General features: G+C 46.5%; 4 protein-coding genes across 43 annotated transcripts in view; 1 reads left to right on the top strand and 3 right to left on the bottom strand.

The window, feature by feature from the left end:
- The window catches only part of ttn.1 (titin, tandem duplicate 1), a 210,403-nt gene extending 190,887 nt beyond the window's left edge, over window positions 1-19,516 (top strand). For 33 of the 34 annotated variants that reach the window (XM_075480395.1, XM_075480404.1, XM_075480416.1 and 30 more), the window contains 25 exons: window positions 1-1,537; window positions 1,672-1,974; window positions 2,086-2,391; window positions 2,585-2,875; window positions 3,098-3,397; window positions 3,557-3,862; window positions 4,004-4,306; window positions 4,422-4,703; window positions 4,839-5,432; window positions 5,607-5,894; window positions 6,074-6,373; window positions 6,456-6,758; window positions 7,010-7,312; window positions 7,403-7,987; window positions 8,083-8,385; window positions 8,610-8,909; window positions 9,058-9,633; window positions 9,737-10,042; window positions 10,178-10,783; window positions 10,877-16,053; window positions 16,152-16,308; window positions 16,391-16,641; window positions 16,718-16,871; window positions 17,105-17,440; window positions 18,165-19,516. The exon at window positions 1-1,537 is cut by the window's left edge and continues 530 nt beyond it. In XM_075480395.1, coding sequence (XP_075336510.1) covers window positions 1-1,537; window positions 1,672-1,974; window positions 2,086-2,391; window positions 2,585-2,875; window positions 3,098-3,397; window positions 3,557-3,862; window positions 4,004-4,306; window positions 4,422-4,703; window positions 4,839-5,432; window positions 5,607-5,894; window positions 6,074-6,373; window positions 6,456-6,758; window positions 7,010-7,312; window positions 7,403-7,987; window positions 8,083-8,385; window positions 8,610-8,909; window positions 9,058-9,633; window positions 9,737-10,042; window positions 10,178-10,783; window positions 10,877-16,053; window positions 16,152-16,308; window positions 16,391-16,641; window positions 16,718-16,871; window positions 17,105-17,440; window positions 18,165-18,457 — 14,460 coding nt within the window. In that variant the 3' untranslated portion in view covers window positions 18,458-19,516. The remainder of the gene's footprint in view (window positions 1,538-1,671; window positions 1,975-2,085; window positions 2,392-2,584; window positions 2,876-3,097; window positions 3,398-3,556; window positions 3,863-4,003; window positions 4,307-4,421; window positions 4,704-4,838; window positions 5,433-5,606; window positions 5,895-6,073; window positions 6,374-6,455; window positions 6,759-7,009; window positions 7,313-7,402; window positions 7,988-8,082; window positions 8,386-8,609; window positions 8,910-9,057; window positions 9,634-9,736; window positions 10,043-10,177; window positions 10,784-10,876; window positions 16,054-16,151; window positions 16,309-16,390; window positions 16,642-16,717; window positions 16,872-17,104; window positions 17,441-18,164) is intronic. The other variant, XM_075480400.1, reaches the window with a different exon arrangement.
- A 13,589-nt stretch (window positions 19,517-33,105) lies between these two features.
- LOC142397008 (protein NLRC3-like) lies at window positions 33,106-59,531 on the bottom strand. 4 transcript variants are annotated; one of them, XR_012772595.1, is made up of 12 exons: window positions 59,447-59,531; window positions 57,227-57,499; window positions 55,134-55,289; window positions 53,249-53,327; window positions 52,879-53,086; window positions 46,051-47,854; window positions 45,791-45,955; window positions 41,736-41,909; window positions 40,394-40,555; window positions 37,320-37,366; window positions 35,131-36,289; window positions 33,106-35,065 (listed from the first exon to the last, which is right to left on the bottom strand). XR_012772595.1 is itself a non-coding variant. In XM_075480433.1 (12 exons), the coding sequence occupies exons 2-12, from the start codon at window positions 57,460-57,462 to the stop codon at window positions 35,733-35,735; spliced, it is 3,540 nt and encodes a 1,179-aa protein (XP_075336548.1). In that variant the 5' UTR covers window positions 57,463-57,499; window positions 59,447-59,531; the 3' UTR covers window positions 33,106-35,732. The 4 variants fall into 4 exon arrangements, 3 of the variants coding, with proteins under 3 accessions (XP_075336548.1, XP_075336547.1, XP_075336550.1); XM_075480433.1 differs by having other exon boundaries at window positions 33,106-36,289; window positions 57,227-57,350; window positions 57,399-57,499; XM_075480432.1 differs by having other exon boundaries at window positions 33,106-36,289.
- A 57,932-nt stretch (window positions 59,532-117,463) lies between these two features.
- Window positions 117,464-156,178, bottom strand: gtdc1 (glycosyltransferase-like domain containing 1). Of its 3 annotated transcripts, XM_075478843.1 has the most exons (11): window positions 156,111-156,178; window positions 139,346-139,536; window positions 138,764-138,931; window positions 137,227-137,400; window positions 131,648-131,740; window positions 131,454-131,579; window positions 130,771-130,880; window positions 125,380-125,524; window positions 124,388-124,458; window positions 117,929-118,020; window positions 117,464-117,822 (listed from the first exon to the last, which is right to left on the bottom strand). In XM_075478843.1, the coding sequence occupies exons 1-11, from the start codon at window positions 156,123-156,125 to the stop codon at window positions 117,748-117,750; spliced, it is 1,260 nt and encodes a 419-aa protein (XP_075334958.1). In that variant the 5' UTR covers window positions 156,126-156,178; the 3' UTR covers window positions 117,464-117,747. The 3 variants fall into 3 exon arrangements, with proteins under 3 accessions (XP_075334958.1, XP_075334960.1, XP_075334959.1); XM_075478845.1 differs by lacking the exon at window positions 137,227-137,400; XM_075478844.1 differs by lacking the exons at window positions 117,464-117,822; window positions 117,929-118,020 and adding an exon at window positions 123,440-123,635.
- Window positions 156,179-165,291: 9,113 nt separating this feature from the next.
- On the bottom strand, window positions 165,292-237,948 carry zeb2a (zinc finger E-box binding homeobox 2a). 2 transcript variants are annotated; one of them, XM_075480393.1, is made up of 9 exons: window positions 237,540-237,948; window positions 188,175-188,423; window positions 187,661-187,729; window positions 181,678-181,872; window positions 181,195-181,409; window positions 176,187-176,295; window positions 172,877-174,738; window positions 170,693-170,873; window positions 165,292-167,566 (listed from the first exon to the last, which is right to left on the bottom strand). In XM_075480393.1, the coding sequence occupies exons 1-9, from the start codon at window positions 237,610-237,612 to the stop codon at window positions 166,938-166,940; spliced, it is 3,582 nt and encodes a 1,193-aa protein (XP_075336508.1). In that variant the 5' UTR covers window positions 237,613-237,948; the 3' UTR covers window positions 165,292-166,937. The 2 variants fall into 2 exon arrangements, with proteins under 2 accessions (XP_075336508.1, XP_075336509.1); XM_075480394.1 differs by having other exon boundaries at window positions 165,293-167,566; window positions 170,771-170,873.
- Window positions 237,949-288,358: the final 50,410 nt, after the last annotated feature.

The raw sequence follows: 288,358 nt of genomic DNA on the forward strand, positions 1-288,358 counted from the left end.
CGCGTTGCAGCTGTCAATCATGTGGGTAGAGGCGAAGAAAAAGAGATTCCAGAACCTGCTCAGGCTGTGGACAGGTTAACGCCACCACAGGTGGATATCGATGCCACCTTCAAGCAGACACATATCGTCAAAGCTGGAGGACCAGTGTGCTTGGGTGTCCATTTCAGAGGAAAGCCCATTCCTGCTGCCACCTGGGTGAAGGAGGAGGGAGAGCTGGGCGGGATGTCAGAGATCATAACCACTGATGGTTACAGCTCTCTTAGCATTGAAAGCTGCTCCAGAAGTGACACAGGCAAATACACTGTTAACCTGCAGAATGCCAGTGGCAGCAAGGCCATTACATTTGTGGTAAAGGTGATGGACACTCCTGGGTCACCCCAGGCTGTAGCTTTCAAGGAGGTCTCCAGAGGCTCAGTAACACTTATCTGGGAGCCTCCTCTCAATGATGGAGGCGCTCGTATTCACCATTATGTTGTTGAGAGGCGTGAGGCTACCCGCCGCACTTGGCAGCAATCTGGTGGCAAGTGTACACAGCACATCCTAAAGATCCAAGACCTGCTGGAGGGAGTGCCATACTTCTTCAGAGTCTCAGCGGAGAACCAGCATGGTGTGGGTGAGCCGTTTGAGCTGACTGAGCCTATCACTGCCACGGCAGAGCCAGCATCTCCCAAAAGACTGGACATTCTCGACACCACAGACAGCTCTGTTTTACTGGGCTGGACGAAGCCTGAGCACGATGGCGGCAGTCGCATCCAGTGTTACGTCATTGAGGCCAGGCCAAAGGGTACGGATAAATGGATCGTGGTCGGCAACACCAAGAATCTCACCTATTCTATGGAAAAGCTCAACAAGGGTGATGAGTACGACATTCGTGTGAAGGCTAAGAATGAAGCTGGTTACAGCAAGCCCAAGGCGACTTTGGCTGCTGTGCTGGTCAAAGAGCCTCACATCGAACCTGCTGCTGACCTCAGCGAGATAACCAACCAACTCATCACATGCAGGTCTGGAAGCACCTTCACTATTGATGTTCCCATCAGTGGTAGACCTACTCCTAAAGTCACCTGGAAGCTGGAGGAGATGAGGCTAAAGAACACGGACAGAGTCAACATCAAAGTAACTAAGGACAGAGTGAGTATCTCAGTCAAAGAGGCCATGAGAGGAGATGGTGGTAAATACTACCTCACTCTGGAGAATGTGGCAGGAACCAGGACATTTGCCATTGAAGTTAATGTCACAGGCAGACCCAGTGCTCCAACTGGACCCATTGAAATTTCATCCATCACGTCTGAGTCTTGCGTCATTAACTGGGAACCACCAGAGGACGATGGTGGCACTGACATCACTAACTACATCGTGGAGAAGCGTGAATCTGGTTCCACGGCCTGGCAGCTGATTAACTCCAGCGTGAAGCGCACCTCTCTCCATGTCAGTCACCTGACCAAATACATGCAGTACACATTCAGAGTTTCTGCTGAGAACAGATTCGGTGTGAGCAAGTTTACTGAGTCTGAGACCATCGTTGCAGAGCATCCCTTCAGTAAGTGCAACTCCTTTAACCTCTGCTGTCACGTGTTTCTGTTTCACTTGCATTCAAATAATGTGAATAATTAATAGAAGATAATATGTTTCAAACTGATGTTATTGTAACAACAATCTTATTTTTAATCACAGCACCCCCAGGCCCTCCAACAAGACCCTCAGTCTTTAATGTCACAGCAAACACAATTACCATGAAATGGGAAGAGCCCTACCATGATGGTGGAAGCAAGGTGACAGGCTACTGGATTGAGAAGAAGGAGAGGAACAACATCTTGTGGGTGAGGGAGAATAAAATCCCATGCTTCGAGTGCTACTACAAGGTGGAAGGTCTGGTTGAAGGCCTGGAGTACCAGTTCAGGGTTTATGCCATGAACAGTGCTGGAATGGGCAAAGCCAGCGAGGCCTCCAAGGGAGCAGTTGCTCAAAACCCAGTTGGTGAGTTTTGATACAGTTTAGAATTTAAAAGTTTAGAAGAATCCATAGAATTCTTCTATGGAACATTCAGTTGAACAAATGTCTGACAAACACTTTTGTTCTTGTGATTAGATCCACCAAGTAAGCCCGAAGTCACAAATGTTACAAGAACTACCGTCTCCCTGAAATGGTCAGCCCCACTGAATGACGGTGGCAGTCCAATTGTGGGCTACATCATCGAGCGTAAGCCATATACTCTGACTGGTGAGGGCCGATGGCTCAAGTGTAACTACACCAATGTGACCGACAATTTCTACACCGTCACTGCGCTGGGAGAGGGAGAGCCCTACGAGTTCAGAGTTATTGCCAAGAATTCCAGCCAGGTGTTCAGCTTACCCTCCAATTCCACCGGCTCTGTCCAGTGCAAGACTGACTTTGGTAAGACTCACGTCCACGGTACCATACTCACCCTGTGTGTCACATTTTGTGACAGGACAGCAGATGAAACGGTTGTGCTTTTGTTATATACTGTATCAGTTTTGGCAACAAATGGAAGCTTTCACGTGGCCTGGGAATATGAATATTTGACCATTTTAGCAAAGTTTGATGAGTATGTCATTTGTATCCACAGAGCCTCCAAAGGCCCAGCTGGACAGCAAACTCCTGTCTGAAACCGTAATGGTCAGAGCTGGTTCAGACCTGGTTCTGGATGCTGCAGTAGGAGGAAGACCTGACCCCAAGGCCTCCTGGTCCAAGGGCAACAGGGAACTGGAACTCTGTGAAAAATATCACCTGCAGTACACCTCCACCAAAGCTATGGCCATCATCAAATTCTGTGACAGAGATGACACTGGAAAATATATCCTGACAGTCAGGAATGTTAGTGGAACCAAGACTGCTGAGGTCAATGTCAAAGTGCTTGGTAAGTGACTTTTTTAAAACATTTGATTTATCGCCATTCCAGATGACATCTGAGGTGTTGATTTATGCAAAGTGACTTAGCATGAGCTAAGTCTCATAAGCTAATGCCTACCGATGTGCAACACACTTATTGTAAGTCGCTTTGGATAAAAGCGTCTGCAAAATGACCGTAATGTAATGTAATGTAATGTAATGTAATGTAATGAGCTCACTTCTTTTCCAGACACACCTGGAGTGTGTGAAGGCAGCATCGAGATCAGCAAAATAACAGAGGAGTCGTGCACTCTGAGCTGGAAGCCTCCTCTTGAGGACGGCGGCGACGAGATCACTCACTACCTCGTAGAGAGGCGTGACACCAACAGACTGAACTGGGTCATCATGGATGCAGAGTGCAAGGAGCTGACCTGCAACATCACCAGGCTGTTCAAGAACACCGAGTACTTGTTCAGAGTCCGGGGAGTCAACAAATACGGCACTGGAGTTTACCTCCAATCAGAGCCAATGGTGGCCAGAAACACATTCAGTAAGTATAAGAAAAAGTTATATTATTGTGAAAAAACACAAACTGTTTTCCAAACAAGAAAGATGTGAGACATGGTAACACAACTTTTTAAGAAAAAGACGTGACACATGATACTTCTAAACTCCTTACACTCAATACTCTTCTTCATCTTTACTTCAGCTGTGCCCACTCCTCCTGGAGCTCCAGAAATCCTGGTATCAGGGAAGGACTTTGCCACTATTGAGTGGCTGAAACCAGAGAGTGATGGTGGCAGCCCATTGATCCATTACCTGGTGGAAAGACATGAGAAAAAGAGCGCCCGCTGGGTAAAGGTGAACAGGGATGGGGCTCATCTGGACACCACTCTGAAGGTGTCTGGTTTGACCGAAGGCAACGTCTACCAGTTCAGAGTGACGGCCATCAACAAGGCTGGAGAGAGCGAGCCCAGCGAGCTCTCTCTGTATGTCGTTTGCAGAGTGCCAACATGTAAGTCGGGTTGTCTGATACCTCTAAAGATCTGAAAAGATTGGATCTGTTCAGATCAGGTCTGTGTTCTCTGGAGATTGATGGTATCTGTTATCTGTGAATCCTTTATAACATCATTGATCTTTTGTCATATTCTCTCAGGCACCCCAGCTCCTCCTTCCATCCCTCGTATCACCGACACTCACGCCGACAGCATCAGTCTCGCCTGGTCTCGACCCGTGGAGGATGGAGGAGCCGACGTGATCGGCTACATCCTGGAGATGCAGGAAGCCGGAGCAGAAGAATGGAAGAAAGCCCATGAAAAGACCCTGCGTACTGCAGAGTACGTAGTGGCTGGACTTTCTGCAGGCAAGAAGTACTGCTTCAGAGTAGCCGGCATCAACGTCAACGGTACCGGAGACTTCAGTGAACCATGTGCTGAGACAGAGCCAGTGGAGAGAATTGGTAAGCACATTAAAGGACGGTAAAAACTTTTTTAAATGTCTGACTCTGACAGTAACTGTTGTTACGCCTCAACAACAAACATTGCAGAACACGTTTATTCCTTCTGTTCTAACAGAAACTCCTGATTTCGAGCTCCACGATGACCTGAAGAAGACGATCTGCCTGCGTGCCGGCGGCTCCCTCCGTCTCTTTGTCAACGTCACCGGTCGCCCTGCTCCTGCCATCACTTGGAGCAAGCCTGGTGTCGACCTCCAAAACAGAGGCTTCATAGAGGTCACCAGCACATCCACCACCCTCATCATCGATAAGGTCCACCGCTACGATGCTGGCAAGTACACGCTGGTGGCTGAGAACTCTGCTGGGAAACAGGAAGTCAACATTCTGGTCAAGGTGTACGGTGAGTCAATGAGAATGGAATTGATGAGAATATGTAGAAAGATTTTCCAAATCAAGCCAGTTCTACAGTTGCATTTACTGTGATTAATGAGAAAGTTTCTTTCTGCTTTTGACAAGAATGTATTCTTCTTCTTAGATACTCCTGGACCAACTGGGCCAATCAAGATCAAAGAGCTTTTGAAAGACTCTGCCATCATCTCCTGGGAAGCCCCGACTGTGGATGGCGGGGCTCCCGTCAACAACTTCATCATCGAGAGGCGTGAGGCCTCCATGAGAGCCTACAAGACGGTTACATCCAAGTGCAATAAAACATCCTACAAGATCGATGGCCTGATGGAGGGCATGATGTATTACTTCCGTGTCCTCCCTGAAAACATTTACGGTATTGGTGAGCCCTGCGAGACTCCGGACGTCATCCTGGTGTGTGAAGTCCCGCTGCCGCCGCACAAGCTGGAGGTGATCGATGTCACCAAGACCACGGTCACTCTGGGCTGGGAAAAGCCCGAGCACGATGGCGGCAGTCGACTGACCGGCTACGTCATCGAAGCTTGCAAGTTCGGCACCGATAAGTGGATGAAGGTGGCTACGCTGAAACTCACCGACTTTGAGCACACCATCGAGAAGCTGAATGAGAAAGAGCAGTACTTGTTTAGAATTAAAGCCATCAACAGCAGAGGAGCCAGCGAGCCCAAAGAGCTTGTTTCTGCCGTCACTGTACAGGAACAGAGAGGTAACACATAATGTCACTACCTGTAGAAACATACGGATTATATGCATTCAGATGGCTTGCCTTAAGTTCAAGCAAAATTTAAATAAATCTTCTAACAGCATCACAGCTCAGTTCACAGTCTTTGCCAAATGTTGATGTAAAGTGTAGTTGAATGTCCGTTGTTTCTTCTTCCAGTGTTGCCTGTGGTGGACTTCTCCAGTATTCCTCAGAAGGTTGTCAATGTCCTGGCGGGTAAGACCCTGGAACTGGACCTGCCTCTCATCGGAAGACCTCCTCCCGTCTGCTCCTGGTACTTCAGCGACAACAAGTTGAAAGTCACAGAACGTGTCAAGATCAAGACTACCGGCAAGTTCTCCAAGCTGACTGTGTCTGACACGACCATCGACGACACTGGTGACTACACCCTGGAGGTGAAGAATGTTGTTGGTGTCATCACTGAGGTCATCAAAGTCATCATTCTCTGTAAGAAACCATCCCTCTTTTAAAAAAACTATTTTCATATCTAGATTGACTGTATTTCAAATTGTCGATACCATGAGGATTATTCAGTCTCATTAACATTCGCCTCTTTGTGAATGAAGCTGACCGTTAGATCCTTCAGAACAAACTGACCATCATTCCTGTCACTCCACTTTTACCAGCTAAGCCTGACGAACCAACGGGACCCTTCAGGTTTGATGAGATCGATGCCACCACTGTCACCTGCAGCTGGGATCCTCCACCCAGAGACGGCGGAGCTCCCATCAGTGGCTATGCGGTGGAGCAGCGTGATGCTCACAGACCTGGTTGGGTACCTGTCTGTGACTCAGTTAGCCGACCGACATTCAAGTTTGAGAACCTCATTGAAGGAGACGAGTATGTCTTCCGTGCAGCTGCCACAAACCAATTTGGCACTGGAGAGTTCCTGCAGTCTGAGATTGTCACATGCAAGAGCTTAAAGAGTAAGACCTTTGGTTTCAGTTCAGATCATAAATCCCATATTATCATCCAGCAGAGTGATAACATAGTTTGCTCCCCCCACAGATGTGCCTGGACCTCCTGGCCGTCCAATCATCTTTGATGTATCACGTGATGGCATGACAGTGGCCTGGGAACCACCAGAGGAAGATGGTGGTCTTGAGGTTTCTGGATACATCATTGAGCGCAAAGAAGTCAGGTCTGACCGATGGGTGCGTGCCAATAAGAACCCTGTGACCATGACCAGGTACAGGTCAACCGAGCTGATTGAGGGTCTGGAGTATGAACACAGAATCACTGCCATCAACACCAGAGGACAAAGCAAACCAAGTCTGCCATCCAAACCAGCTGTGGCAACAGATCCCATTGGTAAAAGAAAACTTTTATCGACAGATTATGCAATCTGTTTAAGTAGCAGCCTTAATTGAACGAAGGAAATGAACGAATTGGATTATTTTATGAATAATTATGATTACAATTAATTGAATTCCAATTGGCTTGAATTGGACTTTATTATTTAAGTGCCTTGAGATGACATTTGTTGTATTTGGCGCTATATAAATAAAAATGAATTGAATTGAATTGAATTAATTGCTGACATGTCATTTTTTCCTGTGCAGATCCACCTGGCTGTCCTCAGAACCCGAGGATCACAGATACGACCAAGTCCTCTGTGTCGCTTGCTTGGAGTCCACCTGACGATGAAGGCGATGCCAGGGTGGATGGTTATCTGATTGAGATGCAGAAGGTAGGCACCATGGCCTGGATCAAGTGTAACACCACGCCATCGCTGATCTGTGAGTACACACTGACCAAGATGCCACAAGGAGAGGAGTTCAAATTCCGTGTGATGGCCTGCAATGCTGGTGGCTCTGGAGAGCCTGCTGAAGTACCTGGAACAGTCACTGTAACAGAGATGCTGGGTAAGTACCCACAATTACACCTGTACAAAAATCAATGATAAATCAGTGATTTAATCTGAATCTTACTGTTGAAACATCATTGTTTTCCAGAATCTCCTGACTATGAGCTGGAGCTGAAATACAAAGATGTGTATGTGGTACGCTATGGAGGAGTGGTTAGACTCTCCATACCCATCAAAGGTAAACCTCGACCAACCTGCAAATGGTCCAAGGATGGCAGTGCGGTCTCCACCAACGCTATGATTGCCTCCACTGAGGATTCCAGTGAGCTTGTGATTAAGGGAGCAGAGAGGAGTGACTCTGGTGTGTATGACCTCCTGCTGGAGAATGCGGTTGGAAAGAAGAAAGCCCAAATAAAGGTGAAGGTCATCGGCCGCCCAAGTGCTCCAGAGGGACCAGTGGTCTTTGAGGAGATCCAAGCCAACTCTGTCAAGGTGTCTTGGAAGGCACCCACGGATGATGGAGGCTCAGAGATCCTTGGTTACATCGTAGAAAGGCGCGAGGCAGCCAGAAACGCCTGGTACACCGTGGACTCTAGAGTGACTGAAACTCAGCTCGTTGTTAAAGGACTGAGGGAGGGAACAGAGTACCACTTCAAGGTCACAGCTGAAAACTCGTTTGGTGTTAGTGCTTCTCTGAAGTCTGAGCAGCCACTGGTACCCAAGACTCCTCTCTGTAAGTATTAACTTGAGTTTTAACACAAACATTGTCTCTGAAAGCATGAAATCATTCAGATATGCCTGACAAATGTGATCTGTTTCTCAAACCAGGTCCCCCCGAGCCTTCCAGCACCCCACCAGAGATCATGGACGTCACCAAGAGCTCAGTGGCACTGGCCTGGTCCAGACCAAAGGATGATGGCGGTTCTGCCATCACAGGCTATTTTGTTGAGTACAAAGTGGTGTCTGCTGAGACGTGGTCCCGCCACAACCACAAGATAACTTCCACCATGTTTACTCTGCCTGGACTCACCCCTGATACCGAGTACCAGTTCCGCATTGTTGCTGTTAATGACATCGGCGAGAGCGCGGCTGGTCCTGCATCTGACCCTGTCACATGCAAAGATCCATTTGGTGAGTGTTATCTCCTCCCAGAACTTAAGTTTTGATAACATCACCGTAATAACTATAATAGATAGAATTTCAATGGATAAGATACCACCAACCAAACCAAATCTCATCTTCAATGTCATCGATCAAGACAGCTTCCAGTAGTAGAGCCTTTAGCTCAGAGTAACTGAAGATAGTAAATAGAAAAACCACACTGACTTGACTTTCTTTGTGTTTCTGTCCCTCAGACAAGCCCAGCCAGCCAGGTGAGATCGACACAGTGAACGTGAGTAACAACTCTATCGCCATCCGTTGGCAACCGCCAGAGTGTGATGGTGGAAAGGAGGTCCTGGGCTACTGGGTGGAGTACAGAAAGTCTATCGAGAGCACATGGAAGAAGTGCAACAAGCAGAGGTTGAAGGAAAAGGAATTCACCATGAGAGGACTGGCTGAGGCCGCAGAATACGAGTTCAGGGTGTTTGCTGAGAACGAGACGGGAATGAGCCGCCCTCGTAGAACGGCCACATGCATCAAGACCAAACTGAGTGGTGAGTACACTCAAAATCCCAGTGAGAAAAGTATTGGACAAACATTTACTCAACTTGGTTCCCCAGATTGGCTTTATTGTGAAACTTTACGAAATATAAAAGGTTTTTATGCGTTTCACTAATGCACCTTCCTGTTTTTCATCTCCAGTTGAAAGTCAACCAAGCCTGAGGAAGGAAATGGATGAAGTAACAGCCAAGCTTGGCCAGCCTGCTGTCATGAAGTGCCAGATTATCGGCAGACCCGTTCCAGAAATAAAGTGGTATCATGCCGGCCAGGAGATTGTTGAGTCTCGTAAGTACGAGATGAGCTCTGATGGCCGCAACCACTCTCTGTCTATCATGACAGACCAGCAGGAAGATGAGGGTGAATACACCTGCAAGGCCATTAATGATGCAGGAGAAGCCGAGACAACAGGGGTTCTGGTGCTGGAGGCTCCCTCATCCTTCCACCCTGATTACCCACTGAAGGAAACCTACCATGCTGGACTGGGAACGACTCTGCGCATTCACGCCGTTTACATCGGTCGTCCTGAGCCAAAGATCATGTGGCTGCATGGGGCCAAGACGTTGGAGAATACAGAGGAGATTAGCATTGAGACCACTGAGCACTACACACACCTGGTCATCAAGAATGTCCAGCGTAGAGTACATGGAGGAAAATACAGGATCAGACTGCACAACCACTTTGGCAGGGCAGACGCTGCATTCAATGTTGAAATCTATGGTATGTCGTGTAAATGTCTTGCTTTGAATGCATCAGCACATTCATTTGTAAAGGTAATATTATTAGATATGTAGATGATAACAAATGATATCTTTGTTCCCAGACAAACCTGATATACCACAGGGTCCCATTGTCCTGGATGCCCTCCTTAAGAACTCTGTCATCATTAGCTGGAAGCCTCCCAAAGACGATGGAGGCTGTATGATCACCAACTATATTGTTGAGAAGCGTGAGGACAAGGAGGGCACCGAGTGGGAACTGGTGTCTTCATCCATTAACAGCACTTCTTGCCGTGTGCCCAACCTCATTGACAGCGCTGGATACTTCTTCCGTGTGTACGCCCAGAATCGCTATGGTAACAGCGAACCACTGGAACTCACCTCCCCTATTCTGATCAAGAGTCAACTTGGTAAGCGATGTTGAATTATGTTTCAGATTAAATCCTTTAAAAATGAACATCCTACAACCTTAGCATAGAGGAGTTACCCAGGTACACTGCGAAAGTGCTGACTATGGCTTTATTTTTACATTTCCGTGCCTGCAGAGAAACCATCACCACCTGTTTCACCGGTTGTTTCTGGAATCACAAAGAACTCCTGTGTGGTTTCCTGGAAACCTCCACTCAGCGATGGAGGATCCAAGATCAAGAGCTATTGCCTTGAGGAGAAACACCAGCGGGATAAGAAGGAATGGACCGAATGGACTCCGGTAACCACAGATGAGATCAAACAGACGGTGTTCTCCGCTAAGCGCCTGACTGAGGCTGTCCAGTACATCTTCCGTGTGAAGTGTGAGAACCTTGGAGGACAAAGTGACTACAGCGAGGAGACTACTCCCATCGTTCCTGCAACAGCCGTTGACGTGCGCGCTCCTGCCTTTAAGGAGGAGCTGAGAAACATGAGTGTCAAGTACAAAAGCAATGCTACACTGGTCTGCAAGATCACAGGACAACCCAAGCCTGTGATTAAATGGTTCAGAAGAGGAAAGGAGATCCAATCTGATGGAAAGAAGATCAAGATTCAGGAGTTTAAGGGTGGATACCACCAGCTGGTCATCACTGAGGCTGATGAGGAAGACTCTACTGTTTATCAGATCAGAGCTACCAACCAGGGTGGCTCCATCTGCGCTACAATCTCTCTGGATGTTGAAGGTAAGCTTACAAATACTTAATTTCTCCAGTAAATAAATGTTTAAGTTTAAATAAAACATAACCACTCATTCAAAATATTTCTCTCATTTCTAGTCCCTGCCAAGATCAACCTTCCAAAGAACCTGAAGGATAAGGAAGCCATACCCGCCCTTCGTGGGGAGGTGGTCAATATCAAGATTCCTTTCAGTGGAAAACCAGATCCCGTCATCACATGGCAGAAGGGACAAGATCTCATTGACAGCAATGGACACTACCAAGTCATTGTCACTAGATCCTTCACTTCGTTGGTGTTCACAAGTGGAGTGGATAAGAAAGATGCTGGTTTCTACATCGTCTGTGCCAAGAACAGGTTTGGTATTGACCAGCAAACAGTTGAGCTGGATGTAGCCGATGTACCTGATCCACCACGTGGGGTCAAAGCCAGCGATGTCTCCAGAGACTCTGTCAGTCTGAACTGGGTGGCTCCAGCAAATGATGGTGGCAGCAAGGTTATAAGCTACATCATTGAGAAGTGCCCCACGACAGCTGAGCGGTGGGAGCGTGTGGCCCAGTCGCGGGACACCCGCTACACCGTTATTAACCTGTTTGGAGGAACAAGCTATCAGTTCAGAGTCATTGCTGAGAACAAGTTTGGACAAAGTGCCCCGTCTGAGACCAGTGGACCGATCATGACCAAAGAGGACAAATCTCGAGTTCTACTCTATGACAGGGAGGTTGACGATACTGGACGTGTCCCCAAGGGCAAAGCCCAACACTCCGATTCCAAGAATCTGCACAACAAATATGCCATTGCAGAGGAACTGGGCAGAGGTCAGTTTGGCATTGTCCACCGCTGTGTGGACATCAGCTCTGAGAAGACTTACATGGCTAAATTTGTCAAAGTGAGAGGTGCTGATCAGGCGATAATCAAGAAGGAAATTGTAACACTGAATCTGGCCAAACACACAAACTTCCTACTCCTTCACGCATCGTTCGACAGCCCTGAAGAGTTAGTGATGATCTATGACTTCATCTCAGGCGCTGACATCTTTGAGCGTCTCAGTACAGCTGAGTTTGAGCTGAACGAGCGTGAGATCGTTAACTACATCAGGCAAGTGTGCTCGGCTCTGGAGTTTCTGCATTCCCAAAGCTACGGACACTTTGATATCAGACCTGAGAACATTGTGTACACAACCAGAACCAGCTCTAATGTGAAGATTATTGAGTTGGGACAGTCCAGACACCTGACTCCAGGAGACCAGATCAAGATTCAGTATACCACTGCAGAGTACGCGGCCCCTGAGATCCACCAGTGTGACATGGTTAGCACTGTCACAGACATGTGGTCACTTGGTGTCCTAGCCTATGTACTTCTCAGTGGACTCAATCCATTCACAGCTGAAACCAACCAGCAGATGATCGATAACATCTCCAACGCAACCTACAGCTATGATGACGATTCTTTCAAGCAGGTCAGCGTAGAAGCCTTAGACTTCACAGACCGCTTGATGACAAAGGAACGAAAGCACCGTATGACTTCAGCTGAGGCTCTGGTGCATCCTTGGCTCACAAAATCTGCTGAAGAGATCAGTGCCAGAGCGATCCCAACCGGAAGGCACAAGAGGTACTACCAGACAATGGTAAGGAAGGAGTGGACTACTGTGGTCTCTGCTGCCCGTGTGGCCAGTGGTGGCTCCATCAGGTCCCAGCGGGGGGTCTTTGTCGCCAAGGTGAAGATCGCTCCATTCGAACACGGTCCTCTGGCTGGCCAGATCAGCCATACAGTGGTGCACGAGGGAGACAATGTGAAGTTCGTCTGCCACATTGACAACTATGATAGCACCACCGAAGTCACATGGTATTACGGTGTCAGGCAGCTTGAGGCTGGAGCCAAATATGAAATCGAATATGAAGATGGTCTGGCTGTGATTACTATAAACAAGGTCACAAGAGCAGATGATGGCACCTACAGATGCAAGGTTGTGAATGAGTACGGTGAAGATAGTGCCTACGCAGAGCTGTTTATCAGTGGGGTCAGATCTTACCGCGACTTCTTCACCACTCGTGTGGTCAAGAGGACGAAGCGCAGAGTCGACACTGCCAGAATGCTTCAGAAGCCGCCGGAGTTCACTCTCCCTCTGGTCAACAGCACAGCTTATATCGGTGAGGATGTGCGCTTTGGTGTCACCATCACTGTTCACCCTGAGCCTCGTGTCATCTGGCACAAATCTGGACAAAAGTTCCTCCCTGGACAAGATGACAAGAAGTACACTTTCATCAGTGACAAGGGTCTGTACCAGCTCATTATCCACAACCTGGAGAAGGAGGATGATGCCGAGTACAGTGTTGTGGCCCGTAACAGGTACGGTGATGACAGCTGCAAGGCTCGCCTCACTGTCGTTCCTCGACCCAAACCGGCAGACCTCACCCTGAGGCCCATGTTCAAACGGCTGCTTGCAAATGTTGAGTGCAGGGAGGGTCAGAACGTCCGCTTTGAGATTAGAGTTTCCGGTCATCCAACACTGAAGTGGGAGAAGGACGGCACACCTTTAGCTTTTGGGCCATCCATTGAGGTTGTTCACGAGGGTCTGGATTACTTCATTCTTCACGTGAGAGACACTCTGCCTGTGGACTCTGGAATATACAGAGTTACAGCTACTAACTCAGCTGGATCTGCCAGCTGCCAGGCAACCCTTAAAGTAGAGCGCTCCACTCATGTAAAGAAGGAATATGAGCCCAGTGATAAAGAGAAGAAAAAACTATCTGGACAGGAGGAATTGGACAAAAAGGTTAGGCTGTATCAGATTTTGTCAGACACTGTTGTTACACCTCTACCACCTGCAGCAGTGCAGGCTGTCAGGGAGGCCGCCACCATGTTCAAACCTGCTGTGACCACCAAGAAGGGCGAGAAGACGGAAGCTGAGCTACAGAAAGAAAAAGAGGAGAGGAAGAAGCGGGCGGATGAGAAGAGGCTGCGCATGCCTTACGTCGTCCCGACTCCTCGCGTCATTAACCCGGCGGTTCTTGAAGAGGATGTGGAAATAAAACACTTCCAGCCAATGTCTGACATGAAATGGTACAAGAAGCTTCGGGATCAGTATGAGTTTCCGGAGCCGATGGATAAAATCAGCCAGAAGAGGATGAAGCGTATCCGCCTCTCCAGGTGGGAACAGTTCTATGAGGTGCCTATCAGGATCAAGGAACAGTATAAGCCTAAGTGGCGCTTCGCGGCCACGACTCAGGATGACCTGGAGACCGTGCGGCCTGCCAGGCATCGCACTCCTTCCCCTGAGCTCGAGGCTTACCGCAGGATCAGGAGGAGGTCTCTGGGTGACCTCTCAGATGAGGAGCTGCTGCTACCCGTGGATGAGTACCTGTCCATGAAGAGGACAGAGGAGGAGAGGCTTCACCTGGAGGAGGAGCTGGAGCTCGGTTACTCTGCTTCTCCACCCAGCCTCAGCCCAGTTCGCTTCGAGCTGTCTGCTTTACGTCCTTCGTCCCCGAGAAGGGCCTACAGCGACGATGAAGAGGGAGAAGAGATCCAGAGATACGACTCCTATAGGATTCCATCCAAATTTGAGGCCGGCCCGACCTTTGTTGATCTCCGCCAGCGTCACGATAAGGCCACGTACAGACCTCCGAGACAGAAGCAGAGGGTGTACGAAGAGAGAGAAGATCAGGAGCTGCTGCGCCCGCACACAACCACTCAGAGGATCTCCTCTTACAAGAGTCAACTCAAACGCATGGAGTTTGAGGACAAGACGCGAACCTCGAAAAAGGAAACTTCTGTTACCGTTTCAACACTATCTGAGGCCACTGAATCTGAGCATCTGACAGCTTTTACCTCAGAATATATCCCTAAACCCATCAAGAAGCTCCCTCCACCTGAACCCCTGAGAAGGAAGTCTCCAGAGAAGGCTTTGAAAACAGATGTTACTCTTCCTAAAGTGGACTTTATGTCCAGGTATGAGGAGAGGAAGCAGGCTCTCAGATCAGAGAGGAGATCCGTGGAGAAGAAGGTTGAGGTGGTGACACAGGCTCCCTTCAGCCTCGACCACGCCCCGCGTATTACCATCAGGATGCGGTCTCACCGCGTACCCTACGGCTGCAACACAAAGTTCATCCTGAACATCCAAGCCAAACCTGAGCCGGAGGTTCAGTGGTTCCACAACGGAAAAGAGATTCACCAGAGCAGCAAATACCGCATCAGCAACATCAGTGGAGTTCTGACTCTGCAGATCATCAGATGTGTGACTGAAGACTCTGGTACCTACCGCGTGGTCTGCAAGAACGCTAAAGGAGAGACTTCTGACTACGCCACACTGGATGTAGCAGGAGAGGAATACGCTGCTTTCTCATCGCTGCGCGCAGAAGAGGAAGAGGAGCCTCCGTCTGCTTATCTGCCGGAGATGACCCGAACAGAGGTCTACCACGTTTCATCTTCTAAAACCACTGTGAGGGAAGCTGTCACTGAAACTGTGATGGAGACCACCACCGTGGTCGAGTCGGCTGTCGCTGAGCGAGTGGAAAAGCCAAGTGCTCCTGCCGCTATTCTGACCAAACCACGATCTTTGACTGTGGAAGAGGGAGAAAATGCCAGGTTTGAGTGTGATGTGGATGGTGAACCAGCTCCCTCCATCACCTGGCTGCACGAAGGAGCAGGTATTGCTCCGACTGCCCGTCACCACATCGTCTCCACTCAGTACAACTCCAGCTTTGAAATTTCTGCCGTTGAGATGTCAGACGAAGGCAGCTACACGCTGGAAGTGGAAAACGCTGGAGGAAAACAAGAAGCCCATTTCACCCTCACGATCCGCAAGTCTGAGTCAAAGGAGAAAGTCGCTGCCAGAGTAACTTCTCCAGAGGCAAAATCTCCTCTTCCCAAGACCCCTGAGCCAGTAAAGTCACCCCAGAGAGTCAAGTCTCCAGTCTCACCAACCCCAAAGTCCCCAACGCCAAAGTCTCCTGCACCAAAGTCCCCAACGCCAAAGTCCCCAACGCCAAAGTCTCCTGCACCAAAGTCCCCAACGCCAAAGTCCCCAACGCCAAAGTCCCCAACGCCAGCATCTCCATCACCAAAGTCCCCTACTCCCAAATCCCCAACTCCATCTGAAAGGGTGATGTCTCCAATCAAGTCACCAAAGAGAGTGATGTCACCAACTCTTGAAAAGAAGCCGTCCTTCTCGGCCGGGCTGAGTGACGTCACTGCAGCCTCCGACTCTATCGTCAAGCTGTCGGTGAAGGCGGCAGGAGAGCCCAAACCTACCATCTCCTGGACGAAGGATGGAAAGGTATGTTTAGATACTCAAACCACTCGAGAATTCATTCTGCCTTTTCAAATAAAAAACAGAAATGAGTTGTAACACAGTCATATTTTGTTGATCGACAGGTTCTGTCTCAGGGTGGAAAGTATGAAATATTTGAGGATTACGGCTCAGCTCATCTAGAGATCTATGAATCTGAGGTCTCTGATGGTGGAGTGTACAAGTGTACTGCTTCCAACAACGCTGGAACAGTGTCAACAACCTGCAGAGTCGCCATACAAGGTAAGACCGCAGCTGGTTGTGCAAGCAACAGTACAAACTTTGTGTTTCCTGCCATAAACACTGACATTTATTTCTGCTCCAGACTTAAAGAGCCTTCAAACCAAAGCTGTAATCTCAGAAGAAGTCCTGAAAAAGGAAATGCTCCATGAGGAAGTCTTCTCCTCTGTAAAGGAGGTGAAATCCTCCCAGAAGTCGGTCACAGATGGCCAGTCTCCATACTTCCTGGTTCAGCCCAGGTCCCAGAACGTTAATGAGGGACAGAATGTTAAATTCACCTGTGAGATCGCAGGAGAGCCTTCCCCTGAAGTGGAGTGGCTGAAAGACAACATAACTGTAAGTCTTTTTCTTTCCATTTCAAGTTATCAGTCTGTAAATCAAAGCAAGCCAATTTAAAACTGTCCTTCTGCAGATTTGTGTCACATCCAACATTCGACTGAGTCGCTCTAAGAACGTGTACACTCTGGAGATATGTGAAGCCACTGTTGTAGACTGTGGGAAATACACAATAACAGCCAGGAATCAGTTTGGACAGTGCTCAGCGACATCATCCCTGAACGTGCTCAGTAAGTCACCTCGCACTGCTCCTTCATATGCAGAAAAGCACTTTATTGGCTTGTATACTAAACTTTGTGATGCCAAACGAGACTTGGATTCCTTCAGCACAACATTAAGTTGTTTTGAAGTGGAATCCAAGGCACTAGGACAACCCCAGCTTACACTCCCTGTCTGCATACATTGTGTTGTACTCGTGCGCACTATATTCTGAGCCAAGTGCCTGTCATTTGCATTCTCGCAGCTCTGGTTGAGGAACCAACCAAAATGATTATTGTGGATCACAGAGCTGCTACTGGTGCTGCTGTGAGCATGCAGAAAGGTTTTTCGGCCTCATCGGTTCAAATGGAAGCCACCTCCATGCAGGCCGGCAGCTACGGCAGCAGCTCCAGCTCTGCTGTTGGCGAATTTTCATTTGAGAGCATGTCTGCAACTAGCATGTCTGCCATGATGGCTGGGTCAATGGTTTCCATGAGCTCCAGCAGCCAAATGATGGAAATGTCTGCCCACTCGCATGTTGAGGCCTCCTCCTCCTCCTCCTCCTCCTCACTGAGCGCCTTCACCACTGGAGTTAAAAGAGGTGAGGTTGTGGAAGATGGTTGAATGTGCATGTAAACTCAGAGAAATAGGAAGGGCTCCTTGATTTCCTGAGTTTAAAGCTGGAATGTGAAGGTAAAAGTGTTGTATGTTTTTTTGAGACAAGTATCAGATCCATCAGACCAATCAGACCAATCATACCAACCAGACCAATCAGATCAGTTAGATCAATCAGATCAGTCAGACCAATCAGACCAATCAGATCAGTCAGATCAATCAGATCAGTCAGACCAATCAGATCAATCAGACCAATCAGATCAATCAGACCAATAAGATCAATCAGATTGATCTGATTGATCAATCAGATCAATCAGATCAGTCAGACCAATCAGACCAATCAGATCAATCAGACCAATAAGATCAATCAGATCAGTCAGATCAATCAGACCAATCAGATCAATCAGACCAATCAGATCAATCAGACCAATAAGATCAATCAGATCAGTCAGATCAATCAGACCAATCAGATCAATCAGACCAATAAGATCAGACAGACCAATCAGACCAATCAGACCAATCAGATCGATCAGATCGATCAGATCAGACACACGGTTTTGAAGTGTTTCTGAGCTGCTCGTGTCAGATCTGATCAACGATCCGTACATTAAACTAAAGTTTAATTTTCCTGAGAATTGTCCCAGACGTCTCAGCTGTTGAAACCATGATTGAAGGAAGAGAGTCATGACCTTGTTGCTCTGGATCAACAGGCGCTCCACCAAAGATCGAAGCCCTTCCCCAGCATGTCAGCGCTGAGCCGGGGAAGTCCCTGTCCGTGGCAGGCCTGTTCTCAGGAGACCCCGCCCCCTCCGTCCAGTGGGTTCGGTCGGGCCGGACCCTGCCCAACGGGGACGAGCGGTACCGCGTGGAGAACGGCGCCGACCTCTCCACCCTCATGATCTCTGCTGTGAAGGAGGACGACGCCGGAGCGTACACCCTCCGACTGTCCAACGAGCTCGGCTCCGACTCTGCAACCGTCAACGTTCACATTCGGTCTATGTAAAAACAAGCAAAATGTTAATTTATGTCCCCTGTTTCCCTCATCCGACACTTTTTATTTAGTGAATTAGCAACAAGAATCTTACTTGATAAAGATCTGGATTTCTGTTCTTGTAAATATGAACTATTTTTGTACCAAACTTGACATTAATTTATGCCAAACTAGACTAAAGTCTAAAGTTGTTATAAAATGTGCCATATTGGACAATTATGACTTAGGATGTTTGAACCTCTTTTCTGTGACATGTACATAATGTATATAGCCGAATTTACCGGTTATGGGAAATGTATGCATTGTTATTTATGACAATAATATTAACTGAAACTAAGTGAAACTAAGTGTAGTTTAACAGGAGAAAGTTTCACCAGGAACGAATACCCTGTTAAACAGAGAAACTAAACTCTGTGCCTCAACGAGAAGTTGAAGTCTTAAGATTGCCTCAACAGGTAGAGAGGCTCCCTGTTGATGTTCTGAACCAGAGACAGAAAGACGAAGTTTATTGTTTTGGACACACGTCTGTGCGTGTGGTATTACAATTTCCAAAGAGTTGTACCGTGAGCGTAAGACCCTGACTGCTGTTTGCATCACCCTCATGTAAGCAGCACGAACTGGTCTTGTGCTCAGACCGACCGTGTCACAGCATCACGATTCGATGACCCGCTCAGGGCGCCAGCGGCCTGCGCTCTGAGCGTTTAGATCATTTAATAAAGGGTGCCGCTTCTGCCACGGGACTGCCGGGTTGGCTTTCCAAAGAAACAACTCCTGGCCATATCGGAACGGAAAGTCAGAGTCGGCACTGCTGTGCAGAAGCAGCGCCCTCTCCTGGAGGATAGTTGAGTTTTCGTGTATTTGAGTGTGAGTGTCCGTAGAGTTTTAGTCTTTTCACCTGGTCAGGAGTCGGGGTTTTCTTCATCCACTTCACCGAGTTAATCTCCCGTGAGATGAAAGGCAGTTTTGTTTTATCCTGCACTTTGGTTGTATTGATCTGCTGATGTAGAACTATATTTAATCCTCCTCGAGTTTTATGCATTTCTGATTTAATAAAGCATGATTTCAGCACTACACATTTTCTCTCTCAGTGTTTTGTGTCTTGTGTTTTCAGTTTTTCTTGTGATCTTCTGTGGTGGCATCTATCCAACAGATGATAGTACACCCCTGAAGAGCATGCAGTCATGAAAAGGAGCATAAAGAACTAGAAACTTTCTGAAGAAATGTTGATGGGTGCCAATCTACTGCCTGCCCTATCAACAAACCCTTTAGTTCAGTTAAAGTTGAGTCTCCTGTCACTTATAAACTTTGAATGAGGTCTCTGTGATGTCGTATGGCTGAGTTATGAGTTATTTGCCTCTGCGAGGCCCAAAATTCCCATACAACAGGTCTGATGAAGACATTTATGTCATTTTTATCAAGGTCCTGTTTAAAAAACAGCTTTTATGGCATTTTCAAAATGGTCCTCTTAATGTGCTTTTCAATGCATTTTCCCATTGCATTGTGGGTATTTTCAAACTTCCTGTCACTATCAGTTTAAAGGAGAAACGCAGATCAGATTTATAACATGAAGCTGTTATAACAGGGCAGCCATCTTGGCTCTGCCCTCATAAGGCTCAGCAGCGTCTCCACTTCCTGAGAAGGCTGAAGAGAGCCCACCTCCCTCCCACCATTCTCACCACCTTCTACAGAGGGACCATAGAGAGCCTCCTGGGTAGCTGCATCACCGCCTGGTTCGGTAACTGCACCCAACTGGACCGCAAAAACCTTCAGCGTGTGGTGAGGACTGCTGAAAAGATCATAAGATCATTTGAGCCACTCTCCTCTCCGTCTCAGACATCTACACCACACGCTGCATCCGCAAGGCAACCAGGATTCTTAAAGACCCCTCCCACCCCTCACATAGACTTTTCTCACCCCTCCCATCTGGCAGAAGGTACCGCAGCAGACGGTCTGTCACCACCAGACTACAAAACAGCTTCTTCCTCCAGGCCATACGACTCCTCAACGCTCAGACTGATCTGATCACCTCTGTTGTCCCAGCTGTTCTTTATTGTTGCTGTTTGTTGCACTGAAAACTTCTCGAGAAACGTTATTTCATTGCACTGTATACTGTGTATATGGCTGGAATGACAATAAAGCCTCTTGAATCTTGAAATCTTGAATAAGCAGCCTTAGAACAAAGCAGGCTAGCAAGGCGTTGCCCCGGTAACAGGAGCAGGTGCGGCTCGTCTGTGTCTCTGACATGTACGCTCACTATGGCTTCTTAAAATTGCACAATAATTTTGATTGCACTCGACTGTCTCGAACAAACGGTCGCTGTTCGAAAAGTAAAAGTCGTATCCGAATACTTCTTGAACCGTCAGCACCCCAAGAGACGGCAGAAGCCAGCGGTGTGATTTTCATTCGGCTACTATGTGTGGCTCGTTTTTTATGGCAGTTTTACAATAATTTTTCACCTGAATTTGATGACTAGGCCTTTATAATGGAAATGGAGAGGCGACCTCTGAGCTCAGAGGCAATTTGTAAGAAATATGTGTGGCAGAGCTCAATGAGTGTGACTTTGGGTGAAAGAGGACAAAAATGCCTACGTTTTGAAGTAAAATTTGTCCAGATCGGGCAGATATTTTGGACATGAGAGACATTTGTTCGAGGAATTGGTGCAGTATTGAATTTAGAGTGAGAAACTGAGTGGGAGAGACAACTCGGCCGAGATGTAGTTACATTACATTACGGTCATTTTGCAGACGCTTTTAACCAAAGCGACTTACAATAAGTGCGTTCAACATCGGTAGGCAAAAGAACTTCAGGTCACAAGAAATCATCAGTGCATTTCCTTCCAATACCAAACAGCTAAGAGCAAAACCAGTGCTAGAGTAAGTGCGATAAGTCAGGTACCTCAGCCTCTCACCAACTGCACACCAGTCACAGCGGGGTGGGGATGCAAACCCTGGTTCGGTTAGGGGAAGAAATAAAAGAGGTAAGAAAAGCAGGAATGGGATGCAAACCTGGTTCGGGTAGGGGGTAATGAAAATATAGAGGGTGCCAGTGGTGGAGGAAACAATAAGTGTGTAAGAAACTAGGACGCAGCAGGGTAGTGTTTCCTGAAGAGGTGGGTTTTCAGCCTGCGGCGAAAGATGGGCAGCGACTCAGCTGTCCTCATATCAGTCGGGAGATCGTTCCACCATCGGGGGGCCAGAACAGAGAAAAGCCGTGACCGTGTGGATCGTGCGGAGGGACCCCTGAGTGACGGGGCAGCCAGGCGCCTGGTGGCCGCAGAGCGAAGTGGTCAGGCGGGGGTGTAGGGCTTGACCATAGCCTGGAGGTATGAAGGAGCTGTTCCTTCCACTGCCCTGTAGGCCAGCACCAGAGTCTGAAACTGGATGCTGCAGCTACAGGGAGCCAGTGTAGAGAGTGGAGAAGGGGAGTGGTGTGGGAGAACTTGGGGAGGTTGAACACCAGACGAGCAGCAGCTTTCTGAACCAGCTCCAGAGGTCTGATGGCAGAAGCCGGGGCGCCAGCAAGGAGGGAGTTGCAGTAGTCCAGGCGGGAGATGACAAGAGCCTGGATGAGCACCTGTGCTGCCTTGGCGGTGAGGAAGGGGCGAATCCTCCGGATGTTGTAGAGGAGGAATCGGCAGGAACGGGTCACTGATGCGATGTTTGCCAAGAACGACAGTTCATCGTCCAGGGTCACACCCAGATTCCTCGCGGTTCGGGTTGATGTCACCACGGAGGCATCCATGGTGATGGCCAGGTCTCTGAACGGGCAGCCCTTCCCCAGGAGAAACACCAGCTCAGTCTTGTCCAGGTTGAGCTTAAGGTGGTGCATCGACATCCACCCCGAGATGTCTGCCAGGCACGCAGCAATGCGTGCTTCCACTTGGGTGTCAGAAGGGGGAAAAGACAGAATCAGCTGGGTGTCGTCTGCATAGCAGTGGTAGGAAAAGTTATGGGAGTGGATGACAGAACCAAGAGATGATGTGTAGAGGGAGAAAAGAAGAGGACCCAGGACCGAACCTTGGGGAACCCCGGTGGTGAGCCTACGTGGCTTCGACACAGACCCTCTCAGTGTGACCTGGTAGAAGCGATCTGTCAGGTAGGATGAGAACATGGAGAGTTCAGAGCCAGAGACACCCATTCCCTCCAGGGTAGAGAGAAGGATGTCGTGGTTCACTGTGTCAGATGCTGCAGAAAGGTCCAGGAGAATCAGGACAGAGGAGAGAGAGTTAGCTCGAGCAGTTTGGAGCGACTCAGTTACTGCTAGGAGGGCCGTCTCAGTTGAGTGGCCCACCTTGAACCCGGACTGGTAGGGATCCAAGAGGTTGTTCTGGTGGAGGTAAGAGGACAGTTGTTTAAAGACAGCACGTTCAAGGGTTTTGGACAGAAAGGGTAGAAGGGATACCGGTCTGTAGTTCTTGATCTCTGAAGGGTCAAGAGCTGGTTTCTTTAGAAGAGGAGTGACTCTGGCAGTCCTGAAAGCAGAAGGAAAAGAGCCTGATGTCAAAGATGTGTTAATGAGGTGGGTCAGGTAAGGAAGAAGATCAGGTGCAGCAGAATGAAGGAGAGGGGAAGGGACTGGGTCAAGGGAACATGTGGTGGGGCGGCTGGATGTTACAAGGTGAAGGACCTCATTTGCAGAGAGGGGAGAGAAGTGGGACAGAGAGGGAGGTGAGGGAGAAGGTGGTAGGGAGGGAGGAGTGGGAGGGCGACAGGTGTGGGTGGTGTGGACAGGTGGGAGGTGAGGGAAGGAAGATCGGATATCGTTAACCTTCTTGTCAAAGAAGTCTGCGAAATCGTCAGGGAGGAGGGAGGAGGGGAGAGGGGATGGGGGTTGGAGGAGGGATGAGAAAGTTTGGAAGAGTTTTTTGGGGTTGGAAGCAGAAGTTTGAATTTTGTTACAGAAGAAGGCAGTTTTTGCAGCAGAGAGAGAGGAGGAAAAAGTGGAAAGCAAGGACTGGAAGGCAAGAAGGTCTTCAGGAAGTTTACTTTTCCTCCATTTGCGCTCGGCCGCCCTCACGCTCCGCCTCTCAGTACGCACTGAGTCCGACAGCCAAGGGGCAGGTGGAGCTGAGCGTGCAGGCCTGGAGGGGAGGGGACAGAGTTTGTCCAGAGAGGAGGACAGGGTGGAGAGAAGAAGATCAGTAGAAGTGTCAGGGGAAAGAAGAGAAAAAGATTCAGGGGCAGGCAGAGCAGAGAGAACAGAAGAGGAGAAGTCAGTGGGGGAGAGAGAGCGGAGATTGGGACGAGAAGATACCAAGTGGGTGGGGGAAGGTCGGGAGGGAGGAGAGGAGAGGGAGAGGGTGTAGGACATGAAGTAGTGGTCAGAGAGATGAAGAGGAGTGACAGAGAGGTTGGCGCTAGAACAGTGCCTGGTGAAGATAAGGTCCAGTGTGTTGCCAGCCTTGTGGGTAGGAGGAGATGGGGAGAGAGCAAGGTCGAAGGAGGAGAGAAGAGAAACAAGAGGGTGAAGCTTCTCTGTCTGGATGTTGAAATCACCGAGAAGGATGAGGCCGGAGCCATCATCAGGGAAGTGAGAGACAAGTGTGTCCAGCTCCTCCAGGAAGTCCCCAATAGGGCCTGGTGGGCGATAAACTACAGCGATGGTGAGCTTGACTGGGTGAGAGACAGTGACAGCATGAAATTCAAAGGAGGAGGGAGAGAATTGCAAGAGGGAACAAAGAGAGTATTTCCAGTCCTTGGAAATCAGCAGGCCAGTACCACCGCCCCGCCTCGCAGCTCTGGGAGTGTGAGAGAAAGAGTACGCATCAGACAGAGCTGCGGGCGTGGCAGTGTTTTCTGGGGTGATCCAGGTCTCTGTAAGAGCAAGAAAGTTAAGGAAGAGCATGGATGCATAACCTGAGATAAACTCAGCCTTCTGCACAGCAGACTGGCAGTTCCACAGCCCCCCTGCCACCACTTGCTCAACATGAGTAGAGAGAGAAGGGTGGATGAGGTTAGTGGGGTCCCGGCCTCTGGGTCTGACCCTGTATCTGCGTGGGCGCCAAGACCGAGAGGAGAGAACGGGAATGAAGCACATGGTTACTTGAAAAATGGTACTTTACACTTACAGGGACCGTCCAGACGAAGATCGTCCTAAGGAAGTCGGACTTGAAAAAGTCAAGTGCCTTTGTACGACAGCCTTCGTTTAGGGTAGTTTAGGGTAGTTGTTGGCAGTTGGCGCAGGCCTATTTTTGAATTTTCAATGCATTTTCCCATCCACAATTAGTGGTAGTAGCACACCATTCCCGATCGATGTGCACGCAGCGGTGTGCTTTTTATGCCGGTCGGACCATCGCTAGACTAGTAGCGCGCCGAACTTTAGGGCGGAAACGGAAGAATTATAGTCCAGCTCAGGAGTAATATGTGTGTCTAATGCAGGGGTGGGCAATTCATTTCTTCAGGGGGCCGCATGAAAAATCTGAAATGGGCCGAACCAGCAATGACTCAAATTTAATATTGACTTATGTTTTCTCATTATATTTCTTTTTATAATAAAATATTTAAATCAGATTATTTGGGTAATAAATAAGAATATTTAAATATTTATAAACATGAACAAATTGTGGTTTAGGATGAAGTGAGAATTAATACTAATTCTATCAAATTAATAGTTAATAATGAACAAACAAAGTCATCACATTTTAATTTTATTTTTAACTTGTTAATATCTTCACAACTGAAATGTTTTGTATTATGTAGAACAACTGATCAACTGTATACATGAAAAATAAATGGTTTTTAGTATTGGAAAGGCATGAAGGACCTGTAGTGCTGCAACTTGAATAAAAGGACTAAATAACACAAAAGTACCCCCAATCAGATTAAAATTAATGGGAAAAAGTACCACAAAGTACTTTAAACGACAAACCTTAAAAAGAGGTACACACACAAAAGTAACAGCACTTTAGGTAACAATACAACAACTACAAAATGAAACTGGAATGACTTGAAAACCTGTAAGAACTGACAGGATCAAAGTATTATGACTATTGCAAAATCCTCTACTACAAACAAAGTACTCCACAACTGAAGTACTAAAAGGAATATAAAGTGTCTAGTATCATGTTCAATAGTTTACTTCTTCAATGAGAAAAGTCCAGTCTGTCTCGGTGCATTGAAATCCGGCTGAATGTCTGATGTGGCTATGTGCAGGACAGCTGCGAGGTGATCATCAGTTATGGAAGATCTGTATCTGGATTTGTTGAACTTCATCACAGAAAATGTCTGCTCGCATACATGTGTAGATCCGAAGAGCACAAGGATCTTTTGAGCATGTCTCCTTAAGTGTGGAAAGTTCTCCTGTTTGAGTGAAGAGTAAAACTCGGGCAGTGGGACTGACCCAAAGCGCTCTGCCAGAAGTGACTGCATGTCAATGAGTTCCATCTGAACATCACTGGATGCATCATCAACACTGCAAGAGAAGGGACACGACACCATGTGCATTTCACTCTCAACAGTTTTAAGTCTTGAAATCGCCCTGAAAACTCAACATGCAGTGCTTCTAACATGGATGAGAACCTTTGGAGCTGATCTGCTGATGGGGTGACTTGCTTCAGTGTTGGCATGTGAGTGAGAATATTATCTCTGATTTGGCTCGACAGAAGCTGCAACTTCCTACTGAAGGCCTCGACTGCACTGTACATTTCATACAGAAAAAGGCCCTTGCTTTGCAGTTTAACATTTAGCTCATCCATCTGAGCAGTCACATCAACAGTAAAAGCAAGATCTGCCAGCCAGTCTGCCTCTGAAAGCTGAGGGATGGCATGTCCCTTCCTCACACAGAACTCCTGAATCTCCTCGCTCAGGTCCCAGAAGCTCTTCAGCACTTTCCCCAGACTCAGCCACCTGACGGCTGTGTGGTAGCTTAGGTCACGGTGGTCAGCCTCAGTTTCTTCTAAAAGTGAAACGAACTGTCTATGATTCAGTGCCCTTGATCTGATAAAGTTAACAGTTTTAGTTACATCAACAACGTGATTCACTTGTAACACTGACTTTAATAACACTTCCTGATGTATAATACAATGAAAAGAAGTTCATTTCTGCCACTTTGTCCTGGATTCGCTTTAACAGACCAACTTTTTTTCCTGTGAGATTTGGACACCCATCTGTTTCACGCCCACCAGTTTGTCCCATTTCAGCCCCAAGCTTTGGAGACGTGCATTTACCTCAGCTAAGACATCACTCCCCGTTGTTGTCCCTTTCATTGACCGCATGTCTGCCAGCTCCTCCGTGATTCTGAAGTCTGCATTGATCCCACGCATGAAGATGAGCAGCTGGGCAGCGCCCCGTATACCACAGCTCTCATCCAAAGCCAGGGAAAAGTACTCAAAGTCATTCACGCTGTCTTTCAGTTGTAGCAGCAGGTTTTTCGCGACGTCCTCAATCCTCCTCGTTACGGTGCGGCGGGAGAGGGAGACGTTCTCAAAAGCGTCTTTTTTCTCGGGACATATTAGCGCAGACGAGTCCACCAAACACTCCTTAATGAACTCTCCATCAGAGAAGGGTTTGCTCTTTCTAGCAATCTTGTGGGAAATAACAAAACTTGTCTTGACTGCAGCACCTCTGGATGGCAAACGTTTTGTAAAAAGTGTTTGTTGAGATTGCAGCTTGGCGAGCAACACAGACGCCTCAGCTGCGCGCTCTTTTTCTGAAAAGTTCTTGTATTTCTCCCCGTGTTTAGTCACGTAGTGACGGTGGATATTATACTCCTTTAACACAGCCACTGACACACCACAAACTAAACACACAGCTTTACCTTTTACCTCTGTAAACAAATATTTCGCTGTCCATGGCTTGTTGAAAACGCGGCATTCTGAATCAACTTTTCTTTTTTTACCGTGAGACGACATTTTGTGTGGATCAGGGATTCGGATGCTAGCATCACCTGTCACTTATGCGTGCATTCATAAACAATGCGTCAGGCCCTTTCAAAATAAAAGACAGCTGCATCGCATGCACACCAAAATCCGTTTTTATTTTTGACTGGAGGGGGCAGGGGGGCGCGGGCCGGACAGGGACGGGCAAAGGGCCGTATCCGGCCCGCGGGCCGTAAAATGCTGGCACCATAATTAAAGACCCAAAGATTTTCAGCACAGAGCAGGAGCTCCAGCAGCTGACTTCAGATGTATTTAACAGGAATGACTTTAGGTTTGATGTGAAACACTGAATATCTCACAGTCACTCACATTCACTCACTGGTACTCCCAGAAACTTTGCAATAAAACCTGCTGTTATATCAGCAATAGAAATAGAAATAGAAAATAAAAATAGAAAAATACTTTATTCATCCCCCAATGGGGGAAATTCAAATTAGTCAAGTAGCTCAACATTTTTTTAAATATTTTTAAAAAATATCAATTTTAAATATCAATGATTCTATTCACAACAACAACAATAATAATAATACCAATTGAATACTATATAATAATAATAACAATGATAATAATATTAACTAGAAAATTTCTGAAGAAATTTAGAAGGGGCCTGCCAAAGTGTGCGTATCGCTCAACCAATCACGGCTGCTCAGGAATGGTTCGCAAGGCCTAAAGAAGAAGCATTCAAGCCTAAACAGCATCAAAGACGTTTAAATTTAAAAATTTAAAGCGGCAAACTGTCCCTTTAAAGCGGCGAACTGTCCCTTTAAAGCGGCGAACTGTCCCTTTAAAGCGGCGAACTGTCCCTTTAAAGCGGTGAACTGTCCCTTTAAAGAGGCGAACTGTCCCTTTAAAGCGGCGAACTGTCCCTTTAAAGCGGCAAACTGTCCCTTTAAAGCGGCGAACTGTCCCTTTAAAGCGGCGAACTGTCCCTTTAAAGCAGTGAACTGTCCCTTTAAAGCGGTGAACTGTCCCTTTAAAGAGGCGAACTGTCCCTTTAAAGCGGCGAACTGTCCCTTTAAAGCGGCAAACTGTCCCTTTAAAGCGGCGAAATGTCCCTTTAAAGCGGCAAACTGTCCCTTTAATGAGGCGAACTGTCCCTTTAAAGCGGCAAACTGTCCCTTTAAAGCAATGAACTATCCCTTTAAAGCGGCAAACTGTCCCTTTAAAGAGGCGAACTGTCCCTTTAAAGCGGCAAACTGTCCCTTTAAAGCAATGAACTATCCCTTTAAAGAGGCGAACTGTCCCTTTAAAGCGGCAAACTGTCCCTTTAAAGCAATGAACTATCCCTTTAAAGAGGGGAACTGTCCCTTTAAATCGGCAAAGGACTGGCTGGGCCACTAATAGTCTTGTTTCTATGGTAACATTTAACTGACAGTTAAGCTGCCCCAGCTGCTGCTACACTAATTATATGAGACTCAGGCTTTTCAGAGCCAAAAAACCTCTACGAACAGATGCTTCCCATTAGGAAACCGTAAGAGCTATGGAAAAAATTCTCGCAGAATGAGCGAGGGACGCCTTTGGACTTCAATATTCCCGTGTTTCAGATCTGTAGCACATTCACAGTGAAAGCACGGAGGAGAGAAAGAAGGGCTGCAGGAGCTGCTGAGATTCTGAGAATTGGATGAATTAAAATGGGGATTTGAGGTCTTTGAGCCCCGACATCACTTTGCTCTGAGGGGCTCTGAGAGCAAACGGTCAGCCCTAGATGAAATATGAAAACATTTTATGAATCCCAACATGCGTGCCTATATTATGACAGTAGATAATGGCATTGGAGCGATATTTGTAGGCGTGAGGGCGATTCGAAAATGAATCTGAGGTCAGAACTCTTGCTCTTCCCACACTTATGAAATGGCAGTTGTGCTCTAAAAATTCAAATTTTTCAGATTTTGGCCAAAACTTTGGGTCGCTTGGAGGCATGCTGTGGGAAATCCGTAGCAGGTATCGACATGGCGTCTTCACTTCTGAACACAGCACGGACGTATCTACAAACTGACATTTGAATGGCATTTCTAGGTTAATGCATGATGACACAGTAACTGCTCAAAATTTAGGGTTTTTTATGATTTTTCCAGGTCATCCCCCTGTTTATTCCTAGGGGGGCTTTGGGGGGCTGTTTTTTGCTTATTACGTCGCCATGGTAACTCCAATCTTCAATAAAAGTAATAGCCCGCGAAAACTCATCGAGCCGGTCGTTTTGATATATATATTGTTGGGATGTATTAATGTGGACGGAAGAATAAATATATATATAAATAAATAGAGAGACGCGTTTTCAATGTTAAATCCCATAGACTTTTGCCAACGGAATAGTAATAGGTGCCTTGCCATGCACTTGCATGGAGGCACAATGCTATGCAGTGCTCTCCTATGCAATGCTATGGCAGGCCCCAATAAATTGTATAATTTCAAATTAGGCAGATTTATCATGTTTCTTTGTTGTGACGGCTATGGAAATATGTCCAAAATAGTTATATATTGAATATAGGCTCAAACATTAGCTGTAGAGGTCACAACTAAATTGGTGGAAACTTCGTCTCCTTCATACTTAAAGTCCTCTTTGTTTTATCGTGGGTATATTATGGCTGTTAACCTTGATTTGTTTTATATCTTTATTTTATTTATTTTAATTTATTTTATTTGAACTTATTTTATTCTATTTTATTGCACTGTGTTTTAGTATTTATTGATTTTAACTGCTTGGAACGGTAGCATTATCTGAGTCACTTTTACCTTTAATGCAGCTTTTAATCACTTTGGTTGTTTTTTAAATGTGCTCTATTAATAAAGTTTGAGTTGAGTAAATATCTGTATAAGCTCTCCCACAACTTCTGCAGACCAGACTGGTTCAGGTTGATGTGGGTTTTACAAAAATAATCATTTTCAGCAAAGCGTGATTTTTACCACAGTTAGCTACACAACGATCTGGCACCATGTGGGAGGAAGCTCGGTCCTTAAGTAGGAATCAAGCTGATGAGGATCAGGTGTGCAGGTGTGCTCAGCCGGCTGGGACAGTCTGGGTGGGATTGGGTCTAAAACATGATGGTTCAGAAGAGACTATTGCTGTTAGATCAGAGAGATGAACTGGACAGAAGCCGTCTGAATACAAATCAGGTTCTAAAGATACTTCTAAAGCTGCTGTACCTGATGATACATCACTGATAATAGTGGGAAGGACTCCATCAATCTTCTCTCTGATAGAAACAATTTTATTAATAAAGAAGCTCATGAATATTGAAATCACCCTCTGCAATGACTTTAAGCACTAAGTGGGATAAAAACTGAGAATTCAGACAGAAACTCAGGATGACTCAGAACTTTCTGCTTCTAAACTCAAACTGAAGTCGTTATCTTTGGACCTGAAACTGTCTGGCTCTATAGTTACTCTGGATCAGGGGCGTCAAACCGGTCCATGAAGGGGCCGTGGGGGTGCAGGTTTTTGTTCTAACCCTGCAGCAGCACAGCTGACTTGTTTCATTCAATCAACTGAACTGTCTGCACTGAAGGTCTTACCAGTTCAGTTGATTGAGCACCCCCCACAGGACTCCCCGAGGGACACGGTCGAACGCCTTCTCCAAGTCCACAAAACACATGTAGACCGGTTGGGCGAACTCCCATGCACCCTCCAGGATCCTGCTGAGGGTGTAGAGCTGGTCTGCTGTTCCACGGCCAGGACGAGAACCACACTGCACCTCCTGAATCCCCCTGTAGGTGGAACACACCCTCCGGTCCCCCTTTTTAAAGAGGGGGACCACCACCCCGATCTGCCAGTCCAGAGGCACTGCCCCGATGTCCACGCGATGCTGCTGAGGCGTGTCAACCAAGACAGCCCCACAACATCCAGAGCCTCGAGGAACTCAGGACGGACCTCATCCACCCCGGGGCCTTTTTTGACCACCTCGGCAACCTCAGCCCCAGAAATGGGAGGCCCCACATCCAAGCTCCCCAACGGTGCACCGGCGCACCGGCGCACCGCACCGCTCCCCCCCCCGAGCCGCCGGATGGTGGACCAGAATCTCCATCTCCCCAAACTACTCCCAAGCCCGAGTTTTTGCCTCAGCAACCGCCGAGGCTGCGTTCCGCTTGGCCTGTCGGTACCCATCAGCTGCTTCCAGAGTCCCACTGGCCAAAAAGGCCCGATAGGACTCCTTCTTCAGCTTGACGGCCTCCCTCACCACTGGTATCCACCAGCGGATTCGGGGATTGCCGCCACGACAGGCACCGACCACCTTACGGCCACAGCTCCGGTCGGCCGCCTCAACAATGGAGGCACGGAACATGGCCCATTCGGGCTCAATGTCCCCCACCTCCCCCGGGACATGGTTGAAGCTCTGCCGGAGGTGGGAGTTGAAACTCCTCCTTACAGGGGATTCCGCCAGCCGTTCCCAACAGACCCTCACAATACGTTTGGGCCTGCCAGGTCTGACCGGCTTCCTCCCCCACCAGCGGAGCCAACTCACCACCAGGTGGTGATCAGTTGACAGCTCCACCCCTCTCTTCACCCGAGTGTCCAGGACATACGGCCGCAAGTCCGACGATACGACCACAAAGTCGATCATCGAGCTGCGGCCTAGGGTGTCCTGGTGCCAAGTGCACATATGGACACCCTTATGCCTGAACATGGTGTTCGTTATGGACAATCCGTGACGAGCACAGAAGTCCAACAACAAAACACCACTCTGATTCAGATCGGGGGGGCCGTTCCTCCCAATCACGCCCCTCCAGGTCTCACTGTCATTGCCCACGTGAGCATTGAAGTCCCCCAGCAGGACAACAGTCAGGACCCGTCCCCCCACCCGAAGGCGGAGGGAGGCTACCCTCTCGTAGGCCGGGGTAAACCCCAATGTACAGGCGGACAGCCGAGGGGCAATAAGTATGCCCACACCTGCTCTGCGCCTCTCACCGCGGGCAACTCCAGAGTGGAGGAGAGTCCAACCCCTCTCGAGGAGGCTGGTTCCGGAGCCCAAGCCATGCGTCGAGGTGAGTCCGACCATATCCAGCCGGAACCGCTCAGCCTCGCGCACCAGCTCAGGCTCCTTCCCCAGCAGAGAGGTGACGTTCCACGTCCTAAGAGCCAGCTTCAGTAGCCGAGGATCAGACCGCCAAGGTCTCCGCCTTCGGCTGCCACCCAGCTCACACTGCACCCGACCCCCTTGGCCCCTCCCACGGGTGGTGAGCCCGTCAGAAGGGGGACCCACGTCATTTCTTCGGGCTGTGCCCGACCGAGCCCCATGGGCACAGACCCGGCCACCAGCCGCTCGCTCCCAGGCTCCACCCCTGGGCCTGGCCCCACCCCCGGGCCGGGCCCCACCCCCGGGCCGGGCCCCACCCCCGGGCCGGGCCCCACCCCTAGGCCGGGCTCCACCCCCGGGCCGGGCCCCACCCCCGGGCCTGGCTCCACCCCCGGGCCTGGCCCCACCCCCGGGCCTGGCCCCACCCCCGGGCCTGGCTCCACCCCCGGGCCGGGCCCAGCCCCGGGCCGGGCTCCACCTCTGGGCCGGGCTCCACCCCTGGGCCGGGCCCAGCCCTGGGCTGGGCTCCACCCCTGGGCCGGGCTCCACCCCTGGGCCTGGCCCCACCCCTGGGCCGGGCTCCACCCCCGAGCCGGGCTCCACCCCCGAGCCGGGCTCCACCCCTGGGCCGGGCTCCAGGGGGAGGCCCCGGTGACCCGCATCCGGGCAAAGGAACGTGTCGTCCAACAATTTTATTCTTCATAGGGGGTTTATGAGCTTCTTTGTCTGGTCCCTCATCTAGGATCTGTTTGCCTTGGGTGACCCGACCAGGGGCTTAAAGCCCCGGGCAACATAGCTCCCAGACTCATTGGGACACGCAACCCCCCCCACCACGGTAAGGTGACAGCTCATGACTGAGAAAAGTCAGAAACTCAAAAGTCTCAAAATTCTGTCATTCTGGGACAGATATGAAGTGGTGACTCTTCACCACCAACAGCTATCACAGTAAACAAAAAACAAAATGTCCACAAACAATTTCTCCTTTAAAGTAGTACAACAGAGTTTATTAAATAAACGCAAAGATTAAACCAATGATACTCTCATCAAACAGTCTTCTCCACTAAGCTACCGCACCATGTACAAAATAAACAACCAATGAAAGACAGAACATCGGTTTATATGCGTTAGTATGCGTACATGAGAGAAGAAAATGGCCGCCTTAACCAAGTGATGATGAATAAACGAGAAAAAAGGGACTGTGGCTACTGGCAGACTGTTCCACTCCTAAAGGCTTTGAGGGGATCTTTGTTCTCATGGAGAGAAGCACGGAGGAGCTGTGTTAAGCTTAAAGTACAGTTGAACGTGTGTATTAAATTCAATCACTCAGTGCAATAATAAGTCAAACAATTCCTTTGAAAATTAAAAAACGTCTTTAAGATAAACACAAAAAATACGAGATAAAAGACCTGAGATAATATTTCCAAAACAAATCCACCATAAAGTCCAGAATAATTCTTAAATTTAAATCCAAATGCTTGTATATCATCTTCCAATGTTTCAATAAAAGAGAAAAATAAATCAGACTGGGGAGAATATTTAGAAAAGATATGTATAATAGTTAAACAAACGTTTATCATTGTGGTGAAAAATTAGGTAAAAACTAAAAATATCTGAGATCAAACATCAATAATCTAATCTATAACTGAACATGTGAAAATGACCAAATAAAGAATGAGCCAAACAAACAGAGTCAGATGATATTAATGTTTAAACCATGAACCTTCATTCCAAATGTTGTCAACTGTTATATATATTATTGTTGTAAAGGATAATTTCAGTCCTCAACAACAACATTTAGAAACTGGTTCCAGTCCAGGTGTCCTTTCAGCATCTAACAGGAAGGGAAAGTGTGAAACATCAGGATGAACCCCGGCTGCTCACCAGACTTCTGCTCATTACAGCAGAATCAGTGAAGATCTGTCAGCAGGTTGGAATTCATCTGGGCTGATGCAGCTCAGTGATTCCTCTCTGATGTCACAGTTTGTCACATGTGCAGCAAACTAACTGCAGCGGACATCAACTGAATGGGCTCAGCTGATGTCAGCTGCAGAGAAACACATCCATCCATCCATTTTCTATACCCGCTGAATCCGTCGGTCAGGTCGCAGGGGGGCTGGAGCCTATCCCAGCGGTCATTGGGCGAGAGGCGGGGTCCACCTGTAGGGGTCGCAGGGGGGCTGGAGCCTATCCCAGCGGTCATTGGGCGAGAGGCGGGGTCCACCTGTAGGGGTCGCAGGGGGGCTGGAGCCTATCCCAGCGGTCATTGGGCGAGAGGCGGGGTCCACCTGGAGGGGTCGCAGGGGGGCTGGAGCCTATCCCAGCGGTCATTGGGCGAGCGGCGGGGTACACCTGGAGGGGTCGCAGGGGGGCTGGAGCCTATCCCAGCGGTCATTGGGCGAGCGGCGGGGTACACCTGGAGGGGTCGCAGGGGGGCTGGAGCCTATCCCAGCGGTCATTGGGCGAGAGGCGGGGTACACCTGGAGGGGTCGCAGGGGGGCTGGAGCCTATCCCAGCGGTCATTGGGCGAGCGGCGGGGTACACCTGGAGGGGTCGCAGGGGGGCTGGAGCCTATCCCAGCGGTCATTGGGCGAGCGGCGGGGTACACCTGGAGGGGTCGCAGGGGGGCTGGAGCCTATCCCAGCGGTCATTGGGCGAGAGGCGGGGTACACCTGGAGGGGTCGCAGGGGGGCTGGAGCCTATCCCAGCGGTCATTGGGCGAGCGGCGGGGTACACCTGGAGGGGTCGCGGGGGGGGCTGGAGCCTATCCCAGCGGTCATTGGGCGAGAGGCGGGGTACACCCTGGACAGGCCGCCAGTCCATCACAGGGCCACACAGAGACAAACCAGACAAACAACAACACTCACTCCTAAGGACAATTTTAGAGACACCAGTGAACCCAACATGCATGTTTTTGGACAGTGGGAGTTGAACCTGGAACCTCTCGCTGTGAGGCGACGGTGCTAACAACCGTACAGTACCCAGAGAAACACAACATGCTGATACTCAGTGTGAAGCTTTGACTGGAAACACACAGAAAAACAACATCCTGGAAGAATGGCAGCTTCCATCTTTAAAGGACTGGACCCGCTGTGACTGGTGTGCAGTTGGTGAGAGGCTGGTTGGTTATCGCACTTACTCTAGCACTAGTTTTGCTCTTAGCTGTTTGGTAGTGGAAGGAAATGCACTTATGATTTCTTGTGACCTGAAGTTCTTTTGCCTACCGATGTTGAACGCACTTATTGTAAGTCGCTTTGGTTAAAAGCGTCTGCAAAATGACCGTAATGTAATGTAATGTAATGGAAGAGCAAGAAGTTTCCAAGGAATCATTCAGAAGAGTTTCAGACAGAAACTGACTGAATCCATGAATCTGAAAAGGTTTCTGAGTGAAAGAGACACTGAACTATCCGTTCAGCAGGGATTCAGGAGGACACAGAAACACTGAGGAACCAGATGTCCCAAACCAGAACCCACATCCAGGATGCAGAGGTTCTTCAGTGAATGTGTTGTTGAAGGTGTGGAGGTGGATCAGAGTGTCAGAGGAGACTCTGTAGAAGGACAGAGTGCCAGCAGGACGGTCCACATACACTGCTACTCTGTTAGAGACGGAGGAGGAGGGGATGGATGTTCCTCTGTTATTGTGACAGGCAGAGTAACCTCCATCAGTGCAGCTCAGCCTCCAGGACTGATCGTTGTATCCAAACACGCAGTCATCACCGCCTCCTCCCCTGCTGATTCCTCTGTAACTCACTGATATATCAACTCTTCCACTCCACTCGACCTCCCAGTAACAGCGACCTCTCAGTTCTTCTTCACACAGCAGCTGTGGACTGCAAAGAAACCTGTCTGGATGATCAGGATATGACTGATCGTCACCCCGCCATGTCACCATCCTGTTGTTGTCAGACAGTTTGAGTTTACTGCTCACTGTGTTTGTGTCGATTGTGAGTTGACAGGAATCTGATGGAGAGAACAAACACAATGCAGCTGCAGTCATTGATCCATCATCTGTAGGGATGGGAATTGATAAGATTTTTACGATTCCAATTCCATTTTCGATTCTGCTTAACGATTCGGTTCTTTGTCGGTTCCCTTATCGATTCTCATTTGGAGAAAAAGGACAACAAACCGGTCGATCAGCATCAACTTTGTTTAGTTTAGAAGTAACACGAGTCCTCACAAACCCAACAACGCTGAGGTCCACATTGGTCTATCCTGGCCTGGGTAATTTAACTCTTCCTGCTCTGGTGAAAGGAGAAGCTGGAGGTAGAGGTGAACTGGGGGTAGTACCACCAGCCTCTGGCTCTGAGCCAGTCAGGCTCTGTCTCTCATGATTTCATCTAAATGTAATGCCTGAGAAGGCCTTCATTTAACCTTAACCGTTACTAACAGCAGCTTTTACAATCAGGCAAATGGTGCTAACATGATAGGCAGTGTTAGTTAGTTAGTTAGCTGAAGTGTTAGCCGAGGACATGCTAACGGTGCTAACGTTGCTGGGTTCAGATTCACCAACGTTAGTCCGGAGCGGATGGAAAACGCGACATTCATTCATAGTTATTGCATGTTGGTAGTATTTCCTCCCTTTGGTGAAATATTCACTTTGCAAGTTGCCCTGTTGTCGTCTTTTTTAGGGATGTGGAACCAAACTTTCCAGCGTTTGTACCACTTGGGCGCCATGTTTACTGTTGACTGCTGGCTGCGCTGGACGCCATTCGCGCCCACTGGAATCGATAAGGGAATCGTTTGCAAAATCGTGAAACGATTCCAAGGAATTGAAACACTGGGAACCGGTTCTCGATTCCCATCCCTAATCATCTGTTCACTTTGATCAATGAGTGATGTTTTTTGTTTTTATGTTGTCTGTCTGGATGGGTGTACTGGAACTGCTTGTAATTTCCCCCTCGGGGATTAATAAAGTATCTTGAATTGAATTGAATGTGACAGTATGAAGATGGCTGGATGTCATGAATCAGATGAAGAACACACTCACACTTCCTCAGCCCTGGTGTCAGCCATCGTTCTCCAGCAGGCTCCACCCTGAAAGGAGATGGGGGGTCAGAGTAACATCAAACATGGACATTACATGGCCCTCACACACACATTATTCTACACTGAGAAAGGAACAGTCCAACATCTGGACACATCCTCTGGAATGGAGCATCTGGAAACTAGAATGAAAGCTGTCTGATCAGCACTGACACGAACAAACTGCTTCTTTCAGCCATCTTCTCCTGATCTGAGCCAGAACTGAAACCTTCTATCCTCTGCACAGCACATGATGCACTCAGGTTCTCCATGTTGTTCTCGGACTGTTGTTCTGACTCAGCTGGGAAATGTTAGGGACTTCTTTTCCATCCACATGAAGCTGAATGACCGTCAGAGACACTGTTGGAGGCCTCGTTAGGTCTTTCAGTTTTCAGCTGTGACAGCTCGTTTCCACCCTGACCACGAACAGCTGCTTCTTCATCACACTGAGGGTTTGTTCTGTCACATTATTATTGTTGCTCCCCAGGAGATAGCCTCTACAAATCTAAGGCCTGATATAGTCTTGTGGTCTAGGAGTACAATGAGAGTATTTCATAGAGCTGACTGTTCCTTGGGAGGAATTAGTAGCAGAAGCATATGAAAGGAAAAAGCTTAGATATGTGGAGTTGGGGGCAGAAGCCGAGCAGCGAGGATGGAAGGTTAGAATCTGTCCAGTGGAAGTAGGATGTAGAGGATTTGTTGCAAAGTCTGTTGTCTCATTGTTGAGGGAGCTGGGTGTAAGTGGACAGAGTGTGAGGAAAATAGTGAAGGAAGTGTCAGATGAGGCAGTAAAGTCCAGTCAGTGGATTTGGATTAGAAGAAGCAATAGCAGCTGGGGGCCCAGCAGGGGCAGCACTTAGGGTAAACAGACTCTTGGAAGAAGCAAAGAAGAAGTTCAAGATATTTAAGTGGAGGGTGTGGCCCATGTGATCCTTTCGAAACCAGGCGGCCATTTTAGGTGAGTTGGCCTGTATGGCTTTGTTTCTGCTGGCATTTTTAGTGATTGTAGGACTGTTTAGGTGAGTTTGTCTGTTGAATCTGCTAGTGTGTCTTGTCCTGCGTCCACCTCTGGCACCCTCAATTCTTTCATTACCCCCTACCCGAACCAGGGTTTGAATCCCATTCCTACTTATCTTTACCTCTTCTATTTCTACCCCCTACCTGAACCAGGGTTTGAATCCCATTCCTGCTTTTCTTACCTCTTCTATTTCTACCCCCTACCTGAACCAGGGTTTGAATCCCATTCCTGCTTTTCTTACCTCTTCTATTTCTACCCCCTACCTGAACCAGGGTTTGAATCCCATTCCTGCTTTTCTTACCTCTTCTATTTCTACCCCCTACCTGAACCAGGGTTTGCATCCCCACCCCGCTGTGACTGGTGTGCAGTTGGTGAGAGGCTGAGGTAGATTATGGTTGTTGTGGTGTGAGGAGCAATGATGGCTGGCATTAGGGGGGTGACTCTGGGACGCCAATGATCACTCTCTAGCCTCCTGGAGGTTTCGTGGGCCCAACTAGACGAAACACAGATGAAAGGAGGTTCCCACCTGATGACCCCAATGATATGTTGGTCAGCACTGCTCACTGGTCTATTTTATAGGGAATTATTCACTGAGTCTGGTCCATTTTTTATTTTATTTTCCTTTAGCACAAGTTTCTTGTGTTTACCTTGAATTGCAGGTCAGCAACACAGCTCACCACTCTCCTTCCAAATCTTATCCAGTACGGTTATTTATTTCCACTCTGAAGTGCGGTCACATCGTCGAGCTTCTGTTTACTCCAACATCTATACTGTTAATAAAGTTGATTGGTAATCTGATGTATGATCAGCTTTTCAGCATCTCTCAGCTCTGCTGCCTGAAAAAGATGAGCAGCAGCAGCAGCTTCATCTGCTCAGAGATCTTTATTCAAAGCCAGAGTGTCACAAAGCTGATATTCCCAACAACACAGTGGAGCACACAGATGTTTTCCCACATTCAAACACAGCTGCTGTGTCACCTGCACGGCTGATTGTCACAGAGCTTTCACTCATCTGCGTGTTAGCACTTGTTTGAAGACTCAGATCCATCCATCCATTATCTATATCTGTTCCATCCAATTCAGGTTGAAGGGGAGGAGCCTATCCCATCTGCCATCAGGAAGAGGCAGGGTACACCTGGATGGGTCTCCGCAGGGCCGGTTTTTGCTATGAGCAATGTGGGCGACCGCCCAGGGCGCACTCAAAAATAATAAATAAAATCTCTAGTTTTCTAGAGTACCGCTCATTTCCATGTCAAGTTAGTCCAGTGGGCGCTGGGGCACATCAACTTGCTGCTGAGAGTCTTACAGGTTGTGTGTGTCAGAGGAGGGGGGGGTAGACTGATCCCAGGCCACAACACAAACTGCTTCCAGTCCAAATAAACTGTATTTCATTCCTAGAATTAACATAGACCCATATACCTTCATGTAATTAACTGGGTTATGTAAAAAATGAAAAATAACAAATCTGTGCAGCCATCGACGTGAATGTGTTTACGTCACGTGACTCCGGTTGATTGACGGGTGAACGGACGGCGTTAATGGGAAAAGCAAAGGTAATAATGTGGAGTCATCATGGATCATCATCAGGGTGAAAGACCAAAGAAGCCATCAGGTGCCCAGTTTAGAAAGAGAAGGAGAGGAGAAACGGGCAGAAGATAAAGGGATGCAGATTTCTATCAGTGACGTAGGCTAAACGCTATCTGTTAGCCACGACTGTGTTTGATTTTTAGTTTTGCTGAACTAGAATTAGAATTGAGGCATCATGTCATGCAACTAATTTCACCCAAAGGCAACCTGGTCTGGTTTGTGTTTGCAACACAACAAGAAGTCCTGACTGTGGATTAGTTTTATTGTTATGAGCTATATGCTAAATTAAATAACTTAAATAACTTCTAGTATACATCTCCTGTGTTTCTGCTGTGAGCAAAGGAAAAAGGCTCCTACATGTGTGAGTGTTCATGTGACACTCAGCATGGAGAACATGTCTCCTGTGTCTCTATCAGACAGCAGGCCTCTCCATACCTGAGTTTGTGTGGATCCTTCAGTGCAGCCCTCAGCAGCTTCTCTCCTGAGGCTCCTGGATGGTTGTAGCTCAGGTCCAGCTCTCTCAGATGGGAGGGGTTGGAGGTCACAGCTTCAGCCAGAGAAGCACAGCCTTCCTCTGTGATCAGACAGCCTGACAGGCTGCAGACACACAGAGCAACACGCATGACAGAAACCATCGTCAAATGTATTCCTGTAGATCATTTAAAAACAACAAAGTTGGCCGAAGTACTTTACAAGTTCATTTAAAAACAAAAATCCCTTGATCGAGGAAATAAATAACTTAACATTGAGAGGCTGCAGTGGGAAAGAGACCTCCAATTTAAATGGGAAATAAATTTGGATGTCATCAGCATAACATCCACCCATCAGTGTTCTACACCCGCTTAATCCAATTTAGGGTCACAGGGGGGCTATGGAGAGCGGGTATAGAAAATGGATGGATTATCTCCTGATTATGTGATCAAATGATCGTTTTAAAAGTGCTACGATGTCCTTTTTTAATCTAACCCTGTTTTTAGAGCAGTCACAGTTGTTGTTACTGGCTGTTTGACATTTGTTTTGAGCAAGTTGAACTGGTAACAGAACCCTTATTTTCACATTTTCAATCTGCTGTATTTTCTTCTGAAAAACAAAAGTTTTTAAAATGTATTATTGCATATGTCTAAGGACTTTTCTCTTTTTTTTAAATTTCTTGTTCATGTCTGTTGTTGCGTTTCCTGCTGTGTTGCTGCTGTGGCAAGTGAATTTCCCCGTTATGGGATAAATAAAGTATAATCTAATCTAATCTAAAAAGTTGCTTGAATAAAGAGCCCAGTCTTTGGGATACTTCCCATCTGAAGTCTAATGAATTTACTTTGACTGAGATGGAAAAACAAGAAAAAATATGTTTCTCTATTTAATTGGAATAATTGAAGTTGGTTGAATGTAAAACTCTTCAAATACGTTTATATCAATAATATAGCTCCTTTAATTTACATTATTTCAAGCTGAACCAACAAAAATAATTTTAATTTAACTGATGTGATTATTCTGTTTTAAATGTATTTGATTAAAATGAACATGACCTCCATGAAATAACTTTGTATGAATGTTCAAGCTACATTATTCTTTTGAGTTTATCTACAAAGATTTATGAACAATGGAAACAAAACAGAACCTGGAAGAACCATGATTTTACAGGTTCTTCCAGGTTCTGGATGATGTTAAGTTCCTGTGGTTTAAATAAGATTCACATGACTGGTGTGACAATCACAAAGACCTTCCATATGTGTTCCACCATTAATTAGACCTGATTCTAAACAGTCTGATGGATCCTGACCTGAGTGTTTCCAGTCTGCAGGTTGGCCTCTTCAGTCCAGCAGACAGCTGCTTCACTCCTGAATCCTGCAGGTCGTTGTTACTCAGGTCCAGTTCTGCTAAACTGGAGGAATCGGAGCTGAGAGCTGAGGACAGAGCTGCACATCCTTCATCTGAGATGTTACAGACGCTCAGCCTGAAGAGACGATCACAGAGAAAAAGACAAAAAAAACAGCTGTGATAAAAATACATCACCTTTAACATCGAATGCAAAGTTAAAACCCAAACAAACTCGACTTGCAGGCCTTAATATTCTGCTCCCTTTATGTTTCCCCCTTTTTGTGATGAGTTTTCTTTCTCTTTACCTCAGCAACATGTGAGCTGGGCCTAAACTCAGTAGAAACCGGATTTATAGTGACTCGGCACTTAGCACGCAGCTAAAGCTAAGCATAAGCAAGATACCTCCACAAGATTAAAATTAAGATCTGATTTATTGGTCATGCATACACATGAAATTTGTCCTCCACTTTTAACCCATCCAGGTCGGCACCTGTTGACACACAGAGTCACACACTGAGACAGATGCCAACCTGGAGCGGTGGGCAGCCATTCACAGCACCCGGGGAGCATGGGGGTACGGTGCCTTGCTCAAGGGCACCTCGGATGTGACAAGGAGGTGGACTGACCCCCCTCCAGCTGTCAGTTCCACCAACGTTTTTTGAGTGGCGAGAGTGGGAATCGAACCTGCCAACCGTCGGTCACTGGCATGCTCATCAGACAGGCTGAGGAAGTCCTTTGTCCCCAGGGCCATTCAGCTGGGCCACACACAAGGAGAGGAGAAGCAAGATGGACTTCACTGCGTGAACCATCCAACACACCCTCCTCTACTGGCTATATTAGCCATTTGCACAAACATTTGCACAGACTCTGTCATCATGCACTCTCCCATTTGCACTGCCCACACTATATCATGCACACACTTTGTTTTTGCACTATCCGCACATTCAGCACAAGATCACTTCCCCCTGGGGCGCTCACACCGACACAAACATTGTCTCACCTCCCTACCATTTGCATCCGCTACCATCCCACTCTTCTTGTACATTTTTGTTCATTCCTTGTTTTGTGTATGTGAACTGTGATTTTAGTATGCTGTGTTGAGTGTGGTTGTGTGTTGTATTTTGTATTCTGATTTGTAATCAGTGATTTGTGTATTCTGTGTCTGTCTGTTGCACTGACTGTATAAGCTACTGGATCCTTAAATTTCCCTCGGGATTAATAAAGTATCCATCTATCTATCTATTTCATCCCTACTGACCACCAGAGGGCGGAGCTGAAAGCACTGAACGACTAATACCAGCAATGTCACAAGGAATCCAGAGCAAAGACCTCACTGAAAAGGTTCAGAGGACCCTTGCAGCTGAACCTGGTCCAGAGGATGAGGGGAGGCCACATTAACCCTGTAAAATCTGGTGAACGTGCTCGGGGAAGCCCACGATGCAGCAGCACATATTGCTTCCATCAGAACCCCTCAAGGCTGCCCAGGAAGCGGAGACGCTGGCACTGGTAGAGTGCGCCTTCAGACCAATGTGTGAGGAGCAGCGTCCCGCAGCGTAGGCGTGGCAGATGGCATCCACGATCCAATGGGAGAGGCGCTGCTTGGAAAGAGGACAACCTAACCCAGGGCCTCCATAACACAAGAACAGTTGGTCTGAGCGTCGTATAGCAGCCGTGGCTGCAGTGTATGCCTCCAGTGTCCTCACTGGGCACAACAACTGAAACCCATCGGCAGTTCCCTCTGACACAGGTTGGAATCGTGCCAATCTCAATGGCCGGTTGCAATGAGAACGAGATAACACCTTAGGCAGGAATGCAATGTTTGGCCACAAAGTAACACCAGAGCCATCAGTACCCCATCTGAGACAGGAAGGGCTGACAGAAAGAGCGTGTAGCTCGCTGACCCTCTTAGCTGAGACAATAGCCAACAAAAAGCCAGTCTTACATGAGAGCCACCTGAGGTCCGCCTGCGCCAAAAGCTCGAATGGAGAGTGGCACAGAGCTTCAAGAACCAAGGGCAGATCCCAAACTGGTGCCCGTGGGACCATCGGCGGGTGCAACCTACGAGCGCCACGCAAAAAAAAGATAAACTAGATTATGGCTCCCTACGGTACAGCCCTCAAAGCCAGCATGATTAGATGATATCGCCGCTACATACACCTTAAGTGATGAAGGAGAGCGGCCCTTATCAAGAAGAGACTGGAGAAACTCTAGGATAGTGGACACTGCACAGGTGAGTGGATCATCATTGTGGGCAGTACACCACTGGGAAAACAGCCGCCACCTGTCTTCATATTGCTGGCGAGTAGAGGGTGCCCTGGCACTCAAAAGGGTGCGTTGGACGGGATCCGACTTTCCTGTCAGCAGCTGCTCAAGCCATCCGGCGGACACACCCACAGTCGGAGGCGTTGAGGACTGGGGTGCTATAGCAGTCCCAACTGAGACAGCAAATCCTTCCTGGTCGGAAGACACCACGGGATGCCGTGACACAGACTCTGTAGGAGTGGGAACCATGGCCGTAACATCTTGTGGCCCTCCTCGGCAACCCTCCGAAGAGTAGGCCAAATCAGAGACAGGGGTGGAAAAGCATAAAGGAGGACCCTTGGCCAAGGATGAGCCAATGCGTCCTGGCTTAGTGCACCTGATGCCCCCGTAAGGGAATACCATTGAGGACTTTGAGTCGACTCCTCTTTGGCGAAAAGGTCTACCTCTGCCCGACCAAAGAGGTCCCAGATCCTGAGCACTACGTCGCCGTGAAGGGACCACTCATCCTTGGTAAGTACACTGCCTGCAGGGTGGACAGGCGAGGAGAGGCCCATTCCAGGAGATCTCTGGACACTTCCAGAAGCTGCGCTGACCTGGTGCCACCTTGATGGTCGATGTGGTAGATCGCAGAGGTGTTATCTGACCGAATCAGAACATGTTTCCCCTCCAGATGGGCATAAAGTGTCTGAGAGCCGAATGCACCGCACGCAGCTCCAGTACATTTGTGTGTTTGGAGCGATTCCTTCGGCCCCAGCGGCCCTGAGCCGCTCTGTGTTGCCACAATGCGCCCCATCCACTAGAGCTGGAATCTGTCATGACCACCTCTCTGCGACACACATCTATCCCCATGGGGACACCCCTGGACAAATAACTCTCGTCTCTCCATGGCCTCAGGACAGGAAGACACGACCATGTCACCATGAGTTTGCGATGCCTGTGCCGCCTGGCATCCCGGCGGAAGCTGTTGAGCCACCTCTGCAAAGGGCGCAGTGACAGCAGACCTAAGTGCACAACCCGAGTGACTGACGTCTGTTTGCCCAGCAGCCGCAGGAAGGCGACGTAAGGAAACCGCCGGCCCAGCCTGAATCGACTGACCAACCGGAGTGTATCGTTCTCCCTTTGAGCAGATGGGTAAGCCCTCATGGAAGGTGAATCCAGAAACACCCCAAGAAAAGTGGTTGTCTGAGATGGGGTCAGGCAGCTCTTCTCCAAGTTGACCTGGAGGCCCAACTGGGACACATGACCAAGCAGACGACTTGTATCGCGAGAAGCATGCGCTCGGGATGGGGCGCAGGGAAGCCAATCGTCGAGGTATGGAAGAACCTTCATTCTGCAGGCCTGCATAGAAGAGAAGGCTGCTTTCACCACCGAGTGAACACCCTCAGGGAGATAGAGAGAGGCCAAACGGGAGCACCCGGAACTGCCAATGGCGACCCCGATAGGCAAACTGGAGAAAACGGCGATGCTCTGCCGCAATAGGTACATGAAAGTACGCAGCCGAGCCATGCCAGCCGAGTGGGACGGAATTAATTAGGAGAAACGTAAAAAAGGTGCTCCAAGGGCTATAGGGAGTGTTGACAAGCCACACAAAGTACGAACAAACACAAGTCAACATCAGAGATAAGTTAAAAAGGTAAAAGAAAACAACTCTGAGCTCCAGCTGGTAGACCGCAAGAGCAATTACCCGGAATCAGTATCATGACCTCGATAACACGAAACTTGGAAAAACATGTCAGAACAGCAGAGAAACCTGACCTGAGAGCTTCCAGTTCACAGTGAGGACTCTGCAGTCCATCAGACAGCTGCTTCACTCCCGAGTCGTGGATACTCAGGTCCAGTTTTGTCAGAGTGGAGGACTGGGAGCTGAGAGCTGAGGACACAGCTGCACATCCTTCATCTGAGAGGGTACAGCTGCTCAGTCTGAGGAGGAAATAATGAGAGAAGTAGGAATCTGAGACTTTATCTCCAATCAAACAGCAGTATATTCATACACATCCCTCTTTATCTGTACTCACACAGCTTTGTTGGAGGCTTTGACCACTGGCAGCAGCCTCAGAAGAGCCTCCTCTGAAGCAGAGTATTTCTTCAGGTCAAACTCATCCAGATCTTTTCCTGATGACAGTAAGATGAAGACCAGAGCTGACCACTGAGCAGGAGACAGATTTTTTGTGGAGACACTTTCTGATCTCAGGTACTGTTGGATCTCCTCCACCAGAGAACGATCATTCAGTTCATTCAGACAGTGGAACAGATTGATGCTTCTCTCTGCAGACGGGTTCTCACCGATCATCTTCTTGATGTGCTGGACTGTTTCCTGATTGGTCTGTGAGCTACTTCCTGTCTGTGTCAGCAGGCCTCGTAGGAGCCTCTGATTGGTCTGCAGGGAAAGACCCAGGAGGAAGCGGAGGAACAGGTCAAGGTGTCCGTTTGGACTCAGTGAGGCCTTGTTCACGGCGCTCTGGTAGAGCAGAGTCTCTGCAGACTCATCTTCTCTTGTTTCAGAGGTCTGGGAGATTGTTTGTTGTTCCTCCATCAGGTTGAGTCCAGAGTTGATGAAGGTCAGATGCACATGAAGAGCAGCCAGAAACTCCTGAACACTCAGATGGATGAAGCAGAACACCTTCTCCTGGTACAGCCCTCTCTCCTCTATAAAGATCTGTGTGAACACTCCTGAGTACACTGAGGCTGCTGAGATATCGATGCCACACTCTGTCAGGTCTGATTCATAGAAGATCAGGTTTCCTTTCTGCAGCTGCTCAAAAGCCAGTTTTCCCAGAGACTCAATCATCTTCCTGCTCTCTGGACTCCAGTGTGGATCTGTCGCAGCTCCTCCTTCATACTTGAGCTTCTTCACTTTGGCCTGAACCACCAGGAAGTGGATGTACATCTCAGTCAGGGTGCTGGGCAGCTCTGCTCCCTCTCTGGTGTCCAACACATCCTCCAGAACTGTAGCAGTGATCCAGCAGAAGACCGGGATGTGGCACATGATGTGGAGGCTTCGGGATGTCTGGATGTGGGAGATGATCCTGCTGGCCTGCTTCTTTACTCTGAACCTCTTCCTGAAGTACTCCTCCTTCTGTGGGTCAGTGAACCCTCTGACCTCTGTCACCATGCCAACACAGCCAGCAGGGATCTGATTGGCTGCTGCAGGTCGTGTGGTTATCCAGAGGCGAGCAGAGGGAAGCAGCTCCCCCCTGATGAGGTTTGTCAGCAGCACATCCACTGAGGTGGGCTCTGTAGCATCAGCCAGGGGCTCCTTGCTGTGGAAGTCCAGAGGAAGTCGACACTCATCCAGACCGTCAAAGATGAACACAACCTGGAACTCTTCAAAGCTGCAGATTCCTGCTGCTTTGGTCTCAGTAAAGAAGTGATGAACAAGTTCCACCAAGCTGAACTTTCTCTCTCTCAGCACATTCAGCTCTCTGAAAGTGAATGGAAACAGGAAGTGGATGTCCTGGTTGGCTTTGCCTTCAGCCCAGTCCAGAGTGAACTTCTGAGTTAAGACTGTTTTCCCAATGCCAGCCACTCCCTTTGTCAGCACTGTTCTGATTGGTTCATCTCTTCCAGGTGGGCCTTTAAAGATGTCTTCCTGTCTGATGGATGTTTCTGCTCTGCCTGCTTTACTGGATGCTGCTTCAATCTGTCTGACCTCATGTTCATCATTGACCTCTCCGCTCCCTCCCTCTGTGATGTAGAGCTCTGTGTAGATCTGATTCAGAAGGGTTGGCTTTCCTGCTTTAGGAATCCCCTCAAACACACACTGGAACTTCTTCTTCAGAGCTGATTTAACTTTACGTCCACAAACTGGAGGAAGAAGTTCTGAATGAAGACAAGAAATAACATCAGTAAACAGACATTTCTACCCTGTCCAGAATGAGAATCTGAACATCTGCTGTTCTGTGTGCTGAGAAGTCAGTAAATGTGTCATTTATCCAGCAGGTTAATGTCAGAGTGGGGTGGGTGTGAGGAAGGATGCAGACTTTTCAAAAAGAAAACTTGATTTATTTTCACAAAAAAATTTGTGCCCCCCCCCTGAAGGTCTGGATCCCATACATCCCAAAAATCTGCGGGTGGGAGGGAGGGGCTCGAAGCCGGAGCCGATCCGGCATGCGGCCAGAGCCCCGGCCAGAGCCCCGGCCAGAGCCCCGGCCAGTGCCCCGGCCAGAGCCCCGGCCAGTGCCCCGGCCAGAGCCCCGGCCAGTGCCCCGGCCTCGAGCGGCAGCAGGAGACGGTGGTCTGGCGGGCGGCCAGACTTCCTGCGACGTGGCGGAGGCGGCCGGAGACCGTCCGGCAGGCAGCCGGACATCCGACAACGGGGGAGCCCCCCCTTAAGGGATGGATCCCATACATCCCAAAAATCTATGGGTGGGAGGGGCTCGCAACTGTGGGTCCATGGGCCGAGGCCCCATGAGCTCTGTGGCAAAGTCGGGCCCTGTGGCCTCTGAGGCTGGGGCCAGCTCAGGCGCTACGGCCTCTGTGGCTGCGGGTCCTGGGGCTGCTGGGTCCTGGGGCTGCTGGGTCCTGGGGCTGTGGGTCCTGGGGCTGCTGGGTCCTGGGGCTGTGGGTCCTGGGGCTGCGGGTCCTGGGGCTGTGGGTCCTGGGGCTGCGGGTCCTGGGGCTGTGGGTCCTGGGGCTGCTGGGTCCTGGGGCTGTGGGTCCTGGGGCTGTGGGTCCTGGGGCTGCTGGGTCCTGGGGCTGTGGGTCCTGGGGCTGCTGGGTCCTGGGGCTGCGGGTCCTGGGGCTGTGGGTCCTGGGGCTGCTGGGTCCTGGGGCTGTGGGTCCTGGGGCTGCGGGTCCTGGGGCTGTGGGTCCTGGGGCTGCTGGGTCCTGGGGCTGCTGGGTCCTGGGGCTGCTGGGTCCTGGGGCTGCAGGGTCCTGGGGCTGCAGGGTCCTGGGGCTGCTGGGTCCTGGGGCTGTTGGGTCCTGGGGCTGCTGGGTCCTGGGGCTGCTGGGTCCTGGGGCTGCGGGTCCTGGGGCTGCTGGGTCCTGGGGCTGCAGGGTCCTGGGGCTGCTGGGTCCTGGGGCTGCAGGGTCCTGGGGCTGCTGGGTCCTGGGGCTGTTGGGTCCTGGGGCTGCTGGGTCCTGGGGCTGCTGGGTCCTGGGGCTGTTGGGTCCTGGGGCTGCTGGGTCCTGGGGCTGCTGGGTCCTGGGGCTGCTGGGTCCTGGGGCTGCAGGGTCCTGGGGCTGCGGGTCCTGGGGCTGCTGGGTCCTGGGGCTGCAGGGTCCTGGGGCTGTTGGGTCCTGGGGCTGCTGGGTCCTGGGTCTGCGGGTCCTGAGGCTGCGGATCCTGGGGCTCTGGGTCCTGGGGCTGCTGGGTCCTGTGGCTGCTGGGTCCTGTGGCTGCTGGGTCCTGGGGCTGCGGGTCCTGTGGCTGCTGGGTCCTGGGGCTGCGGGTCCTGGGGCGCTGGGTCCTGGGGCTGCTGGGTCCTGGGGCTGCGGGTCCTGGGGCTGCGGGTCCTGGGGCTGCGGGTCCTGGGGCTGCAGGGTCCTGGGGCTGCGGGTCCTGGGGCTGCGGGTCCTCGGGCTGCGGGTCCTGGGGCTGCTGGGTCCTGGGGCTGCGGGTCCTGGGGCTGCGGGTCCTGGGGCTCTGGGTCCTGGGGCTGCTGGGTCCTGGGGCTGCTGGGTCCTGGGGCTGCTGGGTCCTGGGGCTGCTGGGTCCTGGGGCTGCGGGTCCTGGGGCTGCTGGGTCCTGGGGCTGCTGGTCCTGGGGCTGCTGGGTCCTGGGGCTCTGGGTCCTGGAGCTGCTTGGTCCTGGGGCTGCGGGTCCTGGAGCTGCTGGGTCCTGGGGCTGCGGGTCCTGGAGCTGCTGGGTCCTGGGGCTGCGGGTCCTGGGGCTCTGGGTCCTGGGGCTGCTGGGTCCTGGGGCTGCGGGTCCTGGGGCTGCGGGTCCTGGGGCTGTGGGTCCTGGGGCTGTGGGTCCTGGGGCTGTGGGTCCTGGGGCTGCGGGTCCTGGGGCTCTGGGTCCTGGGGCTGCTGGGTCCTGGAGCTGCTTGGTCCTGGGGCTCTGGGTCCTGGGGCTGCTGGGTCCTGGGGCTGCTGGGTCCTGGGGCTGCGGGTCCTGGGGCTCCGGGTCCTGGGGCTGTGGGTCCTGGGGCTGTGGGTCCTGGGGCTGCTGGAGATGAGGTGGCCGGGGAGACGAGGGAGGAGGTGTACAGTGCTGCCACCTTTTCTGGTTCCATGCCAAAAATGGCCGTCATGGCAGCATGCTGTACAGCCCGTGCCTCCTCCCTGATGTGGGACACATCCAGCGCCCACGTTTAGAGTGGCCTCTGTGACAAACAGTCCAGGATTTTATTGGCCACATCCAGCTTCCTCCAGCCCGAAGGAGAAGAGGTCACCGACCAGCTCCCAAAAAAAAATCTGCCGCATCCATTTGTGGTCAGATCCGTCAGTCAGAGTGGGGTGGGTGCGAGGAAGGATGCGGATGCAGACTTTTCAAAAAGAAAACTTAGGTTTTTTTTGTGAAAATAAATCAAGTTCAAACAAAAAGCGCGGCTGAGCCGGATATCAAAAAAACGAGGCTGTGAAAACAAAACATGACTGTGACAAAAAACGAAAGACTTGACTTGGCATGAAAATACTTAGCTTGACTGTGACAAGGACCATGGATTACGGAGAAGGATCTGACAGAGAACATGGAAAGACCTGGCTGTGTTCGAAACCACCTACTACATACTCCATACTACATACTGCATACTACATACTCCATACTGCATACTACATACTGCATACTCCATACTACATACTGCATACTACATACTGCATACTCCATACTGCATACTGCATACTACATACTCCATACTACATACTACATACTGCATACTACATACTACATACTACATACTGCATACTCCATACTCCATACTGCATACTACATATTAAATACTGCATACTGCATACTACATACTGCATACTGCATACTCCATACTGCATACTACATACTGCATACTGCATACTCCATACTACATACTGCCTACTACATACTACATACTGCATACTACATACTACATACTCCATACTGCATACTCCATACTGCCTACTACATACTACATACTGCATACTACATACTCTATACTGCCTACTACATACTGCCTACTACATACTACATACTGCCTACTACATACTACATACTGCATACTACATACTACATACTCTATACTGCATACTACATACTGCCTACTACATACTACATACTCTATACTGCATACTGCATACTACATACTCCATACTGCCTACTACATACTACATACTCTATACTGCATACTGCATACTACATACTCCATACTGCATACTACATACTACATACTACATACTCTATACTGCATACTACATACTACCTACTACATACTCTATACTGCATACTACATACTCTATACTGCATACTACATACTCCATACTACATACTGCCTACTACATACTCTATACTGCATACTCCATACTACATACTGCCTACTACATACTCTATACTGCATACTACATACTCCATACTGCATACTACATACTCTATACTGCATACTACATACTCTATACTGCATACTACATACTCCATACTACATACTACATACTCCATACTCCATACTGCATACTGCATACTGCATACTACATACTGCCTACTACATACTCTATACTGCATACTACATACTCCATACTGCATACTACATACTCTATACTGCATACTACATACTCCATACTGCATACTCCATACTGCATACTACATACTCTATACTGCATACTACATACTCCATACTACATACTACATACTACATACTGCATACTCCATACTACATACTGCATACTGCATACTCCATACTGCATACTACATACTGCATACTCCATACTACATACTGCATACTACATACTCTATACTGCATACTACATACTCTATACTGCATACTGCATACTGCCTACTACATACTACATACTGCATACTACATACTCTATACTGCATACTACATACTCTATACTACATACTACATACTCCATACTGCATACTACATACTGCATACTACATACTGCATACTACATACTGCATACTGCATACTACATACTGCATACTCATCGATCAGACAGTATGCAGGGCGTTTACCCACAATGCATTTCGCTCCTGCCCGAGCTGAAATCAGCCGGCCTGAAGCTGATTTCCCTTAAGCTCTAAACTCTGTAAACTTTAGCAACATTTGAAACATTTTCAGGTGAGAAAGTAGTCGTTTAGATCCCCAACGTGTTGAAAACCTGACTAAATACCGGCTGTTTACAATTTTGTTCCCACGAATTCGGCGCTACTAAAGCTAGCCGCAGTGAGCAACGCACTTCCTGTTATTTTCACAAAATAAAATACCCGTTGCCTTTTATCATAGGGAAAGCCATTACCATACAATTGGTGCTTTTGTTTTGAAAACAGGAAGTGAACCTACCCTCGTTGTAGGTAGCTTGAAACTGCCGTTTTGACAGGAAATGACGATCGGCGACGTCACGTTACGTTGCATCTTGGGTAGTTTGAGTACGAGTAGTGACCTCATGATGCATACCCAACATTTAGGAGAATCTAGTCTGCATCAGGGAACTTAAAAAAGTTAGTATGAGTAGTGGGAGTAGTAGGCGGTTTCGAACACAGACCTGGAGACTAAATACTGTGGAGGGTGATTAGTGATTGTGTGCAGCTGATGGGGAAAACAGGTGAGGGAAGTGAAGCTGATGGCAGGGCAGGAGAAAGAAGGTGGCATGACATGGCAAAACTAAAAAGACAACCTGAACCTAAAACTTAAAACAAAGACATGGTAAAAACTAAGAACTAAACACAAACTAAAAACATGGCTGTTAAATCTTTAGAGGAATCCTCTTACTGCTCTGCAGACGGTCAGCCAGCTCCTCCTGCTTCATTCTCCTCAGGAAGTGAACTGTGATCTTCACCAATGCCTCTCTGCTGCTCCTCTGCTCTTCATCCTCACCCTCCCTCTGGCTCTCTAAGCATTCTGGGTAATCTGGACTCAGAACCTTCTGCATCTTCTTCAGCTCCTCCTTCACAAAAGTGAGCATGTTGTCCTCCAGCAGCTGGAACAGAAAACTATGTGAATGAGCCGATCAGACTGAAACCATGGAGCCAAACATCAGATCCATGTTGGACACACTGACAACCCGCTGGTCTACAGAGTGCAGCATGGAGATGGCTGTGAGCAGAACAGATGGAAAAGTAGCTGTTGCACATGTACAGACCATAAATATGGAGTCCAGCTGTGTTTGATGCTGCTGGGCAGACGGACCACCGGGACCCTCTGAGCTCTGCTGGTCCACCCTGTGGAGGAATCATGAAGAATGAGCTCACATTGTGTCTGTCCACACAGAGAGCAACACAAGCTGAAGGTCCATGAAGGGATGTGTGGACTCCCTGTGGTGGGAAAGCTTTTCTGGTCCTGCTGATCCACTGAGAACCAACGGCCTGTCAGAGAGTCAGTGTGGCTGCTGTGGAACAATGTTACAGCTCCCCCTTGTGGTCAGTAATAACATAGCCCTGTTCACTACATAAAAAGCCACATCAGTGGCCGCTGCAACCCTCCGAAAGCAGAGAGTCAAGCAACGTAGCTGTAATATAACATGCGGCGAAAACACCGCTGTTCAAAACAAATACAAGCCCGGCGAGGCGCCGGGTCTTAGCATCTGCTAATAATTAAGCAACTTAACTGTTCGCAGTAATTCAGTGCGAATCGAAACTGCGAGATCACCGCCGTTCGCCCAAAAGAATAAGCGGCTTGCCGCAGTCTCTGGTGGACGAATAGCCGAAGCACCAAGACTCAGGTTACGAGGCTACCGGCAGCGAGCCAAACTGACCTGCTATCCAGTTGAGTTTTCCTCAATTGCGAGAAGATAGAAGGAGCATATTGCGTGATGACGTGGGGTCTTATACTGGGGCGTGCACCCTACGTCATCACATGGTCACAGGTGACTTTGTTTGTAGAATAACTCCACCTGCACATATGTGAGATGGAGATATCCAGTGCTGAAAACACCGCCCTCTGGCAGTCAGGAGGAATGAAATAGAACCTCCAAACTCAGTGCACTTTTGGGTAGTTTCATAAAAAGAGGATCTGACTTCCTCTGCCCACATTCCATCTCTCCATGTTCCGTGGAATGTCAGTCTGTAATGTTTGTGAACTCATGCTGATGGCCAGCCACACATGGTAATATTCAGTCTATTTCTGCTTTAATTTACTTTTCAGTCACGATTCCAAACATTTAGACACACTATTTAACACTTTATTTCTTTACCAAATTGGTTTATTTTCTCACCTTGTAGTGGTGTTATGGAGCGCACACATGCCAACACTGCAAGGTCAAATTCTGTTTACGTTGCATTAATATTCTTTTATTTCTTTTGAGTTACTTGTTATTAAGCTTCTCCCTCCTGGTGCAGTAAAGGGTGTGGTCAGGGGCGTGGTCAGGGGTGTGACCAGGGGCGTGGTCAGGGGTGTGACCAGGGGCGTGGTTAGGGTGTGGCCATGGGGCGTGACCAGGGGCGTGGTCAGAGGTGTGCTCAGGGGGTGTGACCAGGGGCGTGGTCAGGGGTGTGACCAGGGGCGTGGTCAGAGGTGTGCTCAGGGGGTGTGACCAGGGGCGTGGTCATAGGTGTGGCCAGGGGCGTGGTTAGGGTGTGGCCATGGGGCGTGACCAGGGGCGTGGCTAAGGCCTGAGGACTCTAATATGCTGCAGCCAGCCTTTTTGGACAGAACCATATGCTGCATGGTCATAGGGGTGTTTCTTTTGCGTTTCTTCTTTGTTTAGAATGTAGCAGCCATTTTGTTTCCCCTTTGTGTTCTACATGGTTTAGCTGAACCAGTATCTAAGTTCCCTGATGTGTTGGTTATGTTCATTCATCTGTTTGAGTCTCTTCAGTTCTGAGTATAGTTCTAATAGGTTGACCTCTGAAGTGGGACAGGAGGGTAATAACAGAGGTGAAACAATCCCACCTCGTGTGTCCTTATAAAACATCCAACACATAGAAGTGGATGTGAAACAGAGCTGAGCTCACATTAAACACATGTTGGATTAAAAACTGTTCAAACTGACTCATTTTACTCTGTTACAGCATTTACACTCAGCTCACCTCTGAGGGGATGGAGGCTGGTCTGATTTGAAGTTAATACGACGACCCATTGACCAGTCACTCTTCATGGATACACAGCTGGGTTCAGGTCCTGGTTCAGGTCCTGGTTCAGGTCCTGGTTCAGGTCCTGGTTCAGGTCCTGGTTCAGGCTGGTTCCTGTGAATAGAAGTGGTTTGGTGGTGTGAGTGCTGAGCTGGGACATGGAGGAGAGTCCTGGGGCCTCATGTACAAAGACTTGCTGGATTTCCTACTGAAACATGGCGTACGCTCAAACCCAAATGCCCTCAAACGTCGGATGTACGAACCTGTGCGCACACATCAATCCAAGCACATTTCCTTTGTACATCCCAATCAACGTGGAATTGAGCAAACATGTCGGAGCACCCGACTCCTCCCTGTCCACGCCCCTACTTAAATACGCAAATCATATTTAAATGAGCCCTGCACCTGCGATTCCCCTCTGTGTACGGTCAGAAAATAAAGAAAAAAGAATGAATAAGACGGGAAAAAAGAAGAACTTTACGGAAAGTGAGATGTCGGTGCTACTTTCTGAAGTGAAGGCCTGCTAAAATGTGTTCTTTGGCACGCTGTCCTCCTGCATAAGCAGCAAACTAAGAGGAGTGAGGCTGATGAAGACATTTCACACTTTACTCACGGGGTTATTAACATATGCCCACAGAGACGATCAGGGGCTTGTTAGAAAGATCTTAAGCTGAAGTTTAACCAGCAAAAAACAGCAAGAAACTAACTTTAACCACCGACTGTGATGCTGTAAAGCAGGATAGAAATTGGGGGCGCACATGCTCAATGCGCGTCACGGGGAATAATATTAGGACCATTACACAAATAAAGTTACTCACCAAGAAGCCAGCCATCCCGCACAGCGTCACCTTGTAGTCTGTTCCCAACGATGCTGTTACTCAGAATGTATGAATGGTGCGTTGAACCAGGCCACCTCGCCACAATGTTGGTTAATTGCATTTACGCATCACATATGAATGAAAATGTTTCCTGTTAACATACAAATTCATCATGTGATGGCGCTTTTATAGCGATGTGTGATCAGTCGATAGCTCCGATTTTCAAAATCGGCTCCCGCTTCAAATTGAGCTTTAATGTTGGCCTGTTGAACTGCATTGTGGGAAGTTGATATACGTGGCTGAGATGCGGGTAATTCTGTCCCACGCGGCTGGCATGGCTCAGCTCAGCTCAGGGTAGACTAGCACAGTCCCAATCGGTTGGCCAGCTCCCTCTGGAATGCCCCGGTTGCTATAGGAACCCCAGTGTGCACATCACCTGTGGAATGCTCCGGTTGCTATAGGAACCCCAGTGTGCACATCACCTGTGGAATGCCCCGGTTGCTATAGGAACCCCAGTGTGCACATCACCTGTGGAATGCTCCAGTTGCTATAGGAACCCCAGTGTGCACAGTTCCAGGAGGATTTCCCTCAAAACGGCTAATGAGTCGCCATCATGTGCCAGCAGATCCTCTCTGTCTCTGAACACACGCTCTCTGTCTCTGAACACACGCTCTCTGTCTCTGAACACACGCTCTCTGTCTCTGAACACACGCTCTCTGTCTCTGAACACACACTCTCTGTCTCTGAACACACACTCTCTGTCTCTGAACACACGCTCTCTGTCTCTGAACACACGCTCTCTGTCTCTGAACACACGCTCTCTGTCTCTGAACACACGCTCTCTGTCTCTGAACACACGCTCTCTGTCTCTGAACACACGCTCTCTGTCTCTGAACACACGCTCTCTGTCTCTGAACACACGCTCTCTCCTTATTGCACCATTTGCAAAGTCTTGTAATCCTGCTAAAGCAGCCATTGTTTTTAATGGTGTGCTGCACCACTTTGTGCTGCTTTTATATCCACTGGTGTAACTGCAGACACATGGAGGGGTTAACTGTTCATGTGTCTCAGATGTGCACATCACAGCCTGAGGACTAATTGTTTTCACATTTATTTATTATAACAGTTTCCCAACATCACCTTAGGTGTCACCAAAGAATCAACAGCTGTAGAAAAGTGCGTATGCACCCTTTGTACATGAGGCCCCTGGACAGTTAGAGATGGTCAGCTCACCTCTTAAAGGATGGAGGCTGGTCTGATTTGAAGTTAATAGGAATATCATATGACTTGTCACTCTTCATGGACACACAGCTGGGTTCAGGTCCTGGTTCTGGTCCTGGTACTGGTCCTGGTCCTGGTTCTGGTCCTGGTTCTGGTTCTGGTTCAGGTCCTGGTTCTGGTTCAGGTCCTGGTTCCTGGCTCTCATGTTCCCCACACAGAGAGGTTTTAGTGTCCTCACTCTGATCCATGCTGCTGAACTCACATCAGCTCACACACACTTTCTACCTGCAGAGGAAACACATTCACCTGCACATCAACCTGTAAAAAGAGGAGCTGCTCCTCCTCTGATTGGCTCTGATTGGCTGTCTGATGTCAGCTGAATGCAGTCAGACAGCAGTGTGAGGCAGAGGGAGCTGCCATCAGCTGCCGTACTTCTCCTATCAGTCCACTAGGTGGCGGCATGGCGCTGCAGCCCAGCACACACCACCATCCTGAAGATGATGATGGAGGAACACCAACTTTTATATTCACTGACAAAGACTGTTCGGATTAAAAAGGCTCCGAGCTGAATGAAATGATCTGGACGTATCTCAGGGAAAGCTGATCAGAGCTGCTTAAAGTCTCTAACTTCAGAGGAAAGAAGCTTCAGTGCTTCCTTTTTATCTCCTTTGGGAAACACTGGAGCATCATTTATTAAGGGAAAGGAGCTCATTCTGTCCCACAACACCTGATTATTTCCATCCAGTCACACTGACTGTGACTCATTAACAGCCCGACAGGTGGAACAGGTTCAGGCCGCCGCAGCTTGTTTAACACACAACATGTGACATCATCATGTCCAGAGTAACAGAGAAGGAGTGTTTTTGTGCATCTGATTCCACTGCTATCGGTCTGTTGAACAGACGTTCCCGGCTCACTGAAATAATGTCCCACTGATGGAAATGGCTGATAACAGCTTCCTGAACCCACCAGCAGGTTCAGCAGGAACCTGGCAGCATAAATAGGACAGATGTGCACTGATAACATCTGTTGAACAGACTGATAATCAGGTGATAAAAGTGAAGCTTTGTGTTGTTCTTAAAATGTTCAAAGATACTAACACGAAGTTAGTAGTATGAGGACACTTTTATCTTATTTATTTTGTTGTATTTTATTGCTTTCACTGTTCTTTTGTTGTTTTTATTTGTTTTTACTTCTTCTCTTTATTTATCACCTGCTGTAAAGCACTTTGGTACATCGTAAGGATCGTCTGCAAAGGGTTGTAGAAATAAAGTACATTTACATCTAGATAAAGAGTGTTGATTATTACCTGATATATTCATTGTTTATCATGGTTATTGTTCTATAATGGTCCAATCTAAATGAATCTATTAACAGCACGGCCCTTCCACATCATATAACTGTTATTTTGGACATATAGTTGTTTCTACCACCAGAGGAGCCTGATAACTGATTACAACAGCTAATTAACTAACTGATTAACTGACTAATGATCTTCTCATTGTGTTGATTCTGCTGTAAAGTTGTTCAGATTAAAGGCCCACCCGTTATTTGCAGCCTCTCTGACACCTTTAAGCTGACATGATGACTCCAGCTGGACTGAATGTTTCTGCCCTGAAATGACTTGATTTCATTCAGACTTTGTTCCGACCAGTTTACCTTTAAAACGTGCTAAATGACACTTTTAGCCTCATAAAGTGATAACAGCTTTATGACGTTGTACTTCTGTCCTGAAGTGGCTTAAATTCCATCAAAGACTTTATATTTGACAGATAATTCTCCACCTCTTTCACAGCATCTTCTGGGACACCTTTAAAGGAACATTACACCCCGTTTCCAAAAAGAATAAAACCAAAGAAAATCCGTGTTTTTACAACATTTTCAAACTTCTTTCACTTTCACATCAGAGCGCGCTCCTCGTGCCGCGTGAACGCGCCGTGAGCAGTTTGTTATGTTTATTGAATGTGAATAAAGTTTGAAACTGTTTGAAACTGTTTGAAACAGAAACAGACTGTTTCAAACTGTTTCAGACTGGAGGTTTCTCCTTTCAGTCAGGTTGGGTTTGCTCAGTTAATCCCAGAATAACAGAAGTGCTTCCTGCTCTCAGCAGCTGCGACACAAACGGACGGAAAGTTTCTTATATGTTATATATTATATACGAGGCTCCATAACCACCAAACAGGATGTTCTCCAACATCCTGGAGCAGAAACAACAAGAAAGTTCAGACTTACAGTTTGTTCCGTGCAGAAGGAGAAGAAGGAGAGAGTCTCTGTTGCTCTGACTCTGACTCAGGACTGAAGTCAGCTGACAGGATTCCTCTGCGTGCTCACACAAGTTCATTTATGTAACACATGAAGTGTATTCTAATACTGACAGAAGGTGGCGCTATCCACATCCAACAGAAGGTGAAATTAAAGGCTCCTTCACTGTTGGCCTTATTACACAGCTATAACACTCCTTTAGCTCATCTGGGAGGGCAGAAAACAATACCTGAAAAAATGGGTGGAAAACCACTACTACAACTTCAAGCATAATGATAATAATAATAATAATAATAATAATAAAAATAATAATAATAATAAAATATGGTCACACGAGCAAATCATGACCGTCAATTTTGTTAACAGTGTGGAATTCTCCATTGAGGGTTTAAATTCAAGTAGATACTCGGGGCGAGACATCCAGCCAACTCCAGCTTTTTATTACCTTCATTAAGTCTACATTTCAGATCATTATATACAACAAAAACATCCCAAAATGGGAAAATCGCCTTTTTTTTTCCAGCAGCAAGGGGTTAAGGTTACGGGGGGGGGGGGACACACACACGATAACAAAAAAATAAATAAAGCTATAAACTTTGCAGATATATGTTTTTTTTAAATCACCACCTGCATTTATTCTATCAATACAAGACACAAACAGAGAGAATAAATCGTGGCCTTTTTCTGGCCAGTTTTCTTTGGAGCGAGTGGCCATGACTTGTGGAGTCCCCCAGGGGTCCATTCTTGGACCTCTTCTGTTTAACTTGTATATGCTCCCTTTGGGTCAGATATTGCAGAACTTTAACATCAATTATCACAGTTATGCAGACGATACACAACTTTATGTGTCTCTGTCACCATGGCAACTGCAGCCCAGCAGACATACTGTGTCAGTGTCTGCAGGAAGTAAACACCTGGATGAGTTAGAAGTTTCTACAGTTACATGAAGACCAAACTGAGATCATTCTGTTTGGGAGCAAAGAGCAGAGGGTCAGCGTTGGTAAATATCTTGAGACTCGGGACCTTACAATCACTGAGCGAGTCGGTAACCTCGGAGTGTTGATAGACTCAGATCTGACTTTCAGCAGCCACATCAAAGCTGTCACCAAGGCAGCTTTTTACCATCTCAGAAACATCAGCAGAATTAAAGGTTTCCAGGAGAAACTCATCCATGCATTCATCTCCAGCAGACTCCATCACTGTAACGCTCTTTTAACTGGACATGGAGACATTTTTAAATCCAGGTTAAAGACATTTCTGTTCTCATGTGTCTATGCATGAAATCTGCACGATATCTTTGAACTTATCTGGACTGTTGCTGGTTTTTAAATTCATTTTAATTATTTTATTTGTTTCTCTTTATATTCTTTTATGTATTTTAATGCTTCTTCCACTCCCTGCTGCAATGCTTTTATTTTATGTAAAGCACTTTGAATTGTTTGTACATGAAATGTGCTATATGAATAAATTTGATTTGATTTGATTTTGATGGACAGGGCATTTCTCAGGGGGTCTTCAAAACTCAACTTTAATAAAACAACATATATTTAAATTTAGTGGCTGTAACCTGCAAAATGTCAGAGTTTTTGCTTAAAAATGGTTTAAAGCCAGTTGGTCGACCCTGATCAGGTGTGAATGTCATGAAGCACAACAAAACGTGTACTCCAACATGATGAAGACTTCAGAGAAAATTCTCTTTGTGTCTCTGTGGTGTAAGAGCAGCTTTCAGCATGAAATGGATGGAGATTATTCTTCATTTACATTTCAAAACCCTGAAAGTCTCATCTGCATTCGGACTTCCAGCCATTATGGCAGCACATTTAAAATAAAGCTAAATGCTAAAAGCTATACGCTACTTTTGGATTCATTTTTGGATTTTGCGTACAAATGCGATTAATCGTGATTAATCAGGGAAATCATGCGATTAATTAGATTAAACATTTTAATCGTTGCCCAGCCCTAGTTAGAAGTATTTGGATCAGCAGTTATTTGGGTTGGGATAAGTATTGACGGCTTAGATTATAAAAGCACTGAAATAAGGTGGCATTAAAATACACGAGTGAGCTAATTCTATTGCAAAAAGCCAACATTTTCCACATCGCCATGGTGACGTATCCTGCTGTGACATCATCAGCTCGGGCATGTTAACTTTGTCGTATCAGATGTTTTCACTTTGATGAAAACTTTTTTGTCACACTGTTGCATGTTCGGCGCTCCGGGGACCACACTGCCCCCTAGTGGTCCCCACAGCAGCCTGTCATGAGTGTTTATGTTTTTTAACACAGTTTATCATTAATGAGGTCCGCTGTGAGCCTGCTTCCTTAACCAACACTTATCAACAGTTTCTGATGGTAATTAGTCCTGCGGGAGGAAGACGGATGCGCAGTAATAGCTGTTTATCAGACACTGATGTAAGGGAGGGTGTAATGAAACTCCTGGGACCTACGAGGACTCACATCTGGGCGCAGACTGAACACTTCATAACATATGATGTCAACTACAAAAGTCAAGAACTAGTGAGCAGACGTTAAAGATTTTAAAGGTCAGTCAAAGAACACTTCGAGGTGGTTGTGGGAGTTCTAAAAGAGGAAAAATAGGTGAAATGTCTCCTTTCAGATTGATCTTGGATTGTATATTGACAACCTAATAAAGATACGTAAAAAAAAAAAAGAAGAACACTTCGTAACTAAAATGTAACAGTGCATCCATCTTGCCATCTTTACTTATCTTAAATACACGAGTCGTTCCAGAATTGGAGGACATTTGGGCTTCAAATTTTTTTTAAATAAACCACTTTTCTGATTTTCTGCTACACATTCATCGATAATAGGTAATAAACTATCAAAGGCTTGATTAGCTCAGCTAACACATCAATGGTGCAATTTTTATTACATGATTTATTTGGTGTTTACAGTACTTGGTGCAACCCTGTTACTGAGCAACCTGAAAAAAGTACATTATTGATTTCTGAAATGTAATTCCTTTTCCATTAAGTAAATAAAGTAACATTCTCTCTGAATAACCATTTGATTTCACATGACTTGATTTAAATTAATTTTATAAAAACACACTTTTTTCTTGTGTTTTCCTCACTGGGGCTTAACCCTTTTGTTCAAAGCCCTGTGACCTCACATCATAAACTGCCCCTTAAAGCTGTTGTAAACAGAGATATTTGACATATTAACATGCTACTTTGGAGTATTTCTAGAGCAGGTCGTCCACATTTAAGGTCGTAGAGTTTGAGCGGCCCATCTGTGCCGATCTCTGCCTCAATCACATCCAACACCTCTGAGATTAATGGGAACTGGAACCAAGGCTAGTTGGATAAAAAAAAAAAAGACAGATGGCTGTCCTGTGGGCAGGAGTCCCTGGTGGGAGAGAATAGCCCCTGTCCAACGCTCCCTCTAGATACTAATTCTGTTAACCTGCTGGTCACTGGTGCGCCGGGGAGTTCAGAGGCCTCCAGGACCTTCATTACTACTTAGAGCTCCAACACAGCTTCAGTCCAAGCTTACAGACTGAGGAACTTCATGTGAACAGAGTTTAACCTGATTTACACACTGAAGACACACATGAAAACAACCAAAATGATGTTTTTCGGACACGTACCTGAGGGATGGCTGAAAAGAGATAAGCACCTCATAAATATCCTGCTGATGGCTCGTAAAAAAAGAATATTACCAGGAAATGGCCATCACAGGAGAGCCAACTGTCAACACATGGATGGACATCACAATGGACGTGTATAAAATGGAGAGAATAACAGCATTTGTTAATCTTAAAATGGAGAAATTCGCCTCATACTGGGAAAACTGGGTCAGCTATGTCACAACTATGCCATATAAAAAGGATCACTCCCCACTCTGTACATATTCTTGTGTCTTTTGTTGTTGTTTGTTTCTATTTTCATCATTTAGACATAAACCAAAAAAACCAATTTGGCATTTAGGACAGACAAGAGATACAAGATGTATGCACACGTACCGGATGGGAATATTTGTTTCTGAATGTTAATAAAAGAAAAAAAAGAAAAAAGAAAACAACAAAAATTACAACAGATAAGCAGGTTAATCCTTGACACAAGCAGATGAAAAAATGATTGGTTTGATTGTTTTTGGTGTCTTTTTTTAGTCTTCCTGCACCTTTACTAGAGATGGGACCAAGTCACACATGTGCAAGTCCCAAGTCTTAGCTTTCAAGTCCCAAGTAATTTTTTCTTGGGCAAGTCAAGTCAAAGTCACCTTATTATTGCAGTTTTACCTGCAGAATCTGATCTTAATAAAGTGAAAACACAAAGATATAAGTAACTGTCAGTAAACATCATTGGCCAATGTGTCCAACCTGTCCACCCCGTATCATATCAAGCTAACGTTAGCCAACTACCGGCTAGGCTAACAGGATAATATTAGCTAATTTGACAGCACTTACTGGTCAGAATGGATCTTCAGATGATGAACAAAGTTGGAAGTTGTCGTCTGGCTGTCTGAGATGTTGATGCCGCATGTCTTGCACTGAGCTGTTCGTCTTTTGCCGTCAAAATGGTAATTATGAAAGCCGAAGACAACGACTCGGTCCCGCTGACATGTTGATGCATATCTGATGTGAGTTTATTCTCTCCAATAAACACTAAGGTATGCAGAGAGGGCATGGCTGACTGACAGGGTAGGGATCCAATCAGGACGCCATTCTCAGCCTGCGCTCCTACCGGGTAATCCATGTTATTTTTTTTATTAATTTATTAAGTTTATATTCAAACTGAAAACATGAACTGAATAACTCAAGTCGTTCAAGTCATCGTGTCTCAAGTCAAGTCAAGTGCCGAGTCTTTAACTTCCAAGTCCGAGTCGAGTCTCGAGTCTTTCATTTTTTGTCAAGTCACAAGTCATCAAAACAGCGACTCGAGTCCAAGTCACAGCGACTCGAGTCCCCATCTCTGACCTTTAAGGTTGATTCTCTCAGAAGTAGCTCTTAAGGCCTCAGTCTGCTTCTCCGTCAGCTCTCCGTCCTTTGGAAGTTCTCCGTCAGGATGTCGGATACCCAAGGCAGTTCCCCTCCCGATCAGCAGGCGGCGCTACGTTAGACGACCCAATCTCTTACGTCTATGGTGAAAGTGTTTGATTGGTTGTTCACCTTCCGGCTCCGTTCCTCCTCACAGTGAACGATGGCGACCGACAGAGAAAGACTGTTGTTGGAGTCGGAGCTCGTTGACCAAACGTTGACCGGCACACAGTAAACTCTTTCAGAAATGGCGGTGTTGTTGTTCTGAGAGGAAGGAGCTAAACCGGAAAAGTGATTCAGGAAATGATGTCGTTAGCCGACCAATCACAACCCTTGCGGTCTCCGCGAGTCTCCGTCTCCTCGACGGCTGATTTATGGCCGTCTACGGAGAGCGACGTAGAGTCGGAAACCCTACTTGAGACGCTCTCCGTCGCTTGCGTGCGTCAGCCAAAATTCCTATCTATCCGTCGACTTTCACCACAGACGTGGCGAGATTGGGTCGTCTAACGTAGCGCCGCCTGCTGATCGGGAGGGGAACTGCCTTGGGTATCCGACATCCTGACGGAGAACTTCGAAAGGCTTAAAGCCTCTCCGTGACCACGGAGACGGATAGCGACGGAGAAGCATACTGAAGCCTATAGATAGGAATTTTGGCCGAGACGGAAAGGTCTCTCCGTAGACGACCATAAATCAGCCTTGATTTATGCACCTTGTTAATGTTCCTGTAATGACTCTGAGTGACCAGCAGGGGGCAGAGCGGCACCGTGTTAATGTTGCTGTAATGACTCTGAGTGACCAGCAGGGGGCAGAGCGGCACCGTGTTAATGTTCCTGTAATGACTGAGTGACCAGCAGGGGGCAGAGCAGCACCGTGTTAATGTTCCTGTAATGACTGAGTGACCAGCAGGGGGCAGAGCAGCATCGTGTTAATGTTCCTGTAATGACTCTTAGTGACCAGCAGGGGGCAGAGCGGCACCGTGTTAATGTTCCTGTAATGACTGAGTGACCAGCAGGGGGCAGAGCAGCACCATGTTAATGTTGGTGTAATGACTCTGAGTGACCAGCAGGGGGCAGAGCGGCACCGTGTTAATGTTCCTGTAATGACTGAGTGACCAGCAGGGGGCAGAGCAGCACCGTGTTAATGTTCCTGTAATGACTGTGAGTGACCAGCAGGGGGCAGAGCGGCATCGTGTTAATGTTCCTGTAATGACTGTGAGTGACCAGCAGGGGGCAGAGCGGCACCGTGTTAATGTTCCTGTAATGACTCTGAGTGACCAGCAGGGGGCAGAGCGGCACCGTGTTAATGTTCCTGTAATGACTGTGAGTGACCAGCAGGGGGCAGAGCGGCACCGTGTTAATGTTCCTGTAATGACTCTGAGTGACCAGCAGGGGGCAGAGCGGCACCGTGTTAATGTTGCTGTAATGACTGAGTGACCAGCAGGGGGCAGAGCGGCACCGTGTTAATGTTCCTGTAATGACTGAGTGACCAGCAGGGGGCAGAGCAGCACCGTGTTAATGTTCCTGTAATGACTCTGAGTGACCAGCAGGGGGCAGAGCGGCACCGTGTTAATGTTCCTGTAATGACTCTGAGTGACCAGCAGGAGGCAGAGCAGCACCGTGTTAATGTTCCTGTAATGACTCTGAGTGACCAGCAGGGGGCAGAGCGGCACCGTGTTAATGTTCCTGTAATGACTCTGAGTGACCAGCAGGGGGCAGAGCGGCACCGTGTTAATGTTCCTGTAATGACTCTGAGTGACCAGCAGGGTGCAGAGCGGCACCGTGTTAATGTTCCTGTAATGACTCTGAGTGACCAGCAGGGTGCAGAGCGGCACCGTGTTAATGTTCCTGTAATGACTCTGAGTGACCAGCAGGGGGCAGAGCAGCACCGTGTTAATGTTCCTGTAATGACTGAGTGTCCAGCAGGGGGCAGAGCGGCACCGTGTTAATGTTCCTGTAATGACTCTTAGTGACCAGCAGGGGGCAGAGCGGCACCGTGTTAATGTTCCTGTAATGACTCTGAGTGACCAGCAGGGGGCAGAGCGGCACCGTGTTAATGTTCCTGTAATGACTCTTAGTGACCAGCAGGGGGCAGAGCGGCACCGTGTTAATGTTCCTGTAATGACTCTGAGTGACCAGCAGGGGGCAGAGCGGCACCGTGTTAATGTTCCTGTAATGACTCTGAGTGACCAGCAGGGGGCAGAGCGGCACCGTGTTAATGTTCCTGTAATGACTCTGAGTGACCAGCAGGGGGCAGAGCAGCACCGTGTTAATGTTCCTGTAATGACTCTGAGTGACCAGCAGGGGGCAGAGCGGCACCGTGTTAATGTCTCTGTAATGACTCTGAGTGACCAGCAGGGGGCAGAGCAGCACCGTGTTAATGTTGCTGTAATGACTGAGTGACCAGCAGGGGGCAGAGCAGCACCGTGTTAATGTTCCTGTAATGACTCTGAGTGACCAGCAGGGGGCAGAGCGGCACTGTGTTAATGTTCCTGTAATGACTGTGAGTGACCAGCAGGGGGCAGAGCAGCACCGTGTTAATGTTCCTGTAATGACTCTGAGTGACCAGCAGGGGGCAGAGCGGCACCGTGTTAATGTTCCTGTAATGACTCTGAGTGACCAGCAGGGGGCAGAGCAGCACCGTGTTAATGTTCCTGTAATGACTCTGAGTGACCAGCAGGGGGCAGAGCGGCACCGTGTTAATGTTCCTGTAATGACTGAGTGACCAGCAGGGGGCAGAGCGGCACCGTGTTAATGTATCTGTAATGACTCTGAGTGACCAGCAGGGGGCAGAGCGGCACCGTGTTAATGTTCCTGTAATGACTCTGAGTGACCAGCAGGGGGCAGAGCGGCACCGTGTTAATGTTCCTGTAATGACTGAGTGACCAGCAGGGGGCAGAGCAGCACCGTGTTAATGTTCCTGTAATGACTCTTAGTGACCAGCAGGGGGCAGAGCGGCACCGTGTTAATGTTCCTGTAATGACTCTGAGTGACCAGCAGGGGGCAGAGCGGCACCGTGTTAATGTTCCTGTAATGACTCTGAGTGACCAGCAGGGGGCAGAGCGGCACCGTGTTAATGTTCCTGTAATGACTGAGTGACCAGCAGGGGGCAGAGCGGCACCGTGTTAATGTTGCTGTAATGACTCTGAGTGACCAGCAGGGGGCAGAGCGGCACCGTGTTAATGTTGCTGTAATGACTCTGAGTGACCAGCAGGGGGCAGAGCGGCACCGTGTTAATGTTCCTGTAATGACTGAGTGACCAGCAGGGGGCAGAGCGGCACCGTGTTAATGTTCCTGTAATGACTCTGAGTGACCAGCAGGGGGCAGAGCGGAACCGTGTTAATGTTCCGGTAATGACTCTGAGTGACCAGCAGGGGGCAGAGCGGCACCGTGTTAATGTTCCTGTAATGACTGAGTGACCAGCAGGGGGCAGAGCAGCACCGTGTTAATGTTCCTGTAATGACTCTGAGTGACCAGCAGGGGGCAGAGCGGCACCGTGTTAATGTTCCTGTAATGAGTGAGTGACCAGCAGGGGGCAGAGCAGCACCGTGTTAATGTTCCTGTAATGACTCTGAGTGACCAGCAGGGGGCAGAGCGGCACCGTGTTAATGTTCCTGTAATGACTCTGAGTGACCAGCAGGGGGCAGAGCGGCACCGTGTTAATGTTCCTGTAATGACTCTGAGTGACCAGCAGGGGGCAGAGCGGCACCGTGTTAATGTATCTGTAATGACTCTGAGTGACCAGCAGGGGGCAGAGCAGCACCGTGTTAATGTTCCTGTAATGACTCTGAGTGACCAGCAGGGGGCAGAGCAGCACCGTGTTAATGTTCCTGTAATGACTCTGAGTGACCAGCAGGGGGCAGAGCGGCACCGTGTTAATGTTGCTGTAATGACTCTGAGTGTCCAGCAGGGGGCAGAGCAGCACCGTGTTAATGTTCCTGTAATGACTGAGTGACCAGCAGGGGGCAGAGCGGCACCGTGTTAATGTTGCTGTAATGACTGAGTGACCAGCAGGGGGCAGAGCGGCACCGTGTTAATGTTCCTGTAATGACTGAGTGACCAGCAGGGGGCAGAGCGGCACCGTGTTAATGTTCCTGTAATGACTCTGAGTGACCAGCAGGGGGCAGAGCGGCACCGTGTTAATGTTCCTGTAATGACTCTGAGTGACCAGCAGGGGGCAGAGCGGCACCGTGTTAATGTTCCTGTAATGACTCTGAGTGACCAGCAGGGGGCAGAGCGGCACCGTGTTAATGTTCCTGTGATGAAGTGAACTGTGGACTTCAACTGTCTTCACATGTACTCATGGACTCCGGGGGCCTCCAGCAGTTTGAACAGAAGCACCATCTTAGCACCGTCACCTCACAGCAGAGGGTGGTGTTAACACCATCACCTCACAACAGGGGGTGGTGTTAGCACCGTCACCTACGAGCAGAGGGTGGTGTTAGCACCATCACCTCACAGCATGGGGTGGTGCTTAGCACCGTCACCTCACAGCAGAGGGTGGTGTTAGCACCGTCACCTCACAGCAGAGGGTGGTGTTAGCACCGTCACCTCACAGCATGGGGTGGTGCTTAGCACCGTCACCTCACAACAGGGGGTGGTGCTTAGCACCATCACCTCACAACAGGGGGTGGTGTTAGCACCATCACCTAACAACATGGGGTGGTGTTAGCACCATCACCTCACAACATGGGGTGGTGTTAGCACCATCACCTCACAGCATGGGGCGGTGCTTAGCACCGTCACCTCACAGCATGGGGCGGTGCTTAGCACCGTCACCTCACAGCAGAGGGTGGTGTTAACACCATCACCCCACAGAAGCAGATAAAATATCACCAAACCCTGAATGAAAACTCAAACAACAAACAGCTTTAATGCCGGATGGAATCAGGAAAAACTCAGAACCGCAGGGCTCTGTTACATCACAGAACCAGACCAGCCTCCATTTTTATCCGTTGGGCTGCAGAGACCCCCTAACCCTGACCCTCTGTGCCTGGGCCGGGGCACTCAGGCCGGGCTAAACCTCCGACCAAGAGTCCTGATCCATCCATCCATCCATCCATCTATCCATCCATCCATCCATCCATCCATCTATCCATCTATCCATCCATCTATCCATCCACCCATCCATCCATCATCTATCCATCCATCCATCATCTATCCATCCACCCATCCATCCATCCACCCATCCATCCATCATCTATCCATCCATCCATCATCCATCCATCCACCCATCCATCGTCTATCCATCCATCCATCATCTATCCACCCACCCACCCATCCATCCATCCATCCATCCATCCATCCCTGAGGCTTCTTCTCACCTCCTGTTTTTACCTGCGTCGGTGCTGTCGGTTTGATTCCTCCGTCCTGAAGCTGCAGGAACGGGCCTGTGGTTTCCATGGTGACTCCAAAGCTTCTGCTCCAGGTTTTATTCCTGCTGACTTTGGGCCCCTCCTGAAGTTTATTTTCCTTCTCTTCATATTTGATATTTAACAGAATATTTGTGTGTGAAACACCTGAAACCGTTTTTCCTGGTTCTGGGATGGAGGTGAAGCCTCTTCCAGAACCAGGAAGAGAGGTCCAGCTGCCCTCAGTTCATAAGGTCTGGAGGCTGTTTCCATCTGAGGTCACAGATCAACAGATTGGCCCTCATTTATCAAACTTGCGTAAGACGAAAAACGTGCGTAGGTCGTGTGTACGTTCTTTTCTGCGCAAAGGTTGGCATTTATCAAATCCATCGTGAGCGCAGGAAAGATGAAATCGCCACGACAGGTCTGAGGCCGTGTACGCACTTTTCCATTTTGACTTGCGGTGACTGCAATAGCATACATAAACAGCAGCGTCACTAGTGCGTGCCTTATGAGTCGCAACAAATCCCTTGGTTAAAATTACAGACTTATCACTTCAAAGAAGGCCCATGTTTTATTTGACTTCAACATAAATATAAACATAAACGCAAATTAAATAAATTAAACAAGTACAACTCCGTAATTGGAAGAGTGATGGCTCATTATTCAACCGCGCACCCTCACACCGAACAGGAGAGGCGCTTTAACACTGCGCACTGTGGAGAGGTTAGGGCACCTAAAGGGCAGGTGGATCTGTCTCTCGGCTGCGGGGGAACCCTTCTATATACGCCCGAAAAGGTATGCAATATTATTATTGCATGCGGGGTTCTCCATACATTGCCCAAAAAAATGGAGTGCCATTTCCAGATGTACATCCAGAGGACCCCGTACCCAGAGATCCCACCAGCCTGCACATTCTGTTATTCAAGGAAAAAAGACGTAGCTCCGATCAGGCCAGCCACCCTCTCCTCCAAGGCACTCAAATCCAAACCTGGATCAGAGCCCCCCCCCCCCCCCCCCCTGTTTGTGACATGCTGCGTCCGAGAGCTGCGACCTTTTTTGTGGCCAATTTCATATCGGACCACTTCTTCCTGATCTTATTGGAGAAAAAGTAAAACATCGTTCAATTTTAGATTTCATTTAATCTGGAGTTTATCACATTTTATTGACCATCACAGTAGGGGAAAATACATAACTCGTCCGGTCTGCGATTTACATCGCCAACGCTGTTGACAGCCGTCCCAGCTGTCAACAGCGTTGACAGCGTTTCTTTGCCGTCTTTTGTCTATCCATGTCGCAAATCTAGAGGTGCGGCCCTTTTATAGAAGGCGTGGTTAGGATCATTACGATGGATTTCACCCGCCAGATTTATCAACAGCCGCTCTGTTTTACGATGGGATTGGTGTGGTACGCATGTTTTGTAAATCTCACTTGAGCTTCTGCGTACGACGAGTTCTCCGCTCATATCTACGATGCTTTCTACGACGGCTTGATAAATGAGGGCCATTGTGTTTGACGAGCATCCAGACTGGGTCAGGCTGTCAGCCCGAGGTCAGCCATCAGCCGGCCTCGTCTCACAGTTCTGACTCTGAAGGTTTATTCCCTCGGCTGCTGGATAATCAACCTGCAGCTCCGCTCCCTTAATCCCACTGAGCTACATCTTTAATTCCTGCGCCCAAAAGCAGAAAGGTCTGCTTCCAGAAAGTGTCCTTTAATCTGAAGTGTGAACAGATGTTGTTCAGCTGTAAGTCACAGCTGCTCAGGAGGTAAAACGTAAACATTAAATCAGTTTAAAGGTATAAAGTAAACATGTAAATCTGACTGTTCAGATAAATAAAGAATGAACGTTTTAAACCTGACAGCAGAGCGATTCTGCAGGTTTTCAGACAGAAGTGGCCCCAGACTGGGACCCTGAGGCACACCTCTGTGGACACCAGCAGAGCTGAACTCATCTTCCTCAGCCTGAATAAGTGAAATATAGAATGTAAAATAGAACGTTTGATAACTGACAGAATCAAAAAGCTTTAGATCTGTCTGTAAAAAGGGTGAGACGGTCCTGTTTGATCCAAAGAATAAAAGGAATCTGAACTTATGGCTCACAAACCGCTCACATTCAGCTAATAAAGACTGGATGCTGTAAAAGAACATCTGGGCTTCTGGGACAGAATCCTCATTCTAAGAAGTTTGAGGCGAAGCATGAAGAGTTTCTTCCTCAGACTCATGAAGCAAACAGCTGTTTGTGTAACAGAAGTTAAAGAGGGAGCATCATTGGACGGGATCTCCATTCACTTGTTTACTTTCTTCTTCGCAGAACGTTCCCGTCAGCACGGAGAAATCTCCACTTTTAGCAGGTTTCACTTCCTGTTTCCTGAGTTTTCTCAGGAAGTCTCGGTTCCTCTGATGGACGGACTGAACTAAAACTCTTCCTCCTTCTGTCGACATTCAGCTTTTCTTTGGTCCAGTTTGACCCATTAGTTTAGTGTTGGGGGGGTCATTTAGGGCCGGCTCATCTCACCAACGGTTTCACAATCCTACACGGGAATGACAGTTAAAGGAGAAGTTCCTGTTTTTTAAACCTGGACCTTATTTCTGCCTTAAAACACCTTCATCTACTCACCGATAACAGTTTGGTGAAAGTCGGCGTCCTTCAGAAGATATTTAGATCCCTGAGATCTGCGTATATCCAGATAACTTATTGGGGGGCCTATGCTTATCGGGGGGCTATCGGGGGGCCTATGCTTATCGGGGGGCTATCGGGGGGCCTATGCTTATCGGGGGGCTATCGGGGGGCCTATGCTTATCGGGGGGCTATCGGGGGGCCTATGCTTATCCAGGGCTATCGGGGGGCCTATGCTTATCGGGGGGCTATCGGGGGGCCTATGCTTATCGGGGGGCTATCGGGGGGCCTATGCTTATCCAGGGCTATCGGGGGGCCTATGCTTATCGGGGGGCTATCGGGGGGCCTATGCTTATCCAGGGCTATCGGGGGCTGTCGGGGGGCTTATTGGGGGGCTATCCATGGCTATCGGGGGGCTTATAGGAAGCTTTCTACACACGCATCTACTGTGATGTCATCGATGCGCCGCAGCAGGTTTAAAAAACAGGAACTTCCCCTTTAACTGTTGCTGCTGTGTAGGATTGTGAAACCTCAGATAAAGCGTTGGTGAGATGGGCCTAAATAAACTCAGATTGATGTTAAAGTGTTAGCAGGGAGGTGCACCCCCCCTTTAACCCCACCATCCTCAGGGCCTCACCTCCAGCAGCAGAGGGCCGGTCCGGGCCCCCCCGCCCCCCTCCCTGAACCTGAAGCTCCATCTGTGTCCAGCTGCCGGCGTTTGGCACCTGACTCGGGCATCTGCTGGTGCTGGAGGGGGGGGGGGACAAACAGAGTCCTCTCTGACTGCCTGCTGCCATGTTCAGGATGGAGAGTGTTCACCTGCAGACCTCAGACGGGCGTACCTGGGTCACCTGAAACACCAACTGGGTGCTCAGGAGCTCAGTAACGGTGACAGATCCTGAAGCAGGTTGTACTTCCTCTACCTGAATCTCAGCCGTCTGAGCAGCACAGGTGGAAATATTCTGACTTCCAACTCAGAGACTCTGAATACTACATCTACCATCATGCAGCTGGATTCCAGCATCCCTGCCGTTTTATTTGGTTCTGCTGGGTTCCAGGATCTCTGATCCCGGAGCTTCAGTTTTCCAGCTCTGACTGAAATGAAGAATGTTTCTCAGGTGGAGATAAAGACTCTTAGAGAGTAAAACTGAACAGTCAGAAGTGAACCTTGGGATATATGAGCTCTCTGACGGGACGGTAAAGAGCAGGAGCTAAAAACGAGGTCGTCTTTTTGTCTCTGAGAGGACCGAACTTCCTGTCTGAACACTTTGATCCGCTCTGAATATGAAATATTTAATCTGCTCTTCATCTCTGACACAAAGGACATGATTCATTCATCAGTTTTGCCGTCGGTGGCGGACATATTGTCCACATTGTTCAGCCCCTGGCAGCGGGCAGATGGCGAGGACGTTGTTATCCTGTTAAAACGGGAAAATTTATGTCAAAGCGCCACTGAAATCTGCTGAATCACAGCTTTTAAAGCTCCATCCAAGGTTTCCCTGAGCCGGGAACATGAGCTTTAACACAAAGCTGCTCTGCAGAGAGCGCAGAACACAGGCTGACCTCAGGTGCTGGTCCAGGTGGATCCACACGTCAGATGGAACCGTTCAGACCTTCTGTTGGTTCAGTAATGAGTTCAGTAATGAGTTCAGTAATGAGTTCAGTAATGAGTTCAGTAAGGCCGTCGGGACCCTCTGCAGAGTTTAAAGGCTTCACCTATCCTTCTGACACCAACAGACCCTCAACTGGGCCGTTTGCACCTAAGTATGGGGTGGTTGGAGTTGGCCCCTCTAAATCCGAGGTCCTGGTTCTGTTCCGGTGACGCTCAGATCACCACCTGAGTTGGGAACATCTGGCCTCAGCCCGGGAGATGTTCAACTTCTTTTTTTTGTGATCAAATTTTTCTTTATTCAAGAAATTTTTATGCAAAAGGAGAAAAGAAAATGAGAACATGTCATAAAATGAAAAGCAAGTACATTAGCAAGTAGTAAATAAGGTAATTGTAGTATATAAAGTGGATATACTTAATTCAGTGGAACCATCCCCCTGGCTACTGTGTTACCTACAGGTTATCTGCCAGCGCATTGATATGTAACATTGAGACTACAGTAAAGTCATGTTCATTCTACCTCCGAGTTGAATCCTTTATTTTCATATACTATGTTGGAGTAAAGACACAACAGTAATCACCAAGATCAAATAAACAGAAAACAATGAAATAATCAACAACTTAAACTAAATCTGAAATCATATAAATAAATCCCCCCACCCACCCACCAACCACCTACCTCAGGGACCTGGTGGAAAAACACAATACAGCTTCAGTGACCTTCAGTCTAACACATTCTTAAGTTTCACAGAAAGTGAATTCCACATTTCGATAGTAGTCTCCTGTGCTCCATGTACACGGGCTGTAGATAGTTCTAAGTATACAATGTCCACATACATAAGAAGCCATGCCCGAAGTGAAAGACAATGCGGTGGCTTCCACCTTGTGGCAACCAGCTTTTTGGCCGCCGTGAACCCAGCCAGCAGGGCTATTAGACAGCGACAACCCCAGGGTAGACAGATCATTGAGAATGAATATGATAGGTGACGGTGGAGCCACAATCCCAAACACCTTAGAGAGACTGGAGGCAACCATCCCCCAGAACACTGACACTGGGGGGCAGTCCCAGATCATAGTTATTATGATGAAAGGAGGTGCCAACAGCATTCAAAGAGCACAGTTTACAGTGGAGATCCGAAATTAGCCTCATGGTGCAAAGCTTCTTTGGTGTCATATATGTTCTGTGAAGAGATATTCAACTTCTAACTTCGGCAAAGATTCTGCAGTATCACAAAGCAGGGGACACTGAGTCTGATTGGACCATGTTCCGGGCCTCCGCCTCTGATGGAGCTGATGGAGCTGATGGAGCTGAGGCGGTGCTGTGGTTGGTGCTAACTGGACCATAGACCTCGGGACCTGACGGTGGACGGCTGAGATGAATCAGGACAATGACTTCAGACTCCAGAGCTGAACTCATCTTTGCAGAAATCCACATGAAGTGTGAGTGCAGTGAAACCAGGATCATTACCGACCAATCAGAGAGCTCGTCAGCAGCGCTCTGGGACACTTTTCGGGAAACGCCGTCCTCCGAGGATCGCTGAACATTAGTCATGTCAGCGCTGACAGCAGAGATTTATGATCTGTGATGACGACAGGCCATTAAAGGTCCCCCAGCGCCAGGCAGCGCTCACAAGAAGCACAACAACCACAAACAAACACAATAAACACAAACAAACACAATAAACACAAAAAACACAATAAACTGCCTCCCAAACTGGCAGCTGGTTCCACAGAGAGGGGCCTGATAACTGAAGGCTCTGCCTCCCAAACTGGCAGCTGGTTCCACAGAGAGGGGCCTGATAACTGAAGGCTCTGCCTCCCAAACTGGCAGCTGGTTCCACAGAGAGGGGCCTGATAACTGAAGGCTCTGCCTCCCAAACTGGCAGCTGGTTCCACAGAGAGGGGCCTGATAACTGAAGGCTCTGCCTCCCAAACTGGCAGCTGGTTCCACAGAGAGGGGCCTGATAACTGAAGGCTCTGCCTCCCAAACTGGCAGCTGGTTCCACAGAGATGAGCCTGATAACTGAAGGCTCTGCCTCCCAAACTGGCAGCTGGTTCCACAGAGAGGGGCCTGATAACTGAAGGCTCTGCCTCCCAAACTGGCAGCTGGTTCCACAGAGAGGGGCCTGATAACTGAAGGCTCTGCCTCCCAAACTGGCAGCTGGTTCCTCAGAGAGGGGCCTGATAACTGAAGGCTCTGCCTCCCAAACTGGCAGCTGATTCCACAGAGAGGAGCCTGATAACTGAGGGCTCTGCCTCCCAAACTGGCAGCTGGTTCCACAGAGAGGGGCCTGATAACTGAGGGCTCTGCCTCCCAAACTGGCAGCTGGTTCCACAGAGAGGGGCCTGATAACTGAAGGCCACCTTTAACAGAACAGAAACAGGATCTCCTGCCTTTAGCTTCATCAGCGGCCCGTTAACCTCCCACAGCCTGTCAGGCAGAACTCAGGGCTCAGCTCCGTTAACCCCCCACAGCCTGTCAGGCAGAACTCAGGGCTCAGCTCCTCCTCTGGATGGGCAGCAGGTCGCTCTAATTATCCTCCTGCAGTGAGTTGCTGCTCTGCTAATTATCTAAAGTGATCTGATGATCACCTGCAGGGCTGCGGGGGGTTCTGACCCGCATGTCCTGCCCGTAAATATTCATCATCACATTACAGGCGGCACCTCGGGGCCATTAATCTGCTGCCAGCGGTTTACAGCACAACACCTTCTCCGTGATTAGATGGTGCACAGCGTCAGGCTGCCTCTCAGGGGGAGCCGGCGGAAGATTTAATTTGTCTCATTACGAGCCGCCTGATCCTGAGGAGGACGAGTCTCTGAGTCCGGAGAGCTTCAGATGGAGCAGAACCCCCCCCCCCCCCCCCACAGCTGGCTCTGGTCCAGGATCAGCTGCTGCACCGAGGCCTCAGAGGCAGCAACAACAGCCTCTAACCGGCTGCATTAGCAGACGCTAATTACTATGCTAATGTTTACCTGGTGGAGATGAGGGGCCCCGGGGCCACGCTGATGTTTGTGATCTGGATTAATAGACCTGAGACCAGAGAGCCACAGAGCTGGAGCCGGGCCGCCTGCACCTGCTGAGGCAGCCAGGAAGCAGAGAGCATCATGGGAAATACTCACAGACTCAGAGAGCATCATGGGAAATACTCACAGAATCAGAGAGCATCATGGGAAATACTCACAGCCCCAACATCAGGTTATTCCTTCATCCAGAGAAGCTTTCAGACCGAAGTCTGTGCACGAGTCTGAGACCACACGTCCATGAGATCACACGTGCACGAGTCTGTGACCACACGTGCACGACTCTGAGATCATATGCGTGGTCTTATTTTTTCAAATTAAAAAATTAAAGATTTTGGGGGGCTTTTGTGCCCCAAAACAGGAAGCAGGGGGCAGAGAGAGGGGGAACAACATGCAGCACAGGGTCGTCCGATGCAGAACAGGAAAAGAAAGTAATCGGCGGATCCACCAAACCTGGAGAAGGGTACGGATCGGCTCAGAGCTGAAAGATGTTCTGCAGCTCAGTGTCGGGCTCCAGATGCTAATGAGCCGAACAAAGCTGCTGCTGTGTGAGGAAGAGGAGGAGGAAGAGGAGGAGAAAGAGGAGGAAGAAGAGGAAGAAGAGGAAGAGGAAGATGAGGAAGAGGATGAGGAAGAGGATGAGGAGGAAGATGAGGAAGATGAGGAAGAGGAGGAAGAGGATGATGATGAGGAGGAAGATGAGGAAGAGGAGGAAGAGGAAGAGGAGAAAGAGGAGGATGAGGAGGAAGATGAGGAAGAGGAAGAGGAGAAAGAGGAGGAGGATGAAGAGGAAGAAGAGGAAGAGGATGAGGAGGAGGAAGATGAGGAAGAGGAGAAAGAGGATGAGGAGGAAGGCTCGCTGAGGTCAGCCACACGAAATGATCAGCATCCTGAAAATGTGTGACGTCACGCCGCTGAAGCTGAAGCTAACCCAGCACCGGTGCGCCGGCTGTGGAGCAGCAGCAGCTAACCCTAACCCAGCGCCGGTGCGCCGGCTGTGGAGCAGCAGCAGCTAACCCAGCACCGGTGCGCCGGCTGTGGAGCAGCAGCAGCTAACCTAGCACCGGTGCGCCGGCTGTGGAGCAGCAGCAGCTAACCCAGCACCGGTGCGCCGGCTGTGGAGCAGCAGCAGCTAACCCAGCACCGGTGCGCCGGCTGTGGAGCAGCAGCAGCAGCTAACCCAGCGCCGGTGCGCCGGCTGTGGAGCAGCAGCAGCTAACCTAGCACCGGTGCGCCGGCTGTGGAGCAGCAGCAGCTAACCCAGCACCGGTGCGCCGGCTGTGGAGCAGCAGCAGCTAACCCTAACCCAGCACCGGTGCGCTGGCTGTGGAGCAGCAGCAGCTAACCCAGCACCGGTGCGCTGGCTGTGGAGCAGCAGCAGCAGCTAACCCAGCACCGGTGCGCCGGCTGTGGAGCAGCAGCAGCAGCTAACCCAGCACCGGTGCGCCGGCTGTGGAGCAGCAGCAGCAGCTAACCCAGCACCGGTGCGCTGGCTGTGGAGCAGCAGCAGCTAACCCAGCGCCGGTGCGCCGGCTGTGGAGCAGCAGCAGCTAACCCAGCACCGGTGCGCCGGCTGTGGAGCAGCAGCAGCTAACCCAGCGCCGGTGCGCCGGCTGCTGCACCAACACACACACGTGCAGGATTACGGAGGAGCTGGCTGCACGTTAATCCTGACAAACTGATTTTATCTCTCAGCTCTTGGCTTTAATCTCCTCCTGCAGGTCGGATTATTGCTGCTGCTCAGTTGTATAACGGCTTCTTGTTTTTCAGACTTTATTCAGCAGCTGCTGATCAGAGACAACACGGGAAGCAAAGTGCACATCAGATTAAAGATGAACACATGAACTCAGACTGCTGGAGCTGACTCTCTCCTCTGGATCACCACTGGGGTTCCCCAAGGTTCGGTCCTGGGTCCTCTTCTTTTCTCTGGAAAAAATGCCCCTCCAAAAATAAGTAAAAAAAACATCAAATAAAAGACGTTTCTGCTTGAAATAAGCAAAAAAAAAATCTGCCAATGGAACTAGTGAAAATCAGCTTGTCAAGATTTCTGGAAATAAGATGTGATATTTGGGACTTTTGAGATAAAAGTGATCTTGAAATTAGCTTAAAAACCTCTTCAAATGTAAAAAAAAGCTTGTTTCATATGAAATCCGACTCAAAACAATTTGTTTTCAAGACTTTCATTTAACAAGATATTCCAGATGTATTGGATTAAAACACGTCCCTATATCTGGCTGAAATGGTGCTTGTTAGGCAGTTGTGTCTCATTAAGTCATCATCCAGAACGCTGCTGCTAGAGTTTTAACCCGGACTAAGAGATCTGAACACATCACACCAGTTTTAATATCTTTACACTGGCTTCCAGTCAGTCACAGAATAGATTTTAAAAGCCTGCTGATGGTTTACAAATCCCAGAACGGTTTAGGCCCAAAATACATCTGTGATATGTTCAGAGAATATAAACCCAGCAGAGCTCTTAGATCCAAGGACTCAGGTCAGCTGGTTCAGTCCAGAGTCCAGACTAAACATGGAGAAGCAGCATTTAGCTGTTATGCTGCTAACAAGTGGAACAAACTGCCAGTGGAGATTAAACTTTCAGCAAATGTAGACATTTTTAAATCCAGGTTAAAGACATTTCTGTTCTCATGTGTCTATGCATGAAATATCTTTTAACTTATCTAGACTGTTGCCTGTTTTTAAATTCATTTAAATGATTTTATTTGTTTCTTTTTATATTCTTTTATGTATTTTTAATGCTTCTTGCACTCCCTGCTGCAATGCTTTTATTTTATGTAAAGCACTTTGAACTGTTTGTACATGAAATGTGCTATACAAATAAATTTGATTTGATTTGATTTGATAAGTGTAATGAGATAAATATACTTGGTAAGACTTTGATTTTCTCCCACTACACATCTCTTGGTTCTGTTATCCACTCCCATAACTTTTCCTGCCACTTCTATGCAGATGACACCCAGCTGATTCTGTCTTTCCCCCCTCCGACACCCCAGGGAGGCATTGCTCCCTGGCAGACATCTCCCTGGGTGTGGATGCTCCACCTTCAGCTCAACCTGAGACTGAGCTGTTTCTCCCGGGAAGGGCTGCCCGTTCAGAGGCCCGGCCGTCACCATGGAGACGTTAACATCTCCGTGGTGACGTCATGCTGAGCCCAGCGCTGCGTCTCTCAGGCTGTGATGTCACTGATGTGTTAGGGATGCTGGGCCCAGCGCTGCGTCTCTCAGGCTGTGATGTCACTGCTGTGTGAGGGACGCTGAGCCCAGCGCTGCGTCTCTCAGGCTGTGATGTCACTGCTGTGGTGACGTCATGCTGAGCCCAGCGCTGCGTCTCTCAGGCTGTGATGTCACTGATGTGTGAGGGACGCTGAGCCCAGCGCTGCGTCTCTCAGGCTGTGATGTCACTGATGTGTGGGGGATGCTGGGCCCAGCGCTGCGTCTCTCAGGCTGTGATGTCACTGTGTTAGGGATGCTGGGCCCAGCGCTGCGTCTCTCAGGCTGTGATGTCACTGATGTGTGAGGGACGCTGAGCCCAGCGCTGCGTCTCTCAGGCTGTGATGTCACTGTGTTAGGGATGCTGAGCCCAGCGCTGCGTCTCTCAGGCTGTGATGTCACTGATGTGTGGGGGATGCTGGGCCCAGCGCTGCGTCTCTCAGGCTGTGATGTCACTGATGTGTTAGGGATGCTGGGCCCAGCTCTGCGTCTCTCAGGCTGTGATGTCACTGATGTGTGGGGGATGCTGAGCCCAGCGCTGCGTCTCTCAGGCTGTGATGTCACTGATGTGTTAGGGATGCTGAGCCCAGCGCTGCGTCTCTCAGGCTGTGATGTCACTGATGTGTGAGGGACGCTGAGCCCAGCGCTGCGTCTCTCAGGCTGTGATGTCACTGATGTGTGGGGGATGCTGGGCCCAGCGCTGCGTCTCTCAGGCTGTGATGTCACTGTGTTAGGGATGCTGGGCCCAGCGCTGCGTCTCTCAGGCTGTGATGTCACTGATGTGTTAGGGATGCTGAGCCCAGCGCTGCGTCTCTCAGGCTGTGATGTCACTGCTGTGTTAGGGATGCTGAGCCCAGCGCTGCGTCTCTCAGGCTGTGATGTCACTGATGTGTGGGGGATGCTGGGCCCAGCGCTGCGTCTCTCAGGCTGTGATGTGAGCAGATCTGAGTTCAGCAGACTGACTGATCTCCTGCAGGAACATCAAACATGGCCTCTTCTTTGCACCGCCGAAGAGAGGGTGGGGGGCAGATAGAGGAATGACTGGGAGCAGGGCACCTATTCATATAAGTAACCCCCCTGTGCCCCCCCCAGCGCTGAGCTGATAAGAGAGGAGCGGAGGAGGGGGGGAGCAGAATCCTCCTGCAGGAATTCAAAGCAGCTCCCGTTGCCTGGATTTAATTTGCATTCGGGGGAACGATAGCAGCGCGAGGCAGCAGTTGGAGCGCGCTCAGTGAGGCGGCGTGCCCGGCAGCTCTGCCAGGGAGGACAGTCTGGGGGCCACCTGCCCCTCGCTTTAATCCACAAGTATTTCACTGCGAGCGTCAGCATCGTCCTCTGCCTTTGATGTGCGTTTGTCCCGTGGACACAACATTAAAGACTCTCCTTCAAGCCGGGGCAAATTAAAATACCGTTACCTTCTTCTAAGGATTGCAAATGTGCTTAAATATGCCCTTTAATGGTGTATTTTCCTCCAACCGTGAGCTCAATAAATTAGTTCCCCCTGTGAGGAGAGGCCTGGGCTCTGATTGGGCGCTGAGAAGCACCGGCTCCGGTTATCTGTTGTTCTGTTTAATGTGACGGAGGAGAGGTGGGGGACTCAGAGAGTTCAGAGTCTTCATGCCACAGAAACAGTTCATCTGCTCAGATACCAGCAGGTGGCTGAACCCTCCATCCCTGCGGACCCCCTTTGATGAGCTTTTTCTATAAGGCCGGCAGATACTACAGGACTTTATTACTGTGCAGTCTGTGACTTTAAACTTCTTCCAAATACAAACTGAACTAGTTCTGCGTATGGAGTCCTGACAGATGATTCTCAAACATGAATCATGTTTTTTATAGTTTAAAGTAAATAAACTCGCTGGTTTAGGCCACGTTAGTGGCTGTAATCAAGCAGAAGAAGTAGTTCAAGATTATTGAGAAAGTTGTATTTAACCAGCTCAACGACTTTCTGAATGAAAGTGGAAGTCTTGATAAGTTTCAATCAGGCTTCAGACGTCTTCACAGCACTGAAACAGCTCTGGTCAAAGTGTTAAACGACATCAGGTTGAATACTGATTCTGGTAACGTTTCAGTCCTGGTTCTGTTGGACCTCAGCGCTGCGTTTGATACTGCAGATCACAGAATCCTGTTGCACAGGCTGGAAAACTGGGTTGGACTTTCTGGAGCGGTCCTTAACTGGTTCAGGTCCTACTTAGAAGGCCGGAGTTATTTTGTTACTATTGGCAGCTATGAATCTGAGCGAGTGGCCATGACCTGTGGAGTCCCCCAGGGGTCAATTCTTGGACCTCTTCTGTTTAACTTGTATATGCTCCCTTTGGGTCAGATATTGGAGAATTTTAACATCAATTATCACAGTTATGCAGACGATACAAAACTTTATGTGTCTCTGTCACCATGGCGACTGCAGCCCAGCAGATGTACTGTGTCAGTGTCTGGAGGAAGTAAACACCTGGATGAGTTAGAAGTTTCTACAGTTAAATGAAGACAAAACTGAGATCATTCTGTTTGGGAGCAAAGAGAAGAGGGTCAGCGTTGGTAAATATCTTGAGACTCGGGACCTTACAATCACTGAGCGAGTCGGTAACCTCGGAGTGTTGATAGACTCAGATCTGACTTTCAGCAGCCACATCAAAGCTGTCACCAAGGCAGCTTTTTACCACCTCAGAAACATCAACAGAATTAAAGGTTTCCAGGAGAAACTCATCCATGCATTCATCTCCAGCAGACTCCATCACTGTAACTTTTAACTTCCCACAAAGAGCATTAAACATCTGCAGCTCATCCAGAACGCTGCTGCTGGAGTTTTAACCCGGACTAAGAGATCTGAACACATCACAGCAGCTTTAAAATCTTTACTCTGGCTTCCAGTCAGCCACAGAATAGATTTTAAAAGCCTGCTGATGGTTTACAAATCCCAGAACGGTTTAGGCCCAAAATGTAAAACCGTCTGAACTCAGAGGTGATTTAGCTCTTTGTTTCCTGGTGAGCGGCTCTCAGTCCGACTCACACAAAGACAAACTGAGCGCTTCGTGTCTCTGAGATGAGGATGAGGATGCGGGTCCTGCTCTGAGGAAGGTGACGGCCCTCTGACGCGCTCACAGGGATTAACATAATTGCTGCCTGACACCCGCTGACATGATGCTAATTAGCATGACCCCGTATTGCGCCTCTTCTCTGAATAATTGAAGTCAACAGTTTTTGTCATCACAGAAAGACAGAAAGTGCCCACAGACATCAACACAGCACAGCAAATCTCTTCAGCGTGTGACCCTGAATGCCTCACGTGGTGTTCAGGTTCCTGTCCAACAGCAGAACAGATTCATCCAGGTCCAGGTCCAGGTCCTGGTTCAGGTCCTGGTCCAGGTCCTGGTTCAGGTCCTCATAGAAACAGAAAAGGGTTTGAGAACAAGAGAGTTCTGCTGTTTGTTTTCAACTAAAGAGGATGAGGAGGAGGATGAAGATGAGGAGGATGAGGATGAAGATGAAGATGAGGAGGATGAGGATGAAGATGAGGAGGATGAAGATGAGGATGAAGATGATGAGGATGAAGATGATGAGGAGGAGGAGGATGAGGATGAAGATGAGGAGGATGAAGATGAGGAGGAGGATGAAGATGAAGATGATGAAGATGAGGATGATGAGGAGGATGAAGATGAGGAGGATGAGGATGAAGATGAAGATGAAGATGATGAGGAGGAGGATGAAGATGAAGAAGAAGATGAGGATGAGGATGAAGAGGATGATGAAGATGATGAGGATGAAGATGATGAGGATGAAGATGAAGAAGAAGATGAGGATGAGGATGAAGAGGATGAAGATGAAGATGATGAGGAGGATGAAGATGATGAGGAGGATGATGATGAAGATGAGGAGGATGAAGATGAGGAGGATGAGGATGAAGATGATGAGGAGGATGAGGATGAAGATGAGGATGAAGATGAAGATGAGGAGGATGAGGATGAAGATGAGGAGGATGAGGATGAAGATGAGGATGAAGATGATGAGGAGGAGGATGAAGATGAAGAAGAAGATGAGGATGAGGATGAAGATGAGGATGATGAGGAGGATGAAGATGAGGAGGATGAGGATGAGGATGAAGATGAAGATGAGGAGGATGAAGATGAGGATGAAGATGAGGATGAAGATGATGATGAAGATGAGGATGAGGATGAAGAGGATGAAGATGAGGATGAAGATGATGAGGAGGATGAGGATGAAGATGAGGATGAGGAGGAGGATGAAGATGATGATGAAGATGAGGATGAGGATGAAGAGGATGAAGATGATGAGGATGAAGATGATGAGGAGGATGAGGATGAAGATGAGGATGAGGAGGAGGATGAAGATGAAGAAGAAGATGAGGATGAGGATGAAGAGGATGAAGATGATGAGGATGAAGATGATGAGGAGGAGGATGAAGATGAAGAAGAAGATGATGATGAAGATGAGGATGAGGAGGAGGATGAGGATGAAGATGAGGATGAAGATGAGGAGGATGAGGATGAAGATGAAGAAGAAGATGATGATGAAGATGAGGAGGATGAGGATGAAGATGATGAGGAGGATGAGGAGGAGGATGAGGATGAAGATGATGAGGATGAGGAGGATGAAGATGAAGAGGAGGATGAAGATGAGGATGAAGATGAAGATGAGGATGAAGATGAGGATGAAGATGATGAGGATGATGAGGAGGAGGATGAAGATGAAGATGAGGAGGATGAAGATGAGGATGAAGATGAGGATGATGAGGAGGAGGATGAAGATGAAGATGAGGATGATGAGGAGGAGGATGAAGATGAAGATGAGGATGAGGATGATGAAGATGAGGATGATGATGAGGAGGATGAAGATGAGGATGATGATGAGGATGAAGAGCAGAGACTCGGGTCTGGAACCTGCAGCACTGGGAGCTGAGGTAAAGAGCGATCCAAACTGAGGAGCTGCCGCCTTCTGATCAGAGTTATTGATTGATTGAGTGTTTGAGTTCTGCTGCGTCTGTCAGGATTTCCTGAGAATGTTCTAATGTGCCAACAGGGCCCCGGGGCCCCAACAGTTTAGAGGGGCCCCGGGGCCCCTGGACTCCACCTGCAAACACCTCTGAGAGACAAAAGGAAACAGCAGCTAAAGTTGGTCCACAGCTTTTAGATTAAAGGCCGCAGCAAAGTGATCGGTTTGAGCTTCGGTCCAACATGAATTAGATGTGAGGAACAAACAGTTTGGGCCAGAAACAAAAAGACAAATAAAAGTCCAGGTAGACCAGAGATACTCATTGCGCGGCTCCTCAAGCTTTAATTGGCGGCTCGCACTCGCATAGTAGCTTATAGCAATATGGTAACAATAACAGACAGCGAATACTGCACAGTATTAAGTATTTTTATTAAGTTTGCATTTTTGTAGTATTAAGTATTTTTATTAAGTATTAATTAAGGCTTAATGGTGTTTCCTAAAGGGGGCTCACTGTTAAACCTGGCAACGCAGCCCGCTTAAACCACCTCAGACCTGACCGCAGAGCATGCTAGCTCCTTTAGCCAGCGTATGCTAGCTCCTTTAGCCAGTGCGAGATGCAGGCACCATGGATCGGTTTTTAATTAAAAAAGGGCAAAAACCAGCAAAAAACCATGCTCATCCTGAATGTCTCACTATGATTACAACAACAAACTACAAATACAACATGAAGAAAGTCGAGGACATGCACGCCAGCTTCCGCTCATCCCAGTATTAAGGTAAATGTGGTCTGAATTGAAAATGGCTGTGTTGTTTCTTTCTTTGTGGGATGTTTTATATGTAGAAAGGCCTATTTGCAAAAGGGGACTCAGTATGTTGTGGTAAAAGTGGCTCTTCCCTTGATGTTGCTACCAATGTGGCTCTTGTGAAAAAAAAAAATAGTGAGTATCACTGAGTTAGAGAAACAGCTGCAGAGCTTTAGAACCATGCAGGTTCCGTACAGTCTGTTCTGCTGTTTCTTCTCTGCAGACGTTCTTCAGCCCTGCAGAGGTCATATCATCAGATGAATGTGATGTGCAGGTAGTTCAGCAGAAGCTGAAGTGGAAAACAACCTCCCATCAGCTCATCTTATCCAGGTTTATTTAAAATCTGAAACCTGAGTCAGAACTGAAAGGCTGCTCCGGGCACAGCATGCTGTTAACTGTAATCTTTATGTTCCTCCTCACCAGGACACCACTTCCATCTGGAAGAATACATCATGTTTTTAAAGTCTTATATCTGTGAGGAGTCTTTAATCAGCTGAAGGGAAACTCTTCCAAACAGACAGCGGACAGAAGCGTCTGAGTATCTGACAGTCAGGTGGTCTTTGTGGGGTCTGCTGGGTGTTTTCTCTCAGAGACGGAACAAGTAGAAGACTTATTATGAAACACAGCTGCCTCTGAGTTCTTCCATCTTCAGATGGTTCAGTGGAGAACATTTACTCTCCTGGCTCGGCTTCTTTATCGGACCCTCTGAGGGGGTAACCAGAGCTGAGGCGCTGTTTGGGGGTCCCAGTTCCTCAGGTGTGAGCACTTTGGTGTATTTCTTGGGGAGTTCCGTCTTCATTGAGCCTACCTGAAGCTCTGAAAGCTGGCTGACCTCCTTCTGTGAGTCTGTAGTTCACTACATCAGTGGGTTCAGTCTGTGTTTCTCTTCCAGCAGACACATCCAGGATCCTCCTTCCCCTCTTGAGGTCATCATGGCTGCTTGAGGAGGTCCGGGTCAGACTTAGATTCTGGATCACAGCTGGATTATTCTGAAAACATGTCACCTTTGGTCCCCCGGCCCCAGTCCTCCAGCCCTGGTCCTCGGGGACCTGCAGAACAATGGCAGCTGCAGTGAGAGGAGTTTAACGTCTGCGATGTTCACTTCACAATCATGTGAAATCCTCTTAGATCTTAAAGAAAGCAGCAGCTGCATGATTAAAGCTCCGGGCAGCGAACACACCGATGAAGATGAGCCTCCTCTTAATCACTCCATTCAAGTTTCAGGATGTATTAAAGATTAGGAGGCTCTGCTCCTTTATTCAACTCCTAATGAAAACAGAGATAAGCCCCCACATCACATCACAGGGCCTAATCCCAGGGGCAAAGGTGCAACTCAACACGCCAACAACATGCCAACAACACGCCACATACAGTCCCAGGGAGGCCCGGCCGGAGCCGCTTGATGCAGCATGAATCCAGATCAGTCCTGTTCACACTGAAGCTGAATCCAGATCAGTCCTGTTCACACTGAAGCTGAAGCTGAATCCAGATCAGTCCTGTTCACACTGAAGCTGAAAGGGAATCAGGAGCGAGTTGTGAGTGAGCTGAGGTCGGTCTGATCAATCAGCCTGATCACTGATCGATGTCTGATACATGAATTGGGTTAAGGTAAGGGTTAGGTTATGGTAACCCTAGGGTAAGGGTTAGGGTAACCCTAGTTTTTAGGGTTAGGGTAAGGGTTAGGGTAACCCTAGGGTAAGGGTTAGGTTATGGTAACCCTAGGGTAAGGGTTAGGTTAGGGTAACCCTAGGGTAAGGGTTAGGTTAGGGTAACCCTAGGGTAAGGGTTAGGGTAACCCTAGGGTAAGGGTTAGGGTAACCCTAGGGTAAGGGTTAGGTTAGGGTAACCCTAGGGTAAGGGTTAGGGTAACCCTAGGGTAAGGGTTAGGTTAGGGTAACCCTAGGGTAAGGGTTAGGGTAACCCTAGGGTAAGGGTTAGGGTAACCCTAGTTTTCAAGGTTGGGGTTGGGGTAACCCTAGTTTTTACTGTTTTGGACCTTCAGGATCGTTTGTTCTCTTTGATCTTCTTCGCTCTCTGGTGTCCTCCTCCTCCTCCTCACATCTGTTCATCTGATTTGACTTCTTCTCCTTCCAAAAATCAAAGTTCCCGTCATTAAAGATTCGGAGCGAAGCTTCCTGCTTTGTTCAGAACATCCAGTTACACCAGGCAGCCATGACATCATGGTTCACAGATTCTGGCTCGCTTTGGTTCCCTTCGATGCTCAGTGGGCTCTGCAGCTAACCTCAGAGAGAAAGGAGGAACTTTGTTCCACAGTGGAGTCATGCTGGGCGACCAGTGGTGGCTTTACTTGTTTCATCGAGGGTGGAGTTTTCCCCAGTTTCCTGTGCCTTCAGGTAAAGGTAGGATGGCTTACAGGCTCCTCCCAGGGACGGCGTTTTGGAAATGTCCAAACTGGAGGACTCAGGCCCAAAGCTCTCTGCACAGGTAACATCTTTCATCTGAATAAGAAACATCTGTGTTCTGCCCTGGAAGAGCTGCAGGAGGCCTGCGCTCACCTCTGCGTTCACCTCTGCGTTCACCTCTGCGTTCACCTGATTTTATTCAGTCTGCAATCCAACTGCAGCAGAATAAAATGTTCAGAGCAGCTGATCGATCATGTGACCTGGCAGAAACACATCAGCCTCCCAGCATGCACTCTGTTTCTACTACTGCAAATATGAAACACATGAAAAAACGGTTTTGTTGACAAGAACCACACACACAAACAACCATTGAAACACAATCAATAAACACATAAACAACCACAGAAACAACAATAATAAACACATAAACAACCACAGAAACACACAACAACAGAAATCTAAAAACAAGCCTAAAGGTCTGAAACGTTTTGGCTGAGAAGGTCTGAAACATGAACATAATGTGGAGAGGAGTCGGCCTCTTTCAGCTGTGGTCACTGAAGAACAGAAGTCAGTCTGAGCTGGTTCTCATTTACACAATGAAACAGAATAAGCAATAACTGAGATTTCCTTCATAAAGAAGCTCTTGGGTGAACTCATGAATATCTAAAGAGCAGAGCTGCCACAGAGGCTGCGGCTACACGAAAACGTTTTTCACTGTAAACGATACTTTTTCTTATCGTTTCGCTGTCGCGGCCACACGGAGCCGGCGTTCCCACTACCCCAAAACGATAGTTTTTGAAAACGGGTTCCAGAGTGGGAAAGTTTGAAAACGGCCTCGTTTCGTTTCCATTGTTACAGCTAAAACGTTTTTGCGTCAGTCACAAGTTGACGCTGTGAGCCAATTTGAACACTTCTCTATTGTCTCACAGCGTGGCGTGACACAGTGGCGTGTGTACTGCATCGTTTCATCGTTTTCGTCTGGACCTGAGTCTTTACAGCAGCGCGTTTCCGTGTGGTCGCTAGAATTTTCGTACCCGTTTTCAAAAAAAACCTTGTTTCGTTTTCGTGTAGCCGTAGCCAGAGAGTGTGCTGCCATTTGGGCCTCTTAAATCAAACTTATATTTCTGCATAAAAGGACGATGCAGAACTGAAGCTAATTATAAAATATGTGTGAACGTGTCAAAGTGGCTGAAGAAGAAGCAGTTTCTTCAGCTTTGCCTGAACATGACTCCTCATTATTTCTGCCGTCTCACAAATAAAACACAACAACACAGAAACAGAGGAAGGAAGAGCTCAGTCTTTATGAGAAAAGCTTAGTATGAGCGCAAAGTTGGAATGAATTCTGATCATTGAGTAACTGATGTTCTGTTCTCACATGAACTAAGGCAGGGTGCAGGTGGTAATGAACACAGACCTCTGACTGTTTATTTGGAGAACACCAGATGTTAGACAGCTGCAGGAAGCGCCCTCACAGTGACAGCGCCGTAATCTGAGTGTAAATCCTCTGTGTTGTGCTGTTTCTCACAAGAACCAAATTAAAGTCCATGCAGCCTGTAAGCAGCTTTGAGGAGTGCCAAATACCTTTGGTCGGCTGAGATAAACCCAGATTAACTTCCAGTTTATCTAGATGGTCGGAAGGTAACGGCGAAGGACGTCATCCTCATCAACTATCATCACCAACACCATCATCATTAACAACACCATCATCATCATAATCACCATCATCAAAATAACAATTTTCACAATCACAACATCATCATCAACAACATCACAATGACAATTATCATCACAATCACCATCATCAACATCACCACCAACATCCCCACATCATCACAATCACCATAATCAACATCAACACAATCACCACCAACAACATCACCATCAACAACATCACCAACAACATCACCACCAATCACCATCACAATCAATCACCACCATCACAATCAAAACCATCAACATCACCACCAACAACATCACCACCATCACAATCAATCACCATCAAGAAAATCACCAACATCAGCACCATCATCAATATCACCACCAACAACATCACCACCATCATCACACCACAATCACCACCACCAACAACATCACCACCATCATCATCACAATCACCACCAACAACATCACCACCAATCACCATCACAATCAATCACCACCATCACAATCAACACCATCAACATCACCACCAACAACATCACCACCATCACAATCAATCACCATCAAGAAAATCACCAACATCAGCACCATCATCAATATCACCACCAACAACATCACCACCATCATCATCACAATCACCACCAACAACAACATCACCACCATCATCACCACCACCAACAACATCACCACCATCATCAACACAATCACCATCAACAACATCACCATCAACATCACCACCAACAACATCACCACCATCACAATCAATCACCATCAAGAAAATCACCAACATCAGCACCATCATCAATATCACCACCAACAACATCACCACCATCATCAACACAATCACCATCAACAACATCACCAACAACATCACCACCACCACCACCAACAACATCACCACCATCACAATATATTAACCATCATCAACACAATCACCATCAACAAAATCACCAACATCAGCACCATCATCACCACCACCACAATCACCACCACCAACAACATCACCACCACCACCAACAACATCATCACAATCACCATCAACAACATCACCACCATCATCACACCACAATCACCACCACCAACAACATCACCACCATCATCACCACCACCAACAACATCACCACCATCATCAACACAATCACCATCAACAACATCACCATCAACATCACCACCATCACAATCAATCACCATCAAGAAAATCACCAACATCAGCACCATCATCAATATCACCACCAACAACATCACACCACAATCACCACCACCAACAACATCACCACCATCATCATCACAATCACCACCAACAACAACATCACCACCATCATCAACACAATCACCATCAACAACATCACCACCATCACAATTAATCACCATCATCAACACAATCACCATCATCAACATCAACACCATCATCAACACAATCACCATCAACAACATCACCATCACAATCATTCACCATCATCACAATCACCATCAACATCACCACCAACAACATCACCACCATCAACACAATCACCATCAACAACAACATCACCACCATCACCACCATCACAATATATTAACCATCATCAACACAATCACCATCAACAAAATCACCAACATCAGCACCATCATCAATATCATCACCACCACCACCACCACCACCACCACCACCAACAACATCATCACAATCACCATCAACAACATCACCACCATCATCACCACCACCAACAACAACATCACCACCATCAACATCACCACCAACAACATCACCACCAACAACATCACCACCATCAACATCACCACCATCATCAACACAATCACCATCAACATCACCACCATCATCAATATCACCACCAACATCACCACCATCATCATCACACCACAATCACCACCAACAACAACATCACCACCATCAACATTATCACCAACAACATCACCACCACCACCAAAATCACCACCATCAACAACATCACCACCATCATCAACACAATCACCACCATCATCACAATCACCAACATCACCACCACCACCATCACAATCAATCACCATCATCACAATCACCACCACCAACAACACCACCATCATCATCACCACCACAATCACCACCACCAGCAACATCAACACAATCACCACCATCAACATCATCACCAACATCACCACCATCAACACAATCACCACCAACAACATCACCACCATCAACATCACCACCAAAAACATCACCACCACCACAATCAATCACCATCACCACAATCAACATCACCACCAACAACATCACCACCACCACAATCACAATCAATCACCATCATCACAATCACTACCATCAACATCACCACCATCAACAACATCACCACCATCATCAACATCACCACCACAATCACCATCAACAACATCACCACCATCATCAACACAATCACTACCATCATCACAATCACCATCAACAACATCACCATCAACAACATCACCACAATCAACATCACCACCAACAACATCACCACCACCACAATCACAATCAATCACCATCATCACAATCACTACCATCAACATCACCACCATCAACAACATCACCACCATCATCAACATCACCACCACAATCACCATCAACAACATCACCACCATCATCAACACAATCACTACCATCAACATCACCACCATCAACAACATCACCACCATCATCAACATCACCACCACAATCACCATCAACAACATCACCACCATCATCAACACAATGACTACCATCAACATCACCACCATCAACACAATCACCACCATCACAATCACCACCACCACCAACAACACCACCATCATCACCACCACAATCACCACCACCAGCAACATCAACACAATCACCACCATCAACATCATCACCAACATCACCACCACCACTCACCATCATCATCACAATCACCATCAACATCACCAACATCACCACCAACAACATCACCACCATCATCATCACCACCACCAACAACAACATCATCACAATCACCATCAACAACATCACCACCATCATCACCACCACCAACAACACCACCATCATCAACACAATCACCATCAACAACATCACCAACAACATCACCACCACCAACACCACCACAAACAACATCAACACAATCACCACCATCAACATCATCACAATCACCATCAACAACATCACCACCATCACAATTAATCACCATCATCAACACAATCACCATCATCAACATCACCACCATCATCAACACAATCACCGTCAACAACATCACCATCACAATCAATCACCAACATCACCACCATCAACATCACTACCATCATCAACATCACCACCATCATCAACACAATCACCATCATCAACATCACCACCATCATCAATATCACCACCAACATCACCACCATCATCATCACACCACAATCACCACCACCAACAACATCACCACCATCAACATCATCACCAACAACATCACCACCACCACCAAAATCACCACCACCAACAACATCATCACAATCACCATCAACAACATCACCACCATCATCAACACAATCACCACCATCATCACAATCACCACCACCAACAACACCACCATCATCATCACCACCACAATCACCACCACCAGCAACATCAACACAATCACCACCATCAACACAATCACCATCAACAACATCACCACCACCACTCACCATCATCATCACAATCACCATCAACATCACCACCAACAACATCACCACCACAATCGCCACCATCATCACAATCACCATCAACAACATCACCACCACCACCATCAACACCACCACTCACCATCATCACAATCAACATCACCACCAACAACATCACCACCATCATCATCACCACCACAATCACCACCATCATCACAATCAACAACATCACCACCACCACCATCAACATCACCACCAACAACATCACCACCACCACCATCAATCACCATCACCACCATCAACATCACCACCAACAACATCACCACCACCACAATCACAATCAATCACCATCATCACAATCACTACCATCAACATCACCACCATCAACAACATCACCACCATCATCAACATCACCACCACAATCACCATCAACAACACAATCACTACCATCAACATCACCACCATCAACAACATCACCACCACAATCACCATCAACAACATCACCACCATCATCAACACAATCACTACCATCATCACAATCACCATCAACAACATCACCATCAACAACATCACCACAATCAACATCACCACCAACAACATCACCACCACCACAATCACAATCAATCACCATCATCACAATCACTACCATCAACATCACCACCATCATCAACATCACCACCACAATCACCATCAACAACATCACCACCATCATCAACACAATCACTACCATCAACATCACCACCATCAACAACATCACCACCATCATCAACATCACCACCACAATCACCATCAACAACATCACCACCATCATCAACACAATGACTACCATCAACATCACCACCATCAACACAATCACCACCATCACAATCACCACCACCACCAACAACACCACCATCATCATCACCACCACAATCACCACCACCAGCAACATCAACACAATCACCACCATCAACATCATCACAATCACCACCAACAACATCATCACCAACAACATCACCACCACCACCAAAATCACCACCACCAACAACATCATCACAATCACCATCAACAACATCACCACCATCATCACAATCACCAACATCACCACCACCACCACCACCATCACAATCAATCACCATCATCAATATCACCACCAACATCACCACCATCATCATCACACCACAATCACCACCACCAACAACATCACCACCATCAACATCATCACCACCACCACCATCATCAACACAATCACCACCATCATCACAATCACCACCACCAACAACACCACCATCATCATCACCACCACAATCACCACCACCAGCAACATCAACACAATCAGCACCATCAACAACATCACCACCACCACTCACCATCATCATCACAATCACCATCAACATCACCACCAACAACATCACCACCATCACCACCACAATCGCCACCATCATCACAATCACCATCAACAACATCACCACCACCACCATCAACACCACCACTCACCATCATCACAATCACCATCAACATCACCAACATCACCACCAACAACATCACCACCACAATCACCACCATCATCACAATCACCATCAACAACATCACCACCACCACCAACACCACCACTCACCATCATCACAATCACCATCAACATCACCAACAACAACATCACCATCAACAACATCACCACCATCATCAACACAATCACTACCATCAACATCACCACCAACAACACCACCATCATCATCACCACCACAATCACCACCACCAGCAACATCAACACAATCACCACCATCAACATCATCACAATCACCACCAACAACATCACCACCATCATCACCAACAACATCACCACCACCACCAAAATCACCACCACCAACAACATCATCACAATCACCATCAACAACATCACCACCATCATCAACACAATCACCACCATCATCACAATCACCACCACCAACACCACCATCATCATCACCACCACAATCACCACCACCAGCAACATCAACACAATCACCACCATCAACATCATCACCAACATCACCACCATCAACACAATCACCATCAACAACATCACCACCACCACTCACCATCATCATCACAATCACCATCAACATCACCAACATCACCACCAACAACATCACCACCACCACAATCGCCACCATCATCACAATCACCATCAACAACATCACCACCACCACCAACACCACCACTCACCATCATCACAATCACCATCAACATCACCAACATCACCACCAACAACATCACCACCACAATCATCACCACCACAATCACCACCATCATCACAATCACCATCAACAACATCACCACCACAATCAATCACCATCATCAACATCACCACCAACAACATCACCACCACCACAATCACAATCAATCACCATCATCACAATCACTACCATCAACATCACCACCATCAACAACATCACCACCATCATCAACATCACCACCACAATCACCATCAACAACATCACCACCATCATCAACACAATCACTACCATCAACATCACCACCATCAACACAATCACTACCATCAACATCACCACCAACAACACAATCACCACCACCATCAAAATCAATCACCACCATCACAATCACCACCACCAACAACACCACCATCATCATCACCACCACAATCACCACCACCAGCAACATCAACACAATCACCACCATCAACATCATCACCAACATCACCACCATCAACACAATCACCATCAACAACATCACCACCACCACTCACCATCATCATCACAATCACCATCAACATCACCACCAACAACATCACCACCATCATCATCATCACCACCACAATCGCCACCATCATCACAATCACCACCAACAACAACATCATCACAATCACCATCAACAACATCACCACCATCATCAACACAATCACCATCAACAACATCACCAACAACATCACCACCACCACCAACACCACCACAATCACCACCACCAACAACATCAACACAATCACCACCATCAACATCATCACAATCACCATCAACAACATCACCACCATCACAATTAATCACCATCATCAACACAATCACCATCATCAACATCACCACCATCATCAACACAATCACCATCAACAACATCACCATCACAATCAATCACCATCATCACAATCAACATCACCAACATCACTACCATCAACATCACCACCATCATCAACATCACCACCAACAACATCACCACCATCATCAACATCACCACCAACAACATCACCACCATCAACACAATCACCATCAACATCACCACCATCATCAACATCACCACCAACAACATCACCACCATCAACACAATCACCATCAACATCACCACCACCAACACCACCACAATCACCACCACCAACAACATCAACACAATCACCACCATCAACATCATCACAATCACCATCAACAACATCACCACCATCACAATTAATCACCATCATCAACACAATCACCATCATCAACACAATCACCATCAACAACATCACCATCACAATCAATCACCATCATCACAATCAACATCACCAACATCACTACCATCAACATCACCACCATCATAAACATCACCACCAACAACATCACCACCATCAACATCACCACCATCACCATCACCACCAACAACATCACCACCATCAACATCACCACCACCACCAAAATCACCACCAACAACATCATCACAATCACCATCAACAACATCACCACCATCATCACAATCACCAACATCACCACCACCACAATCAATCACCATCATCATCACCACCATCATCATCACCACCACAATCACCACCACCAGCAACATCAACACAATCACCACCATCAACAACATCACCATCATCATCACCAACATCCCCACATCAACATCACCATCATAACAATCACCATCATCAACACAATCACCACCATCACAATCACCATCATCACCAAAATCACCATCAACAACATCACCACCATCATCACAATCATTATCATCAACATATCCACAATCACCATCAACACCACCACCAACAACATCACCACCATCATCACCACCAACAACATCACAATCACCATCATCAATATCACCATCAACAACATCACCACCACCAACATCACCACCATCACAATCAGCATCAACAACATCACCACCATCATCATCAACATCACAATCACCATCATCAACATCACCACCAACATCCCCACAATCATCAACATCACCACCATCACAATCACCATCATCACAATCACCATCAACAACATCAGAACCATCATCACCAACAACAACATCACCACCATCATCACAATCACCATCATCAGAACCATCACCACCATCATCAACAACACCACCATCAACGTCACCACAATCAGCATCAACAACATCACCACCACAATCACCACCATCAGAACCATCATCAACAACACCATCATCAACATCACCACCATCAACAACATAAGAACCATCACCACCATCACCACAATCACCACCAACAACATCAACACAATCAACAACATCAGAACCATCATCAACACAATCACCACCATCAACAACATCACCACAATCACCATCAACAACATAAGAACCATCACCACCATCATCATCAACAACACCATCAACACAATCAACAACATCAGAACCATCATCAACAACACCACCACCATCAACATGATCACAATCACCATCAACAACATCAGAACCATCACCACATCAACAACACCAACATCACAATCATCAACACCACCACCACCAACAATATCACTACCACTAACAACATCAACACAATCACCATCATCAGTATCACTACCACTAACAACATCACCACAATCACCACCACAATCACCATCAACAACATCACCACCACCATCAACAACACCACCATCAACACCACCAACATCACAATCATCATCACAATCACCATCAACAACATCACTACCACCATCAACATCAGAACCATCACCACCATCATCATCAACACCACCAACAACATCAGAACCATCACCACCATCATCATCACCACAATCACCATCAACAACATCACTACCACCATCAACACAATCACCATCATCACCACAATCACCATCAACAACATCACTACCACCATCAACACAATCACCACCACAATCACCACCATCATCACCAAAATCACCACAATCAACATCACCACAATCAACAACATCACCAACACCATCATAACAATCACCATCAACAACATCACCATCATCACCACCAACATCCCCACATCAACATCACCATCATAACAATCACCATCACCATCACAATCACCACCACCACCACTCACCATCAACATCACCACCATCAACACAATCACCAACATCAACAACAACACCATCATCCCAATCACCATCATCACCAAAATCACCATCAACAACATCACCACCATCAACATCACCAACATCTCCACACCATCATCACAATCATCACCACCAACATCCCCACATCAACATCACCACCATCATCAACAACATCACCACCATCATCACAATCATTATCATCAACATATCCACAATCACCATCAACAACAACACCACCACCAACAACATCACCACCATCATCAACATCACCATCAACAACATCACCACCATCAACAACATCACCACCATCACAATCAGCATCAACAACATCACCACCATCATCAACATCACAACCATCACAATCACCATCATCACAATCAGCATCAACAACATCACAATCATCAACATCACCACAATCAACACAATCAGCATCAACAACATCACCACCATCATCAACACAATCATCATCATCACAATCATCATCACCACAATCACCACCATCATTATCACCACAATCACCATTAACATCACCAACAACATCACCAACATCACCACCATCAAACACAATCCCACCAACAACATCACCACCATCATTATCACCACCAACAACAACATCACCACCACCAACATCACCACCATCACAATCAGCATCAACAACATCACCACCATCATCAACATCACCATCATCAACATCACCACCATCACAATCACCATCATCACAATCAGCATCAACAACATCACCACCATCAACATCACCAACATCACAATCAGCATCAACAACATCACCACCATCATCAACATCACAATCACCATCATCAACATCACCACCATCACAATCACCATCATCACAATCATCACCACCATCATCACAATCATTATCATCAACATATCCACAATCACCATCAACAACAACACCACCATCAACAACATCACCACCACCAACATCACCACCATCACAATCAGCATCAACAACATCACCACCATCAACATCACAATCACCATCATCAACATCACCACCATCACAATCACCATCATCACAATCATCACCACCATCAACAACATCACCACCATCATCACAATCATTATCATCAACATATCCACAATCACCATCAACAACAACACCACCAACAACAACATCACCACCATCATCAACATCACCATCAACAACATCACCACCATCAACAACATCACCACCATCATTATCACCACCAACAACAACATCACCACCACCAACATCACCACCATCACAATCAGCATCAACAACATCACCACCATCATCAACATCACCACCATCACAATCACCATCATCACAATCAGCATCAACAACATCACCACCATCAACACAATCACCACCATCACAATCAGCATCAACAACATCACCACCATCATCAACACAATCATCATCATCAACATCACAATCATCAACATCACCACCATCAACACAATCAGCATCAACAACATCACCACCATCATCAACACAATCATCATCATCACAATCATCATCACCACAATCACCACCATCATTATCACCGCAATCACCATTAACATCACCAACAACATCACCAACATCACCACCATCAAACACAATCCCACCAACAACATCACCACCATCATTATCACCACCAACAACATCACCACCACCAACATCACCACCATCACAATCAGCATCAACAACATCACCACCATCATCAACATCACCACCATCACAATCACCATCATCACAATCAGCATCAACAACATCACCACCATCAACACAATCATCATCATCAACATCACCACCATCAACACAATCAGCATCATCACCACCATCATCAACATCACCACCATCACAATCACCATCATCACAATCAGCATCAACAACATCACCACCATCATCAACATCACCACCATCACAATCACCATCATCACAATCAGCATCAACAACATCACCACCATCAACACAATCATCATCATCAACATCACCACCATCACAATCAGCATCAACAACATCACCACCATCATCAACATCACCACCATCAACACAATCACAATCAGCATCAACAACATCACCACCATCATCAACACAATCATCATCATCACAATCATCATCACCACAATCACCACCATCATTATCACCACAATCACCATTAACATCACCAACAACATCACCAACATCACCACCATCAAACACAATCCCACCAACAACATCACCACCACCAACATCCCCACAATCATCAACATCACCACCATCATCAACACAATCACCACCAACATCCCCACAATCATCAACAGCACCACCATCATCACAATCACCATAATCAACATCACCACCAACAACATCACAATCACCATCATCAACATCACCACCAACAACATAACCACAATCACCATCATCAACATCAGAACCATCACCACCATCATCAACATCACCACCAACAACATCATCACAATCATCACCACCACCATCAACACAATCAACAACATCAGAACCATCATCAACACAATCACCACCATCAACAACATCACCACAATCACCATCAACAACATAAGAACCATCACCACCATCATCATCAACAACACCATCAACACAATCACCATCAACAACACCACCACCATGATCACAATCACCATCAACAACATCAGAACCATCACCACCATCAACAACACCAACATCACAATCATCAACACCACCACCACCAACATCACCATCAACAATATCACTACCACTAACAACATCAACACAATCACCATCATCAGTATCACTACCACTAACAACATCACCACAATCACCACCACAATCACCATCAACAACATCACCACCACCATCAACAACATCAGAACCATCATAATGAACAACACCACCATCAACACCACCAACATCACAATCATCATCACAATCACCATCAACAACATCACTACCACCATCAACAACATCAGAACCATCACCACCATCAACACCACCAACAACATCAGAACCATCACCACCATCATCATCACCACAATCACCATCAACAACATCACTACCACCATCAACATCAGAACCATCACCACCATCATCATCATCACAATCACCATCAACAACATCAGAACCATCACCACCATCATCAACACCAACACAATCACCATCAACAACATCACCACAATCACCATCAACAACACCACCATCAACACAATCATCATCATCAACATCACCACCACCAACATCATCAACACCATCAACATCACCATCATCTCCATCACTATTATCAACATCATCACTACCAACATCACAGGCATCACCTTCAACATAGCCACCATCATCATCACCAAGATCATCATCAACACCATCATAAACACCACCATCAACATCAGCATCATCATTATTTTCACTGCAGGAGTGAAAATAATGACAAGATACAATTCCCGGAATTCGGGTATTCCACACAGGACTGGGTCCTTTGGAGAGAGCACAGAAAAGGATGAGTTTGGAGATGGTTAATCGGATTCAGTATTTCTTTAAAGTGTGGCTTACTGGGAGTTTTGGGGAGATCCTCCAAGGGAGCTGCTGGGGTTTCTTTTTCCGATGGTCCGTGGATTCTTAGGTGGCATTGCGCCTAACTTGGGAGCACGGTGGAGAGCGAATGGGACTCGATCTAGACCAACAAACGAGGAAAGGGAGTCTGAAGCTGCCAGTCAGGAACCTGGGCTGGGGGTTGACGGGACCTTTTAGGTTTGGTTTCAGGACTCTGTGAACCAGGCAGGAACTAGGCATGGAACTGAGGTAACCTTGGAAAGGTAAGTTTTCGCAAGAGACTCTCTAGACAAAACGTAGGGGCTTGAAGTTACCAGATATGGCAAACACTCAGGCACTGGAGGACTGGCAGCATGTTCCTGATCCTGAACCTGATGAGGGATAATAGATCGCAGGTGTGCCTAGTTGGAAGGAAGAACTCAGCCCACCGACTCCCTGGCGCCATCTGCTGGATAAAGAAACCACAACACCTTCCGGAGAACCCCCAACACAGATACCCTCGCCTCTCACTTTCAGGTCATCCGGTTTTATATGAGTATGCTGAGCTTGAGTTCAGAATCCAGGAGTAACAGAACCTGGACTGATTCTCTGCAAAGAACCTCAAACCTGTCCTCAGGTCCAACATCTTTTGGGCCTGAGGTCCACCAGGAAACCACAGAAGAAGCCGCCTCGTCTGCTCGGACCCGACACACTGCGGCGACTTGGTTCTGCTGCCATCTTGGACCCGGTGCCTGAACCTGAGCAGGTCCAGGACCCAAACAGCCCACAGTGACATCAGGGGTCAGATGTGGTCTCAGGGGAGCATGAAGATCACCCTGACAGAGGGCGCGGGCCTCAGACCAAAGTCAGGAAATATGGAACTGCTCTGTGTTTAATCACAGCCTCTGGCAGATTAATCAACTCAGAGCCCAAGAAACAAATTAACAGCGAGTTCCGGTGCTAATTTGAGCCGTAATCCGGGTGTTGATGGACAGTGTTGTCGGACCTCAGAAAAACTCTGCACTCCAGTGTCTGTGCTGTTTGGATTATTTAAGATTATGTTGTAATTCCCCTTTTAATCTCCCTGCTTGAAGATTGCAGAGTGGCACTGCGATGACGAGCTTCTGATGAGATGTGAAATCCTCATCCCGACTGCCACTCTGCGCCTCTCAAACTTTCTGATCATCACTTTCATGTGTGAGGCTTCCGTCAGGAGATTATCTGCTGCTTTCCAGGCTTCGTTTCTGAGGGAGCAGCCGGGCCTGTGGAGGACCGGCCCAGATCTGGTTCTGTGGAGGACCGGCCCAGATCTAGTTCTGTGGAGGACCGGCCCAGATCTGGGCTTGTGGAGGACCGGCCCAGATCTGGACCTGTGGAGGACCGGCCCAGATCTGGATCTGTGGAGGACCGGCCCAGATCTGGGCTTGTGGAAGACCGGCCCAGATCTGAGCTTGTGGAAGACCGGCCCAGATCTGGATCTGTGGAGGACCGGTCCAGATCTGGACCTGTGGAGGACCGGCCCAGATCTGGTTCTGTGGAGGACCGGCCCAGATCTGGTTCTGTGGAGGACCGGCCCAGATACACCACCTCTGAATCACCCACTGCCTCCTCCAACAAACACCTTCATACATGTACTGAACATGTCCTCCATGTGTGAACTGAAGGAAGTGAGGTAGCTCTGATCAGACCTCCTGACTGAGCGTCTTCCTCAGGTCAGATCAGGTCATTAGAGGCTCGTCCACAGTAAGCAGCTGTTACAGCAACCTGTCCACCCCGTATCATATCAAGCTAACGTTAGCAAACTACAGACGAGGCTAACAGGATAATATTAGCTAATTTGACAGCACTTACTGGTCAGAATGGATCTTCAAATGATGAACAAAGTTGGAAGTTGTCGTCTGGCTGTCTGAGATGTTGATGCCGCATGTCTTGCACTGAGCTGTTCGTCTTTTGGCGTCAAAATGGTGATTATGAAAGCCGAAGACAACGACTCTCGGTCCCGCTGACACGTTGATGCATATCTGATATGAGTTTATTCTCTCCAATAAACACTAAGGTATGCAGAGAGGGCATGGCTGACTGACAGGGTAGGGATCCAATCAGGACGCCATTCTCAGCCTGCACTCCTACCGGGTAATCCATGTTATTTTTTTTATTAATTTATTAAGTTTATATTCAAACTGAAAACATGAACTGAATAACACTGAAGTCATTCAAGTCATCGTGTCTCAAGTCAAGTCAAGTGCCGAGTCTTTAACTTCCAAGTCCGAGTCGAGTCTCGACTCTTTCATTTTTTGTCAAGTCACAAGTCATCAAAACAGCGACTCGAGTCCAAGTCACAGCGACTCGAGTCCCCATCTCTGGAAAACAAAGACGGAACATCAGCCCACAGATTCTTCCAGCCAATCAGACGACCGTTACAGCGGCCCCTGTTGGTGGGGCCCATCTCCATGAGGACAGGTGTGCAGTCCGTCCCAGGACACTCACAGCCTCAGCAGGTCATAAACGCTCATCCAGACTCAACGGCGCCACTTTCTGACACATTTCCAAAGAAAAATGTCTGAAAATCAACACAAATCTGTCCAAATCGCAATTTTATAGAAAAATTTGAAAATTAATCTTTTTTACCTGATTGCTTTTTACAAAACTGTTCATTTTCTACCTTTAAATTCCAAAATGATGGCTGAATAATGGCATGAAACCTGGAGTAAAGTGTAAAGTCGCTGCATCCTTCAGATGTTTCTCTGCAGTTTACAGCAACATTAAACTCTTTTAACCCGAGGAGCTGAAAACCTTTCAGTAATTGTCTCCATGTTTTCTCATCGTGGTTAAACTCTGACAGCTCGCCGGGCTGATGCAACAGAGTCGTCTCATTTCTGCCGCTGATCCTCCTGCTCGCCGTCTGTCCTTTAAACCCTCTGCTGCTTCAAACTAATCAGCGTAAGAGGCACCGACGACCCCGTCAGATATTAACGGCCCGTTAACTCTGGCCTCGGCAGACTCTGAGAAGATGAGCAGAGGAAATTAATCTTACATAAACATCCTGTAAAGTAAAATCATTTATCGATTTCCTGGAGTTCTGAGATGAAAAACAAGCTGAACATCAACCATGTTCCGAAAACATCCCATAAAACCGAGTTTCAGATCGGAAGGAACATCTTCTGGATAAATGCATATATGTGTATATATATAAACTCACTTTTCTAAAACAAACACCTGCTCAGATTGAAATGAGTCAAAGACAGTTCCAGCTGTTCCAGCTGCTGACTGACAGCAAACCAGAGAGCTGTCAGAGGATCCTAACTCAGACTGTGGCTGAAGGTGCTGATGTTCTCAGCTGCTCTGACAGTCAGAGCAGGAACAAAGGAAACAGGAAGGTTGTAAAAGGGAAACATTCAGGTCAAAGAGGCGGGACAGAAACCAAAGCAACACGTCTGAAATCAGAGTGGATGTTTGAGAGAGACGTGTCAGAAAGCAGCTGAAGGAAACGGGATTTCCACCCAGAGAAGCCAAAGGAAAGCATCAGTAACTCCTGAAGAGGAGGAGGCAGGTCAGGGCTGGAGAGAAGCAGCCACGGACTGTGGATGGTTGGATGGAGGTGAGACTCAGAGAGGAATCACCAAGGAGACGATGCTGGAGCTTCAGTTTGGTCCAGCATGTCTGCAGGGTCAGAGAAGGAGCCACTTTCCCTCAGCTGCTCACATCAAAGTCTCTGCCTGATGGGAAAGTATCTTCATGAGATGATGCAAGCTGTAGGCCCGCCGTGGCTCAGCGGTTAGAGTCGGTCCGATAACCGAAAGGTTGGCAGGTTCCATTCCCACTCTCACCACTCAAAAAGATTGGTGGAACTGACAGCTGGAGGGGGGTCAGTTCCACCTCCTTGTCATGGGCGAGGTGCCCTTGAGCAAGGCACCGTACCCCCGTGCTCCCCGGGCGCTGAATGGCTGCCCACCGCTCCAGGTTGGCATCTGTCTGAGTGTGAGACCCTGTGTGTGTCAACAGGTGCCGACTGGAGCGGTTAAAAGCAGATGCACAGAACACGCGTGGAGACAACATCCAATTAAATTATAACTCTTAAAATACATTTCTACATAATTTTGGCTAAATTTAATGCAAAGAAATCAGGCGTTTTTTTCACTTTTTTCCAATATTTTCATCTTTACTTCATTGGCAATCAATTATTCCCCCAAATTATGACATCAGAACAAATTTCGTGTGTATGCATGACCAATAAATCGGATCTTAATCTTAATCTCATCAATTCCTTTAATCCCAATAACATGTTCAAGTCTCTGTAATAAGATACTGTGATCGACCGTATCAAATGCAGCACTGAGATCCAACAGGACAAGCACAGACACAAGTCCGCTATCAGAGGCTAAGAGGAGATCATTGGGAACTTTCCTAACATCCTCACACCCCTGCATGAAAGGTACTGCCTCCAGTAGGGGTCCTTAGACAAGAACCCCTTACCTGCCTACCTGGGATATGAGTGTACCAAACTCTCTGGGACATCACCTGTGGAATGCCCCGGTTGCTATAGGAACCCCAGTGCGCACGTCACCTGTGGAATGCCCCGGTTGCTATAGGAACCCCAGTGTGCACATCACCTGTGGAATGCTCCGGTTGCTATAGGAACCCCAGTGTGCACAGTTCCAGGAGGATTTCCCTCAAAACGGCTAATGAGTCGCCATCTTGTGCCAGCAGATCCTCTCTGTCTCTGAACACACGCTCTCTGTCTCTGAACACACGCTCTCTCCTTATTGCACCATTTGCAAAGTCTTGTAATCCTGCTAAAGCAGCCATTGTTTTTAATGGTGTGCTGCACCACTTTGTGCTGCTTTTATATCCACTGGTGTAACTGCAGACACATGGAGGGGTTAACTGTTCATGTGTCTCAGATGTGCACATCACTGTCTGAGGACTAACTCTTTTCACATTTATTTATTATAAGTGTAACGCCCTTTAGTTACACACTTGGTGTAATCCCCAATATTTCTGTTTTTTACATGTAGTTCTTAATTTCACCAGCAGAGTGCGTATGCATCAGGTTTAAGCGCTGCTCGCGCTCGGTAGAGTCTGTTCCCTGCTAGTTTTTTTTCCTTCCTTCACTGATGCCAATGAAGACAGACACTACAGCCGAGACAGCATGTTAATGTAAACAGTCTGGAGTTATTGGTTCGGGAAGGTACTTATAACCGTGAGGAGGTTGCTCGCAGGTGCCTTAAATAGCTAACTAAGCACTTATTTCATGAATATATCATCAGTATGTTTCGTTATGTGTTCTAGAAAAATATTTAAAACCAACCGGAGGTATATGTGTGTGTACTGCAGATGAGAATGTGGTTAAATTTGTATTTTTTGAGGGAAAATGTCTGTGCTAAAAAGTCGAGCGACTGTTAAATGCTAGCCAATGCTAAACAGCTATTCAGGCTGGTTTTGTAAGCTGAAACACGTGCAGCTGCGTGCATCTGAGTTATTGAGGGATAATTCAATTAAGTCATATTTTATGTGCACTGAGCAGTGTTTAAAGCTAAAACAGTTACAAATATTTCATAATACATACTTTTGTGTATGTTGGCTGTTTAAAATTATTTTTTATATCTGTATATGATGTGCTGTCAGTGTGAGAGGTCAAATCCATTGATTTAAGATAAAAGAAAAAGAGAGATTAAAAGATTTAAAAAAACGTAAAGTAAATTCAGATACATGTATCAAAAGAGATTAAGAGATTGATAATGAATATAAAACTGCTGCTTTATGCAGGTTGGTATTTTTGGGTGTGAGATAAAAATGATGGCGAGCCAGAACCGAGCCGGGTACACAAGACAATCACACCACCATACATTAAAGACTCTTACACAAACTGTGGACACTGACTGAATTGGACATTTGACTCCGTTTTGTTTATTATTTTTTCGGGCCCTTTTCTTTTTCTTTTATTTGCACCTTGAAGGTATTTTTGTAATCTGTAAATTGTTATGGTTGTTGGTGACAACTTAGCTTGTTAAAAGGGGAACGCTGGGTTGATCTAACTGTTTTTTTTTGATACACTGAGAAATATTAATCCAGTCATAACAAAACTATTTTCTTTGTTAAATTTGAAAGGGTGGCTTCCTGCCAATAAAGGATACTTTTGTTACTCTCTTTCAAATTGCTTTCCCGGTCATGTCTGTGTCCTCCTTGAGCAAACTTACATCTTCTGATTTTGTTCTAAGTTAAAGTACATCACCTTGGCTCGTGTACAGTAGACATAAGTTACATAAGTTTCCCAACATCACCTCTAGGTGTCGCCAAAGAATCAGCAGCTGGAGAAAAGTGCGTACGCCAGCCCTGAAGCTGCCGTGAGGCACCAAACATTTCCACGGTCTTTTCTCTCCTGATACATCTGATCGTTGACGTGAAAAGGTGCGTACGCTTCGTACATGAGGCCCCTGGACTCTGCTGGATCAGGGTCCGGTCTCTGCTGGATCAGGATCCGGTCTCTGCTGGATCAGGGTCCGGTCTCTGCTGGATCAGGATCCGGTCTCTGCTGGATCAGGATCCGGTCTCTGCTGGATCAGGGTCCGGTCTCTGCTGGATCAGGATCCGGTCTCTGCTGGATCAGGATACGGTCTCTGCTGGATCAGGGTCCGGTCTCTGCTGGATCAGGATCCGGTCTCTGCTGGATCAGGATCCGGTTTCTGCTGGTTCAGGATCCGGTCTCTGCTGGATCAGGATCCGGCTTGATGCTATAAACAGATTTCTCTCACAGCTCATGTCTCAGCATCCTGAAGCAGAACATCAGAGTTTATTTTTCTCTATGAAACGAACTTAAACCGCAAACGTGTGTGCGTGCGTGTGTGCGTGCGTGTGCATGTGCGTGTGCATGTGCGTGTGCATGTGCGTGTGCATGTGCGTGTGCATGTGTGTGTGGTGTTTCAGGCCTGTGGCGTGAGGAGGAGCAGGACTGAGCGCGCTGATGTGATCACTGTCATCTCCCCTGACAAGCGGCGGGAGGCTCACTAATTAGCAGAGTGGGGGATGGTCCGGGATGCTGCAGGGCTCCACTAACTGGGTCAGAATCACTGAGTCCTGAGGGATTATAGATGATGGAGGAGGAGCCCTGAGAATGAAGCTGTTTCCTGTCAGTCTGAAGGCTGCAGCGTTCACACCTCACCGGCTCAGTGAGCTCACCTGAACTCACCTGGGGCCTCGTGCACAAAAGCTGCGTACGCACAGAGGTGGGTAGAGCAGCCAAAAACTGTACTCAAGTAAAAGTAAAAAGTAGTCATCCAAGCTTTCAAGAACTAAAAAATGCACATGATCTAATGAATCAGGACTTGTTTAGATACCTGCAACTGAGGGATTATTATAACAAAAATATTAAAACAAATGAGGATGAAATACATCCTATCATAAAATTATTGGCTCAGGCATATAACCATCCCATCCCAAAAGTAGTATCTGTTTTATATGGCTGCTTAATGGAATCTAGCAGAGAGTCAACAGTATATGTTAAAGCTAAGTGGGAAAGTAGCTGGGTGAGGACATTCCAGAGGGGATATGGCATGATTTGTGGAAAGCAAACCAAACTACTACCCAGTCACTGAGGTGGAAAGAATTTAATTGGAAGAATGTAATTCGATATTTTGTCACACCTGGAATACAAAGTAAACATAAGTAGCCACCAGCCATGCTGGAGATTGTGTGAGCACATGGATTCAGATCACACACATCTTTTGGAAATGCGCAGATATACAGCCCTTCTGGGGGAATGTCCACTCAGTTCTCTGCACTGTGTTGGGATATGGGATTCATAAATCCTGTCTTGTTTTGTACCTCGGACATTTGGACGGATCGGTGCATGTAGGAGACTAATATCTGGCTAAGATTCTACTGGTGGCTGGAGAGAAGACCACTACTAAAAACTGGCTCAAGACTGACACCCTAGCAACAAACAATGGATGTCAATTATAGACGATATACTAGCGATGGAACATCTCACATACAAGTTGAAAATGAAAGAAGACCTATTCGCTAAAAGATGGGGAAAATGGTTGTCATATAAGGAAAAACTTGATTTTATATAATTATATACAGGCTCTGTTGAGGCCATCACTGCCTTTTTGTTTGTTTGTTTGTTTGTTTGTTAGTTAGATGCTCTTTTTTTGTTTTTTGTTTATTCTCTCTTTCCTACTCCGCAATTCAGAGTTGATTGTCTTGCATTGTATTGTCAATATTGTTAACTAAAACAAATAAATAAAAATTGTTAAAAAGATTTTTAAAAAGTATTCATCCAAATAATTACTTGAGTAAGAGTAAAAAAGTTTTTGGTGAAAAAACTCCTCAAGTACTGAGTAACTATTGAGTAACGTCTGATTTATTTGTAACACAAGCATTCAATCAGACAGACAAAAATACTAAATAATCATCTTTAGGCAGATTAGAGTTCATCCAAGTAATAAAATAAATTAAAATGAATTAATTAATTACATAATAGCTTAATTTAAAAATAATCCAGGTAAATTCAAGAACTTCAGTAAAAAATAAGAGAGACTTAGGAAATGTTTAAAACATATGTAACCCATATGGAACCTAAAAAACAAACATTCACCTATCCATGGGGGAAAACGAGTTTAGGAAACTTAGCGCTACATGTTTCCTCAAGTTAGATGTTGAGTTTCTGCTGAAATGTGCGTTTGTTTTGGTTGCCACAGAAGACACATAATGTAGCTGCTGTTTCTCACTCTTTGTAAGGTAAACATGCTTTCAGTATGAGGCCTCGTCTGCGTCTTCATTTCCCACCGTTGGTTCTGACATTTTTCATCTGTTTCTTTGTTTGTTTGCTACGACTGCTAATGCTAAAGCTAACCCGTCCCGCCGCTGAGATCGAGTACGGTCACCTGACCAGACTGCACGGCTGCGTCTGATTGGTGGAACACAGTCAGGTGGTAGAGCCTTTGGCGGAAGTCTCTCTCTCTGTCAGAATAAAACATTAAAATGAGGCGTACGCGGGGGGTAAAAATAATGAGGCGTAGAATACCAAAGAGGTAAGAAGAAAAGTAACCAGCTCATTGTAGCCTAATGTAGCGGAGTAAGAGGACAGTTTCTGCTGCACACATCTACTCAAGGAAAAGGAAAAAGTATAGGGATTTAAAACTACTCCTAGAAGTATAATGTTTTCAAAAACTTACTCAAGTAAATGGAACTCGTTACATTTATTCACATTTATTCTGAGATTTATTCACAAAACAAAAACGTTGTTAACAAAAAGCACGGCTGAGCCGGATGTAAAAACTTAAACTGTGGAACAAAAATCATGACTATGGAAAAAACAAAAGACTTGGCATGATATATGAAAGAACACTTAACTTTTAAATACGTGGCTTCGTGGCATGAGGGGGTGAAAATCAAGGAACAAGGTAGGTATTATATATACCTACCTATATACCTAATATATTATATATATATATATAAATTATTATTATTCTGGAACCTACTTAATTAAGTCATGTTAAATTATTTTGTTCAGTTAAAATTGTAATAGTTATCATCAATATATAACAATAAATTCATTTTGCTGTTTTATATTTCTTGTGTGACATTTCCATTGGGAGAATAGGTTTATATTAAAATGAGTTTCATTTGCCATGGCCATGATGTTTAATAATATGGACGTTAACAACCATGCTAACATATCCAGAATGTCTTTCGGCCTAGCAGTGAAATCATCACAGATCCAGTGATTTTGGTTGGATTTTTCTATTTTTTTCCTGTGGAATGAGCATACGGTGAACAGAATGCCATATTGACTGATGTCATAATTTGGGGGAATAATTGATTGCCAATGAAGTAAAGATGAAATTATTGGAAAAAAGTGAAAAAAAAACGCCTGATTTCTTTGCATTAAATTGAGCCAAAATCATGTAGAAATGTATTTTAAGAGTTATAATTTAATTGGATGTTGTCTCCACGTGTGTTCTGTGCATCTGGAATGCATTTATTGACAGCTTACGCAACCCACTGAGGATTTGTGGAAAATTGTAATTTTCCAACATTTTCTATCAAAAAATGAAGGGCACATACACTTTTTCGCGATGTTTCCGGCAGAGCAGACCCTCTGATTATTGCTTCTTAGGATCAAAGTGAACATAAAAAACACAAATAAAAAGTATGGCAGACCATGTCAGGTTCAACCCATTTTATTGAGCTTTTGAGACTTTGGCTCCCCGACTAGTAAAGATTTCTTAAAGTGACAGCCTGGAAACTAAATATTGGACTGGGAGTGCAGCTGGGGACCATGACAAACAGGTGAGATGAGTGAAGCTAATGAACTGAGTGAGGGAAAAACAATGGCAAAACCTAACTAACCATGAACTCAAAAACCATGAAACAACCTAAAACATGATAAAACACAAAACCTAAAACATGGGGAAATACCGTGGGCGTGACATATGGTGCCTCACGCCAGCTTCAGGGCTGGCGTACGCACTTTTCTACAGCTGTTGATTCTTTGGCGACACCTAAGGTGATGTTGGGAAACTGTTATAATAAATAAATGTGAAAAGAGTTAGTCCTCAGACAGTGATGTGCACATCTGAGACACATGAACAGTTAACCCCTCCATGTGTCTGCAGTTACACCAGTGGATATAAAAGCAGCACAAAGTGGTGCAGCACACCATTAAAAACAATGGCTGCTTTAGCAGGATTACAAGACTTTGCAAATGGTGCAATAAGGAGAGAGCGTGTGTTCAGAGACAGAGAGTGTGTGTTCAGAGACAGAGAGCGTGTGTTCAGAGACAGAGAGGATCTGCTGGCACAAGATGGCGACTCATCAGCCGTTTTGAGGGAAATCCTCCTGGAACTGTGCACAGAGCTGCGGCCGGCGTTGGAGCGCAACACAGCGAGGAGCCATGTGCACACTGGGGTTCCTATAGCAACCGGGGCATTCCACAGGTGATGTGCACACTGGGGTTCCTATAGCAACCGGAGCATTCCACAGGTGACGTGCACACTGGGGTTCCTATAGCAACCGGGGTATTCCACAGGTGCTGTGCACACTGGGGTTCCTATAGCAACCGGGGCATTCCACAGGTGACGTGCACACTGGGGTTCCTATAGCAACCGGAGCATCCCACAGGTGACGTGCACACTGGGGTTCCTATAGCAACCGGAGCATTCCACAGGTGATGTGCACACTGGGGTTCCTATAGCAACCGGAGCATTCCACAGGTGATGTGCACACTGGGGTTCCTATAGCAACCGGGGCATTCCACAGGTGACGTGCACACTGGGGTTCCTATAGCAACCGGAGCATTCCACAGGTGACGTGCACACTGGGGTTCCTATAGCAACCGGAGCATTCCACAGGTAATGTGCACACTGGGGTTCCTATAGCAACCGGAGCATTCCACAGGTGACGTGCACACTGGGGTTCCTATAGCAACCGGAGCATTCCACAGGTAATGTGCACACTGGGGTTCCTATAGCAACCGGAGCATTCCACAGGTGATGTGCACACTGGGGTTCCTATAGCAACCGGGGCATTCCACAGGTGATGTGCACACTGGGGTTCCTATAGCAACTGGAGCATCCCACAGGTGATGTGCACACTGGGGTTCCTATAGCAACCGGAGCATTCCACAGGTGATGTGCACACTGGGGTTCCTATAGCAACCGGGGCATTCCAGAGGTGCTGTGCACACTGGGGTTCCTATAGCAACCGGGGCATTCCAGAGGGAGCTGGCCAACCGATTGGGACTGCGCCAGTCTAATGTGGGACCATTTCTTCTTCACCTCCACCTTAATGTCCAGATCCTTATTTACCAGAAACCAGATCCTGAACCACCAGAGTCCAGATCCCATCTGAACAGGCCATAAGAGGTCCAGTAAGTCTGGAGTCCTGGTCCTGTGGTTCTGGAGTTAACCCGGATGGATGATAAACCTCTGAGGTGTTGGTCAGAGACGCAGCAGCGTGTTGGCGAGCTGCTTCAGACTCAGATCCTGATTGGTTCTGATGGCGTCAGAGCGGATCAGTGTCAGCACCGCCGCTCCATAATGAGCTGCAGAAATATTCATGAGGCGCTCGCTTTGTGCACGGCGTCCTGATGACATGTGACAGGCCAAGATGTCAGCCATCACACGCCGTTAGCCGTCCCTGAGCCGAAGCGTCCTGACCTCATTAGGAGCCCTGAGAGCGGATCAGAACCAGGAACAGACCGCTGTGGGTGTCAGCGCGCCGTCACCAGACTCTGCTGCGAATTCACACCACAGAAGAAGAGCATCAGCAGGAGGATTGAGGACATCACTCAAAGATTTCTGACCAATCAGGTGCCACGTCTCCAGGTATGGTCACCTTTGGCTCCAAAGATCAAAGGGCTCCAACCAGGGGACGTAAAAGTGGCCACGCCCACTTGTTCTCTGCACTGAGGATACAGGAAGTGTCGGTGAGTGTTTACCATATATGGCAGATGTGGGTGTGTTTATGTAAATGAGGCCATTTAAATGTTGGTTCACTCTGGGTTGTTCACATTTACAGGTCGTACTGATCCAAACTATGAGGAGAACCAACTTCCTCCTCATACAACCAGCACGAGTCACATGACCAACGATAAAAACTGATCAATAAACAGCCTCATAATCAGGTTCACATGTTGTTTTCTTTACAGATTTCTGTTCCTTCTTTCACAGCAACCAAAGAACCAAACAGAACTAATCAGAACCAAACCGAACCAAACAGAACCAAACAGAACCAAACAGAACTAATCAGAACCAAACAGAACCAAACAGAACCAAACAGAACCAAACAGAACTAATCAGAACCAAACAGAACCAAACAGAACTAATCAGAACCAAACAGAACCAAACAGAACCAAACAGAACCAAACAGAACTAATCAGAACCAAACAGAACCAAACAGAACTAATCAGAACCAAACAGAACCAAACAGAACCAAACAGAACTAATCAGAACTAAACAGAACCAAACAGAACCAATCAGAACCAATCAGAACCAAACAGAACCAAACAGAACCAAACAGAACTAATCAGAACCAAACAGAACCAAACAGAACTAATCAGAACCAAACAGAACTAATCAGAACCAAACAGAACCAAACAGAACCAAACAGAACTAATCAGAACTAAACAGAACTAATCAGAACCAAACAGAACCAAACAGAACTAATCAGAACTAAACAGAACCAAACAGAACCAAACAGAACCAATCAGAACCAAACAGAACTAATCAGAACCAAACAGAACCAAACAGAACCAAACAGAACTAATCAGAACTAAACAGAACCAAACAGAACTAATCAGAACCAAACAGAACCAAACAGAACTAATCAGAACTAAACAGAACCAAACAGAACCAAACAGAACCAAACAGAACCAAACAGAACTAATCAGAACCAAACAGAACCAAACAGAACTAATCAGAACTAAACAGAACCAAACAGAACTAAACAGAACCAAACAGAACTAATCAGAACCAAACAGAACCAAACAGAACCAAACAGAACTAATCAGAACTAAACAGAACCAAACAGAACTAATCAGAACCAAACAGAACCAAACAGAACTAATCAGAACTAAACAGAACCAAACAGAACCAAACAGAACTAATCAGAACCAAACAGAACCAAACAGAACCAAACAGAACTAATCAGAACCAAACAGAACCAAACAGAACTAATCAGAACTAATCAGAACCAAACAGAACTAATCAGAACTAATCAGAACCAAACAGAACCAAACAGAACTAATCAGAACCAAACAGAACCAAACAGAACTAATCAGAACTAATCAGAACTAATCAGAACCAAACAGAACCAAACAGAACTAATCAGAACTAATCAGAACCAAACAGAACTAATCAGAACTAATCAGAACTAATCAGAACCAAACAGAACCAAACAGAACTAATCAGAACTAATCAGAACTAATCAGAACCAAACAGAACCAAACAGAACTAATCAGAACTAATCAGAACCAAACAGAACCAAACAGAACCAAACAGAACTAATCAGAACTAATCAGAACCAAACAGAACCAAACAGAACCAAACAGAACTAATCAGAACCAAACAGAACCAAACAGAACTAATCAGAACCAAACAGAACCAAACAGAACCAAACAGAACTAATCAGAACTAAACAGAACCAAACAGAACCAAACAGAACTAATCAGAACCAAACAGAACCAAACAGAACCAAACAGAACTAATCAGAACCAAACAGAACTAATCAGAACCAAACAGAACCAAACAGAACTAATCAGAACCAAACAGAACCAAACAGAACTAATCAGAACTAAACAGAACCAAACAGAACTAATCAGAACCAAACAGAACCAAACAGAACCAAACAGAACTAATCAGAACTAAACAGAACCAAACAGAACCAAACAGAACTAATCAGAACTAATCAGAACCAAACAGAACCAAACAGAACCAAACAGAACTAATCAGAACCAAACAGAACCAAACAGAACTAATCAGAACCAAACAGAACCAAACAGAACCAAACAGAACTAATCAGAACCAAACAGAACCAAACAGAACTAATCAGAACCAAACAGAACCAAACAGAACTAATCAGAACTAATCAGAACTAATCAGAACCAAACAGAACCAAACAGAACTAATCAGAACTAATCAGAACCAAACAGAACCAAACAGAACTAATCAGAACTAATCAGAACCAAACAGAACTAATCAGAACTAATCAGAACTAATCAGAACTAATCAGAACCAAACAGAACCAAACAGAACTAATCAGAACTAATCAGAACCAAACAGAACCAAACAGAACCAAACAGAACTAATCAGAACTAATCAGAACCAATCAGAACTAATCAGAACCAAACAGAACCAAACAGAACCAAACAGAACCAAACAGAGGCTTCATTTCAAATGACTGACAGACTCTCACATCTAATGTATCGATTACTGATTCAATAGAAATCAAATTCTTTAAAAAAAGAGATTTTATTAAAAACAGGAACAATTTGGGTCAAAAGAACCTTTAGAATCATCAGCAAACGTCTGTAGATTCACGAATGAACCAGAACCAGAACCCAGCAGCCACTCAACTTTGTGGGGACGTTGTGTTTCTGGGTCCAAAAAATGTTTAGTTGTGAGTTCAGAGCCGTTGGACATGATGGAAGTGCTGACACCGGACCTGCAGACACCGGACCTGCAGACACCGGACCTGCAGAGCAGCCAGGGGAACCGGGCTCAGGGGAACCGGGCTCAGGGGAACCGGGCTCAGGGGAACCGGGCTCAGGGGAACCGGGCTCAGGGGAACCGAGCTCAGGGGAACCGGGTTCAGGGAAGCCAGGCTAACCGGAATCAGGGCCGCTCAGCTGCCAGCAGAGTCTGGAAACGTGGCTTCAGGGAGGCCCAGGAGTACAAGGAGGTGTCGACCTGCAGAACCAGAACCAGAACCACAGCGGGACAGATTAAAGGAGCAAAGGAAGTCAGAGTCAGAGCAGAGGACGGATTGCCAACCTGAGGAAATATGAGGCGTTACCGTGACAACGTGTCTGCGGGCGACGCCGGGCCTCTTGCAAAATTCCTGCAGCTGCTTACAGAGCTGCTCAGGTGTGGAGTACAGGTAACGTGCTGTGGAACAGGAGAAGAAGAGGCTCAGGTGTGGAGTACAGGTAACGTGCTGTGGAACAGGAGAAGAAGAGGCTCAGGTGTGGAGTACAGGTAAGGTGCTGTGGAACAGAAGAAGAAGAAGAGGCTCAGGTGTGGAGTACAGGTAACGTGCTGTGGAACAGGAGAAGAAGAGGCTCAGGTGTGGAGTACAGGTAACGTGCTGTGGAACAGAAGAAGAAGAGGCTCAGGTGTGGAGTACAGGTAACGTGCTGTGGAACAGAAGAAGATGAAGAGGCTCAGGTGTGGAGTACAGGTAACGTGCTGTGGAACAGGAGAAGAAGAGGCTCAGGTGTGGAGTACAGGTAACGTGCTGTGGAACAGGAGAAGAAGAAGAGGCTCAGGTGTGGAGTACAGGTAACGTGCTGTGGAACAGGAGAAGAAGAGGCTCAGGTGTGGAGTACAGGTAACGTGCTGTGGAACAGGAGAAGAAGAAGAGGCTCAGGTGTGGAGTACAGGTAACGTGCTGTGGAACAGAAGATGAAGAGGCTCAGGTGTGGAGTACAGGTAACGTGCTGTGGAACAGGAGAAGAAGAAGAGGCTCAGGTGTGGAGTACAGGTAACGTGCTGTGGAACAGAAGAAGAAGAGGCTCAGGTGTGGAGTACAGGTAACGTGCTGTGGAACAGGAGAAGAAGAGGCTCAGGTGTGGAGTACAGGTAACGTGCTGTGGAACAGGAGAAGAAGAGGCTCAGGTGTGGAGTACAGGTAACGTGCTGTGGAACAGGAGAAGAAGAAGAGGCTCAGGTGTGGAGTACAGGTAACGTGCTGTGGAACAGAAGAAGAAGAGGCTCAGGTGTGGAGTACAGGTAACGTGCTGTGGAACAGGAGAAGAAGAGGCTCAGGTGTGGAGTACAGGTAACGTGCTGTGGAACAGGAGAAGATGAAGAGGCTCAGGTGTGGAGTACAGGTAACGTGCTGTGGAACAGAAGAAGAAGAGGCTCAGGTGTGGAGTACAGGTAACGTGCTGTGGAACAGGAGAAGAAGAGGCTCAGGTGTGGAGTACAGGTAACGTGCTGTGGAACAGGAGAAGAAGAGGCTCAGGTGTGGAGTACAGGTAACGTGCTGTGGAACAGGAGAAGAAGAAGAGGCTCAGGTGTGGAGTACAGGTAACGTGCTGTGGAACAGAAGAAGAAGAGGCTCAGGTGTGGAGTACAGGTAACGTGCTGTGGAACAGGAGAAGATGAAGAGGCTCAGGTGTGGAGTACAGGTAACGTGCTGTGGAACAGGAGAAGAAGAGGAGGCTCAGGTGTGGAGTACAGGTAACGTGCTGTGGAACAGGAGAAGAAGAGGAGGCTCAGGTGTGGAGTACAGGTAACGTGCTGTGGAACAGGAGAAGAAGAAGAGGCTCAGGTGTGGAGTACAGGTAACGTGCTGTGGAACAGGAGAAGAAGAGGCTCAGGTGTGGAGTACAGGTAACGTGCTGTGGAACAGGAGAAGAAGAAGAGGCTCAGGTGTGGAGTACAGGTAACGTGCTGTGGAACAGAAGATGAAGAGGCTCAGGTGTGGAGTACAGGTAACGTGCTGTGGAACAGGAGAAGAAGAAGAGGCTCAGGTGTGGAGTACAGGTAACGTGCTGTGGAACAGAAGAAGAAGAGGCTCAGGTGTGGAGTACAGGTAACGTGCTGTGGAACAGAAGAAGAAGAAGAGGCTCAGGTGTGGAGTACAGGTAACGTGCTGTGGAACAGGAGAAGAAGAAGAGGCTCAGGTGTGGAGTACAGGTAACGTGCTGTGGAACAGAAGAAGAAGAGGCTCAGGTGTGGAGTACAGGTAACGTGCTGTGGAACAGGAGATGAAGAGGCTCAGGTGTGGAGTACAGGTAACGTGCTGTGGAACAGAAGAAGAAGAAGAAGAGGCTCAGGTGTGGAGTACAGGTAACGTGCTGTGGAACAGGAGAAGAAGAAGAGGCTCAGGTGTGGAGTACAGGTAACGTGCTGTGGAACAGAAGAAGAAGAAGAGGCTCAGGTGTGGAGTACAGGTAACGTGCTGTGGAACAGAAGAAGAAGAAGAGGCTCAGGTGTGGAGTACAGGTAACGTGCTGTGGAACAGAAGAAGAAGAGGCTCAGGTGTGGAGTACAGGTAACGTGCTGTGGAACAGGAGAAGAAGAGGCTCAGGTGTGGAGTACAGGTAACGTGCTGTGGAACAGAAGAAGAAGAAGAGGCTCAGGTGTGGAGTACAGGTAACGTGCTGTGGAACAGGAGAAGAAGAAGAGGCTCAGGTGTGGAGTACAGGTAACGTGCTGTGGAACAGAAGAAGAAGAGGCTCAGGTGTGGAGTACAGGTAACGTGCTGTGGAACAGAAGAAGAAGAGGCTCAGGTGTGGAGTACAGGTAACGTGCTGTGGAACAGAAGAAGAAGAGGCTCAGGTGTGGAGTACAGGTAACGTGCTGTGGAACAGGAGAAGAAGAAGAGGCTCAGGTGTGGAGTACAGGTAACGTGCTGTGGAACAGGAGATGAAGAAGAGGCTCAGGTGTGGAGTACAGGTAACGTGCTGTGGAACAGGAGAAGAAGAAGAGGCTCAGGTGTGGAGTACAGGTAACGTGCTGTGGAACAGGAGAAGAAGAAGAGGCTCAGGTGTGGAGTACAGGTAACGTGCTGTGGAACAGAAGAAGAAGAAGAGGCTCAGGTGTGGAGTACAGGTAACGTGCTGTGGAACAGGAGAAGAAGAAGGAGAGGCTCAGGTGTGGAGTACAGGTAACGTGCTGTGGAACAGGAGAAGAAGAGGCTCAGGTGTGGAGTACAGGTAACGTGCTGTGGAACAGGAGAAGAAGAAGAGGCTCAGGTGTGGAGTACAGGTAACGTGCTGTGGAACAGAAGAAGAAGAAGAGGCTCAGGTGTGGAGTACAGGTAACGTGCTGTGGAACAGGAGAAGAAGAAGAGGCTCAGGTGTGGAGTACAGGTAACGTGGTGTGGAACAGAAGAAGAAGAAGAGGCTCAGGTGTGGAGTACAGGTAACGTGCTGTGGAACAGGAGAAGAAGAAGAGGCTCAGGTGTGGAGTACAGGTAACGTGCTGTGGAACAGAAGAAGAAGAGGAGGCTCAGGTGTGGAGTACAGGTAACGTGCTGTGGAACAGGAGATGAAGAAGAAGAGGCTCAGGTGTGGAGTACAGGTAACGTGCTGTGGAACAGGAGAAGAAGAAGAGGCTCAGGTGTGGAGTACAGGTAACGTGCTGTGGAACAGGAGAAGAAGAAGAGGCTCAGGTGTGGAGTACAGGTAACGTGCTGTGGAACAGGAGAAGAAGAAGAGGCTCAGGTGTGGAGTACAGGTAACGTGCTGTGGAACAGAAGAAGAAGAGGCTCAGGTGTGGAGTACAGGTAACGTGCTGTGGAACAGAAGAAGAAGAAGAGGCTCAGGTGTGGAGTACAGGTAACGTGCTGTGGAACAGGAGAAGAAGAAGAGGCTCAGGTGTGGAGTACAGGTAACGTGCTGTGGAACAGAAGAAGAAGAGGAGGCTCAGGTGTGGAGTACAGGTAACGTGCTGTGGAACAGGAGATGAAGAAGAAGAGGCTCAGGTGTGGAGTACAGGTAACGTGCTGTGGAACAGGAGAAGAAGAAGAGGCTCAGGTGTGGAGTACAGGTAACGTGCTGTGGAACAGGAGAAGAAGAAGAGGCTCAGGTGTGGAGTACAGGTAACGTGCTGTGGAACAGGAGAAGAAGAAGAGGCTCAGGTGTGGAGTACAGGTAACGTGCTGTGGAACAGGAGAAGAAGAAGAGGCTCAGGTGTGGAGTACAGGTAACGTGCTGTGGAACAGAAGAAGAAGAGGCTCAGGTGTGGAGTACAGGTAACGTGCTGTGGAACAGGAGAAGAAGAAGAGGCTCAGGTGTGGAGTACAGGTAACGTGCTGTGGAACAGAAGAAGAAGAGGCTCAGGTGTGGAGTACAGGTAACGTGCTGTGGAACAGAAGAAGAAGAAGAGGCTCAGGTGTGGAGTACAGGTAACGTGCTGTGGAACAGGAGAAGAAGAGGCTCAGGTGTGGAGTACAGGTAACGTGCTGTGGAACAGGAGAAGAAGAGGAGGCTCAGGTGTGGAGTACAGGTAACGTGCTGTGGAACAGGAGAAGAAGAAGAGGCTCAGGTGTGGAGTACAGGTAACGTGCTGTGGAACAGAAGAAGAAGAAGAGGCTCAGGTGTGGAGTACAGGTAACGTGCTGTGGAACAGAAGAAGAAGAAGAGGCTCAGGTGTGGAGTACAGGTAACGTGCTGTGGAACAGAAGAAGAAGAAGAGGCTCAGGTGTGGAGTACAGGTAACGTGCTGTGGAACAGAAGAAGAAGAAGGAGAGGCTCAGGTGTGGAGTACAGGTAACGTGCTGTGGAACAGAAGAAGAAGAAGAGGCTCAGGTGTGGAGTACAGGTAACGTGCTGTGGAACAGGAGAAGAAGAAGAGGCTCAGGTGTGGAGTACAGGTAACGTGCTGTGGAACAGGAGATGAAGAAGAGGCTCAGGTGTGGAGTACAGGTAACGTGCTGTGGAACAGAAGAAGAAGAAGAGGCTCAGGTGTGGAGTACAGGTAACGTGCTGTGGAACAGGAGAAGAAGAGGAGGCTCAGGTGTGGAGTACAGGTAACGTGCTGTGGAACAGGAGAAGATGAAGAGGCTCAGGTGTGGAGTACAGGTAACGTGCTGTGGAACAGGAGAAGAAGAAGAGGCTCAGGTGTGGAGTACAGGTAACGTGCTGTGGAACAGAAGAAGAAGAAGAGGCTCAGGTGTGGAGTACAGGTAACGTGCTGTGGAACAGGAGAAGAAGAGGCTCAGGTGTGGAGTACAGGTAACGTGCTGTGGAACAGGAGAAGAAGAGGCTCAGGTGTGGAGTACAGGTAACGTGCTGTGGAACAGGAGAAGAAGAAGAGGCTCAGGTGTGGAGTACAGGTAACGTGCTGTGGAACAGAAGAAGAAGGAGAGGCTCAGGTGTGGAGTACAGGTAACGTGCTGTGGAACAGAAGAAGAAGAAGAGGCTCAGGTGTGGAGTACAGGTAACGTGCTGTGGAACAGAAGAAGAAGAGGCTCAGGTGTGGAGTACAGGTAACGTGCTGTGGAACAGAAGATGAAGAGGCTCAGGTGTGGAGTACAGGTAACGTGCTGTGGAACAGGAGAAGAAGAAGAGGCTCAGGTGTGGAGTACAGGTAACGTGCTGTGGAACAGAAGAAGAAGAGGCTCAGGTGTGGAGTACAGGTAACGTGCTGTGGAACAGGAGATGAAGAGGCTCAGGTGTGGAGTACAGGTAACGTGCTGTGGAACAGGAGAAGAAGAGGCTCAGGTGTGGAGTACAGGTAACGTGCTGTGGAACAGAAGAAGAAGAAGAGGCTCAGGTGTGGAGTACAGGTAACGTGCTGTGGAACAGGAGAAGAAGAAGAGGCTCAGGTGTGGAGTACAGGTAACGTGCTGTGGAACAGAAGAAGAAGAAGAGGCTCAGGTGTGGAGTACAGGTAACGTGCTGTGGAACAGAAGAAGAAGAAGAGGCTCAGGTGTGGAGTACAGGTAACGTGCTGTGGAACAGAAGAAGAAGAGGCTCAGGTGTGGAGTACAGGTAACGTGCTGTGGAACAGGAGAAGAAGAGGCTCAGGTGTGGAGTACAGGTAACGTGCTGTGGAACAGAAGAAGAAGAAGAGGCTCAGGTGTGGAGTACAGGTAACGTGCTGTGGAACAGGAGAAGAAGAAGAGGCTCAGGTGTGGAGTACAGGTAACGTGCTGTGGAACAGAAGAAGAAGAGGCTCAGGTGTGGAGTACAGGTAACGTGCTGTGGAACAGAAGAAGAAGAGGCTCAGGTGTGGAGTACAGGTAACGTGCTGTGGAACAGAAGAAGAAGAGGCTCAGGTGTGGAGTACAGGTAACGTGCTGTGGAACAGGAGATGAAGAAGAGGCTCAGGTGTGGAGTACAGGTAACGTGCTGTGGAACAGGAGAAGAAGAAGAGGCTCAGGTGTGGAGTACAGGTAACGTGCTGTGGAACAGGAGAAGAAGAGGAGGCTCAGGTGTGGAGTACAGGTAACGTGCTGTGGAACAGGAGAAGAAGAGGAGGCTCAGGTGTGGAGTACAGGTAACGTGCTGTGGAACAGGAGAAGAAGAGGAGGCTCAGGTGTGGAGTACAGGTAACGTGCTGTGGAACAGGAGAAGAAGAAGAGGCTCAGGTGTGGAGTACAGGTAACGTGCTGTGGAACAGGAGAAGAAGAAGGAGAGGCTCAGGTGTGGAGTACAGGTAACGTGCTGTGGAACAGGAGAAGAAGAAGAGGCTCAGGTGTGGAGTACAGGTAACGTGCTGTGGAACAGGAGAAGAAGAAGAAGAGGCTCAGTTGTGGAGTAAAAGTTTTTCAGAGAAGAAGAGACCGAAGGTGTTTTACCTGGAAATATCTCCGGATACACCAGCGCCTTCGGACACAGAGGAAAACAGCCACAGTGGACGGCTTCCAACCTGCAACACAGTCAGTGGGTCAACCTCTGGACCACAGCTGGTTCACCTGTGGGAGGGGTCTGCATGACCCAAGTTCTTTTTAGTCAGCCCAGGTGGTGTGTTAGCTCAGTGTGTGTTTTAACTTTTGGAGGCACTGTGAACTCCTTGATTCATCCAGAATAAGTAAGTAAACTTTGTCTTGTGTACCAGGATGCTTTTTGCTATACTTTGACTGCTAAGTAGGCTTGCTGCTGGTTTAGTTTCACTGTGTGATAACAGCCCCCATTGAAACTAGTTTCAGCCAGTTTGCCTGTTAATCTTTGGGAGGGGTCTGCATGACGGGAAGAAGGACGGGAGCATTAGATACTCCACTTTCTTCTTCTGTGGTGCATCTCCTCAGTCAGAAAGAGGCTCCAGAAGAAGAAGGGAGCAGCAGAAACCTTCTTCTTCTTCTGTGGTTGTCCTCAGTCAGGAACCTGGGGCTGCAGCTGGGCTCAGACATGAATCAGCTGCAGATCAAACAGCCACCTGACTGAAGAGGATCAGAGGCGGAGCCTCAGGTGTGCAGAGACGCCGGCAGCAGAACCAAACGTCTCCTCTGATTGGACCGTCTCCTGCTCTGGAGATACATTTCCTACCAGGACTTTGTCCTGTGTTACAGAACGTGGGCTAACTTCACATGCACGCCCCTGGTTTCCACGTGCACAGCTTCAGAGTGAATTAAAACCTTTTAAAAACTCATTTCTCTCCTTTCTGTTGGGTAAAGTGGAATCTCTATAACAGATTCTGCCATTTTAACTCGGTAACGCTGAGCTGATTGTGACGGGTTTGGGTCAGAATCAGCTCAGCGTTACCGTTCTTAGGCGTGCGGCGGCGGCTGGACTCGTGGTGGCGCTGCCACTGGGACACCTGGACAAAGACATCGAGCTGAGGAAGACTCACATTGACACGCCGAAGAACTCGTGCTTGGAGGTGGAGACGACGACGTCGGCGTCACACAGAACCTGCAGGAACCGGTCCTTACTGGGCAGGAAGCCCCAGTTCAGGATGTGAGAGTCCAGCTGACGTCTGGAGGAGGCGAAGATCTCTGCAGGAGGAGGGAAGGGTTAGGGAAACACCTTCATCATCAGGTCAGGATCCTCCTCAGTGAGGAAGACTGTGGCTGTGTTCGAAACCGCCTACTACTCCCACTACTCCTACTAACTTTAACTTTTTTTAAGTTCCCGGATGCATACTAGATTCTCTGAAATGTTGGGTATGCATCATGAGGTTACTGCTCATACTCAAACTACCCAAGATGCAACATAACGTGACGTCGCCGATCGTCATTTCCTGTCAAAACGGCAGTTTCAAGCTAGCTACAACGAGGGTAGGTTCACTTCCTGTTTTCAAAACAAAAGCACCAATTGTATGGTAATGGCTTTCCCTATGATAAAAGGCAACGGGTATTTTATTTTGTGAAAATAACCGGAAGTGCGTTAGCTCACTGCAGCTAGCTTTAGTAGCGCCGAATTCGTGGGAACAAAATGGTAAACAGCCGGTATTTTGTCAGGTTTTCAACACGTTGGGGATCTAAACGACTACTTTCTCACCTGAAAATGTTTCAAATGTTGCTAAAGTTTACAGAGTTTAGAGCTTAAGGGAAATCAGCTTCAGGCCGGCTGATTTCGGCTCGGGCAGGAGCGAAATGCATTGTGGGTAAACGCTCTGCATACTGTCTGATCGATGAGTATGCAGTATGCAGTATGTAGTATGTAGTATGCAGTATGCAGTATGTAGTATGCAGTATGCAGTATGTAGTATGCAGTATGTAGTATGCAGTATGTAGTATGTAGTATGCAGTATGCAGTATGTAGTATGCAGTATGTAGTATGTAGTATGCAGTATGCAGTATGTAGTATGCAGTATGCAGTATGTAGTATGTAGTATGCAGTATGTAGTATGTAGTATGTAGTATGCAGTATGCAGTATGTAATATGCAGTATGCAGTATGTAGTATGCAGTCTGTAGTATGCATTATGTAGTATGCAGTATGTAGTATGCAGTATGCAGTATGTAATATGTAGTATGCAGTATGCAGTATGTAGTATGCAGTATGCATTATGTAGTATGCATTATGCAGTATGTAGTATGCAGTATGCATTATGTAGTATGCAGTATGCATTATGTAGTATGCAGTATGCAGTATGTAGTATGCAGTATGTAGTATGCAGTATGCAGTATGCAGTATGTAGTATGCAGTATGTAGTATGTAGTATGCAGTATGTAGTATGCAGTATGCAGTATGTAGTATGCAGTATGTAGTATGCAGTATGTAGTATGCAGTATGCAGTATGCAGTATGTAGTATGTAGTATGCAGTATGCAGTATGCAGTATGTAGTATGCAGTATGTAGTATGCAGTATGCAGTATGTAGTATGCAGTATGTAGTATGCAGTATGCAGTATGCAGTATGTAGTATGCAGTATGCAGTATGTAGTATGCAGTATGCAGTATGCAGTATGTAGTATGCAGTATGTAGTATGCAGTATGCAGTATGTAGTATGTAGTATGCAGTATGTAGTATGCAGTATGTAGTATGCAGTATGCAGTATGTAGTATGCAGTATGCAGTATGTAGTATGCAGTATGTAGTATGCAGTATGCAGTATGTAGTATGCAGTATGCAGTATGTAGTATGCAGTATGTAGTATGTAGTATGCAGTATGTAGTATGCAGTATGTAGTATGCAGTATGTAGTATGCAGTATGCAGTATGTAGTATGCAGTATGCAGTATGCAGTATGTAGTATGCAGTATGTAGTATGCAGTATGCAGTATGTAGTATGCAGTATGCAGTATGTAGTATGCAGTATGCAGTATGCAGTATGTAGTATGCAGTATGTAGTATGCAGTATGCAGTATGTAGTATGCAGTATGCAGTATGTAGTATGCAGTATGTAGTATGCAGTATGTAGTATGCAGTATGCAGTATGTAGTATGCAGTATGTAGTATGCAGTATGCAGTATGTAGTATGCAGTATGCAGTATGTAGTATGCAGTATGTAGTATGCAGTATGCAGTATGTAGTATGCAGTATGCAGTATGTAGTATGCAGTATGTAGTATGCAGTATGCAGTATGTAGTATGCAGTATGTAGTATGCAGTATGCAGTATGTAGTATGCAGTATGTAGTATGCAGTATGCAGTATGTAGTATGCAGTATGCAGTATGTAGTATGCAGTATGCAGTATGTAGTATGCAGTATGCAGTATGTAGTATGCAGTATGTAGTATGCAGTATGTAGTATGCAGTATGCAGTATGTAGTATGCAGTATGTAGTATGCAGTATGCAGTATGTAGTATGTAGTATGCAGTATGCAGTATGTAGTATGCAGTATGCAGTATGTAGTATGCAGTATGCAGTATGTAGTATGCAGTATGCAGTATGTAGTATGCAGTATGTAGTATGCAGTATGCAGTATGCAGTATGTAGTATGTAGTATGCAGTATGCAGTATGTAGTATGCAGTATGCAGTATGTAGTATGTAGTATGCAGTATGTAGTATGCAGTATGCAGTATGTAGTATGCAGTATGTAGTATGCAGTATGCAGTATGTAGTATGCAGTATGCGGTTTCGAGCACAGCCTGTGTTTGTTCCTTTGAAGGAAATGTGTGTGCGCTCAGCAGAGCAACAGGTGATCAGCGTGCTCTCCTCCTAATGTGATTGGCTGTCTGGTTCTCCTCCTAATGTGATTGGCCGTCTGATTTACGCTCCCTGAGCGTTAAACTTTATGACTCAATATCTCAGAGTGTGATCATCACCTAAAACACACACTCATCATCACGTCATCAGCTGGTGGTTCCATCGATTAGAGCCACTCACCTCTGACCTGACGCACATGCACACACACATGCACACGTACATGCACACGCACACACATATGCACACGCACATGCACACGTACATGCACACGTACATGCACACGCACATGCACACGCACACACACATGCACACGTACATGCACACGCACATGCACACGCACACACAGATGCACACGTACATGCACACGTACATGCACACGTACATGCACACGCTTTGGCTGCACAGTTCTTCACAGATTTGAGTGAACTCAGAGTGTTTCTTCCTCTCTGAGCTGCATTCCTGCTTCTTCTCCTCAGAACCAAACTGATCCAGATAAACTCGGCTCAGAACCAAACTGATCCAGATAAACTCTCCTCAGAACCAAACTGATCCAGATAAACTCTCCTCAGAACCAAACTGATCCAGATAAACTCTCCTCAGAACCAAACTGATCCAGATAAACTCGGCTCAGAACCAAACTGATCCAGATAAACTCTCCTCAGAACCAAACTGATCCAGATAAACTCTCCTCAGAACCAAACTGATCCAGATAAACTCTCCTCAGAACTAAACTGATCCAGATAAACTCTCCTCAGAACTAAACTGATCCAGATAAACTCTCCTCAGAACCAAACTGATCCAGATAAACTCTCCTCAGAACCAAACTGATCCAGATAAACTCGGCTCAGAACCAAACTGATCCAGATAAACTCTCCTCAGAACTAAACTGATCCAGATAAACTCTCCTCAGAACTAAACTGATCCAGATAAACTCTCCTCAGAACCAAACTGATCCAGATAAACTCGGCTCAGAACCAAACTGATCCAGATAACTCTCCTCAGAACCAAACTGATCCAGATAAACTCTCCTCAGAACCAAACTGATCCAGATAAACTCGGCTCAGAACCAAACTGATCCAGATAAACTCTCCTCAGAACCAAACTGATCCAGATAAACTCGGCTCAGAACCAAACTGATCCAGATAAACTCTCCTCAGAACCAAACTGATCCAGATAAACTCGGCTCAGAACCAAACTGATCCAGATAAACTCTCCTCAGAACTAAACTGATCCAGATAAACTCGGCTCAGAACCAAACTGATCCAGATAAACTCGGCTCAGAACCAAACTGATCCAGATAAACTCTCCTCAGAACTAAACTGACCCAGATAAACTCGGCTCAGAACCAAACTGATCCAGATAAACTCTCCTCAGAACTAAACTGATCCAGATAAACTCGGCTCAGAACCAAACTGATCCAGATAAACTCGGCTCAGAACCAAACTGATCCAGATAAACTCTCCTCAGAACCAAACTGATCCAGATAAACTCTCCTCAGAACCAAACTGATCCAGATAAACTCGGCTCAGAACCAAACTGATCCAGATAAACTCTCCTCAGAACTAAACTGATCCAGATAAACTCTCCTCAGAACCAAACTGATCCAGATAAACTCTCCTCAGAACCAAACTGATCCAGATAAACTCTCCTCAGAACTAAACTGATCCAGATAAACTCTCCTCAGAACTAAACTGATCCAGATAAACTCTCCTCAGAACCAAACTGATCCAGATAAACTCGGCTCAGAACCAAACTGATCCAGATAAACTCTCCTCAGAACTAAACTGATCCAGATAAACTCTCCTCAGAACTAAACTGATCCAGATAAACTCTCCTCAGAACCAAACTGATCCAGATAACTCTCCTCAGAACCAAACTGATCCAGATAAACTCGGCTCAGAACCAAACTGATCCAGATAACTCTCCTCAGAACCAAACTGATCCAGATAAACTCGGCTCAGAACCAAACTGATCCAGATAAACTCTCCTCAGAACTAAACTGATCCAGATAACTCTCCTCAGAACCAAACTGATCCAGATAAACTCTCCTCAGAACCAAACTGATCCAGATAAACTCGGCTCAGAACCAAACTGATCCAGATAAACTCTCCTCAGAACCAAACTGATCCAGATAAACTCGGCTCAGAACCAAACTGATCCAGATAAACTCTCCTCAGAACCAAACTGATCCAGATAAACTCGGCTCAGAACCAAACTGATCCAGATAAACTCGGCTCAGAACCAAACTGATCCAGATAAACTCTCCTCAGAACCAAACTGATCCAGATAAACTCTCCTCAGAACCAAACTGATCCAGATAAACTCGGCTCAGAACCAAACTGATCCAGATAAACTCTCCTCAGAACCAAACTGATCCAGATAAACTCGGCTCAGAACCAAACTGATCCAGATAAACTCTCCTCAGAACTAAACTGATCCAGATAAACTCTCCTCAGAACCAAACTGATCCAGATAAACTCGGCTCAGAACCAAACTGATCCAGATAAACTCTCCTCAGAACCAAACTGATCCAGATAAACTCTCCTCAGAACCAAACTGATCCAGATAAACTCTCCTCAGAACCAAACTGATCCAGATAAACTCGGCTCAGAACCAAACTGATCCAGATAAACCCAGCAGGGTGCATACCTGGCACGTCGGTGAACGTCTCTCCGAGCACGGACAGCTGGAAGTTGAGTTTTCGCTCCTTCAGTTTGAGCAGAGTGTTGAAGAACAGCTCCGGGTTCTTATCATGTTCCCTTAAACACACACAGTGAGGAACATGAGAACCTTCATCTGACTGATTAAACGATCTTTAATCAGCCCCCATTTCGTCTTTATCACCAGCTTCCAACAACAGTAATGGCGTGTTCCCACTATGCAGTCCGGTACGGGTCAGTTCAGTCCGGTTCTCTTATTTCAGTGTTTACACTACCACCAAAGCGTACGGTACCCGTTACCATGGAACCATGTCTGTAACCCTTCTGCTTGGGCTACCCAGCCCCCAGGACCGGTTCCAGGCTCTGCTCTCCGGTGTCGGTGAGGAGGCTGAGCAGCGGGAGCTCGATGGCGCTGGGCCAAACCAAAAAGTTTTCCAGCTGATTGAGCAGAAATGTCAGAGAGTGGTTTCACCCGGACCGCGAGCCGGTGTGGCGTTAAGCTGAAGAAGCTGGGAGGTGGTTCCACAGTATGGATGCTATTTGTTATTTACTATTTACGCTTCGGCTCCGCCCACCCGAGGGTCCCCTTTGTACAGTGGGAACGCAAAGCTGACCCCAAAGAGACCCGTACCGTACCGTTCTGAACCGACCCGAGTGTGGGGCAGAACTCACCACCTGTGGGGCCACACGATGTGCAGAGGCTTCTCCAGGTCTGCTGCCCCCGCCCCACTGAGCGCTCTCTGGATCCTGGACTCACATCTGGACTCACATCTGGACGGATCCGGATCCTCGTCGGACCTGTTGGGTCATTGTTTGATCAAACTGAACCAGACTCAGAACACTGATGCTGCTGCAGAGACTGTTACCGTGGCGACTGCTGTGGCTCATCCTGCCGCGTGATGTCATCAGTGTGAGACATCTCTGCAGGCTGGTGGCGCCGCTTGTGTTCAGGAAGCAGCCTGAAAGAAAACACAGAAGAAGAGTTCAGAAACATGTGTGGGTGGGGCTCCGGCTGCCGCCGAGGCTTCTGGGAAACATGACTCAGAGGTCCATTTTCTAAATGAACCGTTTGATTGGAGGCCGTAAAAAAGCTGATACTGATGATGTCACTCTGATTAAAGACGAAGGTCACTGAGGTCATCAGAACCGTGAACAGTCTGAACCATGAACACAGTCTGAACCAATGAACACAGTCTGAACCATGAACACAGTCTGAACCAATGAACACAGTCTGAACCATGAACACAGTCTGAACCATGAACACAGTCTGAACCATGAACACAGTCTGAACCATGAACACAGTCTGAACCAATGAACACAGTCTGAACCATGAACACAGTCTGAACCATGAACACAGTCTGAACCATGAACACAGTCTGAACCAATGAACACAGTCTGAACCATGAACACAGTCTGAACCGTAAACAGTCTGAACCATGAACACAGTCTGAACCACGAACAGTCTGTACCAATGAACACAGTCTGAACCATGAACACAGTCTGAACCATGAACACAGTCTGAACCAATAACACAGTCTGAACCAATAACACAGTCTGAACCAATGAACACAGTCTGAACCATGAACACAGTCTGAACCAATGAACACAGTCTGAACCACGAACAGTTTGAACCATGAACACAGTCTGAACCATGAACACAGTCTGAACCACGAACAGTTTGAACCATGAACACAGTCTGAACCAATGAACACAGTCTGAACCATGAACACAGTCTGAACCATGAACACAGTCTGAACCAATGAACACAGTCTGAACCACGAACAGTTTGAACCATGAACACAGTCTGAACCATGAACACAGTCTGAACCATGAACACAGTCTGAACCAATGAACACAGTCTGAACCACGAACAGTTTGAACCATGAACACAGTCTGAACCAATGAACACAGTCTGAACCACGAACAGTTTGAACCATGAACACAGTCTGAACCATGAACACAGTCTGAACCAATGAACACAGTCTGAACCACGAACAGTTTGAACCATGAACACAGTCTGAACCACGAACAGTTTGAACCATGAACACAGTCTGAACCATGAACACAGTCTGAACCACGAACAGTCTGTACCAATGAACACAGTCTGAACCATGAACACAGTCTGAACCATGAACACAGTCTGAACCAATAACACAGTCTGAACCAATAACACAGTCTGAACCAATGAACACAGTCTGAACCATGAACACAGTCTGAACCAATGAACACAGTCTGAACCACGAACAGTTTGAACCATGAACACAGTCTGAACCATGAACACAGTCTGAACCACGAACAGTTTGAACCATGAACACAGTCTGAACCAATGAACACAGTCTGAACCATGAACACAGTCTGAACCATGAACACAGTCTGAACCAATGAACACAGTCTGAACCACGAACAGTTTGAACCATGAACACAGTCTGAACCATGAACACAGTCTGAACCATGAACACAGTCTGAACCAATGAACACAGTCTGAACCACGAACAGTTTGAACCATGAACACAGTCTGAACCATGAACACAGTCTGAACCATGAACACAGTCTGAACCATGAACACAGTCTGAACCAATGAACACAGTCTGAACCACGAACAGTTTGAACCATGAACACAGTCTGAACCATGAACACAGTCTGAACCAATGAACACAGTCTGAACCACGAACAGTTTGAACCATGAACACAGTCTGAACCAATGAACACAGTCTGAACCACGAACAGTTTGAACCATGAACACAGTCTGAACCATGAACACAGTCTGAACCAATGAACACAGTCTGAACCACGAACAGTTTGAACCATGAACACAGTCTGAACCACGAACAGTTTGAACCATGAACACAGTCTGAACCATGAACACAGTCTGAACCACGAACAGTTTGAACCATGAACACAGTCTGAACCAATGAACAGTCTGAACCACGAACAGTTTGAACCATGAACACAGTCTGAACCACGAACAGTCTGTACCAATGAACACAGTCTGAACCATGAACACAGTCTGAACCATGAACACAGTCTGAACCAATAACACAGTCTGAACCAATAACACAGTCTGAACCAATGAACACAGTCTGAACCATGAACACAGTCTGAACCAATGAACACAGTCTGAACCACGAACAGTTTGAACCATGAACACAGTCTGAACCATGAACACAGTCTGAACCACGAACAGTTTGAACCATGAACACAGTCTGAACCAATGAACACAGTCTGAACCATGAACACAGTCTGAACCATGAACACAGTCTGAACCAATGAACACAGTCTGAACCACGAACAGTTTGAACCATGAACACAGTCTGAACCATGAACACAGTCTGAACCATGAACACAGTCTGAACCAATGAACACAGTCTGAACCACGAACAGTTTGAACCATGAACACAGTCTGAACCATGAACACAGTCTGAACCATGAACACAGTCTGAACCAATGAACACAGTCTGAACCACGAACAGTTTGAACCATGAACACAGTCTGAACCAATGAACACAGTCTGAACCACGAACAGTTTGAACCATGAACACAGTCTGAACCATGAACACAGTCTGAACCAATGAACACAGTCTGAACCACGAACAGTTTGAACCATGAACACAGTCTGAACCACGAACAGTTTGAACCATGAACACAGTCTGAACCATGAACACAGTCTGAACCACGAACAGTTTGAACCATGAACACAGTCTGAACCAATGAACAGTCTGAACCACGAACAGTTTGAACCATGAACACAGTCTGAACCACGAACAGTTTGAACCATGAACACAGTCTGAACCATGAACACAGTCTGAACCACGAACAGTTTGAACCATGAACACAGTCTGAACCATGAACACAGTCTGAACCACGAACAGTTTGAACCATGAACACAGTCTGAACCAATGAACACAGTCTGAACCATGAACACAGTTTGAACCATGAACACAGTCTGAACCATGAACACAGTCTGAACCAATGAACACAGTCTGAACCATGAACACAGTCTGAACCACGAACACAGTTTGAACCATGAACACAGTCTGAACCATGAACACAGTCTGAACCATGAACACAGTCTGAACCATGAACACAGTCTGAACCATGAACACAGTCTGAACCAATGAACACAGTCTGAACCATGAACACAGTCTGAACCACGAACAGTTTGAACCATGAACACAGTCTGAACCATGAACACAGTCTGAACCACGAACACAGTTTGAACCATGAACACAGTCTGAACACAGTCTGAACACAGTCTGAACCACGAACAGTTTGAACCATGAACACAGTCTGAACCATGAACACAGTTTGAACCCTCAGACACCTGCTGATCACGTCATTGATCTGATCGACTCTGACAGACGTCGGCGTCCTGCGGCGGCCGTGATGGATGTGACGTCTTTGTGGCGTTCCGGGTCAATCATTATTCAATCAGACGGCCTCCAACTCGCAGGCCGACTGATGGATGGTGACTACAAAGAGGCCGGACGCACACACCGCTGCGTGCACAACGACCTCGATCGTTGTGCTATTACGTTTGGCTCTCATTAGTCGAAAGGAATTCCGGCAAAATGAGAAAAAGTGGGAAAAATGTGGATGGGAAAATGCATTGAAAAGCACTTAACAAGCCATTTTGGCGCTCAACAAGCCTCTATTTTAGAGGCCTTATAACTCAGCCATACAGCATCGCACAGACCTCATTCAAAGTTTATATGTGACAGGAGACTCTCGGCTTTAACTGAACCAAAGGGTTTGTTGATACATTATACTGCTTTGACACAACGGCAGTTTGCGTTTTAGGTAGACTACATCCCGGCCGAGGTGTTTCTCCCACTGTTTCTCACTCTGAATTCTATACTGCACCAATTCTTCAAACAAATGTTTCTCATGTCCAAAATATCTGCCCGATCTGGACAAATTTTACTTCAAAACGTAGGCATTTTTGTCCTCTTTCACACAAAGTCACACTCATTGAGCTCTGCCACACATATTTCTTACAAATTGCCTCTGAGCCCAGAGGTCGGCTCTCCATTTCCATTATAAAGGCCTAAGGTCATCAAATTCAGGTGAAAAATGATTGTAAAACTGCCATAAAAAACCAGCCACACAGAGTAGCTGAATGAAAATTACACCGCTGGCTTCTGCCGTCTCTTGGGGTGCTGACGGTTCAAGAATTATTCGGATACAACTTTTACTTTTCGAACAGCGACCGTTTGTTCGAGACAGTCGAGTGTAATCAAAATTATTGTGCAATTTTAAGAAGCCATAGTGAGCGTACATGTCAGAGACACAGACAAGCCGCACCTGCTCCTGTTACCGGGGCAACGCCTTGTTAGCCTGCTCTGTTTTAAGACTGCTTATGAGGGCAGAGCCAAGATGGATGCCCTGTTATAACAGCTTCATGTTATAAATCTGATCTGCATTTCTCCTTTAAACTGATAGTGAGGGGAAGTTTGAAAATACCCACAATGCAATGGGAAAATGCATTGAAAAGCACTTCACAAGCCAAAAATGCCAAAAACTTCTCATAACTCAGCCATACGACATCACAGAGACCTCATTCAAAGTTTATATGTGACAGGAGACTCTCGGCTTCAACTGAACTAAAGGGTTTGTTGATAGGGCGGGCAGTAGATTGGCACCCATCAAAATTCCTTCTGAAATTTTCTAGTTTCCATTGCTATGCTGATGATGCTCAGCTATACTTATCTATGAAACCAGATGTGTGGTCCATGTTGATGGGCATCAAACATCAGACATATGCTGCTGCAGGTCTCCTCTGGACCTCTGGATTTAAAGAGATCTCTAATGACCTGAAACTGATCCTGTACAGGTCAGTTTAACCTCACCGGGTCTCAGTCTCAGAACCCCTAAACGTCATGCCAGGTTCTGTTGGTAACTGTGCAGCTGCTGGTGTCAAAGAACTAAGTCAACAGAACCTGGATCTAAAGAATGGAGATCAGAACAGCCAGTTCCAACATTTGTTTCCTGCTTTTCTTTAATAATCAATCACAGCAGCCGACCTCTGCTGACATCATCACACTGAAGCCTGACCTGGGAGCAGGTGAACTCTGACCTTTAAATTGAAGCTTAAGACCCACCTTTTTAGACTGGCGTTCGAACTCTGATTAGGGCCACTATGCATCCATTCTATCCCCTCTTTTTTAAGTATCTTAATTTTATACAAATTTTATTCAATTAATTTTATTGCACTTGTGGAAGGCTTTTAATGCCCTGCAGCACTTTTAGCATTTCTGAATCGTGTTTTATGTTTTGTTTTATGTATTTTTCTTTTTATCCTGTTGTAAAGCACTTTGAGTACCAGTTGGCTATTGTAAAGGGCTATATAAATAAAGTTTGATTGAAAGTTTGATTGATTGATTGACCTGAGGGTCGCCTCACTGACCTGGGAGCAGGTGAACTCTGACCTCAGGGCTGCCCCACTGACCTGCTGACATCAGGGAACTGGACCGGGTAGCTCAGGACCACACACTTAGGTCGGATCAGCTGGTCCAGGTCTCTGGGTCTGTGGTCCGGGATCTTCTTCATGAAGGAGGGGATGGAGGACAGGAAGGAGTCCATGTTGAAGTGCGAGTTGAACACCACCACATCTGACACCAGGCTGAGGACACGGACACCAGCAATTAGACAGAGCCCACATTATGAGCCTCACACTGCAGGGACAGGTGTACACAGGTGAGACAGACAGCCAATCAGAGAACAGATGTCTGTAACAGCTCCTCCCCTTGTCCCCCCGCCTCTTTAGGACTAAAGAAGAGGAAGTAACTGAGCCTGAAGCTGACTGAGACCAAACCTGACGTCCTGCTCAGGTCAAATCTGAACATAAAGAACCACGAGCATCTAAAGTTTCTGTATCAGGACCTGTGATGGGCAGCAACACGTTACTGTAATCCGATTACTTTTTTACGCGGAAAAACTGTAATTAGATTACTGTTACTTTCCCAAGTGTAAGATGTCATTAGTCTGTTCTGTCTGACTTCTACGGACATGGTTCGGTAGTTATTTGATGCGGCTGTAATGTCGTTAGAAGAGATGTAGTCACTGCGGCTTATTGACGAACTGCCTGCTGATCAACAACAATCTGTTTTCTGTGCGAGCTGCTTGTTACTGTTGGACTGATTAATGACAGCTCGACCCACTTTAATTACACAGCAGCCCGATATTAACCAATCACATGAAGACACACTGAGGACAGAAGCAACGTTATCCAACTAAGCACCTTTTAAACATCACTGTTATCCAGAACCAGGACCCGACCAGCACCCAACAAACCGTCCAGCACCCAACAAACCGTCCAGCACCCAACAAACCGTCCAGCACCCAACAAACCGTCCAGCACCCAACAAACCGTCCAGCACCCAACAAACCGTCCAGCACCCAACAAACCGTCCAGGACCCAACAAACCGTCCAGGACCCAACAAACCGTCCAGCACCCAACAAACCGTCCAGCACCCAACAAACCGTCCAGCACCCAACAAACCGTCCAGCACCCAACAAACCGTCCAGCACCCAACAAACCGTCCAGGACCCAACAAACCGTCCAGGACCCAACAAACCGTCCAGGACCCAACAAACCGTCCAGGACCCAACAAACCGTCCAGCACCCAACAAACCGTCCAGCACCCAACAAACCGTCCAGGACCCAACAAACCGTCCAGCACCCAACAAACCGTCCAGCACCCAACAAACCGTCCAGCACCCAACAAACCGTCCAGGACCCAACAAACCGTCCAGCACCCAACAAACCGTCCAGCACCCAACAAACCGTCCAGGACCCAACAAACCGTCCAGGACCCAACAAACCGTCCAGGACCCAACAAACCGTCCAGCACCCAACAAACCGTCCAGCACCCAACAAACCGTCCAGCACCCAACAAACCGTCCAGGACCCAACAAACCGATCCCTGATCCAAACCTGCTCAAGACCCCCCCACACTTCACCAAGAACAGAGAGGGCGTTTACCATGAGAGGACCTGGTTGTATCCATACTGGAAGTCTCTGTCCTGGTCTTTGCGAACCGGATAGACGAGCTGGTTCTCGTGGAAGTACAGAACCTTCTTTAGATGAGCCAGATCTGGTCTGAGAGCCACCAGTTCACACAGGTTCAAAACCGAGCTGCTGAACAGAACTCTGCGGAGAAAAACACAAAGTTAGTGGAGGAACAACTCACAAGAGACCCAAAACCTGCTGAGGGAGGTCTACAAGAGACCCAAAACCTGCTGAGGGAGGTCTACAAGAGACCCAAAACCTGCTGAGGGAGGTCTACAAGAGATCCAAAACCTGCTGAGGGAGGTCTACAAGAGACCCAAAACCTGCTGAGGGAGGTCTACAAGAGACCCAAAACCTGCTGAGGGAGGTCTACAAGAGACCCAAAACCTGCTGAGGGAGGTCTACAAGAGACCCAAAACCTGCTGAGGGAGGTCTACAAGAGACCCAAAACCTGCTGAGGGAGGTCTACAAGAGACCCAAAACCTGCTGAGGGAGGTCTACAAGAGATCCAAAACCTGCTGAGGGAGGTCTACATGAGACCCTTGTGAGCCTTACCTGTATGACAGACAGGTGGGAATGGTCTGACTGAAGTACAGCGCCGCCGTTCTCGCCCTCCAGTGCCATTTCTTGGCGGGCAGCGTAAAGACGGAGCAGCCGGGGATGTTGTTCTTCAGCAGGTCGATCAGCTGCCGGTGAGAGCCGCCGTAGAACGCCTCCACCAGCAGAACGCTGGGAGCGCCGCTGACCTGCGGAGGAGCAGCATTGATTTCAGACGTCAGCGTAAACGGATATCCGTTAGTAACAGCTGCTCAGCGTCTGACTCTTTAAATGCAAAGCTGGTGTTTATATAAGGATGAAATAAATCAGGTTTTAGCTTCACTTCCTGGCTTCGTGGCTGTTCTACACTCAGTTATTACAGTCTGAATTCAGCCTCAGCGTGCCTTTAAAAGTGAGTTAGAGATACATCTGTGATCAGTTTGTGTTCATCTGCAGAAGCTCTGAGAAACGTAAGAACTAGGGCTGGGCGAGTTAACTCGTTATTATCGCGCATATACGCAAGTTGTTGTTTTTTTTTTTTAAATACATTTTTGTGGGGCTTTGGTGCCTTTAATGGAAAGTTCAGAGAGACAGGAAGCAGGGGGCAGAGAGAGGGGGAACAACACGCAGCACAGGGCCGTCCGATGCGGGACTCGAACTGCAGCGAGGACTATAGCCTCTGTACATGGGGCGTCTGCTCAACCCACTACGCCACGGACATGGAACATCTCAGGAACCTTCTTTACTGGATCCGTTATCCGTTCTGGAACATTTCAGGATGGAACGTCTTTGGTGGGTGTGTGCAGCTCGGTGAGGCTGGTGACATCAGGCCACAAGGACGGAAAATACTGATCCCATGCAGCGAAAACAAAGAAAGTTCACGTCATGGTTTTAGATATATGTTGGTAGTTTTAGTGTGAAAGAACCTTTCACCTGATGACTCCACCTGTTACCTGTGAGAGCTTCTGATTAAATGAGTTTTCTACCGGTTATACAAACTGACATTTTTCTGCGCAGCATCTGCAGATCCACCTCAGTAATTAACCAGTAATTAACCCGTTCCTTCATCACAGAAACCCTGACGTGCAGCTCTGAGACCACATGTTACAGATGCAAAAAGATAAAAATGCTTAAATAAAGAATGAATCAGTTGTTTTTAAAGGAAACGTTTCCTTTCCATCACAGGTCTGAGACGAGGTGTTCCAGTCTGTTCCACCTCACATCAGCCACTGAAACACCAGTGTTGGTGAGTCACGGCGTTTAAAATCTGCTTCATCATGACGGCACGATCATCAAATCAAATCAAATTTATTTGTATAGCACATTTCATGTACAAACAATTCAAAGTGCTTCACATAAAATTAAAGCATTGCAGCAGGGAGTGGAAGAAGCATTAAAAATACATAAAAGAATATAAAGAGAAACAAATAAAATAATTTAAATGAAATGAAAAACCAGCAACAGTCCAGATAAGTTCAAAGATAGCGTGCAGATTTCATGCATAGACACATGAGAACAGAAATGTTTTTAACCTGGATTTAAAAATGTCTCCATTTGGTGAAAGTTTAAGCTCCACTGGCAGTTTGTTCCACTTGTTTGCAGCATAACAGCTAAATGCTGCTTCTCCATGTTTAGTCTGGACTCTGGACTGGACCAGCTGACCTGAGTCCTTGGATCTCAGAGCTCTGCTGGCTTTATATTCTCTGAACAGATCACAGATGTAAACCATCAGCAGGCTTTTAAAATCTATTCTGTGACTGACTGGAAGCCAGAGTAAAGATTTTAAAGCTGCTGTGATGTGTTCAGATCTCTTAGTCCGGGTTAAAGCTCCAGCAGCAGCGTTCTGGAGGAGCTGCAGATGTTTAATGCTCTTTGTGGGAAGTCCAGTTAAAAGAGCGTTACAGTGATGGAGTCTGCTGGAGATGAATGCATGGATGAGTTTCTCCTGGTCTGTTTGGGAGAGGAAACCTTTAATTCTGCTGATGTTTCTGAGATGGTAAAAAGCTGCCTTGGTGACAGCTTTGATGTGGCTGCTGAAAGTCAGATCTGAGTCTATCAACACTCCGAGGTTACCGACTCGCTCAGTGATTGTAAGGGCCCGAGTCTCAAGATATTTACCAACGCTGACCCTCTTCTCTTTGCTCCCAAACAGGATGATCTCAGTTTTGTCTTCATTTAACTGTAGAAAATTCTCTCTCATCCAGGTGTTTACTTCCTCCAGACACTGCACTGGAAAAAAATCAGTCTTACCAAATATATTTGTCTCATTTCTCGTCAAAATATCTCATTACACTTAATATGAGACACAACTGGCTAACAAGCACCATTTCAGCCAGATATAGGGACTTGTTTCAATGTATTTGTTGTTTTTTTACTTATTTTTGGAGGGGCATTTTTTCCAGTGTGACACAGTACGTCTGCTGGGCTGCAGTTGCCATGGTGACAGAGACACATAAAGTTGTGTATCGTCTGCATAACTGTGATAATTGATGTTAAAGTTCTGGAATATCTGACCCAAAGGGAGCATATACAAGTTAAACAGAAGAGGTCCAAGAATGGACCCCTGGGGGACTCCACAGGTCATGGCCACTCGCTCAGATTCATGTGTTCAGGCTTCTGGATGGTGAAACAACAAATCGATTTATAATAAATGGCGAGGAGAGCTTTAGCCTTTAAAGGAGCGACATGTACGCAGTAACATTCATCACTGCCTCCACCTCCGCAGCAAACCTCCACCCAGAGTCACCGCCGGGTGGAGTCCCTCTTTGTGACCTCTGATCAGATCTGAGCTCCAGATCAGTTTCATTAGCACTTTGACCTCTGAGGGCTTCCATTAATGCTTCAGACAAACTTCACTTTGGATTTTCCCCTGAATAAATGACACTTAATATCAGAAATTTAAATTAAATTGTGTTAAATTAATATCAGATCTTTGTATTAAAGGGATAGTTCGCCTCTTTTGACATGAAGCTGTGTGACATCCCATATCAGCAACATCATTTATGAACTTGGTTACCAAGTTACCAACTTGGTCAGTGATTGTAAGGGCCCGAGTCTCAAGATATTTACCACCGCTGACTAGGGGTGGGTATTGGCAAAGAAGTCACGATTTGATTCGAATCACGATTCACATGCCACGATGCGATACTATCACGATGCATCACGATACTTGAATTATTGCGATGCATCGCGATGAATTGCGATATTTTCACTGAACATACTTAAAAAAAAATACAGCCATTACCAGTGGCTGACTTACTATTCTATTATTCTATTCTATTAACTTTATTTAACATTTTACAAAGAAAATGTAAATGCACCCAATTATAGCCAAAAGGCTAGTTTCCATTGGTAGTCCCCCTGCCAGAAGGAGCATGGCAAAATTACCTATTAATTAAAAGAATAAATTACAGCAAAAAAGCAAGCAAAACAAAAACAAAACAATTACAATACATATAAAAAAACAGATGTGTTACACATCTGTCTACAACCCACCCAAACCCAACACACACACATCCACAAAAGACACACACACACACACACACACACACACACACACTGGCTGTGTATGATCTGGATAGTGTCTTCAATTAAGACATAACTCAAAGCAAATCAATTCATCTGATTTATCAACTGTATTTATTGAAACAACTTTTGGAGGTATTGCCATTAAAACAAATACCCCCCCCCCCCCCCCCCAAAAAAAAATAAATAAAAATAAATAAATAAAATTAAAAAAAATTAAAAATAAAATCGATACTTGGCGTCAAGAATTGATGCAGTAGATCGCGAAAATTAGAATCGCGATGCATCACACGATGCACACCCCTACCGCTGACCCTCTTCTCTTTGCTCCCAAACAGAATGATCTCAGTTTTGTCTTCATTTAATTGTGGAAAATTCTCTCTCATCCAGGTGTTTACTTCTTCCAGACACTGAGATCACAGAGCTGGAGGGGCATGAACACACAGAAGCCTACAGAGTTTCCACAGAGATAATTCTGAAGGTCCTCTCCAGCCTGGCAGGAGTCACTCTGCAGACACTGGGGGTCAAACAGCCGATAAAGCCGGCCTGTTGGAGGCCTGTAGGAGGCCCATCCTCCTCCTCTCAGTCAGAAAAAGAAAACTATTGTTCAGCAGACAGTTAACTCTGCAGGAACAAACCACAAAAACACTGTAATATCCATCTATTTGCAGCACAATGCGGCCTGATAGGAGTCCATTATGATGCACGGAGCTTTACGCAGGAAGCGGACGGCTTATGGTCCCCGAGCTGCCCGTCCCTCCACCGAATATCCTCCCCACAGCCTCCATTTAGCCGCCCACAATGGGAGCTAATGCAGCCGCGGCAGCACTCAGCGTTCGCCCGCAGATGACCAATCAGTCGATTTATCTGCTGCCTGCAGCGCGCCAACGCCACTCCTATCTGCAGAAGGAAATGAGCAGTTTCTGCTGCTGGAGGACAGATACCAGCCGGCCGCTGCGATGAAGCCTGTCAGAGACGAAGATCTGATTGGAAACACCAGCACAATGTCATCCTTTGTGCTGAAAACGGTCCAATCTGTTTCCTGAATGCGTCAAATTATGTGAGAGATGAAAATGTGTCAGAGGACGTGGGGGGGGGGCGGTCCGACCGGTTGGCCTCGGGGCCACGACTTCTTACCAAGACCTTCAACTTTTACACAACTGCAGATATTTGTTAGGGGTTGGGAACCAGAGGCTGGGAACCAGAGGCTGGGAACCAGAGGTTGGGAACCAGGGGCTGGGAACCAGAGGCTGGGAACCAGGGGCTGGGAACCAGAGGCTGGGAACCAGGGGCTGGGAACCAGAGGCTGGGAACCAGGGGCTGGGAACCAGAGGCTGGGAACCAGGGGCTGGGAACCAGGGGCTGGGAACCAGAGGCTGGGAACCAGAGGCTGGGAACCAGAGGTTGGGAACCAGGGGCTGGGAACCAGAGGCTGGGAACCAGGGGCTGGGAACCAGAGGCTGGGAACCAGGGGCTGGGAACCAGAGGCTGGGAACCAGAGGCTGGGAACCAGATGTTGGGAACCAGAGGCTGGGAACCAGGGGCTGGGAACCAGAGGCTGGGAACCAGAGGCTGGGAACCAGGGGCAGGGAACCAGAGGCTGGGAACCAGAGGCTGGGAACCAGGGGCTGGGAACCAGATGCTGGGAACCAGGGGCTGGGAACCAGGGGCTGGGAACCAGAGGCTGGGAACCAGGGGCTGGGAACCAGAGGCTGGGAACCAGGGGCTGGGAACCAGGGGCTGGGAACCAGAGGTTGGGAACCAGGGGCTGGGAACCAGGGGCTGGGAACCAGAGGTTGGGAACCAGAGGCTGGGAACCAGAGGCTGGGAACCAGAGGCTGGGAACCAGATGTTGGGAACCAGAGGCTGGGAACCAGAGACTAGGAACCAGAGGTTGGGAACCAGAGGCTGGGAACCAGAGACTGGGAACCAGAGGCTGGGAACCAGGGGCTGGGAACCAGAGGCTGGGAACCAGAGGCTGGGAACCAGAGGCTGGGAACCAGAGGTTGGGAACCAGGGGCTGGGAACCAGAGGCTGGGAACCAGGGGCTGGGAACCAGAGGCTGGGAACCAGGGGCTGGGAACCAGGGGCTGGGAACCAGAGGCTGGGAACCAGGGGCTGGGAACCAGGGGCTGGGAACCAGAGGCTGGGAACCAGAGGCTGGGAACCAGAGGTTGGGAACCAGGGGCTGGGAACCAGAGGCTGGGAACCAGGGGCTGGGAACCAGAGGCTGGGAACCAGGGGCTGGGAACCAGAGGCTGGGAACCAGAGGCTGGGAACCAGGGGCTGGGAACCAGATGCTGGGAACCAGGGGCTGGGAACCAGGGGCTGGGAACCAGAGGCTGGGAACCAGGGGCTGGGAACCAGAGGCTGGGAACCAGGGGCTGGGAACCAGGGGCTGGGAACCAGAGGTTGGGAACCAGGGGCTGGGAACCAGGGGCTGGGAACCAGAGGTTGGGAACCAGAGGCTGGGAACCAGAGGCTGGGAACCAGAGGCTGGGAACCAGATGTTGGGAACCAGAGGCTGGGAACCAGAGACTAGGAACCAGAGGTTGGGAACCAGAGGCTGGGAACCAGAGACTGGGAACCAGAGGTTGGGAACCAGAGGCTGGGAACCAGAGACTAGGAACCAGAGGCTGGGAACCAGAGGCTGGGAACCAGAGGCTGGGAACCAGAGGCTGGGAACCAGATGTTGGGAACCAGAGGCTGGGAACCAGGGGCTGGGAACCAGGGGCTGGGAACCAGAGGCTGGGAACCAGAGGCTGGGAACCAGAGGCTGGGAACCAGAGGCTGGGAACCAGGGGCTGGGAACCAGGGGCTGGGAACCAGGGGCTGGGAACCAGAGGCTGGGAACCAGGGGCTGGGAACCAGAGGCTGGGAACCAGAGGCTGGGAACCAGAGGCTGGGAACCAGGGGCTGGGAACCAGGGGCTGGGAACCAGAGGCTGGGAACCAGAGGCTGGGAACCAGAGGTTGGGAACCAGAGGCTGGGAACCAGGGGCTGGGAACCAGAGGTTGGGAACCAGAGGCTGGGAACCAGAGGCTGGGAACCAGAGGCTGGGAACCAGAGGCTGGGAACCAGATGTTGGGAACCAGAGGCTGGGAACCAGAGACTAGGAACCAGAGGTTGGGAACCAGAGGCTGGGAACCAGAGACTAGGAACCAGAGGTTGGGAACCAGAGGCTGGGAACCAGAGACTAGGAACCAGAGGTTGGGAACCAGAGGCTGGGAACCAGAGGCTGGGAACCAGAGGTTGGGAACCAGAGGCTGGGAACCAGATGTTGGGAACCAGAGGCTGGGAACCAGAGACTAGGAACCAGAGGTTGGGAACCAGAGGCTGGGAACCAGAGGTTGGGAACCAGAGACTAGGAACCAGAGGCTGGAAACCAGAGGCTGGGAACCAGAGACTAGGAACCAGAGGCTGGGAACCAGAGGCTGGGAACCAGAGACTAGGAATCAGAGACTAGGAACCAGAGGCTGGGAACCAGAGGTTGGGAACCAGGGGCTGGGAACCAGAGGTTGGGAACCAGAGGCTGGGAACCAGAGGCTGGGAACCAGAGACTAGGAACCAGAGGCTGGAAACCAGAGGCTGGGAACCAGAGACTAGGAACCAGAGGCTGGAAACCAGAGACTAGGAACCAGAGGCTGGGAACCAGAGGCTGGAAACCAGAGGCTGGGAACCAGAGGCTGGGAACCAGAGACTAGGAACCAGAGGCTGGGAACCAGAGGCTGGGAACCAGAGGCTGGGAACCAGAGACTAGGAACCAGAGGCTGGAAACCAGAGGCTGGAAACCAGAGGCTGGGAACCAGAGACTAGGAACCAGAGGCTGGGAACCAGAGGCTGGGAACCAGAGACTAGGAACCAGAGGCTGGAAACCAGAGGCTGGAAACCAGAGGCTGGGAACCAGGGGCTGGGAACCAGAGGCTGGGAACCAGGGGCTGGGAACCAGGGCTTGGGAACCAGAGGTTGGGAACCAGAGGTTGGGAACCAGAGGCTGGGAACCAGAGGCTGGGAACCAGGGGCTTGGGAACCAGGGCTTGGGAACCAGAGGTTGGGAACCAGAGGTTGGGAACCAGAGGCTGGGAACCAGGGCTTGGGAACCAGAGGCTGGGAACCAGAGGTTGGGAACCAGAGGCTGGGAACCAGAGGTTGGGAACCAGAGGCTGGGAACCAGGGGCTGGGAACCAGAGGCTGGGAACCAGGGGCTGGGAACCAGAGGCTGGGAACCAGGGGCTGGGAACCAGGGGCTGGGAACCAGGGCTTGGGAACCAGAGGCTGGGAACCAGGGGCTGGGAACCAGAGGCTGGGAACCAGAGGCTGGGAACCAGGGGCTGGGAACCAGGGCTTGGGAACCAGAGGCTGGGAACCAGGGGCTGGGAACCAGGGGCTGGGAACTAGAGGCTGGGAACCAGGGGCTGGGAACCAGAGGCTGGGAACCAGAGGCTGGGAACCAGGGGCTGGGAACCAGGGCTTGGGAACCAGAGGCTGGGAACCAGGGGCTGGGAACCAGGGGCTGGGAACTAGAGGCTGGGAACCAGGGCTTGGGAACCAGAGGCTGGGAACCAGAGGCTGGGAACCAGGGCTTGGGAACCAGAGGCTGGGAACCAGAGGCTGGGAACCAGAGGCTGGGAACCAGAGGCTGGGAACCAGGGGATGGGAACTAGAGGCTGGGAACCAGGGCTTGGGAACCAGAGGCTGGGAACCAGGGCTTGGGAACCAGAGGCTGGGAACCAGAGGCTGGGAACCAGGGCTTGGGAACCAGAGGATGGGAACCAGGGCTTGGGAACCAGAGGATGGGAACCAGAGGCTGGGAACCAGAGGATGGGAACCAGAGGTTGGGAACCAAAGGTTGGGAACCAGAGGCTGGGAACCAGAGGCTGGGAACCAGGGCTTGGGAACCAGAGATTGGGAACCAAAGGTTGGGAACCAGAGGCTGGGAACCAGAGGTTGGGAACCAGAGGCTGGGAACCAGAGGCTGGGAACCAGGGGATGGGAACTAGAGGCTGGGAACCAGGGCTTGGGAACCAGAGGCTGGGAACCAGGGGCAGGGAACCAGGGGCTGGGAACCAGGGGCTGGGAACCAGAGGGTGGGAACCAGAGGGTGGGAACCAGAGGGTGGGAACCAGAGGCTGGGAACCAGAGGGTGGGAACCAGGGGCTGGGAACCAGAGGCTGGGAACCAGAGGGTGGGAACCAGGGGCTGGGAACCAGAGACTGGGAACCAGAGGGTGGGAACCAGAGACTGGGAACCAGAGGGTGGGAACCAGGGGCTGGGAACCAGAGGTTGGGAACCAGAGGCTGGGAACCAGAGGCTGGGAACCAGAGGGTGGGAACCAGAGGGTGGGAACCAGAGGCTGGGAACCAGAGGGTGGGAACCAGGGGCTGGGAACCAGAGGTTGGGAACCAGGGGCTGGGAACCAGAGGCTGGGAACCAGGGGCTGGGAACCAGAGGCTGGGAACCAGGGGCTGGGAACCAGAGGCTGGGAACCAGGGGCTGGGAACCAGGGGCTGGGAACCAGGGGCTGGGAACCAGAGGCTGGGAACCAGAGGCTGGGAACCAGAGGTTGGGAACCAGGGGCTGGGAACCAGAGGCTGGGAACCAGGGGCTGGGAACCAGAGGCTGGGAACCAGGGGCTGGGAACCAGAGGCTGGGAACCAGAGGCTGGGAACCAGATGTTGGGAACCAGAGGCTGGGAACCAGGGGCTGGGAACCAGAGGCTGGGAACCAGAGGCTGGGAACCAGGGGCAGGGAACCAGAGGCTGGGAACCAGAGGCTGGGAACCAGGGGCTGGGAACCAGATGCTGGGAACCAGGGGCTGGGAACCAGGGGCTGGGAACCAGAGGCTGGGAACCAGGGGCTGGGAACCAGAGGCTGGGAACCAGGGGCTGGGAACCAGGGGCTGGGAACCAGAGGTTGGGAACCAGGGGCTGGGAACCAGGGGCTGTGAACCAGAGGTTGGGAACCAGAGGCTGGGAACCAGAGGCTGGGAACCAGAGGCTGGGAACCAGATGTTGGGAACCAGAGGCTGGGAACCAGAGACTAGGAACCAGAGGTTGGGAACCAGAGGCTGGGAACCAGAGACTGGGAACCAGAGGCTGGGAACCAGGGGCTGGGAACCAGAGGCTGGGAACCAGAGGCTGGGAACCAGAGGCTGGGAACCAGAGGTTGGGAACCAGGGGCTGGGAACCAGAGGCTGGGAACCAGGGGCTGGGAACCAGAGGCTGGGAACCAGGGGCTGGGAACCAGGGGCTGGGAACCAGAGGCTGGGAACCAGGGGCTGGGAACCAGGGGCTGGGAACCAGAGGCTGGGAACCAGAGGCTGGGAACCAGAGGTTGGGAACCAGGGGCTGGGAACCAGAGGCTGGGAACCAGGGGCTGGGAACCAGAGGCTGGGAACCAGGGGCTGGGAACCAGAGGCTGGGAACCAGAGGCTGGGAACCAGGGGCTGGGAACCAGATGCTGGGAACCAGGGGCTGGGAACCAGGGGCTGGGAACCAGAGGCTGGGAACCAGGGGCTGGGAACCAGAGGCTGGGAACCAGGGGCTGGGAACCAGGGGCTGGGAACCAGAGGTTGGGAACCAGGGGCTGGGAACCAGGGGCTGGGAACCAGAGGCTGGGAACCAGAGGCTGGGAACCAGAGGCTGGGAACCAGAGGCTGGGAACCAGATGTTGGGAACCAGAGGCTGGGAACCAGAGGTTGGGAACCAGAGGCTGGGAACCAGAGACTGGGAACCAGAGGTTGGGAACCAGAGGCTGGGAACCAGAGACTAGGAACCAGAGGCTGGGAACCAGAGGCTGGGAACCAGAGGCTGGGAACCAGATGTTGGGAACCAGAGGCTGGGAACCAGGGGCTGGGAACCAGGGGCTGGGAACCAGAGGCTGGGAACCAGAGGCTGGGAACCAGAGGCTGGGAACCAGAGGCTGGGAACCAGGGGCTGGGAACCAGAGGCTGGGAACCAGGGGCTGGGAACCAGAGGCTGGGAACCAGAGGCTGGGAACCAGAGGCTGGGAACCAGGGGCTGGGAACCAGAGGCTGGGAACCAGAGGCTGGGAACCAGAGGTTGGGAACCAGAGGCTGGGAACCAGGGGCTGGGAACCAGAGGTTGGGAACCAGAGGCTGGGAACCAGAGGCTGGGAACCAGAGGCTGGGAACCAGATGTTGGGAACCAGAGGCTGGGAACCAGAGACTAGGAACCAGAGGTTGGGAACCAGAGGCTGGGAACCAGAGACTAGGAACCAGAGGTTGGGAACCAGAGGCTGGGAACCAGAGACTAGGAACCAGAGGTTGGGAACCAGAGGCTGGGAACCAGAGGCTGGGAACCAGAGGTTGGGAACCAGAGGCTGGGAACCAGATGTTGGGAACCAGAGGCTGGGAACCAGAGACTAGGAACCAGAGGTTGGGAACCAGAGGCTGGGAACCAGAGGTTGGGAACCAGAGACTAGGAACCAGAGGCTGGAAACCAGAGGCTGGGAACCAGAGACTAGGAACCAGAGGCTGGGAACCAGAGGCTGGGAACCAGAGACTAGGAATCAGAGACTAGGAACCAGAGGCTGGGAACCAGAGGTTGGGAACCAGGGGCTGGGAACCAGAGGTTGGGAACCAGAGGCTGGGAACCAGAGGCTGGGAACCAGAGACTAGGAACCAGAGGCTGGAAACCAGAGGCTGGGAACCAGAGACTAGGAACCAGAGGCTGGAAACCAGAGACTAGGAACCAGAGGCTGGGAACCAGAGGCTGGAAACCAGAGGCTGGGAACCAGAGGCTGGGAACCAGAGACTAGGAACCAGAGGCTGGGAACCAGAGGCTGGGAACCAGAGGCTGGGAACCAGAGACTAGGAACCAGAGGCTGGAAACCAGAGGCTGGGAACCAGAGACTAGGAACCAGAGGCTGGGAACCAGAGGCTGGGAACCAGAGACTAGGAACCAGAGGCTGGAAACCAGAGGCTGGAAACCAGAGGCTGGGAACCAGAGGCTGGAAACCAGAGGCTGGGAACCAGGGGCTGGGAACCAGGGCTTGGGAACCAGAGGTTGGGAACCAGAGGTTGGGAACCAGAGGCTGGGAACCAGAGGCTGGGAACCAGGGGCTTGGGAACCAGGGCTTGGGAACCAGAGGTTGGGAACCAGAGGTTGGGAACCAGAGGCTGGGAACCAGAGACTGGGAACCAGAGGTTGGGAACCAGAGGTTGGGAACCAGAGGCTGGGAACCAGAGGTTGGGAACCAGAGGGTGGGAACCAGAGGGTGGGAACCAGAGGCTGGGAACCAGAGGGTGGGAACCAGAGGGTGGGAACCAGAGGTTGGGAACCAGAGGCTGGGAACCAGAGACTGGGAACCAGAGGCTGGGAACCAGAGACTGGGAACCAGAGGGTGGGAACCAGGGGCTGGGAACCAGGGGCTGGGAACCAGGGGCTGGGAACCAGAGGTTGGGAACCAGAGGCTGGGAACCAGCGGTTGGGAACCAGAGGCTGGGAACCAGAGGGTGGGAACCAGAGGGTGAATAAATGAGAGCCGTTTGTGCTGCTTTAGCATCTAATTCCATAAAAAATTTAACAAATGAAAAACACTGATAACATGAAAGCAGAGTCAGTAAATTATAATAAAAGCTGAAGATTTAAACTCTTTTTATTTCATGTTTTTAGTTCCTTCAGAGGCTGAGGAATAAAAAGTTTGAAACTCTCAGACTGAGACTACATTAGGAATAAATTACTTCCGAACATGTTAAACGTGAATAAATTAGATGGAACGAAAGAGAAAAATATATAAAATGAATAAAAACTAAAAACTGGAACAGTAAAATGTAATAAAATGACAATAACAGTGACTACAGGAAATAATAAAGTCAGAGGAGCTCTAAAACTAAAGGAGGAAAATATATAAATATAATTTAAAAACGATAAAAGCAACAGATTTTAGGAGGATAAAAGAGGTGAGAAAAGAATAAAAACTGAACAAATGTTCACAGCCCTGAATAAGCTGAAACATGTCGGGCTGAGCCGCTGATGGAGGAACAAACACCAACAGGAATCAAACCGCTGCGAGCTGCTTATTGATCGAGCTGACAGGAAGTCTGTTACTAAATGTGAAATCGATCATTCCACCAAGAAATCAAAGAGTCCCCGATCACGGCGGCGGGGGATTCCAGCTCAGACTCATCTCACCTAAACACCTTTCCTCCCACTGCCTCGAACATGGAAGCCTGCCGACACAAAGGGTTAATGCGGGTGTTTCCCGGCAGGGAATCCCCCCAGCAGCCGGCCTGAGTCAGCGGTGGAATCTCTGGAAATGTTTCTGTCATGAATCTGTGGGCGGAACCCTCACAGAGCGAGACCTGGAGAGCCAGGTGAAAACATCCAGTCAGAGATGCTGCTGTGAGGATGGAGGTGGAGGAATGACTCAGCAGAACTGCTCATCTGCTTCAGCAGGTTTTCACTCTGACAGAAATCTCACTGAGATCTCTTGATTGTTGTGCTGCTTTCAGCATCAAAGGTCAGAGTAATATTTCACGTCTCCGATGCCTGAGATGAATTTCCGGTTTGGAGCTCATTAAAACTATTCAATTCAATTCAATTCATTTTTATTTATATTGCGCCAAATACAACAAATGTCATCTCAAGGCACTTAGATCATTTTTTTTATTTAACCTTTATTTTACCAGGAGAATAGACCCGTTGAGATTAAACATCTCTTTTACAAGGGCGTCCTGGCCAAGTGGCAGCACAAGTTACAAAATTTAAATTTCCGTTAAAATTTAACAAATCAAGTAAAACAATAACAAATCAATTAAAACAATTAAAGACAAGGGACTCGGTCTCAAGTGTTCTCATCCTGGAATTAAAATCGCTCAATGGAATCAGTTCCGTTAATTTCAAACCCTTTTGTAAATTGTTCCATGAGGTCGGAGCAGAAAAAGCAAAGGCCCTTTTTCCCTGCTCTGTACGAAAACAGGGGACAGAGAGTAGCAAATGGTCATTGGAACGCAGACCATCAGAGCCAATGTTCCTTACTGTGATAAGGCTGCAGATGTAGATAACAAAGTCCAATTCAAGCCAATTGGAATTCAATTAATTGTAATTGTAAAACAATTACAAAATAAAAATCATTAGTTTTTGGTCTTATTAAAATGAGCTAAAGGGATATTTTTGGAGCTTTTAATTTCACACAGGTTAAAAATCTCCTTAAAGGGACAGTTCGCCTCTTCTGACATGAAGCTGTGTAACATCCCATATCAGCAGCATCATTTCTGAACATCTTCTTACCCCCTGCTGCGTCCTGTGAGCAGAGTTCCAGCTGAGTTTTGGTGTTGATGAAGGTAGTCCGGCTAGTTGGCTGGGGTTTAAAAAATAAAGCGTTTTGCTTCTCAGAACAATATGCGTTCAACAGAGTAATACATTTGCATCACAAAATCGTTCACAAAAGTCAGACCTCACAATCTCTTGGCCCTATTTTCTCTCCCTTCGTATCACTGCCTGCTGTGTAAACCGTGCAGACCGTGTCAAAAGAGGCGAACTATCCCTTTAATACAAAGATCTGATATTAATTTAACACAATTTAATTTAAATTTCTGATATTAAGTGTCATTTATTCAGGGGAAAATCCAAAGTGAAGTTTGTCTGAAGCATTAATGGAAGCCCTCAGAGGTCAAAGTGCTAATGAAACTGATCTGGAGCTCAGATCTGATCAGAGGTCACAAAGAGGGACTCCACCCGGCGGTGACTCTGGGTGGAGGTTTGCTGCGGAGGTGGAGGCAGTGATGAATGTTACTGCGTACATGTCGCTCCTTTAAAGGCTAAAGCTCTCCTCGCCATTTATTATAAATCGATTTGTTGTTTCACCATCCAGAAGCCTGAACACATGAATCTGAGCGAGTGGCCATGACTTGTGGAGTCCCCCAGGGGTCCATTCTTGGACCTCTTCTGTTTAACTTGTATATGCTCCCTTTGGGTCAGATATTCCAGAACTTTAACATCAATTATCACAGTTATGCAGACGATACACAACTTTATGTGTCTCTGTCACCATGGCAACTGCAGCCCAGCAGACGTACTGTGTCACACTGGAAAAAATGCCCCTCCAAAAATAAGTAAAAAAACAACAAATAAAAGACGTTTTTGCTTGAAATAAGCAAAAAAATCTGCCAATGGAACTAGTGAAAATCAGTTTGTCAAGATTTCTGGAAATAAGATGTGATATTTAGGACTTTTGAGTTAAAAGTGATCTTGAAATTAGCTTAAAAACCTCTTCAAATGTAAAAAAAAAAAGCTTGTTTCATGTGAAATATGACTCAAAACAAGATGTTTTCAAGACTTTTTCACTTAACAAAATATTTAAGATGTATTCAGTGTTTCCCACAGATGTGAAGGCAATGTGTGGTGGTGGGCCGGGGGGGGGGGGGGGGGGGGGGTGTAAAAAATTAAAATTCTTCAAAATAATTCCTTCGTTAATAATTGGTCACACAAAACTTTATTGTATTAACCCTTAAGAACCCAGACCCATTTCTACTAAAATGAAAATTAAAGGGGTTATAACACAGACTAAATAGACCACATAGAACCCATTTCAGAATTTTTTTCCAGAATCTCCTCATCCTCAACACGCACGTCTCTCTTTCAATCGCGGAAAATATTTTTCAATACTCATCTGGATTGAAGCAGCAAACATTCAGTGTAAGAGTTTAAAAAAACTACTTTATTTGATTCACAGCTGCTAGTGTTTAGACCTCGACAACCCAACTACATTTTTTTTTAACGGCAAACTTGAAACTAGTTAACTTTATAAAGAAGGCGTAATCGCTTGCTATGGGACGGGACGGGACAACATTGTATTCAAAATATAAAATATTTTTATAGGACTTTTTAATGTGTGATTTTATAAAGGTGCACGTGATACCAATCTTTCGTGAATTCTTTCGGTTGAGCTAATCTAACGCGACGCTGAAGCTAGCAAGCTTCCAGGGAAGCACGGAGGGGCGGGGCTGTGTGTGAGTAGGCTATGCGAGAGAGACGCGAGGGAGAGAGAGACGGAGGGAGAGCAGCAAGGATATGCAGCTGAACGAATACGAGTATTTTTTAGATAGCGTTAAAAAAAAATAATAATAACGAAACGCAATATGTGGCGGCCGATGTTTACTCTGTGGCGCACCGCCACGAATTAGTCTATGTGTGGGAAACACTGTGTATTGTATTAAAACAAGTCCCTATATCTGGCTGCAATGGTGCTTGTTAGGCAGTTGTGTCTCATATTAAGTGTAATGAGATATTTTGACTAGAAATGATACAAATATATTTAGTAAGACTTTGATTTTTTTCCAGTGCAGTGTCTGCAGGAAGTAAACACCTGGATGAGTTAGAAGTTTCTACAGTTACATGAAGACCAAACTGAGATCATCCTGTTTGGGAGCAAAGAGAAGAGGGTCAGCGTTGGTAAATATCTTGAGACTCGGGACCTTACAATCACTGAGCGAGTCGGTAACCTCGGAGTGTTGATAGACTCAGATCTGACTTTCAGCAGCCACATCAAAGCTGTCACCAAGGCAGCTTTTTACCATCTCAGAAACATCAACAGAATTAAAGGTTTCCAGGAGAAACTCCTCCATGCATTCATCTCCAGCAGACTCCATCACTGTAACGCTCTTTTAACTGGACATGGAGACATTTTTAAATCCAGGTTAAAAACATTTCTGTTCTCATGTGTCTATGCATGAAATCTGCACGCTATCTTTGAACTTATCTGGACTGTTGCTGGTTTTTAAATTCATTTTAATTATTTTATTTGTTTCTCTTTATATTCTTTTATGTATTTTTAATGCTTCTTCCACTCCCTGCTGCAATGCTTTTATTTTATGTGAAGCACTTTGAACTGTTTTGTACGTGAAATGTGCTACAAATAAACTTGACTTTGTTAGGAACGTCTGTGGAACATGCATATGGATTCCATACCATAATATACACAGAAATACTCTCATAGAAAAAAACTGATTCCAGGTGGAGGAGCTGCAGAGGAATACTTTGGTAGTAAAGTGCTGTACGCTCACAGAACATCCGGGTATTTATTTTATGAGTACATCCGGGTATTTATTGTTTGAGTTCTTCTTCGTGTGATAAACGGAGCTCGGGACTCGGTGCTTTCAGCTCCGTTAACCGAACCCAGGCTAACAGCTAGCGGCTAACAGTTTCTGCCCCCCCCCCCCCCCGGTACGGGTTACCGGCGGGGAACCGTCACAGTCCCCGGGGGACAAACAGCTTATCAACAGCGTGACACTCACCTCAAACTGCTGCATTTTGCCGGCTCCAGCTCACAACCACACGTAGCGCCGTGACGTCATCACGCATCAACGTGCACCTCCCTGTTTTATTCTGCCGTGAAAGAAACCCAAACCGGGCCTGGGCCCCACACAGTAATAAATCCTCCTACTGTTTCATTAATGTTGGAATTCTGAATGGTTACATTTGATTAAAAAAAACATCCATTTTATATTCATGAGCTTTTTATAGGAAAACTTAATGATCACAGGAGGCCATTTTATACCTTTTAATTCTGCATGAGCACATCAGAAGATGGTGGCAAAAAGGCCCTTCATCAAGAAATTTAACTCACATTGAGAACTACATCCAGCAGCTTAGTAGCAGAAGAGTCTGGCTGCTGGACTGTCCCTAACCCCTGACCTGAAAACATTAACATACAGCAGAGAAGAGCCAGGAGTCCTCCATCAGGCAGGAATGGGACAGCCTTCCTCCGCCAGAGGTCCAGCAGCTGGGCTCCTCAGGTCCAGATGTTTACAGATGTTGTTAAAGGAAGAGGGGATGCTGCACAGTGGGAAACATGGAGCTGTCCAAAACATTTATGAGACGTGCTACTGATAATTTTCATGAAATACTAAAGATTTGATACGTTTTCTGTTTTATTGTGAATGAAATGTTGAGATTTTAAAATCCTTTAATTCTGTTTTTATTTACAATTTAACAGCGTCTCAACTTCTCTGGAGCTGTGGCTGTAACCGTCAGAACTCTGGGTCAGTTACCGTGGTAACAGACTCTATGAACCTGACCTGGTCAGTTACCATAGTAACAGACTCTATGAACCTAACCTGGTCAGTTACCATAGTAACAGACTCTATGAACCTGACCTGGTCAGTTACCGTAGTAACAGACTATGAACCTAACCTGGTCAGTTACCATAGTAACAGACTCTATGAACCTAACCTGGTCAGTTACCATAGTAACAGACTCTATGAACCTAACCTGGTCAGTTACCGTAGTAACAGACTCTATGAACCTGACCTGGTCAGTTACCGTAGTAACAGACTCTATGAACCTGACCTGGTCTGTTACCGTAGTAACAGACTCTATGAACCTGACCTGGTCAGTTACCGTAGTAACAGACTCTATGAACCTAACCTGGTCAGTTACCGTAGTAACAGACTCTATGAACCTAACCTGGTCAGTTACCGTAGTAACAGACTCTATGAACCTAACCTGGTCAGTTACCGTAGCAACAGACTCTATGAACCTGACCTGGTCTGTTACCGTAGTAACAGACTCTATGAACTTGACCTGGTCAGTTACCGTAGTAACAGACTATGAACCTAACCTGGTCAGTTACCGTAGTAACAGACTCTATGAACCTAACCTGGTCAGTTACCGTAGTAACAGACTCTATGAACCTAACCTGGTCAGTTACCGTAGTAACAGACTCTATGAACCTAACCTGGTCAGTTACCGTAGTAACAGACTATGAACCTAACCTGGTCAGTTACCGTAGTAACAGACTCTATGAACCTAACCTGGTCAGTTACCGTAGTAACAGACTCGATGAACCTGACCTGGTCAGTTACCATAGTAACAGACTCTATGAACCTGACCTGGTCAGTTACCGTAGTAACAGACTCTATGAACCTAACCTGGTCAGTTACCGTAGTAACAGACTCTATGAACCTAACCTGGTCAGTTACCGTAGTAACAGACTCTATGAACCTAACCTGGTCAGTTACCGTAGTAACAGACTATGAACCTAACCTGGTCAGTTACCGTAGTAACAGACTCTATGAACCTAACCTGGTCAGTTACCGTAGTAACAGACTCGATGAACCTGACCTGGTCAGTTACCATAGTAACAGACTCTATGAACCTGACCTGGTCAGTTACCGTAGTAACAGACTCTATGAACCTAACCTGGTCAGTTACCGTAGTAACAGACTCTATGAACCTAACCTGGTCAGTTACCGTAGTAACAGACTCTATGAACCTAACCTGGTCAGTTACCGTAGTAACAGACTATGAACCTAACCTGGTCAGTTACCGTAGTAACAGACTCTATGAACCTAACCTGGTCAGTTACCGTAGTAACAGACTCTATGAACCTAACCTGGTCAGCTACCGTAGTAACAGACTCTATGAACCTGACCTGGTCAGTTACCATAGTAACAGACTCTATGAACCTGACCTGGTCTGTTACCGTAGTAACAGACTCTATGAACCTAACCTGGTCAGTTACCATAGTAACAGACTCTATGAACCTAACCTGGTCAGTTACCATAGTAACAGACTCTATGAACCTAACCTGGTCAGTTACCGTAGTAACAGACTCTGTGAACCTAACCTGGTCAGTTACCGTAGTAACAGACTCTATGAACCTAACCTGGTCAGTTACCGTAGTAACAGACTCTGTGAACCTAACCTGGTCAGTTACCGTAGTAACAGACTCTATGAACCTGACCTGGTCAGTTACCGTAGTAACAGACTCTATGAACCTGACCTGGTCAGTTACCATAGCAACAGACTCTATGAACCTGACCTGGTCAGTTACCATAGCAACAAACTCTATGAACCTAACCTGGTCAGTTACCGTAGTAACAGACTCTATGAACCTGACCCGGTCAGTTACCGTAGTAACAGACTCTATGAACCTAACCTGGTCAGTTACCGTAGTAACAGACTCTATGAACCTAACCCGGTCAGTTACCGTAGTAACAGACTATGAACCTAACCTGGTCAGTTACCATAGTAACAGACTCTATGAACCTAACCTGGTCAGTTACCATAGCAACAGACTCTATGAACCTGACCTGGTCTGTTACCGTAGTAACAGACTCTATGAACCTAACCTGGTCAGTTACCGTAGTAACAGACTCTGTGAACCTAACCTGGTCAGTTTCCGTAGTAACAGACTATGAACCTAACCTGGTCAGTTACCATAGTAACAGACTCTATGAACCTAACCTGGTCAGTTTCCGTAGTAACAGACTATGAACCTAACCTGGTCAGTTACCGTAGTAACAGACTCTATGAACCTAACCTGGTCAGTTACCATAGCAACAGACTCTATGAACCTAACCTGGTCAGTTACCGTAGTAACAGACTCTGTGAACCTAACGTGGTCAGTTTCCGTAGTAACAGACTATGAACCTAACCTGGTCAGTTACCATAGTAACAGACTCTATGAACCTAACCTGGTCAGTTACCGTAGTAACAGACTCTATGAACCTAACCTGGTCAGTTACCGTAGTAACAGACTCTATGAACCTAACCTGGTCAGTTACCATAGCAACAGACTCTATGAACCTGACCTGGTCTGTTACCGTAGTAACAGACTCTATGAACCTGACCTGGTCAGTTACCGTAGTAACAGACTATGAACCTAACCTGGTCAGTTACCGTAGTAACAGACTCTATGAACCTAACCTGGTCAGTTACCGTAGTAACAGACTCTATGAACCTAACCTGGTCAGTTACCGTAGTAACAGACTATGAACCTAACCTGGTCAGTTACCGTAGTAACAGACTCTATGAACCTAACCTGGTCAGTTACCGTAGTAACAGACTCGATGAACCTGACCTGGTCAGTTACCATAGTAACAGACTCTATGAACCTAACCTGGTCAGTTACCGTAGTAACAGACTATGAACCTAACCTGGTCAGTTACCGTAGTAACAGACTCTGTGAACCTAACCTGGTCAGTTACCGTAGTAACAGACTATGAACCTAACCTGGTCAGTTACCGTAGTAACAGACTCTGTGAACCTAACCTGGTCAGTTACCGTAGTAACAGACTCTATGAACCTAACCTGGTCAGTTACCGTAGTAACAGACTCTGTGAACCTAACCTGGTCAGTTACCGTAGTAACAGACTCTATGAACCTGACCTGGTCAGTTACCGTAGTAACAGACTCTATGAACCTGACCTGGTCAGTTACCATAGCAACAGACTCTATGAACCTGACCTGGTCAGTTACCATAGCAACAAACTCTATGAACCTAACCTGGTCAGTTACCGTAGTAACAGACTCTATGAACCTGACCCGGTCAGTTACCGTAGTAACAGACTCTATGAACCTAACCTGGTCAGTTACCGTAGTAACAGACTCTATGAACCTAACCCGGTCAGTTACCGTAGTAACAGACTATGAACCTAACCTGGTCAGTTACCATAGTAACAGACTCTATGAACCTAACCTGGTCAGTTACCATAGCAACAGACTCTATGAACCTGACCTGGTCAGTTACCGTAGTAACAGACACTATGAACCAAACCTGGTCAGTTACCGTAGTAACAGACTCTGTGAACCTAACCTGGTCAGTTACCGTAGTAACAGACTCTATGAACCTAACCTGGTCAGTTACCGTAGTAACAGACTCTGTGAACCTAACCTGGTCAGTTACCGTAGTAACAGACTCTATGAACCTGACCTGGTCAGTTACCATAGTAACAGACTCTATGAACCTGACCTGGTCAGTTACCATAGCAACAGACTCTATGAACCTGACCTGGTCAGTTACCATAGCAACAAACTCTATGAACCTAACCTGGTCAGTTACCGTAGTAACAGACTCTATGAACCTGACCCGGTCAGTTACCGTAGTAACAGACTCTATGAACCTAACCTGGTCAGTTACCGTAGTAACAGACTCTATGAACCTAACCCGGTCAGTTACCGTAGTAACAGACTCTATGAACCTAACCTGGTCAGTTACCATAGCAACAGACTCTATGAACCTGACCTGGTCAGTTACCGTAGTAACAGACACTATGAACCAAACCTGGTCAGTTACCGTAGTAACAGACACTATGAACCAAACCCGGTCAGTTACCATAGTAACAGACTCTATGAACCTAACCCGGTCAGTTACCATAGTAACAGACACTATGAACCTGACCTGGTCAGTTACCATAGTAACAGACACTATGAACCTGACCTGGTCAGTTACCGTAGTAACAGATTCTATGAACCTGACCTGGTCAGTTACCGTAGTAACAGACTCTATTAACCTAAAATGGAGTTTATAATGAGGTTGGTTTCAGCAGCAGCTCGTGCAGACTGTTAAAGCTGCAGTCTGCAACTCTTTTTCAAGCATAATGCCTGGAACTGTCCGGGGATTCTGAAAGTAGTACATTAAATACCCCAATACAAAAAAAAAGAGTTCTCTATGTCCCCTATATGTCCCGCTAGGTCCCTCCAAAGCCAGCAGGTTTGTTTACAAAATTGCAGACCGGACCGGTAAAAGGTAACCAATCAGGTTACGAGCTGGGCTCTGCTTCCTGTCAATCACCGATTGTGCACGCGCGATACAAGGTAGGCTCGTCCCCACGCTTATTTATCTGGACCATTGAACTTCATTACGGGCTAGTCTACTTACTGTGTCTTCCATGATCGCAAATGACAGGTGAGTTGATGAATGAGGAGTCGTGTAGGCGCATCTGGTGTGCACGTAGACGTGCACGAGTTCTCATGTGTTTTGATGGGGTGGGACAGGAAGTTGAATAACTTTTTATTTTTCGGTTAAAAAATAAGCATTTCTTGCATTTTGCGACTACGGAGGTCACCGTTTTCAACTTCAAGCGTTCTGATAGATCATGTAAACTCTTAAAATGCCAAAAAGTAGGACTTTACGTATGACAACAACAAATCTTGCAGACTGCAGCTTTAATACTCGTGTGACCTTTCAGGGTTTCCTCCTGGACGGCTGTTTTTCACGGCTGCGGCGTCACGGCTTCTTCGTGAGATCAAACCGAGCGATGATGCGACCCAAGAGAAATGTGACGGTAACACGAGGAGGCTAAAAACAGACTTCCTCCTCATCACCAGGGTGTTAATGAATCAAGCCGAGGTGCGGAGGTGCCATACCAGAAGAATAAAACAGCTTTATTCAAATTTAATTTGGCTACATTTATTCAAGCATGGTAATTTCCAAGAGAAATGAAAACATTAAAATAATAATAATCCTTCAGACATTTTAGGAATTCCTTCATAATCATCATCATCATCAGTCCTTCATCACCTCTTCAATGGGATGAATTAAGTGGTGTTTTAATTCTAAAAATACAGTGTTTTCACAATTATCATTGTATCAAAATTTCCCCAAATTTAGAATTTCCAGTAGTTTCAAAAGTAAAGAAAGCATAAAGAAAACATAAAGAAAACATAAAGAAAACATAAAGAAAACAAAGGAGAAATGCTCCAAACATCATCGACGCTTTCTATTCATATATTTGTTCCAATAGTCAACGACAGAACCATTTCACTAAATATATCTATGTGTGAGGAACTAATACTGTACACTACAGTATGAAATAAATAAAATTAGGAATATAAAATCAGTCACATAAATAAAATGGCAAATTCTGAAATAAAAACAGAAAAAAGTGAAACTTGTGTTGGAAAAATTCAACAAAACAAAAAAGTAATACTGACAAAAATACTGTCGTGGAACAGAAAGAATACAGAAAATTGCACAAACATGTAAACTAACAAACTGCCGTCTATCTACGCAAATACTGATGAATGAAACAGGATGTAACACTGAAGCAGAGGACAGGCTGTACAGGGATGGCACAGGTGGAAGGTTTGCATATAAGGCTTTCTCTGGAGAAAAGTTCAACTTCTTTTTAAAACGGAGCCCTTTCATTTCACCCTCCTCCGCCTCCTCTTTAAGACTCACGTCAACATTTTATTTTAAAATCACACAGGTTTAAATATTCCTTCACATAAAGAGAAAAGAATCAGGAGGCCCAAAATTGTGTGGTTAGTTGGCAAAGTAATAAAAAAGGATAAAAACATCACAGTAAAAGGAGACCAAATACAACAATAACACTGACAGGAAGTGACCGAGTGTCCGAGGCTTCGTTCCCTCTTTTTATTTTTTTTTTTTTTTTATTTTGTAGTGATTCGGGGTGGCGAGTGCAATTTCCTGAAGTGGGTTTCAGACACAACGAGACACAAAGTTAAGAACATTAGCACCACACAGCTTTTAGGCCTTTATAATACTGTACATTAAAAACAACTTAACTTCATTTCATTATAATGATAATCATTATTACTTCTTCACTTTATTCTCTTTTTTTTGCATAATTTTTGAAACGTTCCCTTCCAGCTACATCGTGTTGCGTCTCTGCTGAGAGACTGAACTGCTTCAGGAGACGGCTAATCCGAACAGTAATACTCAACCACAGCTAACAATACTCAGTGTTATTCAGCTTCCTGTGGAAACTGTACACGACGTCTTTGTGCCCTTTAAGTTATCAGGTTCAGTCTGATGCTCAGTAATGCTCTGATTCACCTGTGGAACCGGCACCTTAATGCAACGGGAAAAGGTCATTGGCTGTGTTCGAAACTGCCTACTACTCCCACTACTCCTATGTATGTATGAAGTATGTAGTATGCAGTATGTAGTATGCAGTATGCAGTATGTAGTATGCGGTATGTAGTATGCAGTATGTAGTATGTAGTATGAAGTATGTAGTATGCAGTATGTAGTATGTAGTATGCAGTCTGCAGTATGCAGTATGTAGTATGCGGTATGTAGTATGCAGTATGCAGTATGCAGTATGTAGTATGCGGTATGTAGTATGCAGTATGTAGTATGTAGTATGAAGTATGTAGTATGCAGTATGTAGTATGCGGTATGTAGTATGCAGTATGCAGTATGCAGTATGTAGTATGTAGTATGCGGTATGTAGTATGCAGTATGTAGTATGCGGTATGCAGTATGTAGTATGTAGTATGCAGTATGTAGTATGTAGTATGCAGTATGCAGTATGCAGTATGTAGTATGCGGTATGTAGTATGCAGTATGCAGTATGCAGTATGTAGTATGCGGTATGTAGTATGCAGTATGTAGTATGTAGTATGAAGTATGTAGTATGCAGTATGTAGTATGCAGTATGCAGTATGTAATATGCGGTATGTAGTATGTAGTATGAAGTATGTAGTATGGAGTCTGCAGTATGCAGTATGTAGTATGTAGTATGTAGTATGCAGTATGCAGTATGTAGTATGAAGTATGTAGTATGCAGTATGTAGTATGTAGTATGCAGTATGTAGTATGAAGTATGTAGTATGCAGTATGTAGTATGCAGTATGTAGTATGCAGTATGTAGTATGAAGTATGTAGTATGTAGTATGCAGTCTGCAGTATGCAGTATGTAGTATGTAGTATGCAGTATGTAGTATGCAGTATGTAGTATGCAGTATGTAGTATGAAGTATGTAGTATGTAGTATGCAGTCTGCAGTATGCAGTATGTAGTATGTAGTATGCAGTATGTAGTATGCAGTATGTAGTATGCAGTATGTAGTATGAAGTATGTAGTATGCAGTATGTAGTATGTAGTATGCAGTATGTAGTATGTAGTATGAAGTATGTAGTATGCAGTATGTAGTATGCAGTATGCAGTATGTAGTATGCGGTATGTAGTATGTAGTATGAAGTATGTAGTATGGAGTCTGCAGTATGCAGTATGTAGTATGTAGTATGTAGTATGCAGTATGCAGTATGTAGTATGAAGTATGTAGTATGCAGTATGTAGTATGTAGTATGCAGTATGTAGTATGAAGTATGTAGTATGCAGTATGTAGTATGTAGTATGCAGTCTGCAGTATGCAGTATGTAGTATGTAGTATGCAGTATGTAGTATGCAGTATGTAGTATGCAGTATGTAGTATGCGGTATGCAGTATGTAGTATGCAGTATGTAGTATGTAGTTTGCAGTATGTAGTATGCGGTATGTATGTAGTATGTAGTATGCAGTATGTAGTATGCGGTATGTAGTATGCAGTATGCAGTATGCAGTATGTAGTATGCAGTATGGAGTATGTAGTATGCAGTATGTAGTATGCAGTATGCAGTATGTAGTATGCGGTATGTATGTAGTATGTAGTATGCAGTATGTAGTATGAAATATGTAGTATGCAGTATGCAGTATGCAGTATGTAGTATGTAGTATGCAGTATGTAGTATGTAGTATGTAGTATGCAGTATGTAGTATGCAGTATGTAGTATGCAGTATGTAGTATGCGGTATGCAGTATGTAGTATGTAGTATGCAGTATGTAGTATGCGGTATGTATGTAGTATGTAGTATGCAGTATGTAGTATGCGGTATGTAGTATGCAGTATGCAGTATGCAGTATGTAGTATGCAGTATGGAGTATGTAGTATGCAGTATGTAGTATGCAGTATGTAGTATGCGGTATGTATGTAGTATGTAGTATGCAGTATGTAGTATGAAATATGTAGTATGCAGTATGCAGTATGCAGTATGTAGTATGTAGTATGCAGTATGTAGTATGTAGTATGTAGTATGCAGTATGGAGTATGTAGTATGTAGTATGCAGTATGTAGTATATAGTATGTAGTATGCAGTATGGAGTATGTAGTATGCAGAATGCAGTATGTAGTATGTAGTAGGCGGTTTCAAACACAGCCATTCTTCTGGGTTAGCTGGTTAAACAGGCTAACTAGGCTAACTGCTAACAAGCTAGTCAGTCCCGGTTCGTAATGTTTAGCTTTACTGTGAACGTCTCGTGTTTACTGAGCTGGACGAAGGAAAAGTCAAACCTGATGTTTAACAGTTTTATATGACCCGTCTCAGGCTACATGTCGCCTGCTAACTGCTAACTATCTGGGTAAACAGTCATAAGAACAAAGGGGTTTTGGAGGTATAATTGTATGAAAAACTTTCTATGCACAATTTTACCTCTGACCAATCAGAACAAACTGGGCTTTCTGAGAGAAGTTTGATTTCCTGTCTCTCAGAAGAAATCTGGATGCTCAGCTAGTAATTAGCATTTCACTGTTAGCAACTAGCCAAGTGCTAAACCTCAAAGTGTTCAACGTTGGAAGCTGAACACACCATCGTCTGGTTGTGTCCGCCGTCATCTGGACGGGCCTTAAAGGCCCAACCGGGGTTAGGGTTAGGGGTCCCTTCATCACAATAACTAATTCATTCGTGTTAGCAGGAATCTTCCAGTTTAGCTACTGGTACAACACCAGTAAAATATTTATTTAGGCTCTGAAAACTTTGAGAATTTACAGAAAATACTAATGAGCTCAAATAAAAGGAAAAGCTTGAAAACTGTCAGGTAAGATCGTAAAATGATCATTATGCCTTTTAATCTTCAGACAGAACCTGATAAATCAGAGGATATTTTCTGTTATGAACCGACTCCTGTGAAACATAAATGTTTTTGTTTTCCAGATGCTCGGTTTGTTCCTTCAGCTGGACGTGGGTGAGGGACGATAAAACTCTCTGAATGTTTCAGGTGAACCTTTGACCTGACCAGAGAAGCCCGGGTCGAACAGTAATCTGGTGTCAGGTCCAGACGGACCCCGACTCTCTGCACTGGAAAAAATGCCCCTCCAAAAATAAGTAAAAAAACAACAAATAAAAGACGTTTTTGCTTGAAATAAGCAAAAAAATCTGCCAATGGAACTAGTGAAAATCGGCTTGTCAAGATTTCTTGAAATAAAATGTGATATTTAGGACTTTTGAGATAAAAGTGATCTTGAAATTAGCTTAAAAACCTCTTCAAATAAAGAAAAAAAGCTTGTTTCATGTGAAATCCGACTCAAAACAAGATGTTTTCAAGACTTTTTCATTTAACAAGATATTCCAGACGTATTGTCTTCAAACCAGTCCCTATATCTGGCTGAAATGGTGCTTGTGAGGCAGTTGTGTCTCATATTAAGTGTAATGAGATGTTTTTACTAGAAATGAGACAAATATACTTGGTAAGACTTTGATTTTTTCCAGTGTGCACCCTGATCGGTCTCTCAGCCGGTGATGAAGCAGGAACAAACAAAGCTTTCTCTCTCTGGATCAGTCCTCCTGGTTTGACCTTCCGTCCCTCTTCCCTTCTGAGCTCTCGTCCATCAGCTGGACGGAGTCTTTGCCCTCCTCGTCCATCAGCTGGACGGAGTCTTTGCCCTCCTCGTCCATCAGCTGGACGGAGTCTTTGCCCTCCTCGTCCCTGGCTGAGTCCACCTGACTCAGGCCGCCATCCTCCTCTCTTTCCCTGAAACTTGGCTCCTGCCTGTCTGCCACCTCCTCATATGTCTTGCTGTCCTCTTCCCCGTCCTCCCGTCCTTTATCGCTCCTCAGGACCGGTCCGTCCTCCTGCTGGTCCTCGGGGTCCGAGTACCCCAGAGGCGCCAGCCCCTGCAGGTAGGCCGTCCTCATGAGCATCTCGGCGGGCTCCAGACCTCCGGCCAGCGGGCCTCCCTGGTCCCTGGCCTCCCGCTCGGCCGCCTCGCGCTCCTCGGCCTCCCTCTTGCAGTACGAGTAGCGATGGTTCATGTGCTGCGAGTACGAGCCGGAGTGGGAGAAGCGTTTCCCGCACTTATCGCACTGGTACGGCTTCTCTCCGGAGTGCAGCCGCGAGTGCTCGATCAGGTGGTGTTTGTGTTTGAAGGCCTTCTTACAGATCTGACACTGGTGAGGGCGTTTACCTGCAGACAGTCAGGAGACAGCGGGGGGTCATCAGCAAAGAAAACAGCAAAGAACACAGCTAGCTTCAACTTCAGAACAACAGTGATCGGAACAATGATCCCTGAAGGAATTTAACGAAGCTTCTAGGCAGAGTTTTTGCCTCGAGGATGTTTTGTAACTCGAGTAACTCGAGGAATCCTAGGGTAGGGTTAGGGGGGCTGCCCTTGTACAAACTCTGTTTCTGCCTCATGTTCTGTATTTATATTCATGTTTGAACATGTTTCAGTGAATCACTGCTTCCTGCTTCCTGTTTTTATATAAATGATAAAGAAATGAGGCTGATCAGAACTCTGGATCAAGACTTCTGAACAGAACCGTCGGAACAATTCAATCAGTTGGGCAAAAATATCCCAGTTCCCTGATCTTATTGTGCTTGTCGTCTCTGTTTCTCATCAATGAAACTGAACGTCAGGATACTGCGGTGCTAAATCCAGCTGGAGCTGAAGGCTCGGCCATGTTTCCCTGTTGGATCCACAGATAAGGAACCAGTTCAGCTGAAATAAAGCCGAATATTTAAGTCTTTGTTGTTGGAACAGGTGGACCAAAGATAAATGTGACTCATTGTGCTTTTAATGATGTCATCCAACCACTGATGAAGATACACCAGCCCAACGTCAGTGGGTGGAAACATGCTGATGTTTAGATTTGGTGAAAATGTGCCAGTCATAGATGAGGCCGACAGCTTCTGCTGGATGGAACTTCGGTTCCTGAGCCGGTGGGAGTTCATCATTCTGAAACTGAAGAGACGATCTGTACGAGTCACTGAGTCACTCTGAAAACAGCTGCCTCTGAAATGCTTTTACTCCTGAGTCTTTACCCTTCATGTGTTTCCAGAATGTTTCCAGTTTTATACTTTAGTTTGAATAAAACATGTAGAAGTGGACGAGGTAAACGTGTTTTACAGTCTGAACAGCTTCAGTTCGAGGTTCTAACTAAAGAAGGAAAGTAAAGGAAACAGAGCCTCAGATTCATCTCTGTTTTACAGACTGCATCAAAGCAGCTTCCTTACTTCATTGATCACCTGATCAATCATTCAGCATCACAGCTGATCACTTTGTGCTTTTATCAGAGTTTGAGCTCCAAATGATCTGATGAGAAGCTGATCATGTTTTTTATCCATAAATATTGATCAGTCGGCCAGCTGATTGGCTGTTGTTCTACAGGAGGACTTCTGATTGGTCAGAATCCAAAACTTTTCAGATCTGCACCTTTAAATCAAGACTCCTGTTTCGCAGTGTGTTCGTCTGTTGCCGCGGCGATGGAGGGATGCCTGAGAGGCCGGCGAGGCAACGTGAACCTGCGAAGGCCCGCGGCGAGCTGCGATGACATCACAGTTCCAGATTTAAACCCGCTGAGGACGAGTCCTGCACGCACCCGGGGGGCTTTACTACCACTAAGTTCTGACCGAGCAGGACTGAACAGGATGCTGCGTCTGCTGCCAGCCGCTGAACGCCGTCCAATCACACGTCCCACGCACACATGCACTAACAACACACACACACACACACACACACACATGCACAGGCACATGCACAGGCAGGTTGTCCACAAATAGACGCTGAACGCCTCTAACAGCGAGCAGACTGTAACACTCAGATATAACTGAGACGTGTGGGGGGGCAGCAGGATGATGCAACTGGGTGAAAGAGATGAAGGTAGAGCAGGTCAGAGGAGGCGCTCAGGTAACATCTGTAAAGGTTCAGGTCCGTATGATAAGTCCTGAGCTGCTCTGTAAAGGTTCAGGTCCGTATAATAAGTCCTGAGCTGCTCTGTAAAGGTTCAGGTCCGTATGATAAGTCCTGAGCTGCTCTGTAAAGGTTCAGGTCCGTATAATAAGTCCTGAGCTGCTCTGTAAAGGTTCAGGTCCGTATAATAAGTCCTGAGCTGCTCTGTAAAGGTTCAGGTCCGTATAATAAGTCCTGAGCTGCTCTGTAAAGGTTCAGGTCCGTATAATAAGTCCTGAGCTGCTCTGTAAAGGTTCAGGTCCGTATAATAAGTCCTGAGCTGCTCTGTAAAGGTTCAGGTCCGTATGATAAGTCCTGAGCTGCTCTGTAAAGGTTCAGGTCCGTATGATAAGTCCTGAGCTGCTCTGTAAAGGTTCAGGTCCGTATAATAAGTCCTGAGCTGCTCTGTAAAGGTTCAGGTCCGTATAATAAGTCCTGAGCTGCTCTGTAAAGGTTCAGGTCCGTATAATAAGTCCTGAGCTGCTCTGTAAAGGTTCAGGTCCGTATAATAAGTCCTGAGCTGCTCTGTAAAGGTTCAGGTCCGTATGATAAGTCCTGAGCTGCTCTGTAAAGGTTCAGGTCCGTATGATAAGTCCTGAGCTGCTCTGTAAAGGTTCAGGTCCGTATAATAAGTCCTGAGCTGCTCTGTAAAGGTTCAGGAGCCGAAACACAGAGTCTGCTTTAGTCTCCGGACCAGAACCAGGACCCGCCCACTGGTTCTGGTCAGAGGATCACTAAGATCTAAACTGGAGACTTTATGAGACCGCTCAGAGTGAGCAGCTGCATGTTGAACCAGAACCAGAACCAGAACTTTAAGTCCACATTTAGTTGCTTCATCTTTGATTCTGAGATTTCAAACAGATTTTTAGTGTCTTTGTTTTTAGTGTCTGTGACAGAACAGCTGCCGACTGAAGGTGAAACACTCTGTCGTTAAAATGAGATGCTAACAGGATGAGTCATGAGTTATAAACTCCTCCTCCTGATATTTACTGTGTTTTTATTTTAAAGATGGACGACTCTGCTGTAATTAGCACAAACAGCAACAGCACTACCCCTGCTGAAAGAAGGAACATGTTAAAGTCAAAGTTTTACATCTGAACAGAGAAATCATGTTAAAGTCAAAGTTTTACATCTGAACAGAGAAATCATGTTAAAGTCAAAATTTTACATCTGAACAGAGAAATCATGTTAAAGTCAAAGTTTTACATCTGAAGGAATCAGAACAGAAGAGCTACGAGTGGGAGCTACGTGATAAGTAAGAATCAGGGACAGAAAGAAAAGTGTGAAGACATAGAGGTGAAGGGGGGGTGCACAGAAGCATGGAGGGTCGGGTAAAAAGAAGTGTCCAAATGTTATATATACCTGTGTGCTCATATTTGTGTCTTAGGAGGGAACTGGTCTTCTGGAATGTTTTGTCGCACAAGTCACACGCGTACATACCACTTTCAGTCTTCTTAATCTTCTTCCTGGAGAGCAGCGAGTCGCCGTCTGTCAGGTCGTCCAGGCCTGACAGATAGTCGGCCGTCCCGTCCAGCAGCTCCCCCTGAGACAGACACAGAGCTTCAGCCATAATCCCACACCTGAGACACCTTATGCTGCCGCCCCCCCTCCTGCCTGCATGATCCCAAGTCTGGACAGGGCTTAAAGGCCCAACCTGGGTAAGTCCCTTCATCCAGGAGACATTAGGAAGAGGGGGCACATATGGGACCGGGAGGTTGGGTGCAAATAATGACCGACAGCAGGTGAACTGAAGCCCAGGATCTACCACAGGACTAAACTGTGGTCATCCCCCCAGAAACAGGACCGGGACACGGCTGTTTTACACCAAAAGGACTTTTAGTGTCAGAAGGGTTAGGGGTTACCCTTAGGGGTTACCTTTAGGGGTTAGGGTTAGGGTTACCCTTACGGGTTAGGGTTGGAGTTAGGGGTTACCTTTAGGGGTTAGGGTTAGGGTTACCCTTACGGGTTAGGGTTGGAGTTAGGGGTTACCTTTAGGGGTTACCCAGACTGTTAGGGTTAGGGGTTACCCTTACGGGTTAGGGTTGGAGTTAGGGGTTACCTTTAGGGGTTACCCTTAGGTATTAGGGCTAGGGGTTACCAGGACTGTTAGGGTTAGGGGTTACCCTGATTGTTAGGGTTAAGGGTTACCCTTAGGGGTTACCCAGACTGTTAGGGTTAGGGGTTACCCTAACCCTAACAGTCTGGGGGGAACTCTCTACCTCCAGGAGCCTTTTCTGTTTGCATTCCCAGTACCAACACTGGGCTGAAGCCAGGCAGCCAGATGAGTCGTCTCATTGGACTTCAGTCTTCAGCCCATTTCTCTGGGCTTGAGTGCTAAGAGCTGCTTACAAAGCCAACATTTGAGAGACCGTTTGACGAATCAACCCACACTGACACCATACCTGTACCTGCTCTGAGGTCAAGTGAAAAAGGATCCTAAACAGAGTTTGTAAGAAATGTTTGTAACGTTAAAAAAAAGAGGGTATTACTTCCAACAGCAATAAAAACGATGAAAAAATTCTTCCTCTTTGAAAGTTTTGGAACTTTAAAGGGAACTAAAGGTTCCTTCAGTTTATTGGTGTTTCCTTTCTGGTTTGAAGAGTATCAGACTAGCCTGTCAGCCTTTATGTTCACAAAGTATTAACATGGATCTTTGTCTCCATTTCCTACTGGACGTCATCTCCTTTAAAAATGCTTAAAAGGCTTAATCATCATCATGATTCAGTCTATAAGTGGACTTTGTCTGAGGCTCCATAATGTGTCAGAACCCAATAAACTAGTCTTCATATGTAGGTTTTCGGCTAACGTTCACATATTCAGAGCGTGGAACCTTCTGATCTGTGGATGGGACGTATTTCCTTCAGATCCTCCACCAGAAAAACTGGTAGAAGGTAAGATCTGCTCATCAGCATGATCATTTCATCGGTGGTCACTGAAACTATATTTATTTCCCAACAAAACACTATTATTGATAAAATTCCAGGTCCTTTTAACCCTGGGGGAAAGTTCTTGAATCCAAAAAAGACCCGATCATGAGCCACGGTGGCCGTCTGCAGCTTTCATTCCCACAAAGACTAAAACAAAGCTAAAGAAGAACACCTGTGAGTAAACCTGAGGACTCCTGGCACTGCATAGCTTATGGCTGCCCTCCTCTGATCCAAACTGACCATACAGAGAAGACTAAAGACAATATCATGCACATTGTGTTCTAGGGAAGAACCCTGGTTCTGGTTCTGGTTCTGCCAGAGGTTTCTTCCTGTTCAAAGGGAGTCGTTTCTCTCCACAGTCGCCTCAGGCACGCTCAGGCCGGGAGATTGGACTGAAGACAAGTTTCGGTGCAATCTGTTGGTTTCCTTAGCCAGGAAATTGTTTTTGAATTGGCTCTATATGAATGAATTGGATTATTTTTTGAATAATTATGATTACAATTAATTGAATTCCAATTGGCATGAATTGGACTTACTATCTAAGTGCCTTGAGATGACATTTGTTGTATTTGGCGCTATATAAATAAAAATGAATTGAAATTGAATTGAATAGTTTTACCTGGAAACCTGCTTTTCGTTGATATTTTCGCCTCTGCTGCATGTCAGCAAATGTTGCGGCCTCGGTGGCATAAGTGTAGGCCATGTGGGGCAGGAAGCTCATGGGATCGAGACCTGGGTAGGGCCTGAGGCCTGGAATGGTGGCCTGGGCAGGGGTCATGAAGGTGGGTGGGGGAAATGCTCCATGAGGTGGTAGGGAGGTGTAGACAGGGCCGCCAGCAAAGGGATTAATCCCAAAGATGGGACTGGGGCTTTTCTCCAGCTGATGGATGGAGTTCCCTCCACCATCAGAGCCCAGGACCTCTTTCTTGATGTTGATGAGGTCTAAAGGCCCAGAGGCCTCCCTGTGGTGCTCGGTGAGGAAACCATTGGGTCTGGGACGTTTGTGCGCCATGTGTTTGGGCAGGGACAGATCCAGCGGGGCGTCCCCGTGGGCGTCCTCAGAGGTCAGGCTGTTTGGAGTGTAAGAGCTACTCTGAGAGGTTTTGGAGGAGGTGGAGGAGAGGTTGAGAGGTGATGGAGTGTTGCTCCTGAAGTGGTCCGTGGGGTCGGGCGGTTTGTCCGCCGTCGTCTGCCTGCTGGCTGTAAACTGGTTGGCCTTTGAGTGTCTGTGGGAGGTGTCACCGTTGGTGAAGCCACCGTGTAAATCTATGGCAGGAAGTGACATCGGAGACTGGCTGTGGTCTGGTGCCCCGGGGTCAGGGGGGGGCGACTTCTTCCTCATCGTGCCCATGTGGTGGTTTTGGCTCTTCCACTGGGCAAACCACTCTTTGACAAACTCCTGAGGAAGACCAACAGCGAGTGAGATCTTGAGCAGCTCGTCTGAGTTGGGCTCGGTGTTCATGGCGAAGTAGGCCTTGAGCACCGACACGTGGTCCTTGAAGAAGTTGGCGGGGCTGGTTGCCACCTCGTTGCTGGACAGTTCGTCAGCCGGCGCCCCCCGGCGGCTGGCGTGGCTGCTCTCAGCCGGCTGCAGGACTGCTTTGATTTCCTCGTTCATTTTGCACAGATAGCGCTCGTGTTGGTGGAGCGGGATGGGCCCGGGGAAGGTCTCCTTGCAGTGCTGGCAGGAGAAGGACAGAAACTGGTTCTGTCCATCGATGCACTTTTCTTCCCTGCTGGGATCCGCTGACTGGATTAGATTCTCCTTCTTGATGTCCACTTGTGTCTTTGACTCGTTGATGAGGTTCTTGGCCTCGTTGACCTTCTGCAGAGTATAGTCGATGATGCTCTTGGTGGGGTTGCTGTGGCTCATCACCTGGAAACTGGACTGGGCCTCCATCTGTGCCCCCAGCTCCTTCATATAGGCCCTGAGCTTGGATATCTCCTCTGGATTCCCATCAGTCTTCTGCCTGCACACGGTGTTGTCCACGATCTGAAGCACCCTCTGCACCTCACTCAGACTGTTCCCAAGAGGCCCCACGTAGCCCAGCAACGGGAGGTCCAGGCCCATGCCTCCCAGGTGCTGAAGGTGGTTCTGGGTTGAGCTATGGAGGCCCAGGGGACTTCCTCCATGACCATTCAGGTAGACCCCTGGTCCTCCAAACACGTGCTGGGAGGCCATCAGCAGTCGGTACTCATTAAAGTCCATCGGCTCTGCTTTGATGTCCAGCTGACCCTGCTGATCCTGCGGGACCAACGTTCGCCCATTCTCCAGTTTGTGTCGAAGGTGGGCGAGGGCGGGGCTTCCGGGTGACGAGGTCGTGGAGTTTGGGGAGGAGCCAGGTTTGCAGGTGTTTCCGTTGCGTACTCGTCCGTTGAGGGCGACCAGGCCGATGCATTTCTTGCTGCTGATGTGTGAACTGTAGGATCCGGAGTGAGAGAAGCGCTTCTTACAGTTGGAGCATTCGTACGGCTTCTCGCCTGCAACACAACAATAAACACGGGTCAGTTTGATGGAGATTTGCTCTGAAACTGTACAAACTCTGCCAGCAGTCCATCACATCAACAGGTATGTTTTAGGGAGAAAGCTTTGAAAAATTAAACTGATTCAGAGGTTTAAGTTTCTAAAAAAGGACAAACAGCTGATTTCCTTTGCTTTTTTTAAACTGTAACCTCATCCCACATTATTTCTGCATCTACATCTATTAGCTGTGTACACCTCCGTGCCATATACATAAAGAATACGAGGACATACGGCTTTAAACAAATTCCATAACAAGAAGAATCGTCTCTGTAAGTGTGGTTGAACTCTTTCAGCAGACTGATCACCTGCAGAGGTTATGAAACTAATGACACCCTGACATGTTGTTACTGATGGCTAAAGATGCTGAGTCCTGTCAGATGAACAGCAAACAGCTCCTTTTGTCTTCACTGACTTTTCCCTCCATACTGAACATTTTCCAGCAGCCCATAGGTGCTGTTATGACGGAGCAGCTCCGTCAGTCAAACCTGAAAACAGTCGCCGTTTCAAACGACGGATTTAACCTTGTAGCGCCCACAGTTGCAGATATGCAACAAGCTTTTTATTTATTTACATTATTTATTTACATTTTATTTTTATTTACATTACATTATTTGATTTTTTAAATTGACATACATTATTTACATTCATGTGTAATATTTTTTTACATTAGATTTTATGTGCCGACAGTTGTCACAGCATCATTTTCTTGGCTCAGTGAGTTACACTCTGCTCTGCGGTGCTCTGTTCTAGTTCCTTCTGCTCTCGTTTGGTGTGCTCTGCTTTGTCCACCTTTCACAGCGGTAATGGGAGCTCAGCTCTCCAAATTGTATTATTATGATTATTTTTTTGCATTTTTTTATTAGCTTCATGTGCACATTTTTTATTTACATTACATTTTTATTTACATGACATTTTTTGCATTTTATATGTGCTTCACTTTTTCACAACAAAGATCTGTGAAATCTGTTTGATTTGTTGTTGAATGGAAAGTTTATGATGGTTGCGTTCCGCACTGTTTATTAAGAATGTTCAATAAAGGTTTATTATATACATTTTATTGTGGTAGCAGCAGCTACTGGTGAACTTTCACTAAACCTTTTCTGCCAAACGATCTGCAGAGAATGACTTGGTTTTGAGAACTAAATTAATCAGGAAAGCCCACAGCTGCTAATATGCAACATTGCCTAAAATGATCAAAAATAGCCAAATTCCAAAAATTCCAAAAATATTGGTTTATTCCCACCCAAAAAGATGCAAGAAGAGCCAAAATGATTTTTTTCAATGATTATTCATATGCTTGGGTGCTACAAGGTTAAGGGCTCTGAGCTGATGTAAACATGTGTTTAACCCTTCTCTGGGAGCTGTTTCAGACAGTCTGGCCCTTCTTCCATTCGGCTCCACTCACCGCTGTGAATGCGAAGATGCTCCTTCAGGTGGTGCTTGTACTTAAAGGCTTTTCCACACTCACTGCACTTGAACTTGCGGTTTGCAGCTCCATCACTGAGAAGCGGAGGCTGCAGAGAGAAAAACAGATCTGAGGTGATGAAGGAGGAGTGGGAGTCGAGCAGAGAGGGAACACAAGCAGATGTGATGGTGGCAGATTCTGCTGGAACTCAGAGCGAAAGGCTTTCTGAGAAACAACGTGGGATGGCGCCGCTCAGAGGTAACACTTTCCGGTGGAGGTGCATTCCCAACATTTGAAATGCAAATACAGAGATATACAAACACAAACAGGGTCCCCCCACAGCAGAGTGGGAGCTGAAATCATTTCGTCTCAGAAGAAACACCAACCTGAACACTTATTTACTGAGAAGATAACAGGCTTCTGCATGAGTTAAAGATGGAGGAGCACGAGTTAAATATGGAGGAGTTAAAGATGGGGGAGCAAAAGGTTAGAGATGGAGGAGTTAAAGATGAAGGGAGCACGAGTTAAAGATGGAGGAGCACGAGTTAAGAATGGAGGAGCACGAGTTAAAGTTGGAAGAGCATGAGTTAAAGATGGAAGAGCACGAGTTAAAGATGGAGGAGCACGAGTTAAAGATGGAGGAGCACGAGTTAAAGATGGAGGGCATGAGTTAAGAATGGAGGAGCATGAGTTAAAGTTGGAAGAGCACGAGTTAAAGATGGAGGAGCACGAGTTAAAGATGGAGGGCATGAGTTAAGAATGGAGGGCAAGAGTTAAAGATGGAAGAGCACGAGTTAAAGATGGAAGAGCACAAGTTAAAGATGGAGGAGCACGAGTTAAAGATGGAGGAGCACGAGTTAAAGATGGAGGGCACGAGTTAAAGATGGAGGAGCATGAGTTAAAGATGGAGGAGTTAAAGATGGAGGAGCACGAGTTAAATATGGAGGAGTTAAAGATGGAGGAGCATGAGTGAGAGATGGAGGAGTTAAAGATGGAGGAGCATGAGTTAAAGATGGAGGGAATGAGTTAAAGATGGACGAGTTAAAGATGGAGGAGCACGAGTTAAAGATGGAGGAACACGAGTTAAAGATGGAGGAACACGAGTTAAAGATGGAGAGAACGAGTTAAAGATGGAGGGAACGAGTTAAAGATGGAGGAGCACGAGTTGAAGATGGAGGGAACGAGTTAAAGATGGAGGGCACGAGTTAAAGATGGACGAGTTAAAGATGGAGGAGCACGAGTTAAAGATGGAGGAGCACGAGTTAAAGATGGAGGGAACGAGTTAAAGATGGACGAGTTAAAGATGGAGGAGTACGAGTTAAAGATGGACAAGTTAAAGATGGAGGAGCACGAGTTAAAGATGGAGGAGCACGAGTTAAAGATGGAGGAGTACGAGTTAAAGATGGACGAGTTAAAGATGGAGGGCACGAGTTAAAGATGGAGGAGCACAAGTTAAAGATGGAGGAGCACGAGTTGAATATGGAGGGCACGAGTTAAAGATGGAGGAGCACGAGTTAAAGATGGAGGAGCACAAGTTAAAGATGGAAGAGCACGAGTTAAAGATGGAGGGCACGAGTTAAAGATGGAGGAGCACAAGTTAAAGATGGAAGAGCACGAGTTAAAGATGGAGGAGAACGAGTTAAAGATGGAGGAGCACGAGTTAAAGATGGAGGGAACGAGTTAAAGATGGACGAGTTAAAGATGGAGGAGTACGAGTTAAAGATGGACAAGTTAAAGATGGAGGAGCACGAGTTAAATATGGAGGGCACTAGTTAAAGATGGAGGAGCACGAGTTAAAGATGGAGGAGCACAAGTTAAAGATGGAAGAGCACGAGTTAAAGATGGAGGGCACGAGTTAAAGATGGAGGAGCACGAGTTAAAGATGGAGGAGCACGAGTTAAAGATGGAGGAGCACGAGTTAAAGATGGAGGAGCACAAGTTAAAGATGGAGGAGCACGAGTTAAAGATGGAGGAGTTAAAGATGGAGGAGCACGAGTTAAAGATGGAGGAGCACGAGTTAAAGATGGAGGGCACGAGTTAAAGATGGAGAGCACGAGTTAAAGATGGAGGAGCACAAGTTAAAGATGGAGGAGCACGAGTTAAAGATGGAGGAGCACAAGTTAAAGATGGAGGAGCACGAGTTAAATATGGTGGAGTTAAAGATGGAGGAGCATGAGTTAGAGATGGAGGAATTAAAGATGAAGGGAGCACGAGTTAAAGATGGAAGAGCACAAGTTAAAGATGGAGGGCATGAGTTAAGAATGAAGGAGCACGAGTTAAAGTTGGAAGAGCATGAGTTAAAGATGGAAGAGCACGAGTTAAAGATGGAAGAGCACAAGTTAAAGATGGAGGAGCACGAGTTAAAGATGGAGGAGCACGAGTTAAAGATGGAGGAGCACGAGTTAAAGATGGAGGGCACGAGTTAAAGATGGAGGAGCATGAGATAAAGATGGAGGAGTTAAAGATGGAGGAGCACAAGTTAAAGATGGAGGAGCACGAGTTAAATATGGAGGAGTTAAAGATGGAGGAGCAAAAGGTTAGAGATGGACGAGTTAAAGATGAAGGGAGCACGAGTTAAAGATGGAGGAGCACGAGTTAAAGATGGAGGGCATGAGTTAAGAATGGAGGAGCACGAGTTAAAGTTGGAAGAGCATGAGTTAAAGATGGAAGAGCACGAGTTAAAGATGGAAGAGCACGAGTTAAAGATGGAGGAGCACGAGTTAAAGATGGAGGAGCACGAGTTAAAGATGGAGGGCATGAGTTAAGAATGGAAGAGCACGAGTTAAAGATGGAAGAGCACGAGTTAAAGATGGAGGAGCACGAGTTAAAGATGGAGGAGCACGAGTTAAAGTTGGAAGAGCATGAGTTAAAGATGGAAGAGCACGAGTTAAAGATGGAAGAGCACGAGTTAAAGATGGAGGAGCACGAGTTAAAGATGGAGGAGCACGAGTTAAAGATGGAGGAGCACGAGTTAAAGGTGGAGGGCACGAGTTAAAGATGGAGGAGCATGAGTTAAAGATGGAGGAGCACGAGTTAAAGGTGGAGGAGCACGAGTTAAAGATGGAGGAGTTAAAGATGGAGGAGCATGAGTTAGAGATGGAGGAGTTAAAGATGAAGGGAGCACGAGTTAAAGATGGAGGAGCACGAGTTAAAGATGGAGGAGCACGAGTTAAAGATGGAGGAGCATGAGTTAAAGATGAAGAAGTTAAAGATGGAGGGCACGAGTTAAAGATGGAGGAGCACGAGTTAAACATGGAGGAATACGAGTTAAAGATGGAGGAGTTAAAGATGGAAGAGCACGAGTTAAATATGGAGGAGCACGAGTTAAAGATGGAGGGCACGAGTTAAAGATGGAGGGCACGAGTTAAAGATGGAGGAGCATGAGTTAAAGATGGAGGAGCACAAGTTAAAGATGGAGGAGCACAAGTTAAAGATGGAGGAGCACGAGTTAAATATGGAGGAGTTAAAGATGGAGGAGCATGAGTTAGAGATGGAGGAGTTAAAGATGAAGGGAGCACGAGTTAAAGATGGAGGAGCACGAGTTAAAGATGGAGGAGCACGAGTTAAAAGATGGAGGAGCACGAGTTAAAGATGGAGGGCACGAGTTAAAGATGGAGGAGCACGAGTTAAAGATGGAGGAGCACGAGTTAATATGGAGGAGTTAAAGATGGAGGAGCATGAGTTAGAGATGGAGGAGTTAAAGATGAAGGGAGCACGAGTTAAAGATGGAGGAGCACGAGTTAAAGATGGAGGAGCACGAGTTAAAAGATGGAGGAGCACGAGTTAAAGATGGAGGGCACGAGTTAAAGATGGAGGAGCACGAGTTAAAGATGGAGGAGCACGAGTTAAAGATGGAGGAGTTAAAGATGGAGGAGCACGAGTTAAAGATGGAGCAGTTAAAGATGGAGGGCACGAGTTAAAGATGGAGGAGCACGAGTTAAACATGGAGGAGCACGAGTTAAAGATGGAGGGCACGAGTTAAAGATGGAGGGCACGAGTTAAAGATGGAGGAGCATGAGATAAAGATGGAGGAGTTAAAGATGGAGGAGCACAAGTTAAAGATGGAGGAGCACGAGTTAAAGATGGAGGAGCACGAGTTAAACATGGAGGAGCACGAGTTAAAGATGGAGGAGTTAAAGATGGAGGAGCACGAGTTAAATATGGAGGAACACGAGTTAAAGATGGAGGTCACGAGTTAAAGATGGAGGAGCACGAGTTAAAGATGGAGAGCACGAGTTAAAGATGGAGGAGCACGAGTTAAAGATGGAGGGAACGAGTTAAAGATGGAGGAGCAAGAGTTAAAGATGGAGGAGCACGAGTTAAAGATGGAGGAGCACGAGTTAAAGATGGAGAGCACGAGTTAAAGATGGAGGAGCACGAGTTAAAGATGGAGGGCACGAGTTAAAGATAGAGTAGCACGAGTTAAAGATGGAGGAGCACGAGTTAAAGATGGAGGAGCACAAGTTAAAGATGGAAGAGCACGAGTTAAAGATGGAAGAGCACGAGTTAAAGATGGAGGAGCACGAGTTAAAGATGGAAGAGCACGAGTTAAAGATGGAGGAGCACGAGTTAAAGATGGAGGAGCACGAGTTAAAGATGGAGTAGCACGAGTTAAAGATGGAGGAGCACGAGTTAAAGATGGAAGGCACGAGTTAAAGATGGAGGAGCACGAGTTAAAGATGGAGGAGCACGAGTTAAAGATGGAAGGCACGAGTTAAAGATGGAGGAGCACGAGTTAAACAAGTTAGAATCGGCAGAATCCTGAACTGCTCTCTCTGAACAGCTGATCTCAGTGGTCTCTCTTTAACAGTTTAACTCAGGAAGTAAACAAATAAACAGCCACTTAGAGGATTATGGTTCCTGAGCCCAGCGGGAAAAAGACCATCTGGTCCAGGTTAGCTCCGGTGGGGGGCCAGCCTGGGCGGGGGGAAGGTAGTCTGATCTAAGGAACCTGAACCTGATGAAACACCTTCTTTAAACCTGATGAGTCAACGGCCCGTGTGCTCACCTGGTCTGCGGCGGGTCTGTGCGTGGTCATGTGACGCTCCAGCTGGGCGCGCTGGGCGAAGGTGTCGGCGCACAGCGGGCAGGCGAGGCCCTCCTCGTGCCTCTCATGGCGGTACTTGATGTGTTCCTTCAGGGACGTCAGCCGCTTGTAGCCGCGCTCGCAGTACGGACACGTGAGCAGCTGAGCAAAGTCGGCGGCGGCGCCGGGCGGCAGGTCTGCGGGGCGGGGTTAGAGGTCAGAGGTCAGAGGTCACCAAAGTACACTTTAATTCCACTTCCTCTTCAACACAGAGTTCATCCTCCTGTGAGCTCGTCAAACCAAAAGTCAGTAAAACCCTTCGTGTCTTTACAGGCTTTTATTTTGAAGGTGAAACTAAACAGATTTTTAAGTATTTCTCTTGTCTCACTTTCACAATAAAAGATATTTTACTGTTTTATGGACTGATGTTCCATTCAAACCTGCACGTGTTTGCTGTTCTCTCACCTTGCTCACACTCGTCCTGACCCACCGCCTCAGGTGTGCCCAGCCGTTTGACCTCCTCTGGGGCTTCTGGGTAAATGATGGCGGTGTCGCTGCGCTGCAGGTATTCAGCAATGGTTGCCGGGTGACCGTCGCTATCTTCCAGTTTCCGTTTCAGGAAGTACTCATCCAGCTCAGGGAAGCCTTCCAGCGTCTTCCCTAAACAGGAAACAGGAAATCATCATCATCATCAGAACGCCAACAAACACAATCATCATCAGCATCAGAACGCCAACAAACACAATCATCATCAGAACGCCAACAAACACAATCATCATCAGAACGCCAACAAACACAATCATCATCAGCATCAGAACGCCAACAAACACAATCATCATCAGAACGCCAACAAACACAATCATCATCAGAACGCCAACAAACATAATCATCATCATCATCAGAACGCCAACAAACACAATCATCATCAGAACGCCAACAAACATAATCATCATCATCATCAGAACGCCAACAAACATAATCATCATCATCATCAGAACGCCAACAAACACAATCATCATCAGAACGCCAACAAACACAATCATCATCATCATCAGAACGCCAACAAACATAATCATCATCAGAACGCCAACAAACATAATCATCATCATCATCAGAACGCCAACAAACACAATCATCATCAGAACGCCAACAAACATAATCATCATCATCATCAGAACGCCAACAAACACAATCATCATCAGAACGCCAACAAACATAATCATCATCATCATCAGAACGCCAACAAACACAATCATCATCAGAACGCCAACAAACTTAATCATCATCATCATCAGAACTCCAACAAACAATATCATCATCATCAGAACGCCAACAAACATAATCATCATCATCATCAGAACGCCAACAAACTTAATCATCATCATCATCAGAACGCCAACAAACATAATCATCATCATCATCAGAACGCCAACAAACACAATCATCATCAGAACGCCAACAAACATAATCATCATCATCATCAGAACGCCAACAAACACAATCATCATCATCATCAGAACGCCAACAAACACAATCATCATCAGAACGCCAACAAACACAATCATCATCAGCATCAGAACGCCAACAAACAAAATCATCATCATCATCAGAACGCCAACAAACACAATCATCATCATCATCAGAACGCCAACAAACTTAATCATCATCAGCATCAGAACGCCAACAAACATAATCATCATCATCATCAGAACACCAACAAACACAATCATCATCATCATCAGAACTCCAACAAACAATATCATCATCATCAGAACACCAACAAACACAATCATCATCATCATCAGAACGCCAACAAACTTAATCATCATCATCATCAGAACGCCAACAAACATAATCATCATCATCATCAGAACGCCAACAAACAATATCATCATCAGAACGCCAACAAACACAATCATCATCATCATCAGAACGCCAACAAACACAATCATCATCAGTATCAGAACGCCAACAAACACAATCATCATCATCATCAGAACGCCAACAAACACAATCATCATCAGCATCAGAACGCCAACAAACACAATCATCATCAGCATCAGAACGCCAACAAACACAATCATCATCAGTATCAGAACACCAACAAACACAATCATCATCAGCATCAGAACGCCAACAAACAATATCATCATCAGAACGCCAACAAACACAATCATCATCAGCATCAGAACGCCAACAAACACAATCATCATCAGAACGCCAACAAACACAATCATCATCAGAACGCCAACAAACACAATCATCATCAGAACGCCAACAAACACAATCAGCATCAGAACGCCAACAAACACAATCATCATCAGCATCAGAACGCCAACAAACACAATCATCATCAGCATCAGAACGCCAACAAACACAATCATCATCAGAACGCCAACAAACACAATCATCATCAGAACGCCAACAAACACAATCATCATCAGCATCAGAACGCCAACAAACACAATCATCATCAGCATCAGAACGCCAACAAACACAATCATCATCAGCATCAGAACGCCAACAAACACAATCAGCATCAGAACGCCAACAAACACAATCATCATCAGCATCAGAACGCCAACAAACACAATCATCATCAGCATCAGAACGCCAACAAACACAATCATCATCAGCATCAGAACGCCAACAAACACAATCATCATCATCATCAACGCCAACAAACACAATCATCATCAGCATCAGAACGCCAACAAACACAATCATCATCAGAACGCCAACAAACACAATCATCATCAGAACGCCAACAAACACAATCATCATCAGCATCAGAACGCCAACAAACACAATCATCATCAGAACGCCAACAAACACAATCATCATCAGCATCAGAACGCCAACAAACACAATCATCATCAGAACGCCAACAAACACAATCATCATCAGAACGCCAACAAACACAATCATCATCAGCATCAGAACGCCAACAAACACAATCATCATCAGCATCAGAACGCCAACAAACACAATCATCATCAGAACGCCAACAAACACAATCATCATCAGAACGCCAACAAACACAATCATCATCAGCATCAGAACGCCAACAAACACAATCATCATCAGCATCAGAACGCCAACAAACACAATCATCATCAGAACGCCAACAAACACAATCATCATCAGCATCAGAACGCCAAAAAACACAATCAGCATCAGAACGCCAACAAACACAATCATCATCAGAACGCCAACAAACACAATCATCATCAGAATGCCAACAAACACAATCATCATCAGAACGCCAACAAACACAATCATCATCAGCATCAGAACGCCAACAAACACAATCATCATCAGCATCAGAACGCCAACAAACACAATCATCATCAGCATCAGAACGCCAACAAACACAATCATCATCATCATCAACGCCAACAAACACAATCATCATCAGCATCAGAACGCCAACAAACACAATCATCATCAGAACGCCAACAAACACAATCATCATCAGAACGCCAACAAACACAATCATCATCAGCATCAGAACGCCAACAAACACAATCATCATCAGAACGCCAACAAACACAATCATCATCAGAACGCCAACAAACACAATCATCATCAGCATCAGAACGCCAACAAACACAATCATCATCAGAACGCCAACAAACACAATCATCATCAGAACGCCAACAAACACAATCATCATCAGCATCAGAACGCCAACAAACACAATCATCATCATCATCAGAACGCCAACAAACACAATCATCATCAGAACGCCAACAAACACAATCATCATCAGCATCAGAACGCCAACAAACAAAATCATCATCAGCATCAGAACGCCAACAAACAAAATCATCATCAGCATCAGAACGCCAACAAACACAATCAGCATCAGCATCAGAACGCCAAAAAACATAATCATCATCAGAACGCCAACAAACACAATCATCATCAGAACGCCAACAAACACAATCATCATCAGAACGCCAACAAACACAATCATCATCATCATCAGAACGCCAACAAACACAATCAGCATCAGAACGCCAACAAACACAATCATCATCATCATCAGAACGCCAACAAACACGATCATCATCATCATCAGAACGCCAACAAACACAATTATCATCAGCATCAGAACGCCAACAAACACAATTATCATCAGCATCAGAACGCCAACAAACACAATCATCATCATCATCAACGCCAACAAACACAATCATCATCATCATCAGAACGCCAACAAACACAATCATCATCAGCATCAGAACGCCAACAAACACAATCATCATCAGCATCAGAACGCCAACAAACACAATCATCATCAGAACGCCAACAAACACAATCAGCATCAGCATCAGAACGCCAAAAAACATAATCATCATCAGAACGCCAACAAACACAATCATCATCAGAACGCCAACAAACACAATCATCATCAGAACGCCAACAAACACAATCATCATCATCATCAGAACGCCAACAAACACAATCAGCATCAGAACGCCAACAAACACAATCATCATCAGCATCAGAACGCCAACAAACACAATTATCATCAGCATCAGAACGCCAACAAACACAATCATCATCATCATCAGAACGCCAACAAACACAATCATCATCAGCATCAGAACGCCAACAAACAAAATCATCATCATCATCAGAACGCCAACAAACACAATTATCATCAGCATCAGAACGCCAACAAACAAAATCATCATCATCATCAGAACGCCAACAAACAAAATCATCATCATCATCAGAACGCCAACAAACACAATTATCATCAGCATCAGAACGCCAACAAACACAATCAGCATCAGAACGCCAACAAACACAATCATCATCAGAACGCCAACAAACACAATCATCATCAGCATCAGAACGCCAACAAACACAATCATCATGAGCATCAGAACGCCAACAAACACAATCAGCATCAGAACGCCAACAAACACAATCATCATCAGCATCAGAACGCCAACAAACACAATCATCATCAGCATCAGAACGCCAACAAACACAATCATCATCAGAACGCCAACAAACACAATCATCATCAGAACGCCAACAAACACAATCATCATCAGCATCAGAACGCCAACAAACACAATCATCATCAGCATCAGAACGCCAACAAACACAATCATCATCATCATCAACGCCAACAAACACAATCATCATCAGCATCAGAACGCCAACAAACACAATCATCATCAGAACGCCAACAAACACAATCATCATCAGAACGCCAACAAACACAATCATCATCATCATCAGAACGCCAACAAACACAATCATCATGAGCATCAGAACGCCAACAAACACAATCATCATCATCATCAGAACGCCAACAAACACAATCATCATCAGCATCAGAACGCCAACAAACACAATCATCATCAGCATCAGAACGCCAACAAACACAATCATCATGAGCATCAGAACGCCAACAAACACAATCATCATCATCATCAGAACGCCAACAAACACAATCATCATCAGCATCAGAACGCCAACAAACACAATCATCATCAGAACGCCAACAAACACAATCATCATCAGCATCAGAACGCCAACAAACACAATCATCATCAGAACGCCAACAAACACAATCATCATCAGCATCAGAACGCCAACAAACACAATCATCATCATCATCAGAACGCCAACAAACACAATCATCATCAGAACGCCAACAAACACAATCACCATCAGCATCAGAACGCCAACAAACACAATCATCATCAGAACGCCAACAAACACAATCATCATCATCATCAGAACGCCAACAAACACAATCATCATCAGAACGCCAACAAACACAATCACCATCAGCATCAGAACGCCAACAAACACAATCATCATCAGAACGCCAACAAACACAATCATCATCATCATCAGAACGGCAACAAACAATATCATCATCAGAACGCCAACAAACACAATCATGATCAGCATCAGAACGCCAACAAACACAATCATCATCAGAACGCCAACAAACACAATCATCATCAGCATCAGAACGCCAACAAACACAATCATCATCAGCATCAGAACGCCAACAAACACAATCATCATCAGCATCAGAACGCCAACAAACACAATCATCATCAGCATCAGAACGCCAACAAACACAATCATCATCAGCATCAGAACGCCAACAAACACAATCATCATCATCATCAGAACGCCAACAAACACAATCATCATCAGAACGCCAACAAACACAATCAGCATCAGAACGCCAACAAACACAATCAGCATCAGAACGCCAACAAACACAATCAGCATCAGAACGCCAACAAACACAATCAGCATCAGAACGCCAACAAACACAATCATCATCAGCAAAAGGAGGTATGAGAACGCTGAGCGTCGTCTGACAGGCAATAACTATGTGTGACACCATCATCCTGAGCGATAATTGTGACTGTATGAGATTATCTTCAGGTGTTGGTCTCACCTGTAATGTTTCCCACAGTCTGCAGAGACCCTTCTGCACCCGCAGCATCGAGCTCATCCCTCCTGTTATCTGTTCACACAAACACAAAACAAACATCAGGATCCCACAGAGGCCACTGGTTGGTGGGAATGCAACCCTAACCCTAAAAAATTACCTCCCAGTGGACTGAGGATGAAAATGATTTAAATGTAAAGAGTCGTGCGATCCAGACTTTTATTTAGAATTTGAGTTTGACAGATTTTAGTTTTCCATTCATTTCAAGGAGAGAAAGTTTCTCAGTCTGTTTTCTCAGAGTGTTTACACTTTGGTTTAACTGTATTAGTTTGATTTTATCATCATTATACTGACAACAAACATAATCGATCAAAATAGAAACTAATACCCCGATAATATTTTTTGCCATATGGCCGTTACAGACCATGACTTCATCCTGTCACACTGTGTTTGTTGTTAATCTGGAGTTAAAAAGTTGTGTAAAGTCCCAAAGACGTGACTTCCTGCCACAGAAACTCACCCAGACCTCCGGCCTCCTTGGGCCTCCAGTTCTGGGCCTCCTGGTGGCCCCCACAGCCCTCCTGACCCCGGTGGGACAGCAGAGCGTAGCCCACCTGGGGCGATGCCTCCGGGGCGGGCACACCGGCCGGGCTGCCCGGCTCTTCCTCCTCTCCTCCTCCATTAGCAAAGCTGTTTTCCTCACTCAGCAGCGTCCTGTCCTCCTCATCGGTCTCTGAGGTTGACTCCACCACACTGTCATAGCTCAGGACTGAAAGGAGGAGGGAGAAAGGAGAAGGAGAAGAAGAAGAAGAAGGAGAAGAAGAAGAAGAAGAGTAGTTAGCACACAGAGTGTAAACGGCTGTGATGGTGACATCATCAGCTGCAGTCTGAACTAGTTCTGGTCTTTGTTGTGTGTTTCTGTGTCAGTTGTATACACAGTTGTATATCAGTTGTATACACAGTTGTATATCAGTTGTATATCAGTTGTATACACAGTTGTATATCAGTTGTATATCAGTTGTATACACAGTTGTATACACAGTTGTGTGTCAGTTGTATACACAGTTGTATATCAGTTGTATATCAGTTGTATACACAGTTGTATATCAGTTGTATATCAGTTGTATACACAGTTGTATACACAGTTGTGTGTCAGTTGTATACACAGTTGTATATCAGTTGTATACACAGTTGTGTGTCAGTTGTATACACAGTTGTATACACAGTTGTATACACAGTTGTATACACAGTTGTGTGTCAGTTGTATACACAGTTATATATCAGTTGTATACACAGTTGTATACACAGTTGTAAACACAGTTGTAAACACAGTTGTATATCAGTTATATATCAGTTGTATACACAGTTGTATACACAGTTGTAAACACAGTTGTAAACACAGTTGTATATCAGTTGTATACACAGTTGTATACACAGTTGTATATCAGTTGTATACACAGTTGTGTGTCAGTTGTATACACAGTTGTATATCAGTTGTATATCAGTTGTATATCAGTTGTATACACAGTTGTAAACACAGTTGTATATCAGTTGTATACACAGTTGTATATCAGTTGTATATCAGTTGTATACACAGTTGTATATCAGTTGTATATCAGTTGTATACACAGTTGTATACACAGTTGTATATCAGTTGTATACACAGTTGTATATCAGTTGTATACACAGTTGTATATCAGTTGTATATCAGTTGTATACACAGTTGTATACACAGTTGTGTGTCAGTTGTATACACAGTTATATATCAGTTGTATACACAGTTGTATACACAGTTGTAAACACAGTTGTAAACACAGTTGTATATCAGTTATATATCAGTTGTATACACAGTTGTATACACAGTTGTAAACACAGTTGTAAACACAGTTGTATATCAGTTGTATACACAGTTGTATACACAGTTGTATATCAGTTGTATACACAGTTGTGTGTCAGTTGTATACACAGTTGTATATCAGTTGTATATCAGTTGTATATCAGTTGTATACACAGTTGTAAACACAGTTGTATATCAGTTGTATACACAGTTGTATATCAGTTGTATATCAGTTGTATACACAGTTGTATATCAGTTGTATATCAGTTGTATACACAGTTGTATACACAGTTGTATATCAGTTGTATACACAGTTGTATATCAGTTGTATACACAGTTGTATATCAGTTGTATACACAGTTGTATATCAGTTGTAAACACAGTTGTATACACAGTTGTATATCAGTTGTATACACAGTTGTGTGTCAGTTGTATACACAGTTGTATATCAGTTGTATACACAGTTGTATACACAGTTGTATATCAGTTGTATACACAGTTGTGTGTCAGTTGTATACACAGTTGTATATCAGTTGTATACACAGTTGTATACACAGTTGTAAACACAGTTGTATATCAGTTGTATACACAGTTGTATATCAGTTGTATATCAGTTGTATACACAGTTGTATATCAGTTGTATATCAGTTGTATACACAGTTGTATACACAGTTGTATATCAGTTGTATATCAGTTGTATACACAGTTGTAAACACAGTTGTATATCAGTTGTATACACAGTTGTATATCAGTTGTATACACAGTTGTATACACAGTTGTATACACAGTTGTATATCAGTTGTATACACAGTTGTAAACACAGTTGTAAACACAGTTGTATACACAGTTATATATCAGTTGTATACACAGTTGTATACACAGTTGTAAACACAGTTGTAAACACAGTTGTATATCAGTTATATATCAGTTGTATACACAGTTGTATACACAGTTGTAAACACAGTTGTAAACACAGTTGTATATCAGTTGTATACACAGTTGTATACACAGTTGTATATCAGTTGTATACACAGTTGTGTGTCAGTTGTATATCAGTTGTATATCAGTTGTATACACAGTTGTAAACACAGTTGTATATCAGTTGTATACACAGTTGTATATCAGTTGTATATCAGTTGTATACACAGTTGTATATCAGTTGTATACACAGTTGTATACACAGTTGTATATCAGTTGTATACACAGTTGTGTGTCAGTTGTATACACAGTTGTATATCAGTTGTATACACAGTTGTATATCAGTTGTATACACAGTTGTATATCAGTTGTAAACACAGTTGTATACACAGTTGTATATCAGTTGTATACACAGTTGTGTGTCAGTTGTATACACAGTTGTATATCAGTTGTATACACAGTTGTATACACAGTTGTATATCAGTTGTATACACAGTTGTGTGTCAGTTGTATACACAGTTGTATACACAGTTGTATACACAGTTGTATATCAGTTGTATACACAGTTGTATATCAGTTGTATATCAGTTGTATACACAGTTGTATATCAGTTGTATATCAGTTGTATATCAGTTGTATATCAGTTGTATACACAGTTGTATACACAGTTGTATATCAGTTGTATATCAGTTGTATACACAGTTGTAAACACAGTTGTATATCAGTTGTATACACAGTTGTATATCAGTTGTATACACAGTTGTATATCAGTTGTATATCAGTTGTATACACAGTTGTATACACAGTTGTATATCAGTTGTATATCAGTTGTATATCAGTTGTATACACAGTTGTATACACAGTTGTATATCAGTTGTATACACAGTTGTATACACAGTTGTATATCAGTTGTATATCAGTTGTATACACAGTTGTAAACACAGTTGTATACACAGTTGTATACACAGTTGTAAACACAGTTGTAAACACAGTTGTATATCAGTTGTATACACAGTTGTATACACAGTTGTATATCAGTTGTATACACAGTTGTATATCAGTTGTATACACAGTTGTAAACACAGTTGTGTGTCAGTTGTATACACAGTTGTGTGTCAGTTGTATACACAGTTGTGTGTCGTATATCAGTTGTATACACAGTTGTATATCAGTTGTATATCAGTTGTATACACGGTTGTATATCAGTTGTATACACAGTTGTAAACACAGTTGTATATCAGTTGTATACACAGTTGTATATCAGTTATATACACAGTTGTATACACAGTTGTATATCAGTTGTATACACAGTTGTATACACAGTTGTATATCAGTTGTATACACAGTTGTGTGTCAGTTGTATACACAGTTGTATACACAGTTGTATATCAGTTGTATATCAGTTATATACACAGTTGTATACACAGTTGTATATCAGTTGTATACACAGTTGTGTGTCAGTTGTATACACAGTTGTATACACAGTTGTATATCAGTTATATACACAGTTGTATACACAGTTGTATATCAGTTGTATACACAGTTGTGTGTCAGTTGTATACACAGTTGTATATCAGTTGTATACACAGTTGTATACACAGTTATGTGTCAGTTGTATACACAGTTGTATATCAGTTGTGTGTCGTATACACAGTTGTGTGTCAGTTGTATACACAGTTGTGTGTCAGTTGTATACACAGTTGTATATCAGTTGTATACACAGTTGTGTGTCGCAGCAGCACAGGCTGAAGCAGATGAAACAGGGGGATGACATCATGGGGATGACATCATGGGAACAGGCAGCCGAGCGGCCCTCAGCCAGAACAGATTCAGCCTCCTTCTCCTTCTCGGAGGCCTGAGCTCAGGCTGTTGGGCTGGTGTGTTATCTCGCTTCCTGCTGCAGATTTTATCTGCCGACCAAATGCTCCCGCAGGAGGCTGCAGGTTCTCAGGGAACCCCCCCCCCCCCCGCGCTACACGGAGATTAGCCTGTTCATAATATGATCTTTGTCTGCAGCCGCCACAGCGCTCGCCTCCCGGACAACTGCGCAACAGGTGCAAATTAAAAGGGGAGCTGTGGTGGGCCGGGGTGAAATCTGCTGACCTGGGCTGAATACCAAGAGCGGGGGCTGGGGATGGGAGGGGGGGCGTGGGACAGGCCGGCTTTAATAAGAGGTGTGACCGGTTCAGACGGGTAAAGCCCACCGTGATCAAACACGGCTCAGAAAGGAGACGGGGTCTCTCTGTGTGGTCCGAGGTATCTGTTGGGGTATAATGTGCCCCCCCCCAGCAGAGCCACCGGCCCCCCAATAATCCACCACTGCTGTGGCTGGTGCCTGAAATGAGCTGAGGCAGAACTCAGCTTCATTCATCTGAGGAACACATGAAGCTGAGTGACACGAGCAGAGGTCTGACATGTAAACAATAACAAGTTGTTTATTAGGTAAACAATAACACGTTGTTTACACATAAACAATAACAACAATTTGTTTATGAGGTCAACAATAACAAGTTGTTTACACGTAAACAACAGCAATTTGTTTACATGTAAACAATAACAATTTGTTTACATGTAAACAATAACAAATTGTTTACATGTAAAGAATAACAACAAGTTGATTATCAGGTAAACATCAACAAGTTATTTACATGTAAACAATAACAAGTTAATTATCAGGTAAACAACAACACGTTGTTTGTTAGGTAAACAATAACAAGTAGTTTATCATGTAAACAACAACAACAACAACAAGTTGTTTATCGTGTAAACAGCACTGATGCTCACTCACCAGCTGTTAATAACTAATAACTCTAATAACTACTTATAAACAGCAGAACTGGAAATGAACACGTGAATAAAAACAACAGTTTGATGATGAACTAACGATAATACGACAGATCACATGATCAATACGACAGATCACATGATCAATACGACAGATCACATGTGACCCAATGTTTGGACCTCAGATCAGAACCAGAACGCAGCCTTTTCTTCTTCTTCTCTACAACGCGCTTCCTCACGTTCATCTCTGGGTGTTTGTGTCTAATTTGACCAAACTTTTTTTTCAGAGTTGTGGGTTTGAACATCCCCACCTGGAGTTCAAAGGTCACCTGAAAAACAGTGAACGCGTCCGGTTTGCAACGGCGTTCAAACAGAAAACTGACGCTAACACCAGCATCCCGTCAGAAACAGACCAAAGATCCCAGAACACGAACTCCCCGACCCAAACCCGACCCAAACCCGATCCACTATGTTTCTGGGGATAAACACTTTGTTTCTGAGGATAAACACTTTGTTTCTGAGGATAAACACTTTGTTTCTGAGGATAAACACTTTGTTTCTGCGCCTGCTGACACACGACCTGCAGACCCTGAGCTGCGCTCTGATTGGTCGGCAGCTGTGTCGGTGGGCAGCAGGCACTGACCTCCTAAACAAAAGCTATTGAGGGCGCTATTTGCCTGCCGGGTCACGTGACTGTGGCAGAGTGGCAGATGTCACCAGGGGCAACGCAGGCGGCCGTCCACCATTTTGCTGTGATTCACACCTGCAGCTGTTTCAGAGCGGAGTGAGGCGTCGCTGCGAGCCCAGGATCTTTGTGCCCATTCAGGGAGGACAAAGCAGCCGCGAGACATCGCCGGCCTCCTCCTCCTCCTCTGACCCGCCTCACAAAGACACATTAATCTTCCTCCTCCTCCTCAAACATTTCCCCAGAACACGCTCACTTCCTCAGCCTCAGACGCCTCCAGCTGTTCCTGAGATGAGGACGGAGCCTTCTGGGGAGAAAGTGTGGAACACGGATCAGAACGTTTCCTCGAGCTTCAGGCGGAGAATAAGACAGGAAAACTGAAAACTGATGTGAAGAAACCAGAGAAGAAGAACACGATGACCTCAGACTGTTTACACAACAACTGGTTGGTCTCCAGGCGCCCGGGGTCACGTGACCTGTGCCCGTCACGGCTGAAAGGTTCAATTCCACATCTGAGACTCAAAGCTTCAGGTGCAGCTGTAATGAGAGCAGCAAATCACGGCTCTGCGTTCATTAATCATCCAGGAGAAGGAGGCAGAGCTTCAGGCCAGAGCGGCGTTCAGGAGAAAAAACGTGACCTCAGTTAGCCCTGCAGGCATGTTCAAACCGACACAAATGTTCAAACCGACACACGTGTCCAAACCGACAAGTGTGTTCAAACCGACAAAAAATGTTCAAACCGACACGTGTGTTCAAACCGACAAGTGTGTTCAAACCGACACGTTCAAACCGACATGTTCAAACCGACACGTGTGTTCAAACCGACAAGCGTGTTCAAACAGACACGTGTGTTCAAACCGACAAGCGTGTTCAAACCGACACGTGTGTTCAAACCGACAAGCGTGTTCAAACCGACAAGCGTGTTCAAACCAAAACGTGTGTTCAAACCGACACGTGTGTTCAAACCGACACGTTCAAACCGACACGTGTGTTCAAACCGACACGTGTGTTCAAACCGACACATGTTCAAACCGACACGTGTGTTCAAACCGACACGTGTGTTCAAACCGACAACCGTGTTCAAACTGACAAGCGTGTTCAAACCGACAAGTGTGTTCAAACCGACAAGCGTGTTCAAACCGACACGTGTGTTCAAACCGACACGTGTGTTCAAACCGACACGTGTGTTCAAACCGACATGTTCAAACCGACACGTGTGTTCAAACCGACAAGCGTGTTCAAACCGACAAGCGTGTTCAAACCGACAAACGTGTACAACCTGACACGTGTTCAAACCGACACGTGTTCAAACTGACACGTGTTCAAACCGACAAGCGTGTTCAAACCGACACGTGTGTTCAAACCGACACGTGTGTTCAAACCGACACGTGTGTTCAAACCGACACGTGTTCAAACCGACACGTGTGTTCAAACCGACACGTGTGTTCAAACCGACACGTGTGTTCAAACCGACGAGTGTGTTCAAACCGACACGTGTGTTCAAACCGACACGTGTGTTCAAACCAACACGTGTGTTCAAACCGACACGTGTGTTCAAACCGACAAGCGTGTTCAAACTGACAAGCGTGTTCAAACCGACACGTGTGTTCAAACCGACAAGCGTGTTCAAACCGACACGTGTGTTCAAACCGACACGTGTGTTCAAACCGACACGTGTGTTCAAACCGACACGTGTGTTCAAACCGACAAGCGTGTTCAAACCGACAAGCGTGTTCAAACCAACACGTGTTCAAACCGACACGCGTGTTCAAACCGACATGTTCAAACCGACACGTGTGTTCAAACCGACAAGTGTGTTCAAACAGACACGTGTGTTCAAATCGACAAGCGTGTTCAAACCGACACGTGTGTTCAAACCGACAAGCGTGTTCAAACCGACAAGCGTGTTCAAACCGACACGTGTGTACAAACCGACAAGCGTGTTCAAACCGACACGTGTTTTCAAACCGACAAGCGTGTTCAAACCGACACGTGTGTTCAAACCGACACGTGTGTTCAAACCGACACGTTCAAACCGACACGTGTGTTCAAACCGACACGTGTGTTCAAACCGACACGTTCAAACCAACACGTGTGTTCAAACCGACACGTGTGTTCAAACCGACACCTGTTCAAACCGACACGTGTGTTCAAACCGACACGTGTGTTCAAACCGACACGTGTGTTCAAACCGACACATTCAAACCGACACGTGTGTTCAAACCGACACGTGTTCAAACCGACACGTGTGTTCAAACCGACACGTGTGTTCAAACCGACACATGTTCAAACCGACACGTGTGTTCAAACCGACACGTGTGTTCAAACCGACAACCGTGTTCAAACAGAAGCGTGTTCAAACCGACACGTGTGTTCAAACCGACAAGCGTGTTCAAACCGACACGTGTGTTCAAACCGACAAGCGTGTTCAAACCGACAAGTGTGTTCAAACCGACACGTGTGTTCAAACCGACACGTTCAAACCGACATGTGTGTTCAAACCGACAAGCGTGTTCAAACCGACAAGCGTGTTCAAACCGACAAGCGTGTTCAAACCGACACGTGTTCAAACCGACACATGTTCAAACCGACAAGTGTGTTCAAACCGACAAGCGTGTTCAAACCGACACGTGTGTTCAAACCGACAAGCGTGTTCAAACCGACACAAATGTTCAAAACGACAACCGTGTTCAAACCGACACATGTGTTCAAACCGACAAGTGTGTTCAAACCGACACGTTCAAACCGACATGTTCAAACCGACACGTGTGTTCAAACCGACACGTTCAAACCGACATGTTCAAACCGACACGTGTGTTCAAACCGACACGTTCAAACCGACATGTTCAAACCGACACGTGTGTTCAAACCGACACGTTCAAACCGACACGTTCAAACCGACATGTTCAAACCGACACGTGTGTTCAAACCGACATGTTCAAACCGACAAGCGTGTTCAAACCGACACGTGTGTTCAAACCGACAAGCGTGTTCAAACCGACACGTGTGTTCAAACCGACAAGCGTGTTCAAACCGACAAGCGTGTTCAAACCGACACGTGTGTTCAAACCGACAAGCGTGTTCAAACCGACAAGCGTGTTCAAACCGACACGTGTTTTCAAACCGACAAGCGTGTTCAAACCGATACGTGTGTTCAAACCGACACGTGTGTTCAAACCGACACGTGTGTTCAAACCGACAAGCGTGTTCAAACTGACAAGCGTGTTCAAACCGACACGTGTGTTCAAACCGACAAGCGTGTTCAAACCGACAAGCGTGTTCAAACCGACACGTGTTTTCAAACCGACAAGCGTGTTCAAACCGATACGTGTGTTCAAACCGACACGTGTGTTCAAACCGACACGTGTGTTCAAACCGACAAGCGTGTTCAAACTGACAAGCGTGTTCAAACCGACACGTGTGTTCAAACCGACAAGCCTGTTCAAACCGACACGTGTGTTCAAACCGACACGTTCAAACCGACACGTGTGTTCAAACCGACACGTGTGTTCAAACCGACACGTGTGTTCAAACCGACATGTGTGTTCAAACTGACAAGCGTGTTCAAACCGACAAGCGTGTTCAAACCAACACGTGTGTTCAAACCGACACGTGTGTTCAAACCGACACGTGTGTTCAAACCGACGTGTACAACCTGACACGTGTTCAAACCGACATGTGTTCAAACCGACACGTGTGTTCAAACCGACATGTGTGTTCAAACTGACAAGCGTGTTCAAACCGACAAGCGTGTTCAAACCGACACATGTTCAAACCGACACGTGTGTTCAAACCGACACGTACAACCTGACACGTGTTCAAACTGACACGTGTTCAAACCGACACGTGTGTTCAAACCGACATGTGTACAACCTGACACGTGTTCAAACCGACACGTGTTCAACCTGACACGTGTTCAAACCGACACGTGTTCAACCTGACACGTGTTCAAACCGACACGTGTTCAAACCGACACGTGTTCAAACTGACATGCGTGTTCAAACCGACACGTGTTCAAACTGACACGTGTTCAAACCGACACGTGTTCAAACCAACACGTGTTCAAACTGACATGCGTGTTCAAACCGACATACGTGTTCAAACCGACATGTGTTCAAACCAACACGTGTTCAAACTGATATGCGTGTTCAAACCGACATGTGTACAACCTGACACGTGTTCAAACTAACACGTGTTCAAAGTGACATGCGTGTTCAAACCGACATGTGTACAACCTGACACGTGTTCAAACCGACACATGTTCAAACCGACATGTGTACAACCTGACACGTGTTCAAACCGACATGTGTACAACCTGACACGTGTTCAAACCGACACGTGTTCAAACCGACACGTGTGTTCAAACCGACACGTGTGTTCAAACCGACACGTGTTCAAACCGACATGTGTACAACCTGACACGTGTTCAAACCGACACGTGTTCAAACCGACATGTGTACAACCTGACACGTGTTCAAACCGACATGTGTACAACCTGACACGTGTTCAAACCGACACGTGTTCAAACCGACACGTGTGTTCAAACCGACACGTGTTCAAACCGACATGTGTACAACCTGACACATGTTCAAACCGACACGTGTTCAAAGCGACATGCGTTCAAAGCGACACGTGTTCAAATCGACACGTGTGTTCAAACCGACATGTGTTCAAACCGACACGTGTGTTCAAAGCGACACGTGTGTTCAAACCGACAAGCGTGTTCAAACAGACACGTGTGTTAAAACCGACAAGCGTGTTCAAACCGACAAGCGTGTTCAAACCGACACGTGTGTTCAAACCGACAAGCGTGTTCAAACCGACACGTGTTTTCAAACCGACAAGCGTGTTCAAACCGACACGTGTGTTCAAACCGACACGTGTGTTCAAACCGACACGTGTGTTCAAACCGACACGTTCAAACCGACACGTGTGTTCAAACCGACACGTGTGTTCAAACCGACACCTGTTCAAACCGACACGTGTGTTAAAACCGACACGTGTGTTCAAACCGACACGTGTTCAAACCAACACGTGTGTTCAAACCGACACGTGTGTTCAAACCGACACATGTTCAAACCGACAAGCGTGTTCAAACCGACACGTGTGTTCAAACCGACAAGCCTGTTCAAACCGACAAGCCTGTTCAAACCGACACGTGTGTTCAAACCGACACGTGTGTTCAAACCGACACGTGTGTTCAAACCGACAAGCGTGTTCAAACCGACACGTGTGTTCAAACCGACAAGCGTGTTCAAACCGACAAGCGTGTTCAAACCGACTAGCGTGTTCAAACCGACTAGCGTGTTCAAACCGACACATGTTCAAACCGACACGTGTGTTCAAACCGACGTGTACAACCTGACACGTGTTCAAACCGACATGTGTACAACCTGACACGTGTTCAAACCGACACGTGTTCAAACCGACACGTGTGTTCAAACCGACACGTGTTCAAACCGACACGTGTTCAAACCGACACGTGTTCAAACTGACATGCGTGTTCAAACCGACACGTGTGTTCAAACCGACACATGTTCAAACCGACACGTGTGTTCAAACCGACGTGTACAACCTGACACGTGTTCAAACCGACATGTGTACAACCTGACACGTGTTCAAACCGACACGTGTTCAAACCGACACGTGTGTTCAAACCGACACGTGTTCAAACCGACACGTGTTCAAACCGACACGTGTTCAAACCGACACGTGTGTTCAAACCGACACGTGTTCAAACCGACACGTGTTCAAACCGACACGTGTTCAAACTGACATGCGTGTTCAAACCGACACGTGTTCAAACTGACACGTGTTCAAACCAACACGTGTTCAAACCAACACGTGTTCAAACTGACATGCGTGTTCAAACCGACACGTGTTCAAACCGACACGTGTTCAAACCAACACGTGTTCAAACTGACATGCGTGTTCAAACCGACATACGTGTTCAAACCGACATGTGTACAACCTGACACGTGTTCAAACCGACACGTGTTCAAACTGACATGCGTGTTCAAACCGACATGTGTACAACCTGACACGTGTTCAAACCGACACGTGTTCAAACCGACATGTGTACAACCTGACACGTGTTCAAACCGACATGTGTACAACCTGACACGTGTTTAAACCGACACGTGTTCAAACCGACACGTGTGTTCAAACCGACACGTGTGTTCAAACCGACACGTGTTCAAACCGACATGTGTACAACCTGACACGTGTTCAAACCGACACGTGTTCAAACCGACATGTGTACAACCTGACACGTGTTCAAACCGACATGTGTACAACCTGACACGTGTTCAAACCGACACGTGTTCAAACCGACACGTGTGTTCAAACCGACACGTGTGTTCAAACCGACATGTGTACAACCTGACACGTGTTCAAACCGACACGTGTTCAAAGCAACATGCGTTCAAAGCGACACGTGTTCAAAGCGACACGTGTGTTCAAACCGACATGTGTTCAAACCGACACGTGTGTTCAAAGCGACACGTGTGTTCAAACCGACAAGCGTGTTCAAACCGACAAGCGTGTTCAAACCGACAAGCGTGTTCAAACCGACACATGTTCAAACCGACACGTGTTCAAACCGACACGTGTTCAAACCGACACGTGTTCAACCTGACACGTGTTCAAACCGACACGTGTTCAAACCGACACGTTCAAACCGACACGTGTTCAAACTGACACGTGTTCAAACTGACATGCGTGTTCAAACTGACACGTGTTCAAACTGACACGTGTTCAAACTGACACGTGTTCAAACCAACACGTGTTCAAACTGACATGCGTGTTCAAACCGACATACGTGTTCAAACCGACATGTGTTCAAACCAACACGTGTTCAAACTGACATGCGTGTTCAAACCGACATGTGTACAACCTGACACGTGTTCAAACCGACACGTGTTCAAACCGACATGTGTACAACCTGACACGTGTTCAAACCGACATGTGTACAACCTGACACGTGTTCAAACCGACACGTGTTCAAACCGACACGTGTGTTCAAACCGACACGTGTGTTCAAACCGACATGTGTTCAAACCGACATGTGTACAACCTGACACGTGTTCAAAGCGACACGCGTTCAAAGCGACACGTGTTCAAACCGACACGTGTGTTCAAAGCGACACGTGTTCAAAGCGACACGTGTTCAAAGCGACACGTGTTCAAACCGACACGTGTTCAAACCGACACGTGTTCAAACCGACACGTGTGTTCAAACCGACACGTGTGTTCAAACCGACACGCGTGTTCAAACCGACAAGCGTGTGTTCAAACCGACACGTGTGTTCAAACCGACACGCGTGTTCAAACCGACAAGCGTGTGTTCAAACCGACACGTGTTCAAACTGACACGCGTTCAAACTGACATGCGTGTTCAAACCGACACGTGTTCAAACCGACTTCATGTTCAAACTGACACGCGTGTTCAAACCGACACGTGTTCAAACTGACACGCGTTTAAACTGACATGGGTGTTCAAACCGACACATGTTCAAACCGACACATGTTCAAACCGACACATGTTCAAACCGACACATGTTCAAACTGACACATGTTCAAACTGACACGTGTTCAAACCGACACGCTCCACATCAGACCCCATCCTGGCCTAGGTAAGGGTCCAAAAGGTACCTATATGTACCTTTTTTTCTACATGCTGGGGTACAATAGACAGTCTGTGTTAGGCTACTTCAGAATAAGGGTACAAAATTGCCACCAGAGGTACAAGATTGTTCTCTGTAAGGTACAAACCACAAGTGTACAAAACTATACCTTCTGAGGGTACTGCCCCTGTGACAAACCATCATACCCCTAAAGAGTGTAGCTTATTGTTAGCTTTGATGTTAGCTGTCACGTTATATCGCCCATTGTAAGTCCCTTTGGATAAAAGCGTCTGCCAAATGCATAAACATAAACATAAACATAATCATAAACATAAGCATAAACATAAACATAAACATAAACATAAACATAAACTGAGGGTTTCCAACCGTCCCTTGAAAAATGGAATCGTCCCGTATTTAAAACCAAAAAGCACTGTTCTAAACACGGGACGATCCTGTTTTTCAAGGCACGTTTGGCAACCCTACTCTACCTCCAGTGTTTGTTATGCTAAGCTACGCTAACAGTTCCCTCTGTCTCCAGTGTTTGTGCTAAGCTACGGTAACACTCCTCTGTGTGTCCTGTGTATACGCTAAACTATGCTAACACTTCCCTGTGCCTCCTGCGTATATGCTAAGCTACGCTAACACTCCCCTGTGCCTCCTGTGTATACGCTAAGCTATGCTAACACTTCCCTGTGCCTCCTGTGTATATGCTAAGCTACGCTAACACTCCCCTGTGCCTCCTGTGTATACGCTAAGCTACGCTAACACTTCCGCCCTCCCCTCTCTTGCCATTAGGGGCCTGTTCATCAAAGGACCCCTGAGTGAATTAAAGTTCCATTTATCTGGAAACTGCAGCATCCCCTCCATCCTCCATCTCCTTTGATAGGAAACCACCATCTGTGCTCTGCCTCCAGTGTCTGTTGTGCTGAGCTACGCTAACAAATGTTCAGGCCCCCCCTTCTCTAACTCTTCTTCTCCTCCTCCCCACCCTCCTTGTTTCCTTTCCTTGCTTCCTTCTCTAACTCTTCTTCTCCTCCTCCCTACCCTCCTTGTTTCCTTTCCTTGCTTCCTTCTCTAACTCTTCTTCTCCTCCTCCCTACCCTCCTTGTTTCCTTTCCTTGCTTCCTTCTCTAACTGTTTTTATCCTCCTCCCCACCCTCCTTGTTTCCTTTCCTTGCTTCCTTCTTTAACTCTTCTTCTCCTCCTCCCCACCTTCGTTCAGAGGGAGCGAGGAAACAAGAAGACAGCCTAGTGCTGTTTTGTCTCCGTGGTAACAAAGTTGTGATTGACACTGATTGATTGATTGTTTGATTGATTGATTGATTGATCTGTGACTCCACCCTGAGTCCCTGGCAGCTCATGTGTCTTCCTGCTGCTTGCTGATGAGCTCTCCCACAGTAAATATTTGAGTCTCTTTGGCTGTGTTCGAAACCGTCTACTACATACGACATACTGCATACTACATACTGCATACTACATACTGCATACTACATACTGCATACTGCATACTACATACTACAAACTGCATACTACATACTACAAACTGCATACTGCATACTACAAACTGCATACTGCATACTACATACTGCATACTGCATACTGCATACTGCTCGATCAGACAGTATGCAGAGCGTTTACCCACAATGCATTTCGCTCCTGCCCGAGCCGAAATCAGCCGGCCTGAAGCTGATTTCCCTTAAGCTCTAAACTCTGTAAACTTTAGCAACATTTGAAACATTTTCAGGTGAGAAAGTAGTCGTTTAGATCCCCAACGTGTTGAAAACCTGACAAAATACCGGCTGCTTACAACTTTGTTCCCACGAATTTGGCGCTACTAAAGCTAGCCGGAGTGAGCAACGCACTTCCGGTTATTTTCACAAAATAAAATACCCGTTGCCTTTTATCATAGGGAAAGCCATTACCATACAATTGGTGCTTTTGTTTTGAAAAGAGGAAGTGAACCTACCCTCGTTGTAGCTAGCTTGAAACTGCCGTTTTGACAGGAAATGACGACCGGCGACGTCACGTATATCTTGGGTAGTTTGAGTATGAGTAGTAACCTCATGATGCATACCCAACATTTAGAATCTAGTATGCATCCGAGAACTTCTCGCTTACTCAAACTCGCATACTAACTCAGAAAGTTAGTATGAGTAGTAGGAGAAGTAGGAGAAGTATGCGGTTTGGAACACAGCCTGACTGTTTCCTCTCAGACTCCTCTGTGACACCGTCCCCGATCGATGACTCAAGCTCCGAACCAGAAGTCGACTGAGCTGTAACTGCGACGCTCTGAAGCGTTTTACAGTCAGAGGAGCTGATCTGATGGAGACTTTGATCATGAACATCCTGAAAACATCTGTTGTCTTCACATAAACCAGAGACATAAACCGGCTTTTTCTGCACTCCAGCTGCTGTTTGAGGACCTTCAAACCAACACAAATGTGAACAGTAACAGCGTCCAAACCTCAGAGTTACAGAGTGATGAAGAGGAGCACAGCGATGAAGAGTTACAGAGTGATGAAGAGGAGCTCCCAGAGTTCACTGCTGGCACAGAAAGCCGCTCATTTGGGAGGTATGTGCTGCGTCTAAGAATGAAAAATCCCTAAAAGACGTCCGACCTGTTGGCCGGCTGCTGTGTAATTACAGACGCCACATCCCAGCTTTCCCCAGGAGGCTGCAGGACCGAGCAGGAGAGTCTCTGTAATACAGCCCTGAGAGAGGGGGGAGGAGGGGTGAGGAGGGGGAGGAGGTGAGGAAACCCTAACCCAGGAGGGGAGCCCCTCAGACAGACTCACCCCTCAGAGTATAGTAGATATAGTATATAGACAGTTCAGAGCTGTAGCTTTCATGCGGCTCGCCGGCTGCTGACAGAGCTGCAGAGTAACCGCCACCAGCAAGCCAGGTCATGTGGTCTGTCCTCCCTCACATGTGGCGTCGCTCACGTGTGAAGGACGACACCTCCCGCCAACATTTCTGAACCAAACTGTTGAAAGATTCCTCATACGAGACATTAAGAAGACTCGTTTCCATTTACTGACTCGTTTTCCCTAACCCACCCTAACCATATCCCAACAGAGGGTCTAACCCCTAACCCACCCTAACCCTAACCCAGCAGAGGGTCTAACCCCTAACCCACCCTAACCATATCCCAACAGAGGGTCTAACCCCTAACCCACCCTAACCCTAACCCAGCAGAGGGTCTAACCCCTAACCCACCCTAACCCTATCCCCACAGAGGGTCTAACCCCTAACCCACCCTAACCCTAACCCAGCAGAGGGTCTAACCCCTAACCCACCCTAACCCTATCCCCACAGAGGGTCTAACCCACCCTAACCCACCCTAACCCTATCCCAACAGAGGGTCTAACCCCTAACCCACCCTAACCCTATCCCAACAGAGGGTCTAACCCCTAACCCACCCTAACCCTATCCCAGCAGAGGGTCTAACCCACCCTAACCCTATCCCAGCAGAGGGTCTAACCCACCCTAACCCTATCCCAGCAGAGGGTCTAACCCCTAACCCACCCTAACCCTATCCCAACAGAGGGTCTAACCCCTAACCCACCCTAACCCTATCCCAGCAGAGGGTCTAACCCCTAACCCACCCTAAACCTATCCCAGCAGAGGGTCTAACCCCTAACCCACCCTAAACCTATCCCAGCAGAGGGTCTAACCCCTAACCCACCCTAACCCTATCCCAACAGAGGGTCTAACCCCTAACCCACCCTAAACCTATCCCACCTTAATCCTAACCCTACCCCAACAGAGGGTCTAACCCCTAACCCACCCTCACACCTGTGGGTCTGAGAGGCTCAGTGCTTGAAAACTGTAGAAAGTAGCAGGCTCAGTGCGTATGATGATATCAGCCTGAAGGTGTGGCCACGAACACAACAAACACTGAGTTCCTCTTTGAACCAGTCGAGTCTTAATCAGGTTTTAACACCTTGAGCTCAGCAGGTCGGTTAAACTCCACCCAGAGAAGCTAGCAGCTCGGCTCACAGGTTAAACCCACCTGATCCATCTGAACACGGGAAAGGTTTTCATCTCAGATGAGCTGAATCAGACGTAAAAGAACTTTATCTGAACACAGATGAGAGCAGTCTGACCTCCCACCAACACTTAGCTCCACTCTGATGCTGCACAGCATGAAAAAGGTCAAAGTTAAAACTTAGAACTCAAGCATTACTGCAGCATCAGTTCAGGCCAGTTAGCTTTAAACATGTTACTGCTCAGTTCAGGCCAGTTAGCTTTAAACATGTTAATGCTCAGTTCAGGCCGGTTAGCTTTAAACATGTTACTGCTCAGTTCAGGCCGGTTAGCTTTAAACATGTTACTGCTCAGTTCAGGCCGGTTAGCTTTAAACATGTTAATGCTCAGTTCAGGCCGGTTAGCTTTAAACATGTTACTGCTCAGTTCAGGCCGGTTAGCTTTAAACATGTTACTGCTCAGTTCAGGCCTCACATCAGAGGGTGTGAAAGGTGTCTGACATGTGGACCTGGGAGTTTAACGTTAACCCTATCAGCAGCAGAGCGTCGGTTGGAGCCTCACCTCAGCCTCGGTGTGTCGCCTGATTAGACAAACACTGCTGCTGCGCTCTGATAAGACGGGACTCCCCGATACCAGCCAGCAGCGCACGTGTGCAGAGTGTGTTTCAGAATAATAAGAAGGAGGTCAGGAGGGTGAACACCTCTGTCTGTACTCAGAACAGCTGCTGGATGGATGGATGGATGGATGGACGGACGACTTTATTAATCCCTTTGGGAGGTTCGCTCAGGGAAATGGAAATCTCCATCTCACTCAGCACTGTTACAGAAATGTACAAAAGAGACAAAAGTGGAAAACACCAGCACCCGTATAAAGATGAAAATGATAACAAGAACATTTCTGAAGAAATTTTGATGGGTGCCAATCTACTGCCCGCCCTATCAACAAACCCTTTAGTTCAGTTAAAGCTGAGAGTCTCCTGTCCCATATAAACTTTGAATGAGGTCTCTGTGATGTTGTATGGCTGAGTTATGATAACTCCAAAACAGGGCAGTTTTGGCAATTTTCAATCAATTTTCCCATTGAATTTTGGGCTTCTGCGAGAACCAAAATTCATAAGACCGGTCTGCTGTAGACAGTTATGTCATTTTTATCAAGGTCCTGTTTAAAATATAGCTTTTATGGCATTTTCAAAATGGCCTTGTGAAGTGCTTTTCAATGCATTTTCCCATTGCATTGTGGGTATTTTCAAACTTCCCCTCACTACCAGTTTAAAGAAGAAAAGCAGATCAGATTTATAACATGAAGCTGTTATAACAGGGCATCCATCTTGGCTCTGCCCTCATAAGCAGTCTTAGAACAGAGCAGGCTAACAAGGCGTTGCCCCGGTAACAGGAGCAGGTGCGGCTCGTCTGTGTCTCTGACATGTATGCTCACTATGGCTTCTTAAAATTACACTAATTTTGATTGTACTCGACTGTCTCGAACAAACGGTCGCTGTTCGAAAAGTAAAAGTCGTATCCGAATAATTCTTGAACCGTCAGCACCCCAAGAGACGGCAGAAGCCAGCGGTGTGATTTTCATTCGGCTACTATGTGTGGCTCGTTTTTTTATGGCAGTTTTACAATCATTTTTCACCTGAATTTGATGACCTTAGGCCATTATAATGGAAATGGAGAGGCGACCTCTGAGCTCAGAGGTGAGTTGTGATAAATATGTGTGGCAGAGCTCAATTAGCCTGACTTTGTGTGAAAGAGGACAAAAATGCCTACGTTTTGAAGTAAATTTTGTCCAGATCGGGCAGATATTTTGGACCTGAGAGACATTTGTTTGAGGAATTGGTGCAGTATTGAATTTAGAGTGAGAAACAGAGTGGGAGAAACACCTCGGCCGGGATGTCTTCCTAAAACGTAAACTGCCGTTGTGTCAGAGCTGTATAATGTATCAACAAACCCTTTAGTTCAGTTAAAGGTGAGAGTCTCCTGTCACATATAAACTTTGAATGAGGTCTGTGCGATGCTGTATGGCTGAGTTATAAGGCCTCTAAAATAGGGTAGTTTTTGGCAGTTAGCGTAGCCCTATTTTTGAATTTTCAATGCATTTTCCCATCCACAATTTTCCCACTTTTTCCCATTTTGCCGGAATTCCTTTCGACTAATGAGAGCCAAACGTAGTAGCACACCATTCCCGATCGATGCGCACGCAGCGGTGTGCTTTTTATGCCGGTCGGACCATCGCTGCTAGTCTAGTAGCGCGCCGAAATTCATGACGGAAACGGAAGAATAAGAGTCTGGCAACAGAGTAATATGTGTGTCTAATGGCTTTGGCATTGGCACCCATAATGATAATGTAATAATATTAGTATACTAGTAACAGTAATATTACTAATAGTAATAGTAAAATAATAATAGTAATCGTAATAGTAATATATCCACAGTGTCTGAATTATTCATCTTCCCAGGTGGAGGATAAATCTTTACGAAAGGAGAAAAGGAGGAAGGGGAGAGTTATTAAATCCCTCTGATGAAAACCTACAATAGAAAAACTTTCTCTGCAAATAATTCATGATTCGAGGTGTTTTAACTTCCAGAAACATCAGCCAACGATGTCTTCTGCTTCATCTGAGTGTGCAGCAGGTTTCAGCCAGATCACAGCCACCATTTATAACGGATCAGGACGTAACACCCTACCAACCCCAGCACAAAATGAAAATGAATAAAGATTTCAAAAAGCTCACTTTCTTTGCTTTAGAGATTAATGTCACCCACAGGTAAGCAAATCAACCTTCCAGGTGTTCCTCATCCCGACACAACCCCTGCCATTTCCCCACTGAGTGTTACAGTTGCTGCAACGGTTGCTGCTGCTGTTGTCATCAGTGAACAATCTGCAGCCTCACACACATCAAACCGAATGTCTGTTTCAGGTATTGCTTCACTTCGCTCTGACTGGTCTTCAGAGGTATTTTGATCTGTTCCTGGAACAGTTTGCAGAAGCGAAACTGCTGATGGAGTTACTTTAATGTTGACTCACAAGACCTCCGTCCACCACAACCTGCAGCTGGACACCAGCACCGGGCACCGCAGAGCAGAAGAAGAAGAAATGCACCGCTGTCAGCACTTTCTCAGGTCACGCAGTCACCGCGCCATCAGTTTCTGATGGTAAACGTTGGAAAGATCCAGTCAGATAAAGGCAGGACCTCCAAGGTCACCGTGAGCAGAATGAACATGGTCACTGACACAAAGAGGCTGCTCAGACACTGTTCAGGCTAACACCACACTTAGCAGCCAGCTAACACCCAACAACCTGCTAACACCTAACAACAAGCTAGCATCTAACAACCTGCTAACATCTAACAATAAGCTAGCACCCAGCAGCCAGCTAACACCCAGCGGCCAGCTAACACCCAGCGGCCAGCTAACACCCAGCAACCAGCTAACATCTAACAACAAGCTAGCACCCAGCTAATACCTAACAACCAGCTAACACTTAACAACCAGCTAATACCAAACAACCAGCTAACACTTAACAACCTGCTCACAACACATTAGCAGCAGTCTGTCAACAAACCCTAAAGTTTCAATTTAGTTTAAGTCTGAGTTTAAAAAAAAAAAAAAATCTAAAGTGATAGCAGAGAAAGTTCAGATGCCAGAAACACAATAATAGCGGGTTGTTTCCTGTATCTGTGTCACATGGTTCTCCCCGACAGGCAGCTGGTGTGAAGTCTGTTCATTCCAGATATGTTTGTTGATCAGTCAGATGTGTGTGTTGTGTTTGTTGATCAGTCAGATGTGTTTGTTGATCAGTCAGATGTGTTTGTTGATCAGTCAGATGTGTGTGTTGATCAGTCAGATGTGTGTGTTGTGTTTGTTGATCAGTCAGATGTGTTTGTTGATCAGTCAGATGTGTTTGTTGATCAGTCAGATGTGTTTGTTGTGTTTGTTGATCAGTCAGATGTGTTTGTTGATCAGTCAGATGTGTTTGTTGATCAGTCAGATGTGTTTGTTGATCAGTCAGATGTGTGTGTTGATCAGTCAGATGTGTGTGTTGTGTTTGTTGATCAGTCAGATGTGTTTGTTGATCAGTCAGATGTGTTTGTTGTGTTTGTTGATCAGTCAGATGTGTTTGTTGATCAGTCAGATGTGTTTGTTGTGTTTGTTGATCAGTCAGATGTGTTTGTTGATCAGTCAGATGTGTTTGTTGATCAGTCAGATGTGTTTGTTGTGTTTGTTGATCAGTCAGATGTGTTTGTTGATCAGTCAGATGTGTTTGTTGATCAGTCAGATGTGTTTGTTGTGTTTGTTGATCAGTCAGATGTGTTTGTTGTGTTTGTTGATCAGTCAGGGGTCCGTTTCACAAAGCAGGTTCAACCAACTCTGAGTCTATTCCTGACCTCTGAGTTGATCTACTCTGAGATAGAAAACCCTGAGTTTTCGGTTCCAGAAACGCTGATTTGAGTGAGGTTAATCAACTCTGAGTAAGTTCACCTTGAGTTTAGCGCGTGCACCACAACTTTAAAAAGCCAGCATCAATGGAGCCCCGATTCGACGAGTCACCATGGCAACGGGGAAGAGGAGGGGCTACGTTTTTCACCAACTTCGAATTGGAAATCTTAATGCGCTCATACGGCGAGTTTCAACACGTTTTTAGAAATAAGTGCAACACCGTTGCAGCAGTAAAAGTGTAAGTTTAAATGTATTCCTTTGCAATCACAATAATATTACAGGGAAACTGCTTGAATGGTAGCCCATTCATTCATTTAATTTAGGTGCAATCCCGCAGGGGAGAAGCGCACTTGGCAGCAGTTTAAGATGAAATATAAAAACATTGTTCAAACAGGTGAGACCTCGGCATGGAGGTACCTCATTTTGATCATGTTTTACACTGTAAAATAAATATTAAGTGGCTATTTGACTGTGCAGTTATTTTATTCCCAACATAATGCTGTTTTCACACACATAAACTATGTCTTCTCATCTATATCATCCATCCATCCATTATCTATACACCGCTGAATCCGTCAGTCGGGTCGCGGGGGGGCTGGAGCCTATCCCAGCGGTCAATGGGCAAGAGGCGGGGTACACCGGACAGGCCGCCAGTCCATCACAGGGCCACATAGAGACAAACGAGACAAACAACCATACACACTCACACTCACTCCGAAGGACAATTTAGAGTCATCATCTATATCATGTTCTGTTAAATAATTAAGCCTATTTACACTAACACAGACTTCTACTGAGCCAACAGAAAGAAGGCAGATGCCCGTAAATCGGGTGGTGCCCAGCACCGCCACCTCTAACAGAGGGCCAGTGGCTGAGGGAATCCACCCCCAAGACACGAATGCCTTTATAAAATATAATAGGCCTATATATGTCTTTTTTAAGCCTATTCATACAAATATTTATTTGTCTTTTATGTCTTTTTTTTCTTTTGTCCCAACACATTCTGATGGTGCCGCTCAAAAAGATAATTGTCTGTAAATGCAAAAATCTGATGAATATTTATTTCTCTGCGCAGTAATGCTGCTCCTTCATCCACGGGATCGTTGTCTAAAGGACATGTTGGTGGAAACAGTCGCCTCCTGCTGTGCCTGATGGACTTATAGAAGTAGAAGAACTCGCTCTGCTGACTGAATGAATGAGGAAATCAGATGGCTGAAAGAGGGCGGAGACAGAGAGAAACTCAAGGTTTCTTGAATAAAACCTGGTCCCGACCAGGTTAGGTTCAGAGAGTCTGTTACTACGGTAACTGACCGTGAGGTTAAGTTACCTCTCTTTGTGAAACAGGCTAGAGTTACCCCTCTTTCTCGGGGTGAGTTACCTCCCTTTGTGAAACGGAAAACTCAGGGTTTCCCTCATTACAGGGTTAACCTACTCAGAGTTTTCACTAAACCTGCTACGTGAAACGGACCTCAGTTGTGTTTGTTGTGTTTGTTGATCAGTCAGATGTGTTTGTTGATCAGTCAGATGTGTTTGTTGATCAGTCAGTTGTGTTTGTTGATCAGTCAGATGTGTTTGTTGTGTTTGTTGATCAGTCAGATGTGTTTGTTGATCAGTCAGATGTGTTTGTTGATCAGTCAGATGTGTTTGTTGATCAGTCAGATGTGTTTGTTGATCAGTCAGTTGTGTTTGTTGATCAGTCAGATGTGTTTGTTGTGTTTGTTGATCAGTCAGATGTGTTTGTTGATCAGTCAGTTGTGTTTGTTGATCAGTCAGTTGTGTTTGTTGTGTTTGTTGATCAGTCAGATGTGTTTGTTGTGTTTGTTGATCAGTCAGATGTGTTTGTTGTGTTTGTGTGATCAGTGTCTCTGTCTCTGTCTCAGAATCAGCTTCATGTCAGAGAGCCTCAGAGAGCCAATCAGAGGGCAGATTTCAGAGCAGCCTGGAGTCAGATGGGTGGGTGTTGGGGGGGGGGTAATCAGGGGTGAAGGACGAACACGAAGCGAGGTGCCGTCGGAGCGCTCGCGGTTGCACCTTTGGACTGACAGATGTGTTCATCTGTTCATGTGACCAGGAACCATCGAGGCTCCTGCCCCCCCCCCCCCCCCCCCCCCCCCCCCATGCTGCCTAGGCTCCTCCTCCTTTAACCCTCTGAGAGCTCATTCATACACAACAAGCTCCCTGAGACCCTGCAGGACCCCAGCAGCACAGACTCTGAGACCACAACACGGATCAGGTCCTCATCAAGTCCACCAAACTCAGAGCCCGGAGCAGAACGGCCCCCGGGCCCGGAGCAGAACGGCCCCCGGGCCCGGAGCTGAACGGCCCCCGGGCCCGGAGCAGAACGGCCCCCGGGCCCGGAGCTGAACGGCCCCCGGGCCCGGAGCTGAACGGCCCCCAGGCCAAGTTCTTCGGTCCATGAAATGTCATGAAAGTATAAATAAAACGGCCGAATCAGAGGAGGCGTCTTCAGCTGCAGAAGCAGATTCAGCTTATAATGAGCTGCTGGTTCAACAGAAACAGGTAAAGCTGAAGAAGCTCCGCCCACCACAGGCTGAGGCCACACCCCCACCACAGGATGAGTCAAGGAAACCAGATTTATTGTTTCCAGGAATGATCAAACCATCCGAGTCAGAGGAACTTTTATTGGACATTTAAACCAAAATGTTTCCTGAACATATTAAAGATGAGCTGAGATCAGAACCGGGTCAGAACCGGGTCAGAACCAACGGGATGGTTGGGATGAAAGGAGAGAAACAAACAAACTGAGCTGGAACATGTCTCTGACTTCCTGAAGGCTTCTGAGCAGCAGCAAACAGCCTGATGTCCGGAGTGTGAGAGGAGGAAACCACTGCAGGGCAGCATGGAAGGTGAGTTCTCAGAAGGGGAAGCAGAAGCAGCCGTGTGGTGCGAGGTCAACGCCGCCGTGAAGCAAGGCGTCAGCAGATTACAGCGAAGGGAAGTCAAGGAGGGCAGTAAAAGAGGAAGCTGAGAGTTTTATCTGTGCTGGGTCCCTACCTGCTGTCACACGGCCCGGCAACCACAGAAGAAGAAGAAGAAGAAGAAGAAGAAAGAGAACCAAACAGCCTTATTAAAAAGGTTCAAATGTGGGTCAGACAGCAGCACAGAGCCTTCAGTTATCAGGCCCCTCTCTGTGGAACCAGCTGCCAGTTTGGGAGGCAGAGCCTTCAGTTATCAGGCCCCTCTCTGTGGAACCAGCTGCCAGTTTGGGAGGCAGAGCCTTCAGTTATCAGGCCCCTCTCTAAGGAACCAGCTGCCAGTTTGGGAGGCAGAGCCTTCAGTTATCAGGCCCCTCTCTGTGGAACCAGCTGCCAGTTTGGGAGGCAGAGCCTTCAGTTATCAGGCCCCTCTCTGTGGAACCAGCTGCCAGTTTGGGAGGCAGAGCCTTCAGTTATCAGGCCCCTCTCTGTGGAACCAGCTGCCAGTTTGGGAGGCAGAGCCTTCAGTTATCAGGCCCCTCTCTGTGGAACCAGCTGCCAGTTTGGGAGGCAGAGCCTTCAGTTATCAGGCCCCTCTCTGTGGAACCAGCTTGGAGTGAGAAGGAATATTTTAAAGCCTGTCCAGAAATTCATAATTTCATTTAGTAGTTAATGTGCCTGCTTCTGCCAAACAGCTTCTGTTCTGAGGGTTCTGTGATCGTCTGAGTGGTCATGCTGCTTTAAGAAGGTCGGAACAGAACCAAACCATCCAGCTGTGAATTATATCAGTCACATCTGTCCTCATGGTGTTTTGTGTCCAAACTTCCCTTTTTAAAGAGTTTATATCCAACTGAACTTGTTGTTTTAATCTGCTTTATTTATGTATGTTACATGTTTTTTTTACTCTTTTTATTCATATTTTCTGTTTTAACATTTAGTTTTTTCCTTGTTTAAAATTTCCTTTTGTCTGATACAGTTCTGAATAAATAAAGATTTACCGATTAATTGATTGATTGACAGATTTTTCTTCCATTTTCTTTGTTCTTAAATTCCTCCTGGCAGTTTTCCACCTCAGACGCTTTTTTAAGTTTTATCTTTCATCTTTAGCAGGAGGAACTTTACAGCTCCGGGTCTTCAGTGTTTGAATGTTAGAATATTCTGTAAGCCTCCCCTGCTGTTTGAGAAAAGAGACAAAGAGGTAAAACCAGAGGGAGTTCTTTTTCTGAAATCATCAAAAACTGCAGTAACAGCTCTCGTGTCCTGTTTGCTACAGTAAACAGACTAACAAACCCTCCAGTTTCACTGCCTTTAGAACTGATTTCTACATCCAAGTGTAATGAGTTTGCACTATTCTTCATTGACAAAGTTCAAGGCATTAAAAATACGACACAGATAACTCCTCTGCAGCCAGCTGGACACCTAGAGCTGACACATCTCACACCTGTTACTGACAAAACAGTCGAAGAGACCATCTGCAGTCTGAGTTCATCAATGTGCTGCCTTGATGAGTTGCCCACTAGATTCCTAAAGTCTGTGCTGAGCAGTTTGTTACCACAACTCGCTCATCTAGTCAACTGTCAGGGTCTGTGTTTTCAGTTCATGGTTTATTTTGATAGTTTTGTCTGCTTCCTGTTTTATTTTCCTTCACTTCCTGTTGTGCGTCATTTTTGGTTTCTTGACTCCCGTGATGTCTGATTGCCCATTGTTTTCACCTGTGTTCTGTTTATTTATACCTTTGCTCCCCAGTGTGTCATTGTCAGATTGTCTGTGCATTTTGCTAGCTTTCCGGCGTTATTACTTCTCGAGATATTGATTGCATTCCTGGTTATCACGACTCTTTGCCCGTTTTCTGGATTACCCCTTTGCCTAGCGATTTTGTACCTTTGCATTACTGACTGCCCTCCCGTGTACCGACTTGGAATAAACTCCGTTTTACTTCTACCTCGTCTGCCTCTGGTCTGCTCTGTGGGTCCACTGTCTGTCTGGTCACGACAGTACAATCTGACCAAGACCATGGACCCCGCAGTACCAGATTCTTTCCGGGAGGCGTTGAAGACCCAAGCTCAGTGGCTCCACATGCAGGAGGAACAGATGGCCTCCTTAAGGCAAGAGCTAGCCGACTCCAACAAGCGCCAAGAAGCGGCGTTTGCCACATTGTCTACCCAACTCAGCGACTTGAGGGTCGGTCAGCAGCAAGGGGAACCCACCGGGCTCTTCCAGCCAGAACGCGGTGGCCCGCGCACCTCCCCGACACCGGCTCACTTACACCTATCCAACCCCGAGAGGTTTTCCGGTGAGTCTGGCGACTGCAGACCCTTTCTGACTCAATGTGAGCTTCATTTTGAGTTTAATGCAGCCGCATTCACCTCCGATCGCAGCAAGATAGCCTTCATGATTTCCTTTTTGTCCGGTCGGGCCAAGCACTGGGCCACGGCCGAGTGGAATCGCCGGTCAGCCATTTGCAACTCTCTGCCATTATTTGAGAAAACGTTCACTCAGATTTTTCAGACTGTTATTCCTGGTCGTGAGGCTGCTAAAGCCCTAGTTTCCTTGCGTCAAGGAAGACGCAGTGTTATGGACTTTGCTGTCGAGTTCCGAACATTAGCAGCTGACAGTGGGTGGAATCAGCTCGCGTTGGGGGATGCATTCTTTAATGGTCTTTCTGACCGCATCAAGGACTCATTAACTCCTTTGGATCTACCCACTGAATTAGACGCATTAATTTCTCTGGCTGCTGAAATAGATAAGAGAATGTTGGATCGTGACCAGACCAGGGGTTTTCCCCCCGGACCGTTACACCGCCGCCCATTCATCCAGGAGCTTTCCACCTCGACATGCATCTACGCCCGTCCTCCCACCTACGACCACCGCCAGCGGTGACACTTCAGAGCCCATGCAGATTGGACGCACCCGACTCTGTCCTGAGGAACGCCTTCGTAGACGCAACGAGGAAGGTGCATCTACTGTGCTCAGATGGGACATTTCCTGGCTAACTGCCCCATGCGGCGCAGTGGGGCTACTCATCAGGCTTCAGTGAGGGTATGTAGCTCTGCCAGTAGAGAGAGGTCTATCCGACATTTCTCCCAAGTGACTCTTTCCTCTGATACTATAACCATTCCTCAATCTGTGCTCATTGACTCTGGGGCTGATGCTAACCTGATGGATGGTAATTTAGCCAAGAAACTTAACCTCTCGTTTATTCCTCTAGACTCTCCCGTGCCTGCCACCGCCTTAGATGGGCACGTTATGTACATTGTGACTCACTGCACCTCTCCTGTGACCCTGACCTTCTCCGATTCTCACACAGAGCGGATTACCTTCCATGTTTTCGATGCCCCAAAACACTCACTTGTCTTAGGATTTCCCTGGTTAACCCTTCACAATCCTCATATAGACTGGTCCTCCGGCACGATTCTGTCGTGGGCTAACAACTGTGATACGCAGTGTTTTTCCAGTCCAGCAGAATCCGACGAGAGGGGAGGTCTCTCCTTACCTGAGGATACCGATGAGGAGTTTCCGGACCTGTCATCTGTGCCTCCCTGCTACCGGGATCTTAAACAGGTATTTAATAAAACAAAAGCTACTTCCCTTCCTCCTCACCGGCCATATGACTGTTCTATAGAGTTGCTTCCTGGCACCTCACCCCCTCGTGGTCGTCTGTACTCCCTGTCGGGACCTGAACGTCAGACCATGGAGGATTACATCAGTTCAGCGCTCAAGTCTGGGATTATCCGGCCGTCGTCTTCACCTGCCGGAGCGGGTTTCTTCTTTGTGGGGAAGAAGGACAAAACTCTGCGGCCCTGCATTGATTACCGTGGCCTCAACGACATCACAGTTAAAAACAGGTACCCTCTTCCTCTCATCACCTCTGGGTTCGAACTTCTCCAGGGAGCCAAGGTATTTACGAAATTAGATCTGCGTAACACCTACCATCTTGTTCGCATCAAGGAGGGGGATGAGTGGAAGACTGCTTTTAACACCCCCACCGGACATTATGAATATTTAGTAATGCCTTTTGGACTCACTAACGCTCCTGCTGTGTTTCAGTCATTGGTAAATGATGTTCTTCGTGATTATTTGAATAAGTTTGTTTTTGTTTACCTGGATGACATTCTGATTTTTTTCTCCTGATTTAGTGACTCACAAGAGACATGTCAGACAAGTTTTGGAACAGTTATTAAGATGTCATCTTTATGTCAAAGCAGAAAAGTGTGAATTTCATGCATCCACGGTGTCATATTTGGGGTTTATTGTTTCTGAGGGGAGGTTGGCATGGATCCTGAGAAGGTTCGGGCAGTGCAAGAGTGGCCCTCACCCACTTCCAGAAAAGAGGTTCAACGGTTCCTGGGGTTTGCTAAGTTTTATAGAAAGTTTATCCGCAATTTCAGCCGCATTGCTTCCCCTTTGCATTTTCTAACCTCTTCCAATGTGCAATTCCTCTGGTCTCCACAGGCGGAGTCCGCCTTTCTGAAGCTCAAGAGTAGCTTCGTCTCAGCCCCTGTGTTGACGTTGCCTGACCCCACGCGGCAGTTTGTCGTGGAAGTGGATGCTTCGGATTTAGGAGCAGGGGCAGTGCTTTCCCAACGTTCGGGGAGGGACGACAAGCTTCACCCATGTGCTTTCCTGTCTCGTCGCTTTTCGTCATCAGAGAGGAACTATGATGTGGGGGACCGAGAACTCCTGGCTGTCAAGCTGGCCTTGGAGGAGTGGAGGCATTGGCTGGAGGGGGCAGAACAACCATTCCTGGTCTGGACCGACCACAAAAACATTGAGTACATCAGAACCGCTAAAAGACTGAACCCTCGACAGGCCAGGTGGGCTCTTTTCTTCTCTCGTTTTAAGTTTACCATTTCTTACCGTCCTGGCTCGAAGAACATTTAGCCCGACGCCCTGTCAAGGCTGTTTAAAGGGGATTGCAACATTTCTGAGCCTGAGACCATTATCCCCGAGAACTGTGTTTTGGGTTGCGTCACCTGGGGAATTGAGGAGCAGGTCGAGAGAGCTAATCAGGGAGTTCAGATTCCCACGAAGGTACCACCCAACAAATTATTTGTCACCCCTGACCTTCGGGGCCCTGTGATTTCCTGGGCTCACTCTTCTCTCATTTCCTGTCATCCTGGTTTCCGCAGAACGCTGTCCCGGGTTCGTGAGAGGTTTTGGTGGCCATCCATGAGGGATGATGTCTGTGAGTATGTGGCAGCCTGCACAACCTGTGTGCAGAACAAGAGCCAGAGCGTCCCCAGTGCTGGACTACTTCAGCCCCTGCCTGTGCCACAGCGGCCCTGGTCTGATATTTCACTCGACTTTGTGACGGGATTACCACCCTCTGAGGGTAATACTGTTGTACTTACAGTAGTGGACCGTTTCTCCAAGATGGTGCGGTTCATCCCATTGTCACAAATTCCCTCTGCCAAAGAGACGGCAGAGGTGCTCATGTCTCAGGTTTGTCGAGTTTTTGGATTTCCCAGGAATGTCCTGTCTGACCGGGGTCCGCAGTTCGTGGCACAGTTCTGGAGGGCGTTCTGTCAGCTCTTGGGTGCCACAGTTAGTCTGACCTCGGGCCACCATCCTCAAACCAATGGGCAGTCGGAGCGGTTAAACCAGGAGCTGGAAAAGGGGCTCCGTTGCCTTGCTTCCCGGAATCCTGCCTCCTGGAGCAACTACGTCATGTGGGTGGAGTACGCCCACAACACGCTTCCCTGCTCTTCCCTCGGCATGTCTCCATTCCAGTGTGTGTTTGGATACCAGCCCCCTCTGTTTCCTGCGCTGGAGAGGGAGGTCAGGGTCCCGTCTGCTGTCGCCATGGTCCGTCGTTGCCGGCGCATTTGGGCTCAAGCCCGCCAGAACCTCATCAGGGCTTCCCAGAGCCATAAAAAGTTTGCGGACAGAAGGAGAAGAGCGGCTCCAACATATCAAGCCGGCCAACGGGTGTGGCTATCTACAAGACACTTGCCTCTTAAGGTAGAGTCCCGTAAGTTGGCCCCTCGTTTTGTGGGTCCATTCCCTGTGTCCAAAGTCATTAACCCTGTTTGTGTGAGACTCAACCTCCCCAGGTCCCTTCGAGTAAACCCCTCCTTCCATGTCAGTGAGGTTCTGCCTGTCAAGACCAGCCCATTGGTCCCTCCTACCAGACCCCCTCCTCCCGCCCGGATCATTGGAGGGGGCCCGATTTACACCGTTCGCAAACTTCTGGCGGTTCGCCCCAGGGGGAAAGGGTTTCAGTATCTTGTGGACTGGGAGGGTTACGGCCCAGAGGAGAGGTCCTGGGTTCCATCTCGGCACATCATGCACCCTGACCTCATTCGGGACTTCCACCGTGACCACCCCGAGGGTCCTGGGCCTTCAGGGGCCGACCGTTGAGGGGGGGGTACTGTCAGGGTCTGTGTTTTCGGTTCATGGTTTATTTTGATAGTTTTGTCTGCTTCCTGTTTTATTTTCCTTCACTTCCTGTTGTGCGTCATTTTTGGTTTCTTGACTCCCGTGATGTCTGATTGCCCATTTTCACCTGTGTTCTGTTTATTTATACCTTTGCTCCCCAGTGTGTCATTGTCAGATTGTCTGTGCATTTTGCTAGCGTTCCGGCGTTATTACTTCTCGAGATATTGATTGCATTCCTGGTTATCACGACTCTTTGCCCGTTTTCTGGATTACCCCTTTGCCTAGCGATTTTGTACCTTTGCATTACTGACTGCCCTCCCGTGTACCGACTTGGAATAAACTCCGTTTTACTTCTACCTCGTCTGCCTCTGGTCTGCTCTGTGGGTCCACTGTCTGTCTGGTCACGACAGTCAACATCTCACTCCAGACTGGAACATTTCCAAAGGCCTTAAAAACTGCTGTCATTAAGCCTCTTCTAAAGAAGAGCAATCTGATGCCACAGTACTGAACAACTACCGGCCCATATCAAACCTGCCATTCTTAGGCAAAGTCCTAGAAAAAGTTGTATGTTGGTATACAGCTTAGTGACTTTCTCCTGTCTAACAATGCTTTTGATACTTTCCAATCAGGCTTTAGGCCCCACCACAGCACTGAGACAGCTCTGATCAAGGTGACAAATGACATCCGCCTGAACACAGATGCAAGTAAAGTCTCAGTCTGTGTTCGAAACCGCATACTACTCCCACTACTCCTACTAACTTTAACTTTTTTTAAGTTCCCGGATGCATACTAGATTCTCCTAAATGTTGAATTCGTGGGAACAAAATGGTAAACAGCCGGTATTTTGTCAGGTTTTCAACACGTTGGGGATCTAAACGACTACTTTCTCACCTGAAAATGTTTCAAATGTTGCTAAAGTTTACAGAGTTTAGAGCTTAAGGGAAATCAGCTTCAGACCGGCTGATTCCGGATCGGGCAGGAGCCAAATGCATTGTGGGTAAACGCTCTGCATACTGTCTGATCGATAAGTATGTAGTATGTAGGAGGCGGTTTCGAACACAGCCTGTGTCTCAGACCAAATGGCTATGACCTGTGGGGTTCCCCAAGGGTCAATATTTCTTCCATTAGGCCAGCTAATACGCAGCTATAATGTGTCCGACCACAACTATGCAGATGACACAAGATGGCTTTAAAACAGCTCTGCTTGAGTCTCCAGCACCAAAGATGTGAGACGGACCTCAGCTCTGACGATGTTTAAAGGCTGAAAACGGTTCTGTTTATATATGACACCTGAAAGTGTTTATCTGCACTCTTTGCTTTTCATTTCATTAGCTAATGATTATTTTTTATGTTTTTTGGAATGATTTTATGCAGGCATAAAGCACTTTGAGTTGTGCTCGACAGATAAACTGGCCGGGCCTCAAACTCTAAAGATGCTGCTGAACATCTCTGCCTGAACCCATGATGTCACCACGTCCTCCTGTCCTTTATCTGGACCAGCAGCCGGGTTCAAACACTCAGGACAGAAAGCAAACCTGAGTTTGTGCCCCCGTGTCGGCCCCCATGTCGGCCCCCGTGTCGGCCCCTTTGGACGCTGCTGGTAAGAACTAATCTTAACCCTAACCCTGGGCCCTGGGGGCCGCAGACACTCGCAGGTCTTATTGAATTCTCTTCCGGTCGGCTGCTCGCTCACAGGACTCGGACGGTAATCATCGTCTGGTATCGCTTGGATCAATTTGCATTTAACCCAGATTCTGGGAGCAGAGAGGATTCTGGGGGCAGAAACGGGGACAGGAAGCCATCGCTGCTCCTTCAGCTCAGCCATAAATCACGTCCTCGCATTCAGCCGGCCAGACGTCCACACAAAGGAGGCCCGGCGGGAAGACGCCCCCTCCCCGACCCCCCGGGGCACGCCGTGTCCACTGGGTCAGGCAGCTCTTCCCCTGGGACGGGGGATCTTTTCCCAGGCTCATTAAGATGGGGTGTATGGGTGGGTGGGGGTGGGGGGGGGGCATTAGTTTCAGGTGAACTGGTTACACCAAGACAACACTTCACCGTTAGCTTAGATTAGCTTAGCATCAGTAGGGGAGTGAAAACAGGACATAAACTGATGAAGTGTGATTTATATCAAAGATGGAGGCTTCAGGGCGACACCAGCAGACTCAGGGTGGTTTAATTACCCTTCCAGGGGCTTTAGGACCATCAGAACCCATCATCAGAGCCCATCATCAGAACCCATCAGAACTCATCAGAACCCATCATCAGAACCCATCATCAGAACTCATCAGAACCCATCATCAGAACCCATCATCAGAACTCATCAGAACCCATCATCAGAACCCATCATCAGAACTCATCATCAGAACTCATCAGAACCCATCATCAGAACCCATCATCAGAACCCATCATCAGAACTCATCAGAACCCATCATCAGAACCCATCAGAACTCATCATCAGAACTCATCATCAGAACTCATCAGAACCCATCAGAAGCCATCAGAACCCATCATCAGAACCCATCATCAGAACCCATCAGAACCCATCATCAGAACTCATCAGAACCCATCATCAGAACTCATCAGAACCCATCATCAGAACCCATCATCAGAACTCATCAGAACCCATCATCAGAACTCATCATCAGAACCCATCATCAGAACCCATCATCAGAACTCATCATCAGAACTCATCAGAACCCATCATCAGAACTCATCATCAGAACTCATCAGAACCCATCATCAGAACTCATCAGAACCCATCATCAGAACTCATCAGAACCCATCATCAGAACCCATCATCAGAACCCATCATCAGAACCCATCATCAGAACTCATCAGAACCCATCAGAACCCATCATCAGAACTCATCATCAGAACTCATCATCAGAACCCATCATCAGAACTCATCAGAACCCATCATCAGAACTCATCATCAGAACTCATCAGAACCCATCATCAGAACCCATCATCAGAACTCATCAGAACCCATCATCAGAACTCATCAGAACCCATCAGAACCCATCATCAGAACTCATCAGAACCCATCATCAGAACCCATCAGAACTCATCAGAACCCATCAGAACTCATCAGAACCCATCATCAGAACTCATCAGAACCCATCATCAGAACCCATCATCAGAACTCATCAGAAATCATCAGAACCCATCATCAGAACTCATCATCAGAACTCATCAGAACCCATCATCAGAACTCATCAGAACCCATCATCAGAACTCATCAGAACCCATCATCAGAACCCATCAGAACCCATCATCAGAACTCATCATCAGAACTCATCAGAACCCATCAGAACCCATCATCAGAACTCATCATCAGAACTCATCAGAACCCATCATCAGAACCCATCATCAGAACTCATCATCAGAACTCATCAGAACTCATCATCAGAACTCATCATCAGAACTCATCATCAGAACCCATCATCAGAACCCATCATCAGAACCCATCAGAACCCATCATCAGAACTCATCATCAGAACTCATCAGAACCCATCAGGCCGGTGCATTAAATCTGGAGCAAACATGTTTTTCATGTTGGATGCCGGCCGGCTGGATGTGGGCGTTATTACCATCGATCGACCCGGTTACGCCTGAACCTCCATCCATGTGTAAACCCATCGAGACTCTAACATGTGTGTCACATCGACCCAGAACTGATCACACACACAGTAAAGTGCAGAGGACACACGCTCACATCAATGACCTCCATTGACCGCGCTGCCTCCAGGCGCACAAAGCCAGCCTTTCAAGTTCATCTGGACTGATGTAATAAAATTGACACATGCAGTCGGCTGAATTCTGGGACGCCTGTTACCTAAACTCTCATTTCCAAAGCTCTGTCACCTCCCCTCACTGCAAATGAATCAATTACAGAGCAGCATAATCCTGTTAGGGGGCAGATGAATGCATACCTCCCCGCTGGCAGGTGCTGGCAGGCTGAGGGGGCTTATTGGAGCAGGCGATATCAAAGCTGGGGTTTTATGTGCCACATTAGAGTCGGTGGAAGCCGCTGCCTCCACAAGCAAACAAACAGGGAGCGCTGCATGCCGAAGCCAGAGAGGATGCAGAGATGGGTTAGGGTCAGGGTTAGGGTTATGCTGCATGTACACCAAGGGCGACCTACGCTGCCTGGTAGCGACTATTGTTTGGATAGGTAGATATGTAGGAACTAGGAACCAAAGTTTACACGTCTGTTTCCGCGAACCCCGCGGATTGTCGGACCCCTAAAATCTGTGGATTGTCATTGGTTTTCGCCGAACCGCGTCATAGCTCATTACCATAAAGTTAGCTTGAGTTTAATCGCTGGAATCCGCTCTGGTAGCGCAGTTCGCTCACCCTCCATAGAGAAATAATGATTTCCGGCGCTCAGTTAGCGTAGGTCGCTCTTGGTGTACACAAGGCATTAGGGTCAGGGTGACTGCAGGGCCGGCAGCTCAGAGTTGGGTTAGGGTCAGGAATCAGGGCCAAGGCCACCAGAACCAGAACTCAACTCTTTTCATTGGTTCGCTCCAGAGACGTAGAATATGTTGTTTTATATCATATTGTTGGTTCCACAGGAGTCAGCTCTGTCTGATCAACAGATTCTCTGACTTTAGGAAACTTCTTTAAAACAGAAAGAACAACAACATGAAAATATGAACGATGTCAGAACACGAGGAAACGCAGCTCTGGTTCTCAGTGGGAACCAACAGTCCACCTTATTGTCCTGATGGCGCTCAGTTCAACACGGGGGCCGACATTCTGCAGCACCTTGTCTAATAACGTCTGAACCACAGTGAGCATCGGCCGGGGGGGGGGGGGGGGGGGGGGGGGGGGGGGCAACAATGACTGGGAGAGGGAGCCCCTCCCCCCGTCCTTCCCGCCGGCGGCCCCGGCTCACCCTGCCATTGTTCCCCGGGTGGGGGGGGTGCAGCAGATAAATGGCTGCATGTTAACCACGTTTGACAGGCAGCACAAAAGGGACACCTCGGGTCCCATGATGCAACCTGAGGGTTGGGACTCCGATCAGGACCATCACGGATCAGACTGGATGTGATCGGCTGATGATTCTCCAGGTCAGCGCCTGCCGTCCTGACGGGGGGACGCAGCGTTTCGGGGCGGGGGGGGGGGGGGTGTTATTCTCCTCTGGTAACCTTTCAGCCTCTGAAGGCTGACGGCGCTCACAAAGACACCTGCCCCATCCCAGAGTGTCCCCCGCCACCCCCGGCTTTCCTCCCCCTGACCTGACCAGCATTCCTGGCCGACAGGGGGTCTTCCCATGGCTACCTTTACCCCCCCCCCCCCCCCCCAGCCGGGTAATCCCACTGCAAACATGGCTGTGGGGCTCAGAGGCAAAACGAGGCTTCTCACAGCCGCTCTGCGAAAAGGTGCTCGACCGATCGAGCTCATCACCGTGGGAACCAGGAGGGGAGGAAACCTCGGTGAGGTGCATTATGGGACATCAGAGTTCTACAGACCAGCTGTTCAGAGGCAGAACAACCTCCACCTGATGAGTACCAGGTCACTGGTATTAACATCAGTTCAGTTTTATTCATGAAGCATCAAATGATGTCATCTTCTGAATCAAATAGTTTTAATATCGTCTTTAGAGGTTTGATGAGTTTTAACCCCTGAATTTATATAGCTGTATATAAATAAATGTTTTGTGTGTGTTTTAGCCTTTAAGTAGATGGTAAATAATGCTGAGATTATTAATTTCACTTTTGCACAAAAATAAATAGAAATTTTGGTATGTTGCAAATTTGCGACAACAGGCATAATGGTCAATAAAGGTTCCCAGGTCCGTAGTGAAAATGGCCTAACCGGCATTGGGGGAATAAAGATGCTATCTCAGCTGGTTGATTGAGTCAAACGGTTTGTAGCATATATGCGACAATAGGCGTTAAGGGGCTAAACCTTTAAACTTCACACTGTGAAAGATCATTTCCTGGAGGGTTTAAACAGCTGACCGGTCTGTGTCGTCATGAATATTTGTGTCGAGGACGAGCTCGCTCTTCTTCTTCTTCTCAGTTTAAAAAACTGCCGTCACGGCACTTAGCTGATAAAAGACGAGGCTGCTGTCAGCCTCCAGCTGTCACTCCCAGACAATGAAATGCTTTTACAAAGAGACGGACAGAAGAGCCCCAGGACGGACAACGCGCTCCACCCACTCTCAGAGCCCCGCCCACTCTCAGTACGACCAATCCAGAGGCAGACAGCTGCTGTGATGGCCGACCGTCGGGACTTTAACATCTAACTAACTTCAGTTACCGCTTTATTTCAAACATTCTTTACATTTGATCCAGACTATTCAACAAGGCTGAGAGCAGAGCTGCAGACATCAGATTCAGCCTGCAGCCTGCAGTTAACCCGTCTCTCGGGACTCTCGGGTATTCGCATCATGGCAGCATCTCTCACAGAGGAGAGGAAAGTTTCCTGCAGACGGACAGTGCGAGCAGCTCTGACAGGAGTGTCAGCTCAGATACCTCAGACTGGGAGGTCAGTTCAGCAGGATCGCCTCAGGCGGCCGGGTCACACTTAGCTCCTCGGCCTCATTACTTTAATTGGCAGATCTGTGACCAGGAAGTGGTCCTTTCATTGGGCCTGTGACGCTGCTGATCTGATCTGGCCTGAGGAGGTTTCACTGAGAGTCCAAGTGGACAAAAAGCTCCTGAACTCTGGAGGTGAAAGTGAATAAAGATAAACTCAGAGAGACAGACAGGAGGAAACAGATCCCAGCATGGATCCCTGAGGAGGGACTCTTACAGTCCAGCTCATGTAAGGAAGTCTCAGTCAAACTGAGTCTGAAGATAAAACATCTAAACCACTAAAAAAAAAAAACACAAAGCTGTCCCGTCACAGTGAGAGATTTCATCTCCAACACACCAACATGCTGCATTAGAAAGTTAGAACTTTTGGATTTCATATCACATCAGCAGCTTCAGACAGCATGTTGTACTTAGTTTAATGAGGAAGGATGTATTTCAGTATTCTTAACAGTCACAGAATATTTCTAACCTCAGAAATATATATAGATATCAGTAGAATGAGAGCCTATTGTCGGCCCATTGTTGGCCCAGTGTCGGCCCATTATTGGCCCAGTGTTGGCCCATTATTGGCCCAGTGTTAGCCCATTGTTGGCCTAGTGTTGACACAGAGTTGGCCCAGTGTTAGCCCAGTGCTGGTCCTGTATTGGTGCAGTGTTAGCCCAGTATCGGCCCAAAGATGCCCCGTGCTGGCTCAGTGTTAGCCTTGTGTTGTCCCAAAGAAGGCCCAATAACAGCCCAGTGTCGGCCCAGTGTTGGCCCAGTGTTGGCCCATAACGTCCCAGTGTTAGCGCAGTGTCAGCCCCATGTTAGCCCAAAGACAGCCCAGTGGGCACAAAGATGGCCCACTACAGGCTAAGCCTAGTGCTGGCCCAGTATCGGCCTAAAGATGGCCCAGTGTTGACCCAGTGTCGGCCCAAAGTTGGCCCAAAGTTGGCCCAGTGTTGACCCAGTGTCGGCCCAAAGTTGGCCCAGTGTTGGCCCAGTGTCGGCCCAAAGATGGCCCAGTGTTGGCCCAGTGTTGGCCCAGTGTCGGCCCAATGACGGCCCAGTGTTGACCCAGTGTCGGCCCAAAGATGGCCCAGTGTCGGCCCAAAGATGGCCCAGTGTCGGCCCAAAGATGGCCCAGTATCGGCCTAAAGATCGCCAAATGTTGGCCTTGTTGGGCGTAGGGGTTTGCTGAACTTCTGGTTGGACCATCACCTGTCCGGCTGAAACTTTCTGCAGACCAGATGCTCGCTATGACGATCTCAGTGTGTTTCTCTACATGGATGGACTGAACCAGGATCCATCCCATCAGAGGTGGGTGGAGCCTGGAGCTGCATGCAGAGGTGTTGGGGGAGGTATTCAGTCATATCCTGGCTTACTGGACATGCAGATGGAATGACACCTTCATCCAGCTATCGGTTATCAATTGTTCCGGTTGTGTGACCTTGCCTCAGGAGCTCTGCCAATCAAACAGACTGCTGCTGTGAGGGGGGGGGGGCAATGACAATGGCTGAACAGGTTAATGTGACTGTAAACTGTAAACAACATGTGATACAAACTGAAACAAACTGTCAGAGAGAAAGGTTTGAAACTACAGCAGTGATTCTATAAGTGATGAAACCAAAACCATCAAAGTACAGCAGCTGTTAAAGTAGAGAGACAGCAAATAAATGAGTTTTCAGAGTTTCCCTGTTTTACTTCTGCTGACCTCAGAGTGTTGATGAGGAGTTAACTCAGTAACTGTAACTGTGTGTCTGACAGCGTTATCTCTGCTGTGACGCACCTCGGCTCTGACCTTGATGAATCCTGTTTAGGCTAACGGCGACAAAATGTCACCGGCCGGCTCTGAGCTCATTCATGAAGAAAATGTGCACATGGCACCATGGGGGGGGGGGAGACGCATGTCAGTCACCTTGAAACATGACAAACACGACAAACTCTGCGGGAGTTTTACACCGACACCATTCCACAGCACAGATGCATGATGGGAGGCGTAGGAGACGTGTGAGGAGTGTTTGTTGCTGGTGGCACAGAGACGAGCTTTGTGTGCCACAAAGAAGGAGAAGAAGAAGAAGAGTGCCCCCCCCCTTTGCTGTAACAGATGTTATCGGAGGAATAAAGCTGTGAGGTGCGGGCTGATACAGGTTCAGAGGTTTTAGGGTTTAATGCAGCTTAAAGCTGATGAGGAACATAAGGAAGAGTCCTGAATGATGACGAAAACACACCAAAGCAGCAGAAATAATCCGGAGTTAAGGTCATGAAGAAGAAAACACGAGGAAGAAATCAAACTGATCAGAATCCCTGAAGTCACCTGACCTCTGACCCCTCGGAACTCCCTAACCCTGACCTCTGACCCCTCGGAAATCCCTGACCTCTGACCCCTCGGAAATCCCTGACCTCTGACCCCTCGGAAATCCCTGACCCTAACCTCTGACCCCTCGGAAATCCCTGACCTCTGACCCCTCGGAAATCCCTAACCTCTGACCCCTCGGAAATCCCTAACCCTAACCTCTGACCCCTCGGAAATCCCTAACCCTAACCTCTGACCCCTCAGAAATCCCTAACCCTAACCTCTGACCCCTCAGAAATCCCTAACCCTAACCTCTGACCCCTCAGAAATCCCTGACCCTAAATGTTTTGCTCCTGATTGGTGGAGCATAAATACAAACCCTGACTGATGCGTCTGCTGGTCATGTGACCTGTGATGTGACCTGTGATGTCACTGTGATGTCACCCTGTGTTTCCCTGTTAATGCTGGCTGCAGCTGAACAAAGGGCCCCTTCTTCCCCCCGTGGGGCCCCGGCTCCTCCTCTGCTGTCCACCCAGAGGTGTTTGCTGAAGTAAATCTGCCTAAATCCTGTTAGGGGGGGTGAAGGTGAATAAAGATAATCTGCTTTTCCCCACAATAAACGCCCTCCATTAGGAATTCATATCACATGCTGCATTTTAAACTTGATTCTTGATCTGTTAAGAAGCTCCGAGGGGCCCGGGGCCCCTGCAGGCCCCCCATGGAACAGCAGTACGTTCAGCCTCAGCCACGAAACCACCGTTACCATGGAAACCATACTAAAATCAGGAAAAACTACAAAACGAAAACATGTTGAAACCGACCCCCAGAACCAGAACAGAACTTTTTATGGAAATAATTTCAGTTTCTGATCAACCCGGCACAACACGGGAGGGAATCTATGTAGGCCACGCCTCCTCCATCTCTTCCTCCTCCTCCATCTCTTCCTGCTCCTCCATCTCTTTCTGCTCCTCCATCTCTTTCTGCTCCTCCATCTCTTCCTGCTCCTCCATCTCTTCCTGCTCCTCCATCTCTTCCTCCATCTCCTCCATCTCTTCCTCCATCTCCTCCTGCTCCTCCATCTCTTCCTGCATCTCCTCCATCTCTTCCTCCATCTCTTCCTGCTCCTCCATCTCTTTCTGCTCCTCCATCTCTTCCTCCATCTCTTTCTGCTCATCCATCTCTTCCTGCTCCTCCATCTCTTCCTCCTCCTCCATCTCTTCCTGCTCCTCCATCTCTTCCTGCTCCTCCATCTCTTCCTCCTCCTCCATCTCTTCCTCCATCTCTTCCTGCTCCTCCATCTCTTTCTGCTCCTCCATCTCTTCCTCCATCTCTTTCTGCTCCTCCATCTCTTTCTGCTCCTCCATCTCTTCCTGCTCCTCCATCTCTTCCTGCTCCTCCATCTCTTCCTCCATCTCTTCCTGCTCCTCCATCTTTTTCTGCATCTCTTTCTGCTCCTCCATCTCTTCCTCCATCTCTTTCTGCTCCTCCATCTCTTCCTGCTCCTCCATCTCTTCCTCCATCTCTTTCTGTTCCTCCATCTCTTTCTGCTCCTCCATCTCTTTCTGCTCCTCCATCTCTTTCTGTTCCTCCATCTCTTCCTGCTCCTCCATCTTCCTGCTCCTCCATCTCTTCCTCCATCTCTTCCTGCTCCTCCATCTTTTTCTGCATCTCTTTCTGCTCCTCCATCTCTTCCTCCATCTCTTCCTGCTCCTCCATCTCTTTCTGCTCCATCTCTTCCTCCATCTCTTCCTGATCCTCCATCTCTTTATCCATCTCTTTCTGCTCCTCCATCTTCCTGCTCCTCCATCTCTTCCTCCATCTCTTCCTGCTCCTCCATCTTTTTCTGCATCTCTTTCTGCTCCTCCATCTCTTCCTGCATCTCTTTCTGCTCCTCCATCTCTTTCTCCATCTCTTCCTGCTCCTCCATCTCTTTCTGCTCCTCCATCTCTTCCTCCATCTCTTCCTGCTCCTCCATCTCTTCCTGCTCCTCCATCTCTTCCTCCTCCATCTCTTTCTGCTCCTCCATCTCTTCCTGCTCCTCCATCTCTTCCTCCTCCATCTCTTTCTGCTCCTCCATCTCTTCCTGCTCCTCCATCTCTTCCTGCATCTCCTCCATCTCTTCCTCCATCTCTTCCTGCTCCTCCATCTCTTTCTGCTCCTCCATCTCTTCCTCCATCTCTTTCTGTTCCTCCATCTCTTTCTGCTCCTCCATCTCTTCCTGCTCCTCCATCTCTTCCTGCTCCTCCATCTCTTCCTCCATCTCTTCCTGCTCCTCCATCTCTTCCTCCATCTCTTCCTGCTCCTCCATCTCTTCCTCCATCTCTTCCTGCTCCTCCATCTCTTCCTGCATCTCCTCCATCTCTTCCTCCATCTCTTCCTGCTCCTCCATCTTTTTCTGCTCCTCCATCTCTTCCTCCATCTCTTTCTGCTCCTCCATCTCTTTCTGCTCCTCCATCTCTTCCTCCATCTCTTTCTGTTCCTCCATCTCTTTCTGCTCCTCCATCTCTTTCTGCTCCTCCATCTCTTTCTCCATCTCTTTCTGTTCCTCCATCTCTTCCTGCTCCTCCATCTTCCTGCTCCTCCATCTCTTCCTCCATCTCTTCCTGCTCCTCCATCTTTTTCTGCATCTCTTTCTGCTCCTCCATCTCTTCCTCCATCTCTTCCTGCTCCTCCATCTCTTCCTGCTCCTCCATCTCTTCCTCCTCCTCCATCTCTTTCTGCTCCTCCATCTCTTCCTGCTCCTCCATCTCTTCCTGCATCTCCTCCATCTCTTCCTCCATCTCTTTCTGCTCCTCCATCTCTTCCTGCTCCTCCATCTCTTCCTCCATCTCTTCCTGCTCCTCCATCTTTTTCTGCATCTCTTTCTGCTCCTCCATCTCTTTCTGCTCCTCCATCTCTTTCTGCTCCTCCATCTCTTCCTCCATCTCTTTCTGCTCCTCCATCTCTTCCTGCTCCTCCATCTCTTCCTCCATCTCTTTCTGTTCCTCCATCTCTTTCTGCTCCATCTCTTTCTCCATCTCTTCCTGCTCCTCCATCTCTTCCTCCATCTCTTCCTGCTCCTCCATCTTTTTCTGCATCTCTTTCTGCTCCTCCATCTCTTCCTCCATCTCTTCCTGCTCCTCCATCTCTTTCTGCTCCTCCATCTCTTCCTCCATCTCTTTCTGCTCCTCCATCTCTTCCTCCATCTCTTCCTGATCCTCCATCTCTTTATCCATCTCTTTCTGCTCCTCCATCTTCCTGCTCCTCCATCTCTTCCTCCATCTCTTCCTGCTCCTCCATCTTTTTCTGCATCTCTTTCTGCTCCTCCATCTCTTCCTGCATCTCTTTCTGCTCCTCCATCTCTTTCTCCATCTCTTCCTGCTCCTCCATCTCTTTCTGCTCCTCCATCTCTTCCTCCATCTCTTCCTGCTCCTCCATCTCTTCCTCCTCCTCCATCTCTTTCTGCTCCTCCATCTCTTCCTGCATCTCCTCCATCTCTTCCTGCATCTCCTCCATCTCTTTCTGCTCCTCCATCTCTTCCTGCTCCTCCATCTCTTCCTGCTCCTCCATCTCTTCCTGCATCTCTTCCTGCTCCTCCATCTCTTCCTCCTCCTCCATCTCTTCCTGCTCCTCCATCTCTTCCTGCATCTCCTCCATCTCTTCCTGCATCTCTTCCTGCTCCTCCATCTCTTTCTGCTCCTCCATCTCTTCCTCCATCTCTTTCTGCTCCTCCATCTCTTTCTGCTCCTCCATCTCTTCCTCCATCTCTTCCTGCTCCTCCATCTCTTCCTCCATCTCTTTCTGCTCCTCCATCTCTTCCTGCTCCTCCATCTCTTCCTCCATCTCTTTCTCCATCTCTTTCTGTTCCTCCATCTCTTCCTGCTCCTCCATCTTCCTGCTCCTCCATCTCTTCCTCCATCTCTTCCTGCTCCTCCATCTTTTTCTGCATCTCTTTCTGCTCCTCCATCTCTTCCTGCTCCTCCATCTTCCTGCTCCTCCATCTCTTCCTCCATCTCTTCCTGCTCCTCCATCTTTTTCTGCATCTCTTTCTGCTCCTCCATCTCTTCCTGCTCCTCCATCTCTTTCTGCTCCTCCATCTCTTTCTGCTCCTCCATCTCTTCCTCCATCTCTTCCTGATCCTCCATCTCTTCCTGATCCTCCATCTCTTTATCCATCTCTTTCTGCTCCTCCATCTTCCTGCTCCTCCATCTCTTCCTCCATCTCTTCCTGCTCCTCCATCTTTTTCTGCATCTCTTTCTGCTCCTCCATCTCTTCCTGCATCTCTTTCTGCTCCTCCATCTCTTTCTCCTCCTCCATCTCTTCCTCCTCCTCCATCTCTTCCTCCTCCTCCATCTCTTTCTGCTCCTCCATCTCTTCCTCCATGTCTTTCTGCTCCTCCGTCTCTTTCTCCATCTCTTTCTGCTCCTCCATCTCTTTCTGCTCCTCCATCTCTTCCTGCATCTCCCCCATCTCTTTCTGCATCTCCCCCATCTCTTTCTGCTCCTCCATCTCTTCCTCCTCCTCCATCTCTTCCTGCTCCTCCATCTCTTCCTGCTCCTCCATCTCTTCCTCCATCTCTTCCTGCTCCTCCATCTCTTCCTCCATCTCTTCTGCTCCTCCATCTCTTCCTCCATCTCTTCCTGCTCCTCCATCTCTTCCTCCATCTCTTCCTGCTCCTCCATCTCTTCCTCCATCTCCATCTGCTCCTCCATCTCTTTCTGCTCCTCCATCTCTTCCTCCATCTCTTCCTGCTCCTCCATCTCTTCCTCCATCTCTCCCTGCTCCTCCATCTCTTCCTCCATCTCTTTCTGCTCCTCCATCTCTTTCTCCTCCTCCATCTCTTCCTCCTCCTCCATCTCTTTCTCCATCTCTTTCTGCTCCTCCATCTCTTCCTCCATCTCTTCCTGCTCCTCCATCTCTTCCTGCTCCTCCATCTTTTTCTGCATCTCTTTCTGCTCCTCCATCTCTTCCTGCTCCTCCATCTCTTCCTCCATCTCTTTCTGCTCCTCCATCTCTTCCTGCTCCTCCATCTCTTCCTCCATCTCTTCCTGTTCCTCCATCTCTTCCTGCTCCTCCATCTTTTTCTGCATCTCTTTCTGCTCCTCCATCTCTTCCTCCATCTCTTCCTGCTCCTCCATCTCTTCCTCCATCTCTTCCTGTTCCTCCATCTCTTCCTGCTCCTCCATCTTTTTCTGCATCTCTTTCTGCTCCTCCATCTCTTCCTGCTCCTCCATCTTTTTCTGCATCTCTTTCTGCTCCTCCATCTCTTTCTGCTCCTCCATCTCTTCCTGCTCCTCCATCTCTTCCTGCTCCTCCATCTTTCTTTGTTCTGCCCCCCAGGGGTGTTTCGGGGCAGATAGGAAGGCATTCAGGTCAGTGGGGAGGGTCTCACACGGTGCACCGAGGTTTACGGGGACTCTCCGGTTACATCAGAGAGGCCTCAGCTCTGAATCATCAAAGATGGTCAGGAGGTCAAATACTCCGTCAGAGTTCAGCTGCTGGGCCGAACCTCCGCCATGTCCGAGTCCTGCAGAGGCCTAGGAGTCCTCAGAGTCCTGCAGAGTCCTAGGAGTCCTGCAGAGGCCTCAGAGTCCTGCAGAGTCCTAGGAGTCCTGCAGAGACCTCAGAGTCCTGCAGAGGCCTCAGAGTCCTAGGAGTCCTGCAGAGGCCTCAGAGTCCTAGGAGTCCTGCAGAGGCCTCAGAGTCCTGCAGAGGCCTACAGAGTCCTGCAGAGTCCTACAGAGGCCTAGGAGTCCTGCAGAGGCCTCAGAGTCCTGCAGAGGCCTACAGAGTCCTAGGAGTCCTGCAGAGTCCTGCAGAGGCCTCAGAGTCCTGCAGAGGCCTCAGAGTCCTGCAGAGGCCTCAGAGTCCTGCAGAGTCCTCAGAGTCCTGCAGAGTCCTGCAGAGGCCTACAGAGTCCTAGGAGTCCTGCAGAGTCCTACAGAGGCCTCAGAGTCCTACAGAGTCCTACAGAGTCCTAGGAGTCCTGCAGAGGCCTCGGAGTCCTGCAGAGTCCTAGGAGTCCTGCAGAGTCCTACAGAGGCCTAGGAGTCCTGCAGAGGCCTACAGAGTCCTAGGAGTCCTGCAGAGTCCTAGGAGTCCTGCAGAGTCCTACAGAGGCCTAGGAGTCCTGCAGAGGCCTCAGAGTCCTACAGAGTCCTGCAGAGTCCTCAGAGTCCTGCAGAGGCCTCAGAGTCCTACAGAGTCCTGCAGAGTCCTCAGAGTCCTGCAGAGGCCTACAGAGTCCTGCAGAGTCCTAGGAGTCCTGCAGAGGCCTACAGAGTCCTAGGAGTCCTGCAGAGTCCTAGGAGTCCTGCAGAGGCCTACAGAGTCCTAGGAGTCCTGCAGAGTCCTAGGAGTCCTGCAGAGGCCTACGAGTCCTGCAGAGTCCTCAGAGTCCTGCAGAGGCCTACAGAGTCCTAGGAGTCCTGCAGAGGCCTCAGAGTCCTACAGAGTCCTACAGAGTCCTAGGAGTCCTGCAGAGGCCTCGGAGTCCTGCAGAGTCCTAGGAGTCCTGCAGAGTCCTAGGAGTCCTGCAGAGGCCTCGGAGTCCTGCAGAGTCCTAGGAGTCCTGCAGAGGCCTCAGAGTCCTACAGAGTCCTAGGAGTCCTGCGAGTCCTGCAGAGTCCTAGGAGTCCTGCAGAGTCCTACAGAGGCCTCAGAGTCCTACAGAGTCCTGCAGAGTCCTCAGAGTCCTGCAGAGGCCTACAGAGTCCTAGGAGTCCTGCAGAGTCCTAGGAGTCCTGCAGAGGCCTACAGAGTCCTAGGAGTCCTGCAGAGTCCTAGGAGTCCTGCAGAGGCCTACGAGTCCTGCAGAGTCCTCAGAGTCCTGCAGAGGCCTACAGAGTCCTAGGAGTCCTGCAGAGTCCTAGGAGTCCTGCAGAGTCCTGCAGAGGCCTAAGAGTCCTGCAGAGGCCTCAGAGTCCTACAGAGTCCTACAGAGTCCTAGGAGTCCTGCAGAGGCCTAGGAGTCCTGCAGAGTCCTAGGAGTCCTGCAGAGTCCTCGGAGTCCTGCAGAGGCCTCGGAGTCCTGCAGAGTCCTAGGAGTCCTGCAGAGGCCTCAGAGTCCTACAGAGTCCTACAGAGTCCTAGGAGTCCTGCAGAGGCCTCGGAGTCCTAGGAGTCCTGCAGAGTCCTAGGAGTCCTGCAGAGTCCTACAGAGGCCTCAGAGTCCTACGAGTCCTACAGAGTCCTACGAGTCCTACAGAGTCCTACAGAGTCCTGCAGAGTCCTGCAGAGGCCTACAGAGTCCTAGGAGTCCTGCAGAGGCCTCAGAGTCCTATAGAGGCCTAGGAGTCCTGCAGAGTCCTACAGAGGCCTAGGAGTCCTGCAGAGGCCTAGGAGTCCTACAGAGTCCTCAGAGTCCTGCAGAGTCCTAGGAGTCCTGCAGAGGCCTACAGAGTCCTAGGAGTCCTCAGAGTCCTGCAGAGTCCTCAGAGTCCTGCAGAGTCCTAGGAGTCCTGCAGAGGCCTAGGAGTCCTGCAGAGTCCTGCAGAGTCCTCAGAGTCCTGCAGAGTCCTGCAGAGTCCTCAGAGTCCTGCAGAGGCCTACAGAGTCCTAGGAGTCCGCAGAGTCCTCAGAGTCCTCAGAGTCCGCAGAGGCCTGCAGAGTCCTACAGAGTCCTACAGAGTCCTGCAGAGGCCTGCAGAGTCCTCAGAGTCCACAGAACTCTGCAATATTTGTTTATTTAGTCATTTATTATTATTATTAGTAGTATTTTATTTTTATTGTTGTTGTTAATATACAATCATTGTAAATATTTATAATTTTTTTTAGCTACTTGACTAATTTGAATTTCCCCCCTTTGGGGATGAATAAAGTATTTTTCTATTCTATCAAACACCCGAAAACCCGGCAGTCCTCAGAGCCAGACCAGAACCAGTGTTCCAGTTTTAGCTTAAACCGTCCGATTCAGGTTCACTGCAGGCAGCTGATGTCTCTGATCTCCTCTGATCAGAGTTTCCATCGGCTTAAAGAGGAATTCATCAAAAAGCTGCGACTGTGACAGAAAGTGAAACACGACCAGGCGGGCACACGCCTCCAAAACCTCCGAACAAACAAACAAACAACAACAACAGTGAGTCATTTCCATTTAAATCTGTTGTAATGGAACATGTGACACATTCTAATGAACACGGGTCACATGATGATAAAACCTCATTATTTAGAAATATGACCTGAGACCTGAAGCAGTCCTGCCAGACCTGGGCCCTGTGGTTCTGCTGATCTGAGCTCAGGGTTCGGGTTCAGGACACAAACACACAGGGTTCGGGTCAGGGTTCGGGTTTGGGACACAAATACACAGGGTTCGGTTTCTGGTCAGGGTCAAGGTTCGGGTTCTGCTAAGGGTTCTGGTCAGGGTTCGGGACACAAACACTGAGGATTCGGGACACAAACACACAGGGTTCGGTTTCTGGTCAGGGTCAAGGTTCGGGTTCTGGTCCCAAACACTTTGACGCAGATTCCTTCAGATCACAAACTGTTTGACAGAACCAGCTCAGAAACAGCTGCAGCTTCACAGCTGGATGCGACACACACACACACACACACACACACACACACAGAGAGGTGGGGGGGCAGGATCCTGTTACACCAGGCCGCCCCCCCGCCAAAGCTTCGCCCAAGCACCGCCAAAGCACCGCCTTCACCCACCACCAGCAGCCGGAGACACGGAGCCGCATCCCGAGCCGCGCCGGCCGAGGACACGCAGAACACCGCCAAACCAAATAACATTTAAATCCACTGTTTTAACCTTTCATCTCACTAATAAAATTAATTCAGTTTAATTACAATTAATTACAATTTATCAGATACAATTCAATAACAAATGATCCTGTTTTTGTTTTGAAAATGTAAAAGAAAAAACTGAAATTTAAATGTCGGAATTTACCTTAAAAAAAAAAAGAGTCTAATGTGTTGTGGAAGAGTTAGAGCACCATGGAACCAGCATTAATGTTTCTAATTAAACATGTTAAGACTGTTGTTGATGATTAAGCTGTTGTTTTTATTTAATTTGTATAATAAATTGTTTTTCAGACTGCAGCCTGTGCGCGTGTGTGCGCGTGTTGCTCTCTCGGATGTTAAAACAGATTTCTTCAGCGAACATAAATGCTGAAATAAAGAAATGAACTGAGCAGAACCGCCTGCTGCTCCTCTGGTTCTGAACTGAGTTCAGTTTCCATGATGAGCAGAAAACGGAACCTCAGAAACCCACAGAAAATAAGAGAAAGAACCAGAAATAAAAGAGTTTCTGGTTCAACTTTAGGTAACAAAGCGCCGCGCGGAGCCTCGGACCTGCACGCGGAGCTGAGTGGTAACAGTTGCCCTGCCTCCACCCGGTGGGGCAGATCCGGGCTCCATCACACCGCGGCCCGCGGAGGCGCGGAGCCTCGGTCCCGTTAGAAACTTTGTGTCCTGCGGGGACACGCGGGGTTTGCGGGGCAGTTTGCGGGGCAGTTGCGGGGCAGTTGCGGGTCATGTGGGGGTCTTACCGTTCTTCCTGCGGGGGTTGGCCTGTTTGCGCCTCTTGCAGCGGGGACCCTCCGCCATGATCTCCGGCTTCATTGAAGAGTCGCTCCCCTCCTCATGGGCTCCTCAGTGCGGCTCCGCGGCGCGGCTCCTCCCGCTGCTGACACACAGCACTCAGTAAATCCCAGAGCCGGTCCTCCTCCTCCCGAGCCCGGCCTCAGCACCGCTGTGTCACCCCGGAACCTCCCGGAACCACTCTGACTGCCACTCTGCGCACTTTGCTGTGAGTTTTCAGGAGTTTGTCACAGAGCGCACCGCCGCCCCGCCGCCTGATCTCTGATGTGAGGAGCGTCTTTGCGGCTCTGACAGAGGAGGAGGGGACACACGCACGCGCGCATACACACACACTGCACAGCGCTCCCTCCTCCTGACGGAGCCTCCTCCACCTCCTCAACAATAAACTTGTTGATTTGTGAAAGAAAGGCCTCATCGATCACCATCAATATGTATCAATATCAGAGGATCCGCGCGCGCTGTTTTACATAATGTGAACAGTAATCAGGTCAATAAAAACCTTCCAAATTAAATCTTTCAGTTCCGCTTCTGTGAGATGAGAATCCGGCCGCCCGAGTCCGCGGCTCGCCCTGCCGAGAGAGCCGCGGACCGGCCCCGGCAGACTGGCCTCACTCCGCCGCTGGGCTCCGGCGGACGGAGCCGGGAGAGACCTCACGCTCCCCGGCCTGCCTGCATGCCACTACACGCTGCGTCCGCTTCCCTCCATCATCCATCTATCCATCCGCCTCACACCTTGAGGCCGGTGCGCGCACCTTCCTTCCCACCTGTTCGCCCAGGTAGAGGCACAGGTGAGCGCGGCGCTTTGGCTGCGGAGAGAGGAAGCACAGAGGAAGGAGAGAGGAAGCACAGAGGAAGCACAGAGGAAGGAGAGAGGAAGGAGAGGAAGGACAGAGGAAGGACAGAGGAAGCAGAGGAAGGACAGAGGAAGGACAGAGGAAGGACAGAGGAAGGACAGAGGAAGGACAGAGGAAGGACAGAGGAAGGACAGAGGAAGCAGAGGAAGGACAGAGGAAGCAGAGGAAGGAGAGAGGAAGCAGAGGAAGGACAGAGGAAGCAGAGGAAGGAGAGAGGAGTCTTACCGGAGAAGAATGGGACAGAAAAAGTATCGCTGTTCCGGTCCCTCCTGCCCCAGATCTTCAGACCCGGAGTCCCGGCGGGTCCCGGTCCGGCCGGGTCGGAGCGGCTCAGAGTCCGGTACTGATCCGGTTCTGATCCGGTACTGATCCGGTTTGTGTGACGCCTCGCGCCGCCTATCTTCACACGGAGGGATAATTGAGAGGACCTCCACACACGCACACGCACGCACGCGCACACACACTCCTGATCCGGGTCAGTCTTTGTTCGGAGGTGTGGGCTCGTGCGGTTCATGCGGCCCGCGCGCTGCTCCCTGTAACCAAAGGCTGCAGCTGATTGGCTCACAGGTAGATTCACCTGAACAGGTGACAGGCGGCGCGAGGCGGCACGCATGCCCTGGGGTGATTAGGGGCATGCGCAGATCGATCTGCGCACAGGTGAGACGAGTTCACTCTTTATTTAAATTTTAATAAAAAATATATAAATATAAATAAATTTATTTATATTTATAAAATATAAATAAATTTCCTAATATGTATTTATTACATTTTACGATGTAAAGAAAAATAAATATGATGAAAACATTTTGATTTAAAAATGTCAACAACAAACAAAAGAGAGAAAACAAGAAAATAAATTTGATAAAACTGATTTTAACAGCAGCAGCTCCATCAGGTAACACCATCAGGTAACACCATCAGGTAACACAATCAGCTCCATCAGGTAACACCATCAGGTAACACCAGCAGCTCCATCAGGTTACACCATCAGCTCCATCAGGTAACACCATCAGGTAACACCAGCAGCTCCATCAGGTAACACCATCAGGTAACACCTGCAGCTCCATCAGGTAACACCATCAGGTAACACCATCAGGTAACACCATCAGGTAACACAATCAGCTCCATCAGGTAACACCATCAGGTAACACCAGCAGCTCCATCAGGTTACACCATCAGCTCCATCAGGTAACACCATCAGGTAACACCATCAGGTAACACCAGCAGCTCCATCAGGTAACACCATCAGGTAACACCATCAGGTAACACCTGCAGCTCCATCAGGTAACACCATCAGGTGACACCATCAGGTAACACCTGCAGCTCCATCAGGTAACACCATCAGGTAACACCAGCAGCTCCATCAGGTAACACCATCAGGTAACACCTGAAGCTCCACCAGGTAACACCATCAGGTAACACCTGCAGCTCCATCAGGTAACACCATCAGGTAACACCTGAAGCTCCACCAGGTAACACCGTCAGGTAACACCAGCAGGTAACACCAGCAGCTCCATCAGGTTACACCATCAGCTCCATCAGATAACACCATCAGGTAACACCAGCAGCTCCATCAGGTAACACCATCAGGTAACACCATCAGGTAACACCTGCAGCTCCATCAGGTAACACCATCAGGTAACACCATCAGGTAACACCAGCAGCTCCATCAGGTAACACCATCAGGTAACGCCATCAGCTCCATCAGGTAACACCATCAGGTAACACCTGCAGCTCCATCAGGTAACACCATCAGGTAACACCATCAGGTAACACCTGCAGCTCCATCAGGTAACACCATCAGGTAACACCATCAGGTAACACCAGCAGCTCCATCAGGTAACACCATCAGGTAACACCAGCAGCTCCATCAGGTAACACCAGCAGCTCCATCAGGTAACACCAGCAGGTAACACCTGAAGCTCCATCAGGTAACACCATCAGGTAACACCAGCAGCTCCATCAGGTAACACCATCAGGTAACACCAGCAGCTCCATCAGGTAACACCAGCAGCTCCATCAGGTAACACCAGCAGCTCCATCAGGTAACACCATCAGGTAACACCATCAGGTAACACCAGCAGCTCCATCAGGTAACACCATCAGGTAACACCAGCAGCTCCATCAGGTAACACCATCAGGTAACACCATCAGGTAACACCAGCAGCTCCATCAGGTAACACCATCAGGTAACACCAGCAGCTCCATCAGGTAACACCATCAGGTAACACCAGCAGCTCCATCAGGTAACACCATCAGGTAACACCAGCAGGTAACACCTGCAGCTCCATCAGGTAACACCATCAGGTAACACCTGCAGGTAACACCAGCAGCTCCATCAGGTAACACCAGCAGCACCATCAGGTAACACCATCAGGTAACACCTGCAGCTCCATCAGGTTACACCATCAGGTAACACCAGCAGCTCCATCAGGTAACACCAGCAGGTAACACCATCAGGTAACACCTGCAGCTCCATCAGGTAACACCAGCAGGTAACACCAGCAGCTCCATCAGGTAACACCATCAGGTAACACCAGCAGCTCCATCAGGTAACACCAGCAGGTAACACCATCAAGGTAACACCATCAGGTAACACCTGCAGCTCCATCAGGCAACACCATCAGGTAACACCATCAGGTAACACCAGCAGCTCCATCAGGTGACACCAGCAGGTAACACCTGCAGCTCCATCAGGTAACACCAGCAGGTAACACCAGCAGCTCCATCAGGTGACACCAGCAGGTAACACCAGCAGGTAACACCAGCAGGTAACACCAGCAGGTAACACCAGCAGGCAACACCAGCAGGCAACACCATCAGGTAACACCAGCAGCTCCATCAGGTGACACCAGCAGGTAACACCAGCAGGTAACACCAGCAGCTCCATCAGGTGACACCAGCAGGTAACACCAGCAGGTAACACCAGCAGCTCCATCAGGTGACACCAGCAGGTAACACCTGCAGCTCCATCAGGTAACACCAGCAGGTAACACCAGCAGCTCCATCAGGTGACACCAGCAGGTAACACCATCAGGTAACACCAGCAGGTAACACCACCAGGTAACACCACCAGCTCCATCAGGTAACACCAGCAGCTCCATCAGGAAAACCATCAGGTAACACCACCAGCTCCATCAGGTAACACCAGCAGGTAACACCACCAGCTCCACCAGGTAACACCAGCAGGTAACACCAGCAGCTCCACCAGGTAACACCATCAGGTTACACCAGCAGCTCCATCAGGTAACACCAGCAGGTAACACCACCAGCTCCACCAGGTAACACCAGCAGGTAACACCAGCAGCTCCACCAGGTAACACCATCAGGTTACACCAGCAGCTCCATCAGGTAACACCATCAGGTTACACCTGCAGCTCCATCAGGTAACACCATCAGGTTACACCTGCAGCTCCATCAGGTAACACCATCAGGTTACACCTACAGCTCCATCAGGTTACACCACCAGGTAACACCATCAGGTTACACTTGCAGCTCCATCAGTTTACACCATCAGGTAACACCATCAGGTAACACCTGCAGCTCCATCAGGTAACACCATCAGGTAACACCTGCAGCTCCATCAGGTTACACCACCAGGTAACACCATCAGGTTACACTTGCAGCTCCATCAGTTTACACCATCAGGTAACACCACCAGGTAACACTTGCAGCTCCATCAGGTAACACCATCAGGTAACACCTGCAGCTCCATCAGGTTACACCATCAGGTTACACCATCAGGTTACACCTGCAGCTCCATCAGGTAACACCATCAGGTAACACCATCAGGTTACACCTGCAGCTCCATCAGGTAACACCATCAGGTAACACCATCAGGTTACACCTGCAGCTCCATCAGGTAACACCATCAGGTAACACCTGCAGCTCCATCAGATAACACCACCAGGTAACACCATCAGGTTACACCATCAGCTCCATCAGGTAACACCAGCAGCACCATCAGGTATCACCAGCAGGTAACACCTGCAGCTCCATCAGGTAACACCAGCAGGTAACACCAGCAGGTAACACCTGCAGCTCCATCAGGTAACACCATCAGATAATACCTGCAGCTCCATCAGGTAACACCATCAGATAACACCTGCAGCTCCATCAGGTAACACCACCAGTAGCTCCATCAGGTAAGACCATCATGTAACACCATCAGGTAACACCTGCAGCTCCATCAGGTAACACCTGCAGCACCATCAGGTAACACCATCAGGTTACACCATCAGGTAACACCTGCAGCTCCATCAGGTTACACCACCAGGTAACACCTGCAGCACCATCAGGTAACACCATCAGGTAACACCAGCAGCTCCATCAGGTAACACCATCAGGTAACACCATCAGGTTACAGAATCAGGTAACACCCGCAGCTCCATCAGGTAACACCAGCAGCTCCATCAGGTAACACCATCAGGTAACACCATCAGGTTACAGCATCAGGTAACACCATCAGGTAACACCCGCAGCTCCATCAGGTAACACCAGCAGCTCCATCAGGTTACACCACCAGGTAACACCCGCAGCTCCACCAGGTTGCACCACCAGGTAACACCTGCAGCACCATCAGGTAACACCATCAGGTAACACCAGCAGCTCCATCAGGTAACACCATCAGGTAACACCATCAGGTTACAGAATCAGGTAACACCCGCAGCTCCATCAGGTAACACCAGCAGCTCCATCAGGTAACACCATCAGGTTACAGCATCAGGTAACACCATCAGGTAACACCCGCAGCTCCATCAGGTTACACCACCAGGTAACACCATCAGGTAACACCACCAGCAGCTCCATCAGGTAACACCATCAGGTAACACCATCAGGTTACACCAGCAGCTCCATCAGGTAACACCATCAGGTAACACCAGCAGCTCCATCAGGTAACACCATCAGGTAACACCACCAGCAGCTCCATCAGGTAACACCATCAGGTAACACCAGCAGGTTACACCAGCAGCTCCATCAGGTAACACCATCAGGTAACACCTGCAGCTCCATCAGGTAATCAAATCAAACTTTATTTCTGTAGCACCTTTCATACTAAAAAAGCAGCACAAAGTGCTTTACATAGGTGAGCCGGCCCACCAATGACCACAGAGGCCGCCCACCTGTCAGTACGGTGTGGGGAAGGGAGGACACGGACTTAAGAAAAGAAAACTGGATTTATTAAGCAAAAAAAACAAAGTATCAACTTAAAACGCGGCTGAGCCGGAAAAAATGTAGCTGTGAAGAACAAAAGAAAATACTTGATATGGCAAGGAATAAATAAATACTTAGCTTTAAAAACGACGTGGAACATGGTAGCATGGCATGGGTGACAAACAAGGCAGGCATGAATGGCAACAAAGATCCGGCAAACTGAGAGGGGAGACTGGAAACTAAATAGGGAGTGAGGGTGATTGGGGAGTGAGTGCAGCTGAGGGAAAAGACACAGGTGAAGTGAGTGAACTTAATTAACAGAGTGCAGGGAAACTAAGACATGACTAAACTAAACATGGACTAAGAACCAAAAACCAAGACATGAACACAAAAACGTAACCTAAAACATAAAACTAAAAACGAGAGTCCATGGGCGTGACCATGGGCGTAATTTGCACGGGGGTCATGACCCCCTCAAAAATCAGATCCAGCTAATATAACCCCCCCAATATCATCAAATCAAATTATCAAAAAATATCATAAAATTCTGAATGAATAACTTTTGTTTGTTTTCTTCATTCATTCATTTAATTTCAAGATAGTATCATGTTTTAAATAATCTGTAATGTACCCCCCCTCCTCCCTACCCCCAATCCGACTACTTCGTATTACCCAACCCGCTTTCTCTGCCGAAAGTTTGTTTAGGCTACAATCATGCGCAGCCGCTGGTGAGTGGTGCCGGAGGGTGCCAGGGATCACTGTGTAGAACCAATGTCACTGACTGTATCTTAAGTTGCTGTTTGCTCCAATACAGTCACACGTTTTTGGGTTTTGTTGTGCTATGAGGTGGATTAACGAGAGTTTAATTGATGGAAAAGGGCTGTGACGGCTGCTCAGAAAGCTCACAAAGCTAGCGCGAAAATCTTGAATGTTGTCTTGCACATACCAAGACGTTCACCTCATGTGTTCCTTATATGTGATCCTGCAAGGCGAAACCAGTCGCTTTGGTAAAATTGACAAAACTAAGTTATTGTGCTCACATGAACGGCCATAAACTAAGCTTTCCAACGATATGTATATTGAGGCTATTGCTATCGCTAAGATAACTGCATCCAAAGTTGGCATGGTTCTCCTGTCAGGATAATGCTAGAAGAGGAGAAAATCACCTTTTTAAGCGGCGTTGACAACTGGAATGACTGCTAATGTGTCAAATCTTCACCGGGCTTAACAGTCAAAACATATGTTTTTCCGTGAAATTTGTTCAACCCGCCCAGTTCTCCATAGTTTCATTAATATATTGTGGTCAACTGTATCAAATGCAGCACTGAGATCTAGTAAAACTAAGACTGACATTTTCCCACCGTATGTATTCAGATATATGTCATTAAACTCTTTGTTCAGAGCAGTCTCAGTGGTGTGGTTCTGTCTAAAACCTGACTGGAAGGTGTCATAGCAGTTGTTTTGTTTTAAAAAGTAATTAAGTGGTTGAAAAAACGCTTTTTCAATGATCTTACTTAAAAATGGGAGTTGGATCTTGCTTAAACACTGAATTTAACTACTGTGTCGTTATGGCATAAATAGTCAAGAGAACAGCTGCATTTACGTTAAGTAGCCTAAATCAGTAAAAGTATCACAATGTATTTCTAACAAAGGAATGGCAAATTAGCAAGCAAGAAAATGATTAAATAAATAAATAAATACATAAATAAATAAATATGCCGCGAGTTTAACCCCCCAATGGTAGACCCAAAGTTACGCCCTTGGGCGTGACACCACCACGGGGAACCGCCCAGATCAGGGCAGGCCAGGATCCCCCAGCCCCCCCGAACCAGGGCGATCCCCACAGTAATGACCCCACAGACCGAGTGGGCATAGTCCCCAGTGTGGAAGATCCCCATGAGGAAAAACACTGGATAAATAAGTGTATAATAAGTATATAATAAAATAATAAATAAAAAATAATGATAATAATAAATAAATAGATATTTTAAATAATGGATGAATAGATAAAAGAAAACTAAAACAAACAAACAAACAAACAAAATTAATTAAATAAACAAATAAAATAATATATATATAAAATAATAAATAAATAGATAAATGAAATAAAATTCAGCTGTAAGCTAAACTAAAAAGGTAGGTCTTGAGCCTCTTTTTAAAAACATCAACATTCTCTGCAGCCTGAGGTTCTCTGGCAGGCTGTTCCACAAATGAGGTCCATAACAGTGAAACGACGTCTCACCATAAGTTTTTGTTCGAACTTTAGGAACAACTAAAAGGCCGGTACCAGAGGACCTCAGGGTCCGCGAGGGCTCATAATTTAAAAGCAGATCAGATAGATAAGAAGGCCCAAGACCATTAAGGCATTTATAAACAACTAAAAGAACCTTAAAGTCAATCCTGAAATACACGGGGAGCCAATGCAGCGATTTTTAAAACTGGTGTAATGTGTTCCCGCCCTCTGGTCCTCGTCAGCACACGTGCAGCTGAATTCTGTATTAATTGTAGGTAATGAATACTTTTTTTGGGAAGACCAGAAAGCAGGGCATTACAATAATCTATTCTACTAGAAATAAAAGCATGCATCAGCACCTCCGTGCTGGCAAGAGAGAGAAATGGGCCCTTGCCCTGGTTGAGCTGTAAGAAATTCTCTGCCATCCATGACTTTATATCTAAAATACAGTTTAAAAGAACGTTAACTGGTTCTAGGTCATCAGGAGACACGGCAATGTAAAGCTGTGTATCATCAGCATAGCTGTGAAAACTAATGCCATGTCTCCTGATGACATCCCCAAGTGGCAACATGTACAGATTAAAAACCAATGGGCCTAAAATTGATCCTTGGGGATCCCCACACTTGATTTTATGAATTCTTGAGAAGCATGTATCCATACTTATAAAAAACTGTCGATCCTTGAGATAGGAGTAAAACCATTTAAGAACAGTGCCAGAGACACCCACCAGGCTTCTAAGTCTGTTTAATAAAACGTTTGCTTGTAGTCTGACCAACCTATTGGGTTAATTTCGTTTCATAGATAAGTACAACTGAGTATCATCAGCATAGCGGTGAAAGTTTATGCCATGTTGTCTGATAATGTTACCTGATGGAAGCATGTATAAAGTGAAAACAACCCGAGCACAGAACCCTGGTTATAAATGTGTGTGGTGAGTCCTCAGCTGTTGGTTTGGGAGTCAGGTGTTATTCTGGATTACAGTCCACATGAGGTCGTCTCTGCTGCTGATGTCACAGCGAGCGTCTGAGGGACGGTGTGTCGGCATTTTGACCTGAACGGGATGGTGAACCATGAGCAGAATACCAGAGACTGATGGAGCAGACTGAAGGACACATTCACACAAATACTCTCCTGGTCTCAATGTTCCGGACAAAGTGGATCAATAGGTGATCAAAGGGAAATTAAACATATAATAATTAGGGCTGGGTGAGTTAACTCGTTATTATCACGCATTGACATGTTTTTTTGTTGTTTTTTTTCATAAAAAAAAAAATTGGGGGGGGCTTTTGTGCCTTTAATGGTAAGTTCAGAGAGACAGGAAGCAGGGGGCAGAGAGAGGGGGAACAACACGCAGCACAGGGCCGTCCGATGAAGAACCGGAAAAGAAAGTAATCGGCGGATCCACCAAACATGGAGAAGGGTACGGAACTTTTATTCGGTCATTTTCATGTTAAAGTTCTTCCAGACGGCGGAGTCGACAGAACCAAAGTCATCTGTAAACTCTGCCAAGTTGAATTGTCTTCTCAGCGTAGTAGTTCCAGTCTAAAATATCACTTAAAGGCAAAACACACAACTGATAGCAGCAAGTCATTCAAGGAAACAGACAGTGGAGCGAGGCTTCTACATAAAAACTACAGAAAGATGCTGATGTTAAAAGTGTGTTTGCACAACAAATGTTATGGCACTTTCATTCATATGGCAGCACATTTAAAATAAAGCTAAATGCTAAAAGCATTCATTTTTGGATTCTGCGTACAAATGCGAGACAGAAAAAAGTCCAAACAAGCAGGTGTGTATGTGTGTGTGTGTGAACGTGCGTGTGCACGTGTGTGTGTTGAACCCAGAGCTCACAGGGTCTTTGAAGTGATTTGAAGGATTTGTTTGTTCTGGTTGAGCCTGCAGCAGGTTGAACACTGAGCACACTTTGACTCATCTTGGTGCTTTGACATGGACTCATTTCATGTGATTTTATTTGCCTGGTACTTGAACTTTTCTCGTTGGTGTTTTTAAACCATCTCGTTGGTGTTTGTAAACCTTCTCGTTGGTGTTTGTAAATCATCTCGTTGGTGTTTGTAAACCTTCTCGTTGGTGTTTTTAAACCTTCTCGTTGGTGTTCTTAAACCTTCTCGTTGGTGTTTTTAAACCTTCTCGTTGGTGTTTGTAAACCTTCTCGTTGGTGTTTGTAAATCATCTCGTTGGTGTTTGTAAACCTTCTCGTTGGTGTTTGTAAATCATCTCGTTGGTGTTTTTAAACCTTCTCGTTGGTGTTTTTAAACCTTCTCGTTGGTGTTCTTAAACCTTCTCGTTGGTGTTTTTAAACCTTCTCGTTGGTGTTTGTAAACCTTCTCGTTGGTGTTTGTAAATCATCTCGTTGGTGTTTGTAAACCTTCTCGTTGGTGTTTGTAAACCTTCTCGTTGGTGTTTGTAAACCTTCTCGTTGGTGTTTTTAAACCTTCTCGTTGGTGTTTGTAAATCATCTCGTTGGTGTTTGTAAACCTTCTCGTTGGTGTTTGTAAACCTTCTCGTTGGTGTTTGTAAACCTTCTCGTTGGTGTTTTTAAACCTTCTCGTTGGTGTTTTTAAACCTTCTCGTTGGTGTTTGTAAACCTTCTCGTTGGTGTTTTTAAACCTTCTCGTTGGTGTTTTTGTTCTTAAACCTTCTCGTTGGTGTTTTTAAACCTTCTCGTTGGTGTTTTTAAACCTTCTCGTTGGTGTTTGTAAACCTTCTCGTTGGTGTTTGTAAACCTTCTCGTTGGTGTTTGTAAATCTTCTCGTTGGTGTTTTTAAACCTTCTCGTTGGTGTTTGTAAACCTTCTCGTTGGTGTTTGTAAACCTTCTCGTTGGTGTTTTTAAACCTTCTCGTTGGTGTTTGTAAACCTTCTCGTTGGTGTTTTTGTTCTTAAACCTTCTCGTTGGTGTTTTTAAACCTTCTCGTTGGTGTTTTTGTTCTTAAACCTTCTCGTTGGTGTTTTTAAACCTTCTCGTTGGTGTTTGTAAACCTTCTCGTTGGTGTTTTTAAACCTTCTCGTTGGTGTTTTTGTTCTTAAACCTTCTCGTTGGTGTTTTTAAACCTTCTCGTTGGTGTTTTTAAACCTTCTCGTTGGTGTTTGTAAACCTTCTCGTTGGTGTTTTTGTTCTTAAACCTTCTCGTTGGTGTTTTTAAACCTTCTCGTTGGTGTTTTTGTTCTTAAACCTTCTCGTTGGTGTTTTTAAACCATCTCGTTGGTGTTTTTGTTCTTAAACCTTCTCGTTGGTGTTTTTAAACCTTCTCGTTGGTGTTTTTAAACCTTCTCGTTGGTGTTTTTAAACCTTCTCGTTGGTATTTTTAAACCTTCTCGTTGGTGTTTGTAAACCTTCTCGTTGGTGTTTTTGTTCTTAAACCTTCTCGTTGGTGTTTTTAAACCTTCTCGTTGGTGTTTTTGTTCTTAAACCTTCTCGTTGGTGTTTGTAAATCATCTCGTTGGTGTTTCTAAACCATCTCGTTGGTGTTTTTAAACCTTCTCGTTGGTGTTTGTAAACCTTCTCGTTGGTGTTTTTAAACCTTCTCGTTGGTGTTTGTAAACCTTCTCGTTGGTGTTTTTGTTCTTAAACCTTCTCGTTGGTGTTTTTAAACCTTCTCGTTGGTGTTTTTGTTCTTAAACCTTCTCGTTGGTGTTTTTAAACCTTCTCGTTGGTGTTTTTGTTCTTAAACCTTCTCGTTGGTGTTTGTAAACCATCTCGTTGGTGTTTTTAAACCTTCTCGTTGGTGTTTTTAAACCTTCTCGTTGGTGTTTGTAAACCTTCTCGTTGGTGTTTTTAAACCATCTTGTTGGTGTTTTTAAACCTTCTCGTTGGTGTTTTTAAACCTTCTCGTTGGTGTTTGTAAACCTTCTCGTTGGTGTTTTTAAACCATCTTGTTGGTGTTTTTAAACCTTCTCGTTGGTGTTTTTAAACCTTCTCGTTGGTGTTTGTAAACCTTCTCGTTGGTGTTTTTAAACCATCTTGTTGGTGTTTTTAAACCTTCTCGTTGGTGTTTTTAAACCTTCTCGTTGGTGTTTTTAAACCTTCTCGTTGGTGTTTGTAAACCTTCTCGTTGGTGTTTTTAAACCTTCTCGTTGGTGTTTTTAAACCATCTCGTTGGTGTTTTTAAACCTTCTCGTTGGTGTTTTTGTTTTTAAACCTTCTCGTTGGTGTTTTTAAACCTTCTCGTTGGTGTTTTTGTTCTGAAACCTTCTCGTTGGTGTTTTTAAACCTTCTCGTTGGTCTTTTTAAACCTTCTCGTTGGTGTTTTTGTTTTTAAACCTTGTTGGTGTTTTTAAACCTTCTCGTTGGTGTTTTTGTTTTCAAACCTTGTTGGTGTTTTTAAACCTTCTCGTTGGTGTTTTTAAACCTTCTCGTTGGTGTTTTTGTTTTTAAACCTCGTTGGTGTTTTTAAACCATCTCGTTGGTGTTTTTGTTCTGAAACCTTCTCGTTGGTGTTTTTAAACCTTCTCGTTGGTCTTTTTAAACCTTCTCGTTGGTGTTTTTAAACCATCTCGTTGGTGTTTTTAAACCATCTCGTTGGTGTTTTTAAACCATCTCGTTGGTGTTTTTGTTCTGAAACCTTCTCGTTGGTGTTTGTAAACCTTCTCGTTGGTCTTTTTAAACCTTCTCGTTGGTCTTTTTAAACCTTCTCGTAGGTGTTTTTAAACCATCTCGTTGGTGTTTTTGTTTTTAAACCTTCTCGTTGGTCTTTTTAAACCTTCTCGTTGGTGTTTTTAAACCATCTCGTTGGTGTTTTTGTTTTTAAACCATCTCGTTGGTGTTTGTAAACCTTCTCGTTGGTGTTTGTAAACCTTCTCGTTGGTCTTTTTAAACCTTCTCGTTGGTCTTTTTAAACCTTCTCGTTGGTCTTTTTAAACCTTCTCGTTGGTGTTTTTAAACCTTCTCGTTGGTGTTTTTAAATCATCTCGTTGGTGTTTTTGTTTTTAAACCTTGTTGGTGTTTTTAAACCTTCTCGTTGGTGTTTTTAAACCTTCTCGTTGGTGTTTTTGTTTTTAAACCTCGTTGGTGTTTTTAAACCTTCTCGTTGGTGTTTTTGTTTTTAAACCTCGTTGGTGTTTTTAAACCTTCTCGTTGGTGTTTTTGTTTTTAAACCTCGTTGGTGTTTTTAAACCTTCTCGTTGGTGTTTTTGTTTTTAAACCTCGTTGGTGTTTTTAAACCTTCTCGTTGGTGTTTTTGTTTTTAAACCTCGTTGGTGTTTTTAAACCATCTCGTTGGTGTTTTTGTTCTGAAACCTTCTCGTTGGTGTTTTTAAACCTTCTCGTTGGTGTTTTTAAACCTTCTCGTTGGTCTTTTTAAACCTTCTCGTTGGTGTTTTTGTTTTTAAACCTTGTTGGTGTTTTTAAACCTTCTCGTTGGTGTTTTTGTTCTGAAACCTCTTTGGTGTTTTTAAACCTTCTCGTTGGTGTTTTTGTTCTGAAACCTTCTCGTTGGTGTTTTTAAACCTTCTCGTTGGTGTTTTTGTTCTGAAACCTTCTCGTTGGTGTTTTTAAACCTTCTCGTTGGTGTTTTTGTTCTGAAACCTTCTCGTTGGTCTTTTTAAACCTTCTCGTTGGTGTTTTTAAACCTTCTCGTTGGTGTTTTTAAACCTTCTCGTTGGTGTTTTTAAACCTTCTCGTTGGTGTTTTTGTTTTTAAACCTTGTTGGTGTTTTTAAACCTTCTCGTTGGTGTTTTTGTTCTGAAACCTTCTCGTTGGTGTTTTTAAACCTTCTCGTTGGTCTTTTTAAACCTTCTCGTTGGTCTTTTTAAACCTTCTCGTTGGTGTTTTTAAACCATCTCGTTGGTGTTTTTAAACCATCTCGTTGGTGTTTTTGTTCTGAAACCTTCTCGTTGGTGTTTGTAAACCTTCTCGTTGGTCTTTTTAAACCTTCTCGTTGGTCTTTTTAAACCTTCTCGTTGGTGTTTTTAAACCATCTCGTTGGTGTTTTTGTTTTTAAACCTTCTCGTTGGTCTTTTTAAACCTTCTCGTTGGTGTTTTTAAACCATCTCGTTGGTGTTTTTGTTTTTAAACCATCTCGTTGGTGTTTGTAAACCTTCTCGTTGGTGTTTGTAAACCTTCTCGTTGGTCTTTTTAAACCTTCTCGTTGGTCTTTTTAAACCTTCTCGTTGGTCTTTTTAAACCTTCTCGTTGGTGTTTTTAAACCTTCTCGTTGGTGTTTTTAAACCTTCTCGTTGGTGTTTTTAAACCATCTCGTTGGTGTTTTTGTTCTGAAACCTTCTCGTTGGTGTTTGTAAACCTTCTCGTTGGTCTTTTTAAACCTTCTCGTTGGTCTTTTTAAACCTTCTCGTTGGTGTTTTTAAACCTTCTCGTTGGTGTTTTTAAATCATCTCGTTGGTGTTTGTAAACCTTCTCGTTGGTGTTTGTAAACCTTCTCGTTGGTGTTTTTGTTTTTAAACCTTCTCGTTGGTCTTTTTAAACCTTCTCGTTGGTGCTTTTGTTTTTAAACCTTCTCGTTGGTCTTTTTAAACCTTCTCGTTGGTGTTTTTAAACCTTCTCGTTGGTCTTTTTAAACCTTCTCGTTGGTCTTTTTAAACCTTCTCGTTGGTGTTTTTGTTTTTAAACCTTCTCGTTGGTGTTTTTAAACCTTCTCGTTGGTGTTTTTGTTTTTAAACCTTCTCGTTGGTGTTTTTAAATCATCTCGTTGGTGTTTTTGTTTTTAAACCTTCTCGTTGGTGTTTTTAAATCATTTCGTTGGTGTTTTTGTTTTTAAACCTTCTCGTTGGTGTTTTTAAACCTTCTCGTTGGTGTTTTTGTTTTTAAACCTTCTCGTTGGTGTTTTTAAACCTCCTCGTTGGTGTTTTTGTTTTTAAACCTTCTCGTTGGTGTTTTTGTTTTTAAACCTTCTCGTTGGTGTTTTTAAATCATCTCGTTGGTGTTTTTGTTTTTAAACCTTCTCGTTGGTGTTTTTAAATCATCTCGTTGGTGTTTTTGTTTTTAAACCTTCTCGTTGGTGTTTTTAAATCATCTCGTTGGTGTTTTTGTTTTTAAACCTTCTCGTTGGTGTTTTTAAACCTCCTCGTTGGTGTTTTTGTTTTTAAACCTTCTCGTTGGTGTTTTTAAACCTTCTCGTTGGTGTTTTTAAACCTTCTCGTTGGTCTTTTTAAACCTCCTCGTTGGTGTTTTTGTTTTTAAACCTTCTCGTTGGTGTTTTTAAATCATCTCGTTGGTGTTTTTGTTTTTAAACCTTCTCGTTGGTGTTTTTGTTTTTAAACCTTCTCGTTGGTGTTTTTAAACCTTCTCGTTGGTGTTTTTGTTTTTAAACCTTCTCGTTGGTGTTTTTAAATCATCTCGTTGGTGTTTTTGTTTTTAAACCTTCTCGTTGGTGTTTTTAAACCTTCTCGTTGGTCTTTTTAAACCTCCTCGTTGGTGTTTTTAAACCTTCTCGTTGGTGTTTTTAAACCTTCTTGTTGGTGTTTTTGTTTTTAAACCTTGTTGGTCTTTTTAAACCTTCTCGTTGGTCTTTTTAAACCTTCTCGTTGGTGTTTTTGTTTTTAAACCTTCTCGTTGGTCTTTTTAAACCTTCTCGTTGGTGTTTTTAAACCTTCTCGTTGGTGTTTTTGTTTTTAAACCTTCTCGTTGGTGTTTTTAAATCATCTCGTTGGTGTTTTTGTTTTTAAACCTTCTCGTTGGTGTTTTTAAACCTTCTCGTTGGTGTTTTTAAACCTCCTCGTTGGTGTTTTTAAACCTCCTCGTTGGTGTTTTTAAACCTTCTCGTTGGTGTTTTTGTTCTTAAACCTTCTCGTTGGTGTTTTTAAACCTTCTTGTTGGTGTTTTTAAACCTTCTCGTTGGTGTTTTTAAACCTTCTCGTTGGTGTTTTTGTTTTTAAACCTTCTCGTTGGTGTTTTTAAACCTTCTCGTTGGTGTTTTTGTTTTTAAACCTCGTTGGTGTTTTTAAACCTTCTCGTTGGTGTTTTTAAACCTTCTCGTTGGTGTTTTTAAACCTTCTCGTTGGTGTTTTTGTTTTTAAACCTTCTCGTTGGTGTTTTTAAATCATCTAGTTGGTGTTTTTGTTTTTAAACCTTGTTGGTCTTTTTAAACCTTCTCGTTGGTCTTTTTAAACCTTCTCGTTGGTGTTTTTGTTTTTAAACCTTCTCGTTGGTCTTTTTAAACCTTCTCGTTGGTGTTTTTAAACCTTCTCGTTGGTGTTTTTGTTTTTAAACCTTCTCGTTGGTGTTTTTAAATCATCTCGTTGGTGTTTTTGTTTTTAAACCTTCTCGTTGGTGTTTTTAAACCTTCTCGTTGGTGTTTTTAAACCTCCTCGTTGGTGTTTTTAAACCTCCTCGTTGGTGTTTTTAAACCTTCTCGTTGGTGTTTTTAAACCTTCTTGTTGGTGTTTTTGTTTTTAAACCTTGTTGGTCTTTTTAAACCTTCTCGTTGGTGTTTTTGTTTTTAAACCTTCTCGTTGGTCTTTTTAAACCTTCTCGTTGGTGTTTTTAAACCTTCTCGTTGGTGTTTTTGTTTTTAAACCTTCTCGTTGGTGTTTTTAAATCATCTCGTTGGTGTTTTTGTTTTTAAACCTTCTCGTTGGTGTTTTTAAATCATCTCGTTGGTGTTTTTGTTTTTAAACCTTCTCGTTGGTGTTTTTAAATCATCTCGTTGGTGTTTTTGTTTTTAAACCTTCTCGTTGGTGTTTTTAAACCATCTTGTTGGTGTTTTTAAACCTTCTCGTTGGTGTTTTTAAACCTTCTCGTTGGTGTTTTTAAACCTTCTCGTTGGTGTTTGTAAACCTTCTCGTTGGTGTTTTTAAACCTTCTCGTTGGTGTTTTTAAACCATCTCGTTGGTGTTTTTAAACCTTCTCGTTGGTGTTTTTGTTTTTAAACCTTCTCGTTGGTGTTTTTAAACCTTCTCGTTGGTGTTTTTGTTCTGAAACCTTCTCGTTGGTGTTTTTAAACCTTCTCGTTGGTCTTTTTAAACCTTCTCGTTGGTGTTTTTGTTTTTAAACCTTGTTGGTGTTTTTAAACCTTCTCGTTGGTGTTTTTGTTTTCAAACCTTGTTGGTGTTTTTAAACCTTCTCGTTGGTGTTTTTAAACCTTCTCGTTGGTGTTTTTGTTTTTAAACCTCGTTGGTGTTTTTAAACCATCTCGTTGGTGTTTTTGTTCTGAAACCTTCTCGTTGGTGTTTTTAAACCTTCTCGTTGGTCTTTTTAAACCTTCTCGTTGGTGTTTTTAAACCATCTCGTTGGTGTTTTTAAACCATCTCGTTGGTGTTTTTAAACCATCTCGTTGGTGTTTTTGTTCTGAAACCTTCTCGTTGGTGTTTGTAAACCTTCTCGTTGGTCTTTTTAAACCTTCTCGTTGGTCTTTTTAAACCTTCTCGTAGGTGTTTTTAAACCATCTCGTTGGTGTTTTTGTTTTTAAACCTTCTCGTTGGTCTTTTTAAACCTTCTCGTTGGTGTTTTTAAACCATCTCGTTGGTGTTTTTGTTTTTAAACCATCTCGTTGGTGTTTGTAAACCTTCTCGTTGGTGTTTGTAAACCTTCTCGTTGGTCTTTTTAAACCTTCTCGTTGGTCTTTTTAAACCTTCTCGTTGGTCTTTTTAAACCTTCTCGTTGGTGTTTTTAAACCTTCTCGTTGGTGTTTTTAAATCATCTCGTTGGTGTTTTTGTTTTTAAACCTTGTTGGTGTTTTTAAACCTTCTCGTTGGTGTTTTTAAACCTTCTCGTTGGTGTTTTTGTTTTTAAACCTCGTTGGTGTTTTTAAACCTTCTCGTTGGTGTTTTTGTTTTTAAACCTCGTTGGTGTTTTTAAACCTTCTCGTTGGTGTTTTTGTTTTTAAACCTCGTTGGTGTTTTTAAACCTTCTCGTTGGTGTTTTTGTTTTTAAACCTCGTTGGTGTTTTTAAACCATCTCGTTGGTGTTTTTGTTCTGAAACCTTCTCGTTGGTGTTTTTAAACCTTCTCGTTGGTGTTTTTAAACCTTCTCGTTGGTCTTTTTAAACCTTCTCGTTGGTGTTTTTGTTTTTAAACCTTGTTGGTGTTTTTAAACCTTCTCGTTGGTGTTTTTGTTCTGAAACCTCTTTGGTGTTTTTAAACCTTCTCGTTGGTGTTTTTGTTCTGAAACCTTCTCGTTGGTGTTTTTAAACCTTCTCGTTGGTGTTTTTGTTCTGAAACCTTCTCGTTGGTGTTTTTAAACCTTCTCGTTGGTGTTTTTGTTCTGAAACCTTCTCGTTGGTCTTTTTAAACCTTCTCGTTGGTGTTTTTAAACCTTCTCGTTGGTGTTTTTAAACCTTCTCGTTGGTGTTTTTAAACCTTCTCGTTGGTGTTTTTGTTTTTAAACCTTGTTGGTGTTTTTAAACCTTCTCGTTGGTGTTTTTGTTCTGAAACCTTCTCGTTGGTGTTTTTAAACCTTCTCGTTGGTCTTTTTAAACCTTCTCGTTGGTCTTTTTAAACCTTCTCGTTGGTGTTTTTAAACCATCTCGTTGGTGTTTTTAAACCATCTCGTTGGTGTTTTTGTTCTGAAACCTTCTCGTTGGTGTTTGTAAACCTTCTCGTTGGTCTTTTTAAACCTTCTCGTTGGTCTTTTTAAACCTTCTCGTTGGTGTTTTTAAACCATCTCGTTGGTGTTTTTGTTTTTAAACCTTCTCGTTGGTCTTTTTAAACCTTCTCGTTGGTGTTTTTAAACCATCTCGTTGGTGTTTTTGTTTTTAAACCATCTCGTTGGTGTTTGTAAACCTTCTCGTTGGTGTTTGTAAACCTTCTCGTTGGTCTTTTTAAACCTTCTCGTTGGTCTTTTTAAACCTTCTCGTTGGTCTTTTTAAACCTTCTCGTTGGTGTTTTTAAACCTTCTCGTTGGTGTTTTTAAACCTTCTCGTTGGTGTTTTTAAACCATCTCGTTGGTGTTTTTGTTCTGAAACCTTCTCGTTGGTGTTTGTAAACCTTCTCGTTGGTCTTTTTAAACCTTCTCGTTGGTCTTTTTAAACCTTCTCGTTGGTGTTTTTAAACCTTCTCGTTGGTGTTTTTAAATCATCTCGTTGGTGTTTGTAAACCTTCTCGTTGGTGTTTGTAAACCTTCTCGTTGGTGTTTTTGTTTTTAAACCTTCTCGTTGGTCTTTTTAAACCTTCTCGTTGGTGCTTTTGTTTTTAAACCTTCTCGTTGGTCTTTTTAAACCTTCTCGTTGGTGTTTTTAAACCTTCTCGTTGGTCTTTTTAAACCTTCTCGTTGGTCTTTTTAAACCTTCTCGTTGGTGTTTTTGTTTTTAAACCTTCTCGTTGGTGTTTTTAAACCTTCTCGTTGGTGTTTTTGTTTTTAAACCTTCTCGTTGGTGTTTTTAAATCATCTCGTTGGTGTTTTTGTTTTTAAACCTTCTCGTTGGTGTTTTTAAATCATTTCGTTGGTGTTTTTGTTTTTAAACCTTCTCGTTGGTGTTTTTAAACCTTCTCGTTGGTGTTTTTGTTTTTAAACCTTCTCGTTGGTGTTTTTAAACCTCCTCGTTGGTGTTTTTGTTTTTAAACCTTCTCGTTGGTGTTTTTGTTTTTAAACCTTCTCGTTGGTGTTTTTAAATCATCTCGTTGGTGTTTTTGTTTTTAAACCTTCTCGTTGGTGTTTTTAAATCATCTCGTTGGTGTTTTTGTTTTTAAACCTTCTCGTTGGTGTTTTTAAATCATCTCGTTGGTGTTTTTGTTTTTAAACCTTCTCGTTGGTGTTTTTAAACCTCCTCGTTGGTGTTTTTGTTTTTAAACCTTCTCGTTGGTGTTTTTAAACCTTCTCGTTGGTGTTTTTAAACCTTCTCGTTGGTCTTTTTAAACCTCCTCGTTGGTGTTTTTGTTTTTAAACCTTCTCGTTGGTGTTTTTAAATCATCTCGTTGGTGTTTTTGTTTTTAAACCTTCTCGTTGGTGTTTTTGTTTTTAAACCTTCTCGTTGGTGTTTTTAAACCTTCTCGTTGGTGTTTTTGTTTTTAAACCTTCTCGTTGGTGTTTTTAAATCATCTCGTTGGTGTTTTTGTTTTTAAACCTTCTCGTTGGTGTTTTTAAACCTTCTCGTTGGTCTTTTTAAACCTCCTCGTTGGTGTTTTTAAACCTTCTCGTTGGTGTTTTTAAACCTTCTTGTTGGTGTTTTTGTTTTTAAACCTTGTTGGTCTTTTTAAACCTTCTCGTTGGTCTTTTTAAACCTTCTCGTTGGTGTTTTTGTTTTTAAACCTTCTCGTTGGTCTTTTTAAACCTTCTCGTTGGTGTTTTTAAACCTTCTCGTTGGTGTTTTTGTTTTTAAACCTTCTCGTTGGTGTTTTTAAATCATCTCGTTGGTGTTTTTGTTTTTAAACCTTCTCGTTGGTGTTTTTAAACCTTCTCGTTGGTGTTTTTAAACCTCCTCGTTGGTGTTTTTAAACCTCCTCGTTGGTGTTTTTAAACCTTCTCGTTGGTGTTTTTGTTCTTAAACCTTCTCGTTGGTGTTTTTAAACCTTCTTGTTGGTGTTTTTAAACCTTCTCGTTGGTGTTTTTAAACCTTCTCGTTGGTGTTTTTGTTTTTAAACCTTCTCGTTGGTGTTTTTAAACCTTCTCGTTGGTGTTTTTGTTTTTAAACCTCGTTGGTGTTTTTAAACCTTCTCGTTGGTGTTTTTAAACCTTCTCGTTGGTGTTTTTAAACCTTCTCGTTGGTGTTTTTGTTTTTAAACCTTCTCGTTGGTGTTTTTAAATCATCTAGTTGGTGTTTTTGTTTTTAAACCTTGTTGGTCTTTTTAAACCTTCTCGTTGGTCTTTTTAAACCTTCTCGTTGGTGTTTTTGTTTTTAAACCTTCTCGTTGGTCTTTTTAAACCTTCTCGTTGGTGTTTTTAAACCTTCTCGTTGGTGTTTTTGTTTTTAAACCTTCTCGTTGGTGTTTTTAAATCATCTCGTTGGTGTTTTTGTTTTTAAACCTTCTCGTTGGTGTTTTTAAACCTTCTCGTTGGTGTTTTTAAACCTCCTCGTTGGTGTTTTTAAACCTCCTCGTTGGTGTTTTTAAACCTTCTCGTTGGTGTTTTTAAACCTTCTTGTTGGTGTTTTTGTTTTTAAACCTTGTTGGTCTTTTTAAACCTTCTCGTTGGTGTTTTTGTTTTTAAACCTTCTCGTTGGTCTTTTTAAACCTTCTCGTTGGTGTTTTTAAACCTTCTCGTTGGTGTTTTTGTTTTTAAACCTTCTCGTTGGTGTTTTTAAATCATCTCGTTGGTGTTTTTGTTTTTAAACCTTCTCGTTGGTGTTTTTAAATCATCTCGTTGGTGTTTTTGTTTTTAAACCTTCTCGTTGGTGTTTTTAAACCTTCTCGTTGGTGTTTTTAAACCTCCTCGTTGGTCTTTTTAAACCTCCTCGTTGGTGTTTTTAAACCTTCTCGTTGGTGTTTTTAAACCTTCTTGTTGGTCTTTTTAAACCTTCTCGTTGGTCTTTTTAAACCTTCTCGTTGGTGTTTTTGTTTTTAAACCTTCTCGTTGGTGTTTTTAAATCATCTCGTTGGTGTTTTTGTTTTTAAACCTTCTCGTTGGTGTTTTTAAATCATCTCGTTGGTGTTTTTGTTTTTAAACCTTCTCGTTGGTGTTTTTAAACCTTCTCGTTGGTGTTTTTAAACCTCCTCGTTGGTCTTTTTAAACCTCCTCGTTGGTGTTTTTAAACCTTCTCGTTGGTGTTTTTAAACCTTCTTGTTGGTGTTTTTGTTTTTAAACCTTGTTGGTCTTTTTAAACCTTCTCGTTGGTCTTTTTAAACCTTCTCGTTGGTGTTTTTGTTTTTAAACCTTCTCGTTGGTCTTTTTAAACCTTCTCGTTGGTGTTTTTAAACCTTCTCGTTGGTGTTTTTGTTTTTAAACCTTCTCGTTGGTGTTTTTAAATCATCTCGTTGGTGTTTTTGTTCTTAAACCTTCTCGTTGGTGTTTTTAAACCTTCTTGTTGGTGTTTTTAAACCTTCTCGTTGGTGTTTTTAAACCTTCTCGTTGGTGTTTTTGTTTTTAAACCTTCTCGTTGGTGTTTTTAAACCTTCTCGTTGGTGTTTTTGTTTTTAAACCTCGTTGGTGTTTTTAAACCTTCTCGTTGGTGTTTTTAAACCTTCTCGTTGGTGTTTTTGTTTTTAAACCTTCTCGTTGGTGTTTTTAAATCATCTCGTTGGTGTTTTTGTTTTTAAACCTTGTTGGTCTTTTTAAACCTTCTCGTTGGTCTTTTTAAACCTTCTCGTTGGTGTTTTTGTTTTTAAACCTTCTCGTTGGTCTTTTTAAACCTTCTCGTTGGTGTTTTTAAACCTTCTCGTTGGTGTTTTTGTTTTTAAACCTTCTCGTTGGTGTTTTTAAATCATCTCGTTGGTGTTTTTGTTTTTAAACCTTCTCGTTGGTGTTTTTAAACCTTCTCGTTGGTGTTTTTAAACCTCCTCGTTGGTGTTTTTAAACCTCCTCGTTGGTGTTTTTAAACCTTCTCGTTGGTGTTTTTAAACCTTCTTGTTGGTGTTTTTGTTTTTAAACCTTGTTGGTCTTTTTAAACCTTCTCGTTGGTGTTTTTGTTTTTAAACCTTCTCGTTGGTCTTTTTAAACCTTCTCGTTGGTGTTTTTAAACCTTCTCGTTGGTGTTTTTGTTTTTAAACCTTCTCGTTGGTGTTTTTAAATCATCTCGTTGGTGTTTTTGTTTTTAAACCTTCTCGTTGGTGTTTTTAAATCATCTCGTTGGTGTTTTTGTTTTTAAACCTTCTCGTTGGTGTTTTTAAACCTTCTCGTTGGTGTTTTTAAACCTCCTCGTTGGTCTTTTTAAACCTCCTCGTTGGTGTTTTTAAACCTTCTCGTTGGTGTTTTTAAACCTTCTTGTTGGTCTTTTTAAACCTTCTCGTTGGTCTTTTTAAACCTTCTCGTTGGTGTTTTTGTTTTTAAACCTTCTCGTTGGTGTTTTTAAATCATCTCGTTGGTGTTTTTGTTTTTAAACCTTCTCGTTGGTGTTTTTAAATCATCTCGTTGGTGTTTTTGTTTTTAAACCTTCTCGTTGGTGTTTTTAAACCTTCTCGTTGGTGTTTTTAAACCTCCTCGTTGGTCTTTTTAAACCTCCTCGTTGGTGTTTTTAAACCTTCTCGTTGGTGTTTTTAAACCTTCTTGTTGGTGTTTTTGTTTTTAAACCTTGTTGGTCTTTTTAAACCTTCTCGTTGGTCTTTTTAAACCTTCTCGTTGGTGTTTTTGTTTTTAAACCTTCTCGTTGGTCTTTTTAAACCTTCTCGTTGGTGTTTTTAAACCTTCTCGTTGGTGTTTTTGTTTTTAAACCTTCTCGTTGGTGTTTTTAAATCATCTCGTTGGTGTTTTTGTTTTTAAACCTTCTCGTTGGTGTTTTTAAACCTTCTCGTTGGTGTTTTTAAACCTCCTCGTTGGTGTTTTTAAACCTCCTCGTTGGTGTTTTTAAACCTTCTCGTTGGTGTTTTTGTTCTTAAACCTTCTCGTTGGTGTTTTTAAACCTTCTTGTTGGTGTTTTTAAACCTTCTCGTTGGTGTTTTTAAACCTTCTCGTTGGTGTTTTTGTTTTTAAACCTTCTCGTTGGTGTTTTTAAACCTTCTCGTTGGTGTTTTTGTTTTTAAACCTCGTTGGTGTTTTTAAACCTTCTCGTTGGTGTTTTTAAACCTTCTCGTTGGTGTTTTTAAACCTTCTCGTTGGTGTTTTTGTTTTTAAACCTTCTCGTTGGTGTTTTTAAACCTTCTCGTTGGTGTTTTTAAACCTTCTCGTTGGTGTTTTTGTTTTTAAACCTTCTCGTTGGTGTTTGTAAACCTTCTCGTTGGTGTTTTTAAACCTTCTTGTTGGTGTTTTTAAACCTCCTCGTTGGTGTTTTTGTTTTTAAACCTTCTCGTTGGTCTTTTTAAACCTTCTCGTTGGTGTTTTTAAACCTTCTCGTTGGTGTTTTTAAACCTTCTCGTTGGTGTTTTTGTTTTTAAACCTCGTTGGTGTTTTTAAACCTTCTCGTTGGTCTTTTTAAACCTTCTCGTTGGTCTTTTTAAACCTTCTCGTTGGTGTTTTTGTTTTTAAACCTTCTCGTTGGTGTTTTTAAACCTTCTCGTTGGTGTTTTTGTTTTTAAACCTTCTCGTTGGTGTTTTTAAACCTTCTCGTTGGTGTTTTTGTTTTTAAACCTTCTCGTTAGTCTTTTTAAACCTTCTCGTTGGTGTTTTTGTTTTTAAACCTTCTCGTTGGTGTTTTTAAACCTCCTCGTTGGTGTTTTTGTTTTTAAACCTTCTCGTTGGTCTTTTTAAACCTTCTCGTTGGTGTTTTTAAACCTCCTCGTTGGTGTGATCACGTTGTTTCTTTGATTGTTGGTGTTAGAACTTTCAGTAAAACTTTCCTCCTGGTTTCTGTGATGGACTCTCTTCCAACTTGGACTAAATTTCAGGACTTTTTGTTAGATGTGAGACGGTGAGCCCTTCCAGTGATGCCTCAGCTGCACAGAGCACCTCTCTGTGAGCTGAAAGGTTTCATGTGGAACACAGAATCTCTTCAAACGGTGTTGTGGTGGCAGCAGGTGGTCACACGTGTAGCTGCAGCCTTCTCCGGTCTCATCCTCGTCCTGCTCACATATGGTGATGCACACACAACCTTTGAAGATGGACGCTTTAAAAGTTGGCCTCGGCCATCTGCCTGCCGCCTGCAGTCAGCTCTGTCAAACAGAGTTTGTTCTCTCTTTGGCTTCACCTGTTTTAAACAACAGGAAGCTGTTACAACAGCCAGTCTTTCACAAACTGATCAACAGCCTCTCACAGGTGAGGTTTGAGGAAGTTTGTCTGAGCGTTTCAACATTTCTAAGTCCCACAAGGTGTCCCAACAACTGTGGGACTTTTCTCACATGTAACAAACAGCATCTTTTTCAATAAGTTGGCCCAAAACGTTGCCCACACACTGACAAATGCACAGTTACCAGCTTATCATACTCACAACCAGGGGCGAGGCTGGGGTATTTTTAGTGGTGCCAAGGCCCCACCGTGAGATAGCTCGGCACCCCCTGGCTCAGCACATTTTTAAAATATTATATCATGCAAAAACACATTGTTTTTTTGCTCAAGGATGCATTATTTTAGTGACCATTTTATTTATCATTTTCTAGCATTTGTTTTTGTTTTAACTCTTTACTCCCAAAATAAATGTTGAGTTTTCTTCAGTATTTGTCTCAGGCTCTCTGTTATCCCTGTCGAGCCACACAGTCTTTAGAAATGAAGAGGTCCAAATTGAATGTTGTAGGGGAAAACACTACTCAAAGCAAAACTAATACGCTCCAAAATTTATAAATGTACTAGTTCGGCTCAATTAGTGAGAAATAATATGCCTCTGTGAGCACTGGGGGGGCTGGGCCCCCCTAAAGACCAGGTCCTAAAATCGCCCCTGCTAACAAAAATGTAACTTTTATAATTCCGCATGTCCAAATATATCGGGACAGCAGAAACTAACATCTGCAGGTCACTGATGGGGGGGGGCGGAGGTGGATGGTTAGAGTTCTGGGACATATAGCAGGTGTGATGTTACCTGAGTCAAACCGTGGTGACATCATAGTGACATCATAGTGACCTCACAGATACGAGTCTCCTTTAGGAGCTGTTAATCAGACCCTACAGGGTTAAAGTCCTGGACCTCAGGTGGTCCTCAGAGGACTTTTCACTGATGTTAAGTTGATTCTTTATGAAACCAGTTGAAGTTTTTCCACTCGGGATCAGGAGGCTGATTGAAATAGTGTCCACGTCTAAACCCCCGGGGAATGCAAACAGTTTGTTTTCTGTCTGAAGATGTGAATGATATCATAATATCTGAGCTGAAAACAGAAACTCATGAAATCTTTTCTTCTGCTGTGAATCTGTTGGTTTCCTTAGCTAGGAAATTGTTTTTGAATTGGCTCTATATGAATGAATTGGATTATTTTATGAATAATTATGATTACAATGAATTGAATTCCAATTGGTTTGAATTGGACTTTATTATCTAAGTGCCTTGAGATTACATCTGTTGTATTTGGCGCTATATAAATAAAAATGAATTGAATTGAATTGAATTGATACGGTGCATTCAGATGTGCTGATGGAGACAGAAGTGGAGGAGAAAAGAGTTTTCTGGAGTCAGACAGGAAGCAGAATGGCAGTAATGAGCTGAATGATGATTGGTCCTGAGCTGCTGTTATCAGTCACAGAAAGAGTTAACACACCTGCAGACAGCATGTGGCTCTGAAGTGCTGCAACAACATGCAGCAGATCAGTCACTGCTGGTGGAGCTGATGGAGCTGGTGGAGCTGGTGGAGCTGATGGAGCTGGTGGAGCTGATGGAGCTGATGAAGCTGGTGGAGCTGATGGAGCTGATGGAGCTGGTGGAGCTGATGAAGCTGATTGAGCTGATGGCGCTGATGAAGCTGATGGAGCTGATGGCGCTGATGGAGCTGATGGAGCTGATGGCGCTGATGGTGCTGATGGAGCTGATGGAGCTGATGGAGCTGATGGCGCTGATGGAGCTGATGGAGCTGATGGCGCTGATGGTGCTGATGGAGCTGATGGAGCTGATGGAGCTGATGAAGCTGATGGAGCTGATGGAGCTGATGGCGCTGCTGGCGCTGATGAAGCTGGTGGAGCTGATTGAGCTGATGGAGCTGGTGGAGCTGATGGAGCTGATGGAGCTGGTGGAGCTGATGAAGCTGGTGGAGCTGATTGAGCTGATGGAGCTGGTGGAGCTGATGGAGCTGATGGAGCTGGTGGAGCTGATGGAGCTGGTGGAGCTGATGGAGCTGATGGAGCTGGTGGAGCTGATGGAGCTGATGAAGCTGGTGGAGCTGGTGGAGCTGATGGAGCTGGTGGAGCTGATGAAGCTGATGGAGCTGATGAAGCTGGTGGAGCTGATGGAGCTGATGGAGCTGGTGGAGCTGATGAAGCTGGTGGAGCTGATGGAGCTGATGGAGCTGGTGGAGCTGATGAAGCTGGTGGAGCTGATGAAGCTGATGGAGCTGATGAAGCTGGTGGAGCTGATGGAGCTGATGGAGCTGGTGGAGCTGATGAAGCTGGTGGAGCTGATGGAGCTGATGGAGCTGGTGGAGCTGATGGAGCTGATGAAGCTGGTGGAGCTGGTGGAGCTGATGGAGCTGGTGGAGCTGATGAAGCTGATGGCGCTGCTGGAGCTGATGAAGCTGATGAAGCTGATGGAGCTGATGGCGCTGATGAAGCTGATGGAGCTGATGAAGCTGATGGTGCTGATGGAGCTGATGGAGCTGATGGAGCTGATGAAGCTGATGAAGCTGATGGAGATGATGGCGCTGCTGGCGCTGATGAAGCTGATGGAGATGATGGCGCTGATGGAGCTGATGGCGCTGATGAAGCTGATGGAGCTGATGGAGATGATGGCGCTGCTGGCGCTGATGAAGCTGATGGAGCTGATGGAGCTGGTGGAGCTGATGGAGCTGATGAAGCTGATGGAGCTGATGGAGCTGATGAAGCTGATGGAGCTGATGGAGCTGCTGGCGCTGATGGAGCTGATGGAGCTGATGGAGATGATGGCGCTGCTGGCGCTGATGAAGCTGATGAAGCTGATGGAGCTGATGGAGATGATGGAGATGATGGCGCTGCTGGCGCTGATGAAGCTGATGGAGCTGATGGAGCTGATGGCGCTGCTGGCGCTGATGAAGCTGATGAAGCTGATGGAGCTGATGAAGCTGATGAAGCTGATGAAGCTGATGGAGATGATGGCGCTGATGAAGCTGATGGAGCTGATGGAGCTGGTGGAGCTGATGGAGCTGATGGAGCTGGTGGAGCTGATGGAGCTGGTGGAGCTGATGGAGCTGATGGAGCTGATGGAGCTGATGGCGCTGATGAAGCTGATGGAGCTGATGGAGCTGATGTTAGCGCTGCCACATGGAGAATAACCACTCAGAGTTCCTGTTAGAGCTCCAGATATCACATCCTTTAATATTTCACCTGCAGCAGAAGCGTGTGTCTGTGTCAAAAACAGGGAAATGCTGTGAGTTTAACGGTGTTAAAGGTCACGGTGGGAACAAGCACCCCGACACCTTTATGAGCTGCAGAGTCACATGGAGGAAGTGCAGCTGGCAGGAAGCCAGAGCCTGCAGGGAGCTACGCTAACGCTAACAGAGTACACACACTGAGTGCAGGGAGCTACGCTAACGCTAACAGAGTACACACACTGAGTGCAGGGAGCTACGCTAAAGCTAACAGAGCACACACACTGAGTGCAGGGAGCTACGCTAAAGCTAACAGAGCACACACACTGAGTGCAGGGAGCTACGCTAAAGCTAACAGAGCACACACACTGAGTGCAGGGAGCTACGCTAAAGCTAACAGAGCACACACACTGAGTGCAGGGAGCTACGCTAATGCTAACAGAGCATGAGCACTCAGGTGCTGTTTACACATACCCGGGTATTTTGATAAACGCATATTTTCTAACCTTCGTTTGCAAAAAAAACTAGGTGCACACAGCCCCGTTTTTAAAAAAAACCACGTCTACATTGATCAGCATAAATACGCTATCAAGAGCTGTTAAATTACGGCAAGCCTGACGGTGGCAGTGTTAGAACAATGAGAATTCCACACAAGCCAATCAGAAGCCTAATAGAGAACCGCTGACAGGAAGAACTTCCGGATCCTTTTCAAGAAGAAAGTATGGCGCCAGGCTCATGTGTGTGGACTGACAGCGAGACTGAGCTACTTTTACACGTTGTGCTGGACTATAAAACTGCTAAAGCCGTGAAAAATGTCTTTATTGTTCAATACATTGTATGACTGTAATTTTCAAAATCACACAAGCGAGTATAGCTCTCAACAACAGAAATGCTGCTAGTGCCTCCATGCTTGCCAGATAAACAATGGACGGAGAGAATGGCGTTTTCACGCTAGCATCCTGCCAACATGGCGGATAGGGGCGGGGCTCTGTACTATGACAACAACTCCTCATTCCATTCCCAAAACTCCGTTTTTGTCTCTTTCAACCAGTTTACACACAAACGCTAAACGGAGTTTTTAAAAAATCTCCACTTTTGCCGGAGTTTTTTTTTAGCTTCGTTTTCGGAGGAAAAAACTCCGTTTGTGTATAAACGAAAGGCACAAACGAAGGGAAAGGTCTTCGTTTATCAAAATACCCGGGTATGTGTAAACAGCACCACAGTCTGTGGGAACGTGCACATGCATCCAGGTTTATGACATGTGGAGGGTGTGACCTCCGTGAGAAAACATGAGAAACTGTTTTCCAGGATTAGCTCAGATGTGCATGTGATTGACTCATGCACAAAGCGTACGTACAAAATAGTGGCGTACGCACCTTTTCACGTCAACGATCAGATGTATCAAGAGCAAAATGACCGTGGAAATGTGCGATGCCTCACGCCAGCTTCAGGGCTGGCGTACGCACTTTTCTACAGCTGTTGATTCTTTGGCGACACCTAAGGTGATGTTGGGAAACTGTTATAATAAATAAATGTGAAAACAGTTAGTCCTCAGACAGTGATGTGCACATCTGAGACACATGAACAGTTAACCCCTCCATGTGTCTGCAGTTACACCAGTGGATATAAAAGCAGCACAAAGTGGTGCAGCACACCATTAAAAACAATGGCTGCTTTAGCAGGATTACAAGACTTTGCAAATGGTGCAATAAGGAGAGAGCGTGTGTTCAGAGACAGAGAGCGTGTGTTCAGAGACAGAGAGGATCTGCTGGCACAAGATGGCGACTCATTAGCCGTTTTGAGGGAAATCCTCCTGGAACTGTGCACACTGGGGTTCCTATAGCAACCGGAGCATTCCACAGGTGATGTGCACACTGGGGTTCCTATAGCAACCGGGGCATTCCACAGGTGATGTGCACACTGTGGTTCCTATAGCAACCGGGGCATTCCACAGGTGATGTGCACACTGGGGTTCCTATAGCAACCGGAGCATTCCACAGGTGATGTGCACACTGGGGTTCCTATAGCAACCGGGGCATCCCACAGGTGATGTGCACACTGGGGTTCCTATAGCAACCGGAGCATTCCACAGGTGATGTGCACACTGTGGTTCCTATAGCAACCGGGGCATTCCATAGGTGATGTGCACACTGTGGTTCCTATAGCAACCGGGGCATTCCACAGGTGATGTGCACACTGGGGTTCCAATAGCAACCGGAGCATTCCACAGGTGATGTGCACACTGGGGTTCCTATAGCAACCGGGGCATTCCACAGGTGATGTGCACACTGGGGTTCCTATAGCAACCGGGCATTCCACAGGTGATGTGCACACTGGGGTTCCTATAGCAACCGGGGCATTCCACAGGTGATGTGCACACTGGGGTTCCTATAGCAACCGGGGCATTCCACAGGTGATGTGCACACTGGGGTTCCTATAGCAACCGGGGCATTCCACAGGTGCTGTGCACACTGGGGTTCCTATAGCAACCGGGGCATTCCACAGGTGCTGTGCACACTGGGGTTCCTATAGCAACCGGAGCATTCCACAGGTGATGTGCACACTGGGGTTCCTATAGCAACCGGGGTATTCCACAGGTGATGTGCACACTGGGGTTCCTATAGCAACCGGGGCATTCCACAGGTGACGTGCACGCTGGGGTTCCTATAGCAACCGGAGCATTCCACAGGTGATGTGCACACTGGGGTTCCTATAGCAACCGGGGCATTCCACAGGTGACGTGCACACTGGGGTTCCTATAGCAACCGGGGCATTCCACAGGTGATGACCACACTGGGGTTCCTATAGCAACCGGGGCATTCCACAGGTGACGTGCACACTGGGGTTCCTATAGCAACCGGGGCATTCCACAGGTGCTGTGCACACTGGGGTTCCTATAGCAACCGGGGCATTCCACAGGTGATGTGCACACTGGGGTTCCTATAGCAACCGGGGCATTCCACAGGTGCTGTGCACACTGGGGTTCCTATAGCAACCGGGGCATTCCGCAGGTGATGTGCACACTGGGGTTCCTATAGCAACCGGGCATTCCGCAGGTGATGTGCACACTGGGGTTCCTATAGCAACCGGAGCATTCCGCAGGTGATGTGCACACTGGGGTTCCTATAGCAACCGGAGCATTCCGCAGGTGATGTGCACACTGGGGTTCCTATAGCAACCGGAGCATTCCACAGGTGATGTGCACACTGGGGTTCCTATAGCAACCGGAGCATTCCACAGGTGCTGTGCACACTGGGGTTCCTATAGCAACCGGGGCATTCCAGAGGTGATGTGCACACTGGGGTTCCTATAGCAACCGGGGCATTCCACAGGTGCTGTGCACACTGGGGTTCCTATAGCAACCGGGGCATTCCACAGGTGATGTGCACACTGGGGTTCCTATAGCAACCGGGGCATTCCACAGGTGACGTGCACACTGGGGTTCCTTTAGCAACCGGAGCATTCCACAGGTGATGTGCACACTGGGGTTCCTATAGCAACCGGGGCATTCCACAGGTGACGTGCACACTGGGGTTCCTTTAGCAACCGGAGCATTCCACAGGTGATGTGCACACTGGGGTTCCTATAGCAACCGGGGCATTCCACAGGTGACGTGCACACTGGGGTTCCTTTAGCAACCGGAGCATTCCACAGGTGATGTGCACACTGGGGTTCCTATAGCAACCGGAGCATTCCACAGGTGCTGTGCACACTGGGGTTCCTATAGCAACCGGGGTATTCCACAGGTGATGTGCACACTGGGGTTCCTATAGCAACCGGAGCATTCCACAGGTGCTGTGCACACTGGGGTTCCTATAGCAACCGGGGCATTCCACAGGTGATGTGCACACTGGGGTTCCTATAGCAACCGGAGCATTCCACAGGTGCTGTGCACACTGGGGTTCCTATAGCAACCGGAGCATTCCACAGGTGATGTGCACACTGGGGTTCCTATAGCAACCGGAGCATCCCACAGGTGATGTGCACACTGGGGTTCCTATAGCAACCGGGGCATTCCACAGGTGATGTGCACGCTGGGGTTCCTATAGCAACCGGGGCATTCCACAGGTGACGTGCAAACTGGGGTTCCTATAGCAACCGGAGCATTCCACAGGTGACGTGCACACTGGGGTTCCTATAGCAACCGGGGCATTCCACAGGTGATGTGCACACTGGGGTTCCTATAGCAACCGGGGCACTCCACAGGTGATGTGCACGCTGGGGTTCCTATAGCAACCGGAGCATTCCACAGGTGATGTGCACACTGGGGTTCCTATAGCAACCGGGGCACTCCACAGGTGATGTGCACGCTGGGGTTCCTATAGCAACCGGGACATTCCACAGGTGATGACCACACTGGGGTTCCTATAGCAACCGGGGCATTCCACAGGTGATGTGCACACTGGGGTTCCTATAGCAACCGGGGCATTCCACAGGTGATGTGCACACTGGGGTTCCTATAGCAACCGGGGCATGCCACAAGGTGCTGTGCACACTGGGGTTCCTATAGCAACCGGGGCATTCCACAGGTGATGTGCACACTGGGGTTCCTATAGCAACCGGGCATTCCGCAGGTGATGTGCACACTGGGGTTCCTATAGCAACCGGAGCATTCCGCAGGTGATGTGCACACTGGGGTTCCTATAGCAACCGGAGCATTCCGCAGGTGATGTGCACACTGGGGTTCCTATAGCAACCGGAGCATTCCACAGGTGATGTGCACACTGGGGTTCCTATAGCAACCGGGGCATTCCAGAGGTGATGTGCACACTGGGGTTCCTATAGCAACCGGGGCATTCCACAGGTGCTGTGCACACTGGGGTTCCTATAGCAACCGGAGCATTCCACAGGTGCTGTGCACACTGGGGTTCCTATAGCAACCGGGGCATTCCAGAGGTGATGTGCACACTGGGGTTCCTATAGCAACCGGGGCATTCCACAGGTGCTGTGCACACTGGGGTTCCTATAGCAACCGGGGCATTCCACAGGTGATGTGCACACTGGGGTTCCTATAGCAACCGGGGCATTCCACAGGTGACGTGCACACTGGGGTTCCTATAGCAACCGGAGCATTCCACAGGTGATGTGCACACTGGGGTTCCTATAGCAACCGGGGCATTCCACAGGTGATGTGCACACTGGGGTTCCTATAGCAACCGGGGCATTCCACAGGTGATGTGCACACTGGGGTTCCTATAGCAACCGGAGCATTCCACAGGTGCTGTGCACACTGGGGTTCCTATAGCAACCGGGGCATTCCACAGGTGATGTGCACACTGGGGTTCCTATAGCAACCGGAGCATTCCACAGGTGATGTGCACACTGGGGTTCCTATAGCAACCGGGGCATTCCAGGCATTGTCTTTGTACATGAGGCCCCAGGAGTTACATCCAGAAACTCTCCTCTCCCAGGTACCAGGTTTTCATTGTGTTTAGTTGCCTTTCCCCTTTTTTTGTTGCGTTTCCCCTGTGTTTTATTGTGTTTTCATTGATTTGTTGTGTTTCCAGTATGTTTTTTTTGTGTTTAGTTGTGTTTGGACTGTATGAACATGTGTCTTTGCTGTATTTCTGCTGTGTATGACGAGGTTCTAGTCATGAGGATCGCTGCTTTGATCTCTGACCTGCAGGATGAAGCTCAGGCATGATGGCCAAGAGCACCGCTGGCTGGCTGACTGACTGACTGACTGACTGACTCCTAACTGTGCATGGCAGGTTACTGAGCGTGCTCAGAACCCCCCCACCACACTGGAGGCTAACACAGGCTCATCAGAGGAATTCTGGGGGAATTTATGCACCGTCTCCCAACTAATTGAATTAGACGCATGGTGTCAACAGTGTGGCCATTGTGGAGGCTGCACAATGTTGAGCTTCATGCGTCCAGAGCTCAGGGTGGAATTCTGTGCCATTTAGACCCCCTCTCAGCCCCCCCCCCACACACATCCTGACCACTTTATTGTGCTGCAGTCAGTGATCGGCCTCGGGCTCCATCGCTGGAGCATCATTAACAGAACGGGGTGGGGGGGTTCGGTGTCACCGGACCAGGCCGGGGGCCGAGTCACCAACAGGGCAGAGGGCTGGGGGGGGGGGGGGGGGGGGGGGGGGGTGAAGGGCCAGAGTGGTGATGTCACAGGTCAGAGTTCACAACTTTCACTTTAAAAACTGCAGATTATTATTGTTATTGTTCAGTTTGTTGTTCTCTCTGCTCCATTTGTCTTTTTGTCTTTTTGTCTATTTGTCTATGAAACATCAAGAAATAAAACAAACCAGATGTTTGTCCTGAAAGGGGAAGTTTGGTTTTTTTAAACCTGGACCTTATTTTTTTTAGGGTTAGGGTTAGCCCTAACCCTAACCAAGATCTACTACTGAAGAAAAACAACAATCCATTTAAAGTAAATCGACTTTTTAAGGTAAATGTACAAAAAGAATGAATATATGCAAAACATTTGTGTAGGGTTAGGGTTAACTCTGACCCTACCTAACCGGGTAAGGCTTAGGTAGGGTTAACTCTGACCCTACCTAACCGGGTAAGGCTTAGGTAGGGTTAACTCTGACCCTACCTAACCGGGTAAGGCTTAGGTAGGGTTAACTCTGACCCTACCTAACCGGGTAAGGCTTAGGTAGGGTTAACTCTGACCCTTTATGATAATAAGTATAATACTTAGATATCTTCCGAAGGACGCCGACTTTCACCAAACTGTTATCGGTGAGCAGATGAACGTATTTTATGCCAGAAATGGGGTCCAGGTTTAAAAAGGGTTAGGCAGGGTTAGGGTTAACCCTCCTGTTGTCCTGCGGGTCAAAAGTGAGCCACCACCATGTTTAGCTGTAGAAAAAATACCTTAAACTATCTTTTTATGACTTTTCCTAAAGGGACCCCATCATTAGAAAAAGTCAGACTTTATTTTTGTTTATGTTTCCATGTGGGCTGTACACCACTAGGGTACAAAGATTGTCTTATGGGTCATTTTTGACCCGCGAATTATAAAAACATTTAAACACCAGAAAAAAGTTCACTGTTTTTTCCCCTTTCAATATAATTCAGAAGTAATTACTTCACATTTATATAATAGCAATAATAAACCTTTATTATGTAAAAGAAAACTGAGAAAACTGTTGGTCCAACTGACAGTAAAAAAAAAAAAGTGTAATCCTGAAAACTGCTGATTGTCTTTTTGTATTGTGTAACAAAAAATACATGATAAAAATGTATTGAATTGAGTTGAATAGATAAATAACAGGTGGTTTCATCATACTAAATAGATTTTGGATTTAAAATTCAATTAAGTTGGTGAAAATGGGTGTTACCTGCATCTGGATGTTCTGCTGACTCTGAGAAAGCTGAGCGATGTTCATATCTACATTTCACCCTAACCCAACCATAACTCAGAGTAGAATCCTGGCAGCAGGCTTTTTAAATAGCTCCAGCTGTCCTTTGGACGTCAGGATATTTGTAAATTTGATATAATTTCACAGTATTTTACACCACAGTCCAGCTTATAAAGGTTAATAAAACAATTCTGATGTAATAAGAAATAATTATTATGAATCCAACCAAAGGGATGGTCGTGGTCAGCAGGTGGTCTGACACGCGTACGATTCTGGGGCTGGTGGTCCACTTCCTCTGTTTAAATGCTGATTTTAAAGCAGCTTCAGTCAGATATCATCCACCTGTTTTCTTATGTCACATTTAGAAAATATGTTCAATTCAGTTTCAGTTCAGTTTATTTTATCGCGCCTCATCACAACAAACATCATCTCAAGGCACTTCAATGACACATCGAAGCCCATTTTAACCTTGTAGCGCCCACAGTTGCAGATATGCAACAAGCTTTTTATTTATTTACATTATTTTTTTACATTAGATTTTATGTGCCGACAGTTGTCACAGCATCATTTTCTTGGCTCAGTGAGTTACACTCTGCTCTGCGGTGGTCTGTTCTAGTTCCTTCTGCTCTCGTTTGGTGTGCTCTGCTTTGTCCACCTTTCACAGCGGTAATGGGAGCTCAGCTCTCCAAATTGTATTATTATGATTATTTTTTTGCATTTTTTTATTAGCTTCATGTGCACATTTTTTATTTACATTACATTTTTATTTACATTACATTTTTTTGCATTTTATATGTGCTTCACTTTTTCACAACAAAGATCTGTGAAATCTGTTTGATTTGTTGTTGAATGGAAAGTTTATGATGGTTGCGTTCCGCACTGTTTATTAAGAATGTTCAATAAAGGTTTATTATATACATTTTATTGTGGTAGCAGCAGCTACTGGTGAACTTTCACTAAACCTTTTCTGCCAAACGATCTGCAGAGAATGACTTGGTTTTGAGAACTAAATTAATCAGGAAAGCCCACAGCTGCAAATATGCAACATGGCCTAAAATGATCAAAAATAGCCAAATTCCAAAAATATTGGTTTATTCCCACCCAGAAAGATGCAAGAAGAGCCAAAATGATTTTTTTCAATGATTATTCACATGCTTGGGTGCTACAAGGTTAAGTGAATTAGAGTCCAGTCCCATTGTCACATGTCACACTCAGCAGCCGACCTTTAGCTTTCATTAGGTTCCTAACATCCCAGAAACCTCCCAGCTTTCAGCATCATCATCTCTGGCCTTCTGTCTGTTTCCCGGACTCAGACGGACTCAGACAACACATCTTTGTGCGCCAGCTTTTCCCTCCCGAGGCTTCGTGCTTCTCACCAAAACCACTAATTAGCGTGACTTGTGATAGTAGCAGCGAGGAACCGAGCGGCCGGGACGCGGCAGTCACAGGACCGCTCATGTGACCATCTAAAAACCAACCATTCCTCCATCAGAGGGGTCACAAGTCTGAGCCACAGAGGGGGTCTGAGTCAGCCCTGAGACCACCACAGAACCCGGACCCCAAGTCCTCCTTTAGACCGGGAGCCGGCGCCATGTGATCAGACCATCACGGTGAGCGTGGCGGCCGGACTCACCTGATGGCTTTACCCCGACCTGTTTTCTGTGTCCATGGTTACAGAGCAAACAGGAAGCAGTAACAGAAGATGATGAAATCCTGACATCAGACCCACGAGGAGGAGAGCGGTTCTCCTCTGTGGTTGAGCTCGTGGTTCTGGATTTAAAGTGCGATGAATTCCAAGAGAAAGAGTCAAAGTTTATCAGGACGAATGTGAAAGGGAGGAGACTGTTAGGGTTCTGGTTCTGGACCTGGAGTCTACTGAGATAAGTTCTGTTCTCGTTCGGCTTTTTTAGACTCAGACTCAAAAACCCCCAAATCCAAGTTGAGATGCTAACGCTGCCCCCCCGGGGCATCTCTGCACGAACAGACGGCTCTTTTGTCCCGGCTGGAGCTGGGCCGGTCCTGGCCTCGGGGAGCTCTGACTCAGGCGGCTGGTCTTCAGTGACAGAACATGACAGACGCAGTTCTGCTTGTTCTGATGGCCTGTGGTCAGAAACCCAACAGAGGGGCCCATTCAGACGGACCAGCTCCACCTTCAGTGCTCTGATTGGACCTCTCAGGAGCTGCTCCCGGGTCTGTTCAGAACCAGGAGTCCAAACTGAGCAATGGGTTCCATAATGGCCCAAACAGAACCAGGGGGCCAGCCCAGTCTGCAACCACCAGAACCAGGGGTCCAAACTGAGCAATGGGTTCCATAATGGCCCAAACAGAACCAGGGGGTCCAGCCCAGTCTGCAACCACCAGAACCAGGGGTCCAAACTGAGCAATGGGTTCCATAATGGCCCAAACAGAACCAGGGGGTCCAGCCCAGTCTGCAACCACCAGAACCAGGGGGTCCAGCCCAGTCTGCAACCACCAGAACCAGGGGTCCAAACTGAGCCAATGGTTCCATAATGGCCCAAACAGAACCACGGGGGTCCATCCCAGTCTGCAACCACCAGAACCAGGGGGCCAGCCCAGTCTGCAACCACCAGAACCAGGGGGTCCAGCCCAGTCTACAACCACCAGAACCAGGGCTCCAAACTGAACCAATGGTTCCATAATGGCCCAAGCAGAACCAGGGGGTCCAGCCCAGTCTGCAACCACCAGAACCAGGGGGCCAGCCCAGTCTGCAACCACCAGAACCAGGGGTGCAAACTGAGCCAATGGTTCCATAATGGCCCCAACAGAACCAGGGGGTCCAGGCAGAGGCAGGTGGTCTAAAAAGAACATCCAGATCCAGAGAGGTGAGCTACGAATCAGTTCATCACAGCCAGACAGAACCAGAACCCGGTCTCAGAGATACCTATGGCGGTGGTTCTGATCTTTAACTCCTCAAAGGTGTAAAACTGTAAAACTGCTGACGCTGCAGGTAATACCTGCCTGCTGTTTCCAACAGAAAGCTCAGAATCAGAACATTTAGCTCTGACACTGTCCCAGAACCAGGAGGAAATCCCCTCAGTCAACCACTAACCCAGACAGAAATGTCATGGACTGAATATTCTGATATAAACGGACTGTACTTGTATAGCGCTTAGACTAGCTGACCACTCAAACCCGTTCACACACACATTCCTACACCGATGGACGGACGGCTCGCCCCAGGACGCTTCGACATGTCGCCCGGGGAAGCCGGAGTTGAACCACCGAACTTCTGATTGGTGGTAACTGCTCTTTCTCTTGGGTTAGGGCGCCGCCCTCCCAACAGAAAGCATCATTCATAAGAATTTGACAAAATAGGTCAAACTTTCACATTTTTGTGCTTAAAATATTGATATAGCCAGTAGCATGTGTAAAATATAATTTAAAAAAATACAAACTATTGTGTAAAATCTGTTTTTCTGGCAGTATTTTACTGTTATTTTACAGGGAAATTCTTTACAGTGTGCATCACTACCAGTTACTTGGTCCGTCACTGTTGATGAGAAAGCATTGTTTGCTAGCATCTGCTGCTAGCTTACAGCTACATGCTAACCTGTTTCCCTCTGGGGTCAGCAGAGGAACTATCTGTATCTGTAGCAGAGCTGGAGGGTTGTTGATCTGACTGCAGGAAGAGCTTCATCATGTCTGAGTTTCTGCATTAAACTGCATACAGCTGCAGACCTCCACCTAAAGGGTGGAGTTCAGAACCTGCTAAGTCTCCACCCTGGAAACAGCCTGTTAACAAAGAGGCGTTAATACAGGGCTGAGCCACTGTGCTTAAACCAACCGCTATATTCACTGCAATCTGTTTCATGGATTGTGTCAAATAGTTCAAAAGAGCAGAATATGTCACCTTTAAGCATCTGTTTTATCATTGTTATCACCCTCGGGATTATTTGCCTCTCTTGTGTGTTGACGCCTGTGAAGACGGACCGACTCCCCTAAACTTGGGATCCGAAGGCCAAAGAGCAGCTGAATGACACTGAAGGTGATGTTTACAGGTGAATTATATCTGTGAATAGTAGGGATGGGAATCAAAAACCGGTTCTTGTTGAGAACCGGTTCCCAGTGTTTCAATTCCTTGGAATCGTTTGGTGATTTTGCAAACGATTCCCTTATCGATTCCAGTGGGCGCGAATGACGTCACCACGCAGCGTTGCGTGGCGAGTCCAGCGCAGCCAGCAGCCAACAGCCAACAGTAAACATGGCGCCCAAGTGGTACAAACGCTCGAAAGTTTGGTTCCACATCCCTAAAAAAGACGACAACAGGGCAACTTGCAAAGTGAATATTTCACCAAAGGGAGGAAATACTACCAACATGCAATAACTATGAATGAATGTCGCGTTTTCGATCTGCTCCGGACTAACGTTGGTGAATCTGAACCCAGCAACGTTAGCAACGTTAGCATGTCCTCGGCTAACACTGCAGGTAACTAACTAACAAACACTGCCTATCATGTTAGCGCCATTTGCCTCATTGTAAAACCTGCTGTTAGTAACGGTTAAGGTTAAATGAATGCCTTCTCAGGCATTACATTTAGATGAAATCATGAGAGACAGAGCCTGACTGGCTCAGAGCCAGAGGCTGGTGGTACTACCCCCAGTTCACCTCTACCTCCAGCTTCTCCTTTCACCAGAGCAGGAAGAGTTAAATTACCCAGGCCAGGATAGACCAATGTGGACCTCACCGTTGTTGGGTTTGTGAGGTCATGACTCGTGTTACTTCTAAACTAAACACAGTTGATGCTGATCGACCAGTTTGTTGTCCTTTTTCTCCAAATGAGAATCGATAAGGGAACCGACAAAGAACCGAATCGTTAAGCAGAATCGAACATGGAATTGGAATCGTAAAAATCTTATCAATTCACATCCCTAGTGAATAGTGATGATTTTTATCATCAGATCTCATCAGTTCAACCAAACACTGAGGAGCAGTCAGAGATCTCAGGATCCTCAGACTCTGTGCCGGGGTTACCTGCCCAGGGGCCGGTGAGGTCACTCAGGTGTAACAGGAAGTGGCTGATGGTTCACCTGAGCCTCACAGGAAGTGGCTGATGGTTCACCGGACCCTCACAGGAAGTGGCTGATGGTTCACCGGACCCTCACAGGAAGTGGCTGATGGTTCACCTGAGCCTCACAGGAAGTGGCTGATGGTTCACCTGAGCCTCACAGGAAGTGGCTGATGGTTCACCGGACCCTCACAGGAAGTGGCTGATGGTTCACCGGACCCTCACAGGAAGTGGCTGATGGTTCACCTGAGCCTCACAGGAAGTGGCTGATGGTTCACCTGAGCCTCACAGGAAGTGGCTGATGGTTCACCGGACCCTCACAGGAAGTGGCTGATGGTTCACCTGAGCCTCACAGGAAGTGGCTGATGGTTCACCTGAGCCTCACAGGAAGTGGCTGATGGTTCACCTGAGCCTCACAGGAAGTGGCTGATGGTTCACCTGAGCCTCACAGGAAGTGGCTGATGGTTCACCGGACCCTCACAGGAAGTGGCTGATGGTTCACCTGAGCCTCACAGGAAGTGGCTGATGGTTCACCTGAGCCTCACAGGAAGTGGCTGATGGTTCACCGGACCCTCACAGGAAGTGGCTGATGGTTCACCTGAGCCTCACAGGAAGTGGCTGATGGTTCACCTGAGCCTCACAGGAAGTGGCTGATGGTTCACCTGAGCCTCACAGGAAGTGGCTGATGGTTCACCGGACCCTCACAGGAAGTGGCTGATGGTTCACCTGAGCCTCACAGGAAGTGGCTGATGGTTCACCTGAGCCTCACAGGAAGTGGCTGATGGTTCACCTGAGCCTCACAGGAAGTGGCTGATGGTTCACCGGACCCTCACAGGAAGTGGCTGATGGTTCACCTGAGCCTCACAGGAAGTGGCTGATGGTTCACCTGAGCCTCACAGGAAGTGGCTGATGGTTCACCGGACCCTCACAGGAAGTGGCTGATGGTTCACCTGAGCCTCACAGGAAGTGGCTGATGGTTCACCTGAGCCTCACAGGAAGTGGCTGATGGTTCACCTGAGCCTCACAGGAAGTGGCTGATGGTTCACCGGACCCTCACAGGAAGTGGCTGATGGTTCACCTGAGCCTCACAGGAAGTGGCTGATGGTTCACCTGAGCCTCACAGGAAGTGGCTGATGGTTCACCTGAGCCTCACAGGAAGTGGCTGATGGTTCACCGGACCCTCACAGGAAGTGGCTGATGGTTCACCTGAGCCTCACAGGAAGTGGCTGATGGTTCACCGGACCCTCACAGGAAGTGGCTGATGGTTCACCTGACCCTCACAGGAAGTGGCTGATGGTTCACCTGAGCCTCACAGGAAGTGGCTGATGGTTCACCTGAGCCTCACAGGAAGTGGCTGATGGTTCACCGGACCCTCACAGGAAGTGGCTGATGGTTCACCTGACCCTCACAGGAAGTGGCTGATGGTTCACCTGAGCCTCACAGGAAGTGGCTGATGGTTCACCTGAGCCTCACAGGAAGTGGCTGATGGTTCACCGGACCCTCACAGGAAGTGGCTGATGGTTCACCGGACCCTCACAGGAAGTGGCTGATGGTTCACCTGAGCCTCACAGGAAGTGGCTGATGGTTCACCGGACCCTCACAGGACAGCCTGAGTGGAAACCCCCCATCAGGAAGAGGAGGAGCGCCTCGGTGGAGCCCACCACATCAACTTAATCAGCTCGTTAGTGCTGATTTAATCATGAACACAGGCTGCTGCTGTGCTTCATATTTTCTGAGATAATCAGATTGAGACATTGCTGCATGAATCATAAAACAACTCATTTACTCCCACCATGAAGCAGCAGCAGAAGAAGAAGAGGGGGAGGAAGAGGAGACCACCCGGAGTTTAGACTGCAGCTCAGAGATTAACCCACAAACAGCAGTTTGGGCTCAAACAGGTCTGAGCGTCCCGTCCTCAGACAACCTGATGACATCAGCAACATGATGACATCAGCAACCCGATGACATCAGTAACATGATGACATCAGCCAACATCCTCAACCGAGCTACAAACAGGTTCTGGTAGCCTTCAGAACATACAAAAAACAGTCAGTCCAGCACAAGCTAACAAAGCTAACAAAGCTAATGAAGCTACTAAAGCTACTAAACACCCAGCAAAGAGGCCAGCTGTTCACACAAAGGAAACACAGCCGCACTGTTACGACCCAGCTCAGCCAGGGGGGGAAGGAGAAGTAACATTAAAGAAAATAAAAATACGCCGTTTTCAAAAATCCATAAGTCAAACGGGAGAGAGGGTCTCAAAACAGTACCCTAAATAAAACTCCAAAACAAATAATTACATCTTAAAAAGATGTAATTCAAAACTCCAAACAAAACCAAAACTGAGCCCAAACAAAAAAACAAACCAAGAGGCTTCAAAGCCAGTTTTGTCAAAAATGACCCAAAACGAAAACCCAGGACTCTTCAAAATCAACCAAGTTCTAGTAAGCTTCAGAACATACAAAAAACCAAACAGTCACAACAGCACAAGCTAATAAAGCTATCTAAATGTCAAACACCACGTAAAGAGGGAAGCTGTTCACGCAAAGGAACCACAGCCACACCTTCTGGTAGGAAGAGGAGGTTTAAATAGGGAGGCCTCTTCAGTGATTGGTGGAGTCATTAAGAAGGAAGAACCAATCAGAGCAGGAGTAGGCCTCAACCAGGAAGTTCCAGGAGTAGAATCATAGATGTGTATAGAATGGCTAGATGTCTCGTCCGCGTTGCTGGGCAACGTAGTCTAACGTCCGCAGATGGCGGCCATCTTACCACAGGCAGCTCTCTCGCCGACTACATTGTGTTGATGGTGAAACATTCAAACATTCAAGACATAATTTGCTTAATTCTCAAATGTTTGGGTTATTATAAACATCAAAGTAGTAAGCTAATTATCACACTACAGACAAAGTCCATATTTATTTTATAAAATAAAAACGTAAATATTTCACGTTTATTTGCCCCATGACTCAACTTTATTTATCCCTTGGGATGACTCCCTCAGGGAAATTCAAGTCCCCAGTAGCTCCAAACACACCTCAAATCAAATCAAATTTATTTATATAGCACATTTCATGTAATAATTTTATTTGTAAAGCACTTTCAAATCAAAGTGCTGTACAGGCAGTTAAAATAGCATATAAAAAAAGTTAAAAACACTCATGACACATAACACAAGGTGAACAAGTGGGTCTTTAGCTTAGCTTTAAAAACATCCACAGAGCAGGCCTGTCTTATATCTACAGGAAGACTATTCCAAAGCTTAGGAGCCCGGAAAGAAAAAGCTCGCTCTCCGACAGTCTTTTTTCTGACCTTAGGGACATTCAAAAGGCCAGTTCCCTGAGAGCGAAGAGCACGAGAAGGTGCATACATGTTTAAAAGATCATTCAGGTAAGAGGGTGCCATACCATTTACAGTTTTATATGTCAACAATAAAACCTTAAAATCAGCTCGAACCTGACAAGGAAGCCAATGAAGAGAGGCCAGCACCGGGGTAATGTGCTCAAATTTGCCTGCTCTGGTCAGAATACGAGCAGCAGCATTCTGCACCATCTGTAGGCCTCGAAAACATTTTTTAGGCAATCCTGATAGAAGGGCGTTACAATAGTCTAAGCGAGAGGTGACAAAGGCATGGATGAGGACTTCAGCATCCTCAAAAGACAGGATGGACCTGATCTTAGCGATCTTTCTGAGGTGGAAAAAGGACACTTTGGTTACCTCCTTTATGTGTTTGTCAAACACAAGAGTCTGATCAAATAAAACACCAAGATTTTTCATTTTGTCGCTACAGTGAATAACACAATCATTCAGAGACAAAGTAACATTCTCAAATAGGTTATGCAGTTTTTGAGGTCCAATGACCATCATCTCGGTTTTTGCAGAATTAAGGAACAGGAAATTTTTTGAAAACCAGCTCCTAACTGCTGAAAGACAGACCTCAAGTTTGGACAAGTCATACCCATTTTCCAAGGACACAGGTATATACATTTGTAAGTCATCCGCATAACAGTGGAAACAAATTCCAAAAGAGCGTAATAGATGACCAAGTGGTGCAAGGTAGAGGGAGAAGAGAAGGGGACCCAAAACAGACCCTTGTGGAACCCCATATCTATTATTATTATTATTATTATTATTATTATTATTATTATTATTATTATTATTTCATGTACAAACAATTCAAAGTGCTTCACATAAAATAAAAGCATTGCAGCAGGGAGTGGAAGAAGCATTAAAAATACATAAAAGAATATAAAGAGAAACAAATAAAATCATTTAAATGAATTTAAAAACAAGCAACAGTCCAGATAAGTTCAAAGATATCGTGCAGATTTCATGCATAGACACATGAGAACAGAAATGTTTTTAACCTGGATTTAAAAATGTCTCCATTTGGTGAAATTTAATCTCCACTGGCAGTTTGTTCCACTTGTTTCAGAATCAGAATCAGAATCAGAATTACTTTATTAATCCCTTAAGAGAAATTCTTTTGTTGCAGTGCTCTCATTACAGGAAAAAGAAAAGATTAATAAGAATAAGATAGGGAAAAAATAAAAATAAAAATATCGATATGTGCAAAAATACAATAAACAATAAACAGTATTTACAATGCTACTCAGTAGCTAATTATTATTGTTATTGCACATGACCGGGTTATTGCACATGGTGAAATAACAGGAATGACTTCCTGTGGCGCTCTGTGGTGCAGCGTGGTGCAATCAGTCTCTGGCTGAAGGTGCTTCTGTGGCTGACCAACACATTGTGAAGAGGATGTGCAGGATTGTCCAGCATGGATTTGATCCTGGACAGCATCCTTCTGTCTGACGCTGCTGTCAGAGAGTCCAGCTCCTCTCCGACAACGTGGCTGGCTTTGCGGATGAGTTTCCTCAGTCTGTTGGCGTCCTTCACCTTCAGTCTGCTGCCCCAGCATGCAACAGCGTAGAGGATGGCGCTGGCCACCACAGACTCATAGAACATCCGCAGCATTGTCCGACAGATGTTGAAGGACCTAAGCCGCCTCAGAAAATAGAGACGGCTCTGGCCCTTCCTATAGAGGGGGTTTGTGTTTTTAGTCCAGTCCAGTTTATGGTCCAAGTGCACCCCTAGGTATTTATAGTATAAACCATCAGCAGGCTTTTAAAATCTATTCTGTGACTGACTGGAAGCCAGAGTAAAGATTTTAAAGCTGCTGTGATGTGTTCAGATCTCTTAGTCCGGGTTAAAACTCCAGCAGCAGCGTTCTGGATGAGCTGCAGATGTTTAATGCTCTTTGTGGGAAGTCCAGTTAAAAGATCGTTACAGTGATGGAGTCTGCTGGAGATGAATGCATGGATGAGTTTCTCCTGGAAACCTTTAATTCTGCTGATGTTTCTGAGATGGTAAAAAGCTGCCTTGGTGACAGCTTTGATGTGGCTGCTGAAAGTCAGATCTGAGTCTATCAACACTCCGAGGTTACCGACTCGCTCAGTGATTGTAAGGTCCCGAGTCTCAAGATATTTACCAACGCTGACCCTCTTCTCTTTGCTCCCAAACAGAATGATCTCAGTTTTGTCTTCATTTAATTGTAGAAAATTATCTCTCATCCAGGTGTTTACTTCCTCCAGACACTGACACAGTACGTCTGCTGGGCTGCAGTCGCCATGGTGACAGAGACACATAAAGTTGTGTATCGTCTGCATAACTGTGATAATTGATGTTAAAGTTCTGCAATATCTGACCCAAAGGGAGCATATACAAGTTAAACAGAAGAGGTCCAAGAATTGACCCCTGGGGGACTCCACAAGTCATGGCCACTCGCTCAGATTCATAGCTGCCAATAGTAACAAAATAACTCCGGCCTTCTAAGTAGGACCTGAACCAGTTAAGGACCGCTCCAGAAAGTCCAACCCAGTTTTCCAGCCTGTGCAACAGGATTCTATGATCTACAGTATCAAACGCAGCGCTGAGGTCCAACAGAACCAGGACTGAAACATTACCAGAATCAGTATTCAACCTAATGTCGTTTAACACTTTGACCAGAGCTGTTTCAGTGCTGTGATGACGTCTGAAGCCTGATTGAAAGTTATCAAGACTTCCACTTTCATTCAGAAAGTCGTTGAGCTGGTTAAATACGACTTTCTCAATAATCTTGGATATAAAAGAGAGATTAGAGACAGGTCTGTAGTTGTTCATCATAGAGGCGTCTAGAGTTCTCTTCTTTAGGAGTGGCTTAATGGCAGCTGTCTTTAGTGACTTGGGAAAAATGCCTGATGCCAGTGAGCTGTTAACTTCGTAGGAGATCACTTTCTACTGAGGTAAAAACAGTTTTTAAAAAGTCGGATGGTATTATGTCCAGAGAACAAGTTGTTGATTTCAGATGCCCAACTGTTTCCTCTAGGATTTTTAAATTAACAATATTAAATTGTGACATAACGTCAGAGTTATTTCTAGGTTTTAGACACAGATTAGTTTTCTTTTTTGTCTGTGTTGCGTTAATGTTTTGTCTAATCGTTTTGATTTTTTGGCAAAAAAGTTGGCAAATGGGTTATACATAGGATTTCTATTAATCTAAAATACAGTATAATATAGAATAATCAATATAATATATCGTTAAATTATTATTAATATAGAATAATCTAAAACAAAGTGTAAAAAAGAATATAGGCTATACAAGATATACAAAGTAAAGGGAGTTAAATAAATTAATTTATAGCACTATGGTTGAGTTATTGCCCATATTACTATCTATAAATTAAATGTAACTATATATGATCTATATGTAACTACAATCTACCTATCTATTAACTATATGTAACTATCTATAAACTATTATGTAACTATATATGATCTATATGTAACTCTATAATCTACATGTAATTATATATAAACTATGTTTTCTATAAGCAGACGGCCCAACTTCACAGGTACCCAGGGACCCACATTGGGCTAATGCCCTTTGAAAAGGATTGTTGTGTTGAACTTCTGCCGCATGTTGTCACTCTGTAAGCTAAGTGTAGTCAGTTTTGCTATGTGATGTAGCCTTAACTTAAAAAATAGTTAATGTCAGCAGCATATGGTGGTGATTGTCTATGCCATACTGCGTTTCATCAATGTGCTCTCCGAGCGCAACCTAACCTGTGGTAAGATGGCCGACGTTCTAAACTCAGACGTAACACATCCAGCCATTCTATACATATCTATGAGTAGAGCTGCATCCCTCAGTGGAGACAGCAGGCAGGAAGCTGCTCTGATACGGGAAAGAGAAACGTACAAGGGCCGTAACACCCGTCCTCACCTGTGCTCGATGACTCTGATCTTTCTCTCATTCTGATCTTTCTCATGTCAGAGCCTGTAATCTCTCCTCTGGTTTTCGGGGGATTATGAGTCAGATGAAAACAGGATTAATGGACAGAAGGACAACATGTGTCCTCTCTGCTTCTGCTTTTATCAGCACGTTTAACTGCTGTTTTAAATCTTTACACCGTCAGTAATCTGATCCGTAAATAATACATATGATCATCAACATTATTGTTATTGATCATAAATACAATTCAAATGCAAACAGCACTGACTCCTCTCATTGGCTGAAACTGGGGAGACAAGAAGGAGTGTTTAAAAAACTTTATTGAACAATATATCACGTATTTTGATTCGATGGCTTTTAATTTAACTCTTAAAATTCTTCATGAAAAAAAAAAAACTTTGAAAATGATTCAGATTCAGTCGGTTCTGATGAGTGTTTGTTTTCTGAGAGAAAAACAGAAACACGTTTTTTAGACTGGATAGTGTAGCGGTAAGATGGCCACCTTTCATGTGGGTCCCTGCATAGAAGGTTTCACCACCAGTCGGGGTCCTTAGGCAACACCAGAGGTGGGTAGTAACGAGTTCCATTTACTTGAGTAAGTTTTATAAAACATTATACTTCCAGGAGTAGTTTTAAATCTCTATACTTTTTCCTTTTCCTTGAGTAGATGTGTGCAGCAGAAACTGTCCTCTTACTCCGCTACATTAGGCTACAATTAGCTGGTTACTTTTCTTCTTCCCTCTTTGGTATTCTACGCCTCATTATTTTTATCCCCCCGCGTACGCCTCATTTTAATGTTTTATTCTGACAGAGAGAGAGACTTCCGCCAAAGGCTCTACCACCTGACTGTGTTCCACCAATCAGACGCGGCCGTGCAGGCTGGTCACGTGACCGTACTCGATCTCAGCGGCGGGGCGGGTTAGCTTTAGCATTAGCAGTCGTAGCAAACAAAGAAAGAAACAGATGAAAAATGTCAGAACCAACGGTGGGAAATGAAGACGCAGACGAGGCCTCATACTGAAAGCATGTTTACCTTACAAAGAGTGAGAAACAGCAGCTACATTATGTGTCTTCTGTGGCAACCAAAACAAACGCACATTTCAGCAGAAACTCAACATCTAACTTGAGGAAACATGTAGCGCTAAGTTTCCTAAACTCGTTTTCCCCCCATGGATAGGTGAATGTTTGTTTTTTAGGTTACATATGTTTTAAACATTTCCTAAGTCTCTCTTATTTTTTACTGAAGTTCTTGAATTTACCTGGATTATTTTTAAATTAAGCTATTATGTAATTAATTAATTCATTTTAATTTATTTTATTACTTGGATGAACTCTAATTTGCCTAAAGATGATTATTTAGTATTTTTGTCTGTCTGATTGAATGCTTGTGTTAACAAATAAATCAGACGTTACTCAACAGTTACTCAGTACTTGAGGAGTTTTTTCACCGAGCACTTTTTTACTCTTACTCAAGTAATTATTTGGATGAATACTTTTTACTTTGATTGAATCATATTGTTCTGAAGTAACAGTAATTTTACTTGAGAACAGTTTTTGGCTACTCTACCCCGTTACCCTACCAGTGTAAGTCGCTTTGGATAAAAGCGTCTGCATAAACGTGAACATTTGTTTTAACCATTGAAACAGTTGGGGAGAGTTTCCATGATCCTGCAGTTTATTTACCCTGAAAGTCGTTTTTACATTAACGTGTTGGTGCTGTCGATGGTTCCTGTTACAGGTTTTAATGCTGTTGTGTGTTGGCTGATGTTCACACTGTAATGTTTGATGTTTAAATCTGAAATGATAAAGTATGTGCACCCCAGAACAAACCTTGAATTACTGACTGAGTGTTGCTGTGTTTTCATGTCTGTGCAGGTTTTAATGAACGGAAACCTGGTAAAATTAACGTGATTACTGGCTTTTTAAATGACAGCGTTTCCCTCATTATTCTCACATTAAGAGCAGCAGGATGAGATTAAAGCTGCCGTCAGCTGCTCATTGATCGCTTCATGTTTGCTTTTACAAGGCCTCAGAGGAGCAAACGCTGAGCCGATGTCTCCATGAACACACCTGAAACACACCTGAAACACACCTGAAACAAAAACAAAGAAGCATGTTCGTCTGTTTCTGTCTGGAGCAGGTAAAGTGGGAGGTCACATGACTTTCAGAGCTGGCCTTTCGGGGGGTAAACTTTTTTAAATTTTTAGATTTTTAAAAACATTTTAAAGGATTTTAGAAAATAGGAAGACATTCTTGGACAGTTTGGAGGTTTTTGGAAAGAGGACGTCTGAAATAACAAAACATTTCTGCAGAGAAATGAGGACTTTTACTATGAAATGAGGACTTTTACTGTGAAATGAGGACTTTTACAATGAAATGAGGACTTTTACTGTGAAATGAGGACTCTGGTCAGTGATGTGTTATAGAAATGAAAATATCTTCAGACAGTCAACACAAAGTACCAGTAAAGACTTTAGATGCTTTAAGACTTCAGGACGGTAACTTGGTAACCTGTTGGATGTTTTAAACCTTAAAAAGGTAAAGTCAGGACATTTCTGAGGAAGGAACCCTGACAGAAAAGGTGAAACTTCTCTTGGACGGTCAGAAATGAAGTGTATGACAGAACCAAAGCTCCAGGAGAACGAACTGTGATCAGCTGCTGGTTGCCGTCGGTGACAGGCGTCCTCAGCCTGAGTGACAGCTCCGGCAGCAGCTCGGTTTATCTGCTGCTGACATGGTGTCCTGCAGAGCGTCCTGTTGGCTTCGTGGGTTTGAACGCTGGCCAAAGGAACTTGGCAGCGCAGCTCAGGGTTATTAATATTCCTGAAGGCCTGAGAAAATCAACTTCCTGTCAGAGATGGTTGCCATGGCGTCTCAGAGCTGACACAGCAGAGCGACTGTTGTGTCATTGTTAGCGATCAGAGGTCCAACCGTTCTTCATGTTTCAGTTTGTGGTTCCTCCTGTCACACAATCTGAGAAAGACAGAGACAGGAAGCGTCCCACTGAGGGACATAGCAGCATGTTTGTCTCTGAGGACGTTTCTCACA

This window comes from Odontesthes bonariensis, chromosome 12, assembly GCF_027942865.1.
Source record: "Odontesthes bonariensis isolate fOdoBon6 chromosome 12, fOdoBon6.hap1, whole genome shotgun sequence".
NCBI classification, from domain to species: domain Eukaryota; kingdom Metazoa; phylum Chordata; class Actinopteri; order Atheriniformes; family Atherinopsidae; genus Odontesthes; species Odontesthes bonariensis.

Bases quoted from the DNA above. Each gene is read 5' to 3' on its own strand.
- gtdc1 (XM_075478843.1), bottom strand. The intron at 131,580-131,647 runs GTAACAGTCTCT...ATGACCCAACAG, and splicing joins GAGCCACAGCAGTCGCCACG to GTCCGACGAGGATCCGGATC. The intron at 124,459-125,379 runs GTGAGTCTTCCT...ACTGTGTTGCAG, and splicing joins GAGTTCTTCGGCGTGTCAAT to GTTGGAAGCCGTCCACTGTG.
- LOC142397008 (XM_075480432.1), bottom strand. From the start codon at position 57,462: ATGGATCAGAGTGAGGACACTAAAACCTCTCTGTGTGGGGAACATGAG. The intron at 55,290-57,226 runs GTGAGCTGACCA...TTCTATTCACAG, and splicing joins CAGCCTCCATCCTTTAAGAG to GAACCAGCCTGAACCAGGAC. The intron at 41,910-45,790 runs GTCAGGTTTCTC...TCGTCTCTTCAG, and splicing joins TGTGAACTGGAAGCTCTCAG to GCTGAGCGTCTGTAACATCT.
- zeb2a (XM_075480393.1), bottom strand. From the start codon at position 237,612: ATGAAGCCGGAGATCATGGCGGAGGGTCCCCGCTGCAAGAGGCGCAAA. The intron at 181,410-181,677 runs GTGAGAGAACAG...CCCGCCCCGCAG, and splicing joins TCAGGACGAGTGTGAGCAAG to ACCTGCCGCCCGGCGCCGCC. The intron at 167,567-170,692 runs GTATATATAACA...GACTGTCTGCAG, and splicing joins ACACAAATATGAGCACACAG to GTAAACGCCCTCACCAGTGT.